The 288358-nt window shown below is 38.8% G+C and overlaps 2 protein-coding genes across 5 annotated transcripts; one reads left to right on the forward strand and one right to left on the reverse strand.

Moving 5' to 3' along the window:
- Window positions 1–84786: 84786 nt before the first annotated feature.
- Window positions 84787–240133, reverse strand: PCDH10 (protocadherin 10). Of its 4 annotated transcripts, XM_088057088.1 has the most exons (7): window positions 236874–240133; window positions 235331–235389; window positions 234657–234763; window positions 225091–225396; window positions 212118–212213; window positions 210035–210109; window positions 202987–207780 (listed from the first exon to the last, which is right to left on the reverse strand). In XM_088057088.1, the coding sequence occupies exons 1-6, from the start codon at window positions 239469–239471 to the stop codon at window positions 210075–210077; spliced, it is 3201 nt and encodes a 1066-aa protein (XP_087913214.1). In that variant the 5' UTR covers window positions 239472–240133; the 3' UTR covers window positions 202987–207780; window positions 210035–210074. The 4 variants fall into 4 exon arrangements, with proteins under 4 accessions (XP_087913216.1, XP_087913214.1, XP_087913215.1 ...); XM_088057089.1 differs by lacking the exon at window positions 212118–212213; XM_088057090.1 differs by lacking the exons at window positions 202987–207780; window positions 210035–210109; window positions 212118–212213 and adding an exon at window positions 84787–84866.
- Window positions 240134–257034: 16901 nt separating this feature from the next.
- LOC148184212 (uncharacterized) lies at window positions 257035–262458 on the forward strand. The gene is made up of 11 exons (XM_088057112.1): window positions 257035–257107; window positions 258685–258746; window positions 258898–259051; window positions 259423–259679; window positions 259994–260079; window positions 260445–260539; window positions 260982–261087; window positions 261340–261448; window positions 261597–261728; window positions 262082–262239; window positions 262383–262458. Exons 1-11 carry the CDS (start codon window positions 257035–257037, stop codon window positions 262414–262416), a joined length of 1266 nt encoding a protein of 421 aa, XP_087913238.1. The 3' UTR covers window positions 262417–262458.
- Window positions 262459–288358: the final 25900 nt, after the last annotated feature.

Here is a 288358-nt window from a genome sequence, read left to right on the forward strand (position 1 = left end):
GCCCATCATCAGACAGGGCAGGGACCTCACTCTGTACACTCTCCTTTTCACCCCTATCAAAATGAGGGACAATTTCAAGACAGTCAGTTTGTCCCTGTGGCTCACCTTACCAGGAAATGGCAAGATATGAGCAGTTTTGGTTTGTTAGAGAAGGGTACTCTTTTTCAAAATTCTTCTACATACCTAATAGTTGGTTTAATGAAATCATTATGAAGTTTAAAATATATACTGAGGTATGTTGAAAACATCTGTGGTGTACCCTAGGTTCTGATGAAGGTACAAAGAAATATTTATAATTCTGCTAATTTTTTTTGCAGTAAGATGTTCTTAACTGATTTGGAATATGAATTATTACAACGATAGTAGTAGAATGAAGTAATATGCCAATTATTACAGTTTCCTCCAGACATGCCCCCATTGTGCCAAATATAGATGAAATCATGAGTAACTGAGAAACTGAGATAAGTTTCCATAATAATTTACATTGACAATTTATCATCTAATGTTCAGTCTCAGAGATTCAATGACATTTTCTTCTCTTTTTGTAGTTTCTACACAAATCAGACTATCTCTATGGACATACACTTTGCTAAAAAGTAATTTTCTTCCTTCCAACAAGGAACTTTGTTTGTACATATTACAAATGAATTGCTTGTAAAGAAACTTGATAAAAAAGTCACTGTGTTATTCCACAAGCCAAGTTTTTAATGATAATCTTCTTCCACCGAAATAATGATTTGAAAACAGATTTACTACCATGTACAATTTATTAGGGACAGGAGAGTCTTAGGAAACCAGCACTGAACCATGTAGTGAAATGAAGAAATGTTTCCTTTTCACCCATTCTGTCTCTCTTGAGTTCACATAGGGCTCAATTATGCAAGTCAGTGACAAAGCTGGCCTTTGACTCCTGTGTGACAAAATCCAGCCTTACAGAATTTCCTGTTTATATCTGTAACCTAGTTGGTATTCCTACCATGCTCCCGCAAATGCTTCCAGGACTGCCTGCATGCTTTCAAAAAGAAGGTCGTAGTTCTTTCAGGATCATCAAACAATCATGAGTGAACCATGAATCAAGATGGAAAACAGGAGGGGAATGTTCTCCTGAAAGATAAGAAAACATATAATTTCTGCAGTGCAAGTCAAATGACTCATCCCAAAAAGCAGCATAATTTTTCTAACCCTGGAATGGCAGCCTGCAGATTTTTTGTGGCAATTCTGGTTCTCACTGAACTTTGATTAACTCAGGACAGCATGAAGTGCTTTTGTTTTATGGCCAAGGTCAGGCCAAATATTTCTTGTCATCTGCTTAAATAAAAAGATCTCTTTCCAGACAGATCATCTGTCTTTCCAGAGCACATTGGAAAATCTGATCCAGTGTGAATTTCACTGAATTGTACTCTGATATTTATATGGATCTGTTTAATAATGTGTTTTGGAAGGTAAAACTCACATGCTGAAAAGTTAGGAAACAGGTAGGATAGGGACAAGTCAGGGAACTAGCAATTACTATTTTCTTCTAGAATCTATATTTACCATAAATGTTTTGAAAAGTTGCATACAGGGTTATCTTACTGTCCTGTTTGAAATGTAGTTTATTCTTTATTAATGAAGCTTAATTTCCCATGGAATGTTTCAACTGAAGTTGTTCAAATAATTAATCTGGTAGTAAGCTGACAAAAACTTATAAAGGTTATAAACTCTGTAGTCTTACAGTATTGCATATCCACCCCTGGGGCAGAAAGAAATTTTCCCTATCTTGATGAAATATGTTATTTTGATTGCACAAAAATGCTCTTTAAATGCTTTAAAAATACATTTATCTTTTCAATTCTCAAAGCAAAATCTGACATTAGATTAAGAATACTAGTATTCAAAATTTCACAGGTAAAATATTACTTAGCAATTTTTGTCATCCTTTTGGATAATATAGAGAGGACTCCTAAAGGAATCTAAAAAAAAAACCATAAAAACAAAAACAAAAACAAAAGAAAAAACCCCAATGAAAATTATTGAAATTCTGAAAAGCTATAAGAAAGAGTAACAGCAAAAAATAATTCTATTTGCTTTGTCTACAACATAACAGTCTGCAGCTATTTAAAGAAATTTTCAGAGTGGGTGGTGCTTATTTACAATGCAGAAGAGAATCTGCTGTCTGAAAGCAACAAATATAATTAATTTGAACTGCAACAATAGCTTAACTAGATGTTACAGAAACATTTTCCTAATAAGACATAGATATATAATAAGATACTCTAGTAGATTCCAGGGGATTTCTGCCTGGGGCATTTTGGAATCTCTTATATTGGGAATTCATAGAAGGAAGTCAGACAAACGTCTTCCAGTAGTCTGTATCTTCAGGGAATAATAGAATTATCAGAAATAGAGTAGGTTGGAAGGGATCTTGAAGACCTTCTAGTTTCAACCTTCCTGTTATGGGCAGGGACACCTTCCACTAGGCTGAGAACCCCATCCAGCCTGGCTTTGAACAATTCCAAGGATAAGGCATCTGTAATGTCCCTTGGGCAACCTGTTCTAGTATCTCACCATCCTCACAGTAAAGAATTTCTTCCTAACATCTAACCTAAACCCACTCTGTTCCAGTTTGAAGCCATTCCCCCTTGTACTGATACTACACACTCCGTTCAATCCTGGAAGGCCACAATTAGGTCACCTCAAAGCCTTCTCTTTTTCAGGCTGAAAAAAATAAATTCTCTCAATCTTTCCTCATAGGAGAAGTGCTCCATCTCTTTGGATTAGTTAATCCCATGGCAGACCCTGCAGCTCTGTCTTGCACTAAGATTTTTATGAAGCAGAAAGAGCTGTTGCAAGCCTAAATGGATTATTATCCAAAAACATTTCCAGATCTTTAGAAATGCTTTAAATATTATTTTTTAGAGCATCTAGAAAGATTTTGAGGGTTTTAGACATACAAAATCAGACTTATTCTTGTCATTTAAATAATTTTTCATAAGCTTTTGAAGGTGTGGGAAGATCAGTAGTTACTCTGGATGTTTTTTTTTTTCATCTTGTGCTTCTCTTCTGATTTAGGTTTTGCATTCTCCTTGTACTTTGCTGTTAGTGTCCTTTTTATTTAACACTCTGCTCTGCAGTTAATTGTATTTTGAGAACCTGAAGGCCTCCCGTCATTTGAATAAACTTTTAAATCTCAAACTCATTTAAAAAAATCCCTAAAAACAGATAAGGAAATCTCTTTCACTTACGAGGCACACTCGTGTTTTCTCTAGCTTAACGTAGGGTTAAGGACATCTTTTTGCCTGTTCTTACACTGTGTCACTGATGCTTGAAATATGCTCAGCACAAAACTCCCCACTTGGCTCTTAAAACAGTATTTTTTAAAAAATGCTTCCAATGTACATTCCTATTCTTTGGTGGGAAATTATTTTTATGACATTTAAAAGAGACTCCTGAGGTTAGTAATACGTGTAATATAAATTATCAAGCATTTTTTGTGGCTCTGTAAATTCTTAATATTTTTGTGTTTGTTTATTGTTTGGGCAAGTTAACAAAGCCATTTCACTTCTCCTGCTTCCTACAGGCCTTCTCCCACCTGTGAGATGCCTGAAGGGCATCCCCAGAGCATTGCAAAGTTGTCAAACTGCTTTGAGCCAGCACCTCAGTTATCCATGTCCTGCTCCACAGCCCCTGTGCAGCCGGGCCATTTCCTGCTGATCCGCTGGTAACAGCAGTGGGTGCAGTCGGGGGGAAAGAATTTGTGGGGTGCAGGGGGAGCAGAGGTGCCCCACAAAGGCCAGAAGTGCAGGGATGCTCCGCAGCATCCCAGCAAAGCATGACACTCACCACACTCCTCTTTAGAAGTGCTCCTCGAAAACCTCAGGCAGAGAGTGTCAGTGCACGTGCAAGTCATCACAGAAAGAAGTAATCAATTTTGTCTTTGTTGTCTTTTTTTTCTTTATTTTTTTTTTTTTTTTTTTTAAATAGCCAGGTGGCAACCTTATTGTTTTGCCAATTTACAAAGCTAGATGAAGGAACCAGCTGAGATCTCTCAGCCAGAAATCCACATTGACAGCTTTTGGCACCTGTTCCTGGCCAACCACTAGCACAGGGAGCACTCTTGAACCTGTGAGAGGGTGGCCTGATTACAGTAAGCAGCTCTGAAAAAACTCCACATTGCATCAAGTGGTGTCTGGTCCTAGAAGCCCTCAAGGTCAGCTGAGGGGAAAAGATAACTTTTTCTCTCTGCAGGTTTAAATGTCCATTTTATTCTTTTTCTGCAGAAAAAAACCAACCCATTGTTTAACCGTTCATATTTATTTATTATGATTATATTGTATATATGAAAATATATATGAATTTATATTATGATTTCTAATGTTCTTCCTTCATTTCTGAATGCTCACATCCATGGCACCTGGCTGTGTATCCAGCAGTTCCAAGTTTGACTTTAACCCACCTGCTGCCATGTGAACGTTGTTATCAATGACATCCCATGCAAGTCACTGTTTCTACAGTCACCTTTCCAAAACATTGGTCTTAATGGTAGAATTTACCAAGAGGAGAGCAGCAGTACTGTAAGATAAATGGATTTCCTAGTTTTATATCTGGATGAAAATAAAATTAACATTTAATGATAATTATGACATTTTTCCATCTCCCATCACAGAAAGATCCTGCTGTTTTGTCTTTTGCAATCCATACCCTCTCCTGCTGATGCTACACACAAAGCATTTTACCATCAATTCCATTTCTCTCTCAATTCCTAAATGCAGCTAGCTTTTATTCAACTAAAGTTTTGTATTATTTGAATTTCTCAGTTCAGTAGTTTACTGCAGTTATCCTACTCAGATCAGAAGTACTAATATTGTTAGGTTGAAAGCTGCCAATGGTATGTCTGTTTGATTTATAAGCTTTCAAAGACTAATTAAGGAAACTGTGCAGTCTTTTAGTTCTGAAAATTAAATTAATAAAATTAAATCTAAGGGCTATGACAAATTTGATACACCAGTGGAAGTCATCATCTAAGGTATGGTTTAGATTTAGTTCTATATATATACACTGATTAAAGTTTTGATATTCATTCACACTAGCTTGTAAACCTTCAAAATATTCATATATATATATATATGAGATGCACAGAATGATCTGCTTTGTTTTGAACATCTTCAGAAGGCTGTTACACAACTATGCATTTCTATTTAGATGAAAAGACACCACCTTATGAAAGAATTGGCATCTTCTCTCTCCTCCTTTCCCCCAAAGTCTCTGATATATAAGGGCTTGTATTCTTATATTTACTCCTTACAAATTTTTCATTTTGGGGTCCATAAAATTTGTGTCTGTTTATCTCAGTGGAATCAAGTTCAGGTCTGTTTACTCATACTCATGGCTTACACTTCTTTTACCCATCTGTTAGTGGTTTGGAAGTGAGCTACACCTACCAAACACTGCTTGTGGCAAGCTACATTTTCCTGGTTTACTCTCTCTGATTCTGTGGTTTATTAAAAGCCTTTCACTGCCCAGGGATAGTAACATCAGTAGCTCAGATTAATTCTTTTTGGACTTTAGCCAATCAACCAGCTAATTTTGTCACTTGGCTAATTTAGCGATGTGCCAGCAAAATCCATAATTACAGCTAAAAGTATTTGTACTTCTATTGCTTGCTAAGATAAGGTGACTCCATGAATACCACGTACTACTTCTGCCCTTCAGTCCACAGGAACATATTTAATAAAAAATATGGAAGTGGAATTTATCAGCTATTCATTTAAAACTTTTATTGCTTTTTTTTTTTTTTTTTTTTTTTTTTTGCTTAGCAGGTCACTAGTCCATATCCTACTCTGAGTTACTCAGGAAAGGATTTTTCCCCCACTGGTTAGGAAGTACAGCTTGCAAGAAGACTGATTTAGACAGAATTTGAAATCCAACTGAGTTAAATCTCTCTTAAACGGGGGAAGAGCATGCCTTTACATATGGTGGCCTTACCGAGATGTGATACTTTGATTTTGATGTTCTTCACAGGAAAACTATGACTTAAGGGATGTTTTACTAAGCTTTTCCCTATTTTTAAATAAGTAAAAGTTTCCAATAAAATCTTCCATCAAAATAAAGAAATGTAATTTCTGGACAGAACCCTTTTTTGAAGACAGGATTTAAAAGGCCACAGCCCACCTCTGAAGCTCATCAGGGTGTCTGTTTCACATCAGTTTCACCACCCTCCCCATGCAACCTCCATCTTCACCAAAAATGGTTGCATACAGAGATATTTCCCCAAATATCGTTACTGCAGGCTTTCCAATTGAAAATGTTTGATACAAACTTAGTAAATTAAGAGCCTGGCTGTTTGCTAAAATGCTCCATGATTTTCTTAAGACTTGGTAGAACTGCTCAGCACTTTGAGTTGGCACCTGTCAACTTCTAGTAATCAAAACCAAGCCTCCAAAAACATTCAACAAGCTTAAAAACAGAGGAAAACATGCCAATATCTGGTGGCTTTTTTCTTTTCTTTGCTGCTCTGTGGATGATAATTCCTCTTTGCCCTTCTTAGTAAGTGCAAGCCTAGAAGAGAGAGGCAGGCAAAAAAAGAAGAGTGTCTGGGGAGGAAGGACTGGCAGGGAAGATCCTGCAGCACAAGCCAGGAAAGCACAGTTCCTCGGGCTGGAGCCAGGAGCAGCAGGTTTGGTACAGAATTAATCCCTGAGTACCTTCTGCTGCCACTGGAAGTATTATGAAAGTGCTAAGGGCTGCACATGTTCACAGGCTGCTTCCCCAGCTGCTTTGGGATTAAAACCTAGCTCCAAAACACACGGGATGCTGAAGCGTGCTATGTCCACATCTGCAAAGAGCACTGGGGCTCGTGCTGGTGTGCCTGGAGGGCTGGAAAGCATTGCTCCTTAGCCAGCAGCTGGGGGAGGGGAGCAGGCAGAGCCTGTGACTTGTCAGGGGTTTGGCAGCCTGTCATGGAAGCAAGAGGAGAGGTGAAAAAGGCCCCACAGAAGAGAGAAGCAGAAATAAGGACCAACAGAGGACTATAGAGGAGAGAAGAAAAGCACCTAGAGTGTGAAAAGGAAGAGCTCCCACTTGTTTGCATTGCTGACTCTGACTCGATTTGGAAGCTTAGCTGTCATTATGAGAATTGGATCAGAAACAATTTTGGAAGATGATGATATTTACTTGCCAAGCCAATCCCTATCGCTTACTCTCAGTGCCAACTCCCTCAGCTCTCAGAAATAGCCTTCTCTAATTTTCTTTAGGCTGGAAGCAAATACCAATTCAATAGGAGTCGTGGGTTCTCAGCACTTTTCAGAAGTAAGTATTAGACACATGCTGAACTTAAAAACTGAAACATAAGTCAAGATGCTACTGTTGTTTCAGTATTCTGCGTTCTCTGGAAAACAAATTGTTGTAAGACAAAACTGTGCATCTCACTTTGATAGTTTATTGTATTTATCCATGCTGATGCTCCAGGTAGTTCTATTAGGCAGAATTTGACACTGGTTTTTATGGCACATCATGTCTGGCGGAGTTGTGATTGAAGTGACACAGCAGGCTTCCAAAGTATTCAATGAGGTGTACAAACTTCACACAAACTGATTGTGAGCACAGGTACGGAGAGATTTTCAGTGGTACCAGAGCATTCATCCTCTTTTAGCCAAGCCTTGTGAACTTCCCCTTTCTGATTCTGCCAGCTAGAGGTGCTATCTGTGTGTCTTTGTGTGCTCATCGTTAGAGATTCAGATTTTCATCACAATAACTGGTGTTAAAATCAAGTACATAAATAAACAAATCCACTGAAGCCTTTATGGGTATGGTTTACACTGCAAACAAACCTGCAAGCTGAGTGGATATTCTCGCTGTTCCTCACAAATTGTTTTCTGTCCACAAAGCCTTACATTATTTATATAACCTGTTCATTACTGTGGCACGTGACTGTATCTACAGAAGGTCATAACTCTGCCTGTGGTCAGTGGAATTTACAGGATTTTACTGGGAGGGAATCAGCATGAGATTTTATTACAGTGTTGACAGATTTACCATGGCAGAAGCCCCGTGCATTACAAGTCTCTAAAAGCAGAGGGATATATACAGTACTATTAGGGTCTTAGTATATTGACTAAGGAACATATTTTTCCCTAAAAGATATTTTAATCTGTAATCCTAAGTAAATGTTTTAGTGCTAAGCCCTACTGTCTTCCATAGCCCTGAGTGGTGTATTTAAGCAAATACATTGATTAGTACAGTCCTATGCTACGTCAGGCATTTGAACTAATCACAACTATTCCAATTAAATTAATGCACTAGGTAAATGGCACTTACCTTTATGAACATAATGAATATATGAAGAAATGTGTACTGGAAATAAAACCTGGCTAGCAAACAGTCTGTGGGACAACTTGTGAATGAAGTCTCACACTTCTGAAACACACACTGTTGGTTTTTGGTCTTATTCATGTTCTTCAAAGTACATTATGTACTAGGTAGGATAAACATACATCTGGAAATGGCATTTGCCAAGTCAGAAGGAGAGTAAGAAAAAGGGATGGGGGCGGGGGGAAAGTTCTATTGCCAGTGCAATGTTTCATGTAATGACTGTAAACAAATCTAAATCACAGGCAGGGTGTAACAAAAAACAAGTGGCAAAATGAACGGCACACTGACCATTTCTGCAAGGAAGAACAATGCTTTCATATTTTTCCCCACATTTTCATATTGACACTGACATACCATTTTCCAGATATCAATGGTTTTCTTTTTTCTACATCCAAAAGTCTCACTGGATTTACATATGTGATATAATTTATGCAAATAACATTTCTACAATAGTCAATACATTTTACCTCTCTGATAAGGAAATTATCTAAACCTGAGTATTTCAAACTATAATATAATCAATGAATATTCAGGCACAATATTTTAAGGAGTCTAATTAGGGACTTCTAATCATACTATATTGTTACCAGCCAAGCCCTGCCAACAAGCATTAATGAAATTTAGACTTCAGATGGTTTACTATCAACACTGGAGTATGAGGAATTAATCACCACAAGAAGCCTACCCACACAAGTGTCCTGAAATGCATCACTAAACTTCTAGCCCAGCAGGATTCTGTATTTTCACTGTCCCAGTGGAGTCAATGGAAAGTAGCCTTCAGGATGTTTATCTTAATTTCATCCCCCTTCCCTTTTTTGGGTGAATTTTATCTTTATGTTTCCTTTCCCTCTGCTATATTCATTTGTATTCTATAGGATCTGTTCCCCTGTCTATTTCCTTCCTAGGTCACTATCTTGGTGCTACAGTAATAGGTCATGAAACCTGACATAAACCAAGAGAACTTTATAAAAACCAAAGGACAGACCTCTATGGTTCCATCCAAAGTTTGGGGTTTGGGCTGACAATGTCAGTTGTACTTCAGGATTTTCTTTTTAAGCTCCCTCAATCTCTCAATTTCTTTCCCTCCCCCACACCACTTCTCCTTTTTCAGTCTTGTTATTCTGTCTCTCAGCTTCTTGGTTATTTCAATTTCCTTTTTCTTTCCTCCCTCTGCTCCAATGCCTTTCATCTCTCCTAAACCATCTTGCAGTTCCCCAGTCCAATTCTACCCCTCACTGTTCTAACCGTACTCCCTCACTAACCTTTTCCCTCATCTTGCTTTCACAGTCTCTTTGACTCAATCTATGCACTTAGAATATTTTCTTGCCATCAGTCTGTCAGCCTTCAGGCAGTATGTACCACTCTGCATACAGCCTAGCAGATAGCACCTTAGGTGGCTAATTTTGCAAAAGAGGATATATTTCCCACTCATATTCAAAATCCCAGTCACTGGGAGGTATTCCACTGCAAGAGTGACAGTAGAGGCTCTGTTAGAGACAGTGGAAAAATTCAGAGGTTTGTTTGGTGTCCTGCACAAAACAATCTCATTTAATAGTTCTGATAAATCATACAAAGATAAAACATGCAAGTACTTTATGGGAATCAAAGACTTGCAGGTAAAAGTCAGAGAGAGATGTGTACAGCTGTGACCTCATTTTACTTATTTTATGGCCTTTTTCTACTCAAATAAAGAACCAGTATGAAGCCATATTCCATTGGAAAGATTGTGAGCAAAGAAGAGAAGAAAAAGGGAAAAGGATATAAATGTAAAATCAGTGAAAGTATAAAATAATTTAAAAATATCTGTTGCTTGTATGCAAAAGGATCCTCTAGATAGGAACATAGTAGAAGAGAGCTACAGTGGCAAAGGGGAACAAAAGGAAAAGAATACAAAATAAAGGTGCTGCTCCTGCAGGAACAGCAGTCTTCTGGTAATTGAAGGTTCACCTAATCAATTACCTGTGTCTGAAAGAGGCCAAAACCTGGGGCTAAATTATCCCATCCTATCTCCAGATGGGGTCTGTAGTACCACCTGTAACTGCTGGTGTGTCCAGAGAGACCAAAGCCATCCAAAGCAGCTAGTAGTTGAATTTCCTCTGCCTCTTCAAGTGGCCATGATATTCTTTATTTTGTGTCTTAAAATGTTGGATAGCAGGTGGTACGTACTGTTAAGCTGTTGTCACATCTCATCCCAAAGCTGCTGGTATTTCACAGACTGATAAAGTGTGAACCTTTAATTCAAAACTTCAGGGACAAGTATTGATAGTGCTTTATCCTATTAGGCAATCTACCACTCAGAAGAAGATACTGTTCATTATAAATAAGGTTATCAGAATCTGGCCCACAGAGTAGTGAGGTAAAACACATTACTATACTAAAACTGTTAGTTTTATTATCAGTTTTGCTATGCAGGTATTGACAGGTTGCTGTGATAACACAAGAAGTCCAGCACTTGACAAGAGCAAAGAAGAATTACAGAGCAGGTGCGTACTGCTATCACAGGGGTGAAAGGAACATGGCTGCAAAGAGCTCAGGTAGAATCTTTATGTTGTTGGCAGAGATAAAGTCTTCAAAATGACAGAAAATAATTACCTAATAAAGAGTTATAGTACTGCCCTAAGCTGAAGAATGAAACAATTATTTTTATGTAGCTCCTCGTCTTCAGAATCTAAAATCCTCTTTGTTGTTCTCTCATCTTTCCCTTGATCTTTGAAGACTTTTCCCTGTATATTTAACAAGGTTTTTTTTTGCTTGTTTCCTCTCACCCCAGTGCTTTCTCTATGCCTCTCTGTGACTTGCTTCTGCAGTGTTGTTACCTTTTCTGACTGGAACATTGCATCGTGGGCCAGATCATTGCAGGCATCTGTTATCCAGCGCAGCTGACACATTAACCTACAGATGCCCCCTGCGCTCTCCATTATTCTCACAGGTCAGCACAGTTCATTGGTATCCCGTGATAGATGATGCAAAAGGAGAGCAGATTAGAGCATCAGGAGACAGGAGAATGACTCTGAATCTGATTAGTTTAGGCAGAAGGGATTTCATGTGATCCTAAGATGCAGCTGTAGTATAAAACGAGAGATACTTCTCCATGTCTGTCATAGTGACTGCAAAATCCCAAATGAGCAGAGACACTGTGGGCAGTTGCTCATTTAATTAACCTGCTCTGACTATCAGGTTCCAGGGTCTAATGTCATTTGATAGAGTTTTCACTTTGCTTCTTAGATGAGATCACCCATGGAGACAGTGTGTAGGCTGGATCTAAACTGTATTTCACATGAGAGCTCAAACACAGCTCACCTCCAAAACAGCCTGTATGTCTCTATATTTCCAGAGTGAAGCAATGTTGAAGTGAAAGCTAAAGCCTTTTCTGTCTGCTGTTCAGTATCATGGCTGCAGCCCTGGTAAACCTCTATTCCTCAAAATGACAAATATTTCCAGGAGTGCCCTAACAGGCTAAGGTGCCTCCAGCACACAGCGGTGAAAACAGGGGCTGGACAAGTAGTGAAGCACTAGACACAGCCATCAGTCTTACAGCCTAAGTTTTATGTTGGAGGATAATTGCAGGTGCAAATTCTTAACCTTTTTTCCTAAGGATTTTTAGAATACCATGTTAGAATAACATGCATATACACCTACATCTAATATAAAATGGGAAGTTTCATATTCTGTCAAGTGACAGACAGTGAGTTGAAACTCCCTGGTGTTGGGAAATAAAGCATATTAGCCAGTTCAGTCCCCTCCCAATCTCTACTGAAAAACTTATGCACTTTTTAGTGGATGCAGCAGCAGAGAGTATTTCCTAAGCCTACATACCTATGGAAGTCTTAACATTTCCAGTGTATATTATGCTCATATTGTGTCTTTTAAAACTAAGAACACTGCAAGGAACAGACTTTCAGTATAGTTGTCATTTGCCAAAGAGATCTTTTTTTCTCTATATTCCTGGTTAGAAAAAAGAAAACAATGCAGCTGAATGAAGAATACAAAATAGACAAGTTAGCCTACAAATTTTACCCTAACTTACTCAATGTTTATTCTCTGCTTTTGGAACACTGATAATGATTTCCTGAGTACATTCATTATCACCTCTCTGGGTCATTTCTTAGAGTGTTTAGAATTCACCATTCACTCTGTCAAGTTTGACACTGGTCAGTCAAAGCATGCAGCACCTTGTCTGTTCTCTGGCTAGCAGATGGAAAAGAAGAAAAAAAGTTCATGCACATGTCAAAAAATTTAGTTCTGCACATGGTAATGACCACTTGGTAAATCCTTTCTACAGCTACGCGTGAAAATAACATTTCTATTAGAAAGATGATTGACAAGAAGAGAGCCTAATAATGGGAACCAAAATGCATTCAAGAAATATTCTCTGAAAGTGATATTCAATATCACTCCAAATTAAGAAAAAAACCTATCCATGATATTCAAGGGAGAGGTCTGGCTCAGGTTGAAAATGTTCTGTGATAAAGGCAATCATTGTACCTGACTGCCAACCAAGAACCAAATTTTTCTGAGGATTGGTTAGAGAACTAAATATGGGTTACTGGCTGTTCGGAAGGTTTGAGGAGGCTTTTGTTGCCACACACAAAAAATATTAGAAAGATTACAATAGGCATTGGAAAGAGGCTCTAGTCAGCCTCTCTGTGTCCTACTATGCTTTGTCAGGGATTAATACTTTAACCCTTGCAAAGAGAACACAAAATGCCAAGTTATGTGAACACAGGAGGACAGTAAAGAGCAAGAAGGTCATAGATTCATAAAAGCTAAAGAGAAAACCTTTAAAATCTGAATAATACAATTCTGGGCTCATTGACTTTAATGGACTTTGGATCAGGCCATTATTTCTGTTGTGAGGACAATATCTGTATAATATATTCAATTTTACAATCATGACAATGAGTTACTGTTTGATAAGTGCTTTTATTTTAAAGGAAAAATATATGTCAGTAATTAAAGATTATCACTTGGCATTAATTTTATAAAGTGTGCCGCAAAACTCTTTTTCAAATTAAAAAAGAAAATCTAGGCCAATGTAGTGCCAATGAAGAACTTGATATAACAACCCTGCTAAAAGACAAGGAGGAGATGGCTTAACTCCCTGTTTAGTTTTGACCCCATAGCAATCAACCTTTTCTTAATGGTGCCCTCCCAAATTATATCATCCAGAAATACATTTCAGCTTCACTGCAATCCAGATTTCTGGCTCTATCAAATAATTTTTCTATGCCAGGCTGATAGTTAAAAGGGCTAGGATAAAACCATTTACCTCTTTATCATCCACTTTTGGTTGACAACAATTGAAAGATGTGTCTCTTGGGATTTATTTTTTTTTATTGTTACCTGAATTTATAATGGATAGAATTTCAACTACCTGATTTATTTTTGTGAAGCAGGAGAAAAACATTAATCTCATCCCACCTTGTCTAACCAAACAGGAGTGCCTCTTTCCCCCACCTAAGAACCAAGTGAAATGTTTAATGCAAGTCAAAATGGCAAAAAAAACAACCAAAAATAAATTAAAAAACCCAAAAACTACAAATATTTGCTTTTAGCACTATTAATGCCAGAGAAAGAATCAGAAAACTTTGAAGGTAAATTTAGAAATGCTGCTGGTCTTATTATATCTGTTTGGCAGAAGGAGAAAAGATGCAGACACAGAGCATTCACTGGAACACGACCTTTCTGTGACAGCATCTCTCTAAGTCAGGATTCAGGTCAATTGTCCCCAAATCCATTGATCCTAGTTAGGGGATTGTATGAAGAAGGATTAACAAGATACAATTTCAAATGCAATTTAAAATTTATATGTCTTGGAGATCTCTGTGGGATTTTCTTTTTGCCTTGCCTCCCAACACAAGACTCAGCCAAGGAATGGAGTGGCCACTGGCCTGGTTTTCTTCCATCACACCCAGGGGGTATTGGCTGAAGGGAACAGGCAGTCATCGTCTAGCAGGAAGCTCAGTGGTCTTTCCTGATTAATTTAAAGACTAAGAAACTTTGTGAGGAGGAAATCAAATCTGAATAAATTCCAGATTCCAAATGCTAAATCTAGCTATAGAAGCGAACACGGGGCCCTAAATCCAGATGTTTTCCATTTATGCTACCAAAGAACTCCATCTGACAGCTGGATCACAGTGAAAAATGCCTATGAATATAAGTAATAGGAAGCTAATTGTGTTCATTTAAGTAATATGAAGTGTTGATTTAAGTAACAGGATGATGCAATTATTTGTGCTTGTTTTAAGGATGCTTTCAAAGAAACAGGTACAATAGAAAGCACCCTTTAGGCACAAATATAAGGGATTTCGCTACTACCTTTTGTGCATATGAACAAAGATGCATATATGAATATATTTTTCTACATAAACTCTTATTGCCAAAGATGGGGAACAAAATTAGCAGGCTGTAAATCAATGGCCATTTGTCATTCTTTTAGTCTTGAGCAACTTTGCTCAGATTTATTCACTGCTAACTTCAATACCCACAATATACCATGACAGTTATTAATTTTCTCTTTCTCAGACATCAGAAATGAAGATTTTCCTATCTGTTTTTTATGTCTGTGGGGATTTAAGTAGAAATTACACAGTCAAAAGACAAAAAATATACACACAAAAAAAGCACATACAGTATAAAACACATAGGATATCTTCTCTTAGCCTAAGGAGAAATTACAATTTTCCACCAGATCTAGTGAAGTAGAAGTTCTGATTTATTGATCTTTGAGGTCAGATGTAAATATTTCCAGCAGGCTTGTTGATTTTTGTTGTGCTTGTTTTGTTTTCTCTTGCCCTTTTGAATTTATGGAAGGTAAGGTGAAAGTGTTAATGCCTTAATGGAATCAGTATTAAAGAACCCATTTTACATCTTTCTGAGCATTCTTTGAAGCTGATATTCTGTTTAATAACTGTATCAGTCATCTCTGGAAAACAATGTCATGGTGAAACTTTAAATTGTCATATGATAGCAGACAGTTGTCTTCCTGTTTTTTACTTTAGCAGACTTTCACCAGGAAAGGATAAGAGGAGAAAACCCTGAAGGGGAAAGAGATAAGTTTGCTTTCTTGAAAAAATGTCCTTTATTAAAGACTCAAGCTTCAACAAATCTGATGGAATTAAACTTGAGCAGTGTGAACACTACTATTTTTCATGGCTTGCAACAAGTTCCAACTGGAAGGCAGGTAACTAGTATAATAGGCTGATATAATCTGATATTCTGCTTTTTTGCACACCAAGGACTTAAGTATCAGAGGACATATAATTTTGAGGTCTGTTTTCCCTGTAATTTTGGTCTTTTCATCAAATCACCGTGTCCTTTCAGAATAGTTGCATGACATTACTGTATTTTATTCCTTAGTTACCATATTAAACAAAATCAACATTATTACTGGTTTACACTTGATAAAGTAAAATGTTTCCCATGTTTCCAAGATGTTTGTTTCTCTTAAGTTCTCAGATTTGCAATTTCCCACAAAAAGAGGGAAAAAAAGCTGTAATCTCCCTCTTGAGATAAGATTTTTACTTTAGTAAAACTTTATTAAATACATTTTAATGTTCATACTTTGTGTTTGTATAAATACATAAATATTTACTTATATTTCTATTTATGTAAGCTCTATACACACATAGATTTCTAAATCAACTATATTTTGACTCTATTGTGCTTCTCAGACCATTGATTCAGATTGAAAAGTACTACTTGATATTTCTTAGAGTGAAATCCATCATTGTGTTATGGTCTACAAAATACTTGAGGCTCACTTATTTCAGGGTTTAAGTAGCACTTCAGTGATGCATTGCCTTGTACAGATAAAATTTTACCTTTAAAGAACATCCCACGTCTTTTCTTGTGATAGTTTAACTATGCAGTAGGACTGTAAGTGTTTTGTGAGATAATACTGTAAAATTTGATGTTTCCCTCCTTCTCAGTTATATATATTTTTATTTTGAGTGGACTCTTTTCCTATTTGACAGAAGAAAAATGGGGAGGATTTTAAAGCAAAACACAGTTCCTTTTTCTTTATATTACCAACAGTGCTGATAATACAAATCTCATGAGAAGTGAGATGCAATCTGATGTGTAAGGAAGAGAATCAACCACATTTTTCCTTAATTATGCTATTGTGCATTCCTGATAGTAGAAATATCATGTCATTTTTCAGGAAACCAAATGCAGGAACATTCTGAAAGGTGGCTGATGCACACAAATTTATTATCACCACAGTTGGGCACAGCACTAGGTTTTCTTTTTTCCTCAGAAAAACAAACCAGCTTTTATCTACCATCAGCTTCCAAAAATACTGAATAGATCCTGCAATTCCCAGGGTACAGGAAGTTGAAATAAGATTAAGATTAGAGAAATGTGTGTGAAAAGGCACTAATTGAGGAACAGGAGCACTATGAAGAAAGGATTAAACAGATTATAAACATAATGTATAGGGAATTTTCTCATGTATGACCGAGAGTTACACGGAATGAACTGCTGTGTTGTGCAGGGGCTCCTGCAATGGCTCAACAACATTCAAGACAAAGCAAGAGAGTTTCTTTTACAATTTTTTTGGTCCTGAATGTACCCAAATATTGTGCTCCCAACTGATCGTATAAGAGGAAGCTGGGTGAAGTGGATTTTAGGTAAATATAAGGGAAATAGTTTCAAGTCCATATGAGCAGTTTCATTGCCTATATAGCTTTCTGTTTAATGATCTGTAAAGTTCTATAGTTTTTCTACCCTGTGAACATTTAGATATCAATAAAATATTTTGTATTAGTTCCAAAATTAGTGGAAATATTATTAATTATGGGTGCAAGACCTTGATGAAAACAGGTTTCAGAATTTAACAGCTAGGTGTGTTTCTGAGAAACTGTTCAGGACATCTTTAAAACTTAAGACATTTCTTGAAGGAAGCAAATTTCATTGAAGTCTAGATGCGTACTATCCTAAAAAAATATCAACTGCCAAAAATAAATAAATTACCTGGCAAACAGTGAAATATAAAGACTATGTGCATATACACACCTGCAGAGTAGATAAGCAATATTTATTCTCACTCATATATAAATTTTAGATAAACTGAAATAAACATCCCATGTCAATTACAGATTTACAGATACTGCACTTCCTTATTTTAAAAGATGATTTTTTGCAAATCATGAAGAATGAGAACACAGAATCATGGACAGAGAAAGCAGTAGCAGAAAATACCCACCACATAATGTATTTCAGCCTATTTCATACAAGCAGAAGGTAAAGTTAATTTACTCTCATTGCTACACTGTTGCTGCTGGTATTAGACTATCAGACAGAGTAACAAAAATTCAGATCCTGATAATCTACCCAAACCACCCATGGCATACCTATAATTTCCATGCTGGGTAGTTATAAACAGATATTTACACTCTTTGACTTTCCCAAGTATTTATTGTTTTTGCTGGACAATAATTCCTTGATTTGGTTAAGCATGCAAAGTGAATACAACCAAGAAATGTAAGGAGCATCCAAACTCTGTAATGTAAGTATCCAAACTGGCTCAGGTTAAGGACACTGTGGTGGATAATGATGGCTCACATGTTATGAAAGACTAGAATAATTAATTAAACCATTAGAAAACAGACTCATGAACATACCATCTGGAAGTGTTATTACATTGTGTGTCTAAATTATTCCCCTATGTGTAGCACAAATCTCTAAGAGTGGCAATTTAATTAGAGAGGGTAAAAATTAAATTCTACAAACGATTGGAAGGCCTCCTCTCCTGTACTGTACTGACAAATCTTAGTAGAACGATGGTAGTTGATGAGTCTATTTCTTATGCCATAGAGATGAAAGCAAGCAATGCCCTAAGCAGCATTCACTATGCTGCTTTCGTGTGAAAGCTGCCTGATGAAAAAGACCTGGGGGTGCTGAACCTACTTCAATCTACTGAATGAATTAATATTTCTACCATAGTACTATTAAAAGTGCAGTGGTTGCTAAGTGAGGCTGCAGAGGGTAACAAAGAAGAACATGTCAAAACCTGCTGCTTCACAATTTTTACGCCTGCCCTCCAGAAAAATTATGAAAGTCAGCCCACTCTCCACACTACAAAATGGATGAATGGATGACTCAACAATAAAAGACATCTCAAACTACTGCCAAACTTCAAAACAGCTTTGAATTTGCTTGGTGTACGCAGCTGTTCCTGTTTTGGAATTTTTGTTTGGTTGGTTGGTTGATTGGTTGATTTTTTTTTGTTTCAATATATTTTTGTCTTTGCCCTCTCTGTTAGAAGTCAAAATCAGAAGGAGAAATAACACAATAAGGTGAGAAAAGTCAGTCTCTTGGCAGTTTCTACCTGACTTTTCAGATCAGGTACCAGAGGGGAATAGGCACTGGGTAAGTACTGGAATGTGCTCCAGAACTTTCAGGTTTCTTTATCAAAATCTGCAGAATGGAAGAAACCAAAGACTAAAGCTATTATAATAAGAACAGGAATGTCTGCACTGTTCTTGTAAAAGGGCTGTGATTTGTTTTCATATGTCAGCCTCGTTTCAGGGCTGATGATTTAACAAAAAGAAAACCACCAGCACCAAATGTGGTTCCCAAATGGCATTCTCCAAATGCAACTTTTTCTTGTTGGGCTGAGGTTATGGGTGGCACTTCAAGCCCATCTTTTCTCTTTATTAGAAGGTGCATTCGTTTACTAGGGAGCAACGGAGAAACATGGTTTGATAGTACCCTTGCTTGTAAATATACTTCACTGTATTCCTATATTATTTGTTTTTTTCTAAAGATTCAGAACAACTAATTCAGTGCTATATTATTCCTGAGTGATTCAGTAATCACTATTCCTGGGTGATTACTCAGGAATAAGGAAGGAATTCACCAGTAGTGTAAAATATTAAATATTTTGGACTTAGTTTTTGCAGATCCACTTTTTCTCTTATACATATTATTAGTCATTTCATATTAATATTCATATTAAGAGTAAACGAAAAATATTTTGGTTTAATTAAAAAGGTATTGCACTACTTCAACCCACCAATTGACGTAAATACATTATACAAAATTAATTGTGTGAGCCACAAACATTTTTTAGTGAAAACTTCTCAAATTTTATGTAAACAAACCAAGTGTCAAGTGAGCATTCTCCAGAACTAAAGGTATTATTTTTATAGAAGTGGGGGATTTAGCTTGATTCCCTAAATAAACCCAGTCCAACAAGCTCTTCAAAAAAACATCTACAATAAATAAGTGTTGAGTGAAGAAATGGAAGAGTGCAGGAGAGCAGTGTGTATGGAGACAGTAGCCTCCCCACACTTTACTGAACAGACTTTAGTAACCTAAAAAGTCCAATTTAATTAATGGTGTGCAAAAGCAGAACAGAGCAACAAAGACCCTCTTTCACAGACATGAGTTTGTATAATTGCACCTTATAATGGCTCCCCTGCTACTGCCCCTTGGAGTTGGGTCTGTTTGTTTACATTTGCTGCCTGTTTTTTAGAAGGAGCTGTAAAAGGCATAATCACAGCAGCAACACCAACCAATGCTATTAACTCTGCTTTGTAAACCCTTGATGTAGCTCTGACACTCAGTCTTACTAACTACATAGTAGAATTTAAGCTGGATCATTTAAATAATGATAAAGCTGTCAAGACTGATGTGATTTTCTTCTTGAGCAATTCACCTTCTATTACGGGTTTTATTGTACTTTATAGTGGGCATCTGTAAATCTGAGGATCAGCTTAGCTTCCTAATTTACACCCATTGCACGTACTACATGGTTTTAACTGACTTACTTTAGAATGATTCACAGTAGTTGCTAGGAAACCTTTCTGTGTTCTTTTCACTTCTTATATAGCATTAGCTTTTCAATTGATAAGGCTGTACCTTTAGGTACAGAGGGATTTAAGCAGAATCAAACAATGACAGTAGGACTGCAGCATAGATAAGCCCAAAAAAATGGTGGGGAGGGGGCGTGCAAATCCTTGTTCTTTGTACAGGTAATACAGAGGATTAGAGCAAAAGAAAGGACATTGTACATTTCCCATGAATATTTTTTAAAGATATTCTGCATCATATTAAGAAAAGCTGCAAAACAAAACTTCTTTCTATAGTTTAAAGTTTATAAATTTGTAAATGACTGTAGCAGAGAAGCCATTTCATTGTGCTGCATTTGTTACGTGGCATGTCTTCCCGGGGATAATTTCCAGTGGTAATATTGTAAAACATTTTTCTCTATGAGGAAAGGATACCTCCCATGCAGCTTTAAGGAAGTAAATGTTCCTGCCAGAAGTCTCTCTCTTGCAAACACATTTCCACTAAGATAACACAGTTAAGTCATACTTTTTCCTTTTTCCAGACTACTTGAAGTAGTCTGATAGATGTCCTCAGGTTAGCAGACATACAAGCCTATGTGAGAACAACACAGAGACAGGTAGAGACTGGAGAGATAAAACAAAACTTTACCCTTATCTACTGTAAACTGCATTATCTTGCTGCTTCTCGTCTCTACTGGGATAAAATAGTCTCTCTTTCATTAGAAAGCTTTTCCCAATCAATTCAAGTATAAAAATATGTGTCTGATGCACATCAGTAATTATATTACTTTCAGATGCAGATTTTCCACTATGCTGTGTTTTTCTTCCCCAAAGAATCCCGTCTTTTTTCAAAAGTTTCAGATGTTATTTGAGTAGGCAAACTGTGAAGAGCCCGTGACTCCTCTATCTGCAATACCTTCCTGTTCCCACCACATCCAGGTGCCTCATTGTCCTCAAAGCCTAACAGCATTCAGCCAGGATTCTAGTACACTCAATAGTCTAAACAGCACCACAACCATCTTTATAGTATATAAAGAGGCTTTATAGTAAATGTATAATAGTGGAAGACTTTTTTTTTCCCTTTGCAATTGAAAGAGGAAACATAATTAAAATTGTCTTTTCTATGTCTATTTAATCTGGGACACATAAAATTTTACGTATCTGTAGTTCTACAGATACTTTTTTATTTCCAAGGTTTCTGAAAGCTAAATCCAAAATACTTTTTTTTTGGTCCTATACTGTCTCATAGAGGTAAGATGACAGACTCACTTCAGAAATTAATCTAACTTATTTCTTCTGATAGCCTTAACTCAGGTCTCTTGGGTGAGAAAATCTGGGCTTACATTAACACTGTCTTGGGTAGAGTGAGATTTTTAAACACCTACTTTCTACCAGTCAATATGAAAAAAGGAGAGAAAATATTCCCCAGCATCTTCCTTTCAAAATAGCCAAATCAGAGAACATAAAATCATGTGAAATAAGAAGGCTATCATATCTTTGGTTCTAATATAGGCTGAAAAAATAAATATTTCAAACAATAGACAAAACCATGAATAATATTTCATAAGTGAATCTAAAGTTCATGAAATTTAAAGGCAAGCAGGACAATGAAAGAAATAGGGTTACACACCATAGATCATTAACATCAACCAGTAATGCCTGTGCCAAATCCATATCAACCTTTTTGAAAGGTGCATTTCAAAAGCAAACATCATCTCAGAGGAATTTGAAAATACCTTGATATAAAAGAGAATCTGCCACCTCCAATCATAAAGATTTCCTTATCCATTTATCCTTTACATATCCTTTCCATTTAAAATATTCATCAATTTTAATTGTAGGTGGTCTGTTAATGTTTTAGTCCTTCTCTTATTACCACTTTTCCCACTACTGCTAAAGAGTCTTTAATGACTCTTTAGTACTCAATAAAGTCTTAGCATCAAAACATTCTTACATATACTGCAACTAAATCATCTCTCAATGCTTTTGAGTCAACTAAAGGGATGGACTTTTAAAATCTTTTGTTGAAAGGCGCTTGATGCAGTCTTTTCTCTTTTTTTGTAACTATTTTCTAAAATACATTCCATCTTTTAATATTCTTTAGAATAGGGTCAATAGTTTTATATGCAAAATGATAATATCAACCTCTGAGTAATGCAAGTTAAAGTCCCCACATCGTTTCCAAGACAAACTCCTCATTTAAGCATCACAGTGCTGCATAACTCCTTTAGCCACAACATGAGACAGAAACCTTCCCACTGCTATTGTGAAAGGAAGGCTGAGTTTCACAAGAGCTTGTAGAAGTCAAGTTGTGTAAGACATCTTTCATTACTTCTCAAGAGGTGTCTCTTTTCCCTTGAAACAGTAGAACCAATAGAATAGACAAAAAAGTTACAAAAGTACTTCCAAAGCAAACAAAAACCAGTAATACAAACCTCAGATCTTAAAAGAACAGCTCTCCATGCAGGATATGCTCTTACCAACTCTCCTAAGGGTCATTTTGAAAGTGGCAGAAACAACAGTACAGCACAGAGGCTGAGTTCCTCCTGTACCATCACAACTGACTTTGCATTAGACATTTTCTGTTATTCTTCTAAGTATTTCCAAAACATCGTATGAATTATTTTACATGTCATTGATTGATGGTGCTAACAATAAAAGAGAAATGAGGAAGAAGAGAAGTGGGCTGTAAACATGATTTGAAAGATTCAAAATAACTCTTTACTTGAAAAGGAATTTTTATCATCCATAGATGGAAATTCAGAAAATTAAATTCCAAGGAATAACTAAAGGCTACTTCCATCTTTTGGTTAAATAATTTGAATCACATTGACCTGATGGGATCACTGATAAAATACATAGATGAGTTTACATTTAAAATGCAGAAAGCCAGGAAAAATCCTTACCAGAACTGATGCAAAACAATATAGAAAATCCAAATCATAACAAAAGGAGAAGTAGAAATCAATATACATAGAATAAAATCCGCCTGTTTATATTTTTAAAACAGAGAGAATTTGTATTAGTTAAAAGTATAGAGGAAAGATTGCTTTCACTCAGAATGTGTAATGTTGCAAAGCACTCTGAAAATATACAGAACAAGACTAGACTAGTTGTTATCTACTTTATTCCCATCTTCCTTAGAAGGAGATATACAAGGCTGTGAAGTAGCTACCATATTCTTCCAAGAGGAAATGCCTGAGGAATGTTGCTGTGCATCTTAAACCAGCAATGACAGACAAATTACTGTGATTTTGTATGGAACTGGCTTATGTTATGCATATAAATACAAAAAGAATCCAGCACCCTTGCTACAGAGCTGATTGTTGCTTGGTCTACTAAGTGTAAATTAATGTTAAAAGATCAGTGGTGAAGAAGGTGTCTTCTGTTTAATTTTTGCTTACCAAAACTGCATCACACATTCCAACCTTTGCTATTAAAAAAAGAGAAAAATGCTGTGTAGAAAATAATAGTTTATTTAAGTCTTAAAATTACACTTCAGGAGAATGTGACTACTGGATTAGTCTTGGTTCCACATTCTCTTCTTCACTTACTACAGTATAACACACCAAAAAATGAAAACAATACAGAAATCATACCCTTATGTGTGATGATAGCCCTCACTTGAATTCTAAGAGCTCTCATTCAGCCAGTCACACTATTTCTATCAATACAAAGATATATTAGTACATTAACTCTGCAAAAGATACATCTGAAATGCCCAGAGACCAGCAATCCCTTCAACTTTACAACCTATAAGCTAGATGAGTTTACTAACCCATTAGTGGGATTCTTTTACTTCCAAATGCCTTTTTGGTCTCTTAGAAACAAAATACATAATTTTTCTTTTGTTATGAGCTTTTTTATTATGATTTATTCCAATTTTTAAAATTACAGATAACTGGGGAAGAGCATAACTTTGATATCGTAACTCTTACTTTTCCTTTTTGTAGTTTCTAAATATCTAGCAGCTGCTCAGCAGATTTCTCATCTTTCACAACTTCTTCTGCACCACCAATAAATTAGCAGAACTTGGCTTTTTTTTTTTTTTTTTTTTTTGTTCTGCTAGGGTCTCCACAGGTAATACTGCATTCCCCACAGTTCAAGGCTGTCAGATATTAAAAAGTATTCTCACCCTTCAGAGAAATGCTACTCTTGCCAAAAAGAGAAAGGAAAAAAAAAAAAATAAGAAATAGAGAAAGAAAGACTTCTTTAACAACCAGAGATTAAAAGCACATAGAAATAGACAGTTTGTATAAACTGCAAGGGCAGTGGTCCTCATATGCCTCAGCTCCCTCCACTGCTGTCTCCCACCAGTGCTGCTACACTTTACTGCCCGTTTGACAGTAAATCTCTCCACCACCAGTCACCCCATGACTAAGGTGCAACACCTATCCAACCACAGCTCCAAATCAAGGCCAAACAAAGGCCTTCTCAGCTACTGAGAGGGCTGACAGATACTGAAAAAAATAAATCCAGTTCTCATATCCTAACTCCCATTTATAATCAAACTTCCCTTCTGCTTGTGAGCATTTCTTGTCAGTCGCTGCAACACAGCAATATTCTCATTGTCAAGCGGTGCAAGGACCTCATGAGTTTTCATTTCATCTCCCAAGTATTGTTGCCTCATCCATCATACTTTCATGATGCCTTTGTAACTATACCAAGCTGAAGGTTTTCTCATCCTCAACAGAGTATCAAGTCAAAAGACAGTTTCTACACTATTTTGGCTTTTGTAACTAAAAGACAATTCCAAACTAAATGTAAATGCTCTGCCCTGTCTTTCCTTTTTTTCTATCCTCCCTTCAATGATCAGCTTGCTTAAGCAATTCTTTCCAAAAAGGCCCTTATGTTTTCCATTCCCCAGCTCTGTGAAGGTTTGCAAACCCTCCACAGCAAGTCAGAAGCAATCTACCAGCGCTGTTCTATAAATTTAAAAAAATCTCCATGGCCTTTAATTTTTAAATAATAGCTGCAAAGACACTGCTGTAAAGGTGTTGTTGGTCCTTTCCTCTTTAGGCTGCTGGGCCAGACAGAGTAATGAAATGCTTGTGTACTCAGAAAGGTAACTTCTAAATATGAGGGAGGTTGATGAAGGGGGAGAGTATCCTACAAGAATTTGTTGATGCACTTCTCCAGATAGTATGCCTTTCATCGATCTCAAACGTTATATCAGGCTGTGGTGACATACATGGTAAGCATTTGAAAACTGATGATTAAACAAGTTTGTTTTCCTATGCCAAATGTAAGCTTGAGAAGGAAACAGCGTACATGGGTAATCAGGTTTGTTTTGGATCGATACACAGTAAATTGCCCAGTGCTGATTATTTTGAACAAATGTGCAGCTCTACCCCATATAATAAAAATCTGGCTGCCTTTTGTTACTCATGAAACTCATAAAGGTTAAACCTTTAGCCTGAAGGAAAAAAGATCCTTTTCATCCAATGAAAATTAATAGGACTGAGCATCCCTCCCCTTGCAGGCAGCTGTAATTTTTCAGCTAAGAGGCAGAGAGGTCCAAGAAGAATTGATGATGGAAAGTTTTTGTCACTACCATAAACACATTTTAAAAGCAGCTAGCAGTAGGCTCACTCTGAGAATTGCACGTCTGAGGCGATGCCAGTGGTACTTAGCACAGCTGCTCGTGGCTGTGAGCCTAATTCAATGTTGTTTGTCTAAAGATTTTCCAGTGGACCAATTCAAGTGGCAGCACACAGCTGATGGGCCATATTAGCATTAACACCTCACCTGCAAAATACATAATTACACTCAAATTTGATGATTAGAACCAAAATACAGACACATAGTAGTGGTTGCATTTCAGTGGTAACCATGCCCAGTGAAGAAAAGGAGTGGATTGTTATCTAGAAACAGTGCCACATTCTGCCTCTCAAAAAAAAGATTATTGGTAGCCTGTGTAGGTATTAAAATTCCATATGAACCTTTTTTGGATGATGGTTCTGTTTGTCTTCCACACATTTATTTTGCATCTTAAGGTTTGTAAAATATATTTCTGTGATGCTAAGAAAAGGAAATCTTCTGCTGAATTGCTTCAAATATATATATATATATATATATATATATATACCATAAATATATATATATAAAATATAAATTTATATAAATACATATAAATATATATAGAAAGAGACAATAAATTGTGTGATTAGAGGATGTTAATCTAATATCTCATAGCATAGTTGCTACTCTCATGCCAATCTTGCTTACTGGAGCACGTTTGTTCCAAATTTATTTATTTTTAATAACCAATGTTCACTTCAGAGTGAAGTTCATGTTTGTATTAAACTAATTTATATTCATTTGAAAATGTTAAATCCAAGCCGTTCCCTTTTTTCAGCTGGGAATACAGTCAAGCACAGTCACTGCCAAATAACTATTTGGAAAATATGTTTTTATTTTTGTTGTGTCTTTAGGTGATTATATGCAGTGGCTGATCCGAGAGCTCACTGCAGCCATTTTTACTGCAGTCAACTAAGCTTTCTTCTACTGGAGCAGGTAACAGCTAAAAAGCTCCAAACAAAAACTAAGCTTTGAATTTAGGAATAATTTCTTAAGCTTTACTTAAAACATGGCATCACAGAATAGGTAAGGTTAGAAGAGACCACTGAAGGTCATTAGTCCGACCTCCCTGCTTAAGCAAGGTCCTTTACAGCACGTTACTCAGGATTGTGTCCAGACAGCTTTTGGAAACCTCCCGGGAGGGAGGCTCCACCCCCTCTCTGGGCAATCTGTTCCTTGCTTGATCACACGCCCAGTAAAGAAGTTCTTCCTGGAATTCAAGTGGAACTTCATCAGTGTTCATCAGCTGCTGGCCATTGCCTCTTGTCCTATTGACCAACAGCAGAGAGCAGAGCCTGGCTCCATCCCCTTGACACCCTCCCTGCAGGTACTGATAGGCACTGATAATTTGACAAGTAAATATGCGTCACACATATACATCACACTATACATCGAATATAAATATTTGATGAATCAATAGGCATTGTTAAGAATTCACTGATAAAATAGCTCATTTATGTAGCATAATTGATCAAATTGCCATCCACAATGAGACATGAAACATGGTTTTGGGTTTTTTCCCTTAAAAGTACAAGTCAGTAGTCTAGTACTATTTAGCTTTGCTAAATTCCACATGTTTTGAGGTTATCATTTTGAAAATAATGAATTTTTACATTGAAAAAACTATCATTGCTTCAGATATGCTATCCCAAAAAATACATAACCAACACTGAAACATTTATTTTATTAAAATGATATCTACTGAACAAACCCAATCTCTTTAAAGAGACTTATGACAAAGGTAAAGCTTACAAACATATTTAGGTAAAGCTTATAAACATATTTATAGAGATGTTGAGAACTTATACATTACCCTTTTTGTCTTCACACTCCTTCTAGGAAGGAGCATTCATCTGAGGAAAATGATGACCTGGATGTCTAATGAAGTCTGGATGTGTTCTATAAAATGGTAAAAATTGAGCTTGGATAGGCAGTCATAAGGCTGATGCTTCCTAACTTTACAGACTACACAATCTACTTCTACTCAAACATTCACACAGACTCCTAAGGATGAGATTTTTGCTGAGGAAAAGATTGGAATAGGCTTTGTTACCTACCTGTACTCTGTAATAGATCAGCTGAGATGTTTGAACCTTTTTCCTTCAGTTGCTTTAAAACCAGCTGCTGTTACTGGACTTGTCTGGCCAGCTTGGGGAGCACACTGCTTGCTGCTGGCAACACCTCAAAGGGAGTGGGTGAAAAAGCTTCTCCTACCCTGCTTCTCCAGTGATGTCATCCCTGAGCCACAGGCTTTGGAGCTGCCATGTATTCTGCAGTTGGGATACTGCTAAAGGACAGCAAAATGCTTTTGAGATGTGCAAGATTAGGAAATAAAAGCCAGTTCATTTCTCTGCTTTGTCTCTTGCAGATGTCCTATCTCCAAGGCTCTAGTAACTTCTTGGTGACCCTGCTGCAATGAGGAAGCCGCCATCAGTGCTTTGAGGTGTGTTCTCTACTCCACAAGTATGGGCTTGTTCACTCCCTTTCTAATTTTTACAACATTAATAGGTCTCTTAGAGGTTTTTCACACTTAAATCTCTTACGTTGTCAAACTAATTAGTGTTGTTTTAATCATTTTCACATCTCTGAGCATCCACATTCTCATAGGTTGTTTAACAGAGAAGTATAAAAGAATGGCTCCTTCCTGACAAGCTTGAAGTTCAAGAAAGCAGCTGCTTTACAACCTGTACTATAAGAACTTGTAAATGACACATATTGAACTGGTAACCCTTACATTGCACCCATATCATTTCTACATCAGATCTTTCTTTGATAAACTGAGCAACAATTCTTTCTTCATAAACTGTCTTCTTGAGAATGTCTCTTACCTTGATCACATAATTGACAGCTCTTTTACACGATTTGTGTATTTCTGCAAAGTATGGTATCACAAGGAAAGAGAATGTCTTAAAACAACTTAGGTAAACAAACAAAAGAAACAACAGCTCCAAGGAACTGACTTTGCCAACAACATCCTTTTGTAAGGACACTAGATTCCACCATGATTAAAGTGAAGTAAGGCACTATGATTCACATTGATAACATGCAATGTTAAAGCCTTAGAGAACAAATTACTGATTTAACATGTTCCTGTAATAAGATGAAATTAGAAGGATATTTTAAATTTCTTAATTACAAATTAATTTTAAGAGAGAATCTGACCAAGAATTATGACTCAGACCTTTGAGAGAGCCCTGTATTTAATCTCTCCAGTGAATTTGAAATCTTGATTTATTGTCTGTCATATAAATTCTGTTAGGAAAGTAAATAAACTGCATATTTTTTAAAAAAAACCTCATCTATTATTCTCAACTCTCAAATGTCTTTTTAATTTTAAAATTAAATATTCAGGAACTGCAAAATATTGCCTTTAAAAATGCATTTCAATGTACTAATAAGATAAACTACTGATTACACTAGTCCAGGTGTTCAGAACTGCCTAGACATCTCTGTGGAGCATGGCTCTGTGCTGTATCATCATATTCTCTCTTTTGTTGGGCTCATTTTGTTTAACAGAACATTTCAATAATATACCAAAAAACACCCAAAAAACCCTAAAAAAGCTTTTATGCTTCTCTTTATATCATTCATTGCTGTTCTTATCCACACCAGAATTACAATTTTTATCTGAAGGTGGTATGTGGGTGGTGATGAAGGGCCCAATGAACATGCTTTATTCCCTTTCTTCCCACTTGTGGTAACAGGTCATGTTGGGGTTTAGCTGGAGGGAGAATCTGAGTGGCCTCACTTTAATAGGAAAATTACGGTGCTATAGCTGTGCTGATATACCTCCCCCATGTGGATAGCCTATTCTAAAGATAAAAAATGCTTTATTCCAGTGTAATTACTTTGCTTTTTAATTCTATCTGAACAAATTCCTCTGAAGGGAAGGATATCAAGATATCTACAAAGCTTCGTTTCTTCCTGCAGTCCAGCTCTCTCAGGGCAAGATGAGATGCTGGGACAGCACCAACTCCAACTCACCCAATCTCCCCTCCACTTCAGCCAAAGGAAGAGCATCATCTGCCATCTAGCCTGGACAAAGAGCCCTCTCCAGAGAGAAGAAGGGGATTGAAAATTGGGAAAAATGATGAAATATGTCCCATAGTACCCACAGTACTGGGAAGGTAGAAGACACAGATAGATCTGTCTGCACATGTTTCTCAGTGCAGAATTTCCAGACTTGCAAACCATTTATATGATTTCGCTGTATGCATCAAAAAGACATCATGCATTAAAAAATTACTAAGATAGCTAATTAATAGAAGTGAAAAGAAATAGGAATGCTCTATTATTTATTCAGTCCTTTCTTTTCTCTGTTAGACTGAAACTCTTCAGGGGTGTTATATTAAAAAAAAAGTCATTCTAATTGATCTAGAAATAGAATAAAAGGTTTTGTTCTGCTTCCATGACAAATAATTATAGTGGATAATCTGGAAATGCCTGATCACATCTCATTCATTGATAAAGAATGCATTTTGCATCATCAAGATGGAAAGAAATTCTCTTTGTTAATAGCAGAATGCTGACTACAGCCTGAACACAAATAGTTAAGTCCACAACACCTGAACTTTCCAAATCACCAAGACAGATCTATTTTTAGCTATAAAGCTATTTCATAGCATTTGATTTTTCTTAGGAGTGCAATTTTTAAAAAGAAAGTGCCTTGGTAACTCTTTCGCAGCTTTACACTTCAGTTACTAAAGTGTCACAGATTTTAAAGACCATCTGAACTTCCCCTTGAAAGGTATGAAAATACTCCTGGATGACTGCTAAACAATCGACTTAAGGGCAGACACTTTAGCTTGTGTAAATCACTATCACTCCATTTAAGCTAATGGAACTATGCCAGGATACCAACTTTCACCTGCCATGGTCTATTTTTTGCTTCCAACTATTCTTTTATGGAGTTAGAGATCTAAAGGGTTTCAGGAGAGATCTTTCTGGGTACTGTCTGACCTCCTTGAGCCTGACTGATGCTTTAAAATAGAACTTTAGCTGATGAATCAAACACTGCATCACATTTCCTCCCACAACAACAATCTGAAATAATGATCTATAGGCGCTTACTGTTGCCAGCACTTTTTAAATGTTTCCCCTGGTGCCTCAACAGTTGAAATCCCAGGAAGTTAAATTAGCTTGCAAATTTGACTGAATCAACACCTGCTCATTCAAAACATGTTTTAACTACAGGAAGGAATTCTTCACTCTCATTTGGTGCAGCAAAAAAAAAAAAACAAAAACAAAAACACCCAAAAATATAGAAATCATGGCCAATTTCAAGGGTCTGCTGGAATACAGAGCTAAGAAATAGCAAGTTGTTGTTCCATCCTGTTTTCTGTGGTTCTGATACACAAGGTAAAACTAGGCTACTAGTAAATTTATTATTTGCCATGTTTCTCCTGAAAAATAGTCAAATCCAGCTAAATATCTTCTCTCAGGCAATGTGAAACTAATTGAGAAATAGAAATTAATATCACAATATCATTAATAATGTCTGCTTCACTTTTGTTTTCTTACGTGCCTTTTCATTAATACACATAATAGCATGAAATACTGAATGCAAAGCGGTGGGAGACATTCAGATTTGCAGACCTGTTGAGGAGCTGGTGCTGTGCCTCTCTACACATACTCAGCTGGTGTTGTTACATGAGAATGGCAGCTGATAAGCCACAAGACTGTGGCTGGAATCAAGGAGGGAAGGAGCTAGCACTATCTCCTGTGTGCCAAGGAAGTGCCATTGCAAATGGGACTGTGGCAGCTTTAATATCAATCTCTCCCTCATGGATGAGTATTTTTAGCTGGAAACATTTAAAGAAGAGATAAAAAACAGAATTTCCAGCTAAAACATTCAAGAAGCAGATGTCCTGTTTGTCAGGCAGCTCTAGCTGCCATCATTTCACACAATACTTGGGCAGCTGCTTTTGAAACACCTGAGTAAACCCCAGGGAAGAGACCACGTATGCAAAAATATAGGTACAAAGGGTTTAAAATGCATTGTGTATTCATTTGCCATGCATAAGTATCAGATGTGTTTTCTTTCCTACCTTAGGAAACTGCATGGTATTCTTTAAACCCACGCCTAGATGAGGACACTTGTTCCCTGACACAGCTAGAAACCATTCTGTCACTATTGAGTCTCAGTATCACAGGTTCCAGGGACACACCACTGGGCCCTCACAGCCACCAGTACATTCCTGACTGGGTTCACAGAAGCAAGCACCTTATCTTGAAAACAGTCCCTTGATTTTAAAGTAATTCACTGCTGTGAACACTGTTCATAGTCTTTATCAGCACATTGCCATCTCTCACCCTGCAGTAGAGAAGTCATTTTTCCTAGAAATGAATGACAGGAAAGAATGAAAGTCTTACGCAGAAACCAAAAAAATAAAGAAAGGACAAAAAAATAAAGGACAGAAAAAAAAAACAACCTAAAGAAAGATAGCAAGATCTTATCTGAAGATAACTTTTAGTTATTGATAATAAATATCTCAAGTTTTACTGAAGTTTCATCAGGCAAGTAGCACATTCGTAATTATGCTACAAATATATTCTCCATATACCCATAGATTATGCAATATTTTCACTCAAAATTTTGCTGCTGCTTTAATTTTGTGCCAGCTCTTTATGGAGCCCTATACTAACCACTGTCAAGGGAACTGTTTATATTTTGTTCCATGCAGAAGAGGGTGAGGATTACACTAAGACTTTAAGAAGAGGAGAGATAACAAAGAAAAAAGGCAATAAAGAAGAGACTTTGGAAAAAATAGAACATCAATAATCTTGTAGTTCTCCACCTTTTAAATCAGTCAAATAAGGATGAAGAGTAATTTAATATTCTAAGACCAAAAAGAAGTGAATTTTGGAAGGCTGCACCTTACAGAATTAAAACTGTCACTTTTTGTGTAAGCTTTTATAGCCCATGTCAAGTTTCTGAAACAATTTAATAAGCAATAAACAAAAGTTCATTGTTTCTGAGTTTCGGACTGTGTCATAACAGCTAACATTGTGTTAGATGCTGTGATGCTCGGGAAGTACAGTCACAGGGCTGGTATGAAATCTCACGATGAAGGAAACAATAGTAAATAGGCTTATGCTGATGATGCATTACATCAAGGGTCACTAGCTGAACAGCAACTTCTGATCATGCATCATAACAGTAGTATAAATTAATAAGAGGGCCTTTGTTTTTTCAGGCCAAAACTGCAGCCCAGCATCGCACTGTCCCATCACACTGATAACTGCAGAGTTACCATCCTGGTTTTGGGCAAATTTGGGAGAAATCCTCCAAATGGTGTCCCTTCAGAAAGCAATTTCAAGCAGTCCCTCCCCCAACTGGTTCAAGAGAAGATTTCCTTGGAGAAAAGTGGAAAAAAACTGTTTATTCAACAAGCAGTGTGCTCACAAGCATAAAAAAAAGGAATAATATTAAACAACAAATGTTTTTTATGTTTGAAATGCTGTTCGATGAGATGGCAAATCCAGGAAAAGTCCTTTTCATGTGGTGTAGCTCGGCTCGCTCAGGTTCTTATCAGTCCCTCCGGCGCTGGAAAGTGCCGAGGCCCAGGCCCCGGTGGGCCACAGGCGTGAGCTCCCGGGGTTTGGCTGGGTGTTCAGTACTGAGCAGGTTTGAACAGATCCAAGGAAAAAGGGGAAAAAAAACACAGTCCAGGGAACTCTGCCTCAGCTAACTAAAAACTAACTAATAGCAAAGGAGAGCTCTGTCCTGCTGTCTGTCCGTGCTGCAGACAACACAGTCCTGGAGCAGGATGTGGGGCAGTGAGGGCTCTTTCTGAACACAATCTGTGGCTTCTTCTTCCCTGCCTTCACTCTCAGAGCCAGTCTGAAAGGTGCAGAACTTAATATGTAACATAAACAAGGTGACTGGGGGTACAAGCATCATAAAGTCACCCCAGGACAATTACACAGGCCTACCACAGACACTGAACATCTCCATCATGAGTACCAAAAATAATGTTTAATCCTCCACAATGAAACATACATTTTCCCTGATAGGTTTTTGAAGACATCAAAACCTCAAAACACTTTAAATCCCCAAATAATCTATCATTTAAATCAAGACCAGAGAACAGTTCAAATGTCTTTCTAGTCAGAGGAAGTGATCAGATGATCCTACAAAGGATCCTGTTGCCCACAAAAAAATCACCTGACCAGTGATGCACACTGGCTCAGGTGATTCAGGGAGAGCACTGAACCTGCCCAGGTTTCTTGGACAATAAAACCTTGCTGGATTTACTGTGCCAGAACAACAGATTTAGTAATGAGTCACAGTGCCTGTGTCGTCTGTTGTCAATTTTCAGTCTCATAGTGTAACAGCTTCCATTGAAACACATGAAATTTGAAAACTGAGGGAGACAAAAAATGTGCAGTGTAGGGATGTCAAACAGTGCAGGGGTCTTCTAGGTGTTCCTGGGACAATTACAAGGGATGCAAGCTGGTATTAGACTACAGTGCTTGAGACAAAAGAAAACTAAATCCCAAATAACAGTTCCAGTCATGGAAGCTAAAGATGGACTTAGAGAGTAGTGACATGATGGAGTGACAACTTGCCCTGCAAAGAGGGAAGAGAGTGTCAAAACTGACACAGGAGCAGTAAGCCTGAATGACAGGGAAGATGCTGAAACCGCTGATGGACAAGTAACAGTGGATGTCAGGAAAATGAGATGCTCCTCTGAAGAAGAGCTAGCTCTAAGCCAGCGTATAGAATGCAGCTCAAACAGAACAAGGGCGCGGGAAGAGGAAGACCATGTTAAGACCGAAGGTAGGAAGGCCTTCTCCAGGGACCAAGGGGGAGAAGAACAGAAATAGAAGGCAAATTTTGATATCCATTCAGAGAAGTGTTAAAAGCAGAACTTACATTTTTCAGTCCTGAATTGTTAAATCCATTTTAGATAACCTTATTTAAAGAGTGCAGTTTTGCAATGTACTGGATTCTTTTCAAATTTGGGGATAGCCAGACACCAGGTAACCCATAGTGAAGTCCCATATAGAAATGTGCTTGGCACATCGTAATATATTAGCACTGAGAAACTGGATGGTGATACGGGCACACCAACCTTGGATGTCTTAGCTGACACTCTGGAGGCATGTATAGTTAATTCTGGGTTTGCTCTTGGGAGCTGTAAGCCCTACTATGGTGGACATCAGGAACAAAAATGAGTGGTGCTTAATCTGTATCATAGTTTGAAAAGTGACTGGAATGTAGACGGTAGTAATGGAATTATAGCAGCACAGGGCTCAGCATGTCACTCCTTGCAAATACAAACCTTTGGGGTATAGAACTGTTCAGCTGTGGACTTAATGCTGGACAAACAATAGAAAAGAAGGAGGAATCCAAAGAAACATGAATCACAGATTGGCTGAGATAACACTGGGGGTGGAAGCTGTTAATGAAACTGTCTTTTTGTGAGACACTGGTAAGATTGATGTCTGAAGACATTTTTGGGGTGACACGTGTGGGAGAAGGGACAGGTCACACCTTGTCCATGTGAGGCAGAGCCCTGTCCCGTGCACCCACTCCCAGAGCCTGTATCCCAGCCTGGCAGTGGCTGCCCATCCCTGGCACAGCAGAGCAATGCTCCACAGCCACCTCTGGAACCCCTAACCCAGCTCCTGAGTGGCCAAATGACCAGAAATCCCACCTGGGGGAAGGGCCCAGGAAGGCCAAGGGGTATTAAAGGCTGAGCACGAGGCAAGCACGTGCCTTGACCTTACCTCCTCTTGGAATTTCTATCAGCTGAGCACTGCTGGAAACCAGGATTTGGTAGCTCTGTGTGGCCTTTTCTATATCCTTTTTGCTTTTCTCTCTTTCTCCTCTTAATTCCCTCTTCTCAGAATTTTTGAATGACTTAAAATCAAATAGTCTTAGAGTTCACTAAGTTGAACAGGCCAAGTTAATGCTTTGAGAAGTGTTTTATGTTGATTGAATATTTCACTAAATCTTTTGCTGAAGTTCTTTGATTTTCTAAAGTTGGCAGTAAAGTCTTTTTGTTGTTTTGACCTCTTGAGAATATCCCATGCATCTAACTCAGAGTAGATGAGCAACCGTAAAGCCCTTTTTAATACCTCATCAAGCAAGTTGTTTGGGGCATTACGTTGTTCCAATATATTTATCTTTCAGCTGACAATAAATTCCTCCCTAACTTGTATTCATTGCATCCCTGACATGTGTTTAGTTTTACTTTTTTCTTTGTTCTTTCTCAAGCGTTAAAAGGAAAAGGAAGAAAACTTCAAGTCAAGTGAACATAAACTGTGACATGCAAGTCCGAGATCTTAACTTCAAAGACTTACTGCACAGAAGACAGATACAGGTTAGCTGGAAAAGTGTTAAAGTGAGTGAGGGAAGTGGGTATTCGATGAGGAAGGCTCATCAAAAACTTAAAGTTCAGTAGGAAGTCTCTCCCCGCTATCACTAAATGACTGCTCCAGAATTTTGGACTGCTAGAAACCTCCTTTGAATGTCCACCCTGGAGTTCCTCAAGTCTTTTAAGATCCAATGTCCTTTAAAGAGTCTAACAGATTAAATAGTAATGGTGCTCACTTAACCCCAACAGCTGCTAACCTCCATAATGTAGCTGTCTTTGCTAGTTAATCTTTCCCTTTCAGATATTATACTAACAGTGTCTTTTTAATTATTATTTTTGTATTCAGCCTGAGGTTCATCCTAATAGCTTTTTTGCTTACAGTAAATTCTTAATATGTTAGAAATTGGTATTTTCAGTTTACTTCACCTAACTGTTTTCTTAAATTTCTGGGGTTTTTTCTTTCTTTTGCGTATCTTTCAAGTGAAGCAATAGACTCATCTCTTAACCTCCAGTTTAACTGAATTATTAATCAGGCCATCAAAGTTGTTTACAGTTCTTTGTGTTTTGCATTTTTAACAACTGATCTTCTACAACATGCTCATTACTTTCAAAAACTTTACTGGTAAGGAAATCTATTCAAAAGTATGTCTGGGTCCCACCATTACTTGTAGTATTTTTCTTCCTATCAATACCTGGATATTACATAACTCTTGGGAACATTTATCCTTGTAAAAACAACATAGAGGCTTTACATATACAAGCCTAATTCTTCCCATATGGTGGCTGGCAAGGTGACATGAGGGGTTTTTTTTGTTTTTTAAAATAGAAGAGAGGAAGAAAGGCAAGAGCAAAGCAAGGACAATGTTAGAACAGCTGCTGAGAAAAATAGGCAGAGGAATTGGGGAGAAAGTAAGAAAAAAATGTGATAAAAGAACACATTGAGTAAGATTTCTAGCAGGTGTCTGTTTCAGGGCTGGAAAGAAGGGAGTCTTTCTTGTAATTCTCTCTAGATCAAAGGCTGTTAAAATCAATATACAGGGGAATAGAAGACACCTCAGATGGTACAATACTTAGACAAAGTATTCTACAAATTTTTGGCCCATTTTACTAATGCACACTAAGGCACTGACTTTAAGGCAATCCTAAAAGTCAGGTTTACTCAGCTCTGTAGTACCAGCCCAGCAAGACGACACTCCTATGGGTTGGGAGAACACAGCTTTACTGTAGTGGCTGCTACTAAATATCCCACCTGCTCCTGAGGAGACTTTCCCAGAGGGTTTAGGCACCAATTGCCACATGAAAAGCAAGGATTTTTAGGCAGTGTGTGATTACTAAATACAGGGACACTTGCATTCTACCAGCCAAATAGCTATGTGGATCTAGACTGTGATGAGCTGTGGCTTTAGCCCATTACCTGGCTTAGTCTCAAGTATAAACATAAAGCTAGAGTGGAAGGTGAGAAAATAAAATGAGAGAAAATTTTATGTAGATAAGTTAGAGGTTGCATAAGTAGGACAAAAGACAGAGTTCAGTAGACAAAATGACAAAACAAGCTGATTATTAAAGAAGAGAAATTTGCAGCTAGTGGACCATGAAGGAAAATAGGCTTTTTAAAGTCCCACATCTTGAAAAGACTATGACTATAAGTGAAGGAACTGATCCAGAACTACAAATAAAATGAAAAGCAGCAAGATGAGGCAAAGTGCAAAGCTAAATAAAAGCTAAGTAACAAAAATTGAAGGAAAATGGCAAAGAACAGAGAGTTCCAGGAGTCAAACTCATTGAAGAAGAACGAAAGAAAAAGACAGGTGAAACTACAATAGGACTCTGAAATGTAAGAGAGCCATCATTATTTATCAGTGTCTGAGAAGGGATAGAAAAAGAAATGAAAATGATGCCTGACCTACTGTGAGAAACAGAGATCATATTAATTCTAAAAGAAAGGAATTATCTGGCTGTAGCTAGAAAGTGCACTAATGGGACTGGTACAATTCATCTCACATACCCATTACTATGAGCAGTACCTAAACACAGGTACTATTGTACCTATCCTGTGCAATAGTACCAGTGACTAATTTAACCATATAATTTAGGGTGAAAGTGCTAAAACAACCTCAGATTCTTTTCAAGAAAAAGCAAACTTAGCCTGCAATATTCTTCTTTATACATCTCTCTGGTAGCGACACCATTTAATCAGATTTGTCTCAAATATTAATTTCTATACAAATGAGTTTCATAAAAATACAATTAAGTGGAATATATTTGGAATATATTTGAGAGGGATAAGGATGATTCCTTCTTCTCCATCAAAAGGTAAAATATTTCTAGTTTTAGAAAAGATAAAAAAAGTATATTCAAGTATTGGAATCTGAAAGTGAAATAGACTGTAATTGACTATTCCCATTTCCAAATGAGAAAAGTAGGGATAGTTATAGCAAAAATAGCGGCATAACATTTTGTGTTTACTTTTTCATTCTAAATAGTGTAATTTTTTTAGTTCAAATAAATTCTAAGTGAAAGATATTTATGTTAAAAGTATGAAGCTAAATTGCTAGTAGGGGCAGATACAAGTCCTACAGAGCCAGGTAAATACAGATCTTTGAACACTCCCTATGGAACACCTCAAGTAGATGTCACCTCTTTAAGTCAACACTCTGTGCACAGGGCATGGTAGGATATTTAGTCACTGGAACTTCTCAGCACAGGTGGGAAAGCTAGATTTTTTAATTAGTTTCCTTCATTATTTTTCTTAGCCCTTTCTCCTCCTAAAGTGGATTAAAAGACCTACGTCTATCTCAGTATGTGAGAAAAACATAAAACAAATTATGGAAGCTCATTTTTCAGATCAACCCTATCTCCCAAGCCAGAGAGTTCACACCACAGGCTTGTGTTTCTAATTCTGAGCTGTCACCAGACTATTCAATGAGTCGAAGTGTGAACTGAGCACGACCAAATGACTGGCCTTCACCAGTTTTTGTTCCTTACTTCTAAAGCAGAGAACATAGACCAAGCTCCAAGTCAAATTAAAATTTATATGTGTCTTATCATTTGTCTTTGCACAGAACTCTTCATGTGACCTCCTTGGTACACTTAGAACTCATGACTCAAAACATAGGCATTGCATATATTGCTATGATTCATATCAAGTCCAAAAGCTTCACGGTTTCTTCAAAAATTAATTTTAAATAAGATGTTTCAGAGTGTACGTGGTAGACTTTTATGCAGAATTCAAGTGCAAAACTGTACTCCCTTTACTCAGGATTTGTGAAAGATGTGTGTCTTATCTGTCTATTCTGTGGTGCAGCAGAATGATAATTCTTCATGTGGCTGTAAGAGCCCCAAGGAGTTACAAACACAGCCACGGTCAGAATGAGGTCAGGTTATTCCACATCCCTTTTCTCTGGTACAGCAGCAGGAGAAAAAACATATGGCATAACAGACATGAAGTCATATTGCTTGTTCTAAACATAGTTTTCTATTTCTGCCACATGTGGAAAGTTCCATGTGTAATAAATGTCAAGAGCCCTCGCATTGCCCCAAATTTTTGAAAATTCTTCCACTTGTTCAGGCAGCTGAAGCAGGAGGGACACAGACCACAGCCTGCACAATCTCATACAAAGACACCCAGAGATTGTATCTTTCTTCAGGCTGCAAAGAAATGAACTTAGTACAGCAAACCATAGAAGAGACCTATACCAGGCCTCCAGCTTTTTATTGACACCATTGATCACAAAACCATAACAAGCTAAGATGTCCACATTTGGGATCCTTTTCTCATTGCAGGATCAGCTAGCTCTGAAGTCACCCTGAAGATGACACTTGGTGCCAAGAGTGACAGGAAGGGGTAAGACAGGCTGAGGTGCAGTTGGTATTTCTGCATTGTCCCAAGCTTAGCCTTCCTGGGCAGACCTGGTGAGGCAGCACAGTGCCAGGCACAATCCAGTGACCTCACCACAACCTCTGGGCTTGGGTTGGTTCCCAGACTACATGGATCAGAAGCAGGCATTGCTCAGTATGCAGAGATCCTCCGGACATACATGAGCAGACGCAGCTTAGAAGTGAATTACGGCAGATGCTGCTCGGATTTCTAAGAGACAGGGTGTGAGAATCTTCTTCAACATTCATGTACTGAACTTGGAGAGAGTGTTTCAACCTGTACTAGAAAATGCTTATAGAGAGCTAGGATCACAAGCCCATTTATCATTATACTGGCAACTGCTCCCTTTGCATTCACAAGGAATGGAGGGAGTCTCACCAGAAAATGTGCTGTGCCTTCTGCAGCATCCTCTGGGACAGCACGGCGCTTTACTCGTACTCAGAAAAATGCCTTAAACCCCTTTCATATTATATATGCTTCACTGGGAGCCTTGCACAGTCATTCAAGAGGAAAAAAAAAAAAGGGTAATTAGAAGTATAGTCATATATTTCTTAAGAAATGGCTATTTATATATGTGTGTATATATATATTCAAACATCTTCAGAGTACTTTTATTGGAAATATCATTAATGAAATCAAGACTTACTGATGGAACTCTACCCTCAGGTGAAGTTTTCATTCACTTCAGTGGTATATCTGCCTGAGAAAGGCCACAGGATTTGTATCAGATACAAATCAAGCTATGAAATATTCCCTCAACAAAATAAAACTGTAAAAGAGTTGCTACTGTACCATCATAACAGTATTATTCCAAGTGTGTGCTATCAGATTGTTATTATGCCTGCATAGATAGTTGCAGGGGAAACAGTGCAGTATGTTCCCTTCTCCCAACATAGATCTCTGCAGGTAGTTTTAATGGGGCTGTTAATAAGCTGGCAACCATCCCAGCCAGATGTAGCACTTTTAAACATTGTCCTTACAGCTTTGTCAGAACTGTTGACATGGCATGTCAGTAATGGAAAATTGCCACTGCACCCAGCAACCATCTTCATTATATGGAATCACATTGTTAATCTACAGCCAAATGCAACTTGAGGCGGAAAGAGAGTTTAGATTGCACCCATCTGTATACTATCACTCCAGGTGGCAGGTCGTTCTTCAGGATTAGAGATTGAATCAGTCTTTCCATCATCAATAAGCCCTGCTCCACAACAAGAACCTGTCAATCCAATATTTTACTTTCAGCACAGTGAGGACTGCACAGCATGGTAATGAAATTTCCCTCTAAGTAGACCACGGGGATCTATACCAGAGAGATACATCTCTTTAAAAAGCTCAGGAAAATCAGACAGTGTGCTGCACAATCTGGACAGTAACTCAGTTTCCAGCACCACCCTAACTGTTTTATCTGTTATGGGGTGAGATCTACTAGATAAATCAGCATTTTAATGCCGGGTTATTTCTTATTCTTTTGGTAGAAATTAGTTTTGGGTAATTATTTCCCACTTGGAAATGTTTGACAGGCTCAGAAAAGACTTTCATTTCTGAAACAAAACAAATTTGTTGATATACAGCTGCTACATCACATATTTTTCATCACTTATTGAAACTATAACCTAGGCCAAAGAATTGTTTTAAATTGCCCCTTATTAAAACTTACTGGATATTATATATTATCTTTTCAAGATACGTTTTACCATCTTTCAGAGCCAACTGGAATTTCATCAAAGCCCACTTGCTACTTGCAGTAGGCATTTTGTTGCACTGAGTAGTCTTCTGCCCCCTTAAATTATTGATCTTCTCTTACGTATTTATAATATGCCTACAACTATGGCACCTAATCACCATCTCCAAGACCTTCCTGAATCAGAAGTTTACTTCAATACTTTAGGCATTTTGACTTTCTGATCATATGTTTATTTAAAAAACATATACTATAAAAATGTATACGTTCATACTAGCTGCAACACATATACTTTCCTTATTAAAAATGAATCTACGTTTGTAACAAAAAGATTATGAGTGCTAAATTATAATATTGTAATAGGCATCTAACTTCTTAAATGTATATTATATGTATTTCATTCACCCCCACTTGGTTATATTATGGATTGTAAATTCAGCTCCTCCAACTTTTTTTTTAAGTGTTCATGTTTTAACTGATAATGGCTAGTTTTACAGTATGTGCTTCAAAGCAGATAGAAATAGGAATAAATTATTTTTCTCAGTTTTGCACAATTTATTACTAATTTTTGTAGGTTACACATTTGTTAAACACCAAACAAGTTCAAGCTAATGACTAAACAGAAATGACTTTGTGACACTGTCACAGAATCTGCTGAAAATAGGAAAATGAAGCGGAAGACATTACAACTATGGAGATACAGGAAAAGAAGACAGACTCTAAACCCCTATTTTCTGAAGCAGTATGACTGGTAGGAATATATCCTAGAATATGTATTTTACCTCTGTGCATCATTTGATGTTAGTTTATTACATCTGCAAATACAGAAAACACATTTGTTTACAAATATAGTTTCTTTGGAAACAGATAATTTGATTATTATCAACGTACTACTGTTGTATTTTCCCAGGAAAGAAAAAAAAATAGAACACACCAGCTTTCTTTCCTGAGCTCTCCTTTTTATCCTACTGACACTGTGTTTGGATTGATGATGCTATTTCCTTCCTAACTACAAGGACTACAGTCCAATATGTATGGAGGGGGCTCTGCCCACAGGACTACAGTGCAGTAAGTTAGAAATCTCTGCTCCAGCTAGACTAAATTTTGTGGCTTATGGAATAAAATATAAGTAAATATTCCATATGTGGCACCTGTTAAACCCACCTTGCACTGAGAGGAAAGCAATGATTCATTTCTTCATGCTCTGATCCTTTAATGAGAAATAATCAGATTCTATAAATTAACAGTATGGACTTAAATTTAATTTGAAAGATAAGGACAGAAATATGGTACTTTTCTCTCACATTCCTCAGCCATTTTATCATTTATAAAACTAGGCCACATCCTTTGCTATATCTTGTTATTTTTTCTTGGAGGCTAACTAGCTTGATGACACAAAAGACAACATCATGTGAAAAGAAAAGCCTCTGCCTCAGAAAAAGAAACATTTTCTGTCTAGAACTCAAACTCATCTATATATTGTCAGACCCTAAACAGACTTTTTTGATGACCTTAGTCTTGCTTGGCAACACTTATAAGAAGATAAAGGTTACATTTACTCTACATTTACACTACAAAAAACATTCTCTGGCATCAGACCACCTGACACAGCGCACTTGCATCTACATTTCCTTCGGGTTTGATTTCATCAATAAAGGATTAACTCTGTCCAAAGTGTACTGTAACCCACACAGTTCAGTGTTTGGCTTTAGTCCATTTGGCCTCTTTTACTGTTTTGTTACCCATCCCATAAAAGGGAGCTGTTTTTGCTATTCAAAACATGCAAAATAACAGTCCTGGCACAATCTGCCAGAAAGGTACTTTTCAAACATGATGCTGAGCCCATATTAGGCGCCATGGGTCTAGCATGTGACATATGAAGATATTTTAGGGTTTCAAGATTTGCCAAGACAGTGTGGGAAGACCATGTAAACAAAGATACCAAAGTCTCACATACATGTGAAATGAGCTGTCCCTGAAGTGAGATGACTGCAAAACCACATTTAGGTTTGATTTGAAAAGGAACTCACTGGTGTACTCCAAAAGAAAGCCTGTGAGTAAACTACCAGGTGTGCACCGTGTATGTTAGTCAAACAGGTGCCCAAGGGTCTACTGAGCCTTTGGGAAGAGTCAGGGCCTCAGATGGAAACATGACCCTGCTTCCGTAAGGATTCCTCTTTTCTCAATTCTAGTCCATTTTCACCTACTGGTGTCTTCTTGCCTGACTTTTCTACATGCTTACACACAACTGTAGAAAGAGCTGGAAAAATTTAGGGTGCCGCTTTTTCCCAGCCGCTTGTTACCACCCAGTAACAGCAAGAAGCAGCACAGACCAATTTAAGTGGTCACTGATATCTTGTTTGATTTGTCTCCCCCTTTCCAGTGATAATTCCATGATAACCAAGGATTAGTGCTGCAGAACCAATGCTCCTCTTCTATCCCTTTCCAGTGGCCTGTGAATTGGTTCACTGCAAATCCCATCCATGTGTGGTAAAATATAACTGATCAATGCTTGAAGGACCTTTTTACCCCTTTAGGTGGACACTAATTTTAATGCTATTCTTTGTGCAAATGAAACTTCCAAAGCAAAGAAACTGTGGAAGGAACAAAACTTAAAGGACATGAAATTGAAATGAACAGGCCATGTGTCATAGCGCAAGGAATTCTGGCTCAGTGCTACAAGCATTTTCCAGAAAAATTAACCATCAAACATTAAATCTGGCCTCCCACTCTGCCACACTCAAAGCATTAATTTTGTAACTGAGTTTCTGGGGGGAAGAATTTACTACCAAACTTTCAGAATCACCTTTGTATTTCTTGTATTTTCAGGTTGCCTGGGAACCTGTTGAACTTTTGGCATCAATTAGAGAAAGCTTAAAGCTACTCTTCTGGCTGCAAGCATCCCTCATGAACCATCCACCTGTCCAGAAGAGCCAGATAATGGACCATTCTGGACCTGTCTGTAACCCCAGAACCCCTCCCAAGCAAGGAGTATTTCTAAAGGTTTTTACCCTTTTATGACCTCCTTATATTGCTGAAGTGATGTAGTTTGGATGAGTCCAATACAGACTTAACTCTTTCATGTGCATTTTTAAGCTGGTGAAAGCAGAAGTGCGCCCCACCACAGTCCATGGCAGATTTATCTGCCATTCAGTCCAAATTAATTTCTTCTCTCACTAAGCAGAATTGCAGTGAAATTTTTTAGCTATATAATTAGAATGAGACTTTACAATGTATGCTGCCCAGTTACAGCAATTTAGTGAACATATCTGTTGAAATGAAGATAGAGGAAAGGTGGGTGATTTGTGTAGAAAGTTGCATCATCTGAGAAATCATTGCAAAATGATGACTGCAGCCATGATATGTGTGTAGGCATAGTGAAAGAAATTGACTTATATGGCCAGTTATAATATATTTCACCTAATGGAGGAAGAGCTGAGTCAATGAACAATTTTGTATCACCATTATTGCAAAATGATTACAGCCCCCTTTATCACAGCTGTACAATATGCTGACTGAACAGGAAAACATGCAGTACACACAATGTAGTGATTTCCACCACCGTATAAGTAAATGTCAGACTTGTTTCATCTATTCAGTGATTTTCTTAATGAAAACGTCAGCATAATGTTGGCATTTTCCTCCTTTCATTTAATTCCTCCTCTCCTCTTTTATCCACTATTTGACCTTTGCATGTACTTGGTAGCCTGCCCAAGGTGCTGTCACACCTTCACTGCTCCTCTCTAATGATGGTCTCGCACTGCCAGATTCAAACAGGGTACTTGGGAAGGAATTGCAGGGCCCTGCTCCCAGCAGGATGGTGAAAATCTTCACTACTTTAGGTGACTTTCACTTCTGCTCTGAAAAGACTAACCGGTGATTGTTCACAAAAGTTAACCTGCTCGAATAGCATCCTGTTACAGCAGTCTAAGACTCAAGAGAAGAAGGCACAATGATTGCAGCAACAGCAAGACAGGAATACCAAGGGCTAGTAACTGCTGAATGAGTCATGATTAGTGGAATACGTTTTCTCAGCACAAAAGGAAAGCGATGACGCACAATTTGAATGAGGAGAATTTTACACAGGACAATGACAAATAGGAGTAATGTGAGCAATTATATGCCATATTGACCAGTTTTGGCCACCACAATACAAGAAAGATAATAAGCTGATAGCATTGAAAAGAGCAGCAAAGATGATGAAGGGCCTTGAGGGGAAACCCATATGAGGAGCAGCTGACATCATGTCATGGGGTAGCTTTACCTTTAAGACAGCTTGGAAAGAGGGGAAGTTGGAGCTGCTGGTGGCTGATGGGAGTTTTTCCTCCTGACCAATTATCAGTAATTTCCAAGAATTGACAGCAGATCTGACTATTAAAAAGTGAATTCAACTTGTAAACACTCCCTTAAGAAGTACAGACAGAGTTCTCTTGCCCTCTTTGGTTTCCGGCTTTTGACAAGGTAACAAGCTCTGTCCTGGCCTCCTTCCCCCCCTCCAGGCCGACAAGGCCGCAGGGAGGGGGGGGAAGAGAAGCAGAGTCGGTCAGCCGAGCTTGGTTTTCAGTTTCTGCTGCAGGACTGAAACCTGACACTATGAACTCTTGCAGCTTTCTAAAGCTTTTAATTCTTTTACTACTTGGATAAATGAACAGATTACTCTTTTTTCTCAGAAAAGACAGAGAACGAGAAAGACAATCAACATGCAAAAAACATTATAGAACCACTAAAAACAGTGAAGAGTTAAGTTTAAGTAAGAAAGAATAAGAAGATGCTTGCTGCTGAAATATCTTTCTGTTACAGCTATGGAGATGAACGATAGTAGTTTCAAAGACTTCTTTAATTTGTGACTAGAGTATGAGAGGAATAGAGTATTCAAAGTGTGGACTTTAGAGAAAAGAGAGAGTAGTTGTGATACTGTGAGTTGCTAGAAATGAGTAAAGTGAAGATTTTAAAGCCTTGGGAGGGCAAGGGAAAAGCTGTTTTCCAGGAAGGCTCACAGAAACAGATGAAGAGGACTTCTACCTTTGAATACCTCATCCTTAAAATAGCATCCCTAGACTCATTGACTTACGCACATTTCGGAGTAGTGTAGAATAGGAAGAGTGAACTCTAAAAATTCCATAGACTGGCAGAAGGAGACTTCTGTTTCTCTACAAAGACTGAAGAAAAGACTCTAGCAAAAATTGAGACTGTTTTTGACCACCAAAGTTCTAAAGTTTTTGTCTCTATGTTATAATGTGTACAAAGAAATGGTCAAGTAGTGAAAGATAAAAGGGTTTTCTGAAAGTTTATTCTGGTGTTCTTATTCTTATAGTTTGTTAATAAACTGTCTTTATTCCTTTTAAATTTTAAGCCTGTTTTGCTCTTATTCAAATCCATATCTCACAGCAAGAAATAAATAATTTTTTTAGTTACTGGTTTAAAACCACGACACATCACTTGGTCTCCTCCTCCTGGAGGAGGCTGAGAGGAGACCTCACTGTAAGGAAGTTACAGCTTCCTTGTGAAGGGAAGAGAAGGGGCAGGCACTGCTCTCTTCTGTCTGGCAACAGTGACAGGACCCAGGGGAATGGCCTGAAGGTGTGTCAGAGGAGGTTTAGATTGTGTTTCAGGAAAAGGTCCTTCACCCAGAGGATGGTCAGATGCTGGAATGGGCTCCCCAGCAAAGTGGTACAGCACCAAGCCCGACAAAAGTGTTTGAGCAATGCTCCTGGGCAAGGTGTGATCCTTGGGGATGGTCCTCTGCAGGGGCAGGAGCTGGACTCGATAATCCTTGTGGGTCCCTTCCAACTCAGAATATTCACTGACTCTGTGAAAATCAGGCCATGTTAGTTACGTTTATAGTACTGTGTTGCACAGAAAAGACGTAATATTACTCTTTAGCTGGTAGTTGCCCAGAAAGATCAACAACACTTCACCTGGATACGTATTGTTTCCAGTAGAAATACAAATGAATCATGGTTCAAATAGCTAAAATAGGAATAAAGATAAAAATGGTTTTTAATACACATCCTGATTGTGCACCATTTTTCCTGGTGGTCTGAGGCAATTTTTCTCCACTGTACTATGCTTTACAGCCTGTTGCATGTATTAGCCAACAACAGACCTCACAGCAAAGCCAGCAAGGAAGGCCAAGATGCACAATAAATTCTGGAGTGACTTGAAGAAGGAATTAGTAAAAGTTGACCAAATCCAAAGCTTCCTTCCTCAGCAGTGCCATTCTGAGGGTTTTTTCTCTCATTCCAGGGTTTCTACACTCTCAAAGACTAACTTTCCATCACAGAAGCTCCTTCTCCTGCCTCCTGGACTGAACAGAACAGATTCAATTGCCTTTTCTACATCACCATCCCATTTCTTTATGATATTATTTTACATTGCCTGTGAGCTAAGAAAGGAATGGGCTAAGTACAAGAACAAAGAGTTCATAGATAGTGGATTTCACAAGGTTTGTCTGGGCTACCTACACAAGTACCTTTGCTGATACTGTGCTATGTCAGTATGCTGGTTTATCTACATACAGAAACACAAGGAATTCCTGCCTTGGGCAGAAAGTAGTTACTAGCAGCAGTTAAGTGTAAACCAAAGATTACCTGTTTGGGGAACAGAATTATTAGCTATTTAAATCCCTTTCTACATGACACAACAATATATATCTCAGAAAATAAAATAGGTTATGAATTTGACAAGTTCCTTCTATGCCACAAGTCTCTTACTGCTAGGTCCCTACCTGTAATACCTATAATCAACTTTTCCTCATGAAAACATGGAAAAAAAAGAAGTTGAAATGAGGCATACACCAAGGTATTAAACATAATAAGTAGGCTAAAATAGTTAAAGCTTTAGCTTTTTCACTTTTATCAGTTCACTGTGTGCTGAGAAAAATAACACACAGTAAAAGGAAAAGTATTTCACATGCCATAGGAAAATGTTCACAGTCTGAAAAAAAGAGAGAGCAAAAGGATCAGAAGTCAGCAAATGACTGCAGTAGGCTGCTCTCTGCCATGGACAATAGCACACAGGCACCTTAGCACCAGATCAGCATCTCTGAAGTTTAGAACACCAACAACTTTTTTAACCAACTTTAGACACCTGTGATTGAGATTTTTGGCCATGTGCTCTGTACAAAAGCATAATCGAATGACAAAGTTCTGCTGTAATAAATGACTCCATGCAATGGTGAGTGCCACAGAGCAGATTGCTTATTTCTAGGAGTGAAAGATACAGTACTCATTCAAGGATAATCTGATAATAGATCACAAGGAATTCCAATGCCACAAAAGACTAAGCAGAGTCTTGGGATTTCACCAAGAAGAGGGACATAACTAACGTAACACAATCTAATGATGAAGAAAGATTCACTGCAAGCTGATTTACTGTTATACAACCTTCTCTCGTCTGGCCTCATCTTAAGGAACTGAAATGTTTTCCATAACCGGTCATAAAGCCTGTGTTTTCCCCTGCAGCAAAAGCCAACATGTTTTACTTTGTAGGAAGGAAATCTGCACAAGCACTCTCAAACTAAGAAAACAAACTACTTCTTTCAACCAAACAAAATCAGTGCAATGGTACAAATTTCCTATGTCCTCCATGAGAAAACATTCTTTATCAAACCCTGCAAAGTCAACATGAGAAAGATTATATGTTTGTAGTACATGCTTAAAAGCTACCAGTTTTACACCAGCTCCTATTTTGTTAGATAGCATTTATTTGTTTAGAGGGGCAGGCTGGACTGTTGCAGTAGTGAATTTTACACATTTGGAAGTTTTTATATAAAATATTGCCTGTTTTTATTTTGGTAAAACTGAGTTAATGGCAACCAAGATACCATTTGGCTAAACAATATATGAGACAATGCAAAAGGTGCAAGTCTTGGAGTCACTGGAAAGAAAATTTGAGCTGGCTTTATGCATCCTCCAGAAAAGGAAAATGTACAAACAGTTGATTTTAAATAGGAGAAAAAATTAGGAGAATAAAGCCCTAGTAGATATAGAGAAAAGCTGAATTCTCTTCACAAGTTATATTTCTACAAAAGGTTTTCAAAAGAAAAGGGTGGAGCACACCTCTCCCTTCAGTCTGGGACCATGATTCCATAATGATCAAAGGAAAAGTAGAAAGCTATTACAAATAAAGCTATTACTAATTGTTGGGAAGGTGGAATTAGAAAGGAATTATAAATATGACTCTTCAGCCAGAAAGGCTAAGGAAGAAATACAAATGATAGCACGGTTTGAATAATTCAAAGAAACCGGTCTGGTATGCCAGAACACATTCTTTCCTGCAATAAAACCAAGCTGAGACCCCTCTCCCCAGCCTTATAAGGAAAGCTCTGAAGGACCCTGAGATAACTAAAAATATGCAAAAGCAGCGATTTCTATAGGCTGCACACAAATGTTACTGTATTAGTATACTTAGAAAGATTGGTTAGTGAAGGAATAGAATATTCAAATGTATAGGTTATATAAGTAATTGTAAAGGAGAGCTCGCTCTCTTTTCCTGCTCTTTTCCTGCTCTTTCCTGCTCTTCTTTATCCTCTTTTCCCAGCTCTCTCACTTCTGTTCTGTTACTCTCTTTCTTAGCAATCTTAAGTCTTGAACTCATGTATTCATATTTTACCCCCTTTTGTATTGTACCCTCTGAGCTTGCTTTGAGCTTCATCTGCTGGCTCCTGGCAGGCTCTCTCTCTCCCCCACGCCCTGAAATAAACTACTAACGTCTAACTCAACTCAACTATAGAGGTCTCTGCCGTGTCCCAGACCGTCCACACCACGAAGTATCTCTTACAACTAATAATTATCATCATTTAGATCATTTAGGCCTGGATGGGCTTTTTTTTCATTTGTCAGGAGATGCATCGCATTAGGTTTAATCTATGTCCTATTTCCTTCAAAATAAGCAAGATTGTTTTTTACATTCAGCAGTTCTCCTTTTTTTTTTTTTTTTTTTTCTGTTTGCACTTTTACTAAGGTTTATAACCTTAAATTGATAGATGATATTTTTAAAGCTGCATACTTGACGTTGCCAGCTAAGTAACATAAGTGCATGAGAGTTTTTCAGGATCAAGTTAAATATAATCCAACCTGTACAGGCAGACAGAAAGTTTTTAGTATATTGTTACCCAGGAGGCTTCCCTAATAGTCACTACCACCTCTGCTCTGAAAAGTGAATAACTCTGGGGTTATATTTCTAATTCAAACTTGCTCCTTCCCATCTGTTTGTTACCCTTTGACAAAGTTGATCAAGACTACCTGTATGTCTTTTGCTGGGGCAAAATGGGAAAAAATAATTTAATCTATTTTTTTTTTCTTTTTCACCTAGTTCAAGATACAAATAATTCAGTTTTACGCGCTTTATCTCTTCTTTTTCTCTTTCCTGATCATGTATAACTTTACATAGTTTGATACACTAGGAGAAAGGATAGAATTTAAGGAGTTTTAATGACCGAGAAATTTTTGAAATTGCTGCTTCAACTGCAAAACATTAATGAAGTTTGCCTATGATATTTTTTCCACTACACTAATTGTTAATCTGACTAGGGCTCACTTGTTAATTTAAGTGTCTTATTCTGTTTTGTTGCTTAGAGCTCCATGTTCTCTTTCAAGATGTTATAGAATTACCTATGAGCAATCCTGTAAAGTTTCAAATATAAAGCTTATTACCATTTAAAGTAGATAACTGTAGGTAGAAGAAGTGATTTTATGACATTAGTCAAGTAATTTTAGCAGAAATTAAGGAAACAGAATTTTTGAAGTACCATAATTCTCATGAAAATTCCCCATGTTTGAAAGAGACTGACTGAGATCTGCACTTCACACATTCTTTTCCTCTTGCTTAAGAGGTTGTGCTTTATTCTTTTATAGTAATAGGCCACTTTATAGATTTTATTATTCTCAGTGAATCATTTTGAAGGAGACCATAGTAAGGACCTAACAAACCATGAGTTCAGAATTTAAAAATCAAACAGGAAAATTTATTTGATAATATTTCTTTACCAAGAGAAAAGTTTTAAGTACTATTTGAGAACATCCTTGATTACTACGTTCTCAGCTTCATGGCTAATTCTAAGCCCAAACAGCCTGACTGACAACTCATGTGCTTAATGTTAAAATAGCACTGAAGTGCTTTAAACCAGGATCTAAATATTTCATACAGATATGATCAGAAGCATGTATTCATCCTGGACAGGGAATCACACTCCATTTACATACCTCCTTGTCTTTGAGTATATGGTCTGAAGTTCAGAGCCTTAAAAATACATTTAGTTCAAAGGGTGCTGGATTTGGCATTAATGAATAGCTCTGGCTGCAGTAATATGCTATTTGAAAATATTTAATTGAGGTCTGAAAACTTCATGGAATACCAAAGCAATTTTTAGTACAGTTTGACTGAATTCAGTGGCCAAAACTTTGTAACACTTCTGGGTCAAGCCCAAAAAGAGCTGAAAGTAGATGACTTGATGGCATAACCCTTACTGAAAGAAAACTAAACATCAGGACATGTCCATGCTGCCTCTGCAGAAACACTGTTTTCATTCAATGCCATCCAGAGGGCAAGCTCAGCAAGTGGGACCATGGGAATTTCATGAGGTTTATTTAACAAGACCAAGTGCTGCTTCTGCACCTGAGTTGGAGCCATCCCTGGTGTCAATCCTGGTGTCAATGGGGGATGAGCAGATGGAGAGCAGCCTTGCACAGAAGCACTTGGGTTTCTGGGGAGTGAGAGGTTGGCATGCCCTGGCCATGGCACTCACAGCCCAGAGAGCCAAATGTGTCCTGGGCTCATCCAGAGCTCCGTGGGCAGCAGGGGAGGGAGGGGATTCTGCCCTTCTGCTCTGGTGAGAGCCCACCTGGAGCACTGCATCAGCTCTGGGGTCCCAGCACAGGATGGACATGGAGCTCCTGGAACAAGTCGAGAGGAGGGACACCAAGTTGATTACAGGGATGAAGAACATCTCCTGTGAGAAAAAGGTGGGAGAATTGTTCAGCCTAGAAAAGAGAAGGCTTTGGGGTGGCCTAATTGTGACCTTCCAAGTACCTGAAAGGAACTTATAAGACAGCTGGAGAGGGGCTATTTACCAGGGCCTGGAATGGCAGGACAGGGGGTAATTCACACACCAGACCAGAGTTTATCTGGCTCTATCACTTCAGACTAGAACAGGAGTGGGTCACACCCCAGGAGCAGGATGACCCAAGGTGTGACTAGAGCACTTGCTCTACGGCTTTTTGGCTGTCAGTCTGCGTTCTGAGGAGACAAGGACGAGATGGAGGTCTTTTGCATGGGATAATAGAGGATTTATTGCTCTGGGGAATCTTGGGGGCAAAAGACAGAAAATGCAAACGTGCAACAGCTGAAATAGGGAGGCGGTTCAAAGGGAGGGTACAAAGCATCAGCTAATCAGAGATATCCTGGGGAGGGTAAAAGGCAGGGTTCACAAAATCATCATCCAATGAGGGAGGTAAGGGGGGAAAATTGGGTCACATGGACTAATCAAGCGTCGAAGTTTAGGGGATTTCCAAAGTGGAATTCCAAGCATGTGGTGGGTTTAAGACAGATTGACAGGAGACTCAGGGTAGATTGACAGCATGGGGTGGGAGGGTCTCATTTGGACCAAACCATCAACTTAGGCAATAACAGAACATACCATTAACAAGAAACACACTGCAACAGGGAATGGCTTCAAACTGAAAGAAAGTAGGTTTAGATCACACTTAAAGAAAAAAATTTTGACTGTGAGGATGGTGACACCCTGGCACAGGTTGCCCAGAGAAGCTGTGGATGCCCCATCCCTGGAAGTGTTCAAGGCCAAGTTGGCTGGATCTTTGAGCAACATGGTCTGGTGAAAAATGCCCCTGTCCAAGGCAGAGGGGGTTGAACTAGATGATATTTAAGGTCCCTTCCGACCCAAACCATTCTGATTCCACTCCAAGGACTAATACTGAATACAGTCAATAAATTTGCTGTCTTGGAAGTGAACACTGGCAATAAGCAGTACTAGCACACTACTGCAAGTTTTCAAAGTTAATTGAATCAGCATATAAAAATGTTTTTCCTGTGTAATAAATATCATTATAATCAACCTCTCTATGGCAGGCACTTCCCTCTGATATGCAAATTTCAATTATTTATTTAGAATATATTCAGCATTTTTATATGACTCCATTTTATCTTTAAAAATTTTGAGAGTTGCGCTAAATACTCAGCTGTCCTTTGGAAAATGTTATTAGCTACATTGTATACCAACATAATAATGGAGCTTTTCAAATATTCAGACTACAAATATACTTTGGAAGTGTAAAAAAGGGTTTAATTCAAACTTCATTTAGGATCTTCCTGGTAATATCTGCTATGCTGACCTCTTTACAATATGCAACACAGAAAGAGATAAAAGTTTAAGGATATTTTATCTATTTTTCCCTGAAAAAAGGGAAAACCTTAATGATGTAATCATTATTTATTTCCATTTTAAAGTTCAGTCTCAATGAACTCATGCTGGATTTCCCAGTGTAAAAGCAGTAACATCTTGAAAGAGAAATACAGACCACTGACAAAAATGTGCTAGCGATCCACTGATGCTATGAATCTGTTTCTCAACCAGTGCTGTTAAACATTCTGGAGAAAAGCTAGATGACCTTATTCAAGGTGAAAAAAAAAAAAAAGGAAGCACCAGAAAACAGATGTTACCTAATGGAATTTTTTCACAGTTTACTGAGTTTCTCATTGTTTCTTGTGAGACATGAAGAACATGGCAAAAAAAGTCGATCGTAAGCCACACAATGAGAATGCAAGTTACAGAGATATGGAGTTCTTTTTATTCCCTGAGTAACAAATTATTCTCCTCCATCAGAGTTACTGTTAATATAGAACAATAAGACCACAACTTGTCCCATGGATAGTTATTATTTAAATTTATACAAAGCATGTCTTCTTTTGTGATCCTAATCATGTAATCTCACTAGGAATGAAAGAAATTTCATGATGATGTCCATCTCCTAAAACTGCAAAACTGAACAATGTGAATTTCTGATCTCTTTCTTTTTTATTGTTTTTGCAGAAAATTCTATCGAGTAATGCATTACTTTAATGCAGACTAGACTGTCACTAAAAATAATTTCTAAAGAAGCATTAACGTTTAATAAATTCTTCATGCTTGTTTATGTTTTGAGATTCACATGGAAAAATTAAGTTTGTATGAAAGAAATAACTATAATATACGTATCACATGGTCAAAGAACTGATCACTAAAACATACAGCAGGAAAACAAGGATTCATAATTAAAGTGGACTAAATCATAAGACTCATAAAAATGAGGGGTGTGTAATTAAAAACTTATAGACAAATTTTTATATATAGTCAGTGTATATACACCTCCAGGTATCATAGGAAGTTTGATTAGAGACAGGTAAATGATGGATCCTGAACTGTGATAGAAGAATGCATCAAAAACAGACACTTGAAGGCCCATAAATAAGCACTGGCTAAGAATTGTTTGATGCTAGATTCAAATATCAGCATGTGAATGATTGGTTGCAACCATCACAGATATTTCTCCTCTTTTTTCTTTCTGGGCCCTTGAATATTTAATTGCACTGTTCAAAAGAGAAAAAATTCAAAAGGAGTAGTAATCATAGAAGATCCACTGGACAAAGACAGCAGACACATAGAGGATGTAGATTGCAATCTCCCCTGATCCCACCTCTCTGGCTGTGCCTCACTGTGACAGACATAAGAAAAACAAGTAACTGCAGAACAGGAAAGCGTCTGGTAAGGATATGAAACACCATCTGAAGTTGTTTATATGGATTCTTACTGTCAGCATTTCCTATTAAATGGAGATAATTGCTCTGGGCTCTCTGGATTCCATTCTGAACCCTCACTTGTCCAAGGGAACAAAGACAACTTGTAGATTTTTGTGACTGGTTTTGAGGATGGTTACGACCATGTTTAATTCCACGCTGCTGAAATGCCTCTGGATATGTGTGCCCCTTGCCCACACACAGGCAATCAAACAGGAACCTCTCTCTTAACTGGTGCAAGCAAAGAAGAATTTTTGACTGTTACTAGAAACACATACTAGAAACACTGTGTGGACTCTTAACTCCTGTGAAAAGTCTCATAAACCATTTCTGAATACAATCCCTACATTCAATTTGGCAAGGACAGCAAGAAACTCAGGATTCTAGTTTATGTTGGTAATATCTCTTTCCCTGCAGATGAAAGTTTTTCCTGTGATTTTTGCCTTTGTAGAGGAAGCAAAGTGATTGGTTTTGTCTGCCTGTGTGGCTTTGAGGTCTGCTTTCTCCCTTTCCAAACTAATCCAATAAAATAAAAAGTGTTCTGGAAAGCATGACTCCTATGAGAGAGGTACGGTCTGACTTTGAGGGAGAAAAAGTGTCTGCATTAGGATGATAAATGACTGACTATAATTAATTGATCAATTAATTGATTTTACAATAAGATCCAGTATTAGAAGTAGTGGCCTTAAATATACCATGACCTGCAGTTTTATCTGATAAATTATGCTCCATCAAAATCCACACTCAGCAGTTATTTATTGTGCAAAGTTCCAAATTGGATCTTCTACTTCTGAATTAATTTGGATCCTAAGTATTTTGCATTTGTATTGCCACCCAAAAGGGTTCTTGTAAAAATCATGTTTAAAAAAGGGATATACAATATTTACAGTAGGAACATGCTTGACTTTCTATGATATTAAAAAAGCTTAGCAAAAGGGAACAATGCTCATCATCTAAATGTCTGGTCTAGAAAAATTATTCCTGGGGTAATTTCAGGATGCTGCTCTCCCTGGATTCAATTTATGTTCTGCATCTACAATAAAGGGCAAATGTCTCTGCAGTTCCCCGCTGAAATCAGTGTTGGGCTTGTATTTCTCAGTCTCACAGCTTGGAAGAATGCCATTGCAAAGAAGCACGGAAAAGGGAAATGAGCCACCGCAGAGAAAGTCAAGAGTGAAGATGCACTTCAAATCAATTTTGCCATGAAGTTGAGCTCTTGTTATGTCTGGTAGGAATGGATTTTAACAGATAGGAGAGAATAACCTCAGGGCTATTCTCCTAATCACACAGATTTTTTTTTTTTTTCTTTTTCTTAACTTTTCTAGAAAAACTAAAATATTAAAGATTTTTTTAAAAAAAATATTATTTTATTAGTGCTAAATGTCTAGTAAAAGCTCAGAAAAGTAGTTCTGTCTTGGGAAAAAGATGTTATTTAACCTATGAAATGTTGTAAACAGATTATTTAAGTCAGACTTTTTTATTCTTACTTCTATGTAGTAATGGTGGAAGAGATGATGGAAGATACAAAAGATGATGGAAGAGACAAAAGAAGCATCAGTCTGATGAAGTATTAGAAAGTAACTTGAAATGGCCTTTGACTACATATCAAATAAATACACAGTTCAATAAGGGATCACAATTCAAATATTCAGAAGCGTTTAGAAGACTACACCATTTTAAAACCTGCTAAAATATGTTTTTATAAGTGCTACCCTACTGCACAGGACAAAGATTGAGGAAGAAGATTTCAGAATAGCTGAAAAATCACAAGAATTGCTTATAACCACTCCAAGGATTTTCCACAACTAACTGAAATATAGGTCATAAGTCTCAAAAAAAAAAAAAAAAAAGAGAAAAATTCAGCTTCAAATACTTACCATAAACCCATCACTACAGTTATACACATCAGCATGTTTGAGTTCAGCTTGCAGCAGCAAACAGTTAGGTACTGTTGGCAAAAAGAGAAAGCAAAGTCTGTTGCTACAAATTTCTGGATTATTGCTCAAAATATCCATGTCTACAGTCTGCTTTAGAGCAGCTCCATGGCAAGAATGTATTTGGGATTTGTTATCATTTGGGCAAGCATGACAAGATAAGATCTTAACAACTATACTGGAAACATGCACAAGTTCGTTTACACTGCCTACAGTGCTGCATTGATTCCTATCTCTTTTCTGGGTTATTTCACTAACAAAAGGGTCACAGCAAATATACACAGAACCAATAAGCCTACAGACATTAACCCCCCCACCACCCACTCCCCAAAGTCTTTATATAACAAAAATTGTGTGTGGTTGATTGTGGCTTAGTTACATTGCAGAAAGAGTTTTCATCGTCTCGCCATTTATTCATATTGCAACATTCTCAAATTCACTTTGTCTATTTTTAGAGACAGATAATAAACATTTATGTGATCAAAATAAATAATACAGGACTACTGAAACATCTCAAAGGCTTTGCTATTCAGAATGCCATCAGCTCCTGCCAAGGAAGTACACTCAGCACTAGCCACACTTCAGTTTTCAGCCATTTATTTTTGACATAATGAAAATGCCTTCTCTCCAAGTACATGGCCACTCTTCCTCTCTTACGTCAGAGTCTGCAAGCTATCGGGGGTAAAAGATGTATGAGCCTGTTCAGACTGAGAGAGCCAGAAACCTAGTCAGTATGTTTCTTTTTTTAGCATTTAATATCTTTCCTGACTGCAGCAGATTTAGTGTGCTTGGAAGGTAACACTGAAGTATTTGGACTACCAGTTTGGGGGACACTGACCACTGAGAAAGGAAAGCAAGCCAGGATTTTTGCTTGTCCTACATTTAAACACATCGTTAAAGAGATAGGAGAAACATTTTTTTTTTTAAAAAAATATTCCACACGTCAGGCCCCTGTGCCACTGTGAACACACATTGCTGCTCACCAGACACATCTGTAACCACAGCTGCTCACATTCCTTTCTGTATGCTTACAGCATGCAGACTGGAAGTCCTAAAATGAACAGGAAAGGGGGGAAAAAGCTGGGTTCCAGATGACCTGACTGGCTTCAGACTGAAGAATCTGAGGTGGCAGCTGCTTAAAACTTCTGAAGGGATTATCTAACTAAATCTGAGGGATTAATATATTACACCATTCCTAGATAGTCTGTCTGCAAAGGCATTAACTAAGACTTTGGAACACAAGTAAAAGCATCTACCACTTCTACTTCAGCAGCTCAAAATTGCAGCCGAGCACATGAGAGTGCATGCTGACATCAGATCAGTCCTTTCTAAAGATCTATAGAGAGCTGCATTGTTTCCTGCAATCAGCAGTTTTAGACCAAATTCTATGAATCCCTGTGGCCTTGTCTTTTATCAAATAAAATGTGAAGCACTGGTGAATTGAATGGAAACTTTAACTAAGCTCAAGAACAGTTTAATCATTCCATGCTGCGATATGCAAAAGAGCAAGGCTATTCTGTAAAAGTACAAGCAGACATGTAGTAGATTAGATTGTCTGTACCAACATCTCTGAAATTCAGTCCTTTCTTAAATCATTTCAAAGACAGATGGACAATGTTTTGCCAAGTCTGCAATTTGGTGGTGATGAAATTGCCTCATGAATGTGAAGTTAGATAACTACTTAGAATTTCATATATTTTTGAGAGAACAGAAGCAGAATTATCTGAGGTCTTCTAAACTGCAAGAAAAGAGAAGAAATTGGCTACATGCTGAAGCATCGACAAAAGGACAAGTTGAATCTGTTTATAAGAATGCTGGCAGAAGATTTAAGTGCCTTACAATTTCAAATCAAAGGCCTGCTGGTGGAGAAAAGCTGGAGAGAAAAAAAAGAAATCTGCAAATACACTTTTCTTCTGATATGAGAGAGAAAAGTGGAACAGAGAAACTAAGAGAGGAGGAGGAATATCAGGAATTTTTATATAGGTAAGTATTTCTGAGCTCAATTTGCAAAAAATTCAGAGATAATGGGAAAAAATAATTATGGTGAAAACATTTGAAAGAATCCCCTGGCATATGAAAAAAAATTACAGGCTATTTAGTTTTGTATAATAACAAGGATATTTAAATAATTATGTTATTTATATAATGATTTATGGTTATATTTTGGTTTGATTAGGTTGTTGGAATTCTTGCAGTATAAGCTGTGCAAGCTACTTGTAGTTCACTTTGCCATACCAGCCTTCAGTTGTTTTATGTGTTGTATCTAAAGGAGAGGCTTTATAACACATTTTCCTACAGTTGGTTGTACTCTGTGGAGAGAGAACCTGTGCAAAAGATGGGAACATTGGTAGATAACACAGCTAAAACGTACTTCTATCTATATAATGATATAAAAATCTCATTACTCTTGATATGCTATACTGGTACTGTTCTACAAGAGAGACAGGAAAGAAAGGACATCTCCAGATGTCTTGTTTGGAACATCAATGTCCCTGCAATTACTAAACATTAATGAGAGTACATAAAAATTACAGGTCAGTTTTGAAGAAAGGGATGAAAAGTCTAAAAACAATTTTTAAAAGGACTCAGACTTCTGTAATATACATGACTTTGGATATCTGACTTCAGCTCTGATCCAAGAAGTATCTGTTCATTGTCTCCTTTAATAATAAGGCTTTGCAAACACTGACTATATGATTTTGATTTGGAACTTTATTTCTGCATTTACTTGGTCTCAATTTCACCCTGTTTCAATGCCAGCAGAATAAGAAAAACTGACAGGATAATGTTTAGGTTTTTAGACTCTCACTTTAGAGCTCAGAGCATGTTCACACACCTGCTCATGGCAATCTTGACCCACAGGTTTAACCCACTGCCTTTTCAAAAGTCACTCAGTAGTTTAGCTGACACTCATCTTGGGTAATAGCCTCATGCAGAAGCGTGTGTCCAGATCCACCTCAGCCTAACTGCAAGGAATTCAACCCCCAGCTTCCCTCTTCAGTGCCTCAGCCAGAGCACAAGGCAGCCTGGATCAGAGCAGTATAGAATGATTCAGTCTGTCCTGTAATATCTGGACCTGCCAACTTTCATCATCCTCAGAAGGCAGAAAAATCACCGTCTGGCAATTCAAGAAACATCTGTGACGTATTTTTAGAACTTATTTCAGTCCTCTCCATTTTCTTTCATCACAATCTTTTGTTTTTGCTCCCTGCTACTTTCTTTCATTTTACCTATTGCAAAACTGGAACAGTAACTTCAGTAATTTTGATGATCTCTGCTTTAATCCCTCTTTTAATCTTTGCCTTACTTCCCCATCCTCTCACGTCACAGCACAAACACACTTGTCCCACCCCCCAGCCTCTTTAACTACCATTTCTCCTCTCTGTGTTATCTCTTTACACTCAGAAATAGCACTCTGTGTCCTGCCTTGAACTGCCAGCTCCCTTCAGTACAGCTAAGTTACTCTTGAAATCAGTCCCCTTTTGGCTTGTCTGACTCTGCACTAGGATAATTTTCTCCTGCTGTCATTCTTCTGCAGATCCCTCTAGATTTTATTGCAATTCTTAGTGGGAAATCCAAGCAAAATACTTTTTATTTTGTCTCCTTAACTCTTGCCTTTAAATTTTCTCAGGCTACCCTTACCTGCAAATTTAAATATAGCTACTTTTTTTAAGCAACTAACAGCCCTACCTCAGCACGGCAGACCCATTGTCTCCTTGTCTCTCTGACATCTTTCTATGAGTGACCAGCTATCAACATTTCAAATTCTATAAAATTAAAAAAGGCATCTTGACATTCACTTGCACCATTTTTTAAATCTGACTGACCAGCATTTTGCTGTCATCTTTGTTTATAAATACAAGATATACTTGCTCTCCCCCCACTTATTAAAATGCTGCTGCAAAGATGGGTCTTCTACTACAAAGTTGTATCCATATAACCCTTCTCTTTTCATTCCTCTACTACTGGGTCACTTTTTTGTATGAGAAAACAATCTACTTCTGTTTATTTCTCATGCCAAGAACATCATGGTCCCATCCAATTTCCCATTCAGCAATTTCCAGTAATCCAGCAGCAGGAACTCCAAATGACTTCTCACCTAAATCTCCATATTTTAACTGCTCTACCTCTCATGTGACAACGTAAAAAAACATCCCCATCATTCTCAGTCCCATTCGTAAAAAAAAATCCCTTATTATGAAGCTTCAGAAAACCTGACAGTACATCTTGTTAAGGTCTATGACTACAGGATACCTTGACTGTGCTTTTCTCATGCACTGCACTTTTTAGCACCTGGTATTTCATTTAACTCTTGGATCAGCTGGGCAGGGATGTTCATTGGCGCATTCATACACACACATCTTCTACATTTATGGGGCTGTGTAGGGATGTTCTCATGGTGGGGGACACTGGTTGCAGCTCCTTGTTCATCTCTGAGACTGGTCCTTGTTCATGTTCAAAGCTGGTCCTAAAATGCCTCATGGGAAGGAGAGAGGAAATTGTAAGGAATTTTTATAGTGATAGAGACCTTCATAAAGAAGATAGAGTCTGGATAACTGACAAAAGTTGCACAGGACAAAATAGAAAAGTCAAGTAAAAAATCTTTTCACCAAGAGAAAAATTGGTCTCCTGGACAGTCTTCTATATCAAAAAGCCACTTCATTTCTTCCTTTTGCTCTTTTCCCTTTTGCCTTGCAAATATGAGTTGTTATAAAGGCAGGAGTCACATTTATGTTCACAGGTTGAAAACCATGAAGAGTAATGCAGGATCTATTGTCATAACCAGAGAGCATGGAGAGGAATGAAGAGCTAAGAAACCTATTTCTGTTCTAGACATATATAGGTATGTAAATAATTTTTTTTAATGGTTTTATTCTAAACTGATGCACCTATCAATACTGTTACTGCTACTCCAAGCAGCTATAAAACCTGTCCAATCCTTTACAGTGCAAATTTCTCTGACTCTTTCTGTCTGGATTTAAAGGTTCAGTATTACCTCTTGAGTTGCTCTCCATTTTGAACTAAAAGCTTAAGGTATTTTTAAAACTCTTTGTGAAACTGTATTTATAGTAAAATGGTACTTGGAAAAGTAGTAGGAATATGTCACAGAAAGCAAGCATGTTTATACTGAATTACCTGATTTCTGTCTTTTGTGATTCTGCATATTTAGCATCATTTGGTTTAGGATTAAAGACCAGAAGAAACGACTGATAAAGACTTATAAGTACATTTAATCCTATTTTATACTGAGGTCTTTATTGAATCATGTATTTTAAGTTACACTCATGAGAAGTGCAGAGAAATGCACACTGAACTGGTCTTACATAGCAGTTAAAAGCCTTCTTCAAATGCTAATCATTTATAATTAGTCTACTTCAATTAGTAATGAACAAATTGCCCTCTCCAAGAAAAGAGAATATATTCCATGTGCTGATTAAAAGGGAAGAGTGATCTTCAAATTCTGAAGCAAATGATTGATGTGAAGCAAAACTCTCTCACAATTTTGTTCTTTTAACTCTTTGATGAACTGATCAACAAAGGCAAGTTTCCCAAAAGTCTTAGAAACATTATTAGCAATTCACAAAAAGAAAAGCACATCTGTGTTCATACGTTCTCACTTTAAATACATCCTTACTTTAGCACTATTTTATGCCATTTACTAAGCAGGTGTTATATTTCCTCTTTTTTTTTTTTTTTTCTCAGGGAATCAGCTTTTAATTGGCTACTTTCTAATGTGCAAAAAATATCAAAAAGCAATTGGTTGGTTGGGAACTGATTGTTAGGCAGTAGTCCCAAAACAGCCTTTGGGCAGGAATAAAGGCATCTTATTTATTCAGTGCAACTTAAATCACTAAAGATTACACAGTTTAGGAGAAAATACCTAAGTTGAATTTTGAAACAGGACTTTTTTCACTTGTCTATTCTAAATAGCCCAGACTGTTTACTGGAAGAGTTGTTTTGCTTAGTCCTAATGTATGAGTTCTTCAGGCAATATTGTACTTTAATCATATGCAAATCAATAGTTTTGAAACACCCATTCTGAAATGGGGTAGGGACGAGGGAAAGAAAATTGGATAATTCATTCAGAAAGTGAGTTTCTGCTTTCTGCTGATATGCGAACTGGTGAATTACAGAAAATCAATGTTCTATTCTCTGTATTCTGTTATTAGGTGTTCTGCTTCCAGATGTTTGGAGTGGTCTTGTATAACTGGGGTTTTTTTCATTGGTTTTGGTGGCATATTTACTTAATCAGAAGTGTGTGTGGGATATTAAGTGAAAATATACAGGACAATGTTACATGTTAAAAAGAGAGAAAGCCCTTATCACTGATATGGTTGTGCAGAAAAATGCTGTAGGACTGGTAAGGAATGTATTAACAAAAAGATTGCAAGTGAAAAAATGCAGACCTGACAAAACGAGGTAAATTTCTTCAATGACAAGTCTGTCTCAATAGGTGCAGCTGAAGTAGGGAGAGAGTTTCTCAATTAAAAGTTATGGAATTTAACAGAGATTTCTAGCACTTCATTTCAGTTTTACCTTCCTTTCACCAATTAAAGCTGCATTCAGTTCTTTACCTAGGGACCCATGGCATGGTCTCTGAAAGAGGAGTTGATATCTCCTTCTAGCCATCTTCCACAGTCATTGACTGCCCTTCATTTGAGGAGGCAGGTGAAGGCACTGAAGCATTGCTTGGAATCTGTTATAAAATGTAAAGCATTACAATATTGTAATATCATTTGAAAGCATGTAGACATGTATCAAATTAAAATCACTCCCCTCTATATGGGAATAGGGAAAAGGATATCTTGCATTACACAAACACACAGCTATAGCACTAATTAATTTCCTGATTAAAGCTATAGATAACTCCATAAAATAATTAGCAATAGCTTCATAGATCATTTATCAAATATCTGGAATTCAGATAGCAAAACACAGTTGCTCTAGGACAATGGTTAATTTCCCTGTTAGTCTGCTTCTTCTTTAACTACCAGCTACATTGGTAACAGTATGGTGAGCTCATAGCAACTCCATAAATGTTTTATCAGACTTGAAGATCATTATCCCATAAAACACCAGTGTAAGCAGCCCTCATTTAGCTCGCTTAACCCTTTGTCTTAATTCACTTGAAAACTTAATGGCTCCGAAAAAGTAATTTATTGTGTCCAAATAACTTGGCGAAGGATTTGTTGTTTGATTGCAGGTGATTTCAAAGTTTTATTAAGATGTTAGGATCCCTGTGTTCAGAACTAGATTGAATTTTTCTTTCTTTCAGGGTTTCCAGACACAGCAACAATAAAATGTTCAAAAAACACTGGATTACACATGTAAAGCAGCCACATTATAACTTACCCATTTGTGCTTTTAACAGAATAATTTACAGAACCAATGTTTATTCAGGGATTATTCAAGAGGTTATTTAGGGATAGACTTTTGGTCAAGTGCCTTAGTTTTATCACATAGAGTCAGTTTTAACTTCTACCCACATTATATCTGTCTTTCCTGAAGGAGAAAGTTTAGGAATTTACTCTCTTGGGCAAATACGGATATATGTTACTATGTTACCTCCTCCACCTTTGGAAATGCAACAGTGAAATAAGGAACTGAAGGTACAATCTAAAGAAAAAAATCTGTATTGTTCTAAGACTGGCTTTCTCTCTAGCCTCATGATATGAATACTTTTTTGTTTGACAGAAAATGTAGTAGGATTATGTAGTATTATCATCAGACTACTAATGGACTTCCAGACTTGTCATCAATAGTACTAATTCTGCACAAATTAAAAATAATTACCCAGGAGTCAATCAATTTTCCACCTATAACACACAGAGTACTCTGAGAAGAAATGGGAAACATGTCTTTGCAAAATGAAAGTTTGTAATAAAAAATAAATATTATCTTTAATGAAGGGGCTTTTCATATTAAAAAAAAAAAAAATCATAACACTAACTTCAGAATCCAATCCAAGTCTTGTTTCATTAAAAAAATATTTACGGAAAAAGGAACTGTGTGCACATGAAATACTCAATATACATGAACTCTGTATGTTCTGTGAACACAAAACAGGAAAGAGACCTGTTCCAAAGGATTTGTGGAAATACGCAGATTTCAAAAAGCAATCTGGTTGCCTGGGAACTCAGTGAGAAAGTCAGAATAGTTTTACAGCTGATCAAGGTTCATTCAGAAATAGATAAAAAAGTTCTTATCTAGAAAGAAATGAAGATCCATATCAACTATACACAATATAATCTGCTGTTCAGGCTTTCCATAAGGATGTTTCTTTATCTTGGGAACATCCTTGTGGTAAACATTATGGAATATTTTGTGGCAAAATATCACAGAATACCTTAATACAGCTATAAAATTTGTCTTCATATCTAAAACACAGAAAAGTAAACACCTAAGGAAATACTAAGAATGCAACACGATGGATTTTTGTGGACAGGAGAATTGGAAAGAAAATTATTACTTCCTTGTGAGTGATACTCAAGAAGTACAACTAGTAGTATAGTGAAAAGAAAGTGAAAACATAGAGAAGAAATTTTCTTTGATAATAGGTTCTGGATTATGGAAAAATCTTTGATGGAAATTACATCTCCTAGAATTTGGACAAGGCACTGTAAATGTAATAAAGGATATACTGATGGATTAGCAGAACAGAAGCTGGAAGTATTTTTAGTATTTTTCCTCTTCTTTCCTAATTCTTTACTCTTATTATTTGACAGCATGCAGTATTTCTAATATTTTTGATGCCATTTCTATAGTAGGAAAAAGTTAATTCCACATTTTAAGTGAAGGAACTCCCAATTTCTGCAGGAACATCTTGCAGTGAGCTACCAGATATTAAAAATAAAAAGTGAGAACTCTCAGCATTTAGTTTAACATCTACATAAGAACTATTTCTGCAGAATTCTTTTATACGCCGTAGAGATAAGCACTCCTGGTACCTACATCATTTCATATTGCCAACAGCTTATTTATCAACTGTATCAACAGAACAACTCACGGCCGGAGGGGAAACAACAAAATAAAATTTGTACAAGCTAGAGTACAAATGGTAAGGTTATTAGGATGCAATTAGACATTAGGGTGCAATGGAATAAAATGGACATCAAACACTGAGTTCCTGCAGTGTGGGGCAGGGTAGTGTGGGGTTTTTGAGTAGGGTGAATAGATGGAGCAGAATGCAGAGGCCAACTCTCCTGAGCTGAGGGCTGGCAGGGCCCGTCTGCCTTCACACAAGCACATGCCATTGTTAGCAGCAGCACAGATCTCCAGAGAAGTTCAGAGAGAAACATGTTCCTTCCAGAAGAGGTAGGAGCTGTCTCCAGGAGCCAGGCTTCTCAGGAAAATGTGCCTTGTACTTCCTTGGCTCTTGTTAACAGCCCAAGATACGGAGAATATTTTTTGGATGTTTCCAGTTACGTGAAGAATCAAACTTCCTAATTTGTCTCCTACTTGTTCTTCAGCTACACCTGACTGTGTAACAGACTAGCAAGCAGACTCCACCATAAAGGAACTGTCTGCTCTGCATAAACTGGGATTGATGATTCCTAATAAACCTGTATTTTGAGCTGTGCACATTCAGATTCAAAGATGTAAAGCCAAGACTGCCGACTGTGATCCCATCACACAACAGTGTGCTTGTGTTCTGCCAGGATGACATTTTATATAGTTATGTCTTCTTGTCACAAGAAAAAAACTGAAAATGTAAAGTAAGCAAAGATACAGAGGTTTTATTCGCTTTTTGCAGCACTCAAAACTCAAATCACCCTGATTACATGGCAGTGAATTTAGTTATATTACGGAAAACATGAAGACAAATGCAGCCTAGAATCGATCTTTGCAGAAGGTAGAGCCTTGATTTTCCCCTCCCATTTCAATCTATTCTCAAAGTTAGATATTCTTAGGGTATATTTTGTAGGTCCAGAATCACAAAGAAACAGGATGTATTTCCTGAAATTCCTTTTTTCATATTTTCCATCATGTAAGAGAATTTTTATATATATATATTTTTTCTGGTTGTCTTCATTATCAGGCATCAACAAAGGTCCTTTATATAAAAAAAAAGGAAAAAGGAAAGAAGGTGGGTTTTTTTTATCTTTATGTAAACGTGTTAGTTAAAAATGCATTATATATTTTGTAAATGTGTAAATTAAAAATGCATTATATATTTATGAAAAGCAAGAATTAACTCCTTCTCGCTGCATGTTTTAAGTCAATATTATTAATCTTGAAATGCAAAGGAAAGTCCAAGTGTACCATTGCCAACCAAAGGACTTTCTCACTGGAAAAGGGAAAGTTGCGGACAGCTTTCCAGATTGTCTAGGCTCTCAAAATTACTCTTACATCGTTTTGTCTTTTAGCCATTAATGTAAGGAACGAGGCCAAGCAAAAGAAGGTAGGCACTCCCAAATCTGGATGACCTGAAGCTCTCAGAGGAGCCACCCAGGGCTACAGGCAACCAGACAAAATTTAGTATAGACTGAAGCAGCTCTAATTTCAGGCAGCAGTAGGGATCTATCTGGATCTTGGCCAGCATCAGGCTCGAGACAGTGAAAAGGTCTTTTTGTTCTCAGTCTGTTCGGTTGCTTTTTTTCCCAAATAAAGCCTGCGCACACTACCCAACCTGATTTTCTATTTTTATCCATATTTAGGCATATATAGGTGACTCTGCAGACCTTTCAGTGAAAACATACTTCAGGGAAGACACTTTGCCAGGGCACACACTGTAGGAAGCAAAGCTCCGTCAGCAGTCCCCACAGCCCTGCTCCCTGCAACACGCATACCACAGGCCTTCCACACTATCCAGCTGTCTTTCATTCCTGTTAGAAATGAGATGGAGAGTGGATACGGGGAAGTGACGCATTTCCAACTTAAATTTTGGTCTCTTTCAGTTTAGAGACTGCGTGCAGTGGGTACATACTCAGATTTGAAGAGCTGGAATTGCTCGTATACCACTATTTATATGTAGCAGAAGATGCTGCTTTGTGAAGTTACATGCAATATGAACATATCTTACTTTTGAAATATTATTGTTTACAGGATTAGAAATAATAAAATAATAGCAAGCCCAGCAGAAATAACAGAGCTTGTGTTTAAGTATGAGTTTTCCTCTCCTAATGGGTAGTTATTTATAATTTACTAACCCTGCAGTGATAATGAGGGTAACCTGCCACAGCAAAGTAAGCTCTCTGACTTTCCAGCTTAGTGTTCTGTTTGCTCAGGTAAGAGAGCTGGTTTCCATCTCAGATGAATGTGTAACACTCCTCACAGGCTGATCAGCAAAGGAAGTTTGTTCTCTGAAATTTCTCTGCAGACAATGTGCTAAGAGGGTCTCAGTGAGACTCCTTCACACAGCCCACAGAAAACTGGAGGCTGGGACACAATGGGAGAAAGGATAGCAGGTGTGAAGAGCTGGGGGACAGAGAGGACCCAGTGTGGGTGTCACACTGTGCAGGTAAGCTGGAGGTGGCCCTTGGCTCCTCCCAAGCTACCATTTTTCTCATCTCTCTGTTAGGTGGTCTCACCACAGCACCAGTTCCCCCAGCATATTTGAGAGGGCTGATACATTGATCATTGACAAGGCACAGTACTGCTAAAGGTGATAAATGCTGCCTGATCAGTCTGGCATTGCCCAACCACCCAGGCTAATAGTATGTGTTCACCTTTTCAAGCTCCACAATGCACAAACTCAGACATTTTATATCCTTTTCTCAAAGCTGACTTGGTCTCTGATGACTGGGAGACTGCAGGACATCAGTGCCTACAGCTGGATCTCCTGATCTCTGATACTCCTGGCAAAAAAGTCCTGCATCTCTGCTCTCCAAAGACACCAGATTTTTAGGTAAGAAATAGCCTATATTAAACATTTGAAGACTAATAGGTGGTAGGTTTGGAAGGTTTTTTTGGGGGTGAGTGTGCTGTCAGGAGAATATAACAGATAACAGATGTGATTCCATCCTATGTCTGTATGCTATTATACAGAATAATCTGGCTTTTTGCACAGGTATATTAGAGTCACTCTAAAAAAAAGATCACAGTGTCTTGGTGCCCACATTACTTCACCTGTATTTTAAGGAGAATATAAGCCTCTAACCTTATCTAGACAACACTTCTAAGATTTCCTTCTCACCGTGTCCAAACAATCAACATTCCTGTAATAAGTAATGCCTTGATATTAACTAAATCTCTAAGGTATCTTTCAATGGAGTTTTCATAGCATGGGCTGATTTATTTAATTGATGAATAGCTTTGTATGTGCTTATTTTTAATCCTACCCATTTATCTTATGAAGAACTGCTGTTTGTAATTATTCCAAAGGCCCAATACCAATATTTTTAATGATAATAATGAATGACGTAGCTTTTAGTGAGCCTTTTAATGTCTGTAAAACAATATTCTAATTATTCTGAATAAAATATTTATTTAGTTATTACAAAAGAGCTTGATATTTTAGTTGGTCTCACATGAATACAATGAATCCAACAAGCTGAATTTCTCTTTGAAATCCATGAGCACATACGTTTTAATCACATTCTCACACTTCAAAATCTGTAGAATTCTCTTGAAGATTTCTATGCTAAGAGTTAAATATGAAATACTACCAGAAAGACCATTTTACCTGCTCTATCATCTTCTGCATCCAACTGTTGTGTCGCATTGAGAATTTAAATTGGAAGGTCTTTCTGCCAGGGGAGATTTTTTTACTAACGGGCAGAACAGCTTCATTGTCCATTGCTAAGGTTCCTTGTGCTAATGCATTACAAAGAATGATTATTATTTAATGAATACATGTAGTCTCCAGGATGGTTCATTGAGGTTATCACTGTCGGTTACATTTTCTAAGCTTACATTAAAAATTACAGGAATAGCTACTCCCTTGTACACTAAAGAGGACAGAATATTTTACCACTTAAGTGAAGAGTGTGCATAGATACCATCCGTAGTTGCAGTCTCAAGAGTTCTTAAAAATAGCAAGGAATCCATCTCTGGGTGCCTGATCTTGGCCTGTGATTCAAAATCCATTTTTAGGCCCTTAAATAGGCAAAGGAGTTTATAAAAGCCCTTATTATCTAGTCATGTCACACAAGTCACTGTCTGCCAGTGGAATCCATCAGTCCCCTATCATTGGAGATGAGTCATTTCTCTTTATCCAAGTTCACAGACTGTGGAGGCTATTATTTTGGTAATAGGCCTTCAGGTGTTTCCATTTTGACATCTGAAGCTTTTCAAAAGACTTCTGAAGACATTCAAGAAATATTCAAACCCTCCAGACTCAAATATGAATAGAGACTCACCTATTGCTTTCCATTCTCCCTATCTTTCCTCTTTTCTTTTGATTCTTTCAGAAAAATTTCAAGTGAGATTTGCATTTTTCAAATTATTTTTGACAAGTGAGTTATTGATTTGAGATTGTCAAGCACAGTTTTAATCACTTAATTTTTGGCTGGGCTAATCAGTATTTTAGCTTGTGAAATAATTTTTTTTTTTACTTTCCATACTTGTAGGAAAACGCTAAGAAAAATGCTTGTGAATTTCAACACTTTTTTTCCAAGTTTTTCATTCATCTGTGCTTCACTACCCCACATCCTTCTTCCCAGCTCACTGTAAAGTTTCTTGATCATTAAGGGAGTTGTTATCACTGCACTTGAAATAGCTTTGACTAATCTCATAACAGAGGCTTTTCTGAACAAGCAGTAAACTTTATATCCACTATTTTTAAAAAATAATCAGTTGCAGAGCCCATTTATTGTCATAATTTTATCTTTCTGTAGCATTCATGCAACACACAATCAACTTTGAGCAAGAACTGAGCTGTTTTGAACACTGATGTGTACTCAAAATTGATAATACCAGTATGGAAGTTCTTCCAACCAACTTGAGGCAAAATTTCCCATGCTGTGTCACAATGAAGAATTTGCTTGAAAATTTTGCCTCAAGTTTTTGGGAGCTTTTCTTCATTGGCTTCTGTTGTTTAAACACAATGAGATTTCAGATTATCATGTCTATTAAACTAAATCTCACCTAAGTTTTGCTTATTCTACGCTTTGTGTCTAACTGCATCTTCCCATAAAAGCTCTCAAGTGGAAATACAACTACTTGACTTTTTAGGTTATAAGAACTTCTTTCTCCTATTTAAGGAGAAAAAGACTGAAAAGCTATAACTGTTCATCAAATTTATTGTGCTTGTAATCCCATAAAATCCAATTTCACTATTGTTTTTATTGGCTGAAAAACTTACTCAGGCTTTACTCATGAATTATGTATTTAAGAACTGAGTACAGACAGGATCTTATGATCCATAATTACAAATCAAGTCTTATACAAGCATCTCTTCCTGAATCACTCTGGTAATTCTTTCAGCAACACAGTTTTGTATCTCCAGTATTAGTTTTGTTGTTTTTTTGTTTTTTTTTTTTTTTTTATTTGGGGTCTGTATATTGTTAATCAAAAAATAATTAAAAATATCCTCACAACAAACTCGCATTGAGACTGCTGCAGTCCCCGTCCCCTAAACATACTTTCATGACTTCACTAGGCTAGTGAGTATACTCACAAATGTTCCAAAAAAGCCTGTATCCTCTTCACCTTGAGTGCAGATCTCTAACTTGGCAAGTGTACAAAATTTAACACTGTGCCTAGACATAAGCACAAGCACACCCTGCACACACACAAGGTGTCAAGGAGGTGGAGAACAGTAACAGCCCTGCAGCCCCACAGCCTGCTCAGCACTGGAATTACTGGAGGAATAATTTCCTGAACGCAACCCAACAGAGCCATTTAGTCAAGGATGCAGTTGGACTCAAGAGTCAACAGTTGGTCACAAGAGATTCCTGTCCTGAATTATCCCCTGGGGTAGCATCCAGGTCTTGCAGGCTACAGACTGCTACTTCTAACTACTTCTAACACATGCATTTAAGCTCAAGCCCAAAGTATCATGAGCGCTCTGATAAAATGGAAAAAAGGAAAGCTCCGTAATATGACAGTGCTGGGTGGGAGCTCTGCATGCTGTGTATCTCAATAGGTAAAAAGTAGCTCAGAAGTTACCAGCTGGAAGGTCAGTCAATGGAAGCACCTTCTTTAAACATGTCAGATTTCACTCAACAGTCTGACAACAGTCAGATTTAGTCTGCCTCCTTTCTTAAGGGAGTTTAAAATAGTATAGCTCTGTAGAAACCTAGATGACCAACCCTTGTACTATTCAAACAAGGAGTACACATAGCAGTATGTTGTGCTCAAAATCAATTACAGTAGCTTAATGATTAACTGAAAAAAATTACTGATTATTTCATTACTTTATATGCAATTTATTTTAGAATCAAAGAGCCTTTGTATATGTGGAAAAAAACCCAAACACCAGTTTGATGGTATTTTCAATATTCTATTTTTATCATAATGATTTAAGGCATTTACGACAGCTTTAAACTAGAAAGCACATCTCCAACTTCCAGATCTATAAAAAGCAACAAAAATGTTTCTTACTGAATGTTAGACACAAGTCCATGACTTTTTTAAAAAGCTTTGAATATTAATGAAGAGTTTCTGAAAAATTGGTTAAAACCTTAGGAAATAGTAACTTGAATGGCAACATTAACGAATTTGAGTTCCTTATAATGATATGAGCCCAAAAGATTTAGGATAGTTTTAAAAGAAACAGAAACACTGAGAGCAAAGCTGCTCTGATGCCACTCAGGATCAACTTATTCCTAGATAACAAAATACCAGCCAAGCACAAGATTTGCACCTCCACTTCAGATTTCTTGCACATGAACTTTTTCCTGCCTTATCAATGCAGCTACCAAAAGGCTTAGTGAGTGCAGTTGGATCAGAGTCTCTCACTGTACTTCTGACTGAAAACTTAATTGTTTGTGTCCATGTGTAACAGCAAGTCATGCCTGCAGACTCGTGATAAATTTAACTGCAGAACAGGAAAAAAATAGGGGATAGATAAAATATTAACCTCCATCTGTAAGAGTTAATGTGCCAAATTATATTACATGTATTATGCATATAACTTAATTTTATTTATACTGTAAATCAAATGGCCTGATCAAAAGGAGAAATAGTCTACCTGCACTTCAAGCAATATGGGTCATTTTAAACATGCTTAATGCTACCGTGTCCCTAGCAAATTTATTTCTGTCATTTAGATCAAAGACATGTATTTGCAGCATTTTCTACGCCTGCTCTATAGATGCAGATATGTTACTTCCACAAGACCTGCTACAAACGTTATTGTAATTGCTCAAAAAATACTAAAATCACAGGATTTAATTCTGTGAAATAGTCTCTTTAATAAAACATTGCTTCTTTTCTCTTAAGACTGGGTCATTACTTATTCTTTTCATGCAGTTCATTTCAGAAGTTTCAAAGAGTTTGACAATAACAAAAAAAATCAATTAAAAGCCCAAAGACAACACTGAAGTAACATGAAAAGAAATATAATAAAATTAAATGCAAATTTCTAAATTATTCAAATTAAAATTTTTATAGGTATCCACAGTAATAAAAAAAATAATAAAAAGCCTTCAAAGGAAGAAAAAAAGGCAACAGAGGGTTTGAAGACTGATATTAAGTTTAATATCTGTAATTAATTTAATAATTTGGCAATACTTGGGCCTCACAGGATAATGGCAGTTGTCTACAGAAATTGCATATGCATTTGCTCAAAACAGCAGTTTTTCTTTTAACTGTCTGTGCACCAATGTACAGCTCCTATATGCTGCATCTACTGAACACGGAAACGTTTTGTGCTTTTTTGACACATTTGAGCTATAAATCTCAAGGTAACTGAAACAAGCACAGCATTTGGCAAGAATTATTTTTACTTTATAATTGGGAAAGCTGAAGGATGAGATTTCTACCCTCAGACACTTCACGTGTTCCGGAGTGAAAATTAGAGTGCCCAGAAGCACAGAGGTGACAAATATCCATGGTTTGCAGTGATGTATGTACGAGTTCCAAAGCCTCGCTGTGTCAGCAGCAGCAATCCTGCTGCACTTACTCAGGTATGAACCTCAAGACCTTTGCTTTTGCTGCCTGGGTGTATAAATGTTGGACTGCATGGTTTAGTCCCCAGCTGGACTGCATGATTTATTCCCTGGTAACTTATTATGGCACTGTACCTAAAACCCCATGTTATGGAGAATTTGATGGCCTTTATTGCAATACAAGCTGAGAATCTCAGAATTGGTGTATTTGCCACCACTACTTCTCATGACAGCATCCCAGTTTTACAGAGTGAGAACCACAAACAATGGAATTAAAAGCCAAATGTAAATTCACCTGGATCAAGATGCTGCACTACCCCAGAGATAATGGAGAAATTAGCATAATGAGGCAAACAAATGCTTTAGAGTCATAACTTCCCCTCCAATGCCTCTTGCAATGCTTCTTTTGCTCTGCTGAGTTCTAAAACCATCTCAGAGCTTCTGACAAGCGAGTGATAAAGGAAAATAATAAAATGCTGTCAACAAATGCTGCCCGTTCCTTTTCATGCTCTCCACACACGTGATCTGGGCTACAGAAAAGTAGAAACAGTCATGCTTGGTTAGAATGAAATGGCTAAATCCTGCCTCCTACTGCAGCCTGTGGCTGATGCTTAAGGGACACAGGAGAAACAAGGTAAGGACATACTGGTCCTGCTTAGCAAACATCACTGCTTTTGGCAGTCAGAAGGCTAAGGATTTCCTGAACTGCCTGTCCACCATTCATCTGGAGCCAAGTTCTAAAATTTAACTACAACTTTATGAAAAAATATTCCCTCATGCTTGTTTTAGACCTATTCCTTGAAAGCAGAGAAGTGGGTTCTGTTCTTTCCTAAGTAAATTGTTCACTGTCACCTTTGCAGTGACATATTTTTTATTGATTTCCCTGTGACCCTCCTTTTTGTGCATTTTGTGTCGTCTTTTTCCTCAGAAGAAATAAATCCTCATATATTTGGTAACATCCATCTCTAGTAAATTCTTCCATTACTCATAATACTCTGCCTCACCTTTACACCAGGCATTAATCATCACAACTGATAATTACTGTGATTCAGAAACAGTGACACTCAAATAAAAACATTTTTTCTCATTTCATAAGTGCTTAGTTTCCTAAAGGAACTTTCTGTGTATACTGTCAGAAATCCTAGTTCACCAGCACTATAGCTATTCCAGTAAACTCAGGAGCCAAAAATATTCCTACCCACAAGAATTTCTCTCTCTGCAGCTATTAAACCGTTAAATTTGCTTTTGTCACACCTTTGGTGCAGTGACCTGGCACTCCTTGGGCAGCACCATCTGCAGTGCAGTGCACTAGGTCAACTGTGTTCCCCACGGGCATTTTGGATGCAGTCCCTCCACCTTTGGATGCTGGGAGTGTTTACTAGCATGGCCAGATGCCACCTGGTGGCCCCAGGGCCAGTGAACATGCCCTGGCACTGCTCGTTGCCAACATCAGTTTAAAAATGCCCAAAACAACAAGGCTATGCAATGTATGGGACAAAGCATTCACCTTCCATGGGATTTGCCTTCCATGTCCACTCCCTCTTCTAAGAAGAGGCTATATTTTATCAGCATAAGACTACACAAAACTCCAGATTTTGGATGTTCTTGAAGATACGGGGCTCCTACATCCTTCTGCAGCCATCTAGGTCAAGCACGTGCTATTCATAAATGTTTAACATAAAGAGAGTGAACCACAAAGTGAGAGCAGTCCACTGCTCAGAATCATATTTTCCTCTGTTTTGGGCTTAAGGTGCCCTATAAATTTTTGCTCACAGTTGTGTTGGGTTTTCAAAATTAAAACAATTAAACTATTTAATCCCAGTTTAGAAGTTCTACAGGTAGGATGCTTATTCCTGTACCAAATAATATCTTACTTTTTTTATTTTAAATTATTATAAAGTAATTTATTAATGTCTTTTTTCCTCCCCAGAAAAGAGGTCAGAGATATTTCTTCTACTTTAAAAATTAAAACCTAAAAAAAAACCAAGTCCTTTCCTACATGAGGACTTTGCAGACAGCCCTTTTTAAAGGATGTGCTTTAGCATGGGATACTTCCTCACACTTTCTTGCTTAGTTGGTAAGACTACCCAGCTGATCATCCAGGTTTCCAGCAGTGTCCTTAAAGCCACACAGCATTTCAAGTAGCTGAATTGAACTGAGGGCTTGCTGAATGATGAATTCTGCTCCGAGTTTGTGAGCCTTCTCACCCAACAATTATAATATTGATGGGTTCCATTTACAAACCTAACCACCTTCTTATTGAAACACAGACTTTTATGAAATTTTTATATGTTAGTGCTAACATTACTTCTACTATATGTTCATGCTTTACTTTCTGTTTCTCCCCTGCCTGTTGGTTTCTGTAGGCTTTGGCTGCTGCACTGCTCCAGAAAGTTCAAAGAGCTCTGATTTTGCTAAGCTCTGCAGAAAGGTGACTTGTTCAATTTAACTTTAGGTGAGATCCATCTCACTAACTTTGGATAGCTACAACATAGTTATCTGAGTCTGCATAAGAAGTTCCTTGCTAAGTTTGTGGAGAGAAAAAAGACATAAGACAATATACTCCAGTCTTGTGAAAGCACAAGAACCAGACTTTTAAACTCTGGCCATCTAAAATTAGCTGAACTAATTCTGTTTCACTTACATATTTTTTAATACCACCTTCCTCATAAACACATGGGGAGAGCCAATTCTTTGATTGCCCTAAAAAACAACAGCAGAACAACACTTGAGGGCACAATGTGTTGTATTTTCCCAAGTGATTAGCAGTCCATGAGTGCCAACCTGCAAGTGCAAATCATATTCAATTACCATCAATCTAGAGCAGAAAATAAGGACATGATTGTTCACAGAGGTTTAGTGTGTAATTCTGTCTTTTTCTATGATTTCTCCAGAACATACTATACACCCTATGAAAATCTTCCAGACACTTAATTTATAGTGTGGTCTAAAGAATGAAATTGGCTTCTTTGATGAGCTATGATCAGATACATTGTCAGTCTAAGACAGAATGAATTTGAACCAGCAGCATGTTTCCTTGAGCCATGAAGGAGGAAGTGGCAGTAAGAGATAGAAAGGTTTGTTATGTGCTGTGGTTCACTGTGTTCACATTCAATCAATCATGTTCCTGCTCTGTGACTCGATTTACCCTTGTGCAGACAAAGAATTCATATTTTGTGAACAAACAGCTGTGAAGTTTTATGGCACAAAATTGTACTTTGCTTTCAAATACACAGAAACTTCTGTTTGTTTCACATCTGGAATTGAAATCAGAGTTCAGCCCTTGAGATCTACGTAAATAATTTGAGACTCTCAGTTTGAAAAGGGCTAGGAAAGTGTGCATTAATATTTAAACTTGTTTTGCATGGCATTTTCTGGGACATGTTTTCTAATCATTGACATTATCCAAACATGCCACTTTTCCTCTTCAGCAAGGTTTTACTGTGGGATTATCTTGATTGATGTGGATAACAGCATTGCTATGAAGAGAGGTTTTTTGTGCATGCACTCCAGTTTCTCTTAACAACTGTAAAGATTAGGGGTTTATACAACAGGTATTAACAGACTTTTCCTGTTATTAACAATTTAGGTCAGTATTTTGCTTTTTATTTTATGCATGGAGGTTTTATGATTATGTATTCCAAGAGATTCTGCTTTCTTGTTTGATTTATTGTTGAGCAAGCTTACTTAAGTCTTTGCTCACTTCTTAATATTTGAGGAATTCAGAACGGCTGCAGGCTCAAGAGGGTCAATACATTATATCATACATTTAGGATGAATGTAAAAAGTACTTCCATTTTATTTTGTTTTACTAAAAACCTTATCAGTAAAGTCATCAACTTTATTAACATTACTGGTAAAATGATAATCTATATTACATCACCAGGGTCACAAGACTGTCACAGCTGAGTGAACTGGGCTCTGTTCAAGGCTGTGAGTGGTACTGGGTAAGAGAAGGAAGAGCCACTCAAATACATGAAATTACATATAACTCAAAGATTTTAAAAATCTGCCTTGAGTCCCAGCACATAACGTTCCTCCTTTTCCCATCTTCTCTCAAAAACCTCCATTAAGGCTTTAATTTTTATTTTTGTCAAAGTCAGAAACCTTTTAACTACTTTTCTGAAGGAAAATCCAGGCCCCATCTATTCCCTACTATCTGCAGATCTGAAAGTTAAACAGATATTTTTCTTCATGATAACAGAAACATCAGGGGGTTAAAATGAAAAAAAAAATCAGAGCAATAACACTGGGCTGAAATATGTGCATTCACTTATTCACTTCACTTCGAGGCCTGTAGCTTCCAAAAAATTTTGCGTTTGCATAATAAAAGGAATGAATGTTCAAATGAGAAATTTTACATATAAATAGGTTTCTTACAAATCACATATGTATATAGCTTAAAAAGCTTAAAAAGCATCCCAGAATCTTGATGGCTGTAAAATGTTTAGTTGTTGACCTCACTTCATTCTTCCTAAGGAGAAACAGATGTGTATAATTGAAATTATATGTGGATTTAAACTTGTGCCTAATTTATGGATTTTGATACATCTCTTCACTATTATACAACAAAAGAGGATTTCTTTCTTCCTTTTTTTTGTTGTTGTTGTTGTTGGGTTGTTTTATTATTTTTTTTCATTTTGATGTAGCTCTTTATTTTTGAGGCTATAGGCAAGGGTGTAATTTTGGCACAAATCTTTGCTCTTGAATGTGTATACACTGTGTATTTGGCCCAAATACAGGGTAATGACATCATCCACTATCTGGACAATTAAAAAACCCAAAAATATAAATTATGCTGCCCTCTATTATTTTTGAGTACTGCAAATCCAGTGAAGATCTGCCCCTCTCTGCCCATTGCCAGCCAGTGTGGGCTGTGTGAGTTCTGCTGTGAGCCAGGTCCAGGCCACCTGGTGGCTTTGGCAAAAATACGTAACAGGAATAGAAGGGAATTAGAGGCTCTTATGAGAAAATGATAAGTATTCCAGAGCTAGGGTGCAAAATCTCAAGGAAAAGAACTAGCAATAGTTCCATGAGGTAATATTAATGTCATTATAAATGTTTTTCATTTTATCATACAAAAGGTACAGCACCAGAAGCTAGCACTGTTTGATGGCATCACATCATGACATCAAGGAGAACAGGATCTGGCTGACCTAAGCTGCTGTAATTGTCATGCATCTCATTTGAAATAACTAGGGTGGGAGGGTTTCTCTAACATCTTTGCAATTATTTCAGAAACATATTTCCTTTACACAAAAACAGGGGAATATTCTTTGCTGATGCAGAAGCATTCCAGTATGCTCAGTTATAAGCAAAGTGTATAACTTGTTTTTTGTTTGGCAATTAATGAAAAATTCAGGTTTTTTCACAAATTAAAGAACAATTAAGTAAAATATAAACAGCACAGTTCCCTTTAGACTCAGGTAATAAAATTTCTTTCAAAACCACATGATGAAAACACCTTCCCGCAGGGTTAAATCTCCCCTGTCACACTAAGATTGACCTAAGCTCTGTGGGATGAGTAATTTCAAGAGCAAAACCCTGTTTGGCAATATTACACAATATTTTCTGGAACCCTTTCCTGCAGCCTACTGAGCTAGCACCATGGCAAGTCTCAGGATCTACTGTATAAGACAAGGTTAAACCTTCGGAAACATTAATTAGTCTACTGAGCATTTGCAAATAGGTATATAGACAAAGAGGAAAAAAAAGCCTACCAAGTATAGGATGGAATATAGTTAGAGGAATAAAGTACATTTCTTAAAAATTTGAGACAGAATTGGAATACCAAATAATTGAACATTTAAGGTAATTTTTAGGCAACGCTATTCACAGTGGGGAATCACTGAGATTTTGCATGACTCAGACAGACAGTATATTTAAAAAATAATTTTATTTTTAAAAAGCCAACTAGCTTTCTTCCACTCTCCTGCTCAAAGAATGAGAAAAATTTAACCTGTGTGCCCATAAACACAGTTTTGGGCTACAGTCACAAGCTGCTTGGAGTTCTGTTCTGAAATGAATCCCTAAGCTTCTTGTCCCCTGAACCTTCTGGCAGGGATGAAAAGGAGTTGGGACCTACAGAGCCAAGCCAGCCCAAAGAGGAAGCCCTTACAAGCTCTCTTGAGCTGGTATTCACACACTGCAAGCAGACAGAGCCATCTCAGGACACTGTGCAAAAACCCAGTTCCTGGCACCACAGGCTCACAAAATGAAGCGCTACCTCCATCATGAGGAGCTGAACATTCCCAATGATGCTTCTCCCTGCACCACTGTCCTTCAAGGCCATTGGTTATGCAAATTCTGGAAAAAATCAAGCAGATAAATTATTTGAGGTCTTATAACCAGATTTCTTCAGCAAGTGTAAGCAAGTGGTTTGTGGCTTCAGGTAAGAGGCTGCCCACCTGAAGAGGATGGGAAAATTATGCTAGAGCAGAACCACAAGGTTTAAATTAACTGTCACACAAAAGACTGTTTAAACTGAGTGAAATGTCAATGTTAAACGGCACAGTTCAGAAGCTACTTAAAAATACCATCCCAGGCACTAAAAGTGCCTGAGAAATGGTCAGAGGGGATCTCAAAAGGAGACTGAAGTCATGACAACTTGTCCACTGACTTAAAATCATTATTCCAGACCAGGCAGGTAAGATTTTGCACTACCTTGTCTCAACAAAAGAATGGATAAAAAGAACAATGACTCCATACAACCAATGGTTTTACTTATGAATCTTAGATTCAAGAATATTTTCTGGAGCTAATTCTCACAATTTTTTATGAGAGTATTACTTTCAGAGACATACTGTCTCCTCTTACTGCATTTAAAAGGGAAAATATCTCCTGGATACATAAGTGTAGTAAAGAATTCTGCAAAAATTAAAATATCACCATGCTAAACTTATAACAAGGCAAGATAATGCCTTTTTCATGACCAAGAAAAGTTTCACCATTTCAGATGTATTAAACTCAGACTGGAAGCTGTATGTCTTCTTTCCAAACTCAAAGAAATGGAAAATCAAGGCAAATCCACACAGAGTAACTCCCACCAAATAATTCAAAAGAAACAAGAGTCCCAGTGATTTGTTCATACAAACACTGAAATTTTTGGTTTGAAAACACCTGTAAGACTGGGTCCAACTGTTAGCCCAGCACGGCAAAGCACTTCCACCAAACCATGTCCCCAGGTGCCACATCTACATGTCTTTTAAAAGCCTACAGTGTTGCTGACTCAACTACTTCTTTTGGCAGCTTGTTCCAATGTCTGACAAGCCTTTCAGTGAAGACATTTTTATTACTGTCCAATCTAAACCTCTCCAGTACAGCACAAGGCTGTTTCAGCTCTTTGTATCACTTGTCACCTGGGAGAAGAGACTCCACCTCACCACAGGCTCCTTTCAGGTAGTTGTAGACAGTGATCTGCTTATGTCAAAGTGGCTACTTCTTATTTTCCCACAATATTTTAACAATTCTTAGTTTCACGATATTTTGCCAAAAAAGGACCTTTCTGGCTTTACAGCCCAACAATTAGAACATGATATCAGAGGCTCAAATTCAAATCTAATTTCTCTCTGTACCAAACCAAAAAGCATTTAGGAAAATACCTTAGACACAAAATAATGAAGAGCTGAGGGCTAATGCCTCCTCAGTCTATCATTTCTTCTTTTATTGAGCACTTGGATTCATTAATACAGTAACCTGGGAATCCCCAGAATGTTCTTAGCAGCAGGCTGTAGAGCTACTTTTTGTGCTGCTGACCAAAAGAAATGCTTAAGCATTTAATACATGGTGGAGATGTTCCAGCAGAAAGGTACAGCATTTTGTAATAACGTATAACTCCATAATTAGGACATTTTCTTTTAAGATAATTGGGAGGGGAGGGGGGAAGTGTATCTCCTTAAAATCAGTAGAGATTTGCACTGTTTCTGATCCAATATACATAAGAAAACTGCAGAACCTATTTTGTGATAGCATCTGTATTGTCCTGAAAATCTAGCTTTTGCTTTTATACAAAATGTCTGGGAATTATTTTGTTGCTGTTGTTGTTTGAAAAAAGCATCTTGCTTTGATTATCTGGGCAAAAAAGTGGGGAGGAGTAAAGAGAGATCTGTTCCTTGTCAGCCGGAACCATTTTAATTTATTTATTTTTAAGTCAGTCACTGAACTGACAAATCAATTTATTGTGTAGCCCAAGTGCAAATCGCCTGCCCTGGAGTCAAAGCGAGTTGCACATATGTAGGCAAAATTTGGCCTTTGCTTTCTGAGCACACCCCTCTGAGCTGCAGAATACCAACTGCAGGCTCCACAGGCTCCATGACAGCCAGTGCCAATGGGTAAACTAATAGGGAGAGGCCTCATAGAGATTAAGAGATTACAGTTTCTCTGTAAAGTATAATTAAAAGAGAAGGAAGCTTAGTTTCTCTAATTCCTAAATAGGAATAAATTGGAGAAAAATATTTTCTATTTTTATTTTCATAGAAGTATTCATGAGTGTCACAAAGCATTGTATCACTACATGTGTATCCCAACAATAAAGCAAATGCAGACATGAAGAAACACCTACTTTGCACTGTTTTATAATTTCACCTGACTTTCTAATTCAGTAATTGTACAGAAACTAGCAGGAGCAAGCTATGCAATAAAGAAGTAGAATTGTGGAATTTTCTGCAACCTAAAGCAAAACATAAATACCTGGAGAAGATTTACTACTTTGCCATTCACTGTGACCAGCCTGCACCTACAAAAAATTATTGCTAGCTACCTTCCTGATCATAAGTAGGAAGAATTTTCTGCTTGCTGTTTAAATCCTGTGTCAGTAACTGGTCAAAACTGGGATTCCTGTTTCTGCAGAAGACACGGCTGGTTTCTGGATTAATCTTCTCTGAACATATCATTTTTAATAAGAGGAAGCAAGAAAAGCAGCAAAGCAGTTCCTATCCACAGGGAGACCACAGGGAGGTGGTACATACCGTGACAGATCAGTGTGGATCTCCGGAAGGCTTTTGGATAACCACTGATCCTCGGAAAGCACAGCTTGAAATCGCCCCTAAAGCAACACAACACCTGTGAAACAAAAACCTATCCCTGGCTGTGCAGACAGTTTACCTGGCAGCTGATGTGGGCCTACACAGACAAGTTTACTCTGCATCCGTGGCACCACGTGGCAGATGCTCCCAGCTTTTCACCTGCCCGCAGGAGGAGTGTGAGGGCAGCCTCTGCCTCCGCGCTGGCCTGGAGCGCCTGATTTAGGGACCCGTGGCCTCATGTAATTGCTACAACTGACTTGTAAAGCTGATGCACAGTGTGCCTTCGGGAATTAAAAAGACAGAAAGAGCAAATATGTTCATCTAGCCTGATAGCATCTATAGAATTCACCTAAAATCTGAGGAATTCTGCACCAAACCAAAATATGCTGTTTTAATTCCTGTTTATTTTAGGAGCATGTACAGATGCAATTTAGGGTTCCAACAACAAATAACCACCACATTTAAAGAAATATTGTTTCAATGACAAATTAAGCTCATTTATAATACATATACTGTTTTTATCTGAACTTGTTCTCCCAAATGTGAAGTTGACCCTTTGCATTCACAGTGTGCTTGAATACCACCCATTCTTGTATTTGAACTTAAATTATACAGATATAAACAAAATCAGAATATCACCACTTCTGTTGGGAACCAGCTGTGTGCTTCACAGTTCCCGTGAAACCCCCTGGTTTTAAAACCACCCGGTTTTATATGTGACGTTTTATTAGCATTTAATCTGGCATTAGAAAAGGTATTATTCTCTTCTAACTGTGGAAGAATTTTAAAACATCAGGAAGAAAACTCTTCTCAGCAAGAAATCAAAAGTGATCCAGCCACAGAGTCTGAAATCTTCACTTTGGTGTAGGTTTGATTTCTCAGAAACTGGGGAGGTGTGAACAAGACTTGGTGGGGGAGAGGGGTGCATCCAGCAGCTCTGTCATGTCAATCATGACACATTATCGCCTCGCACTTTAACATTCCTTTACAACAAAGTCATTTGTCCTGTGTTTAGCTGGTAAGATATCTTTGGGAGAGTCCCTTCTCTGCAGAGAAACTCTCCCCACAAGAGGAAACCCAAACTGAAACCTGGCACTGCTACTATAACCGCCCTTCTCTCTGTGGTTTTCCCTTTTTGCATTTGGCAGAGCCCCAGCAGTCCTGCTCTCACTCCCACCCCGCCTTCCTCCTGCACCCTCTTCCAAATCTCCCTCTTCCTCTACTCACCATGTCCTTTCCCTTTATGATCTCCCCTTGCCTCTTGATAACTAAAAAATCCTCCCAAATAAATTCCATTAAAACACTTTCAAAATTCTGTAAGCTCTGAAAAAGACCACTCCCATGATGAAAAGTAATTATAAAAATCAAAGCCCATGTGTTCTGGTATAATAACTTCAGTCACTCTATTTATCATTCTTTTTTGCTCCATCCCCTTCTTCATACTCTTTTTTCACTGTTTAGTTGGATGCAATTAATTTTTCTTCATACAGCAGGTGGGCGGTTCTACAAATCTGTAAAACAAAATTTTTGATAACAGTAACTATACTGATTAAATGTATTAGCAAGGATATTATATAAAACACATTTTTTTACTTTTGCCTCCATGCCGGTGTTGCCGGGTACTGCCGGTACTGCCATCCTGTACGTATCCTAATACTAAAAAAAAAAAATCTCTTGAAAGATTCAAGAAGTCACAAGACCAAATAAATAACTCCACAAAGATTTTAAATCAATTTATGCAATTCAAATTCAGGGTTTACTTTTATGGTAAATTTAAGTTCTATCATAAAGAATGTTAAACTTTATACCTCTTTTTTTGCCTCATGCTTCCATTGGTAATAAAAATCTGTTTTTCATAAGAAGTTATTATAAAGAGATCATATTCATTGAAAATATTCTATCTGTGGTGGAAAAAAAAAAAGTTCACCAAAAAAATCCCAAAAAAAACCCCAAAAAATCCTTAAAAACAACAAAACAAATCCCCACCCTCATTGTGTTAAGTAAAAAACACAAAGCAATCAAGGTTCTCACATGACATTCCTGTACTTAGGTTAGAACTTCTTCATTAAGTTACAGCAATCTCCTATGCTGCTGTTGCAGCAAAATCCAAATAACTAAATAACCACACTTGGAGAATCCTTTGGCATACATATGTAAAAATGAAAGAACAGACCAAAAAATTCCTTTTATCCAGCCTGGCTGCATACCAGCCAGTCTCAGAGCTAGATCAGGGACTGGAGCTGGGTGGCTGGAGCACCTGGCCTGCCCACCAGGCAGCATGGAACCCAGGAATGGTGCTCCAGAGTTCTGTGCCACTAATGCTACAGCTCCAGCAATCAAGTCAAGTCAGCAGGAAACCCATCAGATGGGCAGTTCACGGCAAAACCCCAGAGGGCTGCAAGAATTGGAAAGGCAGCAGGGGAGGAGAACAAACAAGAGATGCTAAAACTGCAAACAACCAGAAAAAAACAGTGGCAACAGGGAAGAGCAGTTTAGGAAACAAACACAAAACTGAGCCACACAACATTTTATTAGCAAGACAAAGCACAGAGAGCTTCAGGCAGGCTGAAAGGCAAGCAGGAGCTAGTGATGGATTTCAAACACTCAGTTCCAAAATAAAATTAATTCAGCAAATAGAAATTATCTTTCGGAAGGAGACTTTTTTTTTCCCCTTTATCACCTATTTTATATTTTTCCTAGTACTATCTGATAGAGATTGAAAATTCTGAAAATCATTCTAAGAGACCATGACAAAATGATAATTCAACTGATGACCCAAAGTAGCCTGCTCACCAAAGGACCACTTGAGTTTATTAATAAGAAGCATCCAGAATAAAAGTCTGGATGCAAAAGCATCCCGAATAGTAATAAGAAGCATTCAGAATAATTTTTTTTTGTGAAAAAAGGTTCACAAAAAACTTCTGTCTTAAGTAAGAAGTGACCAATATCACTTCTTTCAAAATAAAGAAGAGATTGTCCTTGTTTTTTTAACAAAGCTTCAGGATGAGGTACCTCTTATTTGACCCTACAAAACAGCTCATAAACAGTCAAAACACTCTTCCAGGATGATTGGATTATTTCCTGTGGTCAGAGAACTCAGCCCTTTATTCCTGTCTGTCTTTAAAGAGGTGGGTTACTGTCACTGTCAGACATAAAATGATTCATACAGACACAGCTCGAAGTGTGATGAAATAAGAAGAAAATTTATTTGTTCTTTCAGTATTTATAGGTTTCCAACCATGACGTTGGATAGTCAGGTTACCACCTTCCCAACCACACTGGCCATGAGAGACATCCTTCAAACGGCGTATCTTTAGTGGAATGTATAAACACCTATGTTTATAGTTACTTTCCTGGGAAAGTGGCAAGAAATTATGAAAACAATATCAAAGGCCTGATTCTCAGGGCGACAGGTTACCATACCCATCAGGACATTCCCCATTCTCCTCATGGAGGCAATGAAGTTATGAAGGACAATGCTAAACTGGAGAATTCTGCAGCATATGAACCACCTTAGCTGGGAAGAGAACTTCAAATCCCTGTGTCAAAAGCTGACATTAGAGCTGAGTCTGTCCTTAGCATGGAAACTGGAGCCCTCAGGTGAATACAAGCCACTAAGCCTCATGTTCACGTGTATTTTCTCTCTGGCTCACTGAATCATAAATTATTTTCTGCCTAAAATAACCAAGGTCAAGGAAACTCCTCGTAAGTGAGAAGAGATTCTGAACCTGTTCAGACCTCAAGTATTGGGGCTGAATGCTTTAACTGCAAAGCAAGTAAACACACAGAGAGACTTTTATATCATCAGCCCTTCAGCTCCCTGCTGTGAATGAAATAAACTGTTTCTTGGGTTGGGAAAGGGGAACAGGTCTGTTTGGTTTTTTAAATTGACCTCTATTCTTGAGGCAGAGCTTGAGGAGAGGGCACGGTGCTCTTTCTTCCTGTTCCCTTTCCATCTCCTCCATGACGTACAGGAGAGATAGCTATTTCATTCTCTACACACATAAACAGCCATGCCCACCCTCCTCTGCAAGCAGTGAAGGAACAGAGGGACAGCCAAAACAAAGTGGAGCTGGTGCTGTCCCTTAACTTGAGACTTGGCATTTGCTCCCTCCCTCTGTGGGCAGATAAGTCTTTATGGCTGCAGTCTGAACAGGTATCTGGCACCTCCAAGTCACTCTTCCCACACTGGAATTTTCCAAGTACCTCCTCACCTTTCATGTAAAAAACTTAGAATGTTTAATTTGTAGGTTCTACCATTATTGGCAAGACAGGTAGATTCAATAAAGAGGTCTCTATAATCAGGTAAAATATGAAACCTGATCACATTGTTGCAAGCTCAGTGAGTATGTTAATCAGAATTTAGTGTCTTTCCTCAATTTTTGCTGGCACCTTTAGGAGAATAGGAATTGTTGAGAACAGAGAGTGAATATCCCTTCTGCATATTCCAAGACAAGCAGTGCCCTGTGGGAATTCAAAGAGTGCTGCCACACAGCCTGAGTGATGGCTCTTTGAGGAAGAATGACTAAAAAAATTCCCAGATTCTGCAATTAGCCATGTTATAGCGACTGTTAAACCTGATTCTTTCTGCATTTCTGCATATGCTTGCGCAATGCAGAGATTTCACTCTCTGCTACAAAAAAATTACCTTTGTAGTGGTTACTCACTAACAACCAAGAGATGTGATTAAAAAGAATTTCATTGTGGCATCAACTCTGTTTAAAAGGAAAAGGAGGGGTGGGCAGAGGAAGAGAGGGAGTGAGATATGCTGTAAGTTCAGAAGAAAAACACTGTTATTATTCTGAAGCAGGAATGACATCCTTGCATTAACACAGCATGAAATCATGGTAGCAATTTTCATGCTGTATTATTTTGTTTTTGTCAGGTCACTGACTTTCAATTTCATCAATACTATATAAAACTAAGGCACATAATATAATAAAAAGCATCCACTCAGAGTCCAATACTGAAACAAGAACATGTTGCTTTTTCTGTGAATTCAAACCAACCAATCCACTCACAGAAAATATGTGTTATTTTTGTCCCCAAATAACATAAATACACCAAACTCAGAGGTTTCAAAGAAGACAATATACCAAAGTAAACCTGATACAATACTAACTGTATGTAATATAGTTTACAGGTAGATCTTCACCTTCCTCAAACATGCAAAATAGACAAAGTATAAAGCAGAAAAGCTACAGTAGACTTTGTTTACACTGATAAAAATCCACGTTCTTAAGCTTTTCCCAAGCACTATTCACTAAAAGTGAAATTACAGCTTAAATCATTCCAGATTTAACTCACTGATTCTCATCACCCAGATGTCCTTGGTTGCATCATTACAACTCATCTGAGGTCTCCTAAACCATGAGTTATGGCAAGATACAGAAATAAGAGCAAGACACATGCTATTTTCAAAGCAAGCCCACCAAGCCCTCTCCCATGAGGATATCACTCCAGGAAGAAAAGCTCACAGAACTGCATTTGGGTAGCAGAGAAGTCCCTGGAGATCCACCTCTCCATTTGGAAGCATTTATGAGGTACTTTACCTAGAGAAGGGAAGAAAGGAGAACAAAAACCAAGGAGTATCACATATAAAACATACAAATGGGCTTGGAGTTTGGCATCTTGACCGTGATGTACGTCAGGATCTGCTTCTCTAATTCACAACCATCCCACCAGGCTCTAAATCCCTGAACATCTTCTCTGAGCATCTGCATAAAGCCTCAACCCAAGAAACTTTTTTACGAAGGAGGCACCAAACTTTCAGTTTTCCTCTCAGGCATAGAGTTATACAAGATCAGAGATGATTTTCCAAGGAGATACGTGCAACTTCTTTCTCCAGAGGGCTCTGGAAGCCCCTAAATACTTTCCCCAGTGGAGGAAAAGGGCAGCAGGGAGATGGACACACCCAGTCGTACTCCCTTGACTGTCCAGTTGTGTCCATTACAGGCATCCCTAAGTGACCCTAAGTCCATGAAGAAAGCTAGCTGCCGCTCTCATTCCCCAGACTTTTCTGAAGCACTGAAGAAATCCAAGTGGATTGGCTGGAAGGGACCTAATGCTCAGTCTGGTCAAGCCCTGTTCTAGATGGGCAAGGAACGAGGCACACAGCACAGCGCATCCAACCCATAGTTAACACTATGTACCTTCTTTATAAGAGTTGAAACATGCACAATGGCTGTGATATCCTCCATTGTACTACAAATAATGGCAACCATATGTTTCCCTATTAAAACACTGTGGGAGTAAATTAGACATTCCATGATTTTTTTTATAAAACTGGATCTTTCCCATCGCTATTCGAAAATAATTAGTTCTTCTTCAACACTGAATGATTAAAACGTAACTAACACCACGCTTTCACATGATCAATGTTGGTACAATGAATAGTGCATGAATTAATAATGTCAAGGCACTTTTTCTAATTGTTTCCTAATGTTCTGTATTATATATTCATTTGATATTCACTGCAATGCTAGTGATCACCATTTTTTTAGTTTGTTCTACAAAAATCACACAATTTGCCTTTGCTTTCTGCAAAAGAATTAAAAGAATGAAGTTCAGTCACCTGATTTCCATCAGGTGAGGTCCCAGGTCACTGGAAAAGGGGAAGCACTGCACCCATTTTTAAAAAAAGGTAGAAAGAAGGATGCTGGGAACCTCTGACCTGCCAGCCTCACATCTGGGCCTGGGAAGATCACAGAACAGAACCTCCTAAAAGCTCTAATAAGGCACATGGAGGGCAGGGAGGTGATTCAGGACATCCAGCATGGCTTCACTGAGGGCAAGCCCTGCCTGACCAACTCAGAGGCCTTCTATGATAGAGTGACTTCATTACTGGAAAAGGGGAGAGTTACATATGTCAATTATCTGGACTTCTGTAAAAAATAAAAAACAACTAAAAAACAACCACAAAAAACCCCACATCAATTGCAATACATCTTTTTCCAAGTGTTTAAGTCCTAGAAGATGGCATTTTCTAGCTTCTATGATGTCCAGATTTTCCACATGGCATCAGATTTCTTATGAGCTGCCTTTCTTTGCCTGTCTGGCTGTGAAGTATGAAGAGAAAATCAGGTTAGATTGTTCATGGAATGACAAGCTTGTCTTTAAACAAAACAAAACATTCTAATAATACGTATTACTAAGCTACACACTTAGGAGGAAAAAATTAAAAGCATTGTGTAGAAACACATTCTTTAAAAGCAGGGCACCTGAATGTGATACAAGTAACAAATATGATATCCAGAGGAGAGTGTACAGTACTTGTTTTGTTTTTTATTAGGCTTTGCTAGGCTTGATCATAATTCCCAGTACAAAATCTACTAAGACAGATCACTCAAGACAATACCACAGAGTATTTTCCACCACAGAATATTTTCTTTAACACAAATAAAACATCCACCTTTTGTGGAAAAACTCAAAAAAATACAAAATACAAAACTATATCACTCCAGGCTTTGTTTTGTGCTGTTGTCCATAGCTTCAAAATACCTTATCAAACAAAATTTTAAAAAGTGCTTACATCAATATTTTATTGAAATTCTTTCAGAGAAGACTTACATGCATTATATTTTCAAGATGAGATGCAGACTATTTTACTTGCAGCAGAAAGCAATATATTGGATGATAGCTGACATTTGACTCCCAGGGTTTTTCTTTTATGAATCAAAATTCATTTATGGATAGTAAAGTGGAAGAGTGTGGCTAAGAAATCAATAAAAATATTCTGTATTCTAGTTATGGAACACAGAGATAACCTTAAATCAACATTAAAGATTCTGGCCTATGTAAACATTGACAAAGCCAAAGGAATTATTTTAAATAATAGACTTGAACAAGCAGGTATCAACAAGCTTTGTTAGTGGAGATTGCTGCCATCAGTTATGGCGGTTCTAATTTATTGAGTATGTGAAAATGATCAGTGGCATGCAGACGATGGTGCAATTTAGAAAAAAAAAATCAAACTATATGACAATGTTCATCTTTCCTCTAACAGCTCTAAAATAAAAACAAAAACAAAAACAAACAACAAACTCTTTTAAATGCATAACATTTATTTACTGGCTCACCCCAGCTCCATGCCAGTTGCCAAAGACAGTTTTGTTTTTGTTTTCCTTATTGGCAATGAACACACTGAAATTACTCTACTAAACACACAAAGCCTATGCATTAATAAATGCATAAATCAACAAAGTCCATAAAACGAGTAGAACAAAGACCTCATATTTCCTGACTGTCCAAAGTATGGCTGCTATTGGAATGTGCTGTTTGTGTTCAAAGAACAAAACACCACAACAGCAGAGAGGGAGGAGGATGCTAGCCATCTGCTCTGTACATGCACATATAAGTCCATCTCCCTAGCCTGGAAAGAGAATTGACCCAACTGACCCAAGCAAAAGAGGAAAACAGAAGAAGTGGGTGAAATAGTTTTTTACAGACCAGGCCCAACTGAAACAAAGAATCAATATCAACAGAAATTCAGGTAAAGAACATGACACATTCCAAACCTATTTTATAACATATACTAATTCTAGGAAGACATATTCTTCAGTTTTGGGTTTGAAACATTTTATTTCTGAAAAACAGGAACCTAAGCTAACTCTTTAGACATTAAATAAAATCAATAGCAGAAAAACGTATTTGCATTCTGTTTTACTTTGAGGATTTTATTTTTTTAAAACTTTTTCCTGTTTGCACACCAACATGTAATTTTTCCCTGATTCAACAGTATGCGTGAAATAGAGCTGTTCTAGAGATCTCTCAGGTAGAGCTTTAGAATATCCATTTTCAGTTTATTCAAATGATGTCTTAAGTTTTACCTTTCATATTTTCCAGATTCTGTACTGCATTAGTATATAACTCTGAACTTCATATAAAGTGTTAGCAAGTTCCCTTTGCAGTTTAGTTAGATGGAACAATCCTTTTCTAGCCTGAGAACCAAGGACACCGTTGCAGCTTCAGGCCCAAAAAGTATAAGCAACAGCAAATTGAGGAGAGCAAACTGGGAGGATGGGACTTCATAACCTGAAGCTGTAATTGGACAATTAACCCCAATAGTAAATGGACCAAAATTTACAAAAGCGTGAAAAACGTGTGTCGTCCATCTTGGGTGTAGCTTCGGCCAGGCTCTTGTACTGCCCAAGGTGAATCCTTTGAAGGCCTTTTTAATAAATACTTACTTTGTCCCTTTCACACTGTCTAGCCTCTTTTCCAGGTAGCCTCTCAAGGCATCACAAAAACAGTTCCATTCTGTTACTTTCAATGATCATGTGTACTGCAAAGAAAGCCATCAGAAATACCTACATGAACAGCACATATCTTATTTATTGAGTCTTCCAATAGTTAGCACATATTGCTAACAAGGCTCCAGAACCTATATTTATGAGAATATAAGATTTGAGTAAAAAAACCTCTCATATATATAAAGATCTATCATATATATATATATATAAAAGGACTTAAATACGCAACTTTAATGTACCCCAAAGACAAAAGCTAGAATCAAAGGAAAAAAAAGAATCCAAAATGTCTTTTTATTTTATGTTTTAAGCAATAGACCTGGTTCTTCTACATTTAACAATATTAGCAGTACTATATATTCAGAATGTCAGGAAATCTTTGCCAACAGGATCAACACAATGAGAATGAGGAATAAAACATGTCCAGGCAAAAAAAAGTGCTTTCTCTCCCCTTAGTTTGATGTTTTACTAAGAAATCAAAATATGCTTATTGCTCTCTATTGGGAAATGCATATCAATTTCACCTTTATTTTATGAATATTTACTTAGCTGAATACCTAGTGCTGCTAATCCATATTTTATGAATATGCGTACACACACACACAAAAGCTACATGGAAATTGTTTTCCTTATAACATAAAAGAACTTTTTTCTCTTGGTGAGCATTTATTATTTTGATCAGGGAGAAGAGATAAGCCCTGTCACCAGCCCAAAATATATCTGAATCTTGAGAAGTTTTTAAGACTATTTCCAAGCCATGGATTATTATTTTGTTTTCATATTGTACCTTTTGAGGCAGAAAAGGAGAGACTTTTTCCTTTTATCTTTTATTTTGTCCTTTATTATGCCCTTACCTATGTTATCTGTAGTGAATAGTAATACATTTCATAAAGATAACCTAATTATTTTCAGGACAATAAGCAGCAAAAAGCCTCAGCGACTGAGGATAAAAATGCTTACCTTTTCACCACCCCATCATGTGATATTTTTATATCAGCTATTTTCCTTTGCAAGGGTGCAGGGAGAAGCATCAGAACCATTTTCTGCTCACATAGGAGAGAATAACTCAATATATATGTTTCAGAAACCATTTCTCAGGATCTTTCAATTCCATTTATTTCAAATAGCACTGCCTCAAGAGTAATAAATATACAACTGCCTGGGGACAAAACAAAGTGCTTAATCTTGATGCAAGAGGTTGCACAGTTGTTAAACAAGAGAACCTCAGAATTTGTTTCTATTAGACAGAAAGGGAGAAGAATTTTATTCAGGATACTTTCTGCCAACCAAAAGGATTAAGAAATGTAGGTAGATTTTAGCAATAAAGACATTAATAAATGTATCATGCATGAGGATTTTTGTATGCTGACCTTAAAGCTTCCTCTTTAATCAGCAGGAGGCAGATCAGACAGGGAAAATCAGCATATTTTGTAATGGAGCTGTGTGTAGACACTAATGTTTACATCTTTGTTGACTCTAGTTCAGGAAAACATGAACATTAGTACTTTACAAAAGTCTCATTACTAACCCATTCCAGTGCATCACCACTATAAGCACCTACATGTGCTCTTGCTTTGTTTAACTCAAAAAAAACATGCTGGCATTAAAATTGTTGCTTTGGCCTGCCTTATTTGCATTTATATATTCAAGAATACCCTAAAGTGAGTCATTTTTTTCAGTGGTATTACAGTGATTTAACCAAAACATATGCTTGTCCTTCATCTAAAGTGAGATTTTTAGTTTAAATAGGAGGAATCAGTCTCATAAGACAAGAGAAACACCCACCCTTTCACTTCAAAGGTGTCTTTAGAATTGTCAGTGTTTTGTCTAGTCATCTCAGCACACAACCTGTGTCTCAATGAACCACTTATAAATTAATCACAGATAGCTGAGGCATTAAAGAAGGATAAAATGCAATACTATTGTTTAGTTTGAATGAAGCAGTGCCAGCGTATAGAAATATTAATTTATCTAATTGTATTTTGATACAACTAAACAGGCCATAGATTTTTTCTCCAAGGGAAGTGGGTTTCAACCATGCTTTTCCCAATTCACTGCATTAACTAAAGGTAACCCAAAATTTAGTATGGTAAGACATTAGTGTCCAAGTCTACCAAAAATGATGCTCTGTAAGATCTTCCAAAACACCGCTGCTCAATCAGACATCCATGCACCACCAAACTGGAAACCCAGGTTCTTTCCAAGAAAACAAAGATGACAGCAACTAATTCATTGAGAAAAATCTGTATTGATAAAGACCAAGAAATTTATTTCAAAGTGACAAAGTGGATCACAAAAAGATAAATTTAATTTTAGAGCTCTCTTTTTAGAAATAAATACTTTTTTTTTCCTTAGCAAGGATGTCTAATTGCAGGTTTTAGGCAAACAAAGCTAAAAAGGAAAAATGGATTAATGATGACACTCCTAAAATTAGGGTTATCTCCAATCTGATGCTTTCATCTCAGCCATAAAACATGGTACAAAGCCTGAGATGAGACAACAGGGCAGCCAGATTCATTGAAAGACAAATTAATGAATAGCATCAATGACGCAAGCTTACAGAATTGATGCAAGTGTACAGAATAGCAAGTAACTGAGACCTGAAAGCTAAAAGCTCAGCAGGCAATGATAGGAATAAAGCTTACGAGCCTTTCTCCTTAAAGAAGACAATGTAATCCAGGACATCTAAATACCAAAATAAAGGTTCTGTACTCCTTACCCCTCACAGAGAGAGATTTTGTCTGAATGTAGGCACTGGCCTATGAGTAAGAAAAGCAAAGCTGCTACTCCTTCACATGAACTCCAGTCCAAGCACCATGTTGGGAGCTCATTAGTGGGAAGACTGTTTATTTTTTAAATTTACCTAGGTTGTAATTATTTGTGTCTTGTCCTAAACACAAAAAAAACTTAATTTTTTTTTTATTTTGCATTAGCTAATCCAGATAAAAAAAATAGTATTTGAATGTGCAATTTTGGGAAGTATTAGAACAAAATAATTTTTTTTATTTTTGTTATAAAATACATACATATACATATAAATATACATACATACATATATATATATATATATATATATATATAATTATATTCATGTACAGAAGAAAAAAAAAAATCATTAATTTGGTCTTTTCTTGGCCCAAAAACACAAGATAAAAATAAGGGTTCAGGGTGGATGATAAACAACTTTTGGACTAAGGGCAAATTGTAGACTGTGAAAGTAGCATGATTCAGTTAAAAAAAAACATGCAGCCCAAAGTATTCTTCTTACAGGTGAAATCACTACTACTACTACTACCACTGTACCACCTTCTGGTGCTAGACCAAAAGAAAATGAGAAGAGATCTGCAGCAATCACTATGTGCAGACCCTCAAAGAAAATACACCTGAACTACACTGCACAACTGGTAGATCACTCTGAATTGGTACAAACACAAATCCAGAATTATCCTCAGTTTTTCCAGCCATGGCAATCTCAGCATCATCTTCTTTTTGCAAAGATAATTTAAAATGCCCACCGAGCACTCAATTGCTAGAATAAATGTTGATATTGTGCTAAATCTTCATCAGCAGAGAGACAAACTTTGATTGCATCTCCTACATTTTCAGTGTAAGTACAGCAAAAGGACATCTGGATAGGGGGATGCACATGGGCTTCAATTCCCCAAAACTGTGCTGCAGCAGGACTGGCACAGCTCCAAAGCAGAGACTTCTCACAGCTGCATAGAAACCATGCTGCGTCACTGTGAGAGGGAAACACAAGGCACACGGTGTAAAATTCAACCACAGCTTCAGGGGTGCTTTTGCCCTGTTATGTTAGATTGGTGATTGGTGTGCGGCTTAGTCCCAAACTAATCAGACTCCCACCTTGCTTGCCTGTTGGCCTCATCTAAAACCCACAGCAAAATGTGCAATTAAGCAGAGAAACCAATGCTGGAAATGACCTCTAGCCTGGCCTTAATGGGGTGTGTCTTGTCAGGTTCAGTTCCACCTTTGTCTTGGCCTCCCTCACCCCCTCCCTACACAACTGTGCTTTGTCTCTATACTCTTCCCAGGTCACCTGTGCCAGCTTCAACTCTGTTCATTTTCTTCTTTCCCTTCACTTTGACCAGCCTGTCCCTACTCAGCCACGCCAATGTCCCACATTCCTTGACCAGTTTCTTGCTTCCGGGAATCGGTAGCTCTTGTCCTTCATGGAACACCTCCTTAGAGGTTCTGCTGGCTCCCAGGGAGCCCCACTGACTGTAGAGCTGAAGTCTGCAGTCTTAAAGCTCAGAAGCCTAACTTTACAGCTCATCTGACCCCTATCCCTCAGGACTGCAAGCACCACCGATGCCTGATCACTGCAGCCCAGGCTGCCTCCAATCCCTGTGTCCCCAATAAACTCGCAGTGGTGACCAACAGACCTAGGACCCCCTCCCCTCTGGTGGGGCTGTCTATTACTGGGCTCAAGAGGCTACCCTCCGTGCATTCCAGGAGTCTCCTGGATTGCCTACAGCTCACCCTGCTACTTCCAGGAGATGTCAGGGTGGTTGAAGTCCCCCAGCAGGACAAGAGCCTGCAAGCACAATTCTTCCTGCAGCTGAGAAAGAGGGCTTGGTCAAATGCCTCCCTTGGTCAGGGGCCTGTAGTCAGCCACAAGGTCCTTTGTTTCCAGGCTCTCTGATTCCTACCAGAAGCTTTCGACCTCCTTGTGGCTGTTCTTCAGTCAACTCTCCACACTTAATCTTGGTGCCTTCTTGATACAAAGGGCAAGTTCTCTGCCTTTCCTTCCTCCCCTGTCTCTTCTGAACTGCCTGCAGCTGTTGATAGTCACACTCCAGTCATGGGATTCATCTCACCAGATTTCACTAATGGCAACTGGTTGTAGCTTTCTCAGTGGTGCTTTCATCTCTTCCTGTGTCTTGCCCTTGCTGTATGCACTGGTGTAAAAGCACCTCAGCTGGGCTGTTGGCCATGTCACCTTCCTACAGGAGCATCCCTTAATACCTCTGAGATAATTCTCTGGTGTTTCCCTGCTGTTTATTACCTCAGGAGTCTCCCTGGCTTGTCTCCATAAGACCACAAGCACGCTCCAGTGTGGCCAGCACATTTTGGAGTCAGCAGAAGAGAGCCCTTACTAACAGCCTGTCCCCCTAACCCTTGTCCATCTGTTCTGGGTAACTAAAAAAAAAAAAAGTGTATTGTATTCCATATGTGTGCTACATCATATGCCCAAGACTGTTACTGTCTCTTTAGGACCTGGGGGCCAAAAAGGGAACCATGGAGGCAGGAGGGCTGGGTCTTTTTAAGGATTCATTCTCACCAGGAAGCTGAGACATTTTAAAACAGAGTCCTTATTTTGTTTATTTCCAAGCTCTTTGCCTAGATTAGGTCTCCAAGAAACTGCATTTTGCAGTCTTAAAGTGCTTCAGGGCAAATTTCACAAATACCTCTCTACAGTGGCAGCTGCCACCACCAGGCCTGTGGTGTCAGGGTCTGCTGTTTGCAGTGCTCCATGGGGCCACTCCTTCCCCTCCTGCAATGATGGATGATTTGGAACTGCAGTGCCAGCACCAACCAGTGTCTGGCCAGACAGAAAAGACAGAGAGATTGACACCACAGGTTCACCACTGCCCCAGACCCTGAGTGCCATTTGCCATTGTTGACAGAGCTGCTACTGTCAGGAGAAACCCTGATGGGTGACGTGAACGGCTTGAGAGACATTTGATTTGTTTTGGTCTCCAGGTTTGCTTTCACTATGTGCTGGTTCCCCTGTTTTTTGGGGAAAGAGGGAGCTTTTTGTAATCATGGAGCTTCTGTTGCTGTGTTGGGTTTTTTTCCTCATCGTTTTCTTTCTCCACATGTCAAAAGAAGGGGGCTTATCTCACCATCTTTCCTTTGTCCCTTGGACCACACAGTCGTATATGGAAGGTGCAGTGGTGGGGAGGGGCCTCTCCACCATTTTATTTCCATTGTTCCTTGGGAGGCCACAGGATTCAGCACCTTTGTATCTGCTGGTTATTGCTGTTATTTTTATGTTTGCTGGTTGTTTTGGTTTTTTTTTTCTAGTAAACTTATTTTTTTTTACCAATGTCTTCTCACGTACATCTCTCCTGATTGGTGAAAGGTAGTGGTTAAAGCTAAAAGGGGAGGTAACTCAGATGGCAGTGTCTGCCCCATAAATTGTCTTAAATCAAGACACTCTCATCATACAGCTTCCCAGGGACAAGCCTGATACTGTCCTGCTTCCTCTTCACATCTAGGTTAAAGCTGTGCCAATGAGACCCACTAGTTCCTGAGCAAGGTCTCATACCTCTAGTGAGAAAAAGTGAGTCCCATCTGATACCAGCATACCTGGTGCTGCATAGACCACTCCATAGTCAAACCTCCCAGTTTTTTCTTTTTTCCTTTGTGAACTTTACATACTCTCCCTGTTCTTTGAAGCAGTTTGACAAGACAGCACCCACCAGGCCCCTGAGAATGCCTCCTATTTCCAAAACACTCCCCCAGCTTGGAGCAGAGTACTACAAGCTTTGAATATGTCGACTCACTTAATCCTGCCTGGCAGTGCACAACTCTGCTCCCACCTGGATATGTTTGGAAAAGCAGCATTCCAAAATCTCTGATTGCCTGGGTTGTGTCTGGGCACCCAGGCACAACTCAATGACACAACTGAACTTTGAGGGGTTCTGCACTGAGACCAGGCAGAGGCACCTTGCTCCTGCCCTGCAGGGGACCCACTTTGCTCTCCCCTGCTTGTCTGTTTCTCTCCTTCTCTTACATTTTTCTCTACTGGCTGTGACACTGAGTCAACTTACCTACAAGTAGTGACATTTCATGTGACCAATCAGAAAAAAAACAAAAACAAAAAACCACAAAATCTAATGAAACACTGGAATGGATAATAAAAACAGAATTACTTGTCCTGCTTCAGATCTAAGGCAGTTACTGATCTAGAGACATTAAGACATTTCCCTATAGGAGGACTCTATAAATATCTCAACGGGTGATTTCTAGCTGCCTTTGAAGTGTCAGGCACTTGACATTACCAGAGATTCCTCTGCATTAGGCAGACAGATGTGCTATAACATATTAATCCCAAGAGGTAGATTGCAATATCCCCTCTTGGCACTCTCCTAAAACTCAGCAGAAAGAAGTGAACTTAAAGCAAACTGCTTTGAAGATGTTTGTTGTCACTTCATCCATTTAGAGAGGAATGGTGTCAAAGCCGAATGCTGTATTGCTGGAATCTGCAGGACAGCCTACAGCCATGCTCAGTGGTATTTATTCCATCTGTTCTGCAGTGGCAAGGGCTAAGTACAACCAGTGCAGGATTGTGCTACATTAGACCTTTGCAATTTTTTTCAGGAGAGAAAGCTTAATGTCATAGTTGGGATCAAGGTGCTGCTGGGTTAAGACACTGTGACAACCAAGGATTGACTCGAGCCAGAAGAGCTTTCACTACAAATAAAGGATCTGTGGTCTTTTTGCCACAGAGAGTACAAAAACAAGTACAAAAGGTCTCCAAAAAGGAGACAGGGGAAGAAAAAAGGCAAATGGCCACATGCTAGTGACCCAAGCCTTTCTTGCTGTGGTTACCCTACAATTCCCCTGAATATCTCTCTATCACAACTACCCAATGCAGCAGGGTAGGAATGGGAAAAGATCCCTTCTGCCCCCAACCACATTTACACCCACAAGCACAAGAAAATAACAATCCAAATAGAAATCACCTGGAGCACAGAACACATGATTCAGGGGTTTATTGACTATGATTACTTGTGAAAGAGATATATTAGGGTTTTGTGCTACAAACGCAAACAAAATTCTGACAAGCTCTATAGGCCTGCAATTACTATACTGAAAGTACATCTGTGTTTATGAAGCACAAATAACAGAAGCCTTTGTCTCTTTTTTTCCTTGAGATAGGAAAAGGCACTTAAGCCCTTATTTCCAAAGGTATTTCTGTCTTCTCTAAGTGACTTAACTCCCACTGAACTTGGTACTTAACTGCTGTAGAGAAGCTGACATTTAGGTTTCATCTAGACAATTTCTGAAAATACCTTCAACTCCCTGGAAAATAAAGGAACAAACATTAGCGGCATCTCTTAAAAATGTAGAATATTTGAGGAAGTCATGAATAATCAGAAGCAGCCAAGCCTACAGCAAGTTTAGAGGAATGATGCAGTTAAAGAAAATAAGAACAGTTTCAGTAACACAGTGAAATGATAAAGCTACACTAGAAAATGAAAATAAACAGTGAGCTCACATTATATAAAATTTACCTTGGCTGTATATATTTTAATTATGGCTATCCACACCAGAAACAGCTTTAGTCTGGATTTTACCTGTTTATTTAAAATGAGATGGTTAAAAGCACATATAATTTTATTCTCTTTACAGAGAATCGTAAAAAATCGTAAAAAACCAAAAACAAGTAGTGTTTGAATTTATCACAGAAAATTTCTAAAGTTTTCTACAGATGTTTTGAGATGCCTTTATACTCTTATTTCATTTTATGTGTCACTTGTGATACTTGATCAGCTCTACTTTGCTTTGTATTTATAAAGAAAAAAATAGTGTCATCTTTGTGTCATGGTGTTGGATGTATCTATATCTGTTCACCTGCATGCAGTTCAGCTCAGCACCTATGGCCTTGTGTCCTTCAGTTTTCGCAGCAATAATGCAGTTCAATCCCAACCAGACAACTTTACAAGACATTCAGACTGCCTACAAAACATATGGTTCTCTCTCCTCTCTTCCTCCCCATCCCTCACTGAAAATTGTTATTTCTTATTTATACAAAGCATTCTGCAATGTATACCTGGATGATGGGAAGAAAGGAGAAAATAAGCTCTAGAAACCACATGAAATGCATGTGCCGTTTAAGTGGACATTGCCCACTGTCTACATTAAAAGAATTTGGAAGTTGTTAGGGAGCTAATATTTTTATGACTAAAAAGACAAAGAAAAAATACAAAGAAAACAAACAAAACCACCAAAAAACCCCAAACAAGCAAACAAAAAAGCAACAAAAAAACCCCAAACAACCAACAAACAACCTAACAAAAAAAAACCAAAACCAAACAAAAACCTAAACAAATAAACCAAATTCCTTCTGCCAAACAAAATATCCACCAAATCTTCCTTTTACAACCAATAACTACCACAAGAGAAGCCTGCCACTGCATACTCTGCCACCAATACCCAGCTTTACCCATGGCTGCAATTTTGGGAATATTGTGGCTGAAAGTGTCGCCAATTCTATGTATAAAATTTAAAATTATAAAATATTAAATTTTTTGTTTCTTACAGAAACAAGTAAAATAAAATTTGATCCCTTCTTTTCTTATCTAACAGGTGATCTGAAATGAGCAAGAACAATGCTACTCAGTCCCTCAGTTCATCACAGGAAAGAAAGCCAACAACCAAAAAACCCAACAAAAACCCACTAGTTTCTTTAGGTTGAAACTTATTTCCCATCAGATTTGTCAAACGTATCCCTCACATTAGATGAGACAAGAAGTCCTTGTGAATGGATCAGTAAGCTCATTCAAACTATTCAAATAACTTCTACAAATGTCAAGTTTTAGAAAACAAGAGCCTGTGCAGAATATGCCTATACCCTTTCACTTTACAAAACATGCTTCAGAACACGATCCTCTGATACTGTTTTTATTAAAAGCACAGCACTAGCAATCACTGCCAAGAAATGATGCTGATCTGAAAGCTCTAGCTGTACAAAGCAACACCTTCAGAGAGGAGGAATATTTATTATTAAAAAGTGCTACAAAACCCTGTGATGTAAAAAAGAAAGCTATGTACCTTCTTAGAGAGAACTACCATAATCCTGCTGAGGAACATTTGTGTGCGTAGCTGAACTACCCATATAAGGCTGGCAAAATATTTGATTAAATTCTCAGAGTAAGCTCTGTATCCCCAAACAAAACTCTGGTAAACTGTTCTTAATGTTAACCAGGTGTCCAGAAGCAGATGAATACCCTTCTGAGGAGCCCTTTTAATATAACAGTTTAAAGTAAATAACCATTTTGAGGTACAATATAAAGAGAGGGTTTGGTTTTTGATTTTTGGCTTTTTCCCCTAAAGTAAAGCTCAGCGCTACTTAAAAGCTACATTAAATTAAGCAAATTGGGACTGAGGGGTGTTGCAGTTGTATTGAGAAATAGACTCTCATTACACTGATGGGAATGCACTTTAAAAAGAGATATGTAATTTTATCATGAGCTACAGAAATCAAAATTTCCGTCTGTTTTTTTTCTTGGTTTTGTTTTTGCTTCACGTGTGGCTTGGGTGGGGTTTTTTTTGTGTGGATGGAGTTTTGGGTTTTTTTAAGACAGACCTAAAATTTTCATATGTCCTTTCGAACCTGTATTCAAGGCGTTACTCACAGAATAAGGACAGCATCCAATATCCAGGGTTATGTAGAACAAAACAAAAGAGGCAAATCATTTTCCAAGCACAAAAGCAAAAGGCTTGTGGCTTTAACCCAAGCCATAGGTGCTGGGAGTTCAGGAGCCTCATGTGCTTGAAGCACTGAGGATCCCACTTGAGGTCCCCAAGGACCTCCTGATAACTCTCCAGAGAGGAGGGCTGGCTGCAGAGCCCCACTGCTTCCCCCCGAGTCCTTACGGAGCAGCTTCTGCACAAGGGGAAGCAGCTCAGGCACAGTCCAGGGAGGTTCCCCATTGTCTCCTCCTTGTGCACCACCTCACCTTTTCTGTAATCCCTCCATAATGTAACTGTGCTACAGATGTGCCTGCAAAAGCCTCCCCGTGCTTGTTTCCAGCTTCTCAATTATGAAAGACCTCCTAATTAGTTTCCCACATTTGGTCACTTCAAAAAGAAAAGTGCCTAGCAAGACGGCTCCATGTGCTTTATTTAAATTTCACTTTAGTATCCAAAAGAGTCTTTTCACATCTTTAAGCATCCAGCCAGAATAAATATGGCTTCTAGTTCTAAGCAGGGGAGCTTTTTTCTTGCTCACTAGCTTGCTTATGACTATACAATTTAATTAACATTTCTGTAGTACTTTTTCTGCCAGATAGCAACTTCTTTCTTTGCTTTTCAAAAACACTATATAATAAATCACAAGGGGAAAATCTTTATTTTTAATTTTTCCATTTATGTATTTAATGAACATTATTGAATATTTGCCAAGTATTTATTGGAAACTTAAAATAAATATCTGTGAACTACTAATTCATTTCTGTCTGTTGAGGATGAAGTGTTCTGCTGACACAATAATTTTATTAAAAATTAGCTCTTTTATTAGAAATCTGCTCTTCATTTTCAGTAACGTTTTAAAAGGCTGAGTTTTAAACTAAGCTAAAAATAAAATGCTGGAATTTTTTTTATTATTTTTTTGGGTTTTTTTATTGAAGCTTTTCCATCCTTTGAATATAATAAGTTTTGAGGAAACCTTCAAAAGCACAGACTGCAGAACGCCATGCCAAGCTTACTACTAATTAGTGCTTTGCACTGGATTTGGAGTTTTCAGCAATGAGGACCAGCCTGGCCTCTTGAACTGCCTTAGTTATGCCTGCAGTTCTCTCTCTGAAACACATGTTGTGCTGATGAATCTGCTGCATTTTTATGCACAGCTCCTTAGATCTTTTCAATGCCTTGCTACTGGGAGGCTTCACTTCCCAGCTGACCCGTGATAGGTGCACCAGTGGTCCCATTTCCCCATTTCATCAAAGTTTCAATTCCCTCTGGTTCCCTTTGTTCTCAGTTATTAACCTACCTCTCTGACAGAACTGTTCATGTTCCATTTGAGGACACACATATTTCAGCTTTAATGCCCTAAAAATAAGAAAAAGTGAAATACTGGCACAAACACCAGGACTCTTACTATACTCACCCCCAAATTTCTCTGTCATATGCCCATTAAGCAATTATTGTCACCAAGTTGACAGGGGTATCCTGACTGATAAAATGGGATCTACTTTATCACAGACCTCTAAGGCATGGTATTGATTGTTTAATTATGACACACAACTAGACTTCTCTAGAAAAAACTGTGAAGCTTCTTCTTTGTGAAGAGGCTCTGTTATCCTCAGAGTATTTCATTAGTAGAGTGAAATAGAATTCAGTATTTAGCAGCATTAGTTCTTTCTTGCTGATATTTTGACAGGATCAGGTCCATTAAAATAGAGCTTTTAGTGCACAATCCTTTATGTCTGTGTGTAAACTACCATAGTTATCTGAAGTTTTCACACTTATAATGTATCTAAAGCATCAATTATAAATCAAAGCATTCAACATTCAGTAGGTTTCAAATTATGAATGCTCTTGATCATATTTCATCTTACAGCTCCTTTGACAAACTATATGACAAAAGATTTTTTTTTAAAGCCTAATCTTTACTAAATAATTGGCTATGTAATTGTTATGTTTTTGCATTTATGAAAAGGAACTGTGTATTTTCATTTTAAATTCTTTTTAGGCTAAGGAAACCACAAAACAAAAATTGAAACCACACTTTGCTGTCTGTAAAGGGGTCCTTCCCAAAATTTCCACAGACTTATAATAAGCAAAAGCTAAATATTTCAGCGTAAGAATAAAATTATGATTTGGTTACTTGGCATACATGTAGTCCTGTACCAGATGCACTTTAAATGGATCTTACAGCTTGGCAAGTACCAGTGCAATATTATTCTCATATACAGCCCTGACTAGTGTTTTAAGAAATAGTATCAGTTTATTTTTTTGTACATCACAAATTCTTGATTCAAGATGTGAATATTGACTGAGGCTAGAATGTAGGCCAAAATTATGAGTTGAAAATGAATCTCAATATTAAAGAATATTACATGTCAGTGTTTGGTGGAAGTCTGTGCACTTACACATACCTTTTTGCTGTAGATTGGGCTAGATATTTTCCTGCCTCAGAACTGTTCTGCACCTCCCTGCAGCTCTTCACATCATCCCAGGCTAAGGATTGGCACCTAATGTGAAATGCTGTCCTCTCTTCTGCAACCAGAAAGAATAAGAATTGCAGCATATTGCTGTCACAAAGCACTCCTGGTTTCATTAGCAGCAACAGCACAACGAGCAAGCTGACTTGTGAGAAACGTGCTCACCGCATGTAGAGCACAGACTGTACTGTTCATGTCACGGCTGCTCCTCCCCGGTACCAACCAACCGGAATTAACTTCAGATTTCTTCATCTCTGCTCTAAGACAAACAGTAACTATTTCCAAGGAACCTGGTCTTCTTTTCTGGTCTGCTGGTCTATAATTAGTTTTGTGCTTTGGTGTTGTGGGTTTTTTTGAGGATTTTTTTGGTTTGTTTGGTTGTTGTTGTTGTTGTTGTTGTTTTGTGACAGGGTGATGCTTTGACCAAGGTATTTCCTATTTCCTGCAGTCTGAGAGAGCAAGCCTATTTTTACACCATTATCAGCTGTGGAAATCTGAGACATGTTTCACTGTTTACTGAAGTGAGTGGACAGCCTACCATTGATCTCAACAGATGAAACCCCTGACCTTTTACATGCAAGTTTCCACTCCCAAAGGAAAGCCAAGAATGGCCAGAAAAGCACAACCCAAAGATATAAACACCTAGTTTGGGCCATTTTTTCATTCCTATCTTCTTTTTTTTCTCTCTGTATTTTCTTGATACAATTCTAGATTTGTGGCTAATTCTTTGATTTGAAGACAAAACTTTCTAATATTTCTGGAGGAGACAGACATGCACAAATCACATCTACTTTTTACTCAAGCTATCCTGAAGGATGACCTGATGGTTCTTGATAGAAAAGTATGACAGACCATAATGCTTTTATTTTAACACTTCTTTTTTTATTTTTCCTTCTCCAAATTAATTGATACATACCTACTAAAAGGCATTTGATATTCTGGTTTCTCTTTGTTGTTCACTGGAAAACTTCATAAACATGGGTTTTTAATTACAGGAAGTAGCAGCCTTTTGCCTATGTAAAATTGATAACTTCTAGTGGCATGTCTTAGTTGTAGCACTTCCTAAAAACTAAGTACTCGCCTTTACACCCTTTTTGATGAAATGATAAAATTGTATGTATTTATAGGATTGTGTATAGGGTACTGATAAAGTGCAGACCACTGGATCATGTAGGGAAAAAAATGAGATAATTTGCACATCAGATTTGAGTGTAGTTCCGCATTCTCCAGTCCAGATTACCAGATTATTTGTATCAAGTTTTGTCATTTTAGCAGTGCTTATTTCTTCTTTTATCAAACCAATTTTCCAAAGACCTTTCAAAACAAGATTGAAGATAAAATTTGGAGCAAAATTTGCTGTTCTGATGACATCATCTACAGGCAGACAAGTTAGTCAACTCCCTAAATGGGGTTCCAAGCAACTTTGCAAATGCATGAACTTCGATGCACAAGTGTTTGCCTATATTCACCAAGAACCTGAAATTGCTCTAAAGAGAATTAATTTCAGGACTGATAAGTGCCAGTATAATTCACTGATCATCAGACATGTCTGAAGCATCACATTACTTAGATTTACACAATCTGCAGACAAGAGTTAAGGAAAGATGTTCTTTAAGTGGTAATGTTTAAATACAGGGGAAAAAAAAATCAAACATCCTTCTGGAAAAATACTGAATTTAGGTGAAATGCTACAAATTGACTATTAATAGTCTTTACATTCCCCCACATTACATCTTTTAGATTTGGATACCATTGTTTCTGACAATGAAACAATGCATAACAATTGCAGTTAGGGCAAATTTATAGAAGATTTTTGCAAGTAAGGAACTACTTACTGAACAATTAAAATTGTGGGAAGTGAGTGTTTTATTAGTAATTTTCTGCAACAAGACCCTGGGGATACATTAGACTAATGATTCAATAATCATTAAGAGCTCAGAAGTATGGAGCCTTTAAAAAAAGAGATTCTTATTGAAACATCAGAGTTTTAAACACAGTAACACTGTATTGTGGACTCTCTTTCCTGGCAGAGTGCTCTGTCGGTCCTTTGTGAACTTCAGGAGGTACTGGGGACACTTAAATAAAGTCATGATATTTTTATTTTCCCTGAACACTTTTCATTTATCCCTTATATAGCATTTGAATGTTACTTCCATGTTACATCAGACAGATCCTAAAATGCATTAAGCTAGAATAAAAAAAAGTTATCCATTCTGATGTTTCCATTATAGCCCAGCTGATTCCTCATAGATCTGCTGGGAATGTGTCCAGTGATTCCTGAACCTCTTGAACTCAGGTCCATTTTCAATATTTTTTTTTCCTCCAAAATTCCTCCTTGATCTAGGACCCCCAGAAGCTGCAGCACTCAGAAAACCTCCCTGTTCTGAGTAGGTTCTCTTTGGTGGCATGGAGTACCAGCCTGGAAATGAGATCACACTAGTACCAACAGGGGAGTTTCCTTTGATGTCTCAAATCAATATGTTCAAGCTCTTAGGGGGGGAAAAATTAACCATGGATAACTTTAAATTTGGGAAAATAAAAGAACAAAACAACAAACAAGTGGCAATGTTCCCTTTCTCCCCACACAAGTTTTTGCAGCTACCTCCCATAGAAAGCTACTTGTGTTACACTTTCTGTGCACTCTACTGAGAAGGGCACCAAGGCAATCTATTCTTTCAGCAAAATTAAGACAAAACACAAGAAGTTAAATGTTGTTCATTAAGGAATCAGTACTGACTGTAATTTTCAAGCTTAGGGTTGTGGTTCATAAATATAATTTTTCTTATATTTATGCTAGAAAGAATGCTGCTCTTCATCCATAGTGGAAATACACACCCAAGTTAGTGATTTTTTAAATCTCATATGGTGCCAGCACAGGATGCAGACACACATTTAGTACAAGATGCTGTGCCTAACTATCCTGCTTTCTTTTATTCCATGTACAAAACTGATGGTGAAAGAGTTCAAATTTTTAAGTTACCAGCTCTTCAGCAAAATGAAAAATGAGGTCAAATATGCTGAAATGTTGGCTATCACTATAAAGAAAGTTTTTAAGTCAGACAAACAGCCATTTTGCACAATTTGAAACTAAAAGAGTCTTCATGTTTCCTTTGCAGGAGGAGAGAGAGATATCAGCATTAGTGACAGAAATAGTTGCTATGAGAGTCTGGAGAAAACAACCGAAGTGTGTGTGTAGTAGGGGACAGGGCAAATTCTGCAGCAAAAGGACAATGTACTGCTCCACAACACCCCACCTTGGAGTCTGTAGTCCAGCCCAGAACTGTTTCAGTCACTGGCACGCTGGAAGCAGTGCCCCACAGCCCACCCCTGGATCCCCTGTCTAGCCCCAGAGCAGCTGGATGACCAGAAGACCCACTCGGAGGGAGGGAAGGTCCACAGGAGGCCAGAGCAGATAAAAATCATTGCCCTGAGGCACACATGGTCACATCCCTCTTGTTCTTGGATTTTATGGCCATTGAGATTGTGCTAGGATCTAAGAGGCAGTAGCTATATCTTGTTTTTCTCCCTTCCTTTTCTTTCTTTCTCTTCTTTTCTATGCCTAATTTTTTCTTCTTGAAGTATGGTGCTCTAAAATTGGATGGGTAGAGTTTGCTAAGTTGAAGTTCAGTGAAATGGTTAATGTTGATTGAATGTTTTGTCTTAAGTCTTCCAAATTTCTGCTTTTCTAAAGTGTGCCAGTAAAGTTTGGTTTTTAACCCTCTGAGAAAGCTGTTCAATTTCTCCTGTGTGCCCATTTCAAAGAAAAGTAGTACCTCAAGCCTCTATTAAATAAACTTGCTGAGCAAGAACTGGAGCTCTACAGCTGATAATGGACAAAGTGATACCAAACAAGTCATCCCAAACAGACATTTTGATTTTCCATGGTTTTCAGATATATTCTAAGTGTCCTCCTGCTCTCACACCCAGAGTGATAATGTTGTTGTGGCAACTCAGAGGACACCAGCACAAGCCAGCAGTGGAATAATCTCTTCCCCCATCCCCAAATATATGCTGTATATGTCTACCTCCACGTTACAAGGAGCGTGTTGTAGTGTGCATGTACTACAAGCCAGTGTGATACATTTCCTGTAATCTCCAGTTCTCTCTGAAGATTTGTTTTGTTTGCATATGAGTAGTCAACAGATAGCATAAAGTTTCAGATGTTCTGACTCCCCTGTCTAAACACAACTCGATAATAGCTGTGAAATTCAGGGTTATCCTCTGAATGTAGATCTAACTTTAGCACAATAATTGAAACGGAAAATATTTATGCACAAATATTAACCAAGTAGTAAAATACCACATGCTCTGTTTCACAATTTTGAAACCAGGCCTTTACACATTTGAAGGTGATCTATGTAATTAGCTCACAAATATTTTAACACAGACAAGATAAAGATTATGGAACCAGACTGAAAAGAGAAGGGTTAATTACTGCCTTTCCTAAGAAGCCCAGGGTTAATTGCTCCAGAAATCTGAAATATAAATCTGATCATTCACAGTCATTTTTTAACAGGAGATTTAGACTGAGTTTCTGTAATATTGTATCTACACAAGTGAAAGCAAAATCCAGCTTCATAGCTTACCTCAGGATAAAGCCGGCAAAATCTTCAAATTATTTTTGCATTATACAGCTGGAGCAATATATGAATTTTGATACTTTTCATTAGAATTTAGTAAACACAAAACTACTATCTGGATACTGAACAAAGAATTCTGCTTTTTTTCTTAATCCCAAGGATTCGGGGGGGGTAAAAACTCCAAACTCTTCACACTTTCCTTACTCTTCTTCCCTTCAAAATGTGACCAAAGTTGCTGAGCAAGACAGATTCACAGATGGAAAACAGTAGAAGACAGAACACTCTTCCAGTCATTTGTGTGTATAGAAGGTGCAAATTCAAATGCCAAGAATTCAGCATGAGAACATTAGAAATGGATTAAATACCCAGCAGGAAGGTTTGAGTCATTAGAAAAATAAATGGAAATTTAAGCAGCAGCTAAGACACTAGATTTATATTTTTCACTAGCATTGTTCCATGTTAAAACAGCCTGTGGGGTGGAATCATTTCCCATGGATCATGAATCAGCTGCTTTTCAACTGTTTGCAGTGTTCAGCTTGGTACTACAACATAGACCGACGGTACAGTACCCAGTAATTGAAGCAGATCTACATTGCCTTTTGGAACTGGACAGATTTCTCCTCCAGTTGCTTTGGGAACTAACCAGATCATCACAAAAAACTGATTAAAAAAATTTATCAGAGTGACATTATAGAGTTCCTATTTAGTACACTGAAGTACTGAAGGTCTGATCCTGTGCTACTTATTCCCATGGGCAATACTTAATGAAATGCCCATTCCTGCTCACCTAAAAAGAATAATTCATGAGCAAAGATTTCTCATTTAAGTATTTACAAGAAGAGGTCTTCTCTCTGACCTTTCAATTACATTATCATATATACTCAGAAGTCATGGTATTAGCAGCCATATTTTATGGCTTTATATTTACATATTCTAGGTGTGTTAAAAGTTACAAATTGATATGGTGGTAATCATTTTCCTCACTTATTTTGCTAACACTTGAAAAGTAATTTCTGAGAACTTTCACTCCTAGCATTAACTTTGGTTTCTATGGAATACATGCTGACCTTAGCAGTACTACTAGTGTTCAGGATTAAATAATGACTAGAAGGTGATTTCTGTTAAAGTCAAATGAATAAAAGTAGGATGAGGCTCCAAATCAAACCATAATCCTGACTGCCTCATATAGGCAAAATTAGATTTTTCTGTAATGAACACTATTTATGTCGCTCTGTACTTTTAAATATTTCAAACATCTGCACTGATTGAAAAGACCAAACCCTTCTCAATCTAAAACATTATTCTATAACATACAAGAATTATTAAGGATTTGACAGGCATATACTAGGTATTAGGCTTTAGGGAACATATAGGTATTAGGGAACATAGAATAACCTGAATAAACATCCAGCATCACACAAGCATTCTGATCCAACACACTGTCTTTACCATGCTTACTTAGGGAGAAAGAGAAGTATCACTTAAAAGGCCATGGATTGGACGTTATGTCCCTCAGATATTAAACATAATTGCAGAAAGCAATTTTTATTCAAAGGGAGAGAGCAAAATCTGAGTACAGATAATGTGTGACTGGGCAATACAATGATAGGATCATTGCTGTACCTTTCCCTGGAGCTGATGTCCAGCCCTGGTAGAATTATCACATATGCCAGGGGCAATATGAGTGGTCCATAATATCATCCATAAAGCCCTCTTCTTCCTTCATACTTGTAATTAAAGGAATGAATTGCCTTTCTTGCCTATTCTGTCTACCTGTTTGCAATTTCATTTCACTCTTCTATTAATTTGAAGCCTTACAAACTATATCATTCTACAAATCCAATCACACCATCAGCTCCAATTTCAGTCCACAGCAGCGAATTATTGAGCTGTGAAAAGAAAGAGCCAGAGATCTGTTTCTGCACTAAGAACTGCACAGCCTTGTTTACTAATTTAATTTGAGAACAAAGTTGGTAATTTCATTTCTTCCCAAATATTTGAATGTTACATTTTTCTAGGTACATATCTGCTCGTTTGATTTAATGGCTGTCCTTTCAAAAATGTCACAGAAAGCCATTAGCACAGCTTCACCAGTGTTAAATGGTTGGACATAAATGCTGATTGCTGAGAACAATATCCTTTGCCCACAGCACAGTGATGTAAAGGTTGGATAATTTTATTACATTTAATAGCATTTGGAGCTATGCAAGCTAAGCCAATGATATGGGTAATCAAATCTCTGACTTACAGGATGACCACCTGTGGCTATCAGGGAAGGAATCCCCACTGTTTTAGGCCCAGGCACAATGCAACATTACCAACAGTTTGCCATTTCAGAGGGGGCAAAGGGATGGGAAGAGGGATGAGAAAGTTGCTCTGGATGGCAAACAAATCTAATTTTCATCAGAATTCCTCATTGCTCATTCACAGAGAATCCCTAACATGAAGTACAGGGGAGTTCTGAAGGTTCCTTTTTGCCCCCTGCACCCTCCAGATGACGCATCTACTGCTTTGGCAGATCTCAGATCTGTCTGTGAGAGTCAGATGCACAGTGCTGCCAAAACAGGCCAACCTCCCCCAACAACTGTCACATGTACCTCACTCTGCCCTGCTGTGGGACTGAAAATGTTCAGAAGTGCAAAATTTGCAACTGCAAGAGGCAGTGCCAGTGCCACTGCTGACTCTAGTCTTCCACAAATGAGGGTGGAAGAGCTTCAAGGCAAGTGGTCTGTTCACTTATTAAGATCGCCTCATTTCCTTAATTGTAGACTAATTATGCAGGCTGACCACAATTTAACTGGGTTTAAAGAGAGAATAGTGACCTCAAAACTAGTAAAGTATAGCTGGGATTACGGATTTTTTCCAACTTTCCAACATTTCCTTCTTTCTTCCTTAGCCTACTGTGTTTTTTTGGTCTCACCTTTGCCAGACTTAAGCTTGTCTCTCAACATGGCATGGTGCAGAAAATACATGTTGTACTTCTGAGTGCTTGAAATAAGCTGGCAAGTTGAAATTTCAGAGTGATATTAAGCCTGTCTGTTGAAACTGTTGAAATCCACTGCAAATTATATAGCAAATATATTGAAGGAGAAAACACAAAATATTTACTTCTGAACTGCTGCATATTTAAGATTTATTCCATGGAAGCTACCATGGCTACTAAATCCTGTACTTTGGATCCAGAGATCTGCTAAACCAGATAAGCAACAAAATATTGTTCAAAGAGGTAGATGGTAAATCAGAAATATCTCCTATGTGAAATTAGGAAACATGAAAGTATCTTTTTTTTTTTTTTTTTTTTTTTTATGATGCACTTACTTTCAAGAATACTGCATTGCAGAAAGCATTTAGCTTGTCATGTTATTCTATTATTTTATTTTACACTTCATTCGTTTCTATTACATAGTCTTGCACTTTATCATTAGGGTGTTCTGTTGTTGCAAACAGGCACATTGAATTCTGATCCAGTTATTCCAGAAGAAATTTTTTGTCAGCCTTTAAACTGAAGCAAATGGATGAGTGTGACACTCAACAGTTTTAATAATGTGTTGACTCTTGGGTATTCATGGCCTTTAGATGCCTAAAAATAATAATGTTTTTGTATGAAAAATGAATATTGATTAATGAACCGATTTTTTTTAAAACAGCAGTCAAGCCAGTAGCTATACTTGTCATGAAACTTGCTATAAATCACATAATGTATATACCAAGCAAATTGAATTTTTCCACTGCAAAATGCCTCCCTATCACAGGCATATATCTTCTGTTGTCCTTAGCAATGGAGGACAAATACACAAATATGAAAAAACAACTATCCTCCATGACATATGCTTGACAAATTTATGCATGAATAATTATCAGGAAAAAAATCAGCAATACTGTAACCATCTGTGAAAGTAACAAGCTTCTGTGTAAACCAATATCCTATACACATAAGAATTCCTTTATCTACAAGTGCTACTACTGGAAAATGCTACACTTTTTCTGGAGTTGAAGATATACTCAGTATTAATTATTTACAATCTCTTTTTCCAGCAAAATGCAGACTGAACTATCATGACTATAATATACAACCTCTGCTGAGCCACAGAGACAGTGAGAATCTTTAAATACAACTAGACAACCAACTTCAAACGGATGAAGTATATAACAATTAATCCATTTGGGTGAAGAAAGAAGCAATGAAAGAAAAATAACTTCAATATGCTCAACGCCAAGGAAAAACATGAATGATGGAATATTTAACACAAAAATATTAGTAAATATCATCACACTCCTGTAGAAATTTTAAACACGCTGTGAACACAAATAAATACAAACTTAAACCTATACTCCGTTATTTTTATTTATATTTTTATTTGTTTGTTTTTTTAATCAAACCAGACCATTCCTCTGGAGTTAGAAACAGGAGATTTCCAGAGCATCCAAGTGCAGGGCCAGATAGCACAGTGATTCCACCTGCTCTCTAGAATCTACCTGCTGCCTGCTGAGTCACCTGAACAGCTCACCCAAAACCTTCTTCTCCTGTCAGCTCCAGCCTGAATATTTTGAAGAGTTTATTTTTTTCCACTTGGCATTATAGCTCTTAAAATGAAAGGAGCTAGAGAACCACACTTTTTTTGTTTGGTTGGTTGGGGATTTTTTTTAAAGCATTACCCTTTTAACACTCCGTTTTATGTATTTCATTAACCATAATGCTAAGGTCTATTGCCCTTATCCCCATGATACTCAAAAGAAATAAAGGTGACAGAATATGGATGTATCTCTCTTCTTTCATTTCTCTCCATAAAATTTACCTTGTTTCACCATACTTAAAGGATCCAAAAATAATGGATATAATAAATATCCTGCATATAAATATTGGGGGGTGAAGTGGGTTACTTCACTTAGAGGCTTCTAGGAAACCTCTTAATTTATTTTTGTGCTGAAACATCTTCCAGGAAGAAAGCTTATCTTCGCACTGCATTTCACAAAAATTTCCTTTAATTGCACAAATCATGATTTTCCACATTTTCTCTCAAAGCTCTTTGTGGAACTCCTTTGATTCAGAGTACTCTAGGTTGCCTATTACTTGAACAATATCTTCCTTCAATAACATGTAAAATACAGGCAATTCCATCAATCTGAGGCATTTTTTCCTAATCTTTTAGCTAGAAGAAAATCATGTTTAGTTGAAAAAACCCAACACACAAATCTGAGCAGCAACAATCCAATGCAGGTTGTTTATTTCTCCATTTCTCAACCTTCGAGTACTTTAACTAAAAGTAACTTGATTTTTTTTTTAACTCACCAGATTCACCATAGAAGGGTTGCTTATAATAGAAGTCATTCTCAGGCAGCACATAAGACAGGATATTCCTTAAATCTACAAGTAAGGCAAACCAGCTCTTCCCAGTGATCCGTTTGCGAATGAAATTGACTGTTTTTCTACTACATCTGGTAGCAGTCAGGAGAGCAATTTGTGGATCCAAAAAAGACAGCTTTCATTTACACATGTCTCTGTTTTGTAGAAACACACCCAAATTTTATTTTCAGAGATCCAAAACAATTGACAACAAAATAAAAAGGATATGTCAATCATCATAATGTAATTTACATATATTGACAACACAAATTATGATTTTATATTAGAAAGCTGTAATTGGAATCAACCACCAAAATCCTTTAAAAACTTGCCTTGCAGTTCTTCAATCTCAATTTTCTCTCTTCTTGTAAATATTTAATGGCTTTCATTTTTGCAAATGAATAGAATTGCATTTGGCTCATAAGAAAATAGTTTTGTAACCCTATTACAGAGTGTGCAATCTCAGCACTTACCACAAATGTAAATCTTCTCCAGAATATTAATGTATTCAAGAAAAAATAATCTTCACTTCAGAATCAACAGAATTTTTAAAAACCCACTCATTTAGTAATTGAAACTTTTGGAAAAGTTACATCTTTCAGATAAAGAAATCCTAAAGAGCTATACATTTTCCATCATTAAAGAGTGGAATATTCAGAGGTTTCTAAGCAAAAAAACAAATGAGAAATTACAATGCTACTTTGTATGTTGAGTCAGTTTTGAGACAGCATTTTGGCACATTCTAACTACCAAGTAAAGGATGTCTCAGCACAAAATCCTCAGCATTCCTACACAAATCAAGCAAAGGACTGATTCTCACACAGGATTACTATTGTATCACTCTGAATGTAAACATACTATATAAAACAAAACATTTTCTACAGGTACACTTCTGAAAAGTCCTCAACACTTTTCCTAAATTCCAGTTTATTTTATCATGGGTATCTATCATAACTATAACATATGAGACTTTTCCTTCCTTTGATGCTAAAATTTAAATTCTAGTAAACTTTTAGAAGCTCTGCACAGGCATAAAATTTCAAATCACCAACAAACTCTCTGAAAGAGCACTCTTTTTATGTTATTTTTTAGAATAGGTAGAATTATAAATATTTCACTGATCTGGTCACGTGACCTTCCACTTTTTAATTTCACTGGGACTCCATCCAAACAGTTTCATTGTTGTCAGCCTCAATCATGAAGCAGATGCTCACAGTTAAGAACCAGAAACAGTGGGAAAAGCCTAATGCAGGATTCCTTCTTTGCTACTATGATGAAACAAGGAGTACAACCTCTGAAGCTCTTGGTGGAATCAAGGATGGAGCAGAAAAATAAACAAAACAAAATGAAACATGGCCAGCTCAAGGTTTACAGGAAAGACGGTCACCAGCCAGCACAGCCTGGCTTGAGGCTGCAATGCCTGTAGTTTCTAAATGTGCCTGGCAAGAAAGGAATAAGGAAACTGTGCAAGAAGAGCAGATGGGAAAATCTACTAATATGAACATAATGTGGAGCAGAGAGGTTGTGTGTTCTAGGAGCAAAGCTGCGGATGCTTGAAGAGAACTGTTTTTAAGTAGTCTTTAAAGAAAGCAAGGATGACCTCAGCAAAATGCTTCCTAAATGACGTGGTTTCAAGATAAAGCACAGTCTCATTATGATAAAATGTATCAGCAGAATAAAAAAGCTTCTAAAATTAGCATGCAACACTGAATAATCCTCAGCCACACTTTCATTAATAATAAAAGTTCAGCCAGTAAATGCATTTGTAAAATTTAATAAATTTAATATATTATATATTTGGTCATATACCAAAAACCAAACCTTGTTTCAGCATAGATAAAAAACAATTTCCTTTCTTACTTTAGAATTGTCATACATGTGCAATTTATTTTGCCATACAGGAGAACATGGACCCAAAGTTCAAGGCAAGTATAGTTTTCATATTGTTTTTTTTACCTTTCCTTTTTATCAAGGAGTAAATTCTGCTCCTGTATTATTTATATTAGCTAAATGACACATAGCATCAACACACAGAGGGTTTGGTTCTCCTTCCTCCTTTCAGCAAGTTCTCTCAGTACAGAGGTGAACCTCCACTTGTTTCACATATTCATAAGGATTTGGACAGATCAAATGCAAGTCAGAGCATCCTGGGATAACAGCTGACTTTACCCAAGAATTAGAGTATTAAAATGAAAAAGTGAAACAAGATTCTCCTGTGAATCAGCAAGGTGTCCAGTCCCATGGCCGTGAAGAAGATTTAAAGACAAACAAGATGAAGTAGGAAAATACTGCTTGTATTTAAAATGTTTGCTGTGGCTGGGTTCTGCAGCATATTTTTTTCATAAACTTTGTGAAAAATCTCATTTGCTGTATGAAGCAGCAGATGCTCATTTCTGATACAGCCTTTGCATTTATCCCATTTCCTTGTATAGGGTACAGTCCCTGCACAGAGAGAGAACACACACAAGTTATACATTAGCTCCTTCATTACAGGAGTTGAATTATAGATGTAATCACTATCTCCAAGCTACTTGGTAGACAATTCAAAAAAGAAAGCAATTTATTCTTAGAGACCAAATACTCTTATCATGGACTCTTCAGTCTGTCTCTGTGAACACCTTAGAATTTTATTTTAATTGCTAACTTCATCAGCAGGAAATTATAGGCCTTAAGAACAGAATGCAGGAAAGCTTCAGCTAGTAATAATCCATGACTAAATACAATCTTAAAAGGTGAATGAATACATGCTTAAAGAGTTTTGTTTAAATCCACTGCCTGAACAGTTCTAATTCTGTAACCTGCATAATTTACTGCATAATGATTACTAATATATTTTTATGTTAAATGCACTATAATCATTGTTCAAAATATATAAAAGAACAAAAAGATTAGAAGAAAAGGTATGTATTCATTTGACAAAGTGTATTTAGAAGCTTTTGTATAATAAAAGCATTCTACAGAATTGATTAGAATTTAGAGGTAGATATAGTTAATAAATTACTGAACATAGCAACAATTTTTAATATATTTCCAGTGAAAATTCTCTTCAATTAATCTGAAGATTCTTCATAGTACAAACAAGTCAGTTTATTTTAAAATACAGATTACAAACATATCCACTATGTTTTAAACTCTGCCTTTCAGCAACATGCTATTAAATCTTTTCGTTTTTAAAATTTCTTCTTAGCTGGTAATGCAAATGTAATGTATAGCTATGAAATGCTATCACTCAGGGCAGTATTCCATTACACTTTTATAGGCCTGTGACCATACAAACAGAAATAGCTTGAGGGGTAGGAAGAAAGACGGATAAAATCTGTAGTTAATTCTACCTCTTCACCCCTCGTAGTCATTCACCCTGGCTCCTACTTTTTTGTTACTGACAAAAAAGCAACATCTGCTGCCTGATTCATTTCGTAGGCCTAGGCCTAAAATAAATCCAGGATTTAGTATAAATTAATAAATATATAATGTTATTTTTTTTTCCTATATCATTACTAAAAGAAGAGAACAAATGTTTATTCTTAGCTAAAGGGAAAGAAATGTAGAAGTTCTTGAAAGATCACAAGATCACAGAAACGTATGAACAAACAACTCTAGATTAAAACCAGAGGTCAACCTCTGTGAGAAGTATTTTATTTAAAGCAGAACAATCCTCAATGTGAATATAATTTGGTCAGATATAGTAATCTTCCTTCTCCTTCTCTGCTTCCTGGGCACAAGTATGTGTGTAGATAACATGCCTGTGTGTGAACGTGACAAACAACACAGGGAAAGGCGGCAAGTTTCCATGCTATTTTCTGGTGCTGCTCCACGGATCAGGCACATCAGGATATGGACCACAGAAGGACATGGCAGTATTTCTACCACAAACTCAGTAGGTTGTGTTTCTTCACCTCCCTGAGAGCTACTGAGTGCCTCCTGAGCTGGGCCAGGACGGGACAGCAGAACATGAAGGCAGGAAATGTGGGGATGACCCGCTTGGCAGAGGCCTCATAGAGTGCGTGTGAAATACTCCTGGCCAGAGCTCTCTCTGGGAGTCAGGGATGTTGGATGTATTCCTGCCTCTGAGAACCTCTTACCAGTCAAGGTAAAGGACAAGCTAAGGATGAAGAGGGACGTGGGGACAATTGCACACGTTGGCACCTGCTCCTAGCGACCGGAATGACATCAGGGGACGCAAATATCCCCTTCTGGATATTGTGCTGAGGTTTTCAGCTATATATCACAGCTACAGACCATTGTGTGACAAGTGGGAAATTGATTTTTCACCAGCCTCAATGGAGGGGTGCACAAACCTTTGTCCTTTTGCTGTGTGAGGGACCATTCAGCAGGGCCAGGTGTTAACAAGTTCCTCCCTTCAGAGGTGAACACAACTTTCGCACAGCACAGCAGGAAGCTCCACAAACACCCTAACAGTGACACTTAACTGCGAGGGCCACCAGCTACCTCTCTGATCAACTCCTGGCTTCTAAAAATTCTTCAGACAGATAAAAGCATTCTTTATAGGAAGGAACAGGTTTATATACCACCACAGCACTAGTAGCTCACACCCTCCTAAGAAATAAACTTGCTTTCCATGACTTCTGCTCTCACTTAATTTGTAGAGCTCCACAGCTCCTTCCTAAGGAAGAAACTATGGGAGGAAAAACTAAGAAAAATTTACATCAGCTTTAAACTTGTTGGTCTGTTAGGTGCCTCTGCAAGCATAAAGAAATATAAAGAAAAGAAAATATAAATTATATATAAAAAATAATAAATATACATATAAATATAAAAATAAAATATAAAGAAAATAATATTTTAAAACAAAAAAAACAAAATAAACCAAAACTAAACTTAAGCAGTAGTACTGCTTACTGTATACTAATAGAGTTTGCTTCAGACGGTCTAAGTTACTCCTCCTCAACTGAATAAAAAAGAATAATAAATAGAAGAATTGGTGAATACAGACAGATATCTGAATCCATTTTTCTGATGAATAATAATTTATGTCATCTATTATTATTGAATTAATGAGACTGGCTATCCTGAGGATGAACTTTACATTATTTTAATGTGGACATATGAATAAAGTGTGTTTTTCTCAAAGAACTATTCAGTGCCATTTATAAAAAAAATTCACATTTGAAAAATACAAAACAGGCATCAAGGAAAAAAATTTGTTTTGTCTTTGAAATGTGTTTTGAAACATATTTGAAGTATGTTTCAAAAAATATCATTATATAAAAGCTGACCTTAGTTAGAAAAGGCATGTATTTCAAGTATTTTACCTGTTTTTCATTAGTAGATAATAATGACTTAAATATTTTTTTTCCCAGTATATTTTCCATCAATTAAAAAATATTCTTTAGTTTAGTTCAAAAAATAAGGAAACATAGGCATCTTGATATAGCTATCAGAAAGTATATTAAAGAAATTAAAGATTACTACAAAGTTACATCCTTGTTGAAGCCAGAGAACAATAGAATCCATACATGAAACATTACATGTCTTCAGTACCATTAGGCAAAACAAAATAAAATTAATTACACTCTGTTCAGTTTTTCCATTATTATGGTATTTTCTTTAATTCTACTTTTTCCTTTTGAAGTATTACCTCAACATTAAGCCTGCAAACTAATTGCATGTTAGCATAAAGCTGTACTTAACTTTTATTCTGTAGGCCTCTATGCAAAAGCCTGACTTAGCACATAAGTTCAGGAAAATAGGCTTTGTAAATATTGTAACAGTAAAGCACAGAATTCAGAGGAAAAATTACATTATTTTTGTGAAAGTAAAGTGGAAAACTTCAATTTATTTGAGACCACTTATATAAACATGTTTTAAAAAATTAGTATGCAATAGCTAAACACATGTGAATTGTACACACAGAGAAAATTTTCTAAAAAAAAAAAAAAGAATAATTTAGAATTTTTGTGTTTACAGTCCATTAACAAATTTTACAACCAGAAAGAGAAGGTTTTTTATGCCAGTGTAAATCCAGGTGATAGTAGTAGTCTTGATATACCTGATGTCACTACAGTTTTCTGCTGGTTTAACACTGAGAATGTCTTTTCATTCTAATAGTTATCTTTGGCTATCCCAAGCCTAATAATAGTGTAATCCTTAGCATAACAATAGAGTCATCAGATGATCTCATATAATCATTACAGAGGGTTGGGAGGAGCTGCATGGAAGACTACAGGGAAAATAATTTCTCAAATATAGCTGGGTAGAGTGACAGCAGACGTGTAGTCACAGATGCAAACAGGTCGCTAATAAGCAGAGAGCACTAGTTATTTATGAGAGTTTCTTACTTTGAAGTTCACAGACAAGCCATTCTACAGAAGACAGAGTTGACAGAGAGCTAATTTTTGAAAATCTTTCCCAGATATCAGCTTTACCAGAACTTAAACTTTTAGTAAATTTAAGGATTGGATGCAATCAACTTGATTGATGTTCAGGTATTCTGAATCACCATTGAAGACAAGAAAAGAAAGTAACAGCATTGAGAGATTTTTTTCCTTTCAATTTATGCTGAGACAGGGTTAAACTGAGAGAATTAGAGAAATAGATATTTAGAATTCAAGGATAAAGCTACAAATTACATTGGGCACTGAGCTACCATTTAGGCGACAGAGCACTCCCCTGGGTTTGAAGAATTTTGATCAGCTGGTGCCTATTCCTAACGCTGCAGTACCTTTTAAAAGCTGACGCACTTACACACTGATCCCAGTTGCTCTGTCATAACCAGCATGGTTCAGGCTCACTGTGAATCAATTTCATCTGGATCAGAGATGCTCAGGGCTGCCAGGTCTAAGCATTCAAACTCAGTAAACAAGGTCCCTGCCTTTGCCAGGCAATTTGCAGAGCTTTAATTTCAGCTTTTGCTCCATTTTGTCACAGAGTTTCACAGCATATGCAGTTACCAAAGTAATTCAGGCACTTACAGAGCAAAATATCAACAGAGAGCCAAAACTGTTAGATCCATGCCTACTGCTGAAGGCCAGGCCTTGCTTTTCTTCAAAGTGGACTTGAACAACTTCTTCCCATCAGCTCTAAAAGTTGCCCTGAATAAGTAAGAAATTTGTTGCACTTTTTTCTTCAGGACACCTACATTTTAAAGTAGAGTTACAATCTATGAATGGAGAAATCCTTCTACATCATCAGAGCAAAGGCTTACTTACCCTGTTACCCGACCTCCAACAACAGGTTACTCACAGGTGTTCAGGAAAAGAACATAAGTGTGACAGGCAATATCTGCCAGGAGAAAGACCCCTCCCTCCAATACTGTACAAGCTTCTGACAATCTATTTTAGGGAAGATGTTTTATAGTTGCTAATGGACACTGGATTTTCCATTTTTTTTTTCTTATTCTCTTGGACTCCCTACCTCTAGAAAGCATAAGTTTAAATGACTAACCTCTCTCCAAGGGGGAAGAGGGATATTATTTTTCCACTTTAGAACTGCTGCTTGAATAATGGCATTGGGCACCTTTTAGAACCAGCATTGTCAGAAACAGTGAGCAATCACTCCCCATTCACCTTTTCTATACTCTCATGATTTCTTAAATCTCCATCATATTTCACCTCACCAGTTTTTTGTCATTTGAGGAGCCAGTTCCATCTTTCTTTTAAGAACTTCACCTCTTCCACACCTCTGTAATTTCCTTCTCTGGGTCTTATCTGTTTTTTTAATGTAATTCTGAGCTGCCTTTCCTAACTGCTGAGAACTGAATTAAAGACCAGCATTGCATATATATCAGTGAAGCTGTTTTAACTTGTCCTCAGGTGCATTCATTACTTTGTATTTATGAACAGTGTAGTTCTGCATGACTTTTAGTTGCATCATATGAGCTTTCTTCACAAAGTCAAATAAAAGCAGTATTTGCAGTCACCACCTTTTATTCCCTTGAAATCAGGGCTGATTTAGTGCAAGGTCATGCTACACAGCCATTCACTCAGTCACTTAATTTCTTAGTTTTCCAAGGACTCTAAGGTAATAGTATGCTAACCTTAGATTTGCTACAGTTCATTTTCTTGTTTTATTCTCAAACTCTTACTATTGGTACTGCAGTTTGAGACTGTTCCAAGGGCTTCTCAGTTTAGAAGGTGAGACCTTGCTTTTAGTGTGTTTCTAAAATCCTCTGGAGCAAGGAGTGCAGCAAACACTGCCTTTACCTGTTTGCTACTGCCACACATTCTGTCAGCTGCTTCTTTTGGCTCACTTCTGTACTCTTTTTGTTAGCCAGTCCCACCAGTTTACCAGCATGCTTCACCATCTCACAATTTAATAGAGGCTTGTGATCTACCACACATCATCTGAAATCCAGTTCCACCACTGGTCCATTCTAAAGCTGCTGTAGAGCTCAAAAGGAAATCACATACCCCTCCTTAGGAGAGGAAAGTACTTCACTAAACTTGTATTCTCCTCCTTTCAAAATCAAGGACAAAACTCTTCATCACTGGGTTTCTTTCGACAAACAACCCACAGAATTAAGAGTTTCTACAGCTTCCCATGGTCTTGATGTTGATTTCAGGGAAGTGCATCCAGCATCAGTAGTGTGGAAGATCAAGTCCATCATTTTCATTTGGATGTATTCTAATTTTACAAGCAAAGGGCTGAAGCTTCTAGTCAGGGGACAAAAAAAGGTACATCTAAAATTTTTCACCTAAATAATATGAAGTGGCAGGAACTGCAGTTAAGAAAGTCTGGCTGGTTTCATTTTTTCCAGTAGTGGAAATAGTTTAGATGCATATCTTTTGAAGTTCAAGATTATTCTCCCCACTCCGTGGGGCAGTAACAGCCATGTGGAAAGTAAAAATATATGAGGACCTGCAAGATCTCAGTCCTGCCCATTCTAACTGGCATGTCTAATACTCAAGTTTGTTCAGCAACAACTATTTCCTTTAAAATCACCAGAAACATAGCATGAGTTCAAGTGAAGCTAATGGGACCACTTTGGAGCAGGATATTTGACAGCTGAAGTAGTGCTGTCACAATCTGGCTTTTGCAAAATACCTTCAAAGCAGAGTTAAGTTATTGCCACATAACTGCACCTGCTGCTCTGATACCACAAAATAAATTTTGCAGATGTTATTTTTAGCTGAATCTACTTTTTTTGTTTGTTTGTTTAATTAAATACCCATCTCTTCTTATATTGATTGCAGGGCATCTGTTCATTTGCATGATTCTGACTCATGTCTTCAGTCCTATATTTGCCTTTCTATTCTACTTATTTTTACCTATACAACTGTTACAGCAAAGATTTTCTGATCCATTCATTCTATGCTTTTCCTCCTTCTGCCATTCATCTTAACAGAGGTAAGGTTATGAAATATGAATTAATAATTCTTCCAAGTCAATAAAAACCTTCACCAGTATACAAAATTTGTGTAATTACTACAATGTGCTGGGCAAATAAAAACCTAAAAAAGAGATTAACAAGAGTTTCTGGAGTTTAAATATTTAAATCATATTCCGCTGATGCAAGGACATAATTCTGATGACCTTAGTGAAATTACCAAAATGTCTGTGTCTTATAACCAGTGGCATTAAAAAGCCAAAGTCAAACACAATCGAGTTTCCAGACATCTTACTCTAAATAAATACAAAAAAAATCCAAAGAAAGGCTGCTCATCTGTCTAAGGCAGGTGCAGGGTAGTGCTGCCATCTGTCTTATGATTCTCTTTGTAATATCCCTAAGACTACCTTACAGTTCTCTGTGTGGTTCTGTCTGCCCATCCCTCAAAGAACTGAGAGATAAAGTGAAGGTATTAAGCAGCTGTTCTTTATAATCTACCTCTACCTTTTTTTCTTCTTTTTCTTTTTTTTCTTTCCCAGACTCCAATGTAGCAGATTAGGATAGAAAGGGTTTGCTTTTTTTTTGCTGTTAAACCATTCAACGGCCAATATCATTTTAAGTAAGGAATGTACAACATTCTCTTCTATACACACAATATTTTTAAACCTTGTACAGTATTTAATAGATATTAACTAGATTAATTTAGTAAAGGGCTGTTCTTTTAAAAACAAAACATATTTTTTTCTAGATTTCTCCCGGTTAGTGGACAAAATTATCTATTTCACAATTCCTGGTGGTAATTTTACAAGTTAATGTCAAAATACCACTTGAAAAATCACATATGATTTCAAAGAATCCATATAATTTAATTTATCCATTTGTCATCTTGCAAACAAGATGACAGTAAGGGCAGCAAATAACCTCTGAACATTAGTTGTAGAGATGTATTATCAAAACATGACCACGACATATGTACTTGCATTCCAAGAGGACATAGTCTCAGGTTATTATAGAAACTCCAGCTGGGAACATAATATCAGGACTGGGCTTGGAACTTTGAAAGCAAATGGCCCACCAGATTTAAAAAGAAGAAATAAAGCAACCCCAACACAGAAAGAGTGCATTCAGTAGCACTGCAAAAAAAACTTCCCGGGAACATAAGAAAGCCACAATCAATGCCCAGGATCCCAAGTCACAAATTAATCTTATTTATGTATTTATCTGCTTTGCTTAATCTACTTGTTGTTTTTTTTTCTACCCTTATTTCTATTTTTGCTTATTTCATCTTCTCATTTTTAACTGGAAATCTATGTTCCCTCATTGTTGCTTCAAAGCAGGGTCTGCAGTTTAGTTTCACATAAGCTTGTCATGAAAAAGCTATCAAAACCATTCACACAGTCTGCCCTCTTCTCAGGGACAAAAGAGAACATCAAAGTGCTTTGTACTTATTGTAAACGTGTGACCCTCCTTCCCAGACTGCTAAGATGCAAATATATAGCTGCATTCAATTTTGATGAAATTCTCACAGCACAGTAATGCAGCCTGAGCTTTGTATTTCAGAAAGGAAAACAGCAGAAATTGAATACAGATGCAATAAACTCTGAAAATATTGTTGTTGCCACACAAACCTTTTTACAGCACTGAAGGAAAACATACATTTTAACTGTTTTGCATTAACTATAACTTATTTTATATCTTTAATTTCCTGTTTTCTTTATTCAAATAGAAAGCATTCAGAATTTTAAACAAAAATCACTCTTGACCTTTTCAGTAGGGGGAAGTACAATGAGACTTGACTTGTATTCACAATACTCCTAAGTCATATTACCTGACCCTAATGACTCACATTTTCAGCTGTATTACTTATGATTTCTTTATGATCTTTCAAGATAATTAAAGAGACTGCATCATTCTTTAAACAAACAGTCCATATGCTGAAGATAAAACTGAAAACCAAGTTACCTACCTCTTTTCCTAACAGCTTAATCCCTGTATTTTAGCTTTCAGTGAAGGGGGACCATTTCCTACAGAATCCCACTGGAGAAAAAGGGGGGAAAAAAAAGAAATCATTTCAGTCACCGAGAAACAAAAAATAAGGGTTTCAATATATCAAGGTTTTGTTCCATCTGGCAGTGTGAAAGAATATGTAATTTTAAGTTATGTAATTTAAAGTATCTAAAACATGTTCCGTTTAATCATTTACATCCTGCAGCACTATTCTATTAAACAGTGAAATACTTATAGTTTCTGGCTCTAATCAGAATGTTTTCTCAAAATTATCTTGCTTATTTCAAATGAAGACTTGAAATGTGAAAACAGACAACCTAGTAAATATTTGAAAGGAAATGATCTATGAATATTCACTCACAAATGGCAGAGTGAAAGAACACACAAAAGCTACTCTGAACATAATCTTCTCCAGACCATCAAAGCATAACCAGATCTAACCCATATGGCTACAGTGACTTGTAAGTGGCTTTAAAATGCTTTGATTGCGAATAAAGGACTGGAAGAATTTATCAAGATAAGTAATTTTAGACTGTTATGATAGTTCTAGTCCATTTTTCTCCTCCCATTTTCAAAAGCAACATAGTAATGGAACTGTTTCACTGACTCTCTAAATAGAAAAAGAGCAAAGCTAGATGGAGGCACGAATTAAAACTGAACCACTAGGTTAAAACTGGTCCTGCACGCATGGGACAACACTCCTGTCTCCTAAACAGAGACACATCTGCCTGCTTGTGCTCTGCCACTACTGTCAGTCTGCACTTTTCCAAAGGTGGAAAGAATCCTTCCTTACAATCTCATCACTTTGCACTAGAAAACTCTCTTCCCTTTTGCCTTTCCCTTTAAGATGAAAACTTAAATAAATCTTTAGCCAGATAAGTGGCTCCCAGGATTTTCAGTCTCAGGGGAAGGATGTTCATTTATTTTAACCAAAAAGCAGAATACACCAGCACCAGCAGGGCTGTGGCTACCTGGCTGCTTTCCTAAATTAGTCTTCCATGATTTAACTCATCTCCACAATGCAAGGAGGTCTGTGCAAAGAAGGGAAAGAGAGGAAAGAAAACTGCTGTCATGGCATTACTCGTGTCCTCTCTCTGTCCTAAAAGCAGCTGCAAGAATACCAAATTCCTGCATTTAGACATCTGCATTCCATCTGGTGCCCAGGATTGAAGTTAGTGATTCCTGCACCCAGCCCCAAATGATGACTTGTAGCATCTCCATAACTGAGTGCTCTTTGCTTTATTTGGAAATGGATTTGTACTAAGACGCCTAAATAATTACATACCATTTATCACGTGCATCAACAGTTTACTGCCTTTGGCTGTCCAACTGATTTCAGATAAAGTCAGTTTGGATTTGTGTAAGCACAGGAACTAAATATTTACTAGAGGTAATGGCATTCTTCAAAAGAAGTTATTACATTGCTAATGCAGGCAATGCAATAAAAATGATTCCTCTTTAATATTTTATTTATAGTAATTATTTTGAGTCTCGGTGTTTTCTTTTTTAGAAAAGAAACTGGTGAAAAATGCTAATTTTAATGTAATATTTTAAAGTCTTATTTAAAATGCTGGAGGCATTTTATTTGGCATTTCTAAACAGCACCATTTTAATTTCCTTCTGAAAAGGAAATAGAAGTGATTGCCATCATTCTTGCTACATTTTTTTTTTACATTTTCAGTAGCAGCTTTTTTTGTTTGGAGTTGTGGGGTTTTGTTGCTTGTTTGGTGCTGGTTTTTTAAAAACAGAGTTATAGATGGATCTGTTGTGGGTTAGCGTTACTTGTCAGTCAGCCATCCTCACTGCCCTTCTCAGCAGGACAGGGGAACAGTGAAAGATGGAGAAAAAGGACAGGGAGCTCCCTCAACAGTTAGAAAAAACTCCAAAAACTGAAATCACCTTCCTGCCTTCTGCCCAGGCTCATCTTGGTGGCCGGAGTCAGGTGCGGGTTGGTCTCTTTCTCCAGGCAGCAGCTGACAGAATGACACATTAGAGATCCTGAAGGAAAGAGGCTTGGATCTAAGCACACAATTCAAACGTGTTAATAAGATACAAATCACTAAGGGTCATGTTCCCTTCATGGAAAAAATCTGAAAAGTCAGAAGGTCTGCACTTTGAAATGGGTATACACAAAAAAATCAAACTGAACCAAGCCAATTTGAATTTGACATTTTTTTACAAAAAGATAGAAGTTCACTGCATATGAAGTAGTAAGAGTTCTGAAATAATATATACAGAAAATATTTTTCTTATAATACATGTTATATGAGTATTTGGTTTCAAAATTACATCATTTCTCTACTTTTTATTCCCTACTAAGTACAAATCAATGACACTTGTGCAATAACAGTAAAACTGGTCTTCTGCCAGACATTGTGGCCTCACAAAGGGTATTTATGGAAACAACTTGTACAAAGGATGCATTTAGCTTAATTTTCAGATTCTGGGTTAAATTATATTTCAAAAACCATAAGAAAGGAGGAAAAATTAATAGAATGATAATGTATAGGACACATTTGATGCACTCAAAGTTACCTTAAACTCTAACTTCTGCAAAATTCAGCTAAACACTAAGATACTCAATTCTGCATGTGTCTTAAATACTGTAAGAATTCTTGTGAGATAAACACAGTTTTATTGTATTACCATGATTTACACACATTTTTACCTTTTCACTCTACTGTTTATGAAAGGAAAATACTTCAGACTACAACATAGTCCTCTGTCTTCTTTTTAAATGGTTGAGAATGTTCTGGGCTGTTTCAATGCACACTCTGGAAACTCATTACTTCAGCAAGATAACGGTTATTCTCTGTTTAAGTAAAATGCAAAACCCATCATTACTTGAGGCAATGATCTCTAAATGTATAAATCCTGACTGGCAGACAGTTAGTTATCACCTTTACCATTTGCCCACACATTTGTTTTTGTTAATGTTTTTGAACTCCCTTTTCCTAAAGACCTAGTAGAACTTTATGAAATACAGTGACACAGAACTCTGACACAGTTCTTGTTACAAAACATGCCTCAGATGGCAATTACTCAAAGGATGCCATGAGCTCAACAAAACCTTCAATAAATACAAGAGAACTGAACATCTGCAGCTATTGTTTCAGCTGTAAATCTTGTGAATGCTTTTTACTGTAGCAACAAACTGCTAATAAATCCAACTTTCATTGCCAGAAACATATAAAGGACAGGATACACTTCATGATGTTTTCTCAGTGTCCTCCCTGAGCCCATGCACTCAGGCATATTGTTTCCAGATATATTTTATAGCTAGCAGTGATACACTGTCCCCTCTACCCTTTCCCTTGACTGATGAGATAGAGAACATTGACTGAATGCCATTACCTGGCACTGCCTCCCTCTTGCTCAACATAAATGGGAGGCTTTATGCTTACAATTCATATTAGATTTAGCAGCAATCATCAGCATTAATTGCACATGTATCATTTGGCAAACAGATTTATTATAAAAAAACCCATGAAGCAATTGGGGTCCTGTTCCTGCTACTGTGCAAAAGCAATGGTTTCCTGACCTGCTTTTAATACATGTATTCAATATGTAGGACAGACAGGCCAGCCACAGAGAAGGATACTCAGTAAAGTGTCAGATTTTCAAGGTATTTTAAATGCTAACTCAAAAAAGTGCCACAAAAGCTAGACACTTCTCAATAACATTAGTTTACATGTTAAAAAGAAAAAAAAAATTATTCCCACAGTAAGATTTACAGAAACACTCACATTGCACATAGCTTTAATCCCTACTATCTACAAAGGTCACTGGCTTGTTTTTCCTTTCACCTCCTATTACCACACTTTGTTCTGAATGAGGACATGATAGAGCCAAAGAGAAAAAGAGAGAAACTGATATTGCTGAAAAGCTGAACTAAACAGAAGATCACCACCCTTATAGCTGAGGTCTAACACTCTCTGTTGGTGTTAAGCTGGTTTAAATTCAGACTGAGGGAGGTTGAAGGCACATGGCTTGTCAGCAAGCTGTGTTCTGTGGAACAGTGATTCCCCACCGACAGCAGCCCACACCAGCTCTGGCATTCGGACAATTCTAGCGGGCAGGTGTTTGCTCTTCACGTGTTCTACTGTACTCTTGATGTCCTTACCCAACTTTTTCTTTCCTTCTTCATTTCTTGAAGATTTGAAACACCCATCATCTGCAGCCTTCAGAAACATAAAGCTGATTGATTAATGTGTAAATTATTGAAGGTTTCTTTGTCTCCACATCCTTATTTATTAACCAAAACTGAAAAGAGAGGAGAACTGTTCCACAGATAACTAACTTGTTGTCACCTAACTCAAAGCTAAAGATGACATTATTACCATTTCTCTGATACAGTTCAGCATAGGCTGTTGAGTCAGGCAAGACTGAAAATTCAAAGTTTATCCAAGAGATGTATCATTTGTTTTTTGGGATCTCAGTATTTTGCTGGTGTTCATTCTTAGTAAGTTCTATGTAGCTCTGCTGTACTGGTGTTTTCACAGCTGGCCATCTGCCTTCTAGAAACAGAGGAAACTAAAGGAAAGCAACAGTTTAATAGACTCTTACTACTAAAGACAGAGAAAAATATTTCAGTGCTAAAGATAGAGAAAAAGATTTGAGTACCAAAGACAAAGATTTTAGTACAGAGAAGAGGGAATAGGAACTGGAGAAAGAGAAGAAGACGATCTCATATAAAATTCATTTAGAAACATAATTTATTTTCTCAAAGTTTTACACAATACATTCTATAGAAATACTTTTCATCACAAAGGGTATCAGACATCAGAGGTCAACAGGTTTTGCGAACATGAAGGACTGGCTATGGTCACTAAATATAAGAATAATAAACAGAAAATGCTGGTATGTCAGGAAGTGACTTAGTTCATAAAACAGTTTTCTCAGTTAAGAAGAGTTACGTTCCAGAAAATACACTTTTATGGAAACCGTATTTCAATTGGGCATTTATTCCATTAAGTTCAAAAATAGCCAAAAGCACTTTCAACTGCCAGGAGATACATTAGTATCAATATATGACATGGGTTTCCAGACAACTTTTTAGTAGCTTTTCTTTGATTAAAGGCATACAGGTAGAATGTTCTGAAGAAACTGTAAACAGCTGCATTATAGCAACAGATATGACTTCACAAAGGGATTGATCACCTTCTACTTGGAGGCTGAGTAAGTGACTGTAAGAAGATACCCATTTTTAGGGAGTGCTGCCACTGATGTTTTGTTAGTTGGCATTTACTAAACAGACCAAAACAGGTGTATGTTTGGTTCAGGGCAGTTTAAGGGAAAGCCGCTTATTCTTTTACAAACTAATCCCTCTTCCCTTGTGTTCAGTCACATAATAGTCTGCAGTTCACAAGTACCAAATACTAGCTAGCATTGTAAAGATGGAATCAATAGCATAATCCTATTAAATTCCGCAATGCAGGCTACTTTTCAGATATATAGTGGAATCCTCTTAAATCGATTTTTTTTTTTTTTTAATAAAAGGTAGGGTTATGTGAGGCTCTAGCTAGAAATCTAAAATATATTGTCTACATAATGCTCTTAAGATAGCAGTTCAGTCTGTTTTCCTCTGTATAATTTCTGTGCGTTGGCTGGATTTTACCTGTGATGCCAGATGAACTTCCAAAACAAAACCAGTTAAGTTTTCTCACATAAGTCTTCAATGAGAAGTGACACATCCAAGTGCATGTTAGCTATTGTTGTGATTTCATCCCAGCCCAACACAGCCACTCACTCGCTCCCTCACCAGCTGGAACCTGGGGAGAGAATGGGAGTGGTAAAAGCCAGAAAACTTGTGGGTTGAGATAAAGTCACTTTAACAGGGAAAGGCCACAAACACAATCAAAGCAAAACAAGGCATTAATTCACCACTTCAAGCAGGTGTTCAGCCATCTCGAGAAGAGCAGGGCCCCATCACAAGTAACAGTGACTTGGGAAGACAAAACCATCATTTCAAATGTCCCTGCCTTCCCCCACCTTCTCCCCACTCTATATTCTGAGCATGATGTACTGTGGTCTGGAATATCCCTTTGGTTAGTTGGTGTCACCTGTCCAGGCTGTGTCCCTTCCCACCCTCCCAGGCACCCCCAATTTCCTCACCAGTGTGGCAGCACAAAAAGCAGGAAAGGCCTTGGCTCTGTGTAAGCCCTGCTCAGCAATAACGAAAACATCTCTGTGTTATCAACCCTGTGTTCAGCACAAATCCAAAACACAGCCCCATACCAGCCACTGCGAAAGAAATCAACTCTACCCCAGCCAAATCCAGCACATTCTATCCTTATCCTGTACTATTTACATCATGCTAAGATTCCACACTGTGAAATACAACTTCATTGCCCACCACCCATCTCCCTTTCCCTTTTCTACTACAGTACCCATATCATTCACTTCATCTGTGGAGCATCCCTACAAAATGTCCACAAAATGTCTATTGAATTCATTAATCCATGACTTTGGGCTGCTTCTGTAGTGGTGGTCAGTCAGGACAGGAGAGGTGGTTACATGGAGTTACTGGGCACCAAAGCCAGCTCAGGTCAGGTCACTACTGCGCTGCAACTGCTTCTTGTAAGGCTTTTATCCTCCACAGGTTTGTGTGGTTTCTGCTACAGTAATTCCTGTAACACACAACTCAAATCATAGCTCGCAACAATTTAGAGGTACATTCATTACAATCGTCACCCCTGGTCCTTTTGGGTCATGTTAATCTGGTTTCATGTTGCAACGAACTCCTCCTGTTTTGCCTGGCCTGGCTGCAACAAAGGGTCCCTGTTATAGTCCACATCATAGTCTTCTGTGGGCTGCAGGCGGACAGCTGCTTCACCATGCTCTCTACCACAGAATCTTCACTTCCCCTGCTCCAGCAGGTGGTGTCCCAGGTGCAGGGGTCAGTCCTGACTGAGCTTGTCCAACGTGGGTCTTTCCAACAGGCTGCAGATCTTCAGGAGCTGCTCCAGCATGCATCGCCCTTGAACCCACAAGTCCTGCCAGCAAACCTGCTTCCACACAGGCATCTCATGGGCTCACATCCTCCTTCAGGCATCCACCTGATCTGGCATGGAGTTTCCATGGGCTGCAGGTGGATGTTCTCCATTGTCTACTCATTCAGAAATCACAATCCCTTCAACTCAAATTCAGACCCAAGTCCCAGCCTGTCCCGCACAGCAAGACAGAAACAGCAGCCATGCCCTGGCCACCTGCCTGCCCTGGCACATCCATGGCTGTCATCAAAACATCCCCAGGCACAATACAGTGAGGTGATAAGAAGTACAGCACCACAGCAAGGAGTGAAAGCCAGTAGACTTTGATAGATAATCACGGAAACAAACCCCACGGCAAGCACAGGAGCCTGCTTGTTACTGCTTAAACAGCACTACCAGACATAAATTCAGTCTGGTACATCCCATCAGATCTGTCATCTCAAACTCTTTGAGCCTATCACTGGGTACCAAATAAGGCTGTTGGGGTTTTGGAACAGCATTCCCCAGTTCAGTGTCCCCACTGAGATTCTCCCCACACCACTGTCCCCCTCCCCTGCGACAGGATAGAGAGAACTGGAAGCACAAAAGCAAAGAACACGTATTGAGATAAGAACTATTTACTGGAAATAGCTAAGGGATAAGGAAAAGAAAGCAGTCACAGCAACACTACTAATGACAGAGGGTAAAAGATACAGCCCACACATGAAAAACCCCTGATAATGGGCAATACCAATGGCTCCCTTCATCACATTTTCTTGACCAGAAGGAATCTCTTCTTCCCAGAAAATAGTCCCTTTCCCCTGCCAGTAATGTAAGTGATATAGAATAACCTCTGGGATCTAGCCATGTCCCCTCCCAGCTAGTGCAAAAAATTTAACCCTGTCCTGGCCAGAACCAGTACAGTTATTGACACTTATTGCCAAAATTCCTTCACTAACACAATCAGATTGTTACTTTTTTTGAAAGTTAGTGTTAGCATTTACTTGAGCATCTTTCTGGATAATATCACTTTTACAGTTTACTTGTTCCCAAACTTTGTCTGCTCATTTTTGAAAATTGGAGGATCTCTAAATCTCTTGAAAAACTGTCATGTTTGAACCAATAAGAAGATTCAATGCATTTCCCTGCAGGAATATAGCAGGGTTTTAAATACCACCTGTGACACTAGCTACCTGATTCTGAAACCAACCAAAACAAACCTAGTCCACACCCAGGCCACTGCAGCCTGTGTTTTGGTGGTAGTTGCTGATGGACAGACTGAGATTTCTGGTTGTATCAGTGGAAGATGGTTTATCCAGCAAAGCATGCCATAGTCCATACATATTCCATGAGACCTGGATATTTGTCTTGTGTCTTTCAGGAAAAAGAAAGTACACACAGGAATTTAAGAAATTCTTTCTCTATTTACACAGAAAAGATCAGTAAATGTTCTAGTTCCTACCTTTCTCTGAACCATAAACACTTCCCAGTTGTGTAGCAGCTGCAGATCCTGATGCTATCAGCAGATGTGCCAAAAAATTAGGGCCTTTGCAGTACTTCGACTACCTTGAGAATCACAAAAATCTGTAACTACAGTTTGCAAGTCAGCAAATCATAGCAACTCTATGATCAGGATGATAAACTGACATTGCCAAAGAGATGACAGATTTCTCATTTCTCCAGGCAATAAATGTACATACTCAATGTTTTCTAGACTAATTTGATGCATTTTGCAGATTAATTTTTATTGCTAACTTCATACAATATCAGAATTCCTGTATACACAAATCATCAGCATCATCCCTCACATGTGCAGTACCACCTAGACATCTCTGAAATAAAATCTTGGGAACAGACAGGAGCAGAGGGCCAGGCAATGCCTCTGTTTGACCTTCTGGTGCAACAAGGCCACAAAGGAGCTGGGAAGAGCACCCAGAACCCTGCCTTTGACCCATCCATCTTTCACATTTTAAGTGAATCTCTCAATAGATCACAACACATTACAAAGGTTTGTGATTGACAGGAGGAAAAAAAAAAAGAGCAAGTGTAGCAGCCTCATTAGGATTCTGCTCTCAAAGACTCCACACAGCTTTGTCTTTTGAAGAATAAAAGCCTCTTAACAAGTCAGCAATAGCTGGGTCCCCCCCAGAACAGCTATGGTAACAGTCTTCATTGCACAAACACGTTTCTTGAACTACTTTCCCGAGTTCCTTGGGAATGTTCTAATGCAAACCTGTAGAGTGAAATAAATGCAAGACAGCTCCTTTGTCTCCCTGGGTTTTTTAATCACTCCACATGACAAGTATATCACTCCTGCTTCCTGTCTTTTGCCTTCCGTTAGAAATTATTCATCAAAATACACTTTTCTGAGATTGGGGATGAATAGTTCACACAACTAAATCCACAGAATCAGTTGCACAACTGCAGTCAAAGTTAACCAAAGATTTCAGAGATTTTTTGTTCTAGAGAAGCCAGTTGGCAGTGCAAGTACTTTGACATGTACTTGTTCAAGCCCTTGAGCAAACCTTTTACGGTTAACAGGAATGTGTTAGGGTGCTTACACAATTATGCTAATCAGGGGCCATAACAAAATCAACTTACCCACCCCAAAAAAAACAATTGTAGTTCTTCTCATTTTTAGAGGCTGGCAGGCAGAAGTGTTGATTTTCCCCTTCACTCTCATTTTCTCTGAATATCTGGACACAAACCTCTCCTAGCACTTAGCTGTCCTTGCTGGAGGAAAGTGCTATCAATGAGAGTTGCTTCAGCAGCTTCGTGGTTAATGCATCAAGCCTGAAAAAATTAATATTGAAACAGCACGACCAGAGAAATAAAATGACTTAAGCACTGTCATACAGATGTTTAATACTAAAACTAGATGGACTGCTACTCATTTACCTTGCCTAGCCTGAAGGAAAAAGTATGATTCTGTATAAGCAAGATGCAAGGGGCAGGCTACCTCAGGCCCTTTCTCAGCAGCAGGTCTAACAGGTTATGCAATCCTCTACTGGAATTTGATCCCCTCTGTACAACTTTCAGCTACCGAGCTTCAGGGTTCTATTGCAAAAATCACTAAGACATTAAACATTCGCTTTAAAACCTTTCTGCTGTATCCTCCTGAAACGTGAACCCCGGCCATCAGGGGCAGGAAGCGTGAACTTATTAACAAAATGTCTAAAAAACAAATACATTTCTGATTAATAAATCACAATAGAAGCATTCAGCTCAAGAGTAAATGAATGAAAACCACAAAGAAAAGGTCAATTTTTGAGATTTCTACTGATAAAACCTGTATGCTGATTTTATTAGGATATTGATCATCCCAAACCTTATACATACCCAAGTTTCTACAGTGTGGAATCAGAGACAAAAATAAAGTACTTGCAAATTAATACACATTTGCTCATACACAATTCTAAACACGTGCCAAATCTAGCCTTTTTTGAAGGTCTGATAATGCCAGTATTGTTTCCCTTCTCCCTGCTCCATCCCTTTGCCCTTGTGAGAAATTTGAATTGAGAAGCAGAAACCACACTATCTTCCCAAAAGCAAACCACTGACATAGCTGGCATAGCTTGCATACATAAAATCACACTTTCTATTTATAAAGCATAGGAAGTCCTAAGCATTTTAGAAAGTCTCAAAATGACAAAAGTCAAATAAATATACATGCTTAGGGTAGCATATGCAGTGCTGTGTGCTTTCATTTGAAAGACGCTCAGGGACTCAACACTTCAAGAAACCCATGAATTTCTAAAACACATCATCCTTGCCCTTTGAACAGCGACAGAGAGATGAGCTCATAGCAGAAAGTCTTTCAACACCCCTGGAAGGAAGAGGACCATTTAGAAGCAGAGGCTGGAAAGCCCCCAGCACAGGACCCAGCAGTAGCATCAATTTCCCTGAACAGCAGAGAGCTTTTTTGAAAGGAACTACAGGATTAACAAGTCTGTTTTCTCATTATTTGAATACTATCTACTTAAATTTAGTAAATGTAGATAGAGCGCTATACACCCCAGGGGTGAAAACAAATTACAACATAAAAACCTTCACTTAGAATGGCTTGAAGGTCAACATAATTAGTAAAAATCATTTCAATTTCTTTCTTCCCTCCTCTTTATTTTATAAGGAGAATAAAAAAAATCCAAAAAACAAAAAAAACCCTGACCTGGAACAATGATGTGTTTTCTATCAGACACTGACAAATTGACAGGAAAGGGAGAACAGCAACATTTCTAAGATCACTTTGTGTTATTTTTACATGTACAAGAGAAATATCAGTGATCTAAAAGTATTATACAGAATATGACTGATTTAACTGGTGCTATGAGGCAAAGAAAGTAAAACACCTCGCACAGTGAATCATTCTAGATACAAATTACAGGGAGATGTTAAGAACAAGGTATGGCAATCAAAGACAGCTCTCAAGCAGGACACAATTATCTGAGTAAAAAGAACAGCCTGATGGGACAAGAGCTCTGTCGTGCTTTGGTCTTTCTTGGCATCTGATCAGGGCAGGAGAGCAAAAGGTGAACAGCAGTGCTACAGGTCAGCAGCACATCTACAGAGAAATAAATGAGAATGTTTCTATACCTCTAATGAGTTAACTTCAATGAGTTAATTAGTTAGAAAAAAAATTGTGTAACCAAGTATGACTATGGAAAAATATTTTCAGTGGAACTGTTCTTATTTTTAAAAAGAAGTGGGAAAAAAGTGTTCTTGCAAAGACCCATTTTGCAAGTGCTACAGTTTTATGTTGCCCTTTAAGAGTAGACAGAGAAGGGGAGAAGAAAACTTATGATTTGGAAATAAGTCTGAATCATTTTTCCCTGGAACTATGCTTAGAGGACAGTATTCAACCTGTTGTATTAAGAGTTAACATCACACTATAACTCCTACACACAAATATTTCTAATTTGTCACCTATTACCTAATTCAAACATTTATGGTGCATTTAATCCAAATCAATGGAATATCACCATAACAATCTAGTGGAGAATCTGATCTGCAGAGCAGCATGGTTCTAGAAATACACACTAAAGGCTATGTGTGTGTATATGTATGTATATATACACATGCACACATATGCAGTTACACCCTACCCAGTACATTTTGCTATTTGATGATTTATTAGCACAAACTTAATCAGAAGCATATTTTGCTCTCAGTTATACATACTCATATTTAATTTCTAAATATTTATACCCACATTTTTTTCCACACAGCATCTTACATATTTTTTCGCTTCACTCATATGGGAGAAAAATACTCATATCCACAAAAATTGTTATGTCTTTAGTAATCAGAACATTTTCAGCTAATTAGCAAATAAGGAGTCTATTATTCAGATTTTAGCAAGCCTAAATTAATGAGCATGAGAGGGGAGATTTGGTTTTGTAGGGACCAGGTTCACATTCTAGTGAACAGGAAGTGGTTTGCCTGAGTAATGGACTTCAGAATTCAGCCTTTCAGTAGCACAGTGAAAGAGCTATGGACAGCTATTGTGTCAAAATTTTGTTTGGAGAAAGCCCTAAAGCTTCTTTTTTGTGTAATTCATGTAAGCCTTGAACTTCTGACATTCATCAACACAGTGCTTTCATACCCCACAAAACAAAATCTTATGTCATGCATCATTAGATGATTTCACACTGCTCCTCCAGTCTGGCTCACTGATGTTAAACACTGTCTTGGAAAATCTCTGCACAATTTGGTCATCTCAATGTCACACTTGTAGTGCAATGAGTCAAAGATAACTTAGGCTGTAGTCCAAATAATACTTAAACTATAGCTTTTTTGGGTTTGGGTTTGGTTTTTTCTCCTCCATTTATTTTCTGTACTTAATTTACAATTGTCTTTTACAGACTGTCACTTCAGTGTAGAAGAGGTTATATACCCTCCCCACTTATTCAGCCAAAAAGAGCAAGCAGGCTCAACCAAACTTCATGTAAGTCCAAAAGTCAGTGTATTTGTCTGGTTTCTTCCTCAAGCCATCAGAATCCTAATCCAAAAACAGTTCATACTTAAGGGAGGATATGCTTGATAAGCCATCTGCTGCTCATCATAAGGAAAGACTCAAATAAATGTGAAAGGCAACCTACTGAAGGAAGTGGGCCAGAATTTTCTTTCTAAAATATTTGATTTTTAAAAACATTAATGATTTTCATCAACTCAAAAGTATGGCCATGATTGTTACCTTCTGTGGAGTTTTATTCTGCCCACAGCTGCCAACCCCTGTGGAGATGGGAGGAAAATCTCCAGAGGAAAGGCAGGACAACAGCTGACTTCCCCTGACTCCCCATCAACACAGTGGCCTGTTCCTACTGATAGGAAAGTCTTTTATAACAAAACTCACCCCAAGAGTTTATGTTCTGCAACAGATAGTGCAGCAATTAAAGCTGAGTAGACTGAAAACAGAAGTAGTTATTTTTGAAACACACAAAACCATGTCATTTTTTTGTTTTGCTATATTTCTGCAGAAGGCTTTACATCATGTCTAGTGTAACTCACAGCTTGGCTTTCCCAATTTCAACTGCCCTACTTTATTTAAATTCAGGACAACAAAGTATTTTAAGAGCTTGGCTAGAATGAAGGAATGCTCAGAAATTCACAGAAACAATGAAACTATATTACTAATTTCCTTAATTCAACTTTACTAACACAGAAGGAATTATTTCCTTTTTTTCCCTAGATTTAGTGCACAACATTCCTAGGTTTGAATCATTGTGGGGTTTTGTTTGTTTTTCTCCTTTGTAAGGGAACACAAAAGTGACAGCATCTCTCATGGCATACACAGTCAAGTAGAAATTGCTCTCCCATATTCCTACCCACTCTTCATTATGACCAGAGTGCAGATTTTTGACCCTGCTCCAGAGGATCTTTGTCTTCAGTAATGAAACTAGTTAATGAGCAGGTCTTTCATTGGGTACTGTATAATGGGTGAATAAAGGTCACTACTCTTTTAAATTACATATTCAGGTGTCTATATTTAGATGCATTTGATTTTTCCCTCCATCTTTCATTCTTGTTTCAGCTCAAAATTAAGACAGAGTCCATGCACATTTCCTAAATGCTTCCATGAGGGTGGGCAGCCAGTGAATTATCAAAAGGTTACAGAAACTGTTCTTGGCTCAGTTTTATCCCTCATACTCACATTTGTGTCCAAAAGCCAAGGTCTCTCCAGTACAAGTGTTTGTCACTGTTCCACAGCCTTCACGACACATATTTGTGGTAAGAGTGTCCATGCTTGTTCCATCCATGCAAAGAAAATTTCAAAGGAAGAAACAGCTGCCCACTGAGAGACCAAAGGAACTTTACACACCCTTATTAGGATTCTCTGTACTTCAAGAATTGACAATAACTCCATAAGTACTGGCTGTTCCCTAGTCCTTCATTAGGAAACTCTGTAGCCAGAAGATATCCTTTTTTTTTTCATTTACAGTGACTAGTGATTTGCAGAGATTCTATTTTTTTTTTCTTTGAGCTAATCTGAGACAATTTAAGATGAATTAACCCAAAGAAGAATTATTTCTTTGACAGCAATTTGAAGAAGCTCTCCAAACACTGAAACATAAATTTAATTGTAATCAACTCTGGCAGTTTAAAACAATATATTTTGTTTTGGTGCTCTGTTTAAATTATTCCATGGGGTACAGTTTATCAGCCTTAAAATTCTTTAAAGCAAAATCAGTATTATCACTGCAGCCCAGCAATGTATTTTATCTTCTGTGGTAGCCTCTTCAAGGAAGCAGTAGACATCAGGTTAAGACTGGAGGAGGAGACAGTCCTTCCTGGAACACATTTTACATTTAATCTGAAGAGATGCACAAAACTGTTGATGTATTCAAACTGAATTACTCTGCTGACAACTAAGGAATTCGTATAGTTTATAGTTTGTTATTCCTCTTTTCATTTTTAAGCTTCTTTTTTCTTAAGTCTTCTATGTTTTCTTTAGCTCCTGTCATCTTCCTAGGCCCCTCCAGTCACACATTTGAGATTTAGCAAGTGTGTAGAAAAGTCTAAACCCCTTAGCAAATGGCTTCCATGGCATTAATGCATTAGGCACGCTAATTTCTCTCTATTGGTTTGCTCCTGTACTGACAGGAAGAAAGCCGTTCTTTGCTCTCTGCAGAGGTTACTCTGTGTTGTCACAGTGAGTATGCCAACCTACACTGGCACTTTTCTGCCAGCTCCAACATATTACCAGAGTCTGCAGGTTAGGTGCTGGTTTTCACTGGTGCTTCAGAGGGCTGCAGCCTCGCTGTTACGTGTCAAATAAAACACAGCACAGCTGTACTTGAAATTGTTCTGTAGGTATGGTTCTCCTGCCATACACACCACGCATTTTTCTTTACACAACACGTTGCTCAGAAAATGATGAGCATTGGTCTTTTTTTGAGAAATGCAGCATCATTAAGGAAAACTTTGGTCCCACGGTGGTGGATAATATGAGGAAGAAATAAGAGCAGACTACGTGTACTTGGAACAAATACGGTAAATTGGGTAGATGTTTATTCTCTAGCCCGAACAGAGTAGAAGAAATCTTTTCAGACTTCATCAAGAAAAGTGGAATCATCTTTCACTGAAAACAGGCAAAATATTCAAACATCTTAAGCAGTAGCCCTAATAATTCATGAAGATGCAGCTTTCAGCAGCATCCCGTGCCTGTGAAGCTACAGCATTCTCACAAAATGCTCATATGTGGCTTCTAATGTTTATACAAACATTTGAGACAAATAATTGTCCAGTTGTCATGACTTCCCTGACACTGTAGTTTTAAAGGTCAAGTATGGTGTGTCTAAGCAGTTCAGGTTTTGAAGCACACTAAGAATAAACTAAAATTTAGGGAAGAAGCAGGGGTGCATGATCTTCCTTTGAACTCAGTCATGTGGAATTCAGTGATTAGAACCAAAGTAATATACTGGAGAATAAATTAAACTTAAGTTTATTTGCAAGTAGTTCAAATTATGTACATATCCATCTTAAAATAATTTTCAAACATTTATATTTGCTGACTTCTTTGCATTAAAGGAAATGTATAATAAAAATAGAATGCCAAGCAAAAGCATTGCTACTTTGCCAATCCCCAGCATGCCTCCGTGCTAAAGTCAAATTATTTTTCCTGCAAATTCTTCTTCATCCCTATTCTTTTCCAACATGTACTTCTGGCTGAGATAGAAGAGCGCATTGTTTAAGGACTAGAGGATCAAGGACATACTTCAAGTTGACTAGCAGTTGCTAAAATAGGAGCAGTTATAATGGAAAATAATCTTTTTTTTCAAGTGTTTCCAGTATAGCACCTGCATTCCAAAACACATGGTTCATATATAGACAATTGCTTGATTGCTTGCTTTTATGTCCTTGCCAGGAAATACTGAGAATCCATCTTTGATACGATAGAAAAATACAGCTTTGTTGATATTAGCAATTTTTCTATTTAGTCTTGTTAGAAGACACTCTTAACCTACTAGGAAAAAAAGTCTCATCAAAACTCACTAATTAAATTACAAGCAAGGTAAGAGTAATGACTTTATTTTACAACATTTCCAAGTTATTAACACTTCAGCATTGCTACTCAGTGTCAAACATTTACTTATTTTTAAGTGAGGTCTTAGGCAAAATTGCCTTCCCGTTGTTGTTTTGAGGGGAAATCCCTTAGAGATTGACTCCTTCCAAACCTGGCATCCTCAAGTTTACAAACTACAGCCACATCTTGTCTCAACCAAGAGCTAGGAACAATCCCATTCTGTTAATATCATCTATTTAGAGCACCCCTGCATGTTCATCAATGTACTCATGGGTACAGGCCCTGACTAAAGTGCTAAGTGGAGGCAGGCAGGCCAGAAGATGCACTGCACTGATCTGACTGCTGGCCGTGGCCTCTGGGCTGCTATGCCAGTGTTTGCATCTCCAAAAGTAGCTCACTGGTCTTTCATTTGTCAGGGCTTTGAAGCATCTCTCACTTCCATAAAATCAGTAAGCCTCAGAGGAAGAAGGAGTTTAAATTGAACCCAAGGAAGCCCTCAAGTGAGCTTCTGAAGCAGTTTAGAATTTACCAATAGGAATTTTTCTCTAGGAGACACACTCCAGCACTCTGGTCAGGGGGACAGCTCAGGAGGTCAGAGGAATGCAGATACAGAGAGTAATCTTTCCAGTTTTACTTCTGTGTATAAATGCTTTTCTTATTTCTCCACTCCAAGTCTAAAAACATTAGTATCCATATTATCTATTTTGAATGCTGTGAGTAGTTTCATTTGTATTTTCAGCCAATCCATTTTGAATGAAAGGTAATTTTCAGGTGAAAATCTAATTGCTTACCTAAGGATGAGGTATCTGCCTATCAAGGATTAAATAACATGCATGCACACCCCACATGCAGCATTTCAGCAGATAAATGGATAATAAGATGTGATTCAACAGAAGTAGTGCTTAACTGAGAATTAGCATGACTAGACTTTGAAGAGAAGGAAGTGTCTTCCAAAAATTAATGAAATCCAGGGTCTCTCTTTCCCTATTGTCGGGGAAAAGACCTTGAGGGGTTTTGGTTATTTCTAAAGGAGCTAGTATCAGCTTCCTTTAAGGAAAAGACTACTGGGCTCATCTAGTTCTACTTCAAGCAGTTTCTGCCTTCACAGTGCTGGCTGCAACATGCCCAGTCAAACCTCTGACAAGAAAATGGAAATTAGCTTCAAGCAAATGGACAGCACAGAGCTAATCCTCGGATCAATCTCACACTGCCCAAGTATTAGGGTGTATCAAGGGGCAGCTACAGACTTCCAGCATCACCCAACACACAAAGTGAGGCCACTGGCATCCCTTTGATTCACCCCCAGAATAAGGTACAAGGAGCCATTTTAAAAAAATCAATGTAGAAAAACTGAGGGTTACTTCCAGCCTCCACTGGAATGCATAAAACTCCTTACACAAAATCCTTATTTGACCTACCTGTAAGCACTGTCATAATTATTTATGTTTTATGGAATTGATTAAAAGTTCAACAGTAGAAAAATCACTCTTGTCCTTAGAAATAAGGACCACTTGAAAATAGTAGGAGAATTTGGAAATTTAATAGATGCATTTTGTCATGACAACACTTCAGTACACAAGCTGTAACTTTAAAATGAAGGGCTTTAATTTTAAAAAAGGTACCAATTTTCAACTAGCAAGATGATTAATTAACAGAACAGACTGAAAGCTACCAAGGAATTATACATATTCAGTAACCAAGGCATATACTTTGATTAAGTCAAACATGTTACTCTGATCAACCCACACACATTCTGCATCTGTAGAGAATTCGAGAATATTAGAGATTATTCACTATGGACTTAATTGATGAATTTATGCCTTACTGCATTTAAGGTAATATTTTACTGGAGGTTATGTAAGTGGCTTCACTGCAGATACAGAGATAAGGTTTGTTTCTCTGGCTGTCTCAGGAGTGCAGGTCACCACCCTGCTCACTGAGGGACAAGGCTCTTTAATTGTTAGCTGAAACAGCAGGAACAATATATATATATATATATATATGCTACCACTTCACAGTTTACAGACTGTTCCTGTCACCATTAGTCAGTATTTTTACAATCAGTGAAGCTACTGAAATTGCAGGCTTCATAATTATCCAGCTTATAGTATTAGAAACATGCCCTCCTATTCCCTAGAAAATACTTTAGCCCAAAAGAAAGGGGGGGATAACCTTGTTTTAGGACGTCAAAAAGCTTTATTTCCTTCATTTATAAGATATTCTTCCAAGGTCCAGCCATGGCTGAGAGATGTCTGAGAAATTTTTGGAATGAGAAACAGGGTGTGTCTTGTGTGTCAACATCAGATATATAAAACAGATAAACAGAATACTCTCTGTTCTTTTTTTTTTTTTTTTTTATCATGTTGATGATCCTCTGGAAAAAGTGCATGATCATCATGGACCAACTTCAACTGGATTAAATTACATGCCATCTGATAGAAGGCTCAACTATTCTGCCTTGCTCTTCTTCCTTTTCTCTTAAGGTAATAGGATTTTTGGTACCATTGGGGTAGTAACTCCATGGTTAAAAATTATTGTTTTTTTAAAGGTAAGATACCTGTTAACTGTCCTTTGCAGAAGATTAAACAGGCTCATTTAACAGTAATATACTTTGTTAGGCTACTATATCACACTAAAAATTACAAGGGGATATAGCTACATCAGAATTCAAGAAAACCTTAATATCTTTTAAGGGAACTGACTATGATTGCCAGCATGCATCAGAATCACAGAATCACAGAATACTCGGAGTTGGAAGGGACCACAAAGGTCCTGGAGTCAGCTCAAGTGAATGGCTCATACGGGGATCAAACCCACAACCTTTGCTTTATTAACACCACGCTCTACCCAGCTGAGCTTTTGTTCTTATCTACTGCATGTATTCATCTTCCAGACTTGCAAAGAAATTAGTGTTAATACTTGAATTGGTAATTCTTGTGGCTACACAACAGTACCTTAATCTTTTATCAGCATTCATGCTGTTTTAATTATATTCAGAACATATTTTTGCTCATGACTAATGTCTAAGATTACTCTAAAGATCAGAAGATTGTATCCTAAAAATACACCAGATCTCTTCTTTTATTTTGGAGTGATAGATCTCTACAATCATTTCAGATAGCAATTTAACTACTATGTAACAACATATTTGCAACACAGTTTACCTCTACAAAGCAAATTATTTGGATTTAGTTTTTCTTAATTATGGTTCTTTGGATCAAGACATACCTTAGAACTTAATAAGATTTTGGTCAAACAAGTGAACTACCTTGAGATCTTCCTGAATGTTTTTCTTGTTCTAAAGGAAGTCCATTAATATAATAGGGATTATTTATGTGATTTTCTATGTTCTCTTTCAGAAGACTGGTAACACTATTAAGAGGTTTCTTTTAAAGCTTATTTTATCATCTTCTAATACACAAGAGTTTTTTTTAGACAAGCTTGACCAGAGCAAGCAATATTTGCACCAATTGTCATGAATTGATGCTCTTAACTGTTATAGACAGCTATGGCCTTTAGCATCAACCCCTGCTGGTTTGCAGATTTGAATGATGTCCTTCAATATTCTTCTGCTCTATCTTGTGACAGTAAGAAACCTACCAAGTAGTAAAAAGCATCTTCCCTAATGTGAACAACCAATGACAACTGCAAAATCATTTTGACATTTGGGGAGTTGTTAACATGCTCACATTCTCTTTAGCATCTTGAGCATGCTAATTATACATTTCATTACTGAAGGGAAAAAAAAACCAAAAACAATCAGTAAATTCAATGCTTGAATTCTGCTACATCTTCTTCTTACTGCATGATCACATTAGAATGACGAATTTGGGATAAAATAACATACTGGCTTATGCCTCTTGAGAGCACTACCCTGTTTAGGAAATATAATTCCTACTAAAAATGATGTGAAACAAAGTCAGTGATATTCACATAGCAAATGGCATGACAGTTCCTCGGTGCCAGAGGTGACATGCATCCTTCATCACCCGCACACTGAAACTCGAGATGCCTCAAGAGAAGAGTTGAGTGAGGTCTCCTGCACACCCCACACTTCCATTCAACCTCTGGGCAGAAGCACAGACCTGAGTCTGGAATTCCCAGTGTGCAAGGATAAATCCTCTGTCTGGAACAGTGTTGCATTTTACCGTATTCTACCAGAGGCTCCATAAATGGGGCCTATTTTTCCCCTGGGTATCTGCCCATAAGACACTGTAACCAAGTGATGCATGACTAACTCATCACTTCATAACTTATGACGTTTCTTTTTGCAGACTCGGCAAAGGACACATTATAACAGATGAAACTGGTAACCTTACCACATGCCACTAAAATTACCCTCAGGACAGAAATTTACAAAAGGTTCTGTACCAAAAACATTTACCTCCTATGTATGACTATGAGCCATGTATTTATGTAAACCTGACTTTTGTTCTATCATATAAACATTTGATGAAAACATATCTTTTCTAGATTAAAACTATTTTAGAAAGCTATAATACAATCAAGCTTTTTAAGCAAGAGGCAGACGTGCACAGAAATGTTCCTTGTGAGTCATGAATGTCCAAGTGAGGCAGGGTGTTGCAGTCAGCAACCTCAGGATCTCGTCCAGGAAGCAGAAGGATTCTGAGGACCAGCATGAATCACCAATGAGACGGGCTCCAGGTTCATGAAACCATTTATTCAGTATGGGAACAAACTCAGATCCAGAACAGAGAGCCCCCAACAGTAGCAGGGTTTTTGAGGGACAGCACTCTTGAGGGTTTCCACCCTTGAGGGTGGGGTTCAGGATCAGGGACCATTAGAAACACACCAAGGGAGAATTCCCCAGGGACTCAAACCCAATCAGAACACCTGGGCCGCCCTTCACAAGGGGTTTGGGGTGGGACAATGTTAACTATTTGTCTCCCTGAGGCACACTGCCACAGCAGGGTGTAGAGAAAACTGAGCAGAATGAGCAAGCATAGCTCAATAAACAAGACTTCATGTGCAGAAGTTGTTCTTTGGGTCTGAAACTGAAAGATCCTGCTAAGAAAAAGTGATCAAGCTTATCTTCAGGAACCAGGAGGTTGGTGTTATTCTTTCTGCTCTAGGCCTGAAGAAAAGCTTGCATGGATCTGGTGCACATAACCCCCAAACTTCTCTCACGGAGAGGAATCCTTCAAGAAGCATGTAAACAAATGTGCCTAGATCTTCACTTGGGCAGGTGGCACTGCAACCCAAAGAAGGTCAAATATAACCAATAATCAGTACCCTATTAGAAACAGTTTGGGCTTTTTAAGAACCGCACTGACAAGCATTTCATAATAAACTGTGTTACCCCTTCGGAGGGGAGGCATAAATAAACAACCAGGGGCAAGACAACATCTTCTACTGTATCGAGTACAGGTTTTGTCTGGGGTAGAGTTAATTTTCATCACAGCAGTTGGTACAGGGCTATGTTTTGGGTTTGTGCTGAGCACAGAGTTAATGACGCAGCAGTGCTTCTGTTATTGCTAAACAGCATGTGCGCAGAGGCGAGGCCTTTTCCTCTCCTTATCTCACCACTGAGTAAGCTGGAGGTGTTCAAGGAGTTTTTAGGTGACATCTGATCCCAACTGACCCAAGGAATGTTCCATATGATGATCCATATGGAATCACACGCAGAATAGAGGTCAGGTCTGCATTACATGTGATGAAGCCCTGCTTTCCTGGGATGGCTGAGCTCCTGCCTGCCCCTGGGAAGGGGTGAATTTATTCCTTGTTTTGCTTTGCTTGCATGTACACCTTTTTGTTTACCTGTTAAGCTGTTTTCATCTCAAGCCACAAGTTTTCTGTCTTTTACTCTTTCCTACTGGAGAAGAATGAGCCAGTAGTAATGGGACTAAGTTACTGCTGGGGTTAAACCACAACATGTCATTAAACTGTATCCCACAAATCAGCTTCTCTGCTGCTGCATTCCAACACAGAAGGACTGAATCACGAGCTGCAAGGGGAAATTTTGTGTTCTCTTTGGTTTTAAAATCCAGCTTTACTACATATCCAATATATAGAACTGATTGTTATTTCTTCTTATCTGCTAATTGCCACAGATTGTGATGATCTATTTATATCTTCAAAACTACTCCTAAAATGCACTGCAAAATAGTTGCCTGAGGATTCTGAGGCCAAAAGTGATCAATCATTTGGCACATATTGTATTTTTCTGCACAACCAAATTATATTTCTGTTTCTTATTTTAAAAAATCACAACAGTTCACAGAGAGGGAAAAAAAAAAAAAAAAAAAGGAACTATGTGAGGAAATCTTTGTTTTTAAATTGAATATAAAAGGGAATAGTAACCAGCCCGCAGATTTTTAGTTATGCCCTCTGGATGTGGCAGGTATGCCCATTTTACATAGGCAGACTCATCTTTGAAGGGTTTATAAATGCCATTTTGAAGCAACACATTTCAAGCTCACAAACTAATAAAGCACTATGACATTCAAAAGTGGATATCTACATTGAGCTGTGACTACCTCAGCTATGTCTGGAAACTCAGCAGTACCACATACCAGCAACACACACCTCACAAGTGTTTGTCCCACTGAGCAGCCTCTACCTCACCCCTCTCCTGTGCTCTTACAAACAGGTTGTTCTCTGCTAAGCTTTCATGACAAGACTTCATTCCTTTTGCTACAGCTCACCTTTATGACATGGGTCAATCCATAGCATGGGCAGGTGCCTTTTCCTCCTAACCCCTACCCTGGTCCCTGTGAGAATGCTGAAGACAAGGACAGGATTTGTTACATAGGTGGGATCACTTCTTGGTTGCTGCACTGTGCAAGTCTGAGAGAGTTTATGGTTTATGAAATAGAAGCAAACAAATAAGAATAACACCCCAAATTTGCCACTCTGACCATTTATTTGGGTTTCTTTTTTCTTCATTTCTCCTTTCCAAGAACCGGCTTGTTGCCTTACTGTTTCAATCACTTTTAACTGAGGCTGTCAAACTTCTCCACTCAGAGAAATGGCAAATACTTGACTTTGATTAGGAACATTGTGATTGTAAGTGCAATAGCACTAGTATCTACTTAACTGACAATAGCTGAATCTATTCAGCTTTATTGACAGAAGGAGGCCTGGTACCCTGCTTTACATACTTTCCTTTTCCCTTTTTAGCAGCTGTAAGGTTATAACAGGCAGTTTTGGAACTTTTCAATGTGAGAGAAAATGAGGCTTGCAAAAAGGTCAGCAGTTCAAAACATAAATTATCTGCATGTTTTGCTTTAGGTGATAGACTGCCATTGTTTCTAAAGTAGTCTAGTTCTTACTCTGGAGAAAACAGGATGTGTAAAAGGCAGAAAATCACAACTCAAATGAGAATGAAGACAACTATTTTAAGGATGCAAAAGACACAGAATACCGATGCATTTTTATTGCTGAAGCATTAATTAAAACTCTTTTCTCATACCACAGGGCTGAAGAACTACCCGATGACTTTACATTCTCTAAAACAGTCTTAGAAGCTTAACTGCAACCATGAAAAAAAAAATGGACATTGGACTGTCAAGCAATTCTTTATCTTAACTTGATATTATAAATGCTAACACAAAATATGCCTCTCTACTACTAGCTCTTCAAAACTTAAGGGTGATTAATGGTGTCACATTTTATGTTGGTGTTGTCAAGTTTCTACTTTACAGATTCTGAAAAAGAAATGGTATCTAAAATGTTGGTATTATTTATTCTGCAAGCCAAGAGACTTTGCAAAAAACAGGATGAGATCTTTGCCCAGGAGCTGGTTTTGATATCAGAAATCAGTCCTCCTCACTTCTTGTTCTGCACTCATTAGCACTGTCAAAAATTGTTGTAGATGAAAAGCCATATTATTCTGTTCCTCCTTCTTTGGCAGGCCAACAAATCTTAAGATCTACTGACATGATCCAACTTTCAAACCTAGTAAATTCTCTTGTGCTTAGTAAAACTGAGTGGGGATGGAGTGGGGTGTGGAGTACAGCTTTACTATGTCCACTGCACTGTAATCTTATTCACCTCTCCTCCGCAATTCAGAACTTTCTAGCTTTGTCTACATAGGAGGAAAAAGTGCCTTGTTAAATGTATACAAGATTTTTTAATTAACTTGGGCAGAGTTTCCTATCCATACTGGATCTGGCCAGAACAGAATTAACTTTCTCCACAACAGCCCATGGTGGTGTGCTTTGAGTTTGTGGCTAAGACTTTATAGATAACACATTGTTGTGGCTGTTTCTGAACAATGAAGTGGACACAACAAAGCTGGGGAGGAAAAATCAAAGTATTTTATGAAGCATCAAGGCTTTCTCTATTTCCCCTCCTCTTCCCCTCCTCTCCCCAACATGTAGGCTGGGAGTAAGAAGGAAGATGAGTGAGGACACACACAGGACAGGTGAGTGGAGTTGGCCAGAGGGATGTTCCATCCCATCCAATGCTATGCTCAGAGCTCACTGCCCCCTCCCAGTGCTACCAGAGACAGCACAAGCAAAAGTGTTCAAGGATCAAGACCAGGACAGTTTAGGAACTAAAGAAAAATGGGAGAGTGGAAGGAAAAGACAGTCAAATTTCTCAGCCAATCTCAAAAGCCAAACCCTCCCACCTTCTTAACTGACAAAAATCAAGAATACAAAATTGTCTCCAGTCAAAACTGAGATGTTTGGGAATAATGCAGGTTATTGGTTCTCTGTGGCACAGATTCAGTTTTGCATAAACGTGCTTACTATTTACCAAGCTGCAGTTTTTACATGGTACAAGCTTTGTGAAAGACACTACATTACATCTTACCACACAAAGGTTTTTTGAAGGATAAGGTATGAGGGGAAAAAAAGCATTTGATTCAGAAAGAAATAAATTTGAATATTCTTGTCTGTGTGATGAGATGGCGAAGTAAGTCATTATATTTTCAGGCTCTTCATAGCCACACCAAGGTCTTTTAGAAGGAAACAATGCCATTTGAATATGATCTGAACAATCCCAAATACAATTAGAAACCATTTTGAAACTGCATCAAGACCAACAGCAAAGCTACTAACAGCATAGAAAAAGCCATCTGCCTAGTGTGTAGTTTGATAGATTCTTGGGGATAGTTAAGGAGAAAACTCCCTAGGTACAGCAACATTGATCCGCTAAGCTCTAAACCAACTTACAGAATTTATCAAAAATTGAATTGGAAGTCCACACAATATATAAATTCATTCAATTAATTCAACCAAGCAAGCTAATTCTGCCCTCCATTCACATGGTTTTTTTTGGGTTTTTTTTCTTTATGACCTCAAGCAAACTGCAATAATTTGTCTGAAAAATAATTTACTCAATTCAACTTAAAAACATTATCTCCCTCCTTCTCATTTGGGCTTTCTCACATCTGACTGCTGCCAGATGTTACAGGTAGAGGCAGACAGAACATGCCATCTGCACTACTGATTGTCTCAGACACGTCCTAACAAGCTGTTGGCTTCGTCTGAACATTAATGGCTGATGGCAGCACAGCAGGTGCAGTGGAGGACCAGTGGGAAATGTGTTGAGAAGCCCAGAATGGGCTCAGTATTTAAGTGCTAGATGAAAGCTGGGAGTTGTAAAAAACTCCAGACTATTCAGTGCAGATTAAAAGACATTGAGTACGCAGTTTCGATTGTGACTTTCATTTCCAAATAATCCTACATGGTGTTAAATTTTTAAACCAAAAAGTCTTAGTTTATTGTATTTCACAGATGTAGGAAATCAGAAACATAATTACCAGGATGTTTATAAACTGAAGTGCATGTTAATAGCTTGCATGACATGCTGCAAAAAGGTCCAACAGCATCAACTGGGAGATGGCAGCAGACAAATATGACTATATATAGAAATTTACAAAGAAAGACATTCCTTAGTTGGCTTTAAAATACAAAGCTACCACAGATAAAGGGCATTCATTACACTTCTGTGTTATTTCTAAGCAAACATTTCAAGTACAAGTGCACAAGGCCCTATCCAACATAAAACAAATAGCATAAGACCATAAAATCAAAGCTTAGTTTTAAACCAACCGTACACTTAATCACACTGTATGAACAACTTTCTTTTATGAGGTTGTATCTAAAGTCAATAAACATGGCAAGAACAACTCACTTTATTATTGATGCATCAATGTTATTTTTCATTACTGCTATCCTTCGATCCCTCTGTAACTAGTATGGCTTGTTACTTTGGTTTGCAATAATTATCCTCCTCCCCAGGATTCACACCAAATCATTTCACCACAAAATGTTAGAGAAAGAGTTAAAAATTTCAGTTCCTCCAAGAAATCATCAAATATATTCCATTGCTCTCAGGAGAAATATATAGATGCAGGCTTTGCTCTGAGAGTTTTCTAGTGTTAGTCCAATACGTATAGCAAATCGCATCTGAACTCTGCTGACATATCACCAAAGCCTCTTCGTGTTGTATCTGTACCTGTATCTACTGTGAACTAAATGTCTTTAGAGAATGAATAAATGAACAAAACTAATCCCTCTTATTACTCCCTTAAATGTCTGAGATTAACACAGAGACCATGAACTACGTGGAAAAATCCCAGCTGTGTTATCTGATATGCAATGTTTTCATTTCTTTACCAGCAACTGAACCAAGACCTACTCATTTCACACAGAGAAAACTGTTTGTTTTTAAAGATCACTGCAAATAGTTTCCTTAAAAGGCTGAAGTCGCCGTAACTCACTGTTCTCTGACCTTACTAAGTACCCAGCACAACTATGAGAAAATAAGTTCACATCAGAGCCATAATTCTAAAGGTCTTTGTATGCCCACAAATCTTAATCAGAGAATGGGAGAGACATAGGTATAAAAAAAAGACTACACGCAAATGTGATGAACAAAGTGATGTGCCTGACAATTTCTGCTCATTAAAAATTGAATGACTCTCTACCATTGCCTCTCAGTCCCTAAATTAATTTCAAGTTTCTCTCAAACACACCAGATAAATTCTAACTCAGGCTACAAACTTTGTGCCGCTCTCCCAAAAAAAGGCACCCACTGATCCCCCCCAGTGCCACCACACAGGGCCAGGGGTCAGCAGCCAGCAACAAATGCCAGCCCTGGGCACATTGCCAGCAGGATCCCAACTTGATGAACAGCTGTACATGCATGCACAAACTTCAGCTGCTACCACAAGCAAGTTCAGACCAATCACTGAGATGTGTTTCTGGTGGCCTAATGAAATCACCTGGATTGCTTTGCTGAAGGGAAGGTGAAGATCACACCAAGCTCCATCTGTTCTACATCACCCAAGTGCTTTGTCAGGCAACACGGCACCAAAATGCTGGAGGACTCTCTGTTAAGTCAAACCCATCACTTTGAACAAGGGGGAAATAGATAATAAAACTCCATCACAACAGCTAAAAGGTTTTGAAGCCTTTGCTTGCTTTCACCATTTAGTATTTATTTTATTAAACCTTGACCAATACAATAAATTATATTCTGTACTTCCTTGAATATCTAAAGTAAATAAGGACTTCTATTAAACAAACAAGGAGGACTAATTTCCCAGACACAGAACATCCCAGATGTTCTCCAAGTGGAACAGAAAAAACTTGTGATTTGTGGGGTTGTTTTTGGTTTTGTGGGTTGTAGGGATTTTATTTGTTTTGGTTTGATTTTGGGGGTGTTTTGGGGCTTTTTTGGTGGTAGTTTTGTTTTGTTTTGTTTTGTTTTTTGGTTTTTTTGGGTTTTTTTGTTGGTTTGTTGTTTGTTTTTTTTTAATTTTAACCTCCTTAAAGCTTCCAACTACTTTAAAATATCTCATTCAGTAACCTAAAGCTTTGGCTGCCTGTATGCCTATCCATTTCTCATCATTTAATTGAACAGCACACAAATTGAGAGAACAGACTGCTAATTCTTTAAATCACAGTTAGATTTACTAATGCCAATAGCTCCGCTAGAGTCAATGAAAGCATTTCTTTGAGGGTAGCTCATGGGTTTTGTTTACTTTTGTTTTAGACAGATAAGGGTGAAACAAAGAGATTCATTAACTTCAAAATAGCTCCATAGGGTGTCAGGGATATGAAGTGGATCCATTGTTTAACATTACATCTTCTGACTCTTGTCTTTATTATCCTTTGAATAATTAAAACCTTTGAAAGGCTGTTCCATTAAACAACTAACTTTCACATCATTAGTTGCTTGGATAACTGAAAGGCCAAATGTAATATGAGCTACAGGTAGTTTGGAAGAAATGTTTATTTCTTTATGTTGACACTCATGAACCCTGTCAACAGAGATCTATACAGCTTATATTACTGAAATACAGTATTAATAGTTCATTTAAATTCAGCAACAAAACACTACTGCTAATAATTGTAACCTGATACGGAATTAAGGGAGATTAACATTTGTGATATTTCTTTCCACATGTTCAAGTTATAGGATACTTTTAATTTAGCAGAAGTACAGATAATATTTTTCTCCAATTGAATCAATATTAAAGGAGGTATCAGTTATCACCTTTAGAAAAAGCTTGAGCCCAAATGAACAAAGGCAAAACAGGACTTGACTCCTACCAAGGAACAGGATCAAACAGGAAGAGTATTATTCCTTCTTTCTTCCTTAGAAAACCTTACAGTCTATATATCATCATTAGTGAAGTGGGGAAAAAAAAAAAAGGGTACCAAAATATCATCCCACACTTTCTTTAATCATATAAAAAAGTCATCACATAAGCATTATTCATTCAAAAACTGTCTCATTTTTAACAGCCTGGGGCTAAAGGGAGATACAGATGGAAGAAAGTTAACAGAGCAATCTACAGAGAGGATACTCGTCATGCAGAGTACTGTTTCAAAGGAAATAAAGGATATGGAAAGAGCATTCTTCACTTGTTCTACTGCTAAATATAGGCTGGAAGATAGCCATTTAAATGAATTTATTCCTATTTATATGCACATATATGCCAATTGCTTCTATAAATTTGTTTCTAAATCAAGCAGCTTTGTAAGGACTGTAGTTGCACTAAAAATGTGAGAAGGTTAAAGAAGTTTCCAGTATGGCATTTTCTTTCCCCCAATGATTTACTTAAACAGTCCAAGATATTGTATCTCTTTTTAAGTGTTAGTTATGAACATTCTTCAACATAATTATCTTTATGGCTTTATGAACTAAACTGTTGCAACATCTTTGAATATTTAACCAGTAGCAAAGATCTGGCTTTCGAGAACACAGCTGTGTGACATCTCCACTGTCAGAGTAGCAATATGTACCAAATTATGTCACCCTTCTGAGTAAACCTAAACTGAAGAGCCCAATGTTCAAAAGGAATGTTGCTGAGTAAAATATTTCATATATAATACACATTTCACTATTAGAAGTGAGATATAAACCTCCTTTTGCTTCCAAACACTATCACAAAATCACCACCAATCCATGCCAATGTTTACTGAAACCTCTGCTGTGCTACCAGCTCAGAGCTCAACATCTCATATCTTCTTTCATATCAAAAGTGACATTGTTGGAATAAAATTCCAACACTTGAGAGAGAGGTCAATCTACAAAGCACAAGTACATACAGGTAGCATAATTGCAATTATCTAGCCAATGTCAAAATGTAGCCCTTTCTTTTAGAGACAGGGTACTTATCTGGCTGGGAAGAACAATGTTTCAGGCAGTACAACTACATATCCTAAAAACTGAAGTTAGAGAAGACCCCTGTTAGTGAGGAACAGTATAATGAACACTGGTTAAGAACAAGTATAAGCACAGGAGTTCCCTTCCCAAATGCTACAGACAATTTCCTTAAAAGCTATGCCCAAAAACCAAAGATGTGATCCTTCTGGGGAGATCCTGCTTCAGAAATCCTGATCAAAATCAGACATTAACTCATCAGTTGTCATTCTTGGGTTTTGACCTCAAATTGCTGGCTGTTCTCAGAGAGCTCTTCCAAATATCATTTCACTGATTCTAAGTTAGACTGCAATATATAGTCTGAAATAATAGTGAAATAAACTTCTGTGGTTCACAGTTAAGTGCACAGGAGAAAAGCTAAGCCTCTATTGTGGCTTTTTTACTGCTACTCTGCATATCATAGCAGGATTGATGGCATTAGAGGCCTGCTGATAAACCCTAAAGCATACAGCAGCTTTCACTGTGCTCAACGTTGAGTAAGCCTAGAGCACAAAGATTCCTCACACAGTTCTCTTCTTTTTTTGACCCCATAAATTAGCTGTGATGTAATTTTCCTAATGCCAGTCCGTTCTTACCACATAGTATGTCATAAAAAATCTCTCTCAGGCCAAACTGTTTCATGAGTGTATCTTTTTAAGTATGACTGACTGATTTGAATGCAAATTTAAAACACAAGCATACACTTCAAAAGTCCATACTTTGAAGCAGACAGCATTCCCCCCCCCACACACACACACTTTTCATGCCATCCTCACTAGAGAACACTTCCAGCTGCATGGAAGAGGCTGAGCTGAACAGTGCATGTTAGAGGCAAGCAAAGAGCTGCTCAGCATGGTCTGCCTGAGCTGCACCCTGGATTCTGACAGCTGGAAAAATCACAAACTCACTGCCATCTGAATTTTGAGATTATATCTCGCTGCTAAGCTCCCCTTGATGGACCAGGGCAGCTACAGGATACAGAGTGCCCTCAGGGCTAAATTCTCTCAAAAAAATAAGACTCTTTTTACCCTTTTTTCTTTTTTCATTTTTGCCAATGGACAATATGGCAGCTTCAAGCATATCACCCATTTGAATATTACACCACTGAGCAGCGCAGCATAGCATTCCCTTGCTGTGGCACTAAAATAAATTTGCTGAAGAAGGAAATAGCAGGAGATGAAATGCATGCTCCAGTTTCCAAGGAAAGCATATTAATACCTAATACATGACGGGGGGAGGAACAGCAAGTAAAATAAGAAAAAAGAAGCATCCATTAGAAAGGTCTTGTTCAAGTGGTGTCAGGGGAAGATCAGCAGGACCTGTAGTGATCTGCTGAGTAAATGCAGGTCATGCAAGCTGAAACTGCCAAAGAGCAGCTTTCAGTGACATATCCAATTTCAGCGTTTACAGTGCATGAGCTATTAAAATTCAACAAATATGACTCTTTATGGCAGCCTTTTTCAGAGATATATGCTGACTAACACTTTAATACAGAAGAGTATTTTGTTTGCTTTTTGGTATATATTTCTCAAGGAAAAGCACTGGCTTGTAGTACAGACTGATTGGGGTCCTAATGACAGCAAGAAAATATCCAAACCCAAACAAAGTTTATATCAAGATTCTGATTCACCAGCTATCTGACCACTAGCATGACTTCTCTTTGTGGAATTTTCTTACGCACAGGGACATAGAGGGTATAATTTAAAACTAGTGAATTAAAATTGGCATGCATTTTTGTCACTTGTGCCAACCATATAAAATTAATTCCTGTGAAAACAATGGCATAAGCACAACAGATTTCATCAAGGTCCAGGTTTCTCAGAAAAAATGTGGTGCATGAGCAGAAGACAGGAGTCTGTAGAAAAGTAATTAATAGTTCTAGATTTGCTGTGCTTGGGTCGGTTTTTTAGCAGCATTGTACTGTCATTTATTGGTTAACACATTAAGTGTGGTTTACTCAGAGGGTCTAACTGGTTTAAGTTTGGGTTCTGAGGGACAGTCTGCCTACCCATTTCTCTGGATTAATTTTTTTTTCAATTATATCAGTACCTTATCCAAGTCACCAGGCAGTTATACAAAAATTTGGGGCACCTTAGGAATACAAGTATGGGTTTTTGGGTACCCTACAGTTCTCGGTAGGACTTCATGAGAAAGAGTCCCTTTCAGACTTTAATGATGTTTCTAATATTCTCACTATCCAAAATTTTATTTCAATGTTGGAAACATGCATTTAAGTCCAAATATGGACTAGAAAGGTCATTATCATTGATTCTGTTCAGCTGTGGTGCTGAGTACTCCAAAATGCCTATAAAAGTCACAGAGTTATCCCAGTCTCATTCAGGCAGCACATTTGTGAAACCGCCCCTTTATTTGGCACTCTCTACAAAGAAATGCTTAGCAAAACAATTTTTTTTTTTTTAATGGACTGTTCAGTGACTCATGTCAGACCAAATTAGGTTTTAATTTTTATAAGGAGGAAAACTAACTGCCATGACCTATGGATTGGGAAGAGCTACCAGGATCAGTACAAAACCACCTCTCTCCACAGCACTACACTTCAGGCTAATGGAACGCCATGCACCTCTTCTTAATCTTTGCTTTGGGAAATTCAGCAGTTCTACCACAGAATTGCTTATTGTGAGAGCAAGTATTTTCCCCAAGCATCTCACACCGTACTATTTTGTACTTGTCAATATTGGAAAAACTCTTTTTATATCGTCTACTGACTTAAATAAAACATCACTATGCAGGGAATGCCCCAGGTCCTTTCAGCACAGATTTGGTAGGTTTCCCACCTCTGCTTTCCCTTTCCAGCAGGGTCAGGTTATTACAAACAATAAGTTTTTTCCCACTTCTCAGTATGTGATGTGTTGAACAAAGAGCTGTTGAACAACATTACTTTACCAAAGCACCTGCTATGACACTAAGAGTGACAAAGGCCAACACCTAGAGCCCATTATTATCTAATCTAGTAGATTGATTTCTTTCTACTTCTACTTATCTCACTATGGTAACCTTTAAATTAAATACTTTAGAAGTTTCTTTTTCTTCCCAAGAAGTGTATAAGAAATTCTGATTTTACATACAGTGTTTACTCTCATTGTACCTCAGCCTGAATAAATTCTCAAGTGAATTATTTTAATTTTTAGGGTAAGACCAACCAGAATTATTTTTTTTTTTAATCTCTTCAGAGTCCTAATGCAGAACAAGTTTGTATGCTCTAGTAAGTTCTATTAAATACAAGCAGCAGCTGTTAATCTTCCCCAAGGGAACAGACTAGAATTGAACATTCAACTCATGGCCAAAGGGACAGCAAGAAAAAAACAGCAATGAGTTATTAAAAAAGACCTGTTCCATCAGATTGGTCAGTTTCCAGCCAAGCACTCCAGCCAAGCTTGATCAAGAGCTTAAAAAGCAGCAGGAGGACCTCCAAAGCTGAGAGGGCAGAACCAGGAACTTCAATGCTAGCAAACGTTACCAAAGCTTCAAAGGAACTTGAGGCCTTCCCTAAAAAAAGAGCTAGCATTGCATGTTCTCTCAAATTCTACAGGAGTAGAAAATACTAGAAAGTCCATCCTTTCCTGTCTCAAGACATGGATAGAAATTATTAGATGAGTAAAATAATTATAATCTATCCAAGAAATTGTTCTATGCCACTTGTTCTCTGCTGTGCAAGCAGAGCAACACCAGCCTTTACTTGAAAGGGTATTTTAGTACATGGTGAGCCCAATGGAGTAACAACATTAAAACATGGTTGCCATATTTAAAGTGGCCCATTTCAGACCCATTCATAAGTGCAAGAAAATTGTATCACCAGCTACAATTTTCCTAAGGAATATAGGAGATCACTAAAATGGGATGCCTGGAGAAACTGAGAGTCATGCAAAGAGGACAACCTAATACATTAAAATATAGTTAATATCATTCATACATAAATAAAATTATATTGCTCAATTTTTTTTTCATTCTCTGAAAACTACTATTTGAACACAGCCCCCAGATAATGGCAAAACACATTTGTAACATGCACAAATTCTTCTCTTTCACCCCAGCCTGTTAGGCACACAAGCTACACACAATAAAAATAATAAAAAATAAGAAGTTGGGCTGGCTCTACTAAGATCTTCAGCCTTTAAAACTTCCAGAAAGCATTACCAGCGAGCAAACCTTGTCAAACCTGCTGACACTGAGTAAAGTGACATCAACTTGTACAATAGCAATTTAAAATCTCTTAAAGTGTCTTGTATGACTAAGTAGAATGCTCTAGCACTTTTGGCATTTGTCTACACAGACTGAAAAATTCATGCAGATGGTCTTGACAAAGAAAGGGCACATTGAAGTATCTTAGAGATACTCAGACGTTGATGCATTGATCGGGCAACACGTGAAGTTAACTAATGCTAAAGAGTTAAAATGATGCCACTTCATCTAATGGCACAGATGGAGCTTCACACTATCACCACTTTAGGTGGGTGTGCAGTCACCCTAATGCAAGAACAAAAAAATCATTCAGAGCCTATAAAGCCTCTTGCTCAGCACAGCAATACTCGACACTCCCCGCTTTCTTTATGGGTACATGATAGTCACATTTTGTACAGAGCTGCCTGTGGTGCTGCTAACGAGGCTGACTGTACTGAGCTTACAATTACTGCATTTAGAGCAGAGAGCTGAGAACAGCACCCACAAAAGGAGAACATGGAATTCACCCCACATTTTTATATCAAATCCATGCATGCAAATAGATGAATATATTAAAACCAAAAGAGTCTGGGGACAGTAAAATATTCACATTTTTCCAAGTAAATTTGGTATTAAAAATTGTTGCTTCATGACACAAACGTTTTCTCTACAGCTGGAATATATGGTTTTGGAAAAACTAAACCACAAAGTCTATGTTTTTAATGCACTTAATTGGACTTTAATTGGACTGCAGAAACAAATCAAACTTTATCCACTTCTGAAAAGTGTTACTAATTTCACCTATGGGCTGCACATTGGCCTGTCCTCTGATTAGTACAACAAAAACAATAGGATGCTTCCTTTGTCCTATTGAGAAATGCTGTTTGGGATCATACTGCTGATGAAATCAGAGAAAGAAAATTCCAGTATGACTGTATTTATACTGCCTGCATAAACTCAGAAGACCCTAAAGCTGATAGTAATTGCAGAAGGAGAAAGAGCTGTTTTTTTCCCCTGCTTTTTAATAGAAGTATGTCTTGGGTATAGAGATGAGGGGGTGGAGTTTTCAGTTCTATCTATTCAATTCTTAATTCACTTCAAATATACATTCACTTAAGACAGCTACAGGACATGCTTACCAAATGAAAAAAAATCTTTACTGTATGTGAAAGGTAAACTTTGTCTTTGATTCACGGCAACAATGAAAACTACCATGAAATTTCATTAAAAGTGAAACTGACTTGTTTGTAAGAGCTGGAACACACATGAAAAAATGCCTTCACAGTGGAAACTAAATATCAGCCGTATAAGAAGGAATTATAAAGAACCATAATTTTGAAAACTCAACTCCACACTAAATCAAATCAAAATGCCAACCGACAACCAGAAGAAAATTCTTGTTTTTCTTCCCCAACACAAACACACATTTCTCAAAATACTTCAAACAGGCATATCCCTCCTTTAAAATATTTACCCATGTCTTCAAGCATTGGTAACAGAACTGAATTTCATTGTTTCTTGAGGCTTCTCTGCTGCGTGTTTAGCATATTTTGGCAGAATGTTTTTTTGTGTATGCTTACTTCAGTCTAATCTTTAATTTAAAAAGTACACACACCTTTTGTGTATTATTTCCCCTAAAACCATCTCAGCCAGTCTGGATCCAGCCCTGCTACTGCTGATTCAGCAGCACGGCTATTCATGCCAAAGGCTAAAACAATTAGAGATGAACCAGATGAAATAACAGCACTTTCCATTTTCTAAATGATGCTGAAGTGTTTTCATATCTTTGTGTGTTTATAACTGCAGGTGCCCTGTGCCTTAGCCCTAATGTTCCCCTCTGCACCCTGACTTGTAACCATGAACACAAGGAACAGATTATAACCTTGATAGTCTGAATATCTGCTGTGTTTCTCTGTGCTACTCCATCATTTCACTGGTGATGTCTTAATGCTGACAATGGGATGCATTTCAGCTAAACTGTCTAAACATTAGTTGTTCTAGAGAGGAAAGAGTTCCCAAGCATCAGAGTGTAAGAAAGACAAATTATCAGACACTTACCAACACCAGGCAATAGGCAATGAAGGAACAGCATGCACACAGCCCATACAAAATATACATTATTTTCACAGCCAGAGGTTAGTTGAATTTCCTCAGTAAATGTAGATGTTCTTTCCGACTTTGAGTACAGCTGAAAAAATGGCCCCAATTCCTATTCATGCAAAATTCAGTGATGAGGAAAAAAATACACCAGGTTTGCAAAAATTACAATAGAACAGAAAGAAAATAATCTCTGATGGCAACAAAAGGCAAACTGAGGAAACTGTTTGGAAGTGGAGGGACTCTTAGCAAGGTCAGTTAGTTTCTATCACAAATGCATGGAAGGGATTTCAGTTTCCTGAAAGCCCAGGTCAGGGAGATGGATGTGCTCATGTTGAAAGAATTAAGCATGAGAATTTAGGTCTCTGTTCAGATGCAGAAATTTGATTTTCACTTGCTAATCTATTATTTTATGAGCATACCAAGTACTTTACTTCTTCAATGCCATTTGTAAAGGAAGGTTGCTGAGGAGACAAACACATGGAGCAGAAGTCAGGCTGAGTACATACCATGGATCCTTCAGCTTTATCTTTGGAAATTATTTACTTATCCATATCTCCCTGGAAAAGATTTACTCATCCATTTCTGCCCTGGAAGCAGTGGATTTTATTTTCTAGTCAAATAGCAGGGGATTGTGTGGTGGGTTTTTCGGTGCATGAAATACAGACTTGAAAAGGAAAATATTAATACTGCCAAGGAGCACGTCAATATCAAGTAGCATCCAAGAAAAGAAAAAGCTTTAGGAAATTAATTAATCTAGCATTGTTCTTTTCTTGTCTGCAGCTGTTACAAAGAGGTGACACAAGGGAAACAGAAATTGACAAACAAATGATTTATAATTAAATTAAATATGAAGACATAAATGAAGAGGCATATAAAGATATCCAGAATTATATTTCAATTGTTGCGTCAATTGTTTAAAGTATTTTGGAAATGGTGTGTCTACAGAAGGAAATTAAAAGCTACAGAAGGCATACCTGGAGACATCCTGCCTGGACAAAGAGGGATATTATCCTAGAGCTTCTTAGGAGCAGCTCTTATGGGCACTTCAATTAGAAGACTAAAAGATACCAGCATAAGACCAAAGGCAACAAAATGGTGCCCAGTCTGCGGAAATAAGGAAAACAGAAGTGAGGTTGCCAGAGTAAGCTGGCAAGTATCTTCTGCTGATATATGGAGGTATCACACAAACCTACGGAGAAAAGAGAAGAATTTGGAGACTCTTTTGACTTTAGTTTTCAAATGGGAAAAAAATTTCTTTGAGAAGACTCTTATCCCAAGAGAGAAACAGACCAGGAAATAAATGAAAGCAAGTAGTTGAGCACTGGGTATAAAGGTAGAGAAGGGGTATAGACATTAGCTTTTTAAAGTCTAAATTCATTAAGAAAATAAATCTTTCCTACAAGCATTCCATAATATGTCCATATGTCTAATTATAAGAAAATCACTGTATCTGTCCAAGTTTGAAATATTGTATGTTTGACATAATTGGCATTGTAGGTGAGGTAAATCATATGACAACATTATTGAATCATTTGATAATGTTTATTTGGAGAAGGACTGAGGGAACAAAAGGAAATGAAGAGTGGAATAAGTGTTTTATGAAGCCCAATCCAAAAGAAAGTAGAACTTGATTTTGGGTCACTGATCACTCTGGAAAAGGAGATAAATTAAAAACATTTACAGATCAAGATATTTTAAAATCTAGTGGCATGTTTCAAGAAATGATCACTAAATCGGCAGGAAATATGATTTATATAATTTGCATATATGATTTTTATATTTTAAAAGATTTTGAGGAAGCTAGTATATAAGATATATTTCATTATTTATAAGGAAAATTTCCAGCTGTACTACAAAGAAAATGCACTAGGGTAAATCAAAATAAAAAAAAAAAAATCAAAAAAAGGATTTTGGCATCATTTAGCCCACATCGCATCTGTTACAGATAAGTAATAAAACTAAAGCTCAGTCCCAGAAAGTAAAAGTCAGCAACATTTCTAGTATCAGTATCAGCAAGCTCTAGGCTGCAGAAAGAAACCATACTGCAAGAGATTCAGACAGCAGCAGAAGAAAACCTTACCAAGAGGAAGTGGGATTCTCTAAGTCACTGGAGGCTCAAACCTCTTCCAAGGGCTAGCTTTGTCTTTTTGCCAACAATTCTTTAATAAAAACATGCATGTGAAATGAAAGTGACTTCTTGATTTTTCTTCCCTGAAAACAAAAAAATTGTGACTTTTTAAACAGCAAAATAAATCAAAGCATAAATTTGCATGTGAAAATTTGCATATGAAAAACTGTTATTAAGGAAAAGTACAATAATTAATCTTCCTATCTTGCAACAAATGAAAGAAGTAGGGGCTTTAGAATCAGGTCAGAAGTATTGTATTTATATAGCAGGAGGAGGACACAAGGATGCAACATTGGTGGGCAAATGGAACAAGTGAAAACAAATCCAAGTTCTCTTCTGAACTCCTTATGGAACTCTTGTAGGTGCCCACCATGCTCTGAAGAACAACAAAAATCAAAATGTTTGAAGGAGGAAGAAGCTTCCAAACCTCAAAAAAATAAATTCCTTTCACGTAGTCTTTTTTCTTATGCTCAGACATCAAAGAAGGAAGCAAGAAATTAAAGAAATCCCACTTTTTCTAGCTCTTCCTACAAAAAAATCTCTGCCCAAAGGCAGAGTGACAAACAGAGATGTTAATGCAATAAGACAATCTTCCAAGTTCCTGAATTACCAGTGTAATACAAGAGGAATTCATCTGAGCTTGGTTACTCTTCGGTCTCTTGGAAGAGCAAACCACATTTTTGTTATGTGCAAACTCACAACATTTTTGACTGGCAGAAAAAAGTCATGTGCAAATGGAGCACTAAAATGCTATTAAAACATTCAAGAGAGTCTTACATGAGACTTTCAAAAACAGGAGCTTATAGCAGTGCTTTATTTGAAAAAATATCAAACCCCATTACTGTGAAAAGTTCTAACTTCATCTGAGCTAAGGCAACTTTCATACTTCTCACCACCTTGATCAACTACCACTTTGACTCAGTCCCGAGAGAGACTCTCAGGATTGACTGCATTCCATTCTCTGAGAAACTGAATCAAACATGTAAAAGATATGCTAATTCTGAAGTATTCAAATTTTTCAGAAATAACCTATTTCTTCTGGAGCTTACATACCACTCTCTAATGCTCTCCCCCCTGCCCAACTCTTGTGTTTTAGTATTTTCCTTACAGCCACTAATTAACACACCAAAGTGTAGCAAAATTGACAGGTAAATTATCCTTTAAGAGCATTAAAATACTTTCCAGATAAACAGTCATAACAAAATATGTTTAAGTGATGATTTTTCTATACTAAGTCGTGAAAAGTATTTATAAACATCTACATTGCAAATTTGCATCCCACCTTGAGTTATTTTTTAATTTCTTTTACATAATATACCTTTCAGAATAACATCAAGCTTCCTTTGCTCCTTCCTCATGTACTACCTTCTAAAGCCAGCAGGACCAAACATACCAGCCCCTGCCTACCTGACAGGAACAGCTGAACCTCTATCAACTGATTCTCTCTCATCTTCTTTTGATGAGGGAGAATTTTCTGTGGTTATTCATTCCTCCTTATCTGGCACCAAGGGGAAACCTGCATGGAGTGCCAAGATCCTTCTTTACACAGTCAGGCTTCCACCTCTGTCAAACTCATTTATATTTGTGCTGAAAGCATACACATAGAGCATGTACACCTATTTTTGTTTTGAATCCAAGATAAAAATAGTAAATGCATATTTTTATGTTATTACATCTCCCAAGCTAACAACCATCATATTTCTACAAGAAGGTAGTAACAGTGGACCAGTTTATCTTCTAGACCTCTAAAATATAACAGTTTGCACACAGCTGTTTTCCTATACTAAACTATTCTAAGTATAACATGTTTAAAACCAGTTTTGTTATTTCTATATTGCACTATACCTCAAAAAAAGCAAGCAAGACCAAGTTTTACCAAGCTCTAAACAAGGCATGCTGGTTAGAAGAATTACTGAATAAAGTTGCTGTTAGAGTGAGGAAGCAATTTCAAGTGCCTTTGACTTCAGACAGCCAACTTGAAATAAAATCAGAGAAGAAATAGAAAGAAAAAGGTAACTCCCACACATCATGGGCCCCTGTATTCACTTGAAACAGGACAAAAAAATGCTCATATCTAAAAACCAGAAGAACATCACAGCCATAGCCTTGGAGGCACTCTGTTACTGTCTGTAGCCTGGAACCGCTACGTCAGACAAACATAAAAATGTAATAAACACACATTTTCCCATTGAGGCACATTCATGAACCCTGTTGGACAATAAGACATGTCACACAGCCTTGCCAAGCACATCTCAAGGGAATTCTATTAACAAAACATCTGTTCAAGATCATGTCTTTCCAGTACCATTCTGTATGCTGCCTCTGATCTGCCCACAAAAGAGCACACAAACAAGTCAGTACAAAGCCTGCAACACAGTAAGAGGCCTTTTTTTTTGTTTTGTTACACCACGTGAAAAGCAAGCTTAATTAAAAAGATTTGTTAAAGTAGTGTAATTAATTATAGGACCATTACATAGAACAGTAACTGTTATTGATAATAAATGATTGCTACGTGTGCCGAGCTAGGAGCCAAGCCACATACTAAGGAGAAAATACCAAACCAAGTCTCCAACTTTCCTTTTGAAGCTTCTTCCCTTTCTAAATATTGAAACAAAGAATAATGTGGAAAAAAGAAAGGACTTCCTAACAGTCAAAGCCCAAAGCCAAAACCTTCTCACAATGAAAAGTGTTTTATGATGTGTCCAATAATATTCCAGGAGAAGCCTCAAACCGTTCTCACCTCTGCCATCTCAAAGGAATCCAGATTTCATTTAGAGCACAATAGCTCCAGAGCATGAACCTCACAGCAGTCACAGGCAGAATTCTCCTGAGAGGTGGTGGTTTGACTAGCCTCAGGTGAAGAGAGCTGAGCCCAGCATTGCCACAGCTCCAGTACTTGCTTTAACAAACCAGTTACTGAGTAAAAAACGAACCGCTGCAGTTGTGACTCCAGGCAGCCACAGTTATATCTCAAAATGTGCAAAAAGTTATTAAAAATCTCAATTCTTCCCCTTCAAGAGTTTATTTGCATGGAAGTATTTCCCCACAGCAGAACTTACTGCTTTGCAGTCTAGAGGACTGGGTTGCACTGCAAACCATCGATTGGGGTAAAAAGCCTTCACCAGGCTTCTCCACTGGCACAGCAAACACGCAGGTGCCTCAACTGAGAAATCTCAGTTTGTTAAACACAAGGTTGTGTTTAAAGAAAGGCAATATAGCATGCCACAATATCCGTGTCACCCACTCCAGATCTGATTCCTGACATTTACACTGAGTCCCATCTTCTTTGGGAAAGAATTTAGAACACACAAGGATTAATCATTTCTTCTGTTCTCAAATCCCTCTCTGTGATCCAATACACACAACAGCTTTGCTACTCTGGCATGAATAACTCAGTGTAACTAAAAACCCTCTAGCTCATAAATGCACTGGACAACTGACCAGAACCTGTTCCCAGCTCCCTTCTTTCACAGCCTATTCCACACAGCTACATGCAAAAATTATACACCACATTTCTCTGTATAGGGCCCCTGACATGACAGCAGCATTTTGCAATTCAGGCTGAAGCAATTCATGGCACTTGTTCTCCCTCTCAGCAAGGTGAAAAATATATCACAACCTACCTCTTTGGTTACAACATAACCTATCTCTCTTGATAGAAGAGAACAAACCAGCCCCAAAATATTACCCAAAACCTCGACATGACTTTCACTCCCCTGGGAAGCATGCCATATATCAAACTGCAGTCCTGCTCTGTAAAGACATATTTTCCATTCTTATGTTCTCTTTGTTCAAGAGTCGTTACTCTTTAAAATCTTGTTCAGTTATTAAAATCCCAACTGCAAATATAGAGTAATCAGTGCAGACACTTACCTTGGTAAAGCAGTAATTGAAGAATAAAGGATATAAGATTTGCCATGCAGATCTATGCACAAAATTATTTCCAGCATAAGCAAACATCCAATAATTAATTGTATACAGGTTTCAGGTTTAATCAACATTGTGTTTTTGTCTTTCAGAGCCTGAAGCAGTCTCAGATGGATAAGATTAGGGCACTGAATGATGCATAGTAAGGCTGGAGAAGATATTGCCAGAAACAGTCCACCTTCCAGCAAGTATTTTTTATACCTCATCATGTCTTCCATCACCAGAAGAAGTAACTTGAGTCCAAGGGTTAGAAAAGAAAGTTACATGCAATAAAAAAGTGTGCCAAGGTTGAAAAAACTTATTTAATAAATGAACCAATGCTGTTATCCCTCCCATCTATCATCTTTAAAAACCACCCAGAGTACCATAAAAAGACAAAAAATTAACTATTTGAAAATGTTTGAAAATATTTGAAATATGCTGTTTTAGAAATACAAAGATACTTTAAAATAAATCTTCAGAAAATTCTGAATATGGAGATGTTTGGTTTTCTATACCATCCAAACAAGCTCTCTAGCAGACCATAGAGCCCATACTGTTACTGCTTCAGTTTTTGGTATTCTGATCTTATGGTATATTAGAGATCAAGCATGGACTACCTCCATACTGCACAGAATTTGCATTTGTTTCTTATATCTTTTACTCACATCACTATTTGGGAAGCCACAAAATAAAACTAGTTTCAAAGTAAGCTGTTAGCCGGAAAAAATCAGAATTTTTTCTTTTCCACCTGCACACATGCCAGGTGGAGGGGAGGTGTGTAGGTCAGGAGCTGTTACCAAGTCCCCAAAATCCTGACTGTATCCAGTGTTCATTCATGCTTAGATACAAGTTTGGATATTAGATGCCAGTTTGGATATATTTAAGCAGTTGATGAACCATAAGAACCCTGCCTCAGCTATTAACTTTTTTCAGATAAATTCTTTGGTAATGGGTAATATGTTGCAAGATTGTAGCAACTGATATAAAAACAACACACAGCCTCCCCAACTACTGATCCAGCCAGGTGGGCATTGCTGTAGCCCACACCTTGGTAGAAATGTAAATCTTGTATTTTACTCATAAACATAAACTCACCCACAATCATCTCGTTTTTCCTAGGAAATTGAAAGGAGGGACATAAATCACTGTCATAAGTAATACACTGAGAAGCCAGGTGAGATAAAAGCTTTTGCCCACACACTTGTCCAGTCTGACCACTGAACTCTTGGGGTCATACCTTTAATTGTGCTACAAGTGTGGGAAAAACCCACACACTAACTGTGTGGATGCTAACTCTGAAACAGAGAGCACGGTGCCGGCGGAAATTGCAGGCCGCATAGCTTTCTCAGTCTTGCCTGAGAAAGTGGCCTAGGAAATTATGGGGAGGAATTAAAACAATCCTCAGAGACAGAAAACAGCCTTGCAGGTGCTGTTTGTCTGTTCCTTGTTTTCTGGCAAGAGAAGGTCGAGGGGTGGTGTACCCCACTGACCAATGATGGTGATGTGTTAGTTTACTAACCAATAAGAGTTTCTTTTCTGTACTTCTCACGTATCGGTCTATAAAAAAGACCTGAAGCAATAAACTGAGAGGAAATTCTCCTGATAGACTCCTAGAGAGTCTGTGTCGTTCTTCTCGCCGTTCCTAATGGAGCGACACTAACTGGGCTTTTCCCTTGCTTCCTATGAGTGTTGTTTGGGATTCTGCAAGTGTTTGGCATGGAAAATCAACTCAGGTTTCAGTAAATCCTAGCACAACTTTTAAAGAGGCAACAGCTTTTAAATCCTGTATGACACTTAGGGGCCATCTCACTGAAGAGAAGCTCTTACACCAAATAAGCATACTTTTACATGCAGCAGTTCACAATCACACAAAACCCCCAAGGCTTTGAGTGCGTGCCACACGAGTGCTTGGTGCCCAAGCCTGAGCTCCGTGCATTCAGGTAACCTTTCCTGCACAAGCCCTCACAGCCACACGAGTTTGCTGATCGTTGCCCCAGCAGCTCAGGTGAACAAGCACTCTGTGTGCCAGCATGGTCAGCAGTCATCCCTTAACACAACAGGGCACCCAGAGGAAAACTCTGGTAAATCTTACTCCCTTAGCTTGCAGTTGCCAAACCTGAATTCCCACACACTCCCCTGCTGCCTACCTACCAGAGAGGGGAAAAATGAAAATCATCATTTCAGATTGCAGCTCCCTCACATGAAGCCAACTTAACTGATAATTTAAAATAAACCTCCATACTGTATAATGAAGTACATACATTTCTCCATTATGCCTTGGAGAGTAGATTGACAACAGGAATGAAGTGGGAAGGTGAATGTTAACTACTCCAGCACTTGGATTCTCCAAGGTTCACCAGTTAGCAGCCACAGACAGAGCTACTTATTGCAGTCAAAAAGAAAAATATTATTGTGATTAATGGGGGATTTTAATAGCCAAATTGGATTTTCTTTTTGTTTAAAATAAAAACAAAACCAAGAATAGGGTTGTGAATGCAAAAAAGTTAGCCACATCTCCAGAGACCTGGATGCAGAAAAGCACTTCTATAAAGGAGACATGGGAAAGGCTTTGGTAAGCATACTTCCCAACCTGGTAAAATCATATCCCTTCTATTGACATCTTTAAATTAAGCAAGGGATATTTTCTCTTTCTCCTTCCCAGATCACGGCAAAACAAACCAGGACTTGAATGACCAGGGAAAGCTATAGAAATTTATGGTATTAACATTCAATCCTGCTCATCACTGGAAGAACCTGAAATGAAAAAAGTCCCTTGTTTGAGCGAAGCATCATTTTATGCAGTCAGATTCGAATTCAGTTCCATATGGCTTCTTTTCCCTGTGGATTCAGAATACCTGGGTCTTGGATTTGCCCCAAAGAAATCTGCCCTGGAGACATGGCATCCAAGCCGTCATAATTTCTGTATACAGCAGACCCCAAGCTGTGCAATCTCAGATTTACTCACTAGACATAGCCCAGACATGGGCCCTAGGAACTCAAGTGCAGTGTCATGCTGCAGTGATATATCCTGTTGTCTTACAAAATTATTTTAGAGATTAAGAAAAGGCTAACGAGATCTTAACAAGATACATTTCCAGCTGCTTCATGGACTGCCCATTCCAAAACCAAAGAATTAAACTTTCAAAAGTGCTGGGGTTGTCTTTAGATGAGCAATGTGTAAAGTACAATTTAGGAAGGAACGTGTCTGACCTTGGATTTACTTCTTGCAACCCAGAATTTGTTTAAATTTCTGCAAAAACACGTTACACATCTAGCTTGTTGCATCTGCAACAATTCACAGGAAGCAAAGGAGTGTGTGAAGACATGAGAAGTATCACACTAAGTTATTGGCAGCTGCTCTTTTTCAAGGATGAAAACTATGAAGCCATTGAAAAAACTTAGGGTATGGAGCTAGCTCTCAGTGTGTGTCCACCTTCGGGTTTGTGGCTGGACTTGGGTTTGAGATTCTTTTGTAAAAATGTATGTTTGAGAAGTCCGAATGGCTGTCTACATCTTTAGAACTGGTCTTGATTAATATTGTTAGAATTAACCACCAAATCACTCTTATAATTTCTACCATCTCAAGAAGAGGTGCCTGCCAGCTGAGATGTAGTATGTTGAGATGTTAAATGCATTGGCTCCCTTTCCCATTGGCCATTCCCACTCCAAGTGCAAAGGAAGCTTCAAGTGTCAGAATCTCATTCCTGCAGAGAGATCCTCACAGGCACGTGGATCCAGCAATGGAGCCGACAAATTTATTTATGCACTTGCTCTTCCATAGAGCTCTTGCCAGTCATCACAGCTGTGCACATCAGGACTTGGCAGGCTTTAGGCCTACAATATCTTCAGGTAGGAACAGCAGTCAGAATTTAAAGAGCAAAGTCACTTACCGAGACTCTATGCAAGGGAGAATTTTAAATTAAGTTTTGCTTATGCAAATCACATCTTTCATAGTCAGAATCTGACACTGAGCAAACACCGTAGGATGTAATAGCATTGAGTGAAGTACTTCATGGGGAGACTTGAATCAGGAGCCAGATAATGAAACAACTGCTGTCATAAGGCAGCTGATGATCTCTTTTGCACTATTCCATGTATCTCTCAGCATGTAGAAAAATGTTTGAGGCAAGCTTATCCTTGTAGCAATAAATTAAAACATTTAGGGAATCTTGTTTTCCAAGCAATTTTAATAAACACTGACACTTCTTTGATAGAAGTCAGTTTAACCTAAATCCCACCTGCTATTTGGCAAATAGCGACAGTTCAAAGGTTAAGCTTGGTAATAGATTTGATGGCCTTGATTCAAAAATAACTTTAGTCAAACTAAGTTTCATGAAAACAACTATTCCTTGCTCCTGCCAAGTCCAGCTGTGAGAGATTGGAGGAGATTGCCATCTCAGCGCATTTTGGGTGCATGTGTGGGGGAAAGTGTCAGCTCAGGTCTGGTGAGGCAGTGCCATGCTCCACACCCCCAGATCCTGTATCCCAGCCCTACAGTAGCTGCCAATCCCTGGCACAGCAGAGGAAAGGGTCCACACCCACCTCTGGAGCCCCAGTCCAGCACCACAGTGGCCAGGTGACCCAAAATCCCACCTGGGGGAAGGGCCCAGAAGGCCAAAAGGTACTTAACCCAAAACATGAGGCAAGCACATGTCTTGACTCTACTTTCTCTTGGAATTTCTCTCAGCTGAACACCGCTGGAATTGCTGGAAGGAGTGATCACTATATTTGTTCTCTATACATTTTCTGTCTTTCTTCTTCTAATTCCCTCTTCTCAGAGTTTTCAGTAACTCAAAATTGGATATGCTTGGAGTTTGTTAAATTGCACAGGCTAAAGTTCATGCTTTCTGAAGTGTTTTATGTTGATTGAATGCTCCTCTAAACCTTTGTCAAGTTCTCTGATTTTCTCAAGTTTGCCAGTAAAGTTTTTGTTGCTTCTTTCAGTCAGTATTTCTCATGTATCTAACACAGAATACATGAAAAGCTGTAAGCCCTTTTAAGAGTTCCATCAAGTGAGTTTTTGAGGGCCTTACACCAACATAATTAATGTAATTTCCAACAAATATAATAAGAACTGTTTCATTACCCTACTTTCCCATTATTCTCCATAATATCTTCTCTTTTGGAAAGACTAGACTGTCTTTTATTAATAAAGTGTTAAACTGATAACGATGATGTGAAAAGTCAGGGGAAGAGGGGAGGAGCTGTCTACACAGGAAAAATTGTATCATACATTATTTACCCTATTTCACTCAAATTCCAAAGAAAAGGGAAAGACAGAATAAGTGACTTAATGTGAATTTCTGGCTTAGACACACCGATGAGTTATAAGGATTAAGGTCAAAGGATAGATAAAGGGCATCAATCTGCTCAACATTCATTAAGTTCCAGATGTTTTATTTAAAGACACTCCTAATTCAGACCAACATTAATACACAAAAATCTGTTAAGACCAGCACTGTCAGATATCTACTAAAACAAGTTATTTCTGAATCTTTGCATGTGACTAGAGCTAGTGACACAAAAAATGCAATTAGATAATTAGATAGACTTCTTTTCTGATGAAGTGCTTAAATCCCATTTCAAGGTACTGTGGAAGTGTGGAAAACACTGCATACTATTACAAGTACTATGTCAATCCTTTGTAGTTAAAATTACTTTTTCTCCAAGAAAATCTCCTTACCTGACATAAACCTATCAGCTTATTAGTAAATATCCACATTCACATATCCAGTTAAAAGTCCTCGAGTACACTGCACCAGCACAAGCAGTAGCATGTACTGTTCTGAGGTTGAGTGTGTTTGGAAAACAATAACACATGGAACTCAACCACTTGTTCCAGTTGTGTCCTGGTTATGCCAGGAGGCATTTGTGGCCATTAGATATTAGAAGCCTTTTTTTTTTAATCTTACACAAAAAACTCTGCTTACATTTCTGCTATTTAAAGTGATGCACTTATCTCTACAAGCCATGAAGTACAGAGTATTTTATTTTATAAAATCTTTTCATATATTGACTTATGCAGGGTTTTAATATGCAATTATCAGCATGTATTCCTTTGGAGATTTTTTTTTGTTCTGTTTACTTTTTGTAATCTTTTACATCAGCACTTTAGAATGTACCCCATTCGTTTTCATTGCCAGTCCAGAAAAAGTCACCATCAACTTACTTGCATAACTTTTTGTGCTGGACTTCAAGTTACAAAGAGGTCAATCTCATTTTATGGGCTAGACATGTTTAGCAATGCTTTATTTTTACTGTGTCATCAAATAAATACAGAAAATACAGAACAGAGAATCAAGAAAGCATAAAGACCTCTAAAGGCAGGAACTGGGACAAAACTGTGAGAGATATTTTCACATCCTATTCTTGTTCAAACAAGAAACACTTAAAGATAAAACAATATGTGTGAGTGGCACCTCAAAAACATGCTATGGATTTAAATGTCTGCTCAAATTTCCATAGTAAATCCTGCTTTGTGCAACTAAAGGCTTGTCAAAGTTAATTTCCATCAATTTGAAGTCTGGCACAACAGTCCGTAATTTATGTGCATCTACTCTTTTCTAATTTTGAAGAACAGTTGATGCAAATTGTTCCAGACCTTTCCATTATTATGAGAGATTCATAACTTTATTGCTTTTCTAACCAAAGAAAAAAAGCCAAGTAACAAAGAACTGATGTAACCAGTGGAATTGTTCTTACTTTTTATTTTCTAGGAGTAAAAGGAGTCCCTTTGAATTGCATTACAAAAACTTCTTAAAAAAGGCCTGCACAGACTATATTCCAAAATTACAGTAGCAAATATGTAGAATCAAAAGGACACACCATTCAACAGAATTTATAGATAAAAACATATAAATGTCCACTATGGAATCTCTTACTTGGACAAATCTTCTTTGAATTTCAGCCTAGGCAGTTTCAATATTAAGTCTGTGATCACTCCATATTAATAGCAGCTTTATAATGGACAATTCCTCTTACAGTAAGCCAGTTTTTATTGGTCTTTCTGTAATAAGACTTCAGCCATAGCTTTGTGAAAAAATCCTCACCCCACTTTGGGTACCATGGGAAAGCAGAGTCTGAGTCATCCTTTTACACACACCAGTGGAACAGATACATGAAGAAACACAGTTATTGGAAAATTCCTCAAAGTTCCTCCACTGTCACTGAACACAGAGTTAGAAGGGACCCAGAGGGCTCCTCTACCTCTAACATGAGTGACAGGGATCAATCCCACAGTCTTGGCATTCACTATTAGCACCATTCTCTAACCAACTGAGCTAATCTCAGGGTCAGTCTGTCCTGCCTTGCCAAGGACTGAAGCAGATCTTACACTGTATTTATCAGAACAGCAGTTGCTTCAACATTTAGGGATCAGCATATTTGAAACATGCTTTAAAAAGCTTTCAAACATACATATTTACTGTTCTTAAGTTTGCATAGTGGGGTGGACCCTGGGTTCCTTTTGGGGTAAGCTAAGTCAAAGCACCCCTTATACTCCTGCCAAGCAGATATCCAGCCCATGGAATCAGATTAAAATTAAAGCAAAATAAACAAAAAGGACAAAAGGTGCATTGATATGCTTCAAGCATGCACATGAGGTTCTCAGCTCCTCCCAGTTCACTCTGTATGTCTATCCCAGTTGGTTCACATCACTTCACACAGTCAGAGCAGCCAGAGACAGTCCAGCCTAACAGCCAAGAGGAGAAAACCCTGCCCTGTGTAGGAAACCTCATTCATTTTCTGGACTTGGCAGTCCCCATTTAAGTCTAGCCAAAGCTTTACAAGATTGTCTGTATTTTAATATACACACAGGAAGAGATTATGTTAACCACAGCAACCAGGCCATTGCAGCACAGCCCTCAGAGCCATTCACTCACATTCTCACTACATTGCCAACACTGTTATTTCACAGCTGAATCTGAACACCTGACCCAGTTATCAGCAGAAAACATCTTAGAACAATTTCACAAAACATACATAAAAGACAAATGACAGACAGCCACTCAGCTGTTCATCCAAATGGTCCTAGGGGAATCTGAATACTGTGATGCTGAATAACTGCATCCTGTAACTTGTCACCTGCAGAGCACATACAGAAGAGGAGTTGTGTCTGTTTGCCATGTAACAATCTTTAAAACTGGTTTCAAAAGAACAGTAAATTTTAATCCATCCCTTGTGTGCAAAGTAAAAAGGAAAACCCATTAAAAAAAAAAAAAAAGAAAAAGAATATTAGCAGACATGAACAGAAAGCAAGGAAAGAAGACTGATTTGTTTAGGATAAGAAATCACTTCTCAGTTCGAGCTGAAGCCCTTCAAAGGGGTCATGGAACACAGGGATAATCTTGTCAATAAAGTATACTCATGTTTCCTAGAAGCTTTTGTCACAAATCCTCATTAAAGGCTCGTAAAGAAACTGTGTTGTAATTAGATGAGAGAAGATCCCACCCTTCGTTTCCTATCTTTTGATCACTTATTAATGAAAAAAGTAAATTGCCCTTTCAAAGCAGCTGCTAGGTTAGCCCTTGAAATATATATGTTTCTTCACTGTTCAGTGCACTCAAGTGATCAAGATGAGGCAGAGGGAAGATGATGCATGAAGAGAAAGGACAATAGGGTGTAGAGTTTATAGTTTAAGAGCTGAGGATTACTGTGACAGATAGTAATGGATGATGTACTGGACAGTACCTTAAGCAGGTGACTGAAGATGAAAGCAAAGATGTACACTGAGGAGAAAAAAAAAATTTCTGCCTCACAAAAACAAATTAAGGAGTTACCACTTAAGAAAAATACTAGAATTAACTCACTGTTCAAAAGTAGACAAATAGAAGGTTTCAGATTATTAGGAAAGGAACAGTAAACCAAAAAGCATCAAGCTATTCCTCCTAAAGACCGCATAGACATTTATGAACCCATACTGCATCTACTAATCCTATTTCAGAAAGATCAAAAAAATAGAAAATGTGCAGAATGTTGTGAGGATAATCAAAGATATGGGAAAATCTTCTTTAGAAGGGGATTAAGTAGATTAGTTTGCTATCTGAAAACTAGGGGAGAGAGAGAGCAGCAACCTACAAAATTGCACATTGCATAAAGAGGCTGAAGAGGAGATTTACTCTCTTCTATAGCAGGGCAAGGTGGAAGAAGTAGGTATCCCCCAGCAGAGTCATCATGAGCCAGGTGTGCCCAGGTGGCCAAGCAGGCCAATGGCATCCTGTTTTGCGTCAAAAATGGTCTGGCCAGCAGAACCAAGGCAGCGATTGTCCCTCTGTACCCAGTATTCGAGGTGTGGTCTCACCAGTGACATGCCCAGCTCTGGGCCTCGCACTTCAAGAAGGACATGGAGGTGCTGGAGCAGGTCCAGAGAAGAGCACCAGAGCTGGTAAAGGATGTAGAGGGTAAATCCTGTGAGGAGCAGCTGAGCTTAATGAGTGGTTTAGCCTGGAGAAAAGGAGGCTGGGGGAGACCTTATTGTCCTCTACAACTCCCTGAGAGGAGGTTGTTGTAAAGTGGAAGTCAGCCCCTTCTCCCTGGTAACAAGCAATAGGACAAGAGGAAATGGCCTCAAGCTGCACCAGGGGAGGTTCAGGTTGGACATCAGGAGGAATTTCTTCATGGAAAGGGTGGTTAAGCCCTGGAATGGGCTGCTCAGAAAGTAAAGTCACCACCCCTGGAAGTGTTCAAGAAACAGCTGGATGTTGCACTTAGTGCTATGCTTTAGCTGACAAGGTGGTGTTTGATCAGAGGTTGGACTCAATAACGTTGGAGATCTTTTCCAACCCTAATGGTTCTAAAAGCTGGCCTAGAAACACTTTCACTTGGCCATTTCTTGTGTAACATAGAATTCCGCAGCCTGCATAGTGCTCCAAGAGGCTTGGTGGAAGAGTTATTTTTCCTTCTCAATTCAAACTTTCCATAAGACATACACTAAAACTAATGTTCGCATAAGACTTCTTTGGTTACTGCAAATGTTAAAGTTTCAGAAAAACACCCAAAACTGGTCATTGCCAGATATTTCATTATTTGCACTTAGAGAACTGTTCTTTATTTTCTATGCATTGTTGTCTTTGTGTTCAAAACTCCTGTCACTATCTGCTGCTGTCATAAGAGGCAGAAGGAAAAGCAGAAGTGTCAACTGCAGTATCTCTCACCCACAGTTCCCCTTCCCAGTGTATCAAGTCCACTCTCCAGAGAACTACTCAGCTTCCATAGAAACCACCAAGACTTGGATACCTAGACATATATGCATCTGTTTCCTGTATGATACAAAACTTCACCTCCTTTTGATCCTATGCCAGCTAAAAAGGGTAGATGAAAACAGCCTAACAAAATTCAGAAAGTGTTCTGCCCATCTCTATCAGCAACCTAAATGCTGAAATTAGTCAAACAGCTGTCTGAAGTAAGCCTGAAATTTTACATAAATGCTGGACTATAGCATACAAATAAAAAAAATTGTATTAATAGAAACCAAGACAAAAAAATCCCCAACAAAACAAGCACAACAAAAAAAAGACCAAAAAACCCCACATGATAGCAAACCAATAGCCTGTCAGAGAATCAGCAACTCTTAGACAGATTTCCTAATAAAGGCTTAGCCATGGACTTCTCTGGAGTAGCTGTAAATCAGTGTGCCATGTCCACATACAGCTGGCTAATCAGGGGGCTGTACACCCATTAATCTGTAGATTACTGTAATAAAATTGCTGAGGTTTATTCTGGAATTCATGGGCACAGTAGTTTGTCTTTCTTCCCATCCAAAACCAAAGATTAGTTAGTGAAACTTTGAGTAATTTTGAAGTAATGCATCAATTTATATAAAACATTGATCTCTTCAACAAAAAAAAATTTACACTAACAAGAAGACACTGAAAAGATTAAAGATCAAGGACCATCCATTTAGTACAAAAGGACTCCCTCTTCAAAATCATTTTGACAAGGATTAAGAAAACATAAAAGCATTCCACACACTATTCTTGTTAAACTGAACTCCTCCTACAGCTCCTTAAGAAAGCAGAACAGAGGCATACCTTTCATCACAGGAAAAGATAATATATGAAGACCAAGCTCCAGCTTGACCTTTATCTTCCTAAGTGATAACTCTCAAAAGTGACCAAAAGGTTAACTAAACTCTAAAAAGGTCATCTGTCTTTAATCTGGCTATATAGATCCTTTTCTGATGTTCAATAATACACAGCTACTGTTCATTAAATATCACCCATCCATTCTGTGTTTTCACCTTCTGTTTTCAGCAGCAGCAGCAGCTAGATTTTTGTTCTGTCATATTAAATAGCTGGCAACTTTTTCCAGTCCAGCACATTTTCTGGAATAGGAAATGTTTTATGATTACTTAAATAAATTCTCAACAGTTCTCCTTCCGTAACAATTCTGTAATGTCAGATATATACATATTTGTTCTCAGCACATTAGTGCCTTCTTTGCTCCACTACACGTCTTTAATACTTTTGAGATATAACCTCTTTTGGTCCTCACAAGTGATGCAGCTCAAATCATGTTCAGCTAAGTCTTATTTCAAAGTAATTATATAATCCAAAGTTAATACCAGAAATTAAACACTGAACTTCAAATTCAATGTACAAAGTAATGTTATACAGGATCAGGTTCTTCAGATGTCTAGAGAGTTCAGAATAAACTGTGAATAAGACTTTTTCTTTTTTTTTTCCTTAAAAATTGTATTGTTATATGTGCAAATACATCCTGAAAGTTCACATGATCTTATTGAATAGCACAGGTTATTCTTGTTGCTTTCTTCTCTTTCCTGTTTGCTGCTTTTCAAGTACTGTTAGTTACAGTCTAGTGTCAAAACTGCAGGGAATGAAGCTTACCACTTTTTTAATCCTTCCAAGAGCAGCAGTATTCTGAAGGTCTAGTTCCTTCCACTTTTCATTAATCATAATCCAGTTGATAAAATACCAGTAGTGTTATCTTCTAATTTTTCATCAGATGAAATGAAACCCATGAAAAAGACTCTACCACTTCTCTGGTTAGCGTTCATGATTTCTGCACATCTCCCTTAAAGTCAGTCTGGAATATTCACAGTGCAGAACTTTTTTTAAAAAAAAAAGTTTTATACATTTTATCTTTGTAAACAGAATTTTACAAGATTATGTAGCATAAAAAAAAAAAAAAACAGAAAACAAAACAAAAAAAAACCCTATTTGAAATAATTAACTCTTCAAATTACCACCATTAACCTAAGCAGAAGCAATGTATCAGGTCACTCAAAAACATGCTGGATGGGCTTCTCCAGTCCTCCTAGCTCCTGGAATTAAAGAATGTAAGCGACCCACAGGCAGATACTACTTATTATCTTCTGATAGCAATACAGGAAGAAGTAGAATGGACTCCTCTGTTTAATAATTTTCTTCCAGCTCTCTCCTAGCTATAATATAATAAATACCATATCATGTCAATCAAATCATATCATTGTTGTTATAATTAATACTAATATATTAATAAAATAGTAATATAATAATATTATGTTGTTATGTAATATAATTAAGTAATATAATCAGCCCTGTTACTATTATCCTCTCTTGGCTGGCTGTGCTGAGGTTGATAAGAAGGACACCAGGATAATTAAAATGCTTTTCAGGGCTCTGGGTCAATTGGTTGTTGGAGCAGGAGCACTGGTGGTGTCCTGCACAGTCCCCTCAGTAGCAGGGATGAATCATGAAAGGACCAGAAGAACCCATACTATCAAAGAACAGCTGGTGTCATCAGTAGAATTTTGGGTTTTTTGATCATGGGGAAATTTTTTTGGCAGTAGGCCTCCTAGAATCAGATGGGCTCCATTTGCGTAACAAGGACAGAAGGATTCTAGCCCATGAGTTGATTGAGAAGGCTTTAAACTAGGTTTGAAGAGGGAAGGGGATGCAGATGGGCTGTGTGGAAGCAGGCCCAAGGGTGGGAAGCCTGAGTTAGGGGTGAAATCAGCAGGCCAGCTGAGGTGTACGTATACCACTGCATGCAGCATGGGTAACAAACAAGAGCTGGAGGCCATGGTGCAAGAGCAAAGCTAGGATGTAGTCGCCATCACAGAAACGTGGTGGGACGACTCAAGTAGCTGGAGTGCTGCACTGGATGGCTGCAAGCTTTTCAGAAGAGACAGAAAAGGGAGAAGATGTGGAGGAGTGGCCCTGTGTATTAGGGATGCTCTTGACACTGTAGAACTTGAGGTCAGTGACAATAAGGACAAGTGCCTACAGGTAAGAATCAGGGCAAAGACCAACAAGGCCATCATCCTGGTGGGAGTCTGGTATAGACCATGATTTAACCCCCAGCAGCCACAGAGTAGCTGCCTGTCCTAGGGACTGACAAAACAGATACACAGAAGTCTGTATTTCCTGGAAGAAAAGCGAGTAGTGGTTCTGAGGCTCCAAGTGAATTGAGATTCAATGCGATGAGGAGTGCTCATAAGAGCACCTGGAATTCTGTCCCCTCTACTCTTCTGAGTGCTGTACAATCCTTAGCATGGAACCTAATTTATTAAGCAGCATTTTATTCTGATTTCTTCAGAGAACAGTTGAATAAACATGCTAAATAAATCATGTAACTCTCACATGAAAAGGGATGTAAATTCTTTCACATGATTATTGCTAAGGATCTGAATCCTTAAGTATCACAGTTTATTTCCTGATACAGCAGAATCAACAAAACTGATTGATCCCAATGTAGAAAAGGGTGCAGCTAAGCAAGCTGTAGGCATTCCATAACCTTGTATGCTTCTGGGCAAGTCTGCGGTGGGTACCTGGTTAATCTATGCAGCTTCAATTTAAGAGAAATGTTGGTTTGTGAATCTGGGGGTGTGTGAACCTGCCTCACCACTCTTGCCTCTCACTAGAGACACAACTCTCATGTCAAAGATAATCCAGTCTTGCAAGTCAAAGTGAAAGGAAGGATAGTTTCTCAAAAGCAAATGAGGATAGGAGAGATGAAAGGGATTCCAGACCTCAGATCTAAGTTTAATGTTGCTAGAAAACAGTAAGAAAGGATCAGAATGGATAAGGACAGCTTGAGGGTTTCATATCTGTTTCTTCTGCCTACAAAAATCAGTCTAACAGTACAATTGCCAGGGTTTCACTTCAGTCATCCAAATCCAGCCTTTTCCCATTTTTCCTGCAGCATCTGTAAGAAATGGAAAGAGGTTCAAGGGATGAACAGCATACCATGGTCATAACAGGTCAGCATCTTAAGCCTTGGGTGCATTTGAGGCTAATTGCCATCAGAAAATTTCTTCATAATGTATTATGAAATTAATTATCTGCAAACCCTGGGCCTGAGCCTGTTGGAGACATTACCCTGCAAGTGAGACCTACCAGCCCAGCTGTTCATATTTTGTTGTAAGAGGGCAAGGAATGAAGAGCTTCAATCTTGACATCTACCTTCAGATCAGCACAGTCAGTTCTCAAGTGCTGATTTTTCAAAGAAATAAATCACTGGTGAGTGAGATTCAACATATCAGCCCATACAGCCATCAGTGTGGCATCCCCAAAATATAAATATAAAGTAGTCTCAACAATTAAAAGGATGGATAAGGGCTGCAATCATTAAATCACATCTTGAACCTTCCAATAACTTGTTTACCTACATCTGAGCTCACAAATGTAGTGAGGAAGACAGAGAGTAAGCAAGAAGTGGGCACTAGGGAAAATAATTTTCTCCCCAGCAAGATTAAAGGCATTTTCACAGAAAAAGACTTACAAGAAGCAGTTTTGTTGTATGCAACAACAATAACCAGGTGCTTTATAGACAGCAATATGCAATGCAATTTCTTTCAAATTAAGTGAGGTTATTTCCATCAGAAAAGTTCACAGATCTTACCCTCTATGAATAAAAGGGAAATTTGTAAGCAATTTAAAAGTAGTCTTTTTTCTTAAATAAAGAAAACCAAGATTTTTATGCATCAAAAGACCCAAAATCACCTACATAACAAAAAGTAAATGGTTAAGTATCTGTAACTTAAATTTCCCTTAAAACTTATTGAAAGATAGTCTCCCATTCACCAAATCAAATTTCTTCTCCGTGTTAAAAATAAAAAGATGGGTGTTGAAACAAAATCTGTGATCATACCAAGATTTGAGCTCAACAAAACTTGGAGGGGTGGTTGCCTAATCCTTTTATGCCTCTTTCAAGAGAACAGGCTCACAGACTTGACCAGTATTGTAGCAGAATGCACCCAGATATCCTTTTGCAAGGCAATACATAAGCAGAAAAAAAGAATTTAATCCAGTGGGTTATCAGAACAAGTAAGTTCTGAGGTAGGAGAAACACTTCTCTCGCTCTACTCACATCCCTGAAATATGGGTAGGGGTCCCTCAGAGTCCTGATTACTAGCCCAACAGCTTCAGCACATTCTCAAGTTGAGCAGCCATCAGACAAACCTCTCTTAGGTCTTTAAAGTCTGTATCCCCTCCTGCAGCTGGGTTTGGCCAGCAGCTCCCTGCTGAAAGCAGAATTTCCAGTTGCTGCCTTTCTCATTAGCTGACTGCTTCATTTTGTCTTCCAGAGCCTTCCTCAGTCTGAGAACACTAGGAAAGGAGTAATTTCTCCCTCTTTCCTTGCCATGGAAAGTAAAATATGTGCAAGAGTGCAGCGGCTCCCAGAACATCAGATAGTTTCCCTTCCTGTGCAGCCACGATTTAGTATTACACACATTTAATATTACATTCCGCTTGCCTGATCACCAATATATTTGTCACCCTGATGGCACTATTCCAAACACTAAGCAACAAACCTGTTCCCTGAAATTCCACCTGAACTCAATGCCAGTTTGCATGATAATTGTCTAAATCAGAACCTTGCTTTCCTGTGTAATGAATAAATAAAAAAATAAACACTGGTATCTTCTTTTCGGTCAGTATGCCATGTCAGTTGACTGGAGAGGTCTGCTGTTCAGGAATTCCATTCTGGAATCCAGTTTTTAACAAGCTCTACATACTATATAAAGACTTTGCAGTGGTTATTCCACTGAGCAGAACCTGTCAGGAGCCATACGGTCTGTAGACATCAGTTTGTACATAACAGTTGAAAGGTCTCAACGAGGTCAATAAAAATAGTCAGCACAGCATACTGCCCTGCAAAAACACTAGTTCAGGTCCCAGAAGTAAAACAGCAACCACAGCACTGGTTTGTGTCTGTTTTGGGGAGCAAAGAGGAAAACTCCTCACTGAGGGCAGGATTTCGTGCTGGAGATACCTGAGCTAGGCTGAAGGATCCCTGCACCCTGTTAGAGGGGACATGCACTGTCTTCCCTTTTGATTTCACTCCTCTAAAGCACACCCTGACCACAACTGCTGGGTTTTGTGAGTTTACAGAACCAATGAGCTGCAGAACATGGAAATACTCCTTTTTAATTACTCATCGTTCATTTGATAGAGTGAGTGAAGCTACTACACATCTGCTGGGAGCAAGAATTTATTTTCATAATGAAAACCTACAATCTATTTCCTTTTCATTTCCATGAGGATTTTCTGAAGTGCTAATCCAAAGAAAACTTTTTAAAAATAATTTACTTGACTAAAATCAGAAGACAAACCAGGTAATTCCAAGATATGAGAACTTACCAGAAAAATCATATTTCTCACTAAGCTCCGTCTCTCTTCCCAGTGACAGAAATTTGTTGGTTACAGGGAAGAAAATGCATTGTTCATACTGGTGTTCTTGTAACTTTTTTCACTGCAGAAGAACAGCTAGCAGCAAAGAAATGAAAGTAGAACCTATGCCTGAACTTCAATATACTAACTTGTGTCCAGTTTCCCAGAAATTAATAGGTCTTGATCTCAAGATGCCTTCAAAGAACTTCAAATATCCAATATTTCAGCAATGGCTGCAATGTAAAAACTTCATTAAAACTTCTCTTGCCTTTCAAAACTTGAACTCTAGAAGCAGTTGCAAGATAATGATCATAGCAAAGGGTGGAACTAAGTTCATTATATATTTCCAAGACAATTTCAGTTCTCACTGCCAGTAAATTTGAATTAAAATATATGACCTTATGAAGCTGATAATCTAGTGAATAATTTGAATACAGAGAAAATGGAGAAGGAAACGAGCATGTTCGAAATAGGACAATGAACTATACAGTAAGAAAAGCACTTCAAATTGCACCATCACCTGTTTCTACCACACTGAGATTGGTTGTTGTACTTGGTCAACTGTAAAGATGCTCTAAGTCAGTGGCCCCTGAAGTATGGCGTATTCTCCCCAGGGACTGTGCAAGACAATCCACTGGTGTGCAGAAAAAAATAAATAAAATATTTTTTTTAATAGGACTGATTCTTCTTTACCTTATCTTTTACCCTTTCTATTTTTGTGTATGTTTTATGATGTCCATGGTAGCACAGTAGTGGATATGTATAATTTATAATACATACATTTTTTCCTTCTACAGCCATGCAGCCAAAAAAGTTTGGGGAGCTGCTCTAAATGGTTCATCCAACCAAGAGTAACAATCTTAATACCTGTAAAGTATTTACACTATTCTCAAATATCCAGAACTACTACAATTATCTATTCCATCTCCAAGCCATTCCAAACCACAAACAATTCAATATTAGTACCATTTAAACAGATCTAGCTATAGCACAACCAAATCCTCCTAATGCATGTTCAGTCCTCTCATTGTTTCTTTATAACCTCTGAACTGAGACAATCCATTTTCAAGTACTTGAGGAAAATGAAGCTTTCTGTTATAGTCTTCAAACTGGATAGATCAAGGCAGTGGCTTTCTGTGGATATTGAACAAAAATGGGGGATATTTCTAAAGCTTGTGCGCAACCGTCACCACTCAACCATGGCAGAGCAACTTTCGTAAATTCTTAGATTTCAGCCAGTCTTTAGCTGAAGCAAATCCCCTACTCCTTCACCCTTTGAAAAAATAAAATAGCTTTTATCAATATGCATAGAGAACTTCAAGATTCTGGAAATATTACCTCTAGAGCAGCTATTTTCTGCTCAGCTTTATTTCATCATTTATTATGCCTTGATTTTTAGTATTTTTAGAGCCATACCAATAAGCAGAGAAGAGAGGCTGGCTTTTGTCAACTAAAAAAGTACCCCAGAGCTGAAGTTCAATATTTCATACTGCTTTGAAGGGAAATGCATCCACAGTTAACACTCCAAAATACCATCCTACAGTGCTCCAAGCCTACACCAGCCCCTTGACTGAGGCATCTTGGTGTTTTTTTGGGAGGTTGTTTGGGGTTTTTAAGCCTTGTGTAAGGACAGGGAGCCTTTGCAGTGCATGAGCACAATGCACTGGCCATGCCGCACACAGCTCCTAAGCATGGGGAGCTCTAGCCCAGATGTCACCTGATTAGCCCAGATTCCCTTTTGCCACTCTCTAACCAACTTTCATTGCCTTTGAGCACCAACACACCACAAAAGAGCTCAAACTTTCATCCACAACAACTCAGCACAGCTGCTCAGGGATTCCAGGGATCTCCCGGTGCCTTGTCCAAGCCCAGCCCACAGCCACAAGCTCCCTGACCCTGGTGCTGAAACTTCCGGGGATGGGGCATCCACAGTTTATCTGATCAACCTGTTGCAGTGTCTCATCTTCATCACAGAGAAGAATTTCTTCCTAATAGCTAGTTTAAAATTACCTTCTTTCAGTTTAAGGCCATTCCCCCTTGTCCTTACATACCCTTTTAAAAATCTATCTCCACATCACTTGTAGTTCCTTTAGGTACTGGAAGGTCTTCTCTTCTCCAGGCAGAAAAGTTGCATCTCTTTCAGCCTGACATGAATGGAGGAAAAACCCTCCATCTTAACAAGGGCTTATAGGACAAGAGGAAATGGCCTCCAGTTGCTCCAGGAGAGGTTTAGATTGGGTATTAGGAAAAAGTTCTTAATGGAAATGGTGGTCAGGAATTTTAACAGTCTGCCAGAGAAGTGGTGGAATCATCATCCCTGGAAATGCTCAAAAATGTGTATATGTGGTATTTCGGGACATGAGCATTACTGGTGGGTTGCAGCTTTCCTGGAGGTCTCCTTCTCCCACCTTACTCTGCACAGCTCAACTTTTTGGTATTAAAAAAAACAAAAACAAGTTGATAAACTGTCCCTAGGCAGTGTTCCTGTGCCACCCAAGTTTTCCTCTGTGGCTGCAAAGATCCTTCAACTTGTCAATAGATGGAGTGGCTGTACAAAGAGCTGTTCATTCCTACATCTAATTTTAGATGGACATACATGCCACTTCCATTTATTTCAGCTCTGCCTACCATTTGCCCTTTCACGTTCTCCTTTAAGCCACTGAGAATTCAAAACTATTTCAAAGCGTAATTATAGCAATCTGCATATAAAAGGCTGTACATCCTACAGAGGGTTCAGCTGCATTGAAAAAACTGCAACCTCTTCCATTGAAGAAAAAATTAGAAGTTAATCCCACAGCTAAGATTCAGTACAGTTGCTATATTTTTCACCTGATGTGAACAGTCTGTGGATCCATAAAGCCACCAGGAAATAGTCTAAGCCACTGCACTAAGTACCTGAGTACATAAAAAAATTGTGCTGCTGCAAGGGAGCCATGGCTTTAAAGCTTGCTGCAGCTTGGGGTCCTTGTAAAACCCAATAATGAATGGTGTAACACTGCTTGGGCCAACAGTATCATATCACACATTTAACAAAATTGAGACAAAGGAATTACAGCCACAAATGCTATACATGCTGCATCACAGAAGCTGTTTTTTCATAGTATTCCTTACATTGAACATGAAGAGTTAACCTCACGAAACTTACAAAAATGCTAAAAGTCGTCTGAGTGTTTTTGATTTACCTTATTTGTTTTACATTCTCGTCTTAAAAACTCTCTGATAGTTAGAGGTATTCATTATTTTAAGTTTAAAGTTGAGCTGCAAAGGGTCACAGGACTTGAGAAGTATGATCAGCAATTAAAATTTAAATATTTGCAACATAATCACGAGGGCTGGAAGTACCAATTCTCTGGGATTATATTCCACATGTGGTTTACCTACCACACAGCTTGTCTTTCTCCAGCTCTCTGACTTTCACAGGGTTATGCTTTTTGGGAATTATGTTTCTGGGATTATGTTTCAGAGGTGGTTTCCCTACCACATAGCTTTTTCTTCTCTCTAGTTTTCCAGTCTCCTTCTCCGCCTCCCTCCTACGGAAGCATTATCAAACTCTCCTTCACACCAGTCACTTTTCAGCTCTCCTTAGCATCACACTCCTCCATCACCTTCTCTCATCTTCATAAGTTTGGACAGTCTGTAGAGACTGTTTGCAAAGGAGAGTAAAGGAACTGGGAAATCAGCAGAGCTACCTTTAGGCTCTCCCACTCCCTTCTGCAAAAGCAGCCAGCCAGTCCACCTTCCCTAAGTGACATACCACAGACAAGCCCATGCCTTTCTGTTTTTCCAGGAAGAGCCTGGTACTCGATGTTTGGCTAAGAAAAACATCACAACAAGTTAAAACCAATACTATGAATGACACCAAAGAATCAAAACTTGCATCCTGGATATTTAGAAGTGTGGAGATTTATGACTTTTCTATAAAGCTATATTATGAAGAGACTGGAATGTAAGATTTAATTTTAAAAATGGAAAAGATACCATAACAACTTAGGGAAATCAGTAAAAAAAAGCAGGAACAATACAACTAACACTTCTGTATTTATAGCTTCTAAGAAATGAGGCATGTCTGTTAATGTTAATCAATTTTCATTTTTCTTTCCTTTGAGAAAGATATTGCATTGATTTCTAAATTGTAAGAAGGATTTTTCAACACAGATTCAGCTCTGATTAATTTTTTCTAGGCCAAACAGCAGTAGTGAAATTAATAACAATGCTGCTTTACTTATAAACAAACTTTAAAACATGATTGTAGGCAGTTCCAGTGTGAGCATGTGTTGGTAAATATGTGCAGTGGGCTAACCCTGGCTCGATGCACCAGAGCCACTCCATCACTCGTCTCTGCAGCTGGACAGGGAAGAAGAGGTGTACCAAGGGTTCATGGTTTGAGACAAGGACTGGGGGAGATCACACACCAAATACTGTCCCAGGCAAAACAGATACAAATTTTGAATGTTAATTGCACTTATTAAAAACCAAATCAGAGCATCATAAGGAAAAGTAAAATCTTAAAACCACCTTTCCACTACCGCTCCCTCCTTCCCCGCTCTACTTCCTCCTCTGCAATTGAGCAGAGAGAACAGGGAGGGAGTTTAAGGTCGACTAATCACATGTTGTTTCTGCTGCTGCTCAAGGAGAGGAATCCTTCCCCTGCTCCAGAATGGAGTCTCTCCCACAGGAGACAATTCTCCACAAACTTCTCCTGTGTGACTCCATCCCACAAGCAATAGCTCTCTGCAAACTGCTGCAACTCCTTCACAGGGTGCAATCCTTCAGGCATGGCCTTCTCCAGTGTGGATCCCCCTCAGGGTCACAAGTCCTACAGAAAACCTGCTCTAGCATGGGCTCGTCTCTCCAGGGGTCTGCAGGTCCTTGCCAGGAGCCTGCTCCAGCATGGGTTATCAGGGGTCTCCAGAGGCTGCAGGTGGATCTCTACATCCCTGTGGATCTCCAAGGGCTGCAGGGGCACAGCTGCCTCACCATGCTCTGCACCACAGGCTGCAGGGGAATCCCAGCTCTGGTCCCTGCACCTCCTCCTCCACTGACCTTGGTGTCTGCAGAGCTGTTCCTCTCACATCTTCTCATCCTGCTCTTCCCTGGCCACAATTACAGCTGCACAATAGCTTTTTTTTTTTTTTTTCCTTTCTTAAATCTATTATCACAGAGATGTTACCACCATTTCTAATTGACCCAGCTTTGGCCAGGTAGCATTGGCTCTGCTGGTCATGGAGGAAGCTTCCAGCAGCTTCTCACAGAAAGCCACACCTGCAGCCTCCCCTCCTCATCCCACCCCACTACTGAAGCCACACTAACCCAGTACAACATGCATTACAAAAAATAAAATCCTGGTAAAATGATTACAAGTAGGAGGATGGGATTTCTCAGAAGATTATGACAGGCAGCATTCAGTCCTGATTAAAAGTGCTTTCTTGCTTGTCATTTGCAAATGCCATCATTTCCCTTTATTTTAGAACCCCGTACATTTTAAAAAAATTAATAACTTCAGGTTTTTAGCACGGAGACATTGAAGCATATGGTAATCCCAGTCCCAAACACTAAAATGTGTCTGTCTGTGCCAACTCTTAATTACCAGCTCATTAACACTCAGGTGTCAATTGCTGATGGCAAAGGCAGTACTCAGTTGGCCTGGTTTCTGTCATGCACAATGTAATTAAATTGACCTCCGCAAAAGGAGCCCTGTAGTTGCCTGATACCACTTGGACACCATTGCCGCACTAATCACAATCGTGTAATTTAGTGAATCACAGAGTGTAATGAGGGAAAGGCTCTGGAGAGTACCAAATTGTACTTGCATATGTAATAATGACTTTAAGGACAATTAGGGAAGTAGTCGCTGCTCTGTTTTCTTCCAAGCTAATAATGAACTGCAGTAACTACTTGAGTTTCTATTGTTGATTTAAAACTTTAGCTGCTATTTTCTGTTTTAAAACAATGATTAGAAGTAGCTAAAGTGTTAAAAAAAAGAAATTAAATGTTCTGCTGCTCTTGGTTGGGGTACAGTTAATTTTCTTCATAGTACCTGGTATGGGGCTGTGTTTTTGGATTTCTGTTGTGAACAGTATTGATAATTCAGGGTTGTTTTTGCTATTGCTGAGCAATGCTTACAGAGATGGACATGTCACTTCCCTGGTGCAGGCTCCAACTTTGTCACCAGCGTCTGTGTGTGACTTCACCTTGAGTATTGTGTCCAGTTTTAGCACCACAGTGTAAGAAACAGAAAGAGCTTCGTCCTGGTTCTGGCCAGAACAGGGTTAATTTTTGCAGTAGCCAGGAGGGGCCATGGCTATGACCCTAAATTTATTCTATACTACCCCACATCCTACACAGAGGGTGAGGAGGAGGAAAAGGGTCCCTTTCAGTCAGGCCAGCAGCAAGGGTAGCCCCAAGTTCTGCATGTTGAACAATCACATGTGAATCTTTCACCTCTCTTCTACAGTCTGGTATCATTCTTGTTTCTGTTACATTTGGGTTTATTTCACTGCTGTTTCCAGCAATTGTTCTTATTTCAATCCATGATCTTTAACCTTTTGTGTCTCCACATCTCTCCATCCCTCCACAGAAGGAAAGGGGGAGCGCGGAGTTAGCGAGCAGAGTGTGGTCTGGAGTGTTTCAGTGGGAACACTGCATTGGGGAATACCATTGCTAAACCATGATAAACTATGAGAAAATGTCCAAAGCAAGGCTACAAAGATGGTGAAGAGTCTCGAGGGGAAGCTATATGAGGAGCAGCTGAAGTCACTGGGTTTACTGAACCTGGAGGAGAGGAGGCTGAGAAGACTGCAGAAGAGGGGGCCTCATAGCTGTCCAGAGCTTCCTGACAAGGGAAGGGCACAGATCTCAGGACTGCTGCAGCCCACCAGGGCAACCAAGTTCATTGTTAAAGGATCCCCTGGGATGGATTAAAGCAAAATCATGCTAAATAACCGAGCAATGAATTTTATTAGAGCAACTGCTTTGAAAAAGTAACTGTGAAGAAAAAGTGATGGATTGGGAAAGGGGTGTATAGCCATGCTGCGATGTATGGTCACCTGAAGAGAGGAAATTGTAAAGGGAGGAGTAGGGAAAGAGAGGTAGAAGAAGAGCTAGAGGGATATCCCCACATTGCACCAGCAATGTGTGGGTGATTGTTGTCTGGTGTTGTGACACACAGTCCAGGTCCATTTGGGGTGGGGATCAGTGTACACATCAAAAATTTGGTTTTTTATAACCCTGTTTTTTTCTAGTAAACACCACAATACCTATCCTGGAAGCAGTTCTGGACACACATCTTCTTGGGAGATTCTGGAAGCCTGCTGGCATCAAGGGGATGGGGGGGGTGTGTGCATGTCTGTGCATTCAGGTGTGCCTGGACAAAGCTGAACAAAGTTCCTGAGTAAACTTCCTGAGTTTTGAGGCTGCAAAATGCTGGCTCATGGTGTAGGAAAGAGACATGTAAACACTGCTTCAGATCACTTCACATATCTTCAGGATCTATTTCTTAATGACAAATTCAAAACCAGCTTTTTTAAAGCAAAGTTTAGCCATAAGGTCCAAGTGGTTTACTACAAGGACACATGGGAATGGCATGAAACTGTCAAGGGAGGTTTAAACTGTTTCTTCACCCAGAGGTGGTGGGGCCCTGGAAGAGATTCCCCAAGGCAGTGATCACAGCACCAAGTCTGACAGAGTTAAAGAAGTTTGGAAAATGCTCTCAGGCAGATGGTGTGATTCTTGGAGTGATTCCTGTGCAGGGCCAGGAACTGGATTTAGATGATCCTTGTATGTCACTCCCAACTCGGGATATTCTGTGATTCTATGATCTGGTTGATTCATATGAATGCAATTACTCAGTTTAGCCAAAATTTAAACAATGAGGCTTTCTCTGGCCAATATAGAGCTTCTGAACTCTTCAGAGAGCTCTCTGCCTTAGGACATAGGAAGATGAGGCTTTTGAGTTTATTGTATCAAAGCGTTTGTGCCTAAATGAAGCTGTCAACATTTGACGCCTATGTAATCTTGAACTGCTTCTTGGCCAGGTAAGCAGGAGTTATTTCAGTGCTGCTTCAATTTCAGCTTTCCCTGATACAATTTTCTCTTTCCCTGTATTATTTAGCAGCTTACTGCCATATCCTAATGGTGTCATCTAATGTTCATGTCTAAACTTGAATGGGACCAATCTAGGCTACAACATGCAACAATTCAAACTTGCAAAGTTCCCAAAGGTCAGACACACCTAAACTTGAGTATTTTGTCTTCATTAGTTCTGAAGGCTAGGAGTTCCCAGACCAATCTCTGTTCTTACAGAAATAGTGAAAATACAGAATTGATATTTTGGTGAAGAAAAGCTCAAATTTTCAAACTTTTTTCATTCCTGCTTACCCTCTGTCACCAGGACATCTTTCCTACACATCTTTTATGAAGTACAGCTGAATTTCAGTACCACATAGACTGGGTTCCCACTTCTTATTGTTGGGTATTTTCCCTTGTGGTCCTTTTTTTGGTTGTCTAAATACTGCTACTGACTTTAAAATTTAAACTGTTATAAGTAGGTATCCTATGTGCTATTTTTTTGCAAATAGTGATAAATTAAAATCTGATGTCCACACCCAAGTACGGGTAAGAAATGATATTTTGTCTTTGTACTGATTCATTGCATGCATTTAATTAATCAGCAAATCACACAATATGAAGCAGAATTATTATGATACGTGTGAGTAACCTTTTCATATACACACTACAGAATACCAAATGCATTTTTATGGGGAAATCGGATGGTGTCAATTTGTAACACATGCTGAAATGTAAAATTCAAGTCTCTGCTGCAAGTATTTTGCATATAATAAAAATCTGCATCCTAGATCTTTCTTTTACACTGATATCAGTGGGATATCCAAGCCCTGGGCTTGTGTACGATTGATTCAGTTGTCACCGTGAATGGTTAAAAAGCCACCACCAAAGAGCTGCAAACCATCTGATGAAGAGTTACTGAACTGGGAGAAGAACAAAGGGAAAGTAAAAACTTTAGTTCTCCGAGAGTGAAGTAAATAGATTTACTGACAGCTTTATGCAAAACACGTAGAAGGAACAAAATAATTTCTAGAGATGTTACAAAATCTAAAGAATAGATGAAAGCATTTTGCATGATGATGTGTTTATTGAAGACTGTGAATTCTGGAGAAGTGATCCATCTAACAAAGAGAAAGCAATGATGTGCAGAGATTAGGAACAAAAGGGAAGGATCCTTCTTGAAGAGTGGCAGTCCATCAAGGAAAGATACTTCCCAGTGAAGTGCTAACAGATGTAACAGATGAGACTCCATCAGTTGAAAGTTACAATCTAAAAACAAGTGGAATTCAACATTGTTTCATGCATAAGTTCCTACCTGCAAAACAGTACTCAGCATGGATTGCATAAATATGCAGCTAAGGGAGACAGAAAAATTCACGGTACCCTCCCAGCAGACATCTGTAAATGTGTCTTCCGTTTGTTGAACAAAGAAAGCTTAATGTTGAAATAAAGATGATCGAAATTCTGCATCCTTAAACGTGGGAGAAAGGAAGTCAGGCTCTTACTTAATGTAGTAACTTGCTTTTGAGAAACGTTGAATATTCCCCGCATCCTTTGACCAGTGATTGCTCAGAATTTTTTTTAAAACCATTGACAGACACAATGCCCTGGTTCCAGCCAGGACAGGGTTAATTTGTGCAGTATCCAGGAGTGGGGCATGGCCAGGACCCAAAGGGTATCCTGTGCTGCCTGGCATCATTTTCCAGGAGCAGGGGAAGAGCTCCCTTACAGTTTGGGGTGGAGGCTGTGCTTGGGTATTGTCAGGCTCCACGTGGTTCAGTGGTGATCATTTGGTGTGATTCTCTCACCCCCCATCACCCCCCACACACTTTTGTTATTGTTGCTGTTGCTGTTCATTTTCTTGTTTCATTGTTACTTCCAGTAACCTGTCGGTATCTCAACCCATGAGCTTTTCCTTTTGTACCTCCTGTCCATCCTGCTGCAGGGGGAGAGTGGGAGGGAGGCCCGAGGAAGAGGGGATGAGCAGCTCATGGTTTGGAGTGGTTTCAGTGGGTACGCTAAATTGGAGAACATCACCTTTAAACCGCAACATCCGTGAAGCACTTCCAGATAAACACTGCTTTCAGCAGCTGATTTCTTTTTGGCTGTGAGCTGTGAAGGATCCCCTCTTCAGCCTGAGCACAGACCAAGGCACAGTTCCACAGGAATGGCCTGCTCCCCAGCTCATTCAAAGAAAGGTAACAAAGGGAGGCTCCATGCTGAGGTCCCAGCAAAGTGAGCTCATGTGAGAAGCAGTGGATGGGGTTATCCCTGTTATAAATTTGTATTGTGATATTGGCTTTCGCAGATGAATATTATATGTTAAATACTTTTTAGCTATGTATGTACTTTTTTCTTGCTAACAAGTCTTAAGCTTAAAAGAATTTCCTAGGTACAAGGCAAGGAAACCCCAGAGGGCAAGGACAGTGGGGCCCAAGCTGTTATCAGGAGAACAATAGAGGCCAAACTGTTATCAGCAGAAGATATGAAACCCAGCTGCCCTCAGGGGAAGGATGACGGGCCCGGACTGTTATCTGCCCTGACCATTTGCAAAAAGAAAGGAAACCAAACTCCAGAAAAATGCTGACCAGCAAGAATAATGATGACCAGCAAAAATATATGCTGAGCAGCAGAAAATAAAATTGTGAAGAGCATGATCCAAGAAGGCGGAACCAGGGAGGGGACGCTTTGAATATGCATTAACCCCTCACAGCAGGAGGGGATAAAAAGGGTATCCCTGAGATACCAGGTGTGTTCCTGGCAAGGCGCCAGGGCACCCGGCCATTTTAACCCTTTGCTTTATTTCTTATGTCTCCTAATTGTTTTTTATTAATATTAAATTCTTTTTATAATTTATTAAGTGAATCTCGTTTTTAAGGTCCCCCAAACAGGAGAGTGAGCTGCAACCTTCCAAAACTCCAGACTTTTGCTTGTTGTTGTAGCTCTTTTATGACATAAGCACACACAAACAAACCTAATAAAAATGCCTGACGTTTAAAAGCATTTTCCATTCAGTTTTTGAGAGACAATACACTATGCTGATGCAGACAGAAGCACCCAGCTATGTACAAAGAATTTTCCCCATATTCCTTGAACATCTTTGTTAGTTACCCATTCACCACCTGTACTGGCCATACCACTCCATTTCTACTTTGTTTTGTCTTACTTTAAGGAAGCAAGCCCTAATTTTTGTCTGTGTATATTTATCCCCTCCAACACGAACCTCCACACTTTCTGATCATGACAGCTGCTGGTGATTTAACATACAAATGGCAGCCAGAAATCAGCAGGCCACAGGGTGTCATTTTTAATGCTATTTTATCTTTGATTCTGCCCATTCTCAGGGCAATAAAGAGAAGGATGGTACTGATATAATTCAAGGTGATAAGCAGATCATTCTGGCTTGAATGGGCTTCTTGTGATCTTCCATATTATTTAAGGGTTCAAAGCCTACTGAGGTTTTGATCTTTTAAGAAAGACATTTTCTCCCAATTTAGCTCCTGTGTGTTGAAAAAGTGCAGGGAGAGTACAACAGGGTGTTAAAATACAAGATCAGTCTAGAGAGGTATTTTCACCAGCATCAAGACAGAACAGTGTCTGTTGCTCTCTTCTTTCTTCTTTGAAAGCCCTAAGGGAACACAAACCCTGGGAATAGGATATGAGCAGAGAGAGATCTTTACTTCTAGTAATTTAGACTGGAAGCAGTGTAGTCTGGATGGCTGATGACAAATTGACAAACTTCTGGTATAATCAGTCTGTCTCAAGAATGCAGAGTTATTAATTCAGGTACCATTTTATATTAGCTCATTTCCTCTTCCCTAGGTTGTGAGCTCTGTACTACGATTTTGAGAGGACAACCTCACACCTCACATTTTAATTCAGTTTGCATTCACTGATTATTTATGTTTATTCATTCAACTATAAAATTGCAGTTCTACATAGGTATTTGGTGTTTTGAATAATGTGTGAGTTTTCCCTCTTCACGATGGACATGTCAGGGAAAGATGTTGACCTGTAGTAGGCTAAGTATCTACGTTTATGCTTCTTGGTTTACTTAGATGAAACTGATATTGAAGTAGGATTTTACCTGCACACCAACAAGTGCACAAAATTCTTCAAATGAAATTCTTTCCATATGTCTCTCATTATCTTGTTCAAAGTACTTGGTCAGACTAATTTAAATGTCTCAGGAGGGGGTGAAATTGGGGAAACAGGGAGACAGAGTTCTGTTCTATGTCTGCAAGGTTTTCCTTTGTAAGAGCAAGACAGGACCAAGTAAATAAAGTGAAAACTTCAAGTAATATTAGTGACAACATATGCACAGGAAACCTTGGTTGATTTATTTGAAACAACTAGCGTTTTGCAATCTAAATACTCTAGTATTTCACAATAACATAACATCAAGGAAATAAAGCTATCAAAACAATGCTGGCTCTCAAAATGAAATATTTTTCCACCTTGTTAGGAACCTCCCTTTTACAATGGAGGCATATCATGCCTGCTTCATTACAGTCTCTTAAGAAGAGGTTGGGTACCAACCTGTATTGGTAATAGCATTCAAAGTGCTGATCCTGCAGCAAGGCAAGAGAATTGGGGAAAATGACTGCTTGATGTCAGGGTGCTGAGGGGATGGGGCCTCCCCAGGGGTGGCAGCACAAGGTCTATCCTGCTCTCTCAAGCAGAAAGCAGGTGGAGACAGCCCCAGCTCTGGGCACTGAGCACCTCCCTGGGGACAGGACTGGGCTGAGGAAGGGCTGAAACACTGGCCCTTGGGTAGAAGTCAGCACCAGGCAGTCTCAGTAAGTACGAGGCCATCAAAGTAGTCCATGGGAATTGGAGGGGTGGGAAAATACTTTTTCTACCAGAACTTCTGTAAGCCACATCCTTACTTTTGTCTTCTCTGTGTCTTTGCAGTTTATGATGCTGGTGTGCAGGCACTTGTTCCAGGGAAGCGACTCAGCTGGTAATTTTGTTGTCATCAACAGGATGACTCAGGAAAGACCTTACAGAAAATTTATTCAATTGTCCAATATCCCTGAACTTTTTAACATATGCTGAGTAAATACTGGGTAAGTTCCTCCCAGCAATGCATTCTCTTGGTGTAGGATTTTCAGATTGCCCTTGCTACCATTATGTCTGAATATTTTCTGGGAGACATTCATCTACCAGACCAGCATGTCAGGGCTGGTTTGTTCTTGATCTCTCCCTCTGGAAGAAAAGAAAGCTCTCTGTTATATGCCTACTGCCACTCTCAGTGTCATCTACAAATACCTACTGAGCAAAACTTTTTTCAGAGTACTAAACACTCACTGGAGAGCAAGAAAATGAGTCTGTACTTAATCAGTGGTGAGCCATGGGAGGTGGCAAGTGTGCCTATTCCTCAACCAAGAGATGTTTAAATGCTCTTGCAGACTGCAACAGTCTAAAAGGAGATAATCCTCCAACCTGCTGTTTGGAAATTCTTCTAAGCTGGGTGTGGGTGCAGAAGTTACGTGAGGTGGAAAGAACTGAACACAGATTTCTCACATCCTGATAAAAGATTACAGAAGTCATACCATCTGCCCAGAAAATGTCAGGTATCTAGTCTTTAACATCTTAACAAATATCTTATCAAAATAGGATCCTATTTTTAGGTGTTTGCAGAAAACATGTATTGAGCAGAAAACTACCAGACAGAGAAATGCTGTGAGAGGCCCTTTTTATGCCATATGATCATGGTATATGCTCACAATCTTGGCTGCTGAGAACAAATGCTTCTTTAATATGACGGGATCTAAACCAAATTTCCTTTTCCCAACCCTTCCTAATCATCAAATCCAAAAGGATTTAGGCTCTGAGTGGAAAGATGAAGAGCTCTTCATTTTTCTCTTTGAAGCTGTCCCATTTTGAAAAGAATAATTATATATTCTTTTGACAGAGAGACTAAGGGCACCAGATTGCATATTGCTCTCTAGACTGCTAGTTAGCTCATTAACCTGGATATGGGGAGAGCTCAGTATGGTAGCACCCATGTGATTTTACATTATTTTATTGCACAATAACTGTTGTGGTATTTTTTCTCTTATTATTTTGATTTAGGAACTAGATTCTGTTCCCACCTCTGCAGTATGAAGATTCTCAGTTATGCCTCAGGAAAATAAGGATAGTGATGCAGACATCTGTCATAACTCTGGAGTATATTTTGGTTATTAATAAAGGATATAAAAGCACACAGAATGGCAGCCAATAAATCTATCTTTAAAAATCTATCAATAAAAATATCCATCTTTAAAATAAATATCTTTTCAATCTCCATATATTTTCCAGTGTTGACAGTTATATTTGGGGTGAGAACATAAGATTTTTTGAGTTTGGTTTCTTTTTCCCCTGAACCTTTATATCTGTAAATATCATCAACGTGTTCAGCAAAGTGGTGGATTTAAATCTGTGAATGGAGAATCAAACACTTAAAAAGTTTACAAGCAAATAGTGCTTTCCAGTTTACTCCAAATAGAAAGGAAACAGGAAAACAATTTCCCCAGTCCAATTTCCCAGTACTTGATTTTGCCTCAGTCTTTTCCTAATTAAGCGGTACTTCTTAGATCAGACTTACTAAATAGAACAAAATGTTATTTCTTTAAAAATTAAATTAATTCCCAGTGTCATAACACGGGAAATGACAATAGGAATCAAAGTAGCAAAATTAAACACAGGAGCCTTAATCACAGTTTCTGTATGATAAGGGCTACTTGAACTCCATCTATAATTATAAAGGAAAGTTTAAGTTAGACTGATAAGTCTACTACTTAACTATTCATAATGACAGGAAGCCCTCAAAAATAGCTGACATAAATGGTCAAAAGCACAGTGAAGTATCATCCTTTAAAAAGTAGTATTTGAAGCAGAAGATATAGTAATAGAAAGGAAGTCTGTAAATTCTTAAATTTTCACAATAGGATGAAGAATGTTCCAGCATGCTCCTGTCCCCAAGGAGATGGTGGATGTCAGGACTGCTCCCCTTCCCTTCCCCTGGAAACAGGTGTAAGAAAAATATAGTACCTCCCATATAAACCTCAGCCATTCCATTTCAACTTAGCTGTGATCGATCTAATGCAAATGTGTACCTGGAGTGCCAAGAAGCAGATTTATCTTTTGTTTTGGGGGTTTTGTTTGCTTGTTTGTTTAATTTTTAACAGATCATTTCAAGCAGCTCAGTGAGGTTTAATGATATTATTACAAGGCATATTGCATTCTCCCCCTAGATTATATTAATTACCTATCTTGAACTTCCAGCACACTGTCTCCCTTCTCTTTCTTTGTTTACAGCCAGAATATAAATCAAACAGAGCCTCTCTCAAAAACTGAATGGCTGTGAGCTCCAAGGGCATCATTTAGCCTCATATCCAGGGGGTTAAGCAGAAGAATGTTTGCTTGCATTCTTCTTCTTTTTTTTTTTTTTTTTTAATATAACATAAGCCACAACAAATGTATTGCTCTCATGGTGAAATCTTTCTCCTTTCATGATATTTATGATCCTGAACAAAACACTATTTAAGTATCAACTATTTAAGTATCAATTGTCTGTGAGACTAGGAAGAGCAGAGAACATTCTCTCTCTCTTCCTCTCTTTTTCTTCTTCACATACGAGCAGTGCCACACTACTGCTTTTCCATCAGTATCCCATAATGTTTCAGCCCTAAATTATTCTGATACCTGGTTAGAAAAGCTGTAGTGATGGGGGTGGAATTACTAGACAATTTTGACATCAAGCTTCATCTAATATTTTTTTCAGATTATTCTCAACAAATGGGAATACCCTCCCTCCCCTGAGGTGAATGTGCAAACCATTCAGGAGACTGCTTTTACACTCCAAGTATATTAGAACAGCAAAGATGACAGAAAACATCTTTCAGATAAGTCTGGAATGAGATACTGTTCTAAGGATCTGTCTGTTACCTTCCAGAGAAAAACTTTTGAAACATCCATAAGGTTGAGGTTGATATTTTCTTTGCTTGTTTTGCTCACGTTTTCAATATACAACTGGGGCAGTGTAAGACTCTGTTCCAATGAATTTTTAGTTGCCTGAAATTCTGCATAATAAAAACATGAATCGGTCCTTCAAGGACTGCATTTCTGTCTTTGTCTTAATAGAAAACCTAAACATTTACACCACTTAACATCTTGTGTTATTTTGCTTTTAGACAAAATTATCAGAAATGTCTGTTTCACACTGACACATAGCCATGTCCAAACTTCCAAATTTCCATACTGGATTGTGTAGCTTTCTTAAAAGCAAAGCCAGTGAAGTTTCCTTTTTTCTGATGTCAAATAATTTTATCGCAGGCTGCTCTTGCTTAAAAATGTATAAAGGAGGAAACGAAGACTTCCTTTTCCTCTCCTTCAGATCACTGCAACTTGGGCCACTGCCTTTAATGGAATTAGGCTCTGATGCATACAAAACACAGATCAGTTTTGCAGCCTAAATGTTTGGATCCAAGACTTCTAAAACTTAAAGTTGGTTTGGTTACATTCCCTTTATCATGTAGTGGTAAGGCTTTGTCATACAATACATTGCTCTCAAGAGTTAGTGCAAGTCAAAGATGAGTTACCAAAACATGCTTCTAAGTTGAGCATCAGATGAGCTTTAATCTTTGAAGTGCATGTATTTGAAAGCATTCTCTTTTCTTTAATGTTTGACTTAACTATTTTTTCCATATTATATGATATAGATCAGTATTTTAGTATATATTCACCAAATTGTCTAAGTCTCTCTTCCACAGGAATGGTAAACATTATCTGAATCCTGTTTACAATTTTTGATTATCTTCTGCTTGCCTAAAGTGGTTTCCATCCAGAGGACACTTTAATTGGTGCTGACACAGTGAAGGAGAAAGCTTTAGCACAGCATCTTTCATCTTGACTCAGCAAGATTTCCAGCAGTTGCATTTATACAGCTTTTTGACAGGATGCTTCCTAAGTGAAGCGCTTGCCTTTTGGAGAGCTACACCCACAGAGATCTCATTTTCCTTGATGTCTGTCAATATAATGAACTTTATTAACAAATTCAAATTCAAAAACAATTTCAGTTCAAGAAAACTGTCCAAGTTAGTTCTTGCTTATTTCTTACATACGAGGATATCTACAAAAACACGGATGCTCAACAATGGATTGTAATGACTGCGTATATTTGTTTATATATATATATGTGTCCATTTTTTAGAGACAAAATAAAATGAAGGAGCTCTTTAAGAAGACTTTGATCTCTGATTTTAGGGATCAGTGCAAAGGACTTGACTCACAGTTTCAGAATTTGTCATAGCACAATATTATAATAAAGTCCTACTGCCTGTCTTTTACATTACTGCAAATAGAATAGAATAAAAAACTTTCTACCATTTATGGACATCTGATGCCAAGTTTTTGCGATCAAATTGCAATAAATAAATGTATATCAAAGATGCTTACTTTGGCCCCTACACCTTTGTATAGGTTTTAATTCACAAATCCAAATGCCATAAACTCGAGACTAGAACATGGAACAGTGGCAGGATATGATCGGCTTTCTCCAGGTAAGACATACAAATATTTAACAGCCTTGCAAAATTGCAATTGCAATTTATCAGCCTAGGAAGACTATCTATTTATCCACCCTTTACCCTGAGGAATGACACTACTTTAAAAAATAATGAAAAAAAACCCCCAAAACATTTCTATGAGCAGGTAACATTTGGGAAGTAAAAAAGATGAGTTGTGTGCTTGGTTGTGAGTATAATGCATGAAGAAGAGGCTGAATTTAATTATTGAGTGCAAAACTCCATTCTACACTAAGAAACAAATCTAGTGCTGTAGTACCCTAACATGTCTTTCTACCATTTTGTTTACATTTACTGATAGCTGTAAGAAAAAATCCTGTGGCAATTTCCTAGAATTTGAACAAGTTATACACACACACACATGTAATCTCCCCCACAACTATACAGAGGCTATAATGCAGGAATCTTTACAAATTGTATTTATCTGTGTATTTTCATTTCACCTAATTTTCCAACAACACTAATGAAAAATTACTACACCTTGTTCTGGTAATTTAAGGGTATGTTCATGGAAATACCTTCCCCTTATAGGCATGTTAACAAAAACTTATTGGAAAAAAATTGGAACTTTATTTCAAGTAGTGAAATTTCTAAGTTCTGGAAGAATCCATGTGGAAGAAACTAAAGTCTGATTTTGAAGAATTTTAACAGGCAAGCTGCTTAGAAATCTATTGCTACCCATCTAAATTAGGAAGTGAAAAAAATAAGGATTCACAGACCTGATTCTATATTGTTATCTTTTATAAGACCCTGTCTTCTCTGCTTGAACTCTAATTTACTCCAAAAACAGTTATTCTCACAGGCAGCTTGTTCTATTATGCTCATAAATTGTAAATTTAAACATTAAGTATTGCTTCAGAGAACTAATTGAAGGATAGAACGTTCTTTTCCCTACAGCTGTGCACAGATTAACTCCTCCAAAGCTTAGCATGCCCCACCAGGAACATTACAGAACAACAGGACTGAGAGCCTTCCCTGTGCTTTCTCTCCGAGGCAAGTTTAAGTACACTTATATCATCCCTTACAGGTGTTTTTTGAACTGTCCTTGAAAACCTACAGTGAAGGAGATCCCAAAGCCTTCCTCATCTCAGTTTTATGGGTATCAGTCTTTCCCCTTAATATCCAACCTAAATATTTCCTGATTACTTTCAGTTCACTGTTGGGTCCAATATGCAAACGAGAGTGCTTCAGTATTTGCACCACTTGTGTGCTTTGCAGAGGAAGAGGCACACACACAGGCTGGTGTTTGAAGGCATTTACAGACCTGTCCCTGCAGGTGGGCACCCAGCAGCACGAGGCAATACATGGGAGATGCTGAACAAGGCAGTTTCAACGGGAGGTGGCCAGGTGCCCACTAAAACAAAGAAACAGGACAAACTGAGCCTCTGCACTGCCCAGTTTGCCCTTCTCTCAGGACAGCAGCTGTGTACTGGGTTTTAATGCGTCCCAAGGCTTGTGCCAGCAGATGTTAGTGCACCAAAACTCACAGTGAGCAAGGGAAATCAGCGAGAGCTACAGCTTTATCTCGAGAGCTCAGGCTGTAGTACTTCAATTCTTCCTTTCCTTTGACAGTTCTGCATCCTACCACGACTCCCTCTAGGACTCTCCCAGTGAACTCAGAAGGATTTCTGTGTATATATGGACCAATGCTAATGGTATTTAACATTTAATAAAAAATAAAGAAAATTAACAGATCTGTATGCTTATCACACTTGATGGAAAGAGTTCCGTTTTGGGAATGAATGATAGGACATGATACAGTTAATATTTTTTTCAGAAAAAAATGGCATGCAAAATGTGAAGAGTTTCATTAAATAGAAACACTTTGGCTGTTCATGAAATAGAAAGTAAAACCATTTCCTTTTCCTCCCAAAGACCGGAAACAACCATAAATTACAATATATGTATTAAAAAGTTACTTAGAAACAAGTTTAAGAATGGCAAGGACTTTCTTGCTTTAAAAGCAGAAACAAGAATCTAGCAGTCTCCTCTAAATGAAATATTTGTCACAAATTCCATTGCTTTTCTTCATAAAATAAATGAAGCCTGTAGGCAACTAAAAGGTCTGGTGCCTACAGCAGGAGGAACATTTCACTGTTGTATTTGCTTAAATCACTAGCTATTCAAGTTGTTTGGGAGATTTTTGGGCTTGGTTTTGTATAACACACATTTTTAAAAGGATCTCATGAAACAATTTGTCATTATACAAACGTGCTAGATGCGCACATTAAAGTGTTTAATGAACGTATTTTTTTGTTTGGAGTATTAAATTAACAGCTTCAGGGCCTAGTCCACTAGGTGTACAACGAACTCGTAGAATTTGATCAGGAATGTTTGATTCCCTGTATATATTTGGATCCACAACAGGGTGGTTCTCATACAGGTGATTTACATACTCCTATCTAATAGGAAATGCCATTACAAAGAACAAAAAAAACCCAGAACCAACAAACAAAAATAAGAAACCCAAATTCTATTATGACACAGCAGTGACATCTCACACATTCATCCCATAGCAGCATTGGTGGGGACAACAGAATTCCTTTATAACAGCATGATCCAAATCCCACTGCAAGCAATGAAACATTTTATCTTGTTTTACTTAATATTGAATCATCAGTAAGAATTGGATTGAATTTGGCTAGGCATTGGCCGACAACAAGGTGTGCTCTCATCTGCTTTTGTTATTTGATGTACTAAAGTACAGTGGAGGGAAAAAAATCACAGCACAAAAAGAAAAAAAAAAAAAAGAAAAAAATTTACTAGATTTTTTACATTTAGTAAATGGTACTTAAACTCCATGGACATGAAAGTAGTTTTAAACTTTACTTTTGAAATTTTACTTTTTTCAATATTTCATAGAAAAGAAACGCTCTAAGATACTGTTTCAGACCACAGAATTATTACAGAACATAAAGATTATATGCAAGGGCTTAATCCTTTTCCCAGCAAAGATGGTGACCAACACCATTTTAACTCCAATGGGACAGGGGTCAGCTGAGAATGTGCCATGTTCCTAATTGGAAATCTCCTTTGTGATAAAAGAGTCTGGCATATACTTTGCCTTTGTAATTTGAATTCTATCAACAACTATTCCTAGCCACAAGAGAAATATTTTTAGGCAATACATTTGTATAGTTTCACAAAACTATGTTAAAGAGAGATGTGTGGGTGTTTGTGTGTGTGTGTGTGTATGTATTTATGTATGTATGTATACATATTTATGAGCTTGGGATGATTTTCTTAAAATATTTAACTTCACTTACATTATATCTTACATTGCAAAATGTACAGACACCCAGTGTTCTTTTTAACAACATATACAGGTGAATTTATAGAGCCTTATAAAAGATTTTGTGATTCCAAATTAAAAACCATAGAAACATAACCAAAATAATGGAGAGTGATTTATACCTCTGATAGTACATAGCGCTCATTCGGGTAATATTGACAGCTGCATCTTTGGCATTGAAAATTCCTTACAACTTTTCAGACAAAATGTTGTTGCTTACAGCTTTTTTCTTTTCTTTTAAACAAGAAAAACAGGATTGACCAAAATACGAATTCTGGGGAAGTACTACTAAAGATTTATTTTATTTTTGTTTTTAGCAAGGATAGCTTAGGAACCCTGAATTATCTTCTCACTTTAGTGTATGGTGTAGACTGTATGAATCCATTTAAAAATCAACTAAGTTGTACCACGTTTTTCGGAAAATTATATATAATATAATATATATATATTTTATATTTATTTAGAAGCTTTGAAATAGTACAGTAAACACTTTGCAACACGGTGTATAAACTACAGAAATGTCTTTGATAATTTTGTGGGTCTTCAGATTAACAACATTTTTATGACCCACAGGTGAAAAGAACATGATCACAATCTCTCTTGTAAAGTTGGAATAGTTTGGGGAACACTTGATCACACAAAAATAATATAAAACAGTCAAGTTTAAAACAGTGATATTGCATTTATAATGCACATCTCTTTTATCTGTACGATTGGCTTTTTGTGGTGAATATAAACATCTAAAGGGCTCAGTGACATTTTGGAGAGAGAAAGATATATAGTGCTGTAAACAGGCACACACTGATCAGAGAGGCAAGATCAGTTGCCTCTGAAGTTTCTACAGTTCTACACATTTCAACTCATTTCTCAGGCCTGCTGAGAGCAATTAGGTCCTATTGTTGGCCAGGATGTCTCCAACAGCACACAAATCCTTCAGTTACACAGAACTGGATGGCCAAGATAATGAAGTTGAAAGCTGATGCTTTTTGTTGGTCGACTTTCTTTTGTGCAAATCATGCTGCTTCAGGTAAGTCCTGTAGAAGTGACTAGCATATCCTTTTCCGTGCTGCAGGAAAGAAAGAAAAACACTTCTGAGAGGAACAAAAATAAAAAAAAATCAGTCTCCAACAGTTCTTAGGTTTAGGATTTCTTAGGGTGTAGAGAAACAATCAAAACTTGCCACAAACTGACACAGGAAATTCCCTTTATAGCAAACAGTTTAATGGTGATTCACTTTTCAGAGAAAGCCTCTTTTTGAGGCTTGATAGCTTGAAAACCAAATTTCATAGGCTGTTTTATTAGTCTGCCTAACATGGCAAATATTCCAGTGTGCCTGTACAGAATCAGTATAAGGATAAAACAAATATTCAGTCTTACAGGTGAAGCATTACTAAAATTACACAGGCTAATTTTTCCCTAGTTCAGCTTGTTTTTTAAAGCAAGATCTAGAATTCCCCCTAAAATTCAGAAGCTAGTTTTCCTTCTCTTTCAAAGTGAACCATTATCCTCATCACAAAACGACCCTTCAGTCTGGTTTGACAGATGAAAAAATGGTGCATTAGTGCAACAATTCAAATTTCAGCATTTACTGTCAGGCTGAAAATTAACTCATGTAACACGGATGAAGACGGTCAATGCATTAGCAAAGCCATATCCTAATCCAACAGCTGCAGTAGCTATATTACCTCAAGACACTGGCTATTTTAACTGTAATTGGGAGCAAAAGTAGCAAATGATATATACTAGCATTCAGGAATACCCTAGGTTAAATTCTGATTTCTGTCACGCATTAAAACAATGAACTAACTCACTTGCTCAAGTATTATAATTAGCATCAGCACCATTATTATCTGGTAAAGATTGTAGTAATAAAATCAGGTGTTTAAATCAACTAAATCCCTACCTGAAATTCAGTCTGCTTCTCTGCATGAAGTTTTACAACTGAAACAAAAAGGAATCTTTCAAATGAATCCTTGAAACATGTACAGGTTGATGCTTGTGTGGTGACACATAAACACATCCAGTCTCCGTTCCATTTAACATAAATATATACATTAACCATACTTATTTCCTATATATTCACTAGTAAAGGTATGAAATCTGGGTACTGCATCACAGGGAAGTTAGATTACTTACAGGAAAATGTTACTGTGGATGTTGTATGTTTGTCTAATCTTGCCTGCCTATGCTACTGGATGCACACAGAAAAATGTGAAAAACATTTCTGTATAAGCTATCTGTTCAACATAAGGAAAATTGTGAGATGTGTTGCTAAAATTAAAACATCTAATAGATGAGGTTTTCAATGTTTCAGTTATGTAGCAAATTAGTAGCAGAATTAGAAAGAATTTTTAAAAGCTTCTGCAAGATGTTTTTTAAACAATGTTTTTACAAATAATGAGATCATGATGTTTTCATGCAGTATATGATAAGATTAACCCAGTAACTAGATACCTTTTAAAGTATCTTTTTTAATATTACAAGAAACAATCATTCCAGTAATAGTAGTAAAAATAACAAGACTTATATTGGACCTTTAAAACTTTTTTCCCAAAGTTCAGTCATAATTTCAGTTCTCTCAGTAAATACTGAGGCATAGTTATCTAGACTGGTGTCTGCCACAGAGGAACTTGTGCTGCACTACAGACACAGACATATTTGCTGGGATAAACAGAGATGCAGGTGGGGCAATCACTACTTTTATTGCAGCACCACTACCCCACTCCCATCTGACACAGTGCCTTGGTGGTGCTGATGTGGTACCGTCTTTCAGATAATGCAGAGATTGAGTCACTGGCTGTGTTTGGCCTTTTGCCGTGTAAATTGATGCATTTTGAAATTTTTAATCTCCAGTTAACATGCTTATACAACAAAACAATCAAGCCCTGTTATAGCAATAACTAAATATTATGCATTAAGTTGCAAAGCTACTGCAACTCTCCACACCTACAAAAATTGTAGCAAATCTTAAAATATCCTCTGCTAACACATAAAAAGCATTGGATTTTAAAAGCAACTTTTGTGCTCCGTGTTCGTTTGGCTTTTTTTCTGGTTCTGCACAGAAATTTATGTGCAAGCAAATCTCTCCATGTCTCTATCAGTTTCCGTCTTTTTACAGATGGGGAATATAAATCAGAGAGGTTAAATGGAAAGGAGGATGGACTCAACTTAAAAAAGAGAGCAATGAAAGTTCTGACATCTGTTTCTGGTTCTGTGTGTGTGCATGCATGTGTGTTCATAAATAAACTTTTAAATAATAAACACTAAGCCTCTCTGTATCACAATTTCTCCATCTGTAAAATGGAAATAATATTGCTTACCTATCTCCTAGAGGTGCAGGAAGGTTTAAATCACTATTCTTTATAATCCACTTTGAGATCCAGAGATGGCAAGTGCTATAGAAATGGAAGTATCACAGTCAGTGTAAGAGCTGGAACAAGAACACCATAATTTCTGGTGCCTAATATCTCCTCTGAGATCACAGCTCTCTCTTTCATCCCTATTTTATCACCTGTTCCAAACTCTCAAAACTAGTACACAGGGAAGCTTCAAGTCTGTGTGAGTATGGGTAGTCAGAAAAAAAGGCTTTAATAAAAAGCAGTTTCATAACTCTGATAATGTAATTATACTGATTTTACTTATATTCTAATATTATTTCAGGTGAACAAGATGATTAAAGATTCACAAGCATTACAATTAAAATTCTTATGGTACAGGATTTGTGCTGTACTGCTCCTTCCCAGAACAACAAAGTTTTTGAGTGCTACAGAAAGAGTACTTAATGCATAAAATTTGTATGGGATAAAATAAAACAAAACAAAACAAAACAAAACAAAATAAAATAAAATAAAATAAAATAAAATAAAATAAAATAAGATAAAATAAAATAAAATAAAATAAAGACCTGAAAAAAAAATATTAGTATTCCTTTGTTGCTGAATATACCCTAATAAGCCTCCCATCCACAGTGAGCTAATTCTGTGTAGACTGGTAAGAGACAATGTATAAAGATATCAGTGGTAGTTGAACAGAAAAGTAAATTAAAAACACCAACATAATAAACAGGAAAGAGAAAGTAAAGTATGAAGTAAATATTCCTAGCTCATGGATCTGAAATGAACAGAAAATGCTGTAAAGCCCTTGTCTCTTTAGTAAATCTTCCTTTCACCCTGTTGTGAATCACCCTGTTGCATCCAAACTTGATGCTGGACTACTGCTTTATGAGTACAGGCAGGAGCATTTCCTCTTATGGAAAAGCCTAGAAGAGATTCCCTCTGCTTTGAGCACCTTCAAACTCCCCGCATCAAATATTGCTCCTGCTTAGCAGTGGTAGCTAATCTAAAGGGGACAGAGAAGGGGCACAGTGCTTCCCTCCACAGCTGGCAACCCAAGCAGCAAAAGAAAACACATCCTGTATCTTTTATAACTTGTCATTTTCCCCCTGGACTATATTTGAGAGCTGCATAAACTCCCGCAGAATTACTTCTGCTCTTAACAGAACAACTGCTGAGTCCCCCCAGAAGTGCCAACAGCCTAAAGATCCAAAGGAACTGCTGGATGATAAAATTTCCAAAGAATATCAAACACCAGGCATGCTGTTGCTGTTACAGATATATTCCTGATCCCACTTCACTTAGGAGGAAGATGTCCTAAACCCCTTTCTTTTAAATCAAAAAACCTCTGCAACAGCAGAACCGGGGTAAAGCCACTATATAAACTCTTATCTTGTTTCATATCTACATTCTTTAAGTTCAGACCATATCCAAGGAATATTTGTCTCCACATAGGCTTTCACATATGGGCTTTTGTGCAAGCACTCAACTCACTGTCTTCTCTTGTGGGTCCCCTGTACAAACTGTGTGCCTCACCACGCCACCCACATCAAGCCTTCCCCACAGAGCACAGCTCTGTGATGAAGGAACACAGGATGCTGTAACTTCCTGCATTTCACTCAGAAACAGCCCAGCTATTCTGGCTTCACTTGCAGTGAGCAATAATTTAAAAAGGAGTTAATTACCACATATGCATTATGGCAAGGCTGGTTTTAAATTTGCATTGTTAATTTTAACTGCCCTTTATATTTTGATGGTTTGCCTTGCAGTCTACATTTTTACTGTAGCATGAAACATGGCTCTTCACTAAGTCCCATTAGCTTCACCAGAGCCAGAAATGGATAATTCTAGTTACCAACCAACCAACCAGACTGCAAGTTCAGCCCTCCTGCTCTAACTCAGCCCAGGTGAATAGAGAGCAAGACCTAAGCAGTAGATTGTATTCTGTCAGAAATAACCTGGCTGTCCCAGTTAGCTTGGAGCTCAAGTTCAGATATCAGCAACTATGTTTTTTTGGAAAGAGGTCAACAAGTGAACGGGATTGCAGAGTAAACTACCATAGCTCCCTCACCCTTCGTAGTGGTGCATCCAGGTAAAGGGTGAGACACACGGCTGGGGCTGGGGCTGGGGGATGTAGGATGGGGATTACTCTGCTGCCACCCATGTTCTGTGGATAAAAAAGCATTCCAGTCACTGCAAGTGTCAATTCAGTATATTCTGCAATCCATAAAGTCTTTTCTTTTAAAAATGAACTATTACTTAAAGAAGTTTGCTAAAGCATCACTAATAATCTTTTATGAATATTCCATTAATGGCATTATAAAAAGAGAGTGTCTTATCCAGGCCAATAAACTTTGGTACACAAATATAGCATTTTACTCATATACCTTCTCCTCATGAATTAGCTTACAGGGAACTTTTTTCTTTGCTTTCAGGGCTTTAGTGAAGAGATTTTTTTTCTTCAAATCTATATATTCTGTAGAGAACTCTTGGAATAAAACACCTTGCATTCCAGATGCCCATGTTTCATTTTACATAATTAATGTGGGTTTTTAACTCTGCATTATATCAAATAATTGGGGAAAAAAAATGGAAGATGTAACATACTTACTTTTGTACTTGAAAATATAGAAAAATAATTAAATAAGATCAAATCCCCTGTAATGCCAGTGAGTGCTGGTTTTGGTAATCACTGTTTGTGTGCTTTAGGAATGTGTCTGAAGGGTCCTGATGGCCACTAAAGGTGTTAGGTGAGAATGAGACCACGTTCTGCCTGTCGAATTCTGGCAAGTGACAAGACAGGCAAGGCAGGAGAAGCTCCTGCACGTGAGCCTGTCAGCTGCCCCAGGGTAGAATTTGCCCCTAATAACAATATGGCATTCAGTATGGCTGAGATGTTCCTTCTGGCATCTGCAAAATCCAAGATATAAATATTGTTTCTAAAATAAACCAACAGCATTTGGACTGATGGGTACAATTACCCAGATTTCATGTGAAACAAGAAAACCAATTGTGAGCATCGGGTCTTCAGGCTGTGAATAAATTAAAGTAGGCCAAAATGCAAAAGTTTTTATTGCTGCACTGAAACTTTTCTGGAAACAGGCTTGATTTTAGCTAAATAAATAATCTCCACAGGCCATTAAAATCTTCCCTTCCTTTGAGAGTATATCCTTACTTCTGAAACAAATATGATTATGCAAAAAATCCCCTGTCTTTTGTATAAAGAAAACTATGTAACCACATATACTGTGCTTTTCTTTCTCCTTTCATTAAGTGCATACATTTCCATGTCTATATTCATTTAAATCAGTTCAAGGAAGGAGGGTTCCCAACCATGCCAAAATTTGACAGTGCTGGATACTGCACTGACCATAATGCAGTAAACCTGACAAATAGTGTTACCTGCTCCAGGAAAAGGGGGAGAGAGGTTTGTCCTTTGCACTTAAGTAAAAACTGCCACCTTTCAAATTTGACCATCATGCTCTAGACCAACAAGAGATTATAATTATTTTTTTTAAAAAAAAATTTTGACCAAATTGCTGACTTACATGTATTGCTACTTCTTTTAGCTTTGAGATGGGAAAACACATACTTAAAAGGTATTTAGGTATTTTCAATGTTTGGAACATGCATTTTAACATGGCAAGTGAGATGCCTGATACAAATGCTGACACATCATGACAGCCACAGGAATAATGTTTCTCTGGTGCTAATGGGTGCTCTGAGATTTATATGCTACCTGGACTTAGCTAATCCTCTGGAAAAGAAAGAAAAAACAAAAAAAAAAGCTTTTCAGTTCTTAAGAGCAACTACCCAATTCCCAGTTCATTTAAGCAGTGACCTTAATCAACATGTACTTTACATCAAGCACATAACTAAGAAGGATTGACTTTTGAATCAAGCCCTGGATTTTGTCATCAATGTTCTGTTGCACACAAGATACTTTTATGTGCATTTGATTTTCTGTTCTAAATGCAGAGAATTTTCTTTTCCACCCCCAGCAACAGCCCAGCGGCATACTAGATGTCAGATTTGATTTATCTCTGGTTCTGATTATTTACTACTGAAACAATGCTTTTTAGTTACTACAACTCAGCAGAGAAAAGTACTAAGCTATATTCTATAATGTACCATAAAAACACAAAAGACCATTTTTCCAGAAGATACTGTGGGAATAAAGCTTCTTTGTCTTTCTGTACTATTATAACCATATTATCTACCTGAAAACACTAAAGATAATGCATGACATCACCACTAAAGTCAGAATACTGAATTTTGCAAGAGTTCTTATAATTATGTGTTGTGTTAAGGCCTATTAAATAACTCCCAAATTACTCCTGATGTATGTCAAACTTACAGCACAGAGCATATTCCCTAAGAATATTTCCAAATTCTCTGTCAACAATTTATTCTAATTGCATACATGCTGTAGTACCAAATTCACATTCTTTGCAATTCACTATAAGTGAATAATTTTGTTATCATCCTTAGTAAAATTCCTATTTGTTTCCTTTCTTAAATTATCTTTTTATAAAAATTGCTTATGTGTTTGTATGCAACAGTAATTTCTTCTCCACAATCTTATTTTCTTTTTTTCCATTTGTTTTTGTTTTTTGTTTTTCAGAATGCATCATTTTTATTGCATTCTTACAAAATCAGCAGTACACATTTCTTTCAGCTGACAAGCCTGAAAATGAAAATTTCAGTTTGAGGGTTAACTAATGCAGAACACACTAAAGGCCAGCTACAACGTGACTTAAAATTTTCAGAGCCCTGGGGAGAAGAGGAGGGATATGAACCCTTCCTCCTAAATTGCTCATAAGTGCCTCAGTTCCCTATAGATTCAAGGGAGAAGCAGACATGTAGATCACCATTTGGTGGCCTTCAGAGGTGTCTAAATTATTCATGCAGGATTTGGCCTGAAATAATTAAATTTACTTGTTCTTACAGGAGGTAACATGCATTACAGCATTACATCAGCATCACACTATGAATTCCTATCCAATTTATCTTTGCCATGATGTTTCTTCCAACGCTCCTCTCTCCTAGCAAGGATTAGCTGACATTAGGACCTGGCAATTATGTTCTCACACTTTTCCTGAATGTTTTATTTTCAGTTTCTAAAGCACACTGCTTGTCATGAGCAGCACACACTCTGATTTCAGAGTTTCCCAGTTTACCAAGCCAACACACTTAAGTGTTTCAAAGGCTTCTCACAAGCCTTTCAAAACCTCTTTTTCAAAATCACATATTGGTTTGTTTCTATCCATAAGTTTGCCCATCACCATTCTCTGTCACTTAAGACTACCAGAATGGAATGATTTATACCCATATTATTAAAATTTCTCAGCCATATCAAGCAATCTATGTGGGCCACAGCATGTGAGCATATTCAATCATTTTTCAGGAGTGGTCCCGGGCACCATGTCCCAGACTTGTTAGGGAAAAAAGCTGGCTGACACAGGCTAAAGGCAGGCCAGAGTGTGAGAGTACAGACCACGACATTCCAGTGGTGGAAAGGAACCTGTTTAATTCATTAGAGTAGCCATAAAGAAGCATGGAAGTACAAAGCACACAGTCCTTTATCTCAAGTGGAGCACGAAAAAAGTTATTACTGAATCTCCTTTGTAAGTTAGAACTTTTTTAGATCTCAGTTCCTATCAATACGCACAGCTGTGTGCAGCTCCATTCAATTGTCATCTAAATTCCAATTGAGCATAGATGGATGTTAAATTAAAGCCCAAACAGTCAACTAAAAAAGTCACAAAGTGACAGACTTTTACTCTGACAAAAGATGAATTCAAAATATCAGCATCTATAAAATTCCTTATGAATAAAGAAAGGTTGCGTTCAAGCAGTTTCATAATGGATCTTTTTCCAGGGCTGAATGCAGCCGTGGTGCTGAAGGTGAAAAGATAAAGTCAGAACACTCAGCTCACTTGCAAAAACAGGAGTCTGTCATCCCCGTACTTCTTTAGGGGAATCTACTCTGCATCCTTTATTTTTCCTTTCTAATACACATTACTTCTGATGACCTGTAAAAATGTCATGTAAAATAACACCCTTTTCACACATGAAATAGGTTCATGTGTATGAAAAAAATACAGATTTACTCTTGCAACTCATGCAGGCATGTGATTTTCAGGCAGAATTTAGGAACCAAGTTCTGGAAATTTGCTTCTCCATGTCTAGCTGTATTTTCTTCAGCCAATAAAGACCACTATCCTAACAAAGAAAGAAGTCAAATTACCTCAGAAGAGTATGGATTTTCAGTGAACCCACATCATATTTAGTTCTTCCAACATTTCATTAGGTATTGAAGTTAAAAATTATTCTTCTTGCATCTCCTACTTCCTCTCCAAAACGGTACCCAATACCTAATTTTTTACTTTTCTGACCTCACCATACTATGTTTCTAAAACAAATACATTCACAGCTACTTCCCAGCAGCAGTCATCAGACTACTAGCATGGAAATGTGGATTCTCAGTGGTTAATGCACAAATAAAGCTGTTTACAGGCTTGCCAGACAAACAGCAACACTGATCCCTACAGCGTGCTTGTCCAAACGTGATAAACAGATGCACTTCCCTCTCTTACTATTTGTTGCATTCCTTAAATGGTTTCCCCTATTTTTCCCACTTAGGGCAAGGCAAGAAAAAGTGAGAAAAAGGGAAGGGAACCCTCTAAAATTAAAGCAGTGGAAATGACCATGGCAAATCACAGTTATTGTGCACAGCAAAAGACCCAAAGCAAGTATAATTGCTTCTGCTCTGCAGGACAAGGAGTTCCTTGGACAGAGGCATGCAGAGAGGAAAAGATTTGCTGCACATGGACCCAGGATCAGGCACACATTCAATTCTCCAGCTCCTGACTGTCACAGGAAGGAGGTTTGTACACTGAAGAACAGCATTTATTTATAATGAATAGAATTTTGCCTATCAAAAATAAATAACTTCAGTGCCTTTGAAAATTTTAACTGCAAACATCTCCATGCTTCCCAGAGAGACTCGTGTCCCTAAGTGGCTAAATTACTTTTGTTATAGGATTTAAATTTATGGGACAAGAGGCATTTTGAAATTTTAAAGCAGCAGAGCACAATAATCTTAAAAATTTACTCCAAAGTTTCAAGCAATCTTCTGGGTTTTTTGGTCTTCTTCATACTCCACTGGTAGGAACACAGAAAATGGTATCTCGTAATTTAAAAAGAAAAATCTCCACAGATGGTATATGCACAGCACACATAAGCACTGCCAAAATTGACCTAAAGGAATAAATATAGCACCAGCCTGAGATAGCTAAGATACACGAGACTTCTATGCAATCCAGTCAGAAGTGGCAAATACAGATTCTGCAGCCATTAGAGGAAAAGAAGCAGTTGAAACTCTGCATTTTTAAGATGAATTAAAAGTATTATTTTCTCTCAAACAAAACTTACTGATTTTTTTTAAACTTTTCCAATTATTATCTGGAAAGAGCTCTAGAGTCATCTAAGATAAAAGATATTATGTAAACCTAAAGACGGGCACAATTTTTAATCAGTATTTTGTACAGTGCTGGCTACTGTTAATTCTGTCCAAGACCACAGTTACACAGAAAAATTGAAGCAAACAGTATTTAAGAACTATCACCTGTGCTTTAAAATTAAAAGAAGAATACTTATTTCAATTTCTTATATTCATTATTTTCATAAAAATTGAGCAGGAGTTGCAAGAGGAATACATTCCAAGGAAGAATGCAAACCAGTTGGGATTGCAAGTTAAAAATACCTTTCAGAAGTTACACAATAAACACTGAACAGTTGAATCATCAGAAGTGGCTTATTCGTGATCATGAAGAACCTACTATTATGAGTAAAAATAGATCAGATTCTTGTTCTCCCTCAATTATATTTTAATTAGCACATATGTTTAAGCTTTACTTCAGGTGTAGGAGTTTTTTGGTAAGATTTATTTACCTAACAGAGATGATGCATCTGAAGTGACAAACTCGAGGTACTGAGCAAGTGAATGTCAGCATTTCAAATACAGCAAATATGGGAATGCTCTAATAGACTTCTTAGAAAATAAAAAGGTTTCCCATTAGGTTTCTTAGCATTATTAGATGGTGGCCTTTCAACTCATCCTTCACTTCTGCTGAGCAATTTTGCACGTGCGAAGTCATTCTCGTCTGTGCAGAAATCAGCACTGCAGCCTGTCCCAGGGATAAATCCCTGAATAAAAGTCAGGAGATTCACTGTGGCAGGATATCCACACAGTTTTAACATTCCTTTTGACCACAAAACTGTGCTATTCACAAAGGAACAACTCTTTGATTGTGCACATATAATTTGTTTATTCATGCCAATAAAAATTTTGTTTCAGTACAACTTTTTTTTAATCCAGCATTATAATGTTTTCTTCTTAGACCAAGAACTGTAATATGTGCATGCAATTTATTGGTGCTAATTTCTTTGGTTTTACTTCTGTGCCTTTTTATTACAAATGTGTGTGAAAATCACAAATTTAATTTAAAAAAACTATTAATTAAGGGATCAGACAGCTCACAAATTTATATCTGATTTGCATTAGAAATCATGTAGGCTAATTTTAAAAGCAAAAATGCAGGCAGGCCTAATTTTTAAAAATTAATCAAGTGTCCCATTCAAAAAAGCTGTTATTGATGTTTATGTAAATGGAATAGTATTACATCCATCACATCTGTGATAAAACTACCCAATAATTTCCAGAAATGAGATGTAACTAAAGAAATAAAAAATGAAAGAAAATTATTCTTCCATCATATTGACTGTACCAAAATGTAACATTTTTTTTTTTTTTGAAAGTTGTTTCAAGACAGTGAAGACTTCTTACTTAAAACATCTTTTCAAATATTTATGTTAAACATCAGCAGAAAATGTTGTGTTACAAATCCTGGCATACAGAATTGGGCCTTTGTGATCCTAACTAGATCAAAATACACAATAAATATTTACATGCACTTTTTTATTCCTTTGAAAAATAATCAAAGGATTGCGAGGCACTTCTTGTCCTGGTATAAATACACGAGCATTTTTCTCCTCTAGGTCATTTATTCTAATCTAATTCAGGCATGTGGATAATGACTAAGTTAAATTGTGCTTTGTGTCAGCTCCGTGGTAGATTATTTTAAATAAATTAATGGTCCAATTCTTAAACATTGAAGTGTTAAAAGGCTTTTGAAAACTTTTAAATTTCATTTGTAAACCAACTTGACTTGGACAGATCAGTTGAGCAGGTGACAGATATTTTGTAGAACAAGACCATCAGATTTCACTTTTACAGAAACACAGGGACTTGTGCTTGGGACCAGATCATGTTCAGACCTTCCTGGAATCTCTGCTGCAAAGGGAGTCAGTGGCAACCCAGAAAAAAGAAGCACAGGCATGGGATGAGGCCAAAGTTATATTTAATTTCCTTGGATGACACTAACAAGTCTCATCCACATCCTCTGACTCTGCATGCCCAGAACCATGTGCATCTATCAAAGGGAATGCTGATGTTTAGAAACTACACCACAAAAAAATCAAAATGTCCATAGAAAGGGATTCTTTTCCTCTTTCCAATTCACCTTGCTTAGATACCAACTCTTTGGGTAAGAGATCAGCTACCTAATGTGATAAAATCCTGATTCATACATAAAATATGTTGTTGGTGGTGGCAATACTTTCCATAATAATGATACCGTTCCATCAGTGAGGATGAAAACACTTGAGTGTATGTAGAAAATATTGCAGAGCTAACTAGGGGGCTACTTTAGAACACAATTATTATTCCAGAATCCCTCCCTGCATAAACACTGTTATTTCATGCAGGAAATTGTGTCCTTGTGTAGTTTATTTTAACCTGCTTTCAAAGTAGATTGAGCACTGCCAAAGTAATTCCTTAAGAGCAAAATAAGCATTTCTACATAGAAAGTTCAGGTGCTATGGCAATTTTTGGCTAGCTTTGTATATTGAAAAAATCCTAACTTTTTAATAGAAAGAAACATTATTCTATCGATAATGTCAGTAGGAAACTTCAGGAAAGCTCTAAAGCGTTATAAAACTATTGCCCATCTAGAGTGAACCAAGATTATATTTAAAAAAAACGAAAGCTATTTCTTATTAATTATAGACCAAAATACTTCTGAGGTAGATTTAATGGAGCTGTTTCCACTGCTACCATCTCAGGGCCTGGTTCAAAGTATTAGAAAAAGAGTAGAATCAGACTGATCAGGTATCCATTCTGAAGATAGACTTTGTTATAGATCCTATAGAATCTGGTCCAACAGAGTTTGAGTCTTGGATTAGGGGTTTTGGTAACTGTAGTAATATTGTTTATAAAAATAATGGCTAATATTATCACTACTGAAAGAAAAGTTAGCTAGAAATGGTTAGGATTGAAAACATAAGAATTCTTTAAAAGATACATTTTATTTTCCTCACCAGTGTTATTTCACTTATTTTAATTTTTCCAGGCAAGTTCAGAATTTCTTTCATGTTTTATGAACATTCAAATCATTATGAAAGTTTCTTAACTGTCTGCAGAAATGCAGTGTTCAAACCACGTGGATGAATAACAAGTACTAAGTGCTGGTTACACAGTATGAAGAATACGTAAGGAGAATCCTGGAGTCACTCTATGAGAAAACTACCTTCAAAAATCCTAAAATTTACTGATCCCCATCACAACTTCATAATTTGTACTCATAGTAATTACATAAAACTTACATAAATAAATATATTCTTCAAGATACATTATTTAGGTATGTAGAAATCTACTTACATTGTATTTTGTTCAGAATAATACATAGAATATGTATGTTTATGTGCAAATTTGTGTATGAGAAGTCCAATGGCTTAGACCAGCAATGTGAAAATTTGATGATGGAGCAAAAAGAAACTCTGTCAGGTATGAGATATGTATCCTTTTCTACATAACAATTTGTAATATAGCTCCTGTTTTCACTTAACCAAGCCATGGTCTAAACCTCCAACCCCACAGAATCAAATGCCCACTATATTAAGCCTTCAGTTTCAGTCATGCTGCACAAGTTCAACAGGTTCCTGCAATTTATGTCAAATTGGTATCATTGTATCAAACGTGTATGATCTAATCCCTTCGTGACCCCGATGCCCTGCAGTTGTTTTGCTGCCCTGCTGCTCTCTTGCTATTGAGCCCGGCAAACAAAAGTTTCACTTTCTCAGGTCTCATGCAGCCTCCTTAACTTCCTGCTCCTATCACAGCTTGTCTACATTAATTGGTACTTTTGATATGACTTTGCACAGAGTTATTTTCAGTATTGTATGCCATGTGTTTCTATGGAATGACTAGACTGTCTAGAGGAACATACTGACATGATCTGTGTAGGGGTTCTGTAGCACTTCTTTTAGTGTATTTTCAATTCAACTCCTTTTTACAACCTGGTATTTTATTTCTTTCTTGCTGGCTTTGTGCATTGTGGGAAACTTCCCCGGGAATTATTCCACGGTCTTTTTTTTCTCAGGATGAATTCAAATTCCTCATGCTAATATGCATCAGCTTCTTCATTCATCTTTCCTAAGGTTCTGCACCGAACGCACGCACTGGAACGCAGTGCAGGAATCCCAGAGCTCCTGTGGCACCGTGCAAGCTCCACCTAGAGCTACCAGTTCCCCTCTGGAGCCCTTGACATGGGGCACAGCTCCAGGGAGCCGGCTCCTCAGCTCTCCCAGGGTGCTGCCACGGCTCTGCAGCTTTCCATCGCAGAGCCGGGTGCCTCGCGAGCAGGCGAGGTTTGCCCATGCATCAGGGGTATGTGCTGCTTTGGAGCCAGGAGACACAAACCCCTTCGTGACATCTGCAAACACTGCCCCCTTTTTTTCTGATCGCTCTTTCTAGATAACTAATTTTTTTTTTTAAAACTCCGTGGATTTCCGCACAAACGCCTGGGGTTTGGGAACAGGACTCTGCTGATGCTGAAATGTTCCATTTATCCTTATGATATTTTCCTCTTAGGCACAGAGTCTGGTAATGCTTTGCCTATGACAACGCTTGATTACTTTAGGAGCTGCTTCTACTACACAGAAGCAGTGCTAAAGGGGTTTTTTTGACAGTTCAAATACACTCTATTGATCAATTCTCACTCACTCTATCAAAATTCTAATAGATTGACAACCTTTCTGCATTCCTTTCCTGGTCAGATGCCAGCTACCTTGTTCCTAAAACCCCTAAATTACAAATGCATGTTCTATGCTGAGGCTTCTCATTGGTCTCTAACTTACAATGTTTTCTAGTACATTTTTAAGTGATAAACACAACTTCTGACATTCCTTCATTACCAGTGCCTGTTAGAAGCAGAAAATTAAAGAAACACATAATCCACTGACTCCTTTCTATTTTAGCCCATTTTTTCAACAACAGCCTCTTCCATTTTTCACACATTAATTTAAAATGGTTACCTGGGATGGGTGCCTTCCTAGATACACCTGCCTTTCTCTGTTCCTCCTTGGGTAAACACAAATGCAAAGAAACAGTTTAGAATGCCACATCCTTGTCCTCACTAACTGCAACTCAAGAGACTCACCAATTCTCTCCTAGCTTACTACACCTGATATCTTGAAGTTGTCTACATTGTTTGCATGCCTTTGGCTATTTGCTTTAAGGTGTCCCTTTTATGTTCAGTAATCTAAAATCACTAGCTAGAATTTCTGCTCTTTTCCGATTGTTTGGTTTAGAATATTTCTTTTTTTTTTCTTTAAGACACCTATGAAATTCAAATAGGTTTTGCATTTGGAATACACTTTTTATTCTTTGCTACTCATTTTCATGTGGCCATTTTCATACCTGCTTCAATTTTTTATACAGTGTTTTTGCCTTATATGAGGGTTCTGTTTCATACATTTCAATTATTAATTTTAAAAAGTCATTCTACTGAAAAACTGATTTTGACATGGTCTTCTGTGTTAAGAAGTTGAATTTAATTTTACTTTAAATTGCAATTACCTAGTGAATCAACTAAGGTTCCTTCCTAAATCAACTTCCTCTTGTATACATTTCTTGGCTTATTGGTTTAATACAAATATTTATTTATTAATAATATTAATAAAATTAATTAAAATTATTTATTAATAATAAATATTCTTTTCCACAACTAGTGCTCACTTTCCTTTTGTTCCTATTCTTTGCTATACAATTATAACTAAAATACCACCAAAAAAAAACAAAAACAAAACAAAAAACAAACAAACAAATCAAAAACAAAATCCCCTACAAATAAATGAAAACAAACCAGAGGAGCTGGTTTTACTCTAGTTTTTTAGAAATTTTAACTTTGAGGTTCAAAGAAAAACAGCAAAAATAATCTGGATTCTCAAGTGTGGATTATGTAATAACATAATCTTTTTTATATTGGTTTCTTCTGATATTTTACTTCCAATTGTTTATGACCTTATACCAGAAAAGTGCAAAATGTAGATCAATGTCTCCATGTAAAGACATTGTTCAAGAAAACTATTTATGTTAGTGTAACAAAATTTAAAATTCCTAAACTATCAGAAAAATAAGCGTGTCATTGCTATTTGAAATTAAACTCCCAGGCCTAGAACAAATCAAAACAGAACTACCATTGTGGTGTTATAAAAATCATCATTGCAACAACATACTGCATCAGAGCCTGGTTGTGGTTAGACCATCTAAAGATGCTACCAAACTTGTTAAATTAAAGTTAAATTTTTAACTGAGGTGACAGTGGTGAAATCAATACTGCTAGATTGTGCCTTACTGCTGAACAATGCACATAGAAATAAAAGATGGAAGATCACTTCAGGAAGGACTGAAAGTTGCTAGGCCATACTGAAATTGCACACTGGTCTTTAGAATATGACTGGATGATTGGCACATGGCATTTTAGCCCACATAAAATAAGCTGATTGTCTTAGGACAGGTTTTTAGGAAAGGCTTTCACATATCAGAACTGGTAGTCAAATTTAAAGTTGTCAGTGAAGTGAATCTAAAGAGTAAAGTGGTAAAAAGACCTCTCCTAAATGAATGAAAATACCAGGACAGCAGATGAAGAAGGGAGAACTGAGCTGTCTGTGCTGAGAATGATCTGTAACAAAGATCTTCACTTATCAGGACTGCCAGCACACCACCTCTCAGAACAACTAAATGCTTTAGGAAAATAAAATTAATACCATTCAGAGAGATTCTTTTCTCTTTTACCCCCAATCTGCTGTACTAAAAGACCTCTCTTGCTTTAAAAAGGGGTCAATATTGCAGTGTTAATGTCTGGTTTATTTGAATGAGATAAATATCATAAATTATTGAAGTCAAGGAAATTACAGTATCTAATAAAATACAGAACACAGCAGATAGAATGAAAAGACATATTAGATCAAAGTGCTATTCAAGGCTTCTATAGCTGGCTCAGACTCCAAAAGGAATTACGAAGATCTTTTTGAGATCTATCACACTCTTTCTTGCCACATAGCCATAGTCAAAAGGTGACTAAAGAAAGAGGCAAGATTTTGGAATGAGACAAAAGGCACAGAAGAGCACTGACAACAGCCAATACTATGTAGGCTAAAAGATTATCAGATCGAAGGCTCTTCTTCCTTCCAAACTATGTAAACAGCTATTTCAAAATAATGTGCATACTGTTCATTCACAAGGTAGTTCTCAATTATAAAAAGAAGCTCCTAGGACTGTTCTCTCAATTTAACTCTACTCCTAGAAAACATTAGCCTGGCAACGTCAAACTTTAAACCATCTACCCAAGAAAATTTTGAAAATAATCCAGCATCAGAAAACAAAACTGAGCAACTCCCCCAATGATATTTGCTGACACTTTTGTTGTTGACAATGATGTCACACTGAAAACAATCAAAATTTTGTCTCCCACTGAAGAATGCCTTCTTCACTGGTGCCTGAGTCCAAGAGAAGCCATTTCCCCCCCGCTCTGCTCCTAAAATGGTGCCTGTATTATTCCTAGCATGAAATGCAGAAAGAGCCAATTTTTATTCCTGCAAAGGGAACGCTTTCATACAGCTTTTTGAATAGTACTTACTCAAATATGGTGGTTTGTAAGGCGCTCGTGTATTAGACAGCAGTCCATCGAACTCCTTCCTTTCCAGACTGTTGTGAAGGGCCTTCTCTTTGCCGAAGGTGGAGAAGGACCTTTCTGCCCCGGGCTGGGCTTCTGGTGTTTCAAACACTTCAGTGTCTGGAACGGAGTCCATGCCAGGTACGTGCAGATTGCTGCGGTAATCTGCAGCTTGGCGTCCATCCGATGGAACAAAGGAAGGCATCCAGCACCGATCTGAGTGGCCCAGTGCTTTACATTCCTCTGTGCAATTGGAGAAGAGATCCATGCCTGCAAGCATGAAAGGAAAAGAAACTACAGATATAAGCTTCGGCATCATGAGCAGCTGATGACAGATAAGAAAGATTATGCCAAGGAAAGAGAAGTGGAAAGAGAAATGATGTAAGAACTTCTTCCAAGAGCTTCATCTCCTCAACGTGTTGTTACACGTAGAAAACTCTAGTTGTCCAGTCTGCAGAAGTCAGACACCCTGTAACAAGCATAACTAAATGCCAGAATGCCTCACACACACACGAATACCACAAGAAGAAGAGTATCTGTGGTTCTGTCTCACAAAATCACTTGCAGACCTCACTATTTAGAACCCACTCATATAAGGTTTGATTCTGCTTGCAGGTTGATGTCTGTGGTTCACTGGTTGAAAGTACCTGCTTAAGAACATGAAGGAATTGTTTCTACATAAATGTGTCTCTGACCAAAGAAATTAAAAGTCTGGATTTAGAAATCACAGATTTCATTTATGAAATTAAACATTAGTGAGTCCCATAAAGGAACTATCTGTGCATACATTGGTACAGAGATGGAGCCTAGTGATATTAAAAGCAGCTGTTTCAAAGTAGGAACTGAGCTTTCAAGTGGTCAGGAGAGCTTATTCCATCAATTGTTACATCACTCTTTCAGAGACAGTTTTCATTGCTGCTGCAGCAGTCCTTGTTATCATCAAGTCATACAAGAAATGAGACAGAACCCTACAATAAAATACTGCAATTAGCAGTACAGAGGCACCCATAGTCCAGTGTGATGTGGCTGTGGATACAATCAAAAAACTTGTTAATGCTTCCCCTATATAAGCAAACAATCATCCATGCCAACACAAAACTGTTTGCTTACAAATCCTTTAATGTTATTAAGATCTCAAATGACAAGCTATGCTGCTTTTGACTACTTTCAGATCAGCCTTCCAAAGGAATATTTCCTGGCTAAGAGTCACTAAGTTGTTGGATTATACTTGTTTTAAGAGGAATGGTGTGTGAAATCATAGGGACAGAGTAAAATAAATACCAGCATCTCCAAGTTGGTTTGTCCTGCTTTTGGGTGGGATAGAGTTCATTTTCTTCCTAGTAGCTGGTACAGTGCTGTGTTTTGGATTTAATATGAGAACAATGGTGGTAACACATTAATATTTTGGTAGTTACTCAGTAGTGCTTACAGTAAATCAGGGACATTTCAGTGTCCCATGCTCTGCCAGTGAGGAAATGTACAAGAAGCCAGGAGGGAGCATGGCCAGGACAGCTGATGTGAGCTGGCCAAAGGTTCTTCCATACCAGAGAGCATCACGCCTACTACATAAACTGGGAGGTAGCAGGGAAAGGCCAATCACTGCTCAGGGCTGGGCTGAGCATCAACCAGTGGCTGGTGAGAAAATGCAGTATGCATCACTTCTCTGTCTTCAATTTCATTCCTCCCCCTTTCTCCATTTTGTTATTATTATTATATTTATTTCAATTATTAAAATATTCTTATCTCAGAACACACGTTTTACTTCTTTTCTGATTTTCCTTCCCATCCCACTGGGCCTAGAAGAATGAGCAAGCAACTGTGTGGTGCTTAGCTTCTCTTTGGGTTTAACCAATACAATCCTCAACATCACAGAAAAGAAGAACGGTAAAAAGACATCCTTTTCTTGTATTTATAAAGAGAACTGAGCGTCTTAGGTGTGTGTCAAAACTGAACTAAATCTGTTATAATCATTGCTTTTACAAGCATTTCATTAGAATTACAAAAAAATGACACTAGTAACAGAAATAGGAAAAAATTTGAACAGCCATAATTAGGACAAGAGGATGCAGTCCTCTTAAGCTGGCCCAGGAAAGGTGTGGGTTGGACATTCGGAGGAATTTTCTCACAGAAAGGGTGAAAAGGGTGAACAGGCTGCTCAGGGAGATGGTGGAGTCACTGTCACTTGGAGGTGTTTAAGGATGGATGTGGCACTCAGTGCCATGGTCTGGTTGACAAGGGGGTGTTAGGGCACAGGTTGGACTCAACGATTTCAAAAAAATGATTTTCCAACCTAGTTGATTCTGGATTCTGTAATAATATTCATGTAATGTAGCTCATTTACCAGCCAACATTGCAAAGAACTGGATTAGCTTGATCTTCAGTGTGAGCATCAGTATTAAGAATTCTACCACAGTTCTGAACTATAATTTGAATTATACTAATAATATTTTTGTAGTATCTGACACTACAAAAAAACAGTCTCTTCAGAAAGGAATAATGATTGTGAGCTATGAACAAGTTCTTGAGTAAGAAAGGCAATCATTTAGACAGAAAAAAAAAAATCATGAGGAAATGAGAAATAAAAGCTTTTATCTCAGATTAATCTCACTTTATAATGACTTTTTAATTTTAAATTAAGCAATATACAATGCCAGGTCCAGTTTCGATTAGAAGCTTGCCTTGATAATTGGCATGCAGAAGCCTGAAAATAAATTTCTGATCAGTGAACTGTTGAAGAATGCAAATGTGAACTGCAGATATGCTTAAGGAATCAGAGGAAGATCATAAGGCAAGGAGAAAAATAGTGCAAATATAAACTCTGTAGGGGTAGTAGCTATCAAAGACTGAAAAGAAATATTTAGATGCAGGCTTCCCAGAAAGAAATTAGTATCTAGCAATGTCTATAAAACCGTGTGTGTGTATGTGTGTATTTTATGTATTGAAATGTCTGAAGAAAAATAGTTTTTGCCTTTCCAAAGATTTAAGGGACAATAAGCACGAAATGGTTATTTCAATTTGCAGACTTCTTGGCAAAGACACACGTAAAAAAAACAAACAGCCCTACATTTAATGAGACAATGATTATAGTTCCATTTTTCTGATAATGTATCAGTGCCTGCATTCATTCAACCTCTCCTGAGAGACAGCAGGAGAAAGAAAAACTTAAGGGGACATATTAAATTATATTATTTAGTCTATGGGGAGGGAAAGATTAGAAATATATTGTTTTAAGTATATGTATTCTAATATATACCCTTTTCTTCCCTTCATGGATTTTTATTTCACCTGGAAAATTACCCACCATTTTACTATTTTGTTCTCACATCAGCTGCTAAACTGCAAAATGTCTCTATCCAAATATTCTTTTTTGTTCCCTTTTGAATACTGCTTGTCTACTGCAGTGCACTGAATAGTATTATGTAACAGCTTATTATAAAAGAGATGTTATAGCCACTATAAATCAGGATTTTGAATAAACAAAGTAATGAATGTAGGGGCTATAAAACATGAGCCTGTACTGCAAACTTTTTCCATCTTTGAGAGGAGAACTTGCAAAAAGAAAAAAAAAAATTATATACATCGGAATTCAAATATACATTGCTGGAACATATAGCTAAATGTAAATGCTCGTTTAGAACAAAATGTTCAGAAAGGCAAGAGTTAGGAATTGTTCCAGTTTGAATCAGTCACAACAGTCCCTAAGAGTTTAACAGGTGCAGAACCAAGCCCTTGGGTTTAGTATTTTGACAGAAAAGAAATTCAAATTAGCAGCTTATTTTCAAAATCCCTGGGCAGCCATGCAATTTATACTGCCTGTGGTACGAATGTCCACCTTTTCGTCCACCTTTTTCCTGTGGGTCATAGTATAGAATTTTCTGGTTCTAATTGAAAAACATCTAACACAGGGTTGAGGAAGGGTACAGGCTATTTGCTGTTTTCCAAGAAGGAAGGACATAGAATTGAGACACTCAGAACAGAACTCTTTCATATCTCAAGAATCGTGTTCTTGATTTATAACAAAATATTCAGCAGTTTAACACTTCCATCTCATCTCCCTCATAAATCTGGTTATATACACACATATATATAAAATCCTTCTGAACTAAACTATCCATCATTATTACAAGCCCACATTAAAGAAAAATGCTTTGTATCTTTCCCTTAGTTATGCTGTCAGACCCTGCATACAGATAAACTCAGATTTTAAAGGTGACTGTGAATTACAAATTTCAAATGCCCTCTGTGGATACAGACAGACAGGAGAGTGCATTGAAGTTCTGATTGCACTATTCCAAATGCAGCATACATGTAACAACTCATGGAAAAGGCCACAATCTCCCTCCCATTTGTTCAAGTCTTGATACCAGGGGGCCACTGGGCAATATGAGCTCCTCGACTTTGCAGATCTTGAAGGAAAACAAACCCCTACCCCTCCCTCAAAAGCTGCCAAAAATTAAGAAAGATGTTAATTAAGTTTGATATCTGAATTACCTGAACTCAGGTGCTTTGAATCAGATATTTGGCAGCACTGAATTTTGGAATCATGTTACCATTTTGCTTCCTTTTCATATTTCAAAAGGAAAAAAAATCAAAATTTCTCTGTGAGTTTTAATTGGTTTGAAAGACTGTTTTGTCAAGGCCAAAAATTAGGCCTAGACTCATTTTTAAATAACGTGTCATTTCTCAAATTAAGGGAGAAGGACCATACACCAAGAACAACAAGTGAACACTTTAATATATAACTGAGTAAAAGATGTAACAAAAAATAAAAATACAAATTAAATGCTGACAGAGTAACTTCTGCAATATCATTATTGGGAGGGGATTTTCCCCAACATGTGCAATTTTTTTTTTTTTTTTTAGAACCTTGCCCTTTACTTGGAAATAAATGGCATTTCTGTTTCTCCTGTGCTAGTTAGATGTGAAGTAGGTGTGATATAGGGAACCAGACGTCCTTTTCAGAGCTCCCTTCCCACAACAACTATCCATTTGGTTAGATTATCAATGAGCAAGTTACTAATTTCCCATGATTCATGTTTTGTATTGGTAAATAAGGATAATGATATTAACCTACTTTGCAGTTATCTACCGAAGAACTGGACTTTATCAAAGTTATTATCACTCTTTCTTGCTAAGTAGTTGGTGTGCTGCCTTGGACAAAACTGACTTCATCTGCATCAGAACATGATAAAGACTCAAATATCTTCAATATTCAGGTCTTCCAAATCTCAGCTTCAAAGGCCTATCTGGACCACTGAGATGTGAGCATTATTAAGCATGCAGGCCAAGGAAGTTGAGGGAAAAAAAAGAAACAAAACCGCAAAAAATACAGGAATAGCAGTTAGCTCCAGTCAAAGCACATTTCTAAGCCATTTTCATGTTCATTCTCACTTTATCTGAGATAGACTTTTTGCCCAAGTGATCTTCAAAACAGGATTTAGCTGTCAGTCAGCACAGGCTCAGAGGAAATACTGGTTTTCTCTGTCCCTTTATCACTAAAATTCTTCTTCTGATTTCTCTTATTCTTCTCCTTATGGACACTGAAATATTGCAGCTCTCCTGCCACAATGAACCCTCTTGGCGTTCAGCTAATCTGTACTGAAAAGGTGTGAGCCAGTGTTTCACCCTGTGCCTTTGCATTAGACCCTTATCAGTTCCCTTCATAAAATCTTCCAGGAGAAGCCTAATTTCAGGTTTCAGCCAGTCACCAGTGTAAACTGTCCAAAAACAGATCGAAAAAGCTGATGCATTTTACAGGATATACACAGCAGTGCATCTACTTGGCTTCTCATCTTGGGCATTCCTCCCTGAAGTGCCTCTGAGACATCGTGCCAATTCCATGAAAAAAAGGGTAATACTGAGAAGGACTCTGCTTGGGAAAGCCAAGTAGCTAGTGAGCAACCATATGAAATAAGTTGATGGCACGAGTCCAAATCTTACAGGACAGGTGTCTAATCACACAATTTAAATGTAAACACATGCAGAGTATTAATTGGCACCCAAGCTGGCTGTTTCACAAGGGAGGCCAAGAATTTAATCAACCATGGGAAATAAACTAACCTCATGTTTGTGAATTACTCCTACAGAACACAGCTGAAATACAGTGTGGTAGCAAGAGGTAGAAGTGCTGTGTGAGTTGCGTTTGTTCTATAACAAGTAGCAGCTTTTCTCTCAACAACTTTTAAAGAAGAGCACAGGTCACTAGAAAAAACCCTTCTCTCTTTGCCAAAAACCTCCTGCACCTCTTCACCTTTGTACAGTCATTTTCCCAAAAAGCTCACATTACTAACCTAGTCAATGAAATAACTATTCAATCCACAAAAAATTAGGATCTTGAGCATCTCACTCCTTGCCATTGCCTGCCAAAAGCAGATGACAGTACTTTAGTCCTTCGTCAGTGTTAAGGTAGGTAAGAATGCAGGTAATTATGAGGCATTCATGTGGCACTTTAATGGGAAAAATATGAATCCCTTACATGCATTTCAGCACACTTAAAACATGATTAAATCACTTTTAAGAAAATATATTTTGTGAAAAGGTGAACTGTGATCTAATTTCAAAACCCAAGAGAACATTTTATGAGATGCAGAACAGCAGAGTTCAAAATTTTCACTAAATAATTGTTCAAGACAGAGCTGTGGCAGTGTGATAGATTTTCATCTTACATGTTTTCCTTCCCAGTTAATAACTGACCATGACAGCCAGTTTGGGTAGCAATGGATTACTACAGAATAACTACTTGTGTGCCACAGGATTGCTCACTAGGGACAGAAGTCTCGTGCTGAAGAGTAAAAAGATGTTTTGCCAGGAGAACATGCTGGTGAGCATAAAACTGGTGGGGAATGAGTTTTCTGCCAGCGTCAATTACCTACTAAATATTTTTAGATGCTTTTGAAAACAAATATGATGCTGCATAGTATCAGGTAACATCTTGGAAAAAAATCCAGCCCAAACTGCTGCCATGTTATCAATCAGGCTGTTTTCCTTCAGTAATTTAGAAATAATTGATTTTAGAGCATTAGAATGATCAAAACAATTGAGAAGACATTCCCTCTGTATTTCCTCTAGCCATTTGAGATCAAACAAGATTTATGCTCCTTTTTTCCCCCATAAAATTAATCACCAAAAGCTAATAGCAAGAGTGAAGTTTTTATGTCAAAATATCTTGTCATCACTGAGGTAAAAGGGCACATTCTTTGCATCAAGACAGCATGATTCAGCACAAAACCTACAGGAAAGTAGATAATATGTGTGTAGAAGACTAAAGAAGCTTCTACAAAGATTTGTATTGAAATATTAATTTGGGACTATCATTAAAAAAATGGTGCATACAAATTATTCTCAAATCTCAGCACCAATATATGAAAGTGGTGTATTCTACATTTTCAGTTCAAACTATTAATTGTGAGTAGAGCAAGACTAATTGCCAGCTTTCATTACTTACTATGTATCACCACTGAAGATACAGAAGTTCACAAATCATATCATATTCTTAAATAATTTCAAATCATTTAGGAATCTGATGTGATTTGTGAAATTGTGAGTACTCTGAGTTTTCATTTCAATCTATTAATTGTGAGTAGGCCAGGCCTAATTGTCAGCTTTCATTACTTACTATGTGATCACCACTGAAGATACAGAAGTTCACAAATCACATCAGATTCTTAAGTGATTCGAAATTATTTAAAAGTACAGAATAGTTTTTCTCCACTATTTGATAAAATAGAAATGAGGAAGAATTTATCCCACTAAGGATCAATGCTAAATATGACAAGTATTCATAGTCTACTTTTTAAATGGAGGGAAAAAAAATAAAGAACAGAGGAAAAACAATAACAGCACAGAATGCATCTAAAAGAAAATAGCTTTCAGTTGATGTGCAACTATATGATTATATTCCCACCATCAGTCAAATCCAGCCCCTTCTGCAGATGTTTATTCTTTTCTCTCCTGTTTGGTTATTATGGTTCATTATGTTGAGGGACTAAGCTGATTGAAACGTTCATGGAGATGACTGCTGCAGTAAAATGCGTAAAAGAGGGGAAAAAAAGGAGGAATGCAGGGAGGGCAGGAGGAGAGAGAGCTTTTTATAACTCAGTAGCCCTGACTGCTGCATCAGAAACAGTGCAAAAGAAAGGGTGGGGGGAGGCTAAATACATGGCTTTTTTGAACAATAATAAATCATACGCCATATATAGGACAAAAATGAAAGAGGCTCTGTGTTCAGATGTAAACTTCTGGCAAGACCTGGTTTGTTGTCAGGTTCCCAGACACAAAATAGACACTCTGTTCACTTAGCATGAAGCCCTGCAAGAAGCAGGGAGCTCCAGAGACTCTTGGCTCTTCTCAAGTCTCATTAGGTCTGCATATTAATGACTTGCAGCAATAGAAAGAGGCCCTGTGGCAGCCTCCTCTTCCCCTTGGTGCCTGGGTTTCCCATCGTTAAGGGCACAGTGACTAGAGCAGCAAGAAAATAGGAGACATTAACAGAGCAGGCGGGTGAGGCAGCACTGCTGTGACAGCACTGGGTCCCCTGCCCTGCTATCTTCTAAGGTAGGGGCCGGGGGAAAAGAAAATAAAAAAGGAGAACTGACAGTATTTTGTATGACACGGTTGTAGCAAATCTTTATACGTGACAGAGCACAAAGGAAACAAGAGGAGAGACAGCACTGTATTCCACAAAGATGTACCAGACCTGTGGAGGCTGTGGTAGGGAAGAAAGCACAGCATTCGTAGCTGAAATGCAGTGCGAGGGTGAGCGTGAATTCTAATGCACAGGCTCTGAACAAATGTTCCTTTCAGAAGCAAAGTGACAGTATGAGAACTAAGACAGCAAGCCCTACATATGGGCAGGACACTGCAATGTGTGTATTTCCTAAGTGATTCATAGTCTTTTAAAGCCTTTCTTTCCTCTGTCAAGAAAATGTATTTAATAATAACTTATTAACATGAAGACCACTTGTACTATATGGGGCATCAATTCGAATTAACAGACAATCCTCCAAAAATTCTAAGGTATTACACATTCAGAGCACCCAGTGTGTCTCCACTGATCTTCAGCAAAAAAACCCTCACAGTCTGGCTGTCATTCAACCATTGGGTTCATTCTCTCCCTTGGGAACTCCTCCTTCACTTCTCATTGCTGTGCCAGCTGAAGTGCCTACTAAACAGAATTGCTTAAGGCTTTGAAATTCTCTAAATCTGCCATAGGAGAAAATGTACTATAAAACGTAGCAACAACTTTGTTTTAATGTGCAGAAAGTTTTGCTGCAGTGAATGATGCGGCATCATTCAGCAATTCCCACCCCCAACCAAATGAATAAAATAAACTCTGCCCCGTGACCAAAGAGGTTTGAAATTGCCTCCTTGTTCAGGCAACTGTAGCAGCAAGCTGACATAAACCCAGCCTCCCATACTGTAAATATGCTCACCTTATTTATGCCTCTCTTGTATTATCTTCCTATAAGTAACTGTTCTTTCTAGTCTCCTTACTTAAAGATCCAATATTTGCATTCTCTTATCAGACTTACCAGAGGATTGACCTCGATTAGTGGCATCATGATCACTGTCTCCTTGCTCACTGTCTCCATGACCACTGTCCTTAGAGCTTACTATGTCTGCTTCCTGGAATGCAGAACTAGACACAGAAACATCTTTACATTAGAATAAACATGAAAGAGGAACTCATAAAACATTCTTCCGCCATCACATGGCCAAACACGGTGCTGCATTTCCCCCCACTCCTGCCTGCTGCACGGAGTGTGCCCTGCCCACCAAAACCAAAAAGAGGAATTTCCAGACCTCGGGAGCCTGGCTGGAAGGGACAGCAAGGGTTATTACTCCTCCTGGGTTTCATGTAGCGGTAAAAGTAATTTGGCAGCATTTACTTAAGCTGGTTAGCTGAACTTCAACTCAGTGAGAAAATGTTTTCTGGGAGACCCTACAGAAGCATATTCTTAAGTATTTGAAGCACGTTTCAGACTAATACAAACCGAGATTTTGTTCTCTTTTCAGTCAGTTTTGAAACTAGTTTAGAAAAGCCATAATTCAAAGCCAAATTCAAGCCAAATTTATTTAGTGCATCTACATACTATTCGACTTCCCACTGCTTTACTACTCTGTTACATCTGCAGTAAACACATTTCTGCACCCATTCAGACTTGCTAAAGCATGCATGAGGAAACCAAGGCTACGAAGCTCCTACCTGTTTACTCGTCGGGGTCTGTCAACTAGATAACTGAGCTCAGCACGCTGATGTTTTGTCTAGGAGAAAAGAAAATATTGGGAGATATTTTAACTTCTGATATTTCTGTAACCAGCAGCAGAAAATATACAAGGGAGCAGCTCACCATATTCACTATAAATGGTAATGCTTAGCTGCAAGTAGGCCTGCAAAATCTGTTTCCAGAATTTAAGGGAGAAAAAACAGCTCTTAGTCACACAGATGGGAAGGCACGAGGGATTTTTTCTGGAGTTTTTTGAGACAAGACTCTGACGTTTTCTCACAGCGCACACTGTTGAGCATCACAAGGACTCCCACAAAAAAATTAGCATAACTATTTCTAGAATTGTGGACTACTTTGCTGGTACTGGTATTGTACCATGAGGGGAAAAAAAAAAAAATACACTGAGATACCCTCAAGATAGCAAAAAGGCAGCAGAAGCCAAGAGTTTTACAGACATTTTGAGGCAAGGTCAGTATTACAAATCAGTATTAGAAATTTCACTGCAAAACTTAATGCCTTGGAACACACCATTCAAACTACTTTTATCAGACTGGACAACAGTCAGGTTTCAGTATGTTAAGAGACAGTGTGAGGTTTTTACTAGAGCACAGGCAGAGAGGTGCTGACAATATATATGAGCTAACCCAGCACAAAACAATTAATGTGGGAGTAACGTAGCATGGTATATGCTTTGATAAAAATTCTCTACACAGCAGGTAACACAACATAGGCAAGATTGCAGGGGACATTAATTCTCAGCACATAATTTTACAGAAACTCTTTCTTGCTGCTTTTCTTTGCAAACTTTGCGGTTATAAAGAGCTGCGAAGACAGAGTGAAGAAAAGTCAATCATTAAACCCTAATTCACAAATTAATTAAACCTCCTGCTAACTACAGCAGTTGTCACAGTCCCAAAGGGGGTTTCCCCCAAAGCCTTGCACATGCAAAGATTTCAGTAAGGAAAAAGACACGGGTTTGAAGTGTTGCTTCAGAACGTCCTGTGACTACACCCCACGTCACTTCAGTCTTGTCAAGTGGAGAGATTCTGCAAAGAACAGTAACCCCCACCCCATCTCTCAACCTGCAGACGATCCACTGACAGCTACCGCTGCCTCGGGGGATGTCTGTGCCCCGATGCTGTCCAGCCGGGGCCAGATTCCTTCAGAGGCACCGGGAGGGGGATGGGACTCAGGGGGAGCACGCTTGGCTGCAACAGCTGCTAAGCCCGAGCGGGAGGGAGCCAGCGATGTACGTGTGTGTGTGTGTGTGTGTGTGTGTGCGCGTGTGTGTGTCTACCCCGCAATCTCCCCTGAGACCCCTGCCTGTTGCTAAAGCTTCCCAAAGAGAAGACAGCAAAGAGGGGGGAGCCCGTGGACGGATTAAAGGGGAAAGAAGAAGGATTGGGAATTGGACTTTTCGGACGGGAGAGGAGGAGCGGGAGGTTCGGGAAGGCTGTTTGGGGATGACTTGGGGAAGAAGTCTGCGGGGAGGTGTGGCATGCCGGGGGTGCCGGGCCTTACCTCGCTGGACAAAATGCTGCCATTGGAGATGATGTCGGGCTGCTGGTCGGCGTAGCCGGTGACGATGGCCCCGCAGGGGTTGTGATCGGCGTCGGTGCTGCGAGAGGGGCTACAGGGCTTGAGGAACATCAGGTCGGTCTTGGCGGACTCGGGGGTGAGGCAGACTTGGTAGCAGTAGTTCTGGTTGTGGTGGTGGGAGCCGAAGCTGCCGGACTCCTCCACCGGCACCTGCGCCGGGTTGCTCGGCACGTTGGAGCTCTGCACCAGCATGATGTCCGACTTGCTGAGCTTCTTCTTGCGGGCCCGCGCCTGCCGGCTGCAGCAGGGGCAGCAGCAGCAGCAGCCCAGGCAGCAGTCGCTGGCCAGGCAGGTGTAGATATTGAGCTTCTTCTCCTTTTGGCAGCGCACTGCCAGGACGATCATGGCCAGCAGAAAGATGAAGGAGACGGAGCCCAGGGCGATGATGAGGATGAGGGTGAGGTCAAGCGAGTTATCCCCCCCGGAGCGGCTGGGGCGATGCTCGCCGGAGCCGCCGCCGCCGCCCCCCGCGCCCGTGCCCGCGGCCGGGCCGCCTCCGCCGCCGGAGCGCTCGCCCGCGCCGTCCACCAGCACCACCTGGACGGCGGCGGTGGAGGAGAGCGGCGGGTGCCCGTGGTCGCGCACCTCGATGACCAGCTCGTAGGGGCGCTGCGGGTCGCGCTTGGTCGGCACTCTGCGGGCCGTCCGCAGCTCCCCGGAGCGCCAGTCCATGCGGAACAGCCCGGCCTCGTTGCCCCGCGCGATGCTGTAGGTGAGGCGGGCGTTCTCCCCGTCGTCGGCGTCCACCGCCGCCACCCGGCTCACCAGGTATCCCGGCTCGGCGCCGCGGGGCAGCGCCTCCCGCGCCGGGGTGCCGTTGCGGCCGGGCAGGGGGCTGACGATGGCGGGGGCGTTGTCGTTCTGGTCCACCACGATGATGTGGACGGTGGCGTTGCCGGCCAGCGGCTGCGGCTCCTCGCCTGCGTCGCGGGCCTCTACCTGGAAGCTGAACTCTTTGAGCTGCTCGTAGTCGAAGGAGCGGAGGGCGTAGAGAAACCCGTTCTCGGAGTTGATGGAGACGTAGGTGAAGACGGACATGCCCTGGATCTGGCTCTCCAGGATGGAGTAGGCGAGGCGGGCGTTGGCGCCCTGGTCGCGGTCGGTGGCGCTGACGGCGTAGATGTAGGCGCCGGGCACGTTGTTCTCGCTCACGTACACCTGGTACACGGGCTGGCTGAAGCGCGGCGCGTTGTCGTTCACGTCGCTCACCCGCACCTGGATGGACTTGCTGGTGCTGAGAGGCGGCTCGCCGTGGTCCCGGGCCACCACGGTGAGAGTGTAGGCGTCGCCGCCCGGCTGCTCGCGGTCCAGCGGCCCCTCGGTGACGATGGTGTAGTAGTTCTTGAAGGAGCTCTTGAGGCGGAAGGGCGCGTCGCCCTGCAGCAGCTCGCACTGCACCTGCCCGTTCTCCTCCGAGTCGCGGTCCGAGACGCTGAAAAGGGCCACCACGGTGCCCGGCGCCGCCGCCTCGCTCACCGCCTCCTTGACGGTGGAGAAGCTGATCTCGGGCGCGTTGTCGTTGGCGTCCAGCACCCGCACCAGCACTTTGCAGTGGGCGGGCACGGCGTTGGGCCCCAGGTCCTTGGCTTGGACGTACACCTGGTACACGCTGCTCTCCTCGTAGTCCAGCTCGCCGCTCACCTCCAGGCGCCCGGTGCGCGGCGCGATGCCGAAGAGCTCCCGGGCGCGGGCCGAGATGTGGCTGCTGAAGGAGTAGATGATCTCGCCGTTCTGCCCCTCGTCGGGGTCCGTGGCGTTGAGCTGCAGCACCAGGGTGCCCGGCGGCGAGTTCTCCGGCAGCGACACGGTGTAGACGGGCTGCTCGAAGGCGGGGACGTTGTCGTTGGAGTCCAGCACCCTGACGGTGAGCAGGGCGGTGCCGGTGCGCTGCTGGGGCTGCCCGCCGTCCACCGCCGTCAGCACGTAGCGGTGCACCGCCTGCTGCTCCCGGTCCAGCGGCTGGTCCAGCACCAGCTCGGCGAAGCGGTTCCCGTCCCCCTGCGTCTGCACGTCGAGGGAGAAGTAGCTGTTGGGGGTGATCTCGTAGGTGCGCAGGGAGTTGGTGCCCACGTCGGGGTCGAAGGCGCTCTCCAGCGGGAAGCGGGTGCCCGGCGTGGCGCTCTCCGAGATCTCCACGGTGAGGTCGGGCTCCGGGAAGGAGGGCGGGTTGTCGTTGATGTCCAGCACCTCGATCTCCACCCGGAACAGCTCGAGGGGGTTCTCCAGGAAGACCTCCAGGTGCAGCAGGCAGGAGGGGCTCTGCTTACAGATCTGCTCCCGGTCGATCTTCTCGTTCACGTAGAGTACCCCGGTTTCTAGGTTAAGCTCCAGGTAAGGGCTTCGGGAGTTGGGCGCCGTCTGGAAGCGCCGAGCCGAAAGTTTTGTAATGTCCAAGCCCAGGTCCTCGGCGATATTCCCCACGAAGGTTCCATGCTCCTGCTCTTCCTGCACCGTGTAATGGAGCTGGCAAAAAGCCCCCTCCACCATCCAGAGCAAGGCAAAGAGGAATAGCACAACCATCTCCAGACGGGGAAAGAGATTCCCCCCTCCCCGGCACCACCACTACCTCCTCTTCCAAAAGCCACCGCCACCTCCTCCTCCTCCTCCGAAAATACACACTACAGTGTGTGTGTGTGTGTGTGTGTGTGTGTGTGTGTGTGTGTGTGTGCGTGTGTGTGCGCGTCTGTGTGCGCGCGCGCGCGCGTCCGCGCCTTCAAGCGTGTGGAGAGAGAGAGGGATCGGGGGAGGAGGGGGGGGAGAGGCTGGTTTGGGGCGCTGGGGGGGTGCTAGATACTATTTCTTCTGATTCATGTTAGGGTTTTTTTTCTCCCCCATCTCCCTCCTTTTTGCTACGGGTATTATTGTTTCACACGCTGACCAAATGAAGAAGACAGGCGTCCCCACTTCATCTGTGATCTTCGAAATATATGGCCAACTAAAATAGCTATTAGCCGGCTGTAGCTAGAGACACACAGTAGCCCTCTTTTATTTATTCCGAGAGTCTTGGCACTGCACCGCGGCAGCAGCAGTGGCGGCGGAGACAGCAGCAGCAGCAAATCCCAAGGAGGAAATTTTTGTATTTCAAGATTGTCCTCGGTTTGTCTTCCTGGTGGGAGTTGGAGGGTTGATGCTGCTGGAACAGCCGGTGGACATGCCCTCTTTGGATGCAAGGAAAAGGCAGAAAACCGCGAAATTAAAAAAAAAAAAAAAAAAAAAAAAAAAAAAGAATTACCCGCAAAAAGATTTCATATATAAGGAAAAAAAAAAAAAAGGCAGAGAGCAGCTTAGCTACCCAAAACTTTCATTCCCTGATGTCCCTGGGATTTCCTTTTTTTTTTTCTTTTTTAAATTAAGGATTTCAGATTTTTCTCTCTTCTGTTAAAGGTCTTTCATTTTCTTCTCTTATTGCTACGAGTATGCTCATCATCATCATCATCACTCTGCTTTTACGGCGGTGCCGATCGAGGTGGGGATATTTTTCCTCTCTTGCTGCTTTCGCGTCTAGCCCCTGTGTCTGTGTGTGCTGCTGCCGCCGCCGCCACCGCTGCTGGGCTCCCGTCCCGGCTCCGCTCCCGGCCCGGCTCCTCTGATCTCTGCCAGCAGTTTCTGAGCGCGCAGCGCTCGGCTGCGCTGTTTTTGCGCAGCGCCCGGCTCCTGCCAACCAATCGGCGCCCAGCACCGCCCCCGGGGGCGGCGTCCCATTGGCCGCGTCGCGTGTCGAGTGCGCTGCGTCACAACCGAGCCCAGCCGAGCCGCGCGCGGGCTGCGCGGGCAGAGCGCGCGCCGGCCGCCTCGGCGCTCTACTCCCGCGGAGCGCCCGGGGATCCCTGCCTCGTTCCCTGCTTCGTTCCCTGCTTCGTTCCCCTGTCTCCTTCCCTTGCCTCGTCCCCTCAGTCCCTGCCTTGGTCCTCTCGCGGGGCGATGGTTCGCCCGCCGAGACCGCGGGATCGGGAGATCGCCGCTCGTTTCCCGGCGGGCTCGCGCACACACGCACCCGGGTAAACGTCAACAAGCCCCGCTGCTCGGAGAGGGAGTTTCCACCCAGCCGCCGCCAACTTTCCTTTCCAGTAAAGCTTTTAGAAACAAGGGTAAACAAAGGGAAACTTGGGATTATTATCGTTGTTCCTTTTCCCTTCCCCGCCCCTTGGTGTGTTCCACAGCGGAGAGAGTGCAACTTTCCATCAATCGTCCGTGCAGTGTTTGCAGCTCCGGCCAATTGGAAGTATCACGAGCCTGCGCCGGTGTTTTCCTATTTCCATTCTGGAATTTCCACTAGTGTAACAGGAGACCGTCAGGCACGGTGGAAGGGGGAAAACGAGGAACACTGTCTGTCACTGGGTGCTCAGGGCGGTGGGGCGGAAATCCCTGGAGTGGGTGGTGTCTGTCACGGGGAGCCGGAGGAATAGAAGGGGAGCGCTCCGGTACCGGCCGGCGGTGCTGGCTGGGAGATGCACATCCGTAAGGCTACCAAATGAATAAAATAAGAGTAAAAGAATAAAATATTTATAATTCTTGTGGGGGGTTTCCCTCCCGAAATGTTACTGTTTTGGGAGAGCAGCACAAAGCAGGGACGTGCAGCTCCTGCTCTAAGCCCATCTCTGATCCATCAGCCAGCAGCAGCTCCGTCCACACATCTCAGTGAACTACAGGTGCCTTTTTCCTGCGGACACGCAGGAACCCACATTGGGATGTCGAGGCCCTGGCACAGGTTTCCCAGAGAAGCTGTGGATGCCCCATCCCTTGGAAGCGTTCAAGGCCAGGCTGGACGGGGCTTGCAGCAACGCGGTCTAGTGGAAGATGTTCTTGCCCACGGCTGGAGGGGCTGGAACCAGACTGCCTTCAAGGTCCCTTGCAATCTCAACCACTGAGCGGTGTCCAAATCCGGGCCCCCCCCGGCGGGCTCCAGCGCCCGGAGCCGCGGGCGCGCCCCGCCCCGCCCCTCCCCCGGCGCGGCCGCTGTGGCGGGCGGGGGGCGCCCCCCAGCGCCGCCAGCGCCGCACTGCGCCCGCCAGCGCCGCCGCCTCCGCCCCGCGCCCGCACCGCGCCGGGACCCGCTCCCGCTCCCGGCCCCGCGCCGCCCGCCCCGCCGCCCCTCCCCGCCCAGCCCTGCGCTCCTGTGGCCGGCGGTGCGGCTGCGGCAGCCGGTACTGCCTCGCCGCGGGAGGGGGGCGTGGGGAAGCGGCAGCCGGCGCGGCGGGCGGGGAGATGCCCCCTCTCCCCCGAATTGCATCCTGTTCTCCCCTTCAGGGTGGATCCCTAGCCCACCCCTGGGCTGCGTGGCAGCGCGGGGCTCACTCGGCGGGGCGATTCCGGTGGGTGTTTTCCAGAAAAATTGAAAAATTTCGTCAGAATCCCCCGGCTGCTCCCGCTGCCCGTTGGATGCGGACGGGGACCTCGCGGCTTCTCTTTCCATGCAGAAGCGCCGCCGCTCACCTGCCCGTCCGCTGCTGCCGGCCCTAGGCGCGGACAGCGGAGATCGTGCCTCTCCTGCCCGAGGGACCGGTGGATGCCCATAGGGAAGCGGCCGCTTCCCGGCACTGAACGCGACCCGGGGCAGCCCGGCTCTAGCCCTTCTCTCCCCTCCGCCGGAGCCCCCGGAGCGGCCGCTTTTCCTGCCTTCGAGGAAGGCGGGCGGCCCGGGGCGAGCGAGAGAAACCCGGGAGACCGAGCCCGGCCGTGTCCGTGTCCGTGCCCGCCTGTGTGGGCCGGAGGTAGCGGGGGACACACATCCCCGGGCTCGGGGCGCTCCCCACGCGCGCTCGAGGCGCGACACCCACTCGAGGCTTCCGCAGAGACGGCGTGATCCGGGGGGCAGCAGCCACGCGGGAACACACACATATTTATATCCATACACGTGTATAGGCGCGGGGGGAGCCGCCTCCCGCCCTCCTCGCTGCCACGGGGGCCGGCAGCCCGGGGATCCGGTCTGCCCCCGCGATTCCAGCCGGGAATCCATTTTGGGTCTCTGAGCAGTGCCTGGGAAGCGGCAGGGATCCGCGGCCACCCTCCCGCTAATGCCGAGTGACAAATCGCACTTAGGCGGTACATGAACGAGAAAATGATTTATGGATTTTCACGACGGTCTGAGCCGATGAAGGCGACATGAATTATCCATCCTAATGTGCCATATATCATTTTCTAATAACACTGGGTTGGCCCTAACGCTGTGCGCTGCTCCCTTCGATAGCAGGTATCGATTCGGCACAGTCCGAGCCGCTGGCTTTGCACCGGACACGTACCTCCTGCAGCACCAGCTGAGATCTGTGTATTTACCTCTTCCTAAAGCCCAGGGCTATGGACAGACCCCTGACACCGTGGCCTTTAGTTTTTCCATCTGTCATCATTTAATTTGGCAATTGCTTTGCCGAATGAAGACTAACCTTTCGTATCGCTGCGTTTTACTCTGTGCTGTGATTTGGAGATGGAAAGGGAGGATGCCAGATTTGTAAATCCACAGTGCTGACAGGGATGGCACCTGGGTGAGTCAAACCTTTCCCCCCTGCCAAAATCCTCCTGGCACCCCAAGTACGACAGGGCACTTTCTAACAAGGAGAACAGATGCTAAATCATACTTCTGCTCACACAGAGCTTCCCTGGCACGTCCATTTACCAACTCTCAAGGATTATTTTAAAGGCAAAATTTTTGAATTTAACTCATACACGGTAGGGGAGTGAATCATCAACACACAAAACTGAATGCTTGTGGATAAGAAGGGGAAGAGCAGCCAGATCTGGAAGGTGTTCAGCCCCAGGTCCAGCCTGTGCTAGTGCCCCAAGGCCAGGGCATCCCCTCTGCCCCAGCCAAGTTATTTTGCCCTTCATCACAGAGTTGCAGTGAAGTCATAGTGACATAAGCTATGAACAATCCCAATTATTTATCTAAATGGTTCCAAGGCTAAAATTTCACATTAAGAAGGACAAGCAAGTCCTGGCTTTCCATGAGACAATATAAAACAGAGATGCAGAAGATGGAGGTAAAGGATTTAATGCATTTATTTGGGGTCAGGGGTTAGATAAGTGATTACTGAGGAAGAGGTGAGGAAATGCTTCATTTCTCATTAGCCAAGTATAGTTTTTCCATTGTTCAGACACAAAAGGAGTCACATTAGTAAGGAAACATGCAAATGCTGTTTTCTGGAATAAACAATCACTACCCTAACCTGCACAATCATATTTTAGATTGCAAAAAGCTAATTCCCCGAGTTCAGTTAAGTCACAAAAATTATCTTAGATTCAGTCTTAGTTTCAGGCTGGGGAACATTGTGGCTTCTTTACTGTCTGGATGCTAAGAACACATTGAGAATTGGCCTTCCCTGTCCCTCAAAGGTCCTAGATTGTTATTCTTTGTTTTAATATTAATTATCTTGGTAAAAAGAAAACAAAACAAAACCCACCCAGGTTTTCCCTCAAGAAAATTATAGCTCATGGTGCAGGAAGGATTACTGAAATCAATGATAGGATTAGGATTGTAAATAAGAAACAAAAGATATTATGGTTGGAAAAAGCCTGCTTCCGAAAAGGGAGATGTGTATGTATTACTGATGGGGCCATAGGATGAAATCCTGCTTCAAAGCAAAGTCGATGCAGAACAATTTCACAAATTAACTAAGAAGCCCGATTAAGGTTATTTGTATCAGAGGGGAAGGTTCACTGCCACCACTCCCTCAATGGATTTCTCTCTTAATTGCCATCAAGGAGACAAAACAGGAAGGCTAGACAATTTGGCCAATCAATAAAAAAAGCCTGTCTTCATGTTTGCCTGAGGAGCATTCCGTATGTCAGATCGATGTAGAAGCCACCAAAGTTCTTGCAGAGGTCACCAGTGATTAAGACATTTTCTGATGGCTTTTAAACAGCCCCAGAGACAAGCATCTGCCACAAGGTTGAAGAAGAAAGCAGAACTAGAGATACAATGTTAATCATCACCTTCACACTTAAGGGAGTGCTCCTGGTGATGAAAACAGCAAGTTGTATTTATGACCTTAGACAGCTGTTTTAATAAGCAACGATCAAGTATGACTTCATTATATGCTCTGTACTCCACCAGTGATCAGATATGATGGAGCCTCTCCAGAAGGTGCCAGGAGTCTAGAACAGAATTACAGTGGATGCATCCTACAGGAGTTTCTTAAAGCCAACTTCTGCCTCCTTTTCTTTGCCTGCCCCCAGACATTCAATACACATCTCAAGGAGACTACTCAAGCAGCAAGAAGCTGTTCAGTGTGAAACAGTAGATTGGTACAGTCTACTGCTATTATCCTGCCTTCTCCAGCTTTCAGAGTCTATCATAATGTTTATCACGAAAAGAAAAGAGAAATCCCAGCCTGTTTCAATGATTTGTGATTTTAGCTGATTCAAGTCTGCATTGAAATAAATAGAAGAAAACTATTTTTTCCACAGTTAAGCTCTGAACATTTTCTATCAGTCAGGCCTTTTACAGTGTCCCGATCAGAGCAGCCAAGGTCCTGGTCACTTCAAAACAATCAATTCTGTATGGATGGCTTCACAGTAATGTTTGGTCTGATTCTTATGAGCTTGTCTCATGTCCCATTACTGTTAATGCAATGTAATGTAATTTTTTTACTACACTTGACATTTTTTATTACGTTTTACTAATGTAATAATTACTCACAAATCTAGCAATTTTTAACTCCACTTTTATTGCCGTGCTGCAGATACATTATAAACAAATGAAAATGACTTTATACAGGGTGATCAGTCAAAAATACTGATTTTATCTGTTTATTTGCAGAAAGAGGTGGCATATGTATCTAACATCACAGAAGATATTTCTTAGCAATAGACTCTTTGATAAGGCAAATTACTTATTATCCAGGCTAGAATATTCAGAAAAATAGTTTACTCCATAGATAGAAACCTGGTACTGAATCAGATGAGAGGCAAAATATGAACCCATTGATCAGGAGAGGCACCATACTTATTTTCTCTATCAATTTTTTTTTTTTTAATGATATTGCTTAATCAGCTGCACCCATTTCCTTGAACTTCATCAAAATATGGTTGACCTGTATCTGAATTCAACCAATGTTGCTAAGCTTGAATGATTACTGGAGCAAATGAGGACAAAACTACAGCGGAAAACTCCAGTTATTTTAGACTCTGTTAACCTTCTTATAATACACTTGAAGCCATAGGTAGATGTAGTTGCTCATGATAAAGAAAATTGCACTGTTGATTTTCTTTTCAACAGCAAGTTCAAACCATGAACTAAAGCACAATTTGTTTTGAGGTTCATCCTGAAAGCAGTAGTTCAAATACAAAACTTATTCTTAGACATAACACTCTAGTGCTTGACAGAATAAATACAGAAAAGCCCTAAATTCTAGATTGTTTACCCAGAAGAATTTTCATTTTTGGGCCTGTGTTCCATATATATATATATTTTTTTTTTCCAGCATAATTCTATCATCTGAATCATCATGCCAACTATGCAACAGATAACAATAACATCAACTAGGAAGGAAAAGGAAAAAGATGGTAAAAGAGATGTTACAATTATGTAGTCACTTAGAAAGAGTGCACACATCTGTATTTTTGTACCTATTCTAGGTGGAGCTACTTGCACTGCCAATATTCAAGAATATATTTTTTGAGTCTTCCCTTGGTAAGATCATATGTTCAGTTGCTTTCTTTTTCTCCTAAAATTGCATCTGTCTAGGCAAAATTTTACCATAGTCTTGCCTACATCAAGTTTAGTATTGAGGAAGTTCCAGCTGGAAAGCAGTTTGGTCACTTATGAGGCAATGATCAATTTTATTTTTTTTCCTTTTTTGTCTATGCTAAAAAAAATTGCAATATTCAGTTCAAAATCTTACCACCTCCACATTTTGGAACAGTGACTTTAGCAGATGAAGGTCTCAGGAGTACTTGTTGCCATTCTCAGGAAGATACACCAAAGGGATAAGTCCTCAAAACTTCTTCCACAGAAGCTGTTCCTTGAAACACTTCCACACTCTCAGAAATTTATAAGTTGGTCTTTGAAAAATTCGTGCTAGACACCTCCTCTCACAACTGCTTAGTGGCTGGACTGTGTGACAGAAACTGGGCAAGTTCATATGCTCCACACAATTGCTGTGGAGGACAAACACAGGTTTTCTCAGAATAATTATTTCCAGGGTTCTGCAGAGCTGAATGTAGATCTGAAGCACATGCACACTTATCCATAGACTTGCTACTCTCAATGGTTGTAAAGGAAACAGGAGAAAGTGGAAAAGGATAAACATCTCTATAGAACAACACAGAATAGCAGAAAAAGGTGATCACTATTACTAAAGGATAGGGAAATGGCTATAAAAGTATAACTGCAGCAAAACAAATGGTAAGGGAGAAAAATTAAAAAAGTAAAAAAACCCCAACACTTAGACTTAAAACCAATCAGGCTATAGCCACAAGCTAAATACCCTAAAAGACTTTTCAGCAGCTTCCTAAGTTCCTGCAGCCTAACAACAACAAAAGTTAGTTTCCTTTCCTTTTTCATTAGCAAGCTTTACATATGCATATGGAAAAGCTCCTGTTACTTAATTAGGTGAAGTAGGAGTAGTCTGTGCTATAGATTTCAGTGGTCCACACTCTATTCATTATGCAAGTTGGAGCCTCGTGTTGCTACAATTACAGTTTTTCAATTAAAAACCAAACCAGAAGATTGTCTCCCTCACCAGAAGTCGGTGCAGGAGTGGCATCTCCAGAGGCTGAGCCAGCCTGGCTGCTGCCGCCTCACGGAGCCGCAAGGTTGCTCTGATCAGCAGGATCTCACAGCTACAGGGCACAGGGACAATACACCTCACTCAGCAAAACTTTGGAAACATGATTAGCAAAGTATGCAAGTTGCATAAGCAGACTTAGGAAATGTTGGATTTCAAAGTTCCTGATGTTGTTTCTTCTAGTGAGCCTGTAAATCACAGTGATCTGTTACTAGAAGATCCCTCGCTGCTGCCTGTGAGTCCTGCAGTTTGCACATTGGAATGAGGCACTCAAAAGGTACCCAGTTTTTATTCTGGAACAAGATCTTTCCCCATAAATCTTTCCTTGATTGATCAGTACACACCATGAGCAGTGGTGCTGATGCTGAATCAGAGCTGGCTCACACCTGCAGCACTTTGGCTTCTGTTACAGTATCCAGAGCAGAAGGAAGAGTGGGAAAGATCCTGTGTCTAAGGAAATTGAATGCCCTGTGCTACTGTGCGTTAACATGTGTAACATACGCCCCGGGTCCGTGGTTTTAAGAAAGGCTGTAACAGTGTTGCCAAACACATTTTTGTGGTGAATGGATGAACGCTTGGGAAGCACTTGGGTATGGTGAGAAGAGCTCCGGAGGTGATTATGATTTTAGAGGAAGTGGAGGGTTGGCACAATATGCTCTGAAGAAGTCTGCAGCCACATGTGACTGTCTCCTCATATGCCCACAACAAGCTGCTGAATCACACCTGCTTCCTTTAATACTGGTGTTTTCTCATTTTGAAGCCTTTACTATGCAAATCTTTTTGAAGTAACACAAGCATATACAATCATATGCATATGCTTAAATGTAATTACACGAACCTTGATGTTGAGCTTGGAGTTCTGCAAGATGTGCAAGTGTGGGGAGAGTAGAATATAGCTGGAACCAAGTTCAGCGGGAGCAATGGCCAGCACAAACCCGATCCTCCCTCTAGCGAGAGTCTTTTAATTCAGTGCGCTTCTAAGCTCTCGGGAGAGGCTGATCAACTCAGCCACTCGAGATAGCAAGATGTTCCCCCACGCCTGCCAGGGTCACCGTGCTCAGCACAGAGCTGGGTCGTGGCTGCTCCTCCCGGCTGCCAAGGGCCAGTGCGGGGCACGGCTGCCGCGGGGGGGGTGAGCATCCTTTTCCCAACAGCAGCCTTTTGAGCTCCCGGAAAGCTGCGAGCTGCAGCAGCTGCTGCTTGAGAAGGAATGGTCCGGCAAATCCTGCAGCTGTGGGAGGCAGCAGCTGGATTGCAAACAAGCCGTGTAATGTCCGCGCAAAAAGAGGAGCTGTGCTTATTACAAATGAAAGTAGCGGTGCAGCGTGCTGTCCTGCAGGAACCTGCGCTGCCGTGCAGTCGGGAGGGGAGGGTCTGTCTCCAGAAGGCAAAGAGCTGACTTAAAGAAGTGATCAGTTGGGCAAAATATCACATGGACGCTGTGAAAACTCTATGTGAGCTAAGCACGAAAGTAGAGAGATTTGCAGGAAAGGGAGGGAAAAGGAAGTGAAGACAGGAAGGACTCAAGTTGTGGGAAGTGTTAAATAGAAGAATGAGCCATGTAAATGTGATTTAGGGTAGAGTGGGAAGATGTCAGAAATGTTGTAGGAAGGCTTGGATTTTCTTAGCTCTGAAAAGCATTTGAGAGTTTGCTGGCTTTCAGTGCTTCTCATAGATTTCCCTGTAATCGGGGGAAACTTGGTGAAAGAGGATCATTGCTTCCTGTAAAAAGCAGTGTCAAGAGCAGAGTGTGAATATTTTGGAAGAACTTACTGCTTTTACTCGTTGTGCTCTACTGTTGGCTTTATTTGGAAAAGCTTCTCCTGGAAGGATGTATTAGGAGGTTGTCTGCAGCTCTACCTTGCTGCTGTAATGCTCAGCAGTAAGGATCTGGGGAGCACTTGTGTCCCCCAGTTTCCACCATTGTGTAGTTTCCAAGAATCTGGAGCTGACCAGGAAATGAGGTTATAACATTCAATTTGCTGGAAAGAAAGGATAAAGACCTTTGACCCTTTGCTGTATTTTGCTCCGCACAGAAAGGAATAAAAGCACAATTAGGAAGGAAGAAATAGACTTTATGGCATGACCAAGGTGCTGATAAATAGCTTCAGAAATGCAGTTCTTATTGCAAGCCAAGCAAGATAGAAAATCCAAATAATAATTGTATACATTGATTTAACAATGTAGCTATATGGGCTTACAGAATAGTATTGAAGAATTAAATGAAAATCCTTGACCAGCATTCAGAGAATTATAGTATCATCAGAAGTCCTTTGTCTACAGAACTGTAATATATAAAATTGTACATTTTGATGCCCCTTTTTAGAATTTTCAGCAGGTAATAAATAACCACTTTTTGTTGTGGTCTCAGCGGGAAGAAGGAGCATAATACTTGATTGGCACTCTAATCTGAGAAATCACAAAAAATGGGGCTAGGGAAAAAAATGTATATAACTGTATTTTTTTTTTTTTTTCCTGCCAAAATGAGCTTTCTGGGTAATAAAGCAATACTGTGAATTTCTAGAGGTGATTGCTGTAATAAAATGGTTTCCAGAACTTTTGTGCTTTTAGGGAATGGCAGAAATTGGTGTTTGATGTAGCACCAATGTTAGAAGACAGCATTGTGCTCTTGCTTTGCTAGTGGTGTTCTTGGAAGAACTGCCTCAGTCATTATATGTGTAGAACGGGCATAATATTTCTCCCCTATGAAAAAAGTGAATTAGGAACATGAGAAAAAAGATACCATACCAGAAGTGGACTTCATTATTGCACATGAGCCTACTCTGAGAAGGTTTTTCTTTAAGCCTCCCTACTAAAATGAGATAGAAGCAGAAATGTGTGCTTTGGGCATCCTAACAGCAGAAGTTTGGGAGATTTTTGTAGTAACTTGGTGTGGTTTGGCAGTGTGAAAAATGCAGTGTTAGAGCTTCCAGTGCTGCATCAAAAATGCAATGGCCATGCCAAAATACAGCCTGGTATAAACACATTTGGCTTCTTCAAATGTCTTCAGAATATAGAGAGAAGTTAATTTTGTAGTGGCAGTTGCACTGCTTGTCCCCTGTATGCTGGATCATAGCTGCCATCTGTCTTGAGGTGGTAGAAGTCAGTAGATGTTGTCTTGACTAATCTGCTAGGACTGGGACTGTCTGATAATTTGGAACCTGATGCAGCTTGTCCAGTTTGTTATTGCTGGGTGATGAGATAGCATGTCTATGATCTATCTGTCCATGTATAGAAGATGCTAATCATATCGTAGCAATCTAAAAAGCCTAGCATAAATTTATTGAAATACTCGTGAAACTAGAATAGAGGTTCCCTTTGTACCATTTAATTGCCAAGTGTGGCATTAGGCAATAACAGCTTTCAGTCTGTGAGAGGGGTTAAAAAGAAAATTACGAGGTGGCTTAAACTTTTTGGTTATAAAAGCATTGTGACTTTGGTATCTGTTCTAGTGCCACTTAAATCACTGGAGTTTTTGACACAGTTTTTTTTTTCATTTTTTTGTGGGGTATGATGAGCTGCTGTTTGTAGCCATGGGTTCATTTGTCCTACAAATCTGTGTGTGTTTGTCAGCCAGCTGACAACTGTTCTTTGATCATTTTTGGGTTTTGTTTTTCACTTTTCTCATACAGGGACAAAAAAAATATTTTCTCTGTCACCCACGGCAAAGCAATGAGAGGCGTTGCCTGAAATTAGGAATGGTCAGCATCCAACCAGCATACATTTTAGTTAAAATGTTCTGGAATAATGCTTTTCGTCTTTAATGTTTGACGCTAGATTCATTTTTTTGGCCATGGTCTACTGTATAGGTACATGAACACACGCACGTGTGTACAAGTGGGAGTAAAACTCTCAGTTAAAGAAGTCTGATCTTGCATTTTGTGAACATGTGAAATGATGATGAAAAGCCCATAGCTAACTGGGACATGGACAAAATGCAGAACTGGGACTCCGGAACTGGCAATACAGAGAGCATTTTCTGGATAGAAAAAGTATGTCCCATTCTCACCCCAATTTGTGGCAAATAACTTTTGTTTCAGCATGAAACTGAAGGATAAATGAGTAGCTATTTTCACTGTGAATAATGATAAATCTCAGAATTGGAAACAACTTCTATGCCTTGTTTTATCTTCATTTCCTCATAGCAAATTAATTTGATTATATTGTGGAGCAAAATGCTGTAAATGCCCTTTTTTAAAATATATGGAAAGTAAAGTAAATAGAAAGCAAGCATGTGTTCCTTTTTATTGTATTTTTATGGAGGTTATAACCAGAGTTATTTTCCTCCAGATTTAATCTGAGTTCTTATAAGCAGTTACTCTTATGGAGTCAGTATGGACCAGATCCAAAGTTGTTCAAATAAAATAGCAAGATTTCCAGTGATTTTAGTGTTCTTTTGATCAGACCCTTAATCTTTTAGAAAATGTTAAGCTTAATGGGACTATTGTGCTGATGGAATTCTCTTTTGTGCCTAAAGGAGGAGAAGGTGGAGATTTACTAAGTGTCCCTAAGTATTGTTTTACTTCATTGTCATTCTGTTCCCTTTCCAGCTGTTTTTGTATATAAAAAGTTAAAGTAAATCCCTTTCTAAAGGTTTGCTATTGTGTTAAGGTACTTAAAGTTTAATGACTTTGAGTCAAAGAGCTTTTATGAAAGAAGATTTGTCCAGGCATATCCTGTAATAAACATCTGGAAGCTGCAGGGGTTGGCCTATGGTGGCTATATAGCAAGAATACAGTTTAACTAGCTGGCTTTATATCAGGATTAATTTTCCCCTTGTTTTCTTTGTTTTTTGTGTTTTTGTTTTTTTGTTTTTTTTTTTTTTTGTGGTTGGGTAGTAGGTTGGTTGGGGTTTTTTCTGTTTTGGTTTTTTTTTCTTTTTTGGTTGGTTGGTTGGGATTGAGTTTTTTTGTTTGGTTGGATTTTTTTTCAATTTTGTCTATTCACTTATATATTTTTTAATCTGAATAGATATATATATATGTCCTATCTTGGTCAAATGGTCTTAAATAGTCTTGTAATTGGTAGCCAGCAGAAAACCTCAGCTGGGATTGATGCTGGGAGGGCTGTATGAAAGCAGATTACATCTCTGCATGGTATTCACTGATTAAATGTTTGAAGAGCAAAGTTTCTCATCTCTAAAGACAATTTCCTTTAGTACAAAATATATAGGAAAATGGGTATTTCTAGATTAGTCAAAAGAAAAAGCTGCCACAGAGGTAATAGGCATCATTTGTATGTGGGCCAGAAGTTTAATTAGGATTTAGCAAAATAGAAAACTTATCCCATCTGATACAAACCAGAAGTGAAAGCCCTTAAACACTTTGTGGTGGGGAGGGAATTTAAGGGTTTTTACAAAATGGAAAGACAACGAATAGTTTCAGTAGTAATAATGAGGATGAGAAAAAATTGCAGAAAATATCATAAAAAAATAAAGAAATAGAAGTTTGCAAAAGTCTCAGAGGGAAAATTAGGTAAGGAAAGTTCTAGCAAATAAGAAGTAGAAAATGAAGTAGTAATTCCTTTGCTACATTTATAGTCCTGTGAATGAACAAGCAAAACCAAAATCCATATTTTAGATTTGATGATGCTGAATGGTAATGATCTGTAATGGCAGGAGTCAACATCAGAGTTCTCAGATGACAATAGGAGGCTTTAGAAAATAATTTTAAGTGTATGACTTAATCAGTAATTCTTAGAGAATTATTATCACTGACAGTCCAGGAACAGATTAATTGAGTGGATGTGCAGAAATAAAGTTATCATCTGCCCAATTTAGCTGCACTTACCTAAAGTGTAGCTTGACTCTTCCAGACGAAATGGGGCTAGGTCAGTCAGGGTGGAAGTGAGTGGAGTGAGTCAGCCCTTTGACAGAGGCACAAACCTGGATTCAGTCTTTTGACAATGGAAACAGCATTTCCTTGTGCCAGCTGTGCTTTCTGAAACCAAGAAAGGTTTACTAGAAGCACAGCACTACCAGGAGTACCATGGAGAAGATGCTGACCAAGGACACTGGTTCACTTCAGGACCTCATCCTCTCTCAGAACTCCCGTGACTATTTGCCACAGGCCTTCCAGCAAAAGGAAGATTTTAATTGCTTTGAGGGGGAAGGAGAAAAATAAAGATGGAAATGAGAAGTGCAAGGGCTTCCAGATACTTACAGGTATTCACAGTAAATGCCTTTGTTCAAAAAGTCCCCAGTCCTGTTTGAGTCTGAAGGAGGAAAAAATTTGCTTCTGAGGCATTTAAAACTAATTTTGTTCTCATGTGTGAGAAGATAATCTGTGATGCTTATTGAACTATTTCATTTTAATTGTGTATGTTAAAATATGTTTAGCATACAGGATGGTCTAGATTTAGCCCTTGGAAATTTTATTTTATTGCTCTGTATATTTCACCTGTACTTCCAATCTGTAAAACAAGTAGATTATGAGCTGCAAGCAAAGTTTCATTGTATTCCTTTCTGTGTTTACCTCTGTTTTTTTCTGAAGAGGCCTGCCTTAAGAGGCCACACTTTCTAAATCCATAGACTTATTAGCCCAAACTGCTAATAAATGCCAACTAATATTAATTACGGTGTTGGTGTGTGGTTCACATTAGGCACAGCAGGATTACTTTTAGAACCAGAGTGGATGCAGTGTGTTACAGCATTATGAGAAGGTAGTGGGTCTTCTCAAGTAAGGGTCATCTATAAATAAAATTTCTCAGAACTAGAACCATTGTGCATTTTGAAGTTAATCAGTGCTCATATGGAGTATCTCCTCCCATCATCAATCTTTTAACAGAAAAGAGTGCAGGGAAAACTTATGCACAGGCATCATCTAAGTTTGGGTTGTGTTTACCACGTGCAACCCATGAACGCATGCTTTTATTTATATCCAGATTCTGTAGTGGGAGAAGACTGCAAAAGTCATTAACAATGCCCTCTTTCCTTTCTCCCAGCATAATTCAGATGGGATTATGGGAGCGCTCAGGTGAGTTCACTGCTCTGAGCATGTGGGGATCTGCAATCCCCTTGTTGTTTCTACTTTCCCCTTCTGTTTTACTGATGTCCTTCTAAGGCATTTTCTTTTTCCTTCCAACTTTCCAAATGTGACTGTGTTATCATTTTAGTATGTTCAGAGGTGACTTCAAACTTATGTGGTTTGTGTTCTCCTCTCTTTGATGGCTTGACAGGTTATATGGAACCTACTTGTCCACACAAGCGCTTAAATCAAGTGCCTTAGGTTAGCCAGGGGGGAATGGGCCTTGAGTCCTCTACCACTGACTCTCAGGTGCTAGACCAGACTTAATACACGCGTCAGATTTGATGACTCTAAGTATTCTAATTGCATAGATATATGCTGTAGCATCAAATTCTTCAGAAAATTTAATATTTAAAATCAATTGATTCAGACAATTATTTTCATTAATGAAAAAAAAATTCTAAAATACCTGTTCTAAAAATTCTAAAATACTGACTGGAATGAAGTTTAGTTCTGGCTTTCATAGTTCCTGCAGTAATGTGAAATAGCGGAGTTCAGTTTAATTGACCATGCACAATGTGTTTGCATGTTGCTAATTTCAAAATCCAAGGCTTAATGTTAAAGTTAGAATTTGAATGACATAAATAGACAAATACCAATTTTTTATATACACCAAACTTTTCACTTGCTATGATGCTAATACTTAGATACCTTATTTAATGATAGTTAATACAGTGATACTGATTTTGTTCCTGCTGTGTTCATTATTAACCCCAGAAGGCAATGGAAATTTTATTAGACTCAGTACGGGATATTAATACTGTGCCTGACTATGTTGTGAAAAAAAATGAAGAAGGAGCCTGAAAATATTTGTAAGTTAATTGCCTGACTTGGAAACCACTAATGTACATGAATAACATTTACTCACAGAGATTGTCTCAGTAAATTCCAAATCTGTCCAATGAATAGTTGTCAAATAAGGCCATAAATCACACCTTTATGAAAAGTTTAAGAAATCTTAATGAAAAGGCACCCTCAAGGTATTATGGAAACTTGAGAAGTTTTCATGAACAATATTTTAAGGTCATATATAATTAAATAAAGGAACCAGTCAAAGTTTAAAAATAAAGAACCAGAAGTTGAGCTTAGTTTGCCTATATTAAAAAAAATAAACCTGGAGCAGCCATCAACTCACAGTAGCTATTTATATACTACCTGATAACAACAGCCACCATGTCCATGTTCCTTCAAACCTGGTACACCATACTCAGTGGCTGAGTTACATATGCCTGCACATGGGTTTTCATTTATTTTTGTGTCTGGCCAGTGTTGCAGCAGAATCAGTGGGTGGGCAATCACCCGTGCCATGAAGGAGCCTGGCACTCAGCTTTCACATGGGAAGCAATGTGGGGACAAATGTTCGTGGGGCCTGACTTATGGCTAAGTGAAAATGGTCCACCAGGGTGTCAGCTGTGCCTTGTTTAGCTGAACAGTGAGTTGGGATAATGTCATTAGAGTAGGAGAAAATTACAATCTGATGGCCAAACAAAATTCTTGTCTCAGAGAAGGTGATTTCCTGTATCACCTGCATGTGGTTATCAGTCCCTGTCTGGGATGGTTAATTGGGGTGCAAAGCCAATATAGCCAATATTTGCAAAGAATCTGCAAATTTAGTGGGAAGCCTGGGAAGTCAACAGTCATGGCCAAGGGAGTCTTCCAGGAGGGTGACTATGCATTGGAGGATGCAGCTGCAAACCATACAGTATCTTTGCAGCAGCCTGTGTGCAGTTGCAGTTCTTTGTGGATCCTAGTGTAGTGAGAGAGCTGCATCCCAGTGGCCCTAGGGAATAGGAGGGGATAAATGCTGTCTTTGAGCACGGATAATTTTTCTTGTGACCTAAGGTGGACCTCTCCAGCCCTATTCTGAGTGCTCAAAGCCTTTCAGCACTAATGCACATTGCATCCCAGATTCCAGGAGTTTCTTTGTGGCCAGCTAGGGAGGATGAGTTGAGATGTGCAGGTAGGACCACCAGTACAGCAGCTTGGGGTGCCCACTGGGGCTGCCCTGCTAATGCTGAAGCCAAATGTGGGTGAGGCTGTGTGGTGGCCAGCTCCATGCAGGCCTGTGTCCCATGATGTCACAGCGGGACACCCACAGCGACAGCTCCTGCTCCAGTGCCCTGCACCACTGTCTCTGGAGGGGCCTGTGTGACCCTGGTACTGCTGTCACCAGCACTCTGTGTGCAGGAGCTGTCCTGCTGCCAGGAAGTGAAAGGAGGCTGTGGCAGGGCAGTGGAGATACCGCTTGAGAAGTGTTAAGGGGGAGGAAAGGAGCAGAGGTTATTTGTAGCAGGAAAAGTACCTCTTCCCCAACTGTTGCAGTGCAACGGGGCAAAGATGCAGAAGTACCTGCTCTATAACTCTGTGGAGCCAGAGGAGCTCCCAACCCTCAGGGAGCTCAGCACTGTGGGTAAGGCCCTAGGGGTCCCTTGCAGGAGCACTGTCAGTGCCAGGATTACATGGAGGCAAGCTGTGGAAAGCCTGAGGCTGGGGTCAAAGGTGGAACTCTTCTGGAGGGTACAGACTGCTGCAAGGGGGGCCCTGCTTTGTTGTGCCTTGGAGCTCGAAGGTGCCTTTGGTAGCTGTGATGTCCCACCCTTAAGGAGAAGGGAGCACTCAAGATTCACAAATGCTTGTGGTAGAAGTGATGTCTAAAGATCACTTGTTTTTTATGTATTTTTCATATATTCATAGATCTATAGATTACTATTACATATTTATATAGCTATATATATTATATAGCTATATAGTATTTGTCCTACCCTCTCTCTTAGATTTTAGAGTAATAAACTGACCATATAAAAGACTCCTGAAATACTGCTTAGTCTTATTTTTCAAAAAGAAAACCTGGAAGTACATTTTGTTTTCCAATCAGAATCTGAGAAGACACAACAAGAAGTGGAGAAAAGAAGCCCCGGGCCAACTCCAATGGGGCAGTATCTGAGGAAAAATTACCTAACCAACTGCTCTTCTAATTGGACAAAGTTTGTTAGATATTATCATTTATTAAACTTATAAAATTATAGAAATCTGATGCCAGGTGTGTCCATGACCACTGGGACACCTGGAAGCTTCCAAATAAAGGCCTGCTTTTTACTGCACTAGTTTAACAGTGTTGCAAGGGTTTTTCTCTTAAGATATCAGGCAGCAGCAGGGAACCACAAAAATCAGAGGGTCCACAAAACCTCACCAAGTTTTAGTAAAAAAATTACACAGTTGGCATGGAAATGTCTATGTTAGTCCCTGACTTACTGCTATATAACTACATGGATCCAAGTCCAGGGTCCTGGGGGCTCTGACCAGGCTTGGTAGGGGTACCTTTTTATAGACAGGTTTCTTGCTTTCTGCACGTATTAGTGATCATGTGCAGTCTGTTTTTTCACACCATCTGGGAAATTGGGCTTTGCGGGTCTTTGGTGGTCTTGATCCCCCCCTACAGTCTATACCCATTTCTTGGCCTTGCACTGTACTGTGTTGTGCATATCTCCAGGATCTAGAACAAGGATGTTTGTCCCAGAGAAGTGCTGCTCTGATTCCACATGGCCCTCTTCTTCAGCTCCCTTTTGTCCTTTCCCACAGAGTGTTAATACCAACAATCCTTGGTTATTACCCACAGTCACTGTCTGTTATTACCAACAGCCCTCGGTTAGCTCCACAGCCATCCAGCTGTGGGTGTTTTAGACATACACATTAGCCCCATCTGGGAATCCACTGTAGCCCAGGCTTCCAGGCACTAGCAGTGTCTAAAAGTGGAAATCACCTTTTCAAAACTACAGCCTGTCCTTCCTCTCCTGGCCTGTCTTGGACATAGGGCAGGCTTTGAGCCTGGGAGCAGTCAAGAACACAGCTGGGCAGCCCCAGTCAGTGAGACTGCTTATTCATGGCAAGGGGGAGCTTGAGAGCACTCCACTGTCACCTGCATGGGTAGGGGCATGGGGCATGCTGACCTGTGCTAACATCAGAACTTGGCTTTCATTTGCTTTCCAGAAATCTGCAAAATCTGGTCTGGAATATCTCGGCACATCTACAGACAGCTCTTGCAGAAGAAGGTGAGTCTTGCCTTCTGCATGTGCCTCATCCTGCCCATCTGGGGCTCCGGAGCAGGGCCCAAAGTGCCATTCCCAAGGCCATGCAAGTCATCTGGAAGCCTCCTTACCTTTGGGCAGCCCTGCCAACACTTCCTTTTGTTTGTGTTTTCAGGCAGTGGAGATTGGAGTTGGGAGTTTTGCAGTTGTCCCAGTGCATGCCAGTGTGGCAGAGGGCAAAGTTTTGCCTGTTGAGAGACCTATGTTCATTCTGAGCAAGTCTCTGAAGATGTTTTACAACCTTGAAAGTGATGAGACCAAAATTCCTGGTAAGAAGATGGGATCCTTTCCTTGCACAAGCCTTGGATTTTGGCTTAGTGTCAACACCACTAATATAGCAAAGACTCTTCCAACCTGCAAAGTGCTGAGTGTGGGCACAGATGTGGTAGCCCAGAACCCTGCTCCTCCCTGAGGAGACAGCCTCATCTGCTCAGCTCCCCTATGCTCCAGCTGGTTGCTCACAGCAGGAGACAAAGCTTTGCTAGGCCTTTCCTGTCCACTGCGTCCATTCTGGAGATATGGATGAAGTTGAAAGGGGCACACTGTCTGGCCGTGTTGTCTGAGAGCTGGGCACTGATGACCTCTAGTTTCTGAGTTGGCTGAACTGAGGTGAGAGAGATACTTTGTGCTTGTTTCCTAGATGAGACACCTGTTGTTCATCCAGACTTGGAAGAGATTGCTGCAAACATCCACTTTCGCCATGAAATTGTGGAGCAGTGTGTACAGGAGACCCTGCTATGCTTTGCTGGGGCCCTCCGAGACAACAAAGAGGTGGAATTCTCATTCAGGAGCATTGGTATCCTTGCTGTGCGAGCAAAAGTGGTCAGCATGGCCTTCTTTGATAGCTGCCTGCTGGAGCTGGATACAACAGGAAACATGCTGAAAGCCCTGCTCGAGGTGATCTTGTCATTTCTGTGGCATTCCTCCTCGTGGATTTGTGGCAATGTGCTGTCAAAACTTTCTAGCTGCCTTGTCTGGGCGGCTGTCACCTGCCTCATCACCCAGCCTAGGCACACTCCCAATAAGTTAGTTCAGGTCTCAGGAGTGCCTCAGCCCCTTTGAGGGCAGGGCTAATGACATCAAGGGAGTAGGCGTGCGAGGCTTTCTGAGAAGCAGCCTTTGTGTCTCTGAGCATGAAGGTGATTTGCCACCTTTCTGAGCAACCAGCACATGTTCTGGATTTCTGCTGACGTACTGCTGTTCCTTTCCAGGACCCCAACATGATGAGCATTGTTGCCTTTCCGGGCCAAAACGATTTTACTCGGGTTAGTCAAGATGAGGTTCTCGTCCTGCCAAGGTGAGCAGGATGGCTTCTACGGCCCTCAGCTCATCAAGCATCTGCTCAGCCATTGTTTTGGGGGTACCCTCCTGCTGAGGCTCCTTTCCAGCCAAACTTGGGCAAGAGCAGCTACTTCATAGGAGAGCTTCCCTCTCTGCTGCTCACTCCTGCCTGGCTTTGGAGATTGCAGATGAAGTGGCCATTCTTCTTTCAATGTGCCCTGAGAGAGGCAAGAGGGCCTGCACAGGCAGCAAGGACAGCCATTCTGTCCTCCAAGGACTAGGCAGTGGCCTCCAAAGATATGTGCCAGAAACTTACAATTGTCAGCCTCCAAGAGAGCCTGTTGCCTCAGCTTTACCCAGCTGGTACCTTCTTGTTTCCAGTCTTGTAGCTGAGATCCCACACCAGCCATTGGCACCGCTGATTTCCCTGAAGCCCAGAAGAGCGTCGGCGCCTTGGGGTGGGGGTTGCCGCCGAGGTATGTCCCAGCTGAGTGCTGGCAGGGACCGTGTGTGCTCTTGCCCTCCTGAGGGCAGAGGTCTGAGGTCACTGTGGGGGAACCTATTCTGGAAGAGGCTTGGAGTTGTGGGGAGCCTCTACAACCCAATCTCCCCAGCAGGCCCCTGGGATTCCTCAGCATCTCCCAGTTCTTCCCACTGGTGGGTCCCTTCTGCTGGCAAGGTATAAGAGGGAGATGAGAAAAACCATGCCCTAGGGCCGTGGGTGGCTTGGTGGGAATTCAGCTCTGGAGCGGATCCAGTGTGGACAAAAGAAAGGGACCTGCCCAGAACTGTGACTCCTAGGAGTGGCAAGGATTGTTAGTGAGCCTTGTGTAGCATGACTGCGCAGCTCTACCACCCATGCTGTCCCACATGATCTCAAAGACTGTGTGGTCTTCTTCACTTGCCTCCTGCTTGCAGTAAGTGTGCTGGATCCAGTGTTCCTGGCTCGGCGGAGGGTTTCTCAGGCCAGTCATCAGTCGATGGAAACCGATCAGGCTAGAGACAAGGAAGCTGGCCGTGGCAGGTGAGCCTTGTCAAGGAGTGTGGCTGAGGTCGTGCCCTCTGTATCGCCCTCATTATCACTTGTGATAATGGGTGATGCCTCCCTTGTCTGGGGTGCATGTGCTGATGCCAAACAGCCCTGGAGACACTGTCCTGCTGGACACGAGGACCTCCTACTGAGCTGCTGGGTGCTGCCAGAGAACAGACTGCGATCCCACCGACACAAGCTGACACTTGGCTCCCACAAGCTCAGACTGCTGGCTGTCCTTTTTAGGCACCTGTCTATAATCTGGGAGAAGACCCATATGCTACTGAAGCACCCCATATCTCCAGTTCCGGAAGGGTTGAGGGTCTCTGCAACTACTCCCGAACCCTCAGAAGTGGTAGGTACATCCTAGGGTTTTGCCAGTCCTGTGTCACGGCCTGGGCTCTGGGCCAGGGCAAGAGAGGCAGCGCATGGTCCCAGCCCTCCTGCCCTGCCCAAGCTCAAGGTGGCTAATGCTGCATGTGTGGTCTTTGCATGGCCTTCAGAAAACGTACCCCCTCTACACTGAGAAGGAGGAAAAAGAGCTCCAGCTGCTGCTGGCATCCAAGCGCCATGAGGTGGAAGCAGAAGTGTGGCGCAAATACTTTGGCAACCGAGCGATCACTGAGCGAGGACAGGTATGGCATGCACTGCACAGCCCCCAGAGAAAGGACGCTTTGCCTTCCCTCTCAGTGTCAGAGGAGCAGGGGAGGTGTTCAAGCACAGCAGTAGTGCCATGGCTGGGGGCAGACTGGGGTCTTTTGCCTGCCCACTGCCCTGCCAGAGGAGCTGTCCCTGAGGCCCCAGGCTGGAGCGTGCAGCTGGCCGTGGCGTAGGCTGTTTGCTTTGTGCCCTCTCTGCGAGGGAGCAGCACCACTGCCTCCTGAGCACTGGGCCAGGCCTGCGCAAGGCACACGCTTTGGCTGAAGCTTGGAGAGAACCCTCAGCTATTGGCAGCAGTGCTTTAGGAGAGCCTCTTCTGCCTTTGCAGACCTCCTGCCCCTACGTGTTTGAGGATCCCTATCGCCCTCCCCATGTCTTGAGAAAGGCCTATGCTGAGAAGCTGAAGGAGATGGAGCAAAGCACGGCAGGGCAGAGTGCCTTAGAGCCACAGGCAGAGTGTCAGCTCTTGAGGAAAATACTGGAAGAGTAAGTGGGGAGGAACGAGGCCCTCTAGAGCAGCAGGATGGCCTCGGCAGTGCTGCTCAGTACCAGCCTGAGCCAGGCTTAGGGGCACTGGGAGCCCTTCTGCCTGGCCATAGAACTGAGGCCCTTTCTTCTGTTCCCTTTAGCAAGGGTGTGCAGACGGGTCTGTTGGAACACTGAGGACAAGGCCCAGCAGCTGCCAACCCTGCCAAGAAGCTGCAAGCAGCCCTTCAGAGGCTGTTGTCACAGCATTCATCCTTTCCAACAGGAGAGCTGCCAGGAATGGGCGGCAGGGGCAAGGACTGCCTTAGCAAGGGAGAATGTGCCAAATAAAGGTTGATGGTACCTGAGCTCTACTGGAGTGACCATGCTGATGCGTTCATTGCCTTTCTTTGCAGCCAAGGGGCTGGGAGAGACCCCTGCAGACCCATGGCCAAAGAGCAAATGGGCTGCAGGTACCTGGCCCTGCCAAGCAGTCTTGACAGGCAATGGGACTGAAAAAGTGGTGTTCTTCCCAGGGTAAAGGGCTTGGGGTAAGGGGATGCTTTGTTGCATCCAAATGCCACTCTGTAGGGATAACCAGAGGGCTGTGGCTGGTCATGGGACTGTCAGGGCAGATTCAATCTGGCAAAAGCAAACAGTGGATTTGATGCTACTTGAAGAGCTGCACTTTCATGGAGAAATATGCTTCATTGAAGACACTCCTTAGTTTAGTCTGTGGCTGACCCTCAGGAACCATTCAGTGGCCTTCTTGGGAGAAAGCTTACTCATTTCAGGAAGACAGAAACTTTTGAAAGTGTGAAATTCCTTTTTTTGGCAAGGTAAACTACAGCATGAAGAAGAAAGCCATGGCCTGGAAAGGTAAAAGAGCACTAGCAGCAGCATATGCAACTATGCCAGACCCTGTCAGACCCTGGGGTCTCCACTGCGACTGCTACTGCTGAGTATCATCTTCCTTAATGTCATAGCTAGTGTGATTGAGTGCAGCCTCAGCACATTTGCAGGTCTCTTGGGAGCGGGAGCCAGGCTGACAATTTTGGAGGTAGATCTTCACTCTGTGGACTTTATTACAGGACTTATCCAGGCACTGAGCAGACTGAAAACCTTTTTGGCTTCCTCTCCAGGTTCCCAGGCTTCCCAAAACATAATTTCCTGACTCTGCTGCTGTCTGGCAGTGTATCCACATTGGCTGATCTGTAGCCAGCAGTCTCTGGTGGCATTAGCAGCTGGCTTGACAGGACAGAGGTGACAGGGTTGTGAAGGCAAGCTTAGGTGTTTGAAGTCACATTGCATTTTGATTGCAAACTTAGGTGATTAATTGATTGTGTGTGTCATTTTATTTATTTATTTATTTATTTATTTATTTATTTATTTTAATTACCTGGGGCAGTATTTCTGTTGAGAGGCTGAGGGGAGCAGGAGGTATTGGGCAGAGGTGAACTGACTCAGAACAGAAGCTCAGAAGAGAAGCAGCAGGACTTGGGAGGGGCATTTTCCTAAACCAGCCCTGCCTTGCAGAGAGGGCTTGGCAGGATCCACTGGCACTGGAGGGAGGTGGCTTCCTGTCCTTCCCTGCCCTTCCCTGTGTCCCGGGAGTGTGAGCCACCAGAGTGGGAAGAAGAAAGCCATGACCTGCAAAAGAGTACTAGCAGCAGCAGCTCCTCAGACCCACCTTTCCTAGCTGAGGAGACTTCAGTCAGACCAGATCACGTTCATGAACCTCCATTAGCTATGTGGTCTTGTGTGCCAGTCACAGCTGGTTTACAATATTGGTGTGAAAGACTAACAGGTTTGTGTGCAGCTAAAATGATGGATGAGGTGTAAGGGCTGGCCATTTGCCTGCTGCTGCCAGTAAGTGAGCTTTGTGGAGTTTTATATGGTCAGATTTGTCAGTTTTCTAAACCTTTTTAGCATAGTGCATCCAAATTCCTCAAGTGATATGTTGAAAATATGTATTAATCTTCAGCACAGAGGTCCAGCCAGAAGGAGCAAAAGAAAGCTAATGTATTTAGAGATATTTTCACTCTTGTACCTTGAGAAAGAGATCTGTAGGACTATAAGAGTATCATAGCCAGCTTTTGTTTGAAGATGCTGTGGATGATTTAAGGTAAGATAAAGGTCTGATGATTGACTGTCCTATTAAGTGCAAGTGCTTCAGCATTGTAGTTTAAAACTCATACCTGCTTCCACAAAACTGAAGCAGGGCTTTAAAATGAACTGTGTGTTTAGCCAGAAGCCCAAGGACTAACAGGCAGCTGGAATACCTTGGGAAGGTACATCACTCACCTTGGTGGAAGTTAGTGTAGCAAGCTGCTGGTGAAACTGGTTTTGCTTTGATCAGCATTTTGCTTCTGATGATCAGCTCCTTGCTAGGGAGCACAGAGTCTCTGTGGCCTATAAAATGTTAGACTGGCCTTTCAGAAAGGTGTGTGTTCACATATTATTCTGCTTTCGAAAAGCTAGTGTATAATTGGCATGCTTACATTACTGGCTGTTGTCTTTTCATGTCAAGAGACTGAATTATTGCCCGAGAATGTTATGTGCTCACATAGACAGAAGCCTTGTGTGATGAAAATGCAAGCATTCTTTCAAGATATGGTTGCATTTAAAAAAAGTAGTCCATTACCAATAGAATGTGGAGCAGTAACCCTTGCTCCTAAACATAGACAGTAATCTAACCGGAGCTGTAAAAACTGACTTCTTGAACATTTGGTGAAACTTCTAATCCTTCCGGGGAAATAATTGTGTGTTAATTAAGAGCCAGGATTCCATGAGGCTTATTAGCTGTCTAGCTGGATCTGAGAAACAGAAGGTTGAGCAGAGTTTAACTAAAATTTAGAACTGTTAATTAGTCTGCTTTCTTTCTAGTCTCCTTTCTATTTTCCTGGTTTTGGTTTGTGTAGCGCACTTTGAATGACCCGTGAGAAGCTACTGCTACTGTGCTTCTGACATGATAGCTCCCAATTGTAAATGCTGTACTTTTCTAGCTGTGAAAGAATAAAGCTTTAAAAGAGCTTGGCTGCCCTTAGCTACAAGCTGGCTTGTTATGGATGAAGAAATGACAGAAAGTGGAAAAAGCAGGCTGGCTAATCTTGTTAAATTGGCTGAGTAATGTTGCATTCACAATATGTGAACTCCATGCTGCAAGGCACAGATGCTTTAATAAACTTTAGATGACCTGTCTTACTTTAGCACTCTTTACAGGGCTCAGAAAATATTTGATAGGTGCATGGAAACCTAAAAATGAAACCGCCTTCCTTACAGACCTCTGTTTTGGGAGTTAGGGATATGGGAATTTGTGAATGTGCGAAAATTGTGCTTCCCTGATGTGTGCCTGGGCAAGATAAGGGAGGGAAAGGTAAAGCCTGAAACCTGTTTTATTAGGTTCAAAGTTTGCTAAATACCAATAGAACTGTTTCCTGGTTTTTTTCACTTGGATATTTTGATTCGGTTTACTTTCTGGTGTGGTGGGGTGAGGAGGATGCTAGCATGCAGTGCAAAACTCACAGGGATTCTGATATGGTGTGAGATTAACTGAACAAAACTCAATAGCCCCTGAGCTTCCCAGGGAAACAATTTTGAGCCTGATGAGTAGGAATAGTTTGAAGGTCTATTGTAAAGAACTTCTACTGGAATTCTATTTGTTAATTTGTTAATTAGACTTCTGCTTTGTATCAGAGTCTGCTTAGTATTTCTTACAATGACTACCGCTTCATTCTATGGGTGAAGTTAAGCTCTTGTGATAATTTGACTTCTGGCTTCAGTCCTTGTATATTTAATGCCTCACTTTTAGATGTTTTGTTGTTCTATTCATTGCAAAGTTTATATCTGCCTTTCAGTTTGTAGGATGTCTCAACTAAGACATTTGCATCAATATAAATTCATTTGCCTAATACAGATGCACTGCAAAACAGAATATGCATCAGAATGACTAATCCTGGTAACATAAATGGTTTCATACCAGTAAAGTGTGCCTGTATTTTAGTTCAGAAGTTTGGTGGGTGGGAGCCAAGTGGAAAAGGGCAGTAGGTATGATGTAGATAGCCCTCGAGTTATAAATGCAAAGAGAGTACTTGGATCTGTAAAAATGTCTTAATCATGCAGATTAGAGTAGTTGTACTGTATGATTGCAGCTCTATTCTACCAAGAATTTGAGGGCGATGGAGTTTTTTCTCATCTCTTTAGTTATTTCCCCACTCCTTTAAAATACACGCTTGTTTTTTTATTAAGAGTCGTCTAAGAATATGTCTTAAATCCAAATTTGAGGAGTCCGAGACAATCAGGTGCCTGGTTATAAATGTGAAAGTATAGGTAAGCATTAGTGAGAATCCCAAAAGCTGTTACAGGGAGCACTTCTTGTGTGATTCTTTTGGCAGTGCTTGAATTCTTCCACTACTAAATCTTGGGGTTTTTTCTTGTTTCTACAGTAGCTTTTCTGTCAAATACACTGCACAGCATTCTGATCTGACACCCACTTGGCAAGAGTTGCTTGCTTGGAACTATACTACATACCTCTTGTTTAATTCTGAAGTTAAAGGCTTGTTTTATAAAGGGTGATCCTCAGACATATGCTGATCAGTGTCTTAAATGATATTGTTTTGGACAACTAATTCCTCTGAACTTTAACAGATGAATAAAACTCCTTTTAAAAATATTAGCGGACTTATAAATCCAAGCATCTTTTAGTGACTGTGATTTGGAGAATATATCTGTATGGAATGAGTTCAGTTCTAAGGCACCTCACCTAATCCTGTTTGCTTTACAAACATCAGTGCATGTATGCCCTATTGCTTATTTTGCAGGATCTTTTTTTGCTAACTTCCTGTTCTGTTTTGCCCTCTGAAAAACTGACACTGAACTTTCTGACATTTACGATCTCAGGAGTTTCTCTGCATTGTTGGAATTGCCAGGATATAATTTATCCCCATTTCCCAGTTAGAGGCTCCTTTACACAAAGTGTAACTGCAGGCAAAGGTACTGCATTGTTTAGAACTGATGCAGCAAGAACAGCACGTTGGTAGGGGCAATGCACTCTGACAAAGGTAGTTTTAAGATTACAGCTGGGTCAACAAATAAAGCTAAAATAAATTTTAATGTTTTGAAGAAATACCTTTATAGTGGTAACAGCTGAGCTCTAGATCTTGGCAGGAAGCAGCTGGTTAGTTTAAAAGATGGAAACAAAAGATTATTTTAACACTGCAGGGGGAAAAAAATGTTCTTTTTGAGAAAAACACTAATAACATGAATGCATGGTATTGTAAGGCACCATTTAGAATGTGTATAGTAACTTACCAGAATATAACAGGAGATACACAACTACAGACCTGAATAAGGAACAGGTCTATAAAATCTTTGGGATAATCTTGAGAAAGACAAAATAGGTCAGTGTCCTGTTGTTTTGTTGTGTTATAATCCCCTACATCGCAGGATAAGCTTGGCAGCTCGTTTGGGTGATAGCTGATGTACTTAGTGAAGAGCTATAGAAAACCATGCACATCTATATAGATGGAGATACTGCTTCTGTAAACAGAATCATACTGTAGAATGATTTGGGTTGGAAGGGACCTTAAATATCTTGTCGTTCCAACCCCCTGCCGTGGGCTGGGACACCTTACACTAGACCAGGTTTCTCAGAGCCCCACCCAACATGTTCTTGAGCACTTCCAGAGATGGGGCATTCACAGCATTTCTGGGCAACCTGTAAAGCGCTTCACCACCCTCACAGTGAAGAATTTCTTCCTAATAATTAATCTTAACCTCTTAATAATTAATTATAATTATAAATTAATTATATTAATTATAAATAATTAATCCCCCTTGTCCTGCTACTACACACCTTGTAAAAAGTCTCTCCAGCTCTCATAGCCCCTTTGGATACTGGAAGGTGCTCTAAGATCTCCCCAGAGCCTTCTCTTCTCCAGGCTGAAACCCCACAACTCTCATTCTGACTTCATTGGAGAGGTGGTCTGGCCTTGTGAGCAGGCATTTTGCTGTTGTAAACTTCCATTCTGCATTATTGCCTCTCACCCCCTTCTGCAGGTGCTTGGGAGGTGGCTGTTTGTCTGTAGGTCCAGCTGCAGACTGTGCTTTGAGCCATCTAATTCTTTCTCAGTCTCCCTGATGTTCCACTGCCTTCTCACTGCCTCATGCAGCTCAGCCACCTGCAGGTTTTCTACGTGGGCCCAACTTTGCAGGTGGGTTTGCTGCCTGTCCCTGCCTGAGGAGAAAGGTCTCAGTGAGATCAGCTCTGTAGCCTTTCTCCCCTGCAGCTCTCTCTGGGTACAGGCATTGACCACAGGAAGGGTACATAGTGCAGACTTCCCCACTGCTTCAGGCACTCTGGGTGGGCTGGTCTGTAACTGGTGTTCCCCCCGCTCAGGGAAGCCCCTGTGTGCCCCCATCCCTGCCCCACTGTGGGACAGGCCTGCCCTGGAGCAGTTCATCTCAGCAAGGGACCAAACTCTGACTCAGCTCCAGGCTGAGCTGCCTTCAAGGGTCTGGAAGGAACTGTATCAAAAGGACACTATAAACCCAAACTTCTCTAGCTTAAAGTGGGAACAGAAACATGAGGCTTGCTCTCCACAGCTCTCTTAGCCACTTTAACTAACTGCAGTGGAAAAAAGTGTACCTTCAAAGAGGGTATTAGCACAAGAATCTAGACCGACTGTGAGTGTCCTATTCAAAAACCTGCCAAAGACACTGTGACCTTATTTCCGTAGCCCTGGTGTGTTATTAATTTGCTTGGGATTGTACCCTGTAATTCTCTCTGCTGAAGCAAGCTGAATTTCTGACTCTTTCCCAGCAAATTGAAAGTGCCCTTTCAGGATGTAAGGTAAGGACTGACCCTGTCTGCTTTTCAGGCAGAAAAGAGAAAGACAATAAGTTTCATGAGGTCTCTTTTGAGTTTGGGTTGCAGTATTACCCAAATGAAAACCCTGTATTCAGACAAATATGATGGTCTCAGCTTTCTCAGTGTGGGACACAGCAGTGCTGGGCCCCTCTCTGTCACTTAGGAAGTATCTCAGAGGTGAAATGTCTCTTCTAAAAGAAGGAGATTAGGACATGGAAGCAACACCTTTGTGTACAGCTCTGTGGGGGTGTAATCCAACCTATAAATGCTCTTCCTAGAAAGAAAGCAGACAAATCATTACGGGTTTGGTATTCAGAATAACTGAACCTGGGTGACCTAACAGTTTTTTAACTCTTGCGAGCTAAAGTCAAATTAATTATTAAACTGGAAATACCATTAAGCTGTTCGCTTTCTTATGGTTAAATAGCTTAAAGGTTTTAGAAGAATCAGGAATTTGTGAAGTAAGAGTCACCACTGTTTTATATTGTAGTTAAAAAATGCTATATCTCTATCCCAGTTCAGATCAGATGACGGATATGTTTAGCCTTTGTGCCTTAATGCCATTGCATATGAATGTGTATATAATACTAAAAATATGTGTTCTATAAAAATTGAATTTCAGCTAATATCTGCATTAAAATCAAGGATTCATGAGTGATAAATTGTTCCCCTTTCTTTCCTGTCCTAGGAGATGTACAGAAGAGAGCCAGTGATGATATGTTGTCAAGGTAAAATGACTTTGCTCAGAAAAGGGGAATATTTGGAGTTTCTATTTCAATGAATAACATCACTGGAATGTTCACCCCATCAGGCAGTTCTGGAAAACAAGCTTTCAGAAGGTCATCAGCTCATGCTTGTAACCTTGCTGCCATTTGTCTGGTAGGATCTCTCTTCATAGTAAACCTGAATGCATTTATTAGGATTGCAACGAAGAGAAAGTCTGAAGAGAATATTAAAATAGTTGCTATTGTGCCAGGAAGAAATTGTTTGTTTCGGCAAATAGTGGAGTCCACAGAGCTGTTGAAATGAAAGGTCATTTTCAAACTGTGGCAGAAAATAGGATATGCTTGTGAAAGAAAAGAGGAGAGATGTGTGTGTGGGGAACTGAACATTGTTTCTGTTGTCCTCGCAAAAAATCAAAATGTTTAGAAGTTAACTTTTAATTTTTTATTTTTTTTTTAACCTATAATAACCAAATACTGTGTTCAAGCTGTCCTCTGGACAGACTCAAGTTTAATCCTTCAGACAGACGCAAGTGGGGTTTTTTAGCTGCAGTGAGTTTGGAGAAAGAGGCAGGATGAATGCAAATGCTCTTGTTTTATCTATCAAGTTGATATGAAGTTCACTAAGACTATTTTTGACTGTGAGGGGCTTCTTGAATTGAAGAAGATAAGACACCCCACTTGCACTCTGTTTTAGGACTAGAACTTAAAATTGCAGTGGAGAAAACAGATATAACTGTTGTGCCCAATTTACTTTAATAGGACTGTGAAGTTGCAGAAGTCTGGTCTTTTGCTCTCAGTGGCAGGAAAAATCTCAAAGATGTTCTTTTGAAAATACTAAGTTTCCAAGGAGGAAATAAAACTTGGTTGTCCTTTCGGTCTACTTATTTGTTCTTATCTATCTATACGTTATTTCTAAGAGTATAGGAAAAATTTTTCAGATAAGAATTGTTGATTATAAATTGATGCCTTTCAAGGAGGGAAAATAAATTAGTGCCCTCCTTTTTCCCCATTTTAGGTGTGTATGAGGTGTGCCTGCCCATGGGGGGGGGTTTGGGACAAGATGATCTTTAAGGTCCCTTCCAACCCAAACTTTTCAATGATATCTGACAGAAGCAACTTTGTAAAGAGAATATCTCACATATGTTTATTCTCCTAAAAAACCCTTTCAGACCTAATTTCATGTAATCTGCATTTGATCAGTGAAGGGATAAATCTGTCAGAAAAATCAACCAAAGCAAATTTCTTTCTCAACTTTGCAATGAACTTCAAATTTAACAAGAGAATGGCCAAATGCTGAAAAGTCTTAAGCTCGTCTGGGGGGACAAGGGAGTGTCCCTTAAAAGGGTTCAAGATAGTGAAATTTGGCTGTTAGGCACCAAAATCTTCCTCTCAGAAATTTAGCGATACACAGTGTTAGGGGATGTGCCGACATATGGTGCAGAAGACATATTAAAATTCAAAAGCACATGGACAAAAGTCAACCATTGGTTGGTTTAATTGTATTAATAGCACCTGCAAGGGGAAAAAAAAATAAATCAGTTAAATCAAAATGGATGCTAGGTGAAGCACTTTGTTTCTTCATTTACTCTTCTGCAGGTTAACAACCTGCCATTGTTTATATCTATTTCCTAGATGCAGTTCCCTTAGATTTATTGATACTCTCACAAAGTGGTATACCAGAACTTTTGTAATCTTGTAACAGTTTACCTTTATGCTTGAGTCAGGTTTTATATTGGTAAATGTGGGTGCTTGGGGTGAGAGGGACAAGGCTTGAGTTTCATGAACAGTGCTGGGGAGAGTGGGCTCTGAAAGTGCCTGCATTGCCTCTGTGGATATGGGTCATGCTGAATTAGGCAGTCTCACCCATACTCTGTGGAAGATCATCAGCAAGCTTCATTCTTTTCTTTGAAATGTAAATCATCAGTGTCTCAACCACTTGAATACTAAACCCAGCAGATCAGAATGAGTGTAATGCTGGATTCTCTTTAACTAACCTGTCTTCTGAAGAGTGTTGTTTTGTTTTATTTTCCTCACCATATACTACTCTTTGTGCTGTATCTCGATTTATCCTTTTCAACCTTGTGTTGGTGAAACCTGACAGCCCTGAAAAAAAGCTTTATTTTGTTAGTAGGTTTTTGTGGGCACACTATACATAAAGGTCACTCAAACACAGATTTGCTGTTCTGCATTTCAGCTTGACACTGTGTGGGTTCCAGATTTTTTATGTAAATGGTGTTAGGATAGTATATTTATTTCCAGCGAAAAGACAGCGCAATCAATTTAAAAAAGCAAATGGTGCTGCACTAGATCACACACTTTCCTGTCTAAAAATAGCAAATAAAATGTTGGGAGTTGCTGAATGTTTTCAATCCTCACTCTAAGGTAAAATTTCAAATTAGGAGTATTTCCTAATTTAGATTTAACAAACTACTACTTTCTGGGATTAAGTCTTTTGTAATCACAACCTTCTGGAAATATTGGCAGAATATTTCTAAAATTGGCAGTGTATTTTAGAAAAAAATTGTAAGGTAAGATCACAGGAGCTCTTGTCCTTTCTGTTTTTTTCTTTCCCCCAGAACTGCGTGTTTGTAACACCTGCTAAGTGAAACAGGATCTCTAGCTCTGTAATAGCCTTTAAACTCTAACCCCTTGGTATGTAAGAGAACCAGCTGGCTAATCTAAAGGCATTCTAGAATAAATAATGCTTTTTCTCCCGTGTATTAAGAGTAACCTTTATAGAAGTTGCATGCATACTTTCTCTTAAAGGTTATTATGTTAATTTCATTTTTACATTATTTTCCTCATACTATAAACACACATAATAATCCCATTTATTTTGTTTATTCTAAAAATACTGAAATACTAACCACGGTATAAAAAGTGGAAAATACATTGCTACCATCAGCTTCATTCCGTGTGCTAATGACAATGATTTTTAGGTTACCCATGCCAACTCTTCTTGGCTGTATACTGTTAATAGGAAAAGACAGAGGAAGCAGGATTGGTATTGCTTTGGTAGTAAATGAACTGTAAGTGCTAGGGAGAAAGAAACTTTACATAGACTAATTTTTTTCTTCTTCAATTAATATTATTTTTCTTTTATTAGACTTTCCTTTTAAAAATGGGCTGTGTTATCAGTAATGTGAATCTTAATTGAGTATTCTTTTGTCTACCATGATAATTTTTAGCATGCTGTAATATTGGCTCTACTGCTCTGAAGGATGTTCTGACCTCAAGTCTTAAGTAAAATAATTTCTTACAGAGGGCAAGATAACCTTCACATGTACCATAATTGTCCTTGGATTTCTGTACACCTTACAACTCTCACTAGAGTAAGCTTTTCTTTCTATCTGTCATTTTCATGGGGTTCTGTGAAGTTACAACTTACAAAGTGATTTTTTTTTTTTTTTAAGTCTGTGAAAGAAAGCTCATGACACAGGTCCAGACACACAGGCCTGTTTTGTCTGGCCCATGTAGACTCCATCCTGAATCACTTGCCTGCCACTTTCTCTGGTAAAGCTTTTTTGGAGCTGGTCCTTAACTTTTTCCTCTATATTGTGGGCAAATTAGAAAATCTCTTGTGCAGTGTTATGGGTTTACACCAAACAGCTAGTGATGATGAAATTTGGGCTCTGGTGTTAAACAGCTTGCTCCCTTGAGATCTTCCAAGAGCTAAACAGGATAATGAACTTTCAGAGTTAATTTTTCTTTTTCTTTGATTCTTAATATACTCTTAATATTCCTTTTCAGGAAACCCATGCAGTTTCTTTCCCACCTTGTGTTCTTCACATATTAATCTGAAACTTGCTTAACAATTCTAAGACAAAAGAGTTAAAGGAAGCAAAGCATAACATGGTGTTTGAACAGTGATGGCAAACACAAGTCTCCATAAATATTCACATGAAGGAGACTTAGTCCCTTTTCTATTTGATGCTTATGTTTTGCTTTTTTCTTAATTTGACAGTGTGTTGCTTATGAAAAGACCAGAATGAGTACAAAGACTGGGTATTTATATGTCTTTCAAATAAGTTTGGCATGAAAATCTTATTTAGACTAATGTCAGGTACTACAATAGCAAATTTGAGGTATGGGACTCTGATTATGCCAGTTAAACAAAAGATTGTTATATTTCTGGTTTTTTCTTTCTTTTTTTTTTTTTTTTTTTAAACCAACAGCACAATAGTGGCTCCTATTGATTTGTAGTCTGGTGCCAGACATTATTACTGCTAAAATATAGTCCATGTAAAAATCAATGCATGCATACTATAGTACATTAATTGCTGTATAGTTTTTGTTTCCCAGCTAGGTGCCTACTGATTCAATATTAGGTCTTCACATGATAGAGATCTAATGAACCTTTCCTCTGTAATCCATTATACGGTACTATTGCAGATGTAGAGCTGATTTGCTTACAAACCTCAAACTTCGTGGCAAGTTGTGCGATATTATTGCCTCCTAGGTTTTGAAACAATTCAGCTTGTTCAAGGACAGTAAAATCACAGAGAAGAATCACTACAGGATCAGATGAGCAAGTAGAATGTACATGTGGCTGAAATAAGGAGCTACTAGAATTTATCATTAAGAAAAATACATTTGTTTGTATATTAAACTGTATATGCTTTCTCTGTATCCATGCTCTATTATTAACTCCATCAGAAAGAAATAGACATATATACAATTTACAGATTTTGGTTTTATGTGAATGGCCTGTTTTTACAGAGTTCTCTTGGGAGAAATCATCTTGCATTAATGCTTTGTTTTTTACGTGAGTCTGTAATACTTTTGAAGCAGTTTGTAGTGTTTCAAATGGGCATAAAAAGCAGTTCATTAATGTACACAAACGGAAAACTTGTATTACAGAAGCAAAATCTCTTGCTTTCCTGTAAATAGCTGCCCTCTCAAGAAGTCAGAAAATGTGTTGCTTAGGATTACAGCTGGAGTTAAAACAAGTAATCAAAACATATTTCCCATTTTCTGAAATAAATATAGATGGAGGTGATTTTGACTTGGAAATAACTGCAACTTAAAAACACTCTGCTGCACAGACCATAAACCTGATGTGTTTAAATCTAGTTGAGCCCATTTTTTCTGATGTGAGTGCTTTGAAGCTCAACTTATACATTTTAAATTTGTTTGACTTAACTCTTTGAGCACCTTGCTCACTCACATATTTTACTGTTACATGAAAATAGTTTGAATGATGCAGTACAGTTCATAATGTTCTTTGTGTGCACTGCTGTGATTATTCAAGAACTAGATATTGAACATGTTTTGTGAAGCCTTTATAAAGGGAGAAGATACTTACTATGTTAAATTTTGTATAAAATTTTTAGGAAGTAAAAACCCTGGATTTTAGTTTAAGGAGTTTCACAGCTCCGTTTTTTCCAGAGCCCAATATACAACCTGTCTGATGTGCTCAGTTTAATGTGATGAAGGCATTCACTGCCAGCACCGAGCACTGAGTATTTCTGTTGCTGAGTTATTGCTGTGCATCTTATGCTGTAGCTTTCTTGTCCAGCTAATCTTGTTCAGGGTATATTTGTAGTAGATTTTGCCTGTGTCTTCCACTAATTGATGGCTTAAGGCTTAATATGTTGGAGTTTTTGGGCTTTGGGTTTGGGTTTTGGGGTTTATTTAAGTCCTGTCATAGTTTTTATTATGTTCTGGTTTTTTGCCACTGGCTGTAACTGAAATTTCCTACGCTTGAAACATCAGCAAGTTACTAATCAAGTCTTCATTAGGTTATCTTGTTTGGGGGGCTTTTGTACTAAGTTCAGAAACAGTAGAGATGCAATTTCTAATGAAGAAGACTGACCTAGAATGACACTGAGTAAGACCTAGGTACTGCATACATGATTCATCAGCACATTATATTATTTTTCTTCTAGAGGTACCTGCACTTCTGCATTCATTCTCTCAAAGTTAGGGGCATTCTTAGTGATGCCTTTAGTGCAAGCAACTTGTTAGCATCTTCCAACAAAAAAAGTTGTCCTTTGAAACAGTTTTTAATTCTCAGAACTCATTTCATGGTTGGGTGATGACCAGTTATGTCCCTAAATTAGACATGTAACTACTGTGCTGTCATATAATACAGAAGTAGAAAATATATATTTTCAGGAGTAAAATTCAAACTACTTTCCTTATATTCCCGTGATTTCAAGCTATAAGGGAATCAGAATTAATTTGCAAAGAACATTTTCTCTGCAAGGCAGTCTGGGCCTAAAATCTGTCAGTCCCTACTTGCTCACCAGGAACCACTGTATGAACAGGTTTCTTCACACAAGGCCTTGAGTTTGGTCTCCGTAAAAAGGACAGGATCTTCATTCCCACTTCATTAGACTACTCTGTCATTAAGTCACATAAGGAAGAAACATGTGCTGTCAAATTCTCTTGAAAAAATAAAAAGAGCAGAGATTACTGAAAGGCATCACATTAGTCCTTCCTTATTAGGCATGTAATGAGATGAAACTGCTCAATGAAAAGTGGTAAAGAAGGGAAGAAGTTTGAAAGTACAGCTTTTAAAAAATATAATAATTTCTGTATTTTTCTTTTTAATCTATGGCTGATATCATTGAGTATATTCCCATACAAAGAAGACTAGAAACTATCTTGAAATTCCACAAGAACATTTTCTATAGATAACATGCCTTAAAAGGCTGAGTTTTGAGTTTTTAAAAATAAAAAATAGTGAAAAAATATACCCAAACCTTTCAAGAAAGGGTTGCAGATGAAATATTTTTTTTTTTATCCTTCACATAATGGGAGAGAGGTGGGATTAGTTGTGATCATCTGATTCGTGAGTTCACTGCAGTGCAGTTGTGTGTCCTCATAACAAGATCACAGATTCAGAATATAACATTATAGATTAGTTATGGATATTTGAAAGCCGTTTAAGAGACTTGCTAAGCTAAGGAGTTGTTTCAACAGTAATTCAGAATTAATTTGCAGAGTTGATGAAAGCTGAGGTTGATACAGAGACCATGGAAACAAAGTGCAGATATATCTGCAAAGAGCACAGTGTAGGACATTTTTATTTGGAAGGTTTATAATTTTGACAGTGGATTAGCATTTGAATCTACATTTTTCAGTGGTTTTCCATGGGTGTGTTTGTTCATCTCTGCTTCAAATAAATATAGTCACTAAGTAGAGATGAATTTATCCTAGGAGTAAGAATGAATTTCTGCTCTTTTTTATCAATGGCAAATAGCAATTGGGTTTTTTCTAGAGGAGAATGAATTTGAAGACACTTCCATTATCTGATAAGAGTATAGTTTTGTGAATGGCATTAATCTCCCCAAAGTTTCAATATTTGTCTTTTGAGTGCATGAAAACTCTTTATATATTTTGAATGATGGCTCACATTGATTGCATTAAATTGAATAAAGTGACATCCTCAGTATTATGTCTATCTCCTCCCTCTACCTTTCAGTGACTGTACAAGTTTCAATTAAGTTGGAGTCTGATAGATTTTTTTAAGCTCCCTTTTAGGAAACAGTAGATATTGCCATAATGAACTGGACCATTCTTTCTTGTCTAGGAAGGAAAATGTTAATCTGTGAAGAGAGAGTTTTTTAAATGTGTATGATTTAAGTAAAACAGACATTGCCAAGCCATATTACAGGCACTCACAACTGTTTAATTCTTATTATCTTTGCTCTCAATTCACCTGTTTTTCTTTTAAATTGAAGTTTGAATGTTTGGAGATTTGAACATATAATTAGATTTCTCTCACAAAAGAAAAAGTGGATTGTTCTTCGTAGTAGTAGGTTCTCCATGGAACTGTATTTTACATTCCATAACTAAAACAGGCCATTACATAATTGTACATATAATTCAGTGTAAAATCTGAAGTCTGTCAGATAATGCCAACATGCCCACAGCCTCTGCTGGCTTGGTCAGGCTGCCTGGTCTATGCAGTCACATCTGAGACAGCACTGCAGAAAATTACTGCAGAAATTTGCAGAAAATTGCAGAAAATTACTACAAAAGGGAAAAAATAGAAAAAAGGGTTTGACAAACCAGTGTGTAGGCTTTTGTAGTACCTTCCCTCTTAAACTTTAACAAAATTCAAAATAATTCACTTATTTTTATCCCAAATACTTTCCTCCCATGTGGTCTTTTTCCTTTTCCCCTGACAACACTTCTTTGATATCACTTGGTCCATGGGGTTTTGGAAGTGGGTTTTTTTGTGTCATTGTGGTACATTTTGTTTACTACATCAATGGCTTTGCTATTAATGAAATGGTGTGGCTGGGGGGTAGTTCTTAAATGAATGCTGATTATTCCAACAGGCATCTATACATATTGAAATATAATAAAACATCTGGGAAGTTTCATTTTAACTGGCATTTTAGAATGTATTGATGTTTGTACTCTGTTACTTGCTTGGAAGATGAAAGAACTGTTAATTTCTAAGGGTTTAGATCTTTTTGTGGTTAATTAAAACAGAATAATTGAGTTCAGTTGATATGAAATTATTCAGTTTAGTTGGTGGTCTGAACAGCTCATTCACAGTTTTATAGCCTAGTACTTGAAGTTGTAAGAAAACAACAAACAGAAATTGCTGGATCCAAAAGCATGTGGAAATAGAGGTATAAATTCTGGAGTATGTGAGCAAGTACTTCTCAATGCTCGGAGAAGTCCCTAGAAGGAGCATGTTACAAAATGTTTTGTGTTTTATGGGGTGAGGATTATTTCTACGTCTTGTTTCAGGTAGTTACAGAATTTTATACTGTTTCATCACTTTTTTTAGCCTTTTTTTTAGCTTTTTTTGTTGGTTCCCCACGCCCCCTCCCCCCTTCTGTTCTCAGGGCTAACATGTTTATCTCTTGCTGTGTTCACAAATAACTGCTCAGCAGGCAAATGCCTAATGCAAGAATGTTGCAGAAGTTCAGGCCGATGACTCAGGTCTCCACAGGAAAGCATTTTCTCCACTGTCACTGCTCAGTGACAATTGATGGTCTGCTTTCAGAGAATTATGCTGTCCTGTATCATTGCTTGACTATAGAGGGTTTGGTTTTAATGGGATTCTGTTGCTGTGTGAGAATGGTCACCTGAAACTTAGCATAAAAGGAAAATAAGGATTTCCTCATCAGTTTTCTTACTACAAAGAGGGGACCCTGCACAGTTTTCATTTCACATTTTGAGAGAAAAAACCCTCGGGGGTCATGGAAATCTGAAAAAACAACCTGCGGATGCGTAAGGGTTTTTTGGTCTCCCTATTGCACTGTTTTTGACAGGACAGAAGACTGAGTTGCGAGAGACAGAGCAGTAAACATTGTTTATACATCCTGCTGAGACTGAAAGATTCCTCTTTGATCACTTCAGAAGGAAAGAGCAATTGCAGAGAGACTTTCCCATGTTGGGGTGGAGTTGTCAAGTCTTGCATCCACATTTAGCTGGAATTTAAAGAGGGTAATGGAGGAGTAAATTAGCCTGTATTTGTCTTGGATTTATGTATTTAACACACTAATATATACCTCAGAACATTGCAGTCCTCTTATGGAGTATGTCTTGCTATAAATAATAAGTATTATCAATGTCAAGATTTTGTTACTAATACAGTCTTGTTGCATTTGGTCATTGAGATATAAAATATTTCCAAACTCACAATATGATTGGATTTATCCCTGTTCTCAAATTGCAGGCTTTTTCCAGTGGTGCCTGAGGCTTGCTGGGTTAAATGATGTCTAGGAAGGCTTTAGCGTTCACTGCTTGACTGCTTTATGTGGAATTAAATGAGCTTAATGATACAGTATTATGGGTAGTGATGAGCAAAATAGAACTACAGTGTACAACACTGATTAAATTACTGTATTTTTCTTAAGCTAAACTTCTACATCAAGATTTATAAGTTGATTAATGTTAGTCATGCATGAAAGCCTGTCTGAATTAGATTCTCAATGCTCCTATAGGTTATGCTTAGAGAATTCTGATATGTGTATAATCTTTGAGGTCATCTTCAGTAAGATGTGATGCAAGTAAATTAATATGGAAGACGTTTGAATTCCACATTTTTCCCCACTCTAAAGCATTTAGGAAGGGTGCAAATACTGCCACTGTCAAAGTTATACATGTGTTATAAAATATGCACTATTGATGCTCTTAAAATGCCAGGTGTGGCTGGTTTATGTGGTTGAGGAGTTGTAGCAAGGATATTAAGATCATTCGGGTGTTGTATGCTCATGACCTTAATAAACACATGACAGCTTTTACTATCTGAGGTTTCAAACCCCAGTGTGAAGAAGGGAGGGATGCTGCTAAGTGGGGCAGAAACTGGAAGGGGTTGAACTATTGCTTGTTTGGTTTGCTTATTTGTTGCAACACTACTCAAGCATAACTTTCTTCATGACCTTTTAAATTATTTGGTACTTGATGATGTACTTCATTTGAGAGTGTGTCTCTAGCCTTGAGATTTAGCGTGGTCTTTGTAAAGGAATATTGATGTGCAGGCAGTTAATAGATTTTGATTCCATGGAAATGCTGTGGGGCAGCTCAGTCATTTGGTTTTTGACACTGGCTGCACTGTGACACTCAAGTTTTACTGGATTAAAGCAGCTGAAACTTGTGATATGTTGACTGCTATTTCCTTTTTTTTGTTACTCCTACTGAACAACAGGTTTTAATTCTGTTAATGCGTGGCACTACTGTATTTTGGATTTGTAAATCACTTTCTTGGACCTATAGAAAAACCCATTTTTTTGTGCTTATGAATCTTTTGTGGGTTGAATCTGGCTTTTAAGCTTCACTTCAAATTTTCTTTGAATATACCTACATAATTCTTGATTATATCTTACTCACATGTAATTTATTTCAGACATTCCCAGTATTAGCATAGGTACAGATAATTATGACCCAGCTAACTCAAGGAAATGAATGGATACATGATAATTTACCTTTCAAAAAAGTCTTCTATTCTTCTCTTAAAGCTTACACTAAGAATTTCCTCTTTCAGGAAGGGTGAAGTATTCTTTCTCTGTAGTTTTAATTTTTACTTAAGGAACTATTTCTAATTCTATAACTTATAGAGTTCCCTTTGTTGTATGAACTAATAAAATAAGTATTGTTTCTTTTCAGTTGTAGTGTAATTTTTGTAATTACCTATGCATATGCTTTCCCATCTAATGGCTTTTTTTTTAAAGCTCATTTGAGAAATATTTGTTGAGTGGAGGATCTGTTTGTGAAGTTCCAGTTGAGACTGAAATTTCAGTAGAGTTATGGACTCCTGAATACAGAGATCTATTAGGAAAATGCTGACAAACATATTGCAAATATAACTTCCTAGTAAAATGCTGAGAGTATCCTACATGCTGCTGCATGTTTTTGTTGTCATTTGTACAAATACAGTATACAAGGGGGAAAAGGAATCTGTCACTGTGAGATATTACTTCCAAGAAACTGCAATAAGTAACCTTTTTCAACACTTGGGAAGAAATGAAAATAGCAGTTAATTCATCTCAACTGTGTTAACAATTTAAACTCACCTAAAAAATAAATCTTATTCAACTCTAAGGTGCCTAGTTTTGACATTATATTTTCAGACCATCACATGGAGGACAGCACAAGGCTTAATTTAATTGGATTGTGTTAGAAAATGCTGCTACAAGACACTCTCTAGCAGATTGCCCAACAGCCTTAAACACAGCATAATTCCTTTCACAGAGTGGGCGGGAAATACCATCACTCCTGACATGATTGTGTTTTACACTTGGTTTACACATATTCAGGTGTTGACATAAGGTCCAGAGCCAAATAAAGGACGGTGTCTTGAAAAGTAGTATAAAGAGAAATGAGATGCTCTGCATGGATCAGGTAAATGCACAGGCAGGAGTGTAGGACAGTTAACTCCTTCAGTTGAATATGAAGTCTGACTTTTTTTGTAACATAACAAAGCATATCTCTTCTTCAAAATTAGCTTAGTGTGCATGAGAAAAAAATGTCATCCACATGACATCTGATTTTTGTTACTGTTTTCTTTAAGGCAGAACATAAGAGATCTGGATTCATACTGGTTCTCCACTATAGATCAGATTAATCTTGCTCTAATTGTTTTCTTTTTAATGTGCCTTTCTTGAGGTCATCTTACTTCTGCTCTTTGAAAATCACTGAGAGGTTAATCTGCCTTCTATCTTGGTCTCTCAGTTTCTCTTCCTGATAGAAACCTTAAAGAAAACATAACTATCTCTTTTCTTGGCTATTAAAATTCTGTTAACTTTGAAAATATGGCATCTAAATATCAGAAATGTGAGTGAAACTTTGAACTGGTTCAGTGTGGTTTAAACTTTTTAATTAAAAGTATATTTTCACCAAGTTTAAAATGGTAGGGAAAAGAGTGCTCTATAAACTGGGTTGCCAAAACTGCTAGGGGGAAAAAAACTGTATAATGAAAAGATTAATTTTTTTCTTTGGGGGCTTCAAATTCAGATTACTTGCCAGTAAATGTCGATCAAGTCAGCCACAGCAGATTGCTGAGACTTTAAGCAAGCCATCCCAAGCTTGCTTCTTGGCACACAAGAGTCTCAAGTCTGGTGATCACTTTAACTCACATCCCCCACACCAAAAAACCCCACCTTGCACAAACCCGTATTTATGTATGTCTTGCTTCCTCGGTGGTGGGAGGACCATGGAGATGGCGCAATCAAAAGGCCTGGGACAAAACGAGGAGTAGCAAACAAGCCTGAGTCACAGATTAGTATTCTGTTCCCTACAGTGTGGTGCCTTTCAAACAGGCCAAGGGAGAGAACAATCAAATGGTGAAAGAGACTTCAGATCACAAGTTCATTAATTATGAAAGCTAAAGAATAGATAGCACACACTTTAGTGAAGGTGCAATGATCAGTACACACCATTACGTGTGTACAATGCAAATTACCTGGAACCCTGTGTGAGAGGTAGTGAGCTGTTTTTGAAGAAAAATAATGAATACACTTTAGAAAGGTAATGACATGCCTATATATCACTGAAACAGGAGGCAGAACACAAAACAAATTAATGATTATTTGTAAACCTTATAAGGAAATGTCAAGGACAGCTAGTACACCACAGAGTATATGAATGGGAATGAAAGAAATGGGAAAGGCAACAACCACTAAGAAAACTACGGGAGAATTACTTTAATAATCATTAAAACCATATATAAAGAGAATTTAGGATTAACAGAAAGACTAACAACTCCGGTTTTCAAAATATTCAGTTTGTCAAAAATTTAAATGGTGTAATTCTCTACCCTTGAAAAAAAAAAGACCTTTCAGATGGTGAAAGCATGGAAAGAAAGAAATAATCTTTTGTGAACCTTGGTTGCTAAAGAGTCTGTGGGTATGGAATCACCCAACCTGTGTACAAAACTATTTAACATAAAAAAACACAATTCACAAATGCTAACCTTAAAGTAAGCCCAGCTTATGAGTTCTTTTTTCTTTTTGAGCAATAGCTGAGACACTGTTTTAAAACTTAAAAAAACCAAAAAACCTCACAAAACAATAATCATAGATTTTCTTCTTTGGAGGAAATACTGTATGTTCTGGTGCTGCACATGGTAGAGTATCTCTGATCTCACATGTCTCAGAGTTCTTGGGAGAAGAAGAGAGCAAAGAGTAGTTGCCTAGCCTAGAAATCCATATACACTTCCTCTCTTGTCTTAAAAATCCTTATGCTACTGTGGATTCTTGCCTTTGGAAAGGGACCCAAAGGAATGCTTTTGCACTGGGAAAACTACATTTCTTTGCAACTTCAACCTTCTCAGGGAATGAACCAAGTTCTGCAATCTTCCAAAACAATATTAAGAAGAAAGTGGTATTTGATGAGTGCTACATTTTGTCCTCACCACAGAAGAACATTTTCTTCCCCATTAAAAATCACAAAGTTTGTAAACTTTATCTTTTATGCTGTAATATAAATCTTTAATAATGAGGTAAGAGAATTTTTGCAGTTTGTCTCTTTTCAGCCCCAAATTCCAACTGGCTCTAGTTATAGCCTAATGAAATTCAAATAGCTGGACTGAAGGTTAGAAGGGTGATGACACAAGAAGCTGATATTAATAATGTATGTGAGCAAATAGACTTGCAGTAGTGGTTCCAACAGTGTGGAACAAGTTACAAAGAGAGGTCTGTCTCAATATGACCTGCACTGGAAAACAGGATTGAAACTCAAGGTCTGCAAGTTTCAAAACACAGCTTTCCTGTCTGCTGAGCTCCTGTCTAGTAAAAGCCATCCCCCGCTGTGCAGCAAATGCCCACATCATTCCATGACAATCTGGCCAAATAAGCAGTTACAGATTTTCCCCCTTCTGAAGCTGTCAACCTTACCAAGTGTGATGTGGGACTGAATTAGCATCTATGCTTGATCGTTTGTCACAGTGGAAATAACCAGTTTTCCTACTGGTTCAGTGACAAAGCAATGGCAATAGCAATAGCAAAGTATGTGAGCTAAATTACTCCATGCTCCAGAAAACATGAAGCTGCCTCATGTTTTGTTCTTCCTTAGCACAAAAGGATTTGTAGTTCCATTAATTGAGCATGGATTTCCACCTGGCTAAATGATCATCAAATGCAATATCAAGACCTGCATGCTGCTTTAGGTTCTTCTGTATTAATAATAATTTCTTTGAAGATAAGGGTTTCCAGCTTCCTGTATTTTTTATCCTAGAATCTGTCAATGACCTGAAAGGAAGATAGTCTTGTCTGTCATCTTCTCTTAAATATTCAAGAAAAATGAATGCATCAGAAAAAGCTCATGTTTTACATGGTTGTTTCTGTGTCAAGTTTTGGATACAACCATGCCATTTTCTGGAAATATTCAGCTGAGGATTCATTGGTGAGATAGTCTTCAAGTCTTCTTGAACCCCCCTCCAGCTCATGCTGCCCACTCCTCCACCCCTCAGGATTTGTTTATGTCAATTTTTCTTCCAAACACCAGACAAGTGCCGTATACAGTGAATTAAGATAAAATGGTAACTTTGAAAGTCCTGAATTAATAAGCATACTTTACATTTTGATCAAGTGCTTCAGAGATTTAGAAAAAGTTGGCATTTACTGGGGCAAGCCTAGAAATTAAGTGATGATCTTTATTGGTGGGCAGCCATTTATCAACCAGCTTCAATGGTTTCCATACTTTATAAAGTGACAAATCAAGCCAGTTTTTGCACAGATAACACTTGAACAGAGTGTTTAGTCACTGTTGTCAACTTTGATCCATCAGATTTAGATGCAGGTTGTTGATCTGATGGTAAGCACAGCCTGTCTTTTGTTTATAGGGAAAAAAATGTTATAGTCTTCCATTTCAGCGTTCTCCCAAAAGCTTTATTGGTTCTGTTTGTTGCTCAGTGGATTTATGGAGTCTCTCTTCATACATCATCCTCCTGACTCAGCAGTATCTACTCTAAAGATGAATGATGTTGCACCAGAATAGACTCTGACCCAAGAACAGTCTTGCATTATGTGCCACCAAAAGAACAAGTACAGTCTTTTAATTCTTTTAGCTATGTAATTTCTTCAACAGTGCTCCTGTTGCTCTGTACCCTTGGAAAGAACTGGAAGAAGATTATCTGTCTTTCACAGAAGAAAGCATTACAAGTATCAAGTGTGTGCTATTCTCTTGGTGATGTTGTTTGGCTGTTCAACACTGGCTGCAAGATTCCTGCTCCTGAGGATGTAAATAATCTTTTACAAACTCTAAAAGTTAGACTGACAATTTCCCTGCACTCTTATAAGTGGTTTATCGCCAAGTAGAATTTTCTGGAGTGTTAACAGCATCTTGTAACAAGTAGCTTGTTCTGGTATATGTGCTGCTACTCTCATGCTAGGCAGTTCTTTGGTACCTAGGACACTATTGAAGGAGAGGAGACGAGTCATTCTTTATCTCTTCCCTGTGTTCATAGTTAATTTAATCCAGGAAAGGTGCTAGCTTATTTGCCCAAAGGCAAGATACAAGCAGGGACTAGCATCTGGAATTGCTCAGTCTACTAACAAGCAGTGCCCATTTAAAAAAAGACGTACATGTCCTCCTGGTCTGTCTCTATGGTCTTCTCCAGCCAGACTTCAGCACACTTCTTTCCCTCTGGGGAAGTGAATAGGCAGCTATGTCATTGAATTTAGCATGGTGGTGTGCTGAGATCATAAATCCTGCTGAGAGAAGGCCTTCAAAGCTCAGGCAAAGCAATTCACTTACTATCACTATCCAGAATATGTGAATCTTGCTGGCTTGCATTGCAGCCCTGTGCAATGGAGGGAGTGTATTAGAGTCATGGTGTTAGCTTTGCTTGCATAAGAGAGTTTGGAAGTAGCTCTGGTTCAGCAGTAGTTCCTCAGGATCAGGTGCCATTTGCAGGGGTGAGAAGCAACACTTTCTTGGGATGTGGGAAGCACAGGAACCTTCAGCTTTCAGTGGTTTCTGAACAATTCCGCCTTAGTCATTCTTGATGTTGCGTTCTTATTTGTCTTTGTTAACTTGCTTAATTACTCTTGTATTTTTTCACTGCCAGTTGTGAAAAAGATGTTTTCATTCATGGGAAATGAAAATAAAATCTGAATTCATAATGTAAGCTTTCCTAAACTAAGAAGCCAGTCCTGGGATACAGCTCTCAAAGTATCTTAAAGGTTTCTCTCCTGCTGCCCTGCTGCTGTCCTTGCTGTGCATGTTCATTCTGTTGGTGAGGTTGAAGCCTCATTATCACTAAGGAGTAAATCTCAGAATTTATGATAATGAGCTTATGATAAATAATTTTGTGGAAACCTCAGCCCAGCAATAAAAAAAAAGAAAGCAGAGTTTTAGGCATCGTTCAGAAACAAACAAACAACAAAAGAGGACATCGTGTATTAATCCCAGGTTTATCTGCATTTCATTGGATACCATATGTAGCACTGGTTCCTGCTGATTTGGAAAGGATATAGTACATCTGTAGTAGGTTCAGAGAGGGACAGCAATAAACTGCAAAGCTATGGTCTAATTTCTGTTTAAGAAACAACCAAATGTGGAAAAATGGAGTTTCACAGTTGGAGAGAGATGATAGACAAAAATTAAATATGGGTTCAGAGCATATTTTTGATTCCACAGTAATTTTTTTTTCTTTCATTGAGGTTCATTTAATAATAACATTTCCTCACATGTAATGAAGAAATTACTGTGAAGGTAGTGAGCCACTGGCACAGGTCACTCAGAAAAGCCTCATCCCTGGAAATATTCAAGGGTTAGTTGGACAATCTGCTCTAGTGGAAGGTGTATCTCTCTATGGCTGCAGGGTTGGAACTAGAAGATCTTTAAGGTCCCTTTCAACCTAAACTATTCTATGATTCTGTGACTTTTTTCTTTCTTTTTTTTTTTTTTTCCTAGAGAGAAAAAACATCTGGAACTCTCAAGGATTATTTTTTTGTTTCTTTGATGATACTTTGTTACATAAAGGGAATGCTGATAAAACAGAAAAAACCTGGCAATTTAAAAATTAAAATACTAACCAATTACATATTGGCAAAACCAGCAAAATTTAAATTGGGTTAGCTAGTCACTATAGCCTCAGGCTGGTGCATCAAGTAGTTTGATAATTATTTTCCTGCTTGACAGAAATGGAGAACTGCTAAAGGCAAGCTCTGTACCGTGTAACACACATGCATGAGTTCCACATTTGTACTGGCTCACATACTGACAGACTGCTCTGGAAAAATTAATGATGCCAAACTCTTACAGCAATTGTCTTCTAAACAGGGCTGTTAAATAAGGCAAGTCATGCCTTGAGAGTGTTCTTTTTGTGTTATAGGGAAGGGGGAGTGTGGGGGCAGGAATCAACTCTGATTTGTGTTATATTAAAAATTTTCCTCTGGACTTCTGAGGAACAATGCTAGGAAAGTAGTTTTTCCAGCCTCAGATTCTCAGCTCTACGTAAAATTTTTCTTTAGTTTCAGAGTGCATACAATAAGCATATCTTATGTTTACATTTAGAACTGACTAAACTGGTTTCAGCATATCCCAATTCTGTTCATCTCCACCACAAATGCAACCCACGCCGTTCTCAAATCTATCTGGTAGCTTTGATTTCCACAGACATGTCTAAATAAGTAAAAATTTAAGTCTGTTTTTTCTGTTCTAACTTTTTTTGGAGGAAGATAATGCTTTGCTTGGAAAGAAGTAATTCCCATTGACATAGAACTGTTGGAATTTCAAAGATGTTCAAGATTTTTGGGGCAGGGATATCCCTCCAGCCTTGGATTCTTCCTAAAAGTCCTCATAAAGAAATCCTGTTACACCACTGAGACTCAGTGCATCAGGTGAGGTTTGTTAACAGGATTTAATGCTTTTAACAAAACCAAAATTACACTGAAATCCCTTGCAGGAAAAATGTGTAATATTCATGGTGTGTAAAGCTGCAGATCGTGTGATGTTGTGCAGTTACGAGTGTCAAAAGATAACAGCCCTGGGGGCTTGAGATGCACAGGCAAGACAGAACAGACCTGGGGCTGGGTGTGACTTGCAGCATGCTTCCTGGGAAAAGCTGGGAGCTCTGGAACCAGTGATTCATGTATACTACTTATAAACTATTATTTTTTTTTAAAAAAAGTTG

This window comes from Pseudopodoces humilis, chromosome 6, assembly GCF_049639895.1.
Source record: "Pseudopodoces humilis isolate 2021_Gansu_Grassland_sample_001 chromosome 6, ASM4963989v1, whole genome shotgun sequence".
Classification (NCBI taxonomy): Eukaryota; Metazoa; Chordata; class Aves; order Passeriformes; family Paridae; genus Pseudopodoces; species Pseudopodoces humilis.

Bases quoted from the DNA above. Each gene is read 5' to 3' on its own strand.
- PCDH10 (XM_088057088.1), bottom strand. From the start codon at position 239,471: ATGGTTGTGCTATTCCTCTTTGCCTTGCTCTGGATGGTGGAGGGGGCT. The intron at 212,214-225,090 runs GTAAGTACTATT...TTTTATCCACAG, and splicing joins TTACAAACCACCATATTTGA to AACATGGGTGGCAGCAGAGT. The intron at 210,110-212,117 runs GTGAGGGAGCTA...CCATTTCTATAG, and splicing joins TGGATGCACCACTACGAAGG to CACTTGCCATCTCTGGATCT.
- LOC148184212 (XM_088057112.1), top strand. From the start codon at position 257,035: ATGCAGAAGTACCTGCTCTATAACTCTGTGGAGCCAGAGGAGCTCCCA. The intron at 260,540-260,981 runs GTATGTCCCAGC...TCCTGCTTGCAG, and splicing joins GGGTGGGGGTTGCCGCCGAG to TAAGTGTGCTGGATCCAGTG. The intron at 261,088-261,339 runs GTGAGCCTTGTC...TGTCCTTTTTAG, and splicing joins AAGGAAGCTGGCCGTGGCAG to GCACCTGTCTATAATCTGGG.